We start from the raw sequence: 202,997 nt of genomic DNA, 5'->3' as shown, positions 1-202,997 counted from the left end.
CAAATAATTGTACAAATTTTACATTTTACCAATCAAAATGTACACTATATATAAAGTATTATATTGTATATAATCAATAAAAAATGTCTAACAATATTATCTGTAATAATAAAAATCATTATGCGTTATGTTCTCGTGTATCTCGTGTGTTCTCATGTATGCTCGTGTATTATATTGTATTATTATTTATACCAGTAAGTATTAAAATATACATTTTAAAACAAATAAAGAATACAGTTATAAATGCACACATTATTACTTGCATGAATTTCATTTAAAAAATTGCATAACACTTTATTTTGAGTATGAATTATTAGTTGGCTGTCTGCTTAATATCGGTCCTTCAACAAACATTTAACTGACTATAAGAAACTTTGCAAGTACATGTCAACTTGCACTAACCCCAACCTAACAGTCTACTTATAATCTAATAAGAATTAGTTGGCATGTAGATGCAATGTAACTTAAATTCAACAAATGGATCAAAATAAAGTGTGACCCAAAATTGTTACGATAGATTAATAATAAAGATAAGAATCTGTTTAAATGTAATATTACTGTCAAAAACAGTTTAATATGCATAACATGACACATCAAGAAATGTGTGGCTTTTCTCACTTGCACAATAACAATAAATTATATATTGTTATTAACAATAACAATTAAACATCTAAAATAACAAAAAAATGTATCTAAAATGTATCTAAATGATTATATTAATAATAAAAATTTGAACTGTGAGGACTATAAATCCACCTCTTTCTATTCCATTTTTTAAAGCACTTCACTGATTGTTTACAGTTTAACATGCACAGCATCATGGGGCATAGGGAAAAAGTTGGATACATAATGCATTGCAGACTCACTGGACTGGAAGATGACGTTGGTGTCGGTGGTGGTTTGGCACTGCTGGTTAATGGAGGTTAAAGTGAGATTGAAAAGCTGTCCGCACTGCAGGGACAAGATGTAACAGTAGTTCTGATTGGTTGAGCAGGAAACCATTTGTCCTCCTGAACCCCAAGCCATCACAGAGTAATTCACAGCCCCGTCCACGAAGCTCCAGGTCACTAGAACTGAATCCGTAGCACAATCCACCACAGCAGAAACACTGGTGGACGCACAGGGCGCTGGAAATACATGGAGGGAGCATATTCAGTCATTATGATTCTTGTGATGAAAAAGCTGAATTTTCATGCGCACTAGCCTTCAGAAGTCATCCTAATATGCTGATTTGATGAATTGAGATTCATCAAAACACTGTTCATTATCAGTGTTGAAAATAGTTTTTTGCCTGGTTAGGGTTTTTGTGGAAACTGATGCACAACTATTTAAAAAGTTTGGGTTCAAGTGAAAAGTTAAACCAAAAACTTAAAATCTTAAGACAGTTGTAAACCAGCAACCATTGACTTCCATAGAAAAAAAACGACATTTTAGGCCCTAAAAAAGCCTTATATTCAATTAAATAGTGTGTTGTAGGTATTAAATCATTTTAAACAGGTCTAAATTACCTATGTCCAAGTAAAGCTACCCAATCAGGTCCACACAATCACCAAAGTGTATGCGTGTATGTCCTGGTCTTCCAGGTTGAGCGTTGAGCGTTGGGCTAACAACCCACCTCAGCAAAACTAGATGTTACAAAATGCCAATATGGTGCGACTACTATATAAGATACACTTCAATATAAATGGCTCTGGGAGTAAATAAGTAAGTTATATGTTTGTGTAAAATATAATTGTGGTTTTGGGCGAGGCAGTGGCGCAGTAGGTAGTGCTGACGCAAGAAGGCAAGAAGGTCGCTGGATCGCTGGTTCAAACCTCGGCTCAGTTGGCGTTTCTGTGTGAAGTTTGCATGTTCTCCCTGCCTTCGCGTGGGTTTCCTCCGGGTGCTCCGGTTTCCCCCACAGTCCAAAGACATGCGGTACAGGTGAATTGGGTAGGCTAAATTGTCCGTAGTGTATGAGTGTGTGTGTGGATGTTTCCCAGAGATGGGTTGCGGCTGGAAGGGCTTCCGCTGTGTAAAAACTTGCTGGATAAGTTGGCGGTTCATTCCGCTGTGGCGAACCCGGATTAATAAAGGGACTAAGCCGACAAGAAAATGAATGAATAATTGTGGTTTTATTTTGTTGTAAATGCTGATGACATTTTTTTTATATATTTAATATAAAAAATATATGATATAGTTGTGTGTGTGTTTTCATTTTATAAAATAACAAACAAGGTGTCATTTTAGTCATGCTAACTTTCATTTTTTGGCAACATAATACTCGTGTTTTAACTTCAGACGAGTTAAAAAAATTTAAATTTGGTGGAATATCTTTGATTTTCAATCATGACAAATTTTTAAACGCTTAAACCTGTAAATAATAATTTCAATAATACAGGGAAGCTCAGAGTTTTCAAGTGGTATCTTAATGTTTTCATAAGCTGTATATTTGATTAAATTATTGCAGACTCAGAGCAACATTCTTTGTCATATAATACTTAAAAGTAGACAAAGTTACAATTAAGTTAATTTAATTAACTTACTAAATAAAAATATATTTAAATAATGTACACAATTGATCATGCAGAATAAGAACATGATCAGTTCTGATTTAATTCACACTTTAATTTTAAAACTTTTTTTCTTTTGTTGGTACTAGATGATTGTGATTATTGTGATGACAAAAGCATACACGAATTTATTTGTGATGATATTGTTTTTACAGACCTGATGTGATGTTGAATCCTATGCTGTCAGAGCTGTTGAACACTTCTCCGATTGCAAGGACTCTCACGTTATACAGCGTTCCACAGGTGAGATTAGCTAAACTACACTGTGTATGATTAGTCTGACAGGAAGTTGAACGACCATTTCCACTGTCCAGGAATGCAATGTATCCTAGTGCAAATTGGCTGGGGTCCCAGGAAACTGTAGCGCTGAGAGCAGTGCAATTAATGCTAGCTTTGACGTTCTGAGGAGGACAGGGCTCTGAAAAAGACAAGAAGAAAATGAGACTAACTTTAGGTAAAAGCTTCAAATCTATAGTAAACACACTACTGTACTAGTAAGAATTACTTATTTTGGTCACACTTTATTTTAAGGTACAATTCTCACTGTTAATAAACCATTAACTATAAATTTCCCTCTCAATAAACCCCTAATTTGCTGCCTATTATTATATAGTTATTCAGGTATTAGGATCAAGAATGTTAATATGATCATGCAGAATATGTACTTTATAAGTACTAATAAACAGCCAATATCTTAATAATATGTAGGTAATAAGCCACTAGTTAATAGTGAGAATTGGCTCTTAAATAAAGTGTTTCTATTTTTTAGGGAAAGACACTGTTGAATAATCCCCAGTTGACATTAAGATTTCAAGAAAAAAAATTAGGCTTTCTAACATGAAATGTTTAAATGTGCAAATGAGGCATTACATTTTAGGCAAGTTCGGCTGAAGCCAGGTTTAGAAGTCTTATTTATATATATATATATATATATATATATATATATATATATATATATATATATATATATATATATATATATATATATATATATATATATATATATATATATATATATATATATAATATTATTTATTATATTTATTATTTTATTTTATTATTATTTAAATATATTAATTAATTATATATATGTGTGCGTGCGTGCGTGCGTGTGTGTGTGTGTATGTATGTGTATTTTTTTTTCTTTCTTTTTTTTTAAGTCAAGGCGGGTTTTGTGGTTTGTCTTTATCACTCCACAATAACAGCAATAAATAAATCAAACTTTTGTATATAGTCAGAGGGGAAAATATTTATAAATGTATAAAGGCATTCAAAATATACAGCGGGGAAAATAAGTGTAAAACACTTAAACCTGTGCATAATAATTTCAATAATACAGGAAAGCTCAGAGTTTTCAAGTGGTATCTTTATGTTTTCTTAAGCTGTATATTATATATGAATATATCTTTCAGTAAAGGCATTCAAAATATACAGCGGATAAAATATACAGTCATGTTTTTTTTTTCTGGGAATAATATTTCTAAAGGAGCAGTTGACATGGAATTGAACCAGATTTTGATAAACCCAAACTTATAATACTTATCAAATAAAACAAAACAAAGAAATCTGAACAATTAGTTGTGTGTAATAAAAATAAAATTGACAGGAGAAAGTGCTGAACTACTGAAATGTATTTAATACTTTATATAAAAGGTGTCTGATGATGGCAGCTTAAAGCCTCTCATATGGAGAATGAAGTCACATGAATCCCTCAGGTGTGAGTTTTTCACAGACCTCAACAGAGTCTAAAAATCTTGTTGGTTCTGTGGCTTTCATCTATCAAATCTGATCTTTATATTGTATTTTATATTGGTCAGGTATTTTGTATTGGTCAGGTATTCGTCTATAGGTCAGGTGATTGGTTGGGCTATTATACAGCTTGATTTTCTTTCTCTGAAAGCATTTGAGAGTTTTTTTTTCTCTGTGTTTTGGATTATTGTCTTGCTGAAATGTCCATCCTAGTTTCATTTTCATCATCCTGATAATGTAAATATTGGACTGAAGCAGCTGATATTAATTTACAATAAGGAATGGCAGAGGCAGTCCCAGATTGGCTAATTGGGAGGACCGGGAGAATTCCCAGTGGGCCGGTCCGTTTTTTGGCCGTGAGGGCCGGTGTCCCTAGCTCCAGAATCTGTTGCTCTCAGCAGTCACACTTTTTAAATTAATTTATTTATTTACTTGACCACAGTTTTCTTATTCATTATTTTAGCGCTGCTCTGCTCTTTATATATATATATATAACCAGCCTGCAGGTTAATGATGATATAACTCAGATGAGTCACTCTTCAATATATAACTGTTGTGGTCCAGTGGAGAGCACGTTAGATTACAACGCTGCCAACCTGGGTTTGATCCTCGTCTGAGTATGTTATTTTTTTATTTTTATTGTTAAGACATATAATACTGTTAGGGTTGTTGAACATTTGAAGTTATAAAGCAGCTGTTTTCTCAAAAAAAGACATGATAGTGTAATTAGAAACTGAATTGGAAATGACCTTATTTTAATATAGTCAGTCGGGAACTGAGGTGGGCCGGTCTGAGGCTTGAAACTCCAGGGCTGAAAAGGAGTCCCACTCCGGCCCTGGGCAGAGGATTGCTGAATAACTTCTCAGAGATTTCAGCTGCTGTCTGGGCTTTCACTGCCTTTCTTCACCTCCCTTTCTTCATGTGTTCAGTACTTTTTTTCCTGTGTCATTTCATTTTATTACGCATAACGTCATTTGTTAACTAATCACTTAGACTAAAGTCAACGGCACATACAGAAATGTTTTCTGAGAAAAATGGTGACATGTTCAATACTTATTTCCCTGCTGTAGATATGAATACATCTGTGAAATCTGGTGTTTGTAAATGCTGCTGAAATGGAGATTTTTAACTCAAAATAAATTTATTTGAGAAAATTACCTTAACAAATCTGAATTATAACAAATTTAAAGGTTGTTATAAAAGAAACTCTTAAAAGTGTACCTTTAATGTTTTCTTTTCATTTGACTGAAAAAAACCCTCTCATAATTTTGACCAAAATTTGAGCCTAAAATCTCAAAATTCACAGGTGCATGAAAAAACTAATATTTTTTTGCTTGCAGTGTCTCACTTTAAGCTCAAGCAGGTTCAAAAAAGAAAGGCCACAAATATTTAAGGAACATGAAAGTGTGTATATATTATGGCACAGTTTAAGATTTTTGTGTTAATGCTTCTTTAAAATCAGTGATCACATGACTGACCTGTCTTGATAGGATCAGTGATGGCAGTGCTGTTGCAGACTCCGTTGTGAGCCGTCACGCTGAAGTTGTAGATGTGGCCACAGTTCAGTACTGGGAGGATACAGCTGGTGTTGCTCTCACAGTTTACTCTTAGGCCTTCAGGAGTCACAGCCACTGCGGTGAAGCCGGCTGCACCGTTAGAGGCATCCCAGGAAATCCGAGTGTTGGATGGACTGTACTGCACTGTCAGATGTTGAGGAACACATGTACCTGCAAAGGTATGAAAGCGCTGTGGTTTAGACAAGAGACATTTTTTTTTTATTTGTGTTGTTTCATGCTGGCAGATAAAATCTCAGATGACCCTAATATCCTGTTTTCCTTATTTGCCTAAAAAAGTTACAATTGCATTTAAGTAATTTATAATATGTGACCCTGGACGGAGTTACACAGATATATTTGTAATAAATAATAAGTATATTATGTTTTATTCATCTTCTATGAAGCCATTTGATCAATTCCTTACCGTAAATAATACAAAAAAACTTTTGATTAGTAATATGCAGTTGCTAATATGCATATGATCAGCTTTAAAGGGGATGTGTAATGTAGCTGTGTGAACATAAACTGATCTCTAAATGTAATATGCGCAGAGTTCAATTCAATTCAATTCAGCTTTATTTGTATAGCGCTTTTACAATGTAGATTGTGTCAAAGCAGCTTCACATAAATGGTCATAGTAACTGGAACAGTGTGGTTCAGTAACTGGAACAGTGTGGTTCAGGTTTTAGTGTTTAAGTTCAGTTCAGTTCAGTTTAGCTCAGTTCAGTGTGATTTAATCATTACTGAGAGTTCAAACACTGAAGAGCAAATTCATCGATGCGTAGCTCTACCAATCCTGAACCATGCGAGGCAGTGGCGACAGCGGAGAGGGAAAAAAAACTTCACCTGATGGGAGTGAAGAAAAAAAACCTTGAGAGAACCAGACTCAGTTGGGCACGACCATTTTAATTTCTCCGCTGGCCAAAAGTCTTGTGCAGAACTTCATTCGCCGTGGTTTAAGCTGGAAGATGGCCTCAATGAAGCCTTTGTTCAATGCAAAGGGAGACATTGGCTTTTACGGAGTTAGCTTAGCAAAGCCAACAGCTAACAAAGTTTGGGGACTACAAAAAAAAAATACATCCAGGCTAGTGAGATCACAAGAGCTTCAGGTTATGCGCATTAACCACGTGCAGCAAAGGGGCGTGGCTAGAGGCACTGTAGTGCTGTAATGTAGATGAGAAAGCTTAAATGCCATCTAAACACTGCAATTTCCATAGAGCTTGTTCTGTTTCTGTATTTGGCCCTCCAAAGGACATGACGCAAAGAGAGAAGTGCTTACAATTGAATTATGTTCCAGAGAATTATAATAAAGGTTTAGCTCTAGCATTTGATAATGGACAGCTTCCAGAATCTCTCCTAGTTCAGTGCTGGATTCGGCTAAAAAAAGGTGCAGCTCCAACTATGATAGACGAAGCTGTGGACTGTGAACCACAACCTTAAGTATTTTATTTGTTTTTTGTTCAAATTTATCTATTACATGAATAGTTTTTAAGCATTAATGGTATGTTGTAGCAAGGAGGTAAACAAGGATGTAGACAATGGAAAATGTTGTTTGGCACCGCTAGCAATTCACAAGCGATGCAACGTCTCTCTATGCGGCTGCTTTCTGTGCATTCTACATCTCAAATAACGACCGAAAAATATGTAAACGTTGCATATTACTTACAGATGCTTATTCCGAAAATATGTGAAAGACACTTGTCAGATTTTATTTTAGAGAGTGAGGTCCAGCTGTCTCCTCTGTGTCATTTTCTGTCTGATTCAGGCTCGAACTGATAACGCTAACAGCTACTCTGACTGACTGTGTTTACACAGTGCAAAAGCGCGTGCTTAAAGAAGTGTGGCGCTTATCTTGGTGTCGTGAAGCCGTTCCGCGAATCACAACACATGTTAGCTGACTAATCAGAGCCTTTTGAGGGTGGACCTTTCGGAGGAACTAGGAAATATAACAGTCATTTTCACGTTAGCTGAGTAGTAGTACATAGTCATAGTAAGATATATGAAAAAAAACCCAGATAATTTACAAATGAAGCATAAGCACACATTCCTTTGCATCTTAGAAACACAAGCAAGCCTTAAAAATACACTGTGGACCACTCTTTTAAAGGTTCAGGACACCCTGGAGAACTTTTTTATATATATTAACAGATTTGTGTGTGTTGAGCATCAGTTAAGACAATGTTAGCACCTGTCAGCTTTAACTGTGGGGAAAACTGGATAATTTTGAGCTTTTGTCAGCTAATTTCAGCTTCTGGGTTTAAAATGATTTTTGGGGAGGGATCAAAATCGTCGATGTAGCGAAGAACTGCAAGTGCAATGATGACGCGCCGGTTTCTCATTATTATTCAAAGCGGAGTTTCCTTATCCTATGAGAAGAGCCGGCTGCTTAATTATTCATGAGAGCACGACAGCACGCGCTTTCCGAAGGCAAGGCAGACGTAGACCAGTGCCAAGCTTAAACTGTGAGACACGGACCCACGGCAGGCAGTAGCCTTTTATGAAGGCTCGTATGTGTTTGTTTCCATGATCCAAGGGGTTTGTTGCATGTTTTTCCCCGAGATCCTGTCAGGGCCGATCATACAGCAAATCTGTGAGTGTGATGCAAGCATTTTTGTCGGGAGAGCAGCACGAGAATTGGAGAATGGCGGATGTTGTCTTGTATCAGGAGTTCATTCACATTCAGACACATCGCTGTGCTGCTGTGTTTGCCTAAATCCTCCAGATTACCAGCAGGACTAATAGTTAAAATAGACAGGTCAGGAGACCTGCTCCACTGAGTCTGCATTTAGATCTATGATTCAGAACCGGGGATTGAGGGAGAAGTCCTCATTTATAGTGTTTATATGAACTCGATTATCTTTATAATGATATAAATTGTGGTTGTCTGTATATGAAATTACGAATAACAAATGTAGCAGGTCATTAAATTACTGTTTATTTCTTTGCATTTTAACTTTGTGAACTATAAACTCATGCGTCTCCTCACGGTTTGTCTCAATTTGTGAGCTAACTGACATCAACAGTTGTTCGCTCCCCTTCTCCCCTGCTGGCCACGCCCACTCCTGCCCTATGCTCGCGGAGCTCCACGCCCATTAATCATGCATCTTTTGAAAAAATTCTGAAGTAGACTTTAACCGAAAGTGGGGGGTGTCATGGCCCTTTAAGTTAAGTAAGTTTCTATATTTTTAGATCATTTTGAACTCTCAGATGACACATTTTCAAACTGTTGTCAGTTCCCAGGCAAATCTTATCATATTCTAACAAATCATACATCAATGCAAAACTTGTTATTTAGCTTTCAGATGATTCATAAATCTCAGTTTCCAAACATTAACCCTCATTTTGTAGTCCAATGTCACATTTGTTTTGTTTCGTATTACAATTTATTTCTATAATGGCAATGGCCATGCAGAATTTAACAAGTCTACAATGTCTTCTGGTCCTTCAGAAGTCATGTTAATGCTGATTTGTTGCTTTATAGTGATTAGTTATTATTGGTGCTCAAACATTAGTAATGATTTTTATCATTATTACTATTTTAAAAGATGTTATGCTTCATATTAATGTAAAAACTGTTCAAAAAATGTTCTTGATAAGCAGAATGTTCAAATAAATGCCTTTAATTTTACTTTTCATTGATTTAACATTTTTTAAAAAGTTATCATGTGGGAAAACATACGTTTTAATAGTAATTTTGAATGGCAGTTAATCAGAAAATATGAAGCAGCTCTCTTACTGATTTTAGCACTGGGAAGTTGCATATTTGCAATGATTTCTGAAGGATCAAGTAATGGAGCTGAATCATAGGAATACATTAAATTGTAAAATATATACTTCTAAATTCAAACTTCTGTCTGTCTATCTGTCCGTATAGTAAAATTGACAAATGAAGCAGCAAAAGTAAAAAAAAAAAAACAACTCCTAAAAAAAACTGTTTAAAAGTTTGAGTTGCGCTTATTAAATCACAAGCGAATTAGACTGACTAAATCTCACCTATAATCAGGGAGCTGTTCATCTGTGCGCTGGCATTGCACGTGTTACCCAAAGTCTGAACAGTCACCATATACTCAGTGCCACACTGTAGGTTGCTCAGCTCACAGTATGTACTGGAGCTGTTGGACATACAGCCGGTCCTGTTGCCTAGCAGGGACAAGGCAGAGACGGCATACCCTTGAGCTCCTTCACCGTATTGCCATGACACAATGGCTGAATTCAGCTGACAATCCAGCACTGCCTTGATGGAGGAAGCTGTGCAGGGAACTATGGGTAAAAGCAAAAAAGACACTGAGAATGTAAACATTCAATAGCAGCACAGTGTTCCTCAGTGTGAATGAAGATTTTTGCCGTAATTAAAAGCACTGTACTACTTTTGCCAGTATTTGGCATTTTACATAAACTACTGATACACTAGTGATTGGAAAGTGTTTTCTTTATGTTCACAGTTGATGCATTTATTTGTTTAAATAATTTTTTTTTGAAAAAAATAGTTTAAAATATTTTTTTTTTTTATTTTAACATATTAAAAAAATCTATTTACTCCTGTCATTACTCTACAGTCTACAGTGTCTTCCAGAGATCCTTCTGAAATCCTCATTTAGTGCTCAAGAAACATTCCTTATTGTTATATTTCTGGAAGACAGTGATGGAAATAACAGGAGTGATTATATATAATATTGCATTATAAATAAATGCATAATATTTAAAAAATATATATTACAAATTTTCAAAAAGAGATAAAATAATGAGATAGGAAAATGAAATACAATAATTTAGGACTTTATGTTGTGTAGTGTTTTGCATTAGTTTGTTAAATAGTGTGTACCTGAGTTTGTGTTTACAGTAGCACTTGGAACGCTGCTGCACATATTATCTGACGCTGTCACGTTGATGGAATACAGTTGCCCATATCTGAGCCCTGTAACATTACACTGTGAGCCTGTGGACTGGCAGGAGGTGGAGACTCCATTGCTGTCCTGCAAAGTGGCTGTGTAATACTGTCCTCCTGCACTAGGAGTCCAAGAAACCACTAAAGCATTTGTGAAACAGTTCACGATGGCCAGGACATTCCTTGGAGTGCAAGGCGCTAGAGTAGAAGAAGACCTAATTCAGTGTTTTTTGTTTACAGTTTAGCATATTTTATAAGACCTTTCTAAAACTAATGAACTCTTTTTTTTTATTTAAGGAATGACATTCTTCAGTTTTAAAAGAATCATAAAGTTAAATAAGACATAAAATGGTGCATTTATGTTTTATTACCTGTCTGGATCTGAACTGGAGTACTCTGCACACTGCTGCAGTTGTTGCCTCCAGCCTTCACTGTGATGGTGTAGGATTGTCCACATGTCAGAGCCAACAGGTCACAGGAAGTGGAAACTGAAGTGCAGTTCACCGAGAGACCATTGGCACTACTGGCTGTCACAGAGTAAACGTCCGCCCTGCGGCTCCTCCCCCAGGTTACCGTTGCTATGTTGCTGCTACAGCTCACATTGGCTGACACATTTTGTGGTGCACAAAGTGCTGGGTAAAAGAGAGAAAACAATGACTGACCATAGTCTTTCTGCAGGTAACCACAACTAAAACCTTCAGTATGCAAAGGGATGGACACAGCGAGGTTAGACAGTAAGGAAATTGCTCACCAGTGGTAATGCGGCGCACTTCACTACGTTGTCCAGTACAGTTCGCACTCATAGCTGTGACCGACACATTGTACACTTCACTACATGCCAGACCACTGATGTTACAGGAAGTGCTGCTGGAGTTGCAGGTTAACGGACGTCCATTATCATATTCTGCTGTTACAATGTAGTAAGAAACTAAGCCACTGGATGCTGCCCAGGAAACAGATGCTGTGTCAGATCCATGGGCTAGAGACACATTGACTTGAGTGGGTGCACATGGAGCTGAAAAAGAAAAGAATCAATTATGTGATGCACCACCTTCAATAAATAGATCACCAAACCTGCAGTCAATCTCTCTGCCTTTAGCGCTCTTCTTTGATTTTTATACCTGTGTCTACAGTGGACATGGATGTGGAAACGGATGACCCGACCAGGCTGTTTCCTGTAACATTGATGCTGTAGCGTTGACCGCACTGCAGTGAGCTGATGTTGCATGAAGAGCCACTGGTGAAGCAGCTGTGCAACTGGCTATCCTGGAAAGACTGCAGTGATACATTGAAACTGAGTGCACCATTGCCTGGTGTCCAAGAAACGAGTGCTGAGTTGCTGCCACAGTCAAGCGTGGACTGAATGTTAGTGTTAGGACATGGTGCTGCAACAGGAAAACAGATTGATTAACCTAATGTGTCCTTGGTGGATAAAAGTATTAGCGTGTCTTTAAAACAAACCTTGCTGACTACAGGCTTTTGGACAGTGTTGGATTTCAAAAAACAGCATTTAATTTAATCATTTCTTTGCCTTACCTGTTGCGATTGGTGGTCCAGTTTGCACAGAGCTGTTGCACGACAGTCCAACTGCCATTACTTGAACTGGACACGCTTGCCCACATGTCATGTTAGTGATGTCACATGTCATTTGACTGGTCATGCACGTATACGTCTGTCCAGGAAAGCATTGCATTGTCATTAAAAAGGAAAGTGCTCCATTGCCAGGGGACCAGGACACACTCGCTGTTTTGTTGCCAAAGTTCATTGTGGACTGGATATTCAGTGGAGGGCATGGAGCTAAAGATAAGAGAACAAAGTGTAATTCAAAGCATGTCATTGCTACAGAGCTAGGAACAGGGGATGTATAGGACCCAGAGGCTTGGAGAGGACTATGACGAAGAGGAGGACTGGTCAACTGGTAGAATGCATGATGTGCTGTTATCTGGTGATTGTCAGCATCTATTGGTGCGGTGTCAATTGGCCTTGAGAAGAGTGAATAGATTTCACAGGGCTGCTAGGCACTTGGTAGTGCATTATTACTGACAGTCATTTTGAGAAAGATCTTGCCCTGAGTTTATCACTTTTACAGAAAGGTAAATACTGAATGTGGGAATCAGCATTATACATAGTAGCAGTGATGCAGTGACCTCTAGAGGACTTTTAGACCGTTTCGCTGCCTAATACAGTTGCATGGTTTTAAATCAGCTTTCATGTTAACCAACTGAACTCCATTCTTAATTTCCTAAATCTTTTAGGCTATGCTATGTCAAATGTTATTACCTGTCTGGATCTGAACAGGAGTACTCTGCACACTGCTGCAGTTACTAGCTCCAGCCTTCACTGTGATGGTGTAGGATTGTCCACATGTCAGAGCCAACAGGTCACAGGAAGTGGAGGCTGAAGTGCAGTTAATCGAGACACCATTGGCACTACTGGCTGTCACAGAGTAAACGTCCGCCCTGCGGCTCCTCCCCCAGGTTACCGTTGCTATGTTGCTGCTACAGCTCACATTGGCTGACACATTTTGTGGTGCACAAAGTGCTGGGTAAAAGAGAGAAAACAATGGCTGACCATAGTCTTTCTGCAGGTAACCACAACTAAAACCTTCAGTATGCAAAGTGATGGATACGATGGAGCGAGGTTAGACGGTAAGGAAATTGCTTACCAGTGTTAATGCGGCGCACTTCACTACGTTGTCCAGTGCAGTTTGCGCTCATAGCTGTGACCGACACATTGTACGCCTCACTACATGCCAGACCACTGATGTTACAGGAAGTGCTGCTGGAGTTGCAGGTTAACGCACGTCCATTATCATATTCTGCTGTTACAATATAGTAGGAAACTAAGCCACTGGATGCTGCCCAGGAAACAGATGCTGTGTCAGATCCATGGGCTAGAGACAAATTGACTTGAGTGGGTGCACATGGAGCTGAAAAAGAAAAGAATCAATTATGTGATGCACAACATTCAATAAATAGATCACCAAACCTGCATCCAATCTCTCTGCCTTTTGCGTTCTTTTTTTATTTTTATACCTGTGTCTACAGTGGACATGGAAGTGGAAACGGATGACCCGACCAAGCCGTTTCCTGTAACATTGATGCTGTAGCGTTGACCGCACTGCAGTGAGCTGATGTTGCATGAAGAGCCACTGGTGAAGCAGCTGTGCAATTGACTATCCTGAAAAGACTGCAGCGATACATTGAAACTGAGTGCACCATTGCCTGGTGTCCAAGAAACGAGTGCTGAGTTGCTGCCACAGTCAAGCGTGGCCTGAATGTCAGAGTTGAGACATGGTGCTGCAACAGGAAAACAAATTGATTAACTTAACGTGTCCTTGGTGGATAAAAGTATTAGCGTGTCTTTAAAACAAATCTTGCTGACTACAGGCTTTTGGACAGTGTTGGATATCTTCATAAAACAGCATTTAATTTAATTAGTTCTTTGCCTTACCTGTTGCGATTGGTGGTCCAGTTTGCACAGAGCTGTTGCACGATAGTCCAACTGCCACTACTTGAACTGGACACGCTTGCCCACATGTCATGTTAGTGATGTCACATGTCATTTGACTGGTCATGCACGTATACGTCTGTCCAGGAAAGCATTGCGTTGTCATTAAAAAGGAAAGTGCTCCATTGCCAGGGGACCAGGACACACTCGCTGTTTTGTTGCCAAAGTTCATTGTGGACTGGATATTCAGTGGAGGGCATGGGGCTAAAGACAAGAGAACAAAGTCAAAGCATGTCATTGCTACAGAGCTAGGAACAGGAAATGTATAGGACCCAGAGGCTTGGAGAGGACTATGACGAAGAGGAGGACTGGTCAACTGGTAGAATGCATGATGTGCTGTTATCTGGTGATTGTCAGCATCTATTGGTGCGGTGTCAATTTGGCCTTGAGAAGAGTGAATAAATTCCACAGGGCTGCTAGGCACTTGGTAGTGCATTATTACTGACAGTCATTTTGAGAAAGATATTGCCCTGAGTTTATCACATTTACAGAAAGGTAAATACTGAATGTGGGAATCAGCATTATACATAGGAGCAGTGATGCAGTAACCTCTAGAGGAATTTTAGACTTTTTCGCTGCCTAGTACAGTTGCATGTTTTTAAATCAGCTTTTATGTTAACAAACTGAACTTCACTCTTAAATCCTAAGATCTTTTGGTCAATGATATGTCAAATTTTATTACCTGTCTGGATCTGAATGGGGGTACTCTGCACACTGCTGCAGTTGCTGCCTCCAGCCTTCACTGTGATGGTGTAGGATTGTCCACATGTCAGAGCCAACAGGTCACAGGAAGTGGAGGCTGAAGTACAGTTAATCGAGACACCATTGGCACTACTGGCTGTCACAGAGTAAACGTCCGCCCTGCGGCTCCTCCCCCAGGTTACCGTTGCTATGTTGCTGCTACAGCTCACATTGGCTGACACATTTTGTGGTGCACAAAGTGCTGGGTAAAAGAGAGAAAACAATGACTGACCATAGTCTTTCTGCAAGTAACCACAACTAAAACCTTCAGTATGCAAAGGGATGGACACAGCGAGGTTAGACAGTAAGGAAATTGCTCACCAGTGGTAATGCGGCGCACTTCACTACGTTGTCCAGTGCAGTTCGCACTCATAGCTGTGACCGACACATTGTACACCTCACTACATGCCAGACCACTGATGTTACAGGAAGTGCTGCTGGAGTTGCAGGTTAACGGACGTCCATTATCATATTCTGCTGTCACTACATAGTAGGAAGCTAAGCCACTGGATGCTGCCCAGGAAACAGATGCTGTGTCAGATCCATGGGCTAGAGACACATTGACTTGAGTGGGTGCACATGGAGCTGAAAAAGAAAAGAATCAATTATGCGATGCACAACATTCAATAAATAGATCACCAAACCTGCATCTAATCTCATTTTCTTAGTGTTCTTGTTTGATTTTTATACCTGTGTCTACAGTGGCCATGGATGTGGAAACAGATGACCCGACCAGGCCATTTCCTGTAACATTGATGCTGTAGCGTTGACCGCACTGCAGTGAGCTGATGTTGCATGAAGAGCCACTGGTGAAGCAGCTGTGCAACTGGCTATCCTGGAAAGACTGCAGCGATACATTGAAACTGAGTGCACCATTGCCTGGTGTCCAAGAAACGAGTGCTGAGTTGCTGCCACAGTCAAGCGTGGCCTGAATGTCAGAGTTGAGACATGGTGCTGCAACAAGAAAAGCAAATTGATTTACTTAATGTGTCCTTGTTGGATAAAAGTATTAGCGTGTCTTTAAAACAAATCTTGCTGACTACAGGCTTTTGGACAGTGTTGTATATCTTCATAAAAAAGCATTTAATTTAATCAGCTCTTTGGCTTACCTGTTGCGATTGGGGGTCCAGTTTGCACAGAGCTGTTGCACGACGGTCCAACTGCCACTACTTGAACTGGACACACTTGCCCACATGTCATGTTAGTGATGTCACATGTCATTTGACTGGTCATGCACGTATACGTCTGTCCAAGAAAGCATTGCATTGTCATTAAAAAGGAAAGTGCTCCATTGCCAGGGGACCAGGACACACTCGCTGTTTTGTTGCCAACGTTCATTGTGGACTGGATATTCAGTGGAGGGCATGGGGCTAAAGACAAGAGAACAAAGTGTAATTCAAAGCATGTCATTGCTACAGAGCTAGGAACAGGGGATGTATGGGACCCAAAGGCTTGGAGAGGACTATGACGAAGAGGAGGACTGGTCAACTGGTAGAATGCATGAGAAGTGATGTGCTGTTATCTGGTGATTGTCAGCATCTATTGATGTGGTGTCAATTGGCCTTGAGAAGAGTGAATAGATTTCACAGGGCTGCTAGGCACTTGGTAGTGCATTATTACTGACAGTCATTTTGAGAAAGATATTGCCCTGAGTTTATCACTTTTACAGAAAGGTAAATACTGAATGTGGGAATCAGCATTATACATAGGAGCAGTGATGCAGTGACCTCTAGAGGAATTTTAGACCGTTTCACTGCCTAATACAGTTGCATGGTTTTAAATCAGTTTTCTTGTTAACAAACTAAACTTTACTCTTAATTCCCAAAATCATTTGGTCTATGATATATCAAATTATTTACCTGTCTGGATCTGAACTGGAGTACTCTGCACACTGCTGCAGTTGCTGCCTCCGGCCTTCACTGTGATGGTGTAGGATTCTCCACATGTCAGAGCCAACAGGTCACAGGAAGTAGAAACTGAAGTGCAGTTAATTGAGAGACCATTGGCACTACTGGCTGTCACAGAGTAAACGTCCGCCCTGCGGCTCCTCCCCCAGGTTACCGTTGCTATGTTGCTGCTACAGCTCACATTGGCTGACACATTTTGTGGTGCACAAAGTGCTGGGTAAAAGAGAGAAAACAATGACTGACCATAGTCTTTCTGCAAGTAACCACAACTAAAACCTTCAGTATGCAAAGGGATGGACACAGCGAGGTTAGACGTTAAGGAAATTGCCTACCAGTGTTAATGCGGCGCACTTCACTACGTTGCCCAGTACAGTTCGCACTCATAGCTGTGACCGACACATTGTACACTTCACTACATGCCAGACCACTGATGTTACAGGAAGTGCTGATGGAGTTGCAGGTTAACGGACGTCCATTATCATATTCTGCTGTTACAATGTAGTAAGAAACTAAGCCACTGGATGCTGCCCAGGAAACAGATGCTGTGTCAGATCCATGGGCTAGAGACACATTGACTTGAGTGGGTGCACATGGAGCTGAAAAAGAAAAGAATCAATTATGTGATGCACAACATTCAATAAATAGATCACCAAACCTGCATCCAATCTCTCTGCCTTTTGCGTTCTTGTTTGATTTTTATACCTGTGTCTACACTGGACATGGATGTGGAAACAGATGACCCGACCAGGCTGTTTCCTGTAACATTGATGCTGTAGCGTTGACCGCACTGCAGTGAGCTGATGTTGCATGAAGAGCCACTGGTGAAGCAGCTGTGCAACTGACTATCCTGAAAAGACTGCAGCGATACATTGAAACTGAGTGCACCATTGCCTGGTGTCCAAGAAACAAGTGCTGAGTTGCTGCCACAGTCAAGCGTGGACTGAATGTTAGTGTTAGGACATGGTGCTGCAACAGGAAAACAGATTGATTAACCTAATGTGTCCTTGGTGGATAAAAGTATTAGCGTGTCTTTAAAACAAATCTTGCTGACTACAGGCTTTTGGACACTGTTGGATTTCAAAAAACAGCATTTAATTTAATCAGTTCTTTGCCTTACCTGTTGCGATTGGTGGTCCAGTTTGCACAGAGCTGTTGCACGACAGTCCAACTGCCACTACTTGAACTGGACACGCTTGCCCACATGTCATGTTAGTGATGTCACATGTCATTTGACTGGTCATGCACGTATACGTCTGTCCAGGAAAGCATTGCATTGTCATTAAAAAGGAAAGTGCTCCATTGCCAGGGGACCAGGACACACTCGCTGTTTTGTTGCCAAAGTTTATTGTGGACTGAATATTCAGCGGAGGGCATGGGGCTAAAGACAAGAGAACAAAGTGTAATTCAAAGCATGTCATTGCTACAGAGCTAGGAACAGGGGATGTACGGAATCCAGAGGCTTGGAGAGGACTATGACGAAGAGGAGGACTGGTCAACTGGTAGAATGCATGAGAAGTGATGTGCTGTTATCTGGTGATTGTCAGCATCTATTGGTGCGGTGTCAATTGGCCTTGAGAAGAGTGAATAAATTTCACAGGGCTGCTAAGCACTTTGTAGTGCATTAGTACTGACAGTCATTTTGAGAAAGAAATGGCCCTAAGTTTATCAGTTGCATGATTTTTAAATCAGCTTTCATGTTAACAAACTGAACTCCATTCTTAATTTCCAAGATCTTTTGGTCTATGATATGTCAAATTTTATTACCTGTCTGGATCTGAACAGGAGTACTCTGTACACTGCTGCAGTTGCTGCCTCCGGCCTTCACTGTGATGGTGTAGGATTGTCCACATGTCAGAGCCAACAGGTCACAGGAAGTGGAAACTGAAGTGCAGTTCACCGAGAGACCATTGGCACTACTGGCTGTCACAGAGTAAACGTCCGCCCTGCGGCTCCTCCCCCAGGTTACCGTTGCTATGTTGTTGCTACAGCTCACATTGGCTGACACATTTTGTGGTGCACAAAGTGCTGGGTAAAAGAGAGAAAACAATGGCTGACCATAGTCTTTCTGCAGGTAACCACAACTAAAACATTTAGTATGCAAAGGAATGGACACGTCGAGGTTAGACAATAAGGAAATTGCTTACCAGTGTTAATGCGGCGCACTTCACTACGTTGCCCAGAGCAGTTTGCACTCATAGCTGTGACCGACACATTGTACACCTCACTACATGCCAGACCACTGATGTTACAGGAAGTGCTGCTGGAGTTGCAGGTTAACAGACGTCCATTATCATATTCTGCTGTTACAATGTAGTAAGAAACTAAGCCACTGGATGCTGCCCAGGAAACAGATGCTGTGTCAGATCCATGGGCTAGAGACACATTGACTTGAGTGGGTGCACATGGAGCTGAAAAAGAAAAGAATCAAATATGTGATGCACCACCTTCAATAAATAGATCACCAAACCTGCAGTCAATCTCTCTGCCTTTTGCGTTCTTGTTTGATTTTCATACCTGTGTCTACAGTGGACATGGATGTGGAAACGGATGACCCGACCAGGCCGTTTCCTGTAACATTGATGCTGTAGCGTTGACCGCACTGCAGTGAGCTGATGTTGCATGAAGAGCCACTGGTGAAGCAGCTGTGCAATTGACTATCCTGAAAAGACTGCAGCGATACATTGAAACTGAGTGCACCGTTGCCTGGTGTCCAAGAAACGAGTGCTGAGTTGGTGCCACAGTCAAGCGTGGCCTGAATGTCAGAGTTGAGACATGGTGCTGCAACATAAAAACAAATTAATTAACCTAATGTGTCCTTGGTGGATAAAAATATTAGAGTGTCTTTAAAACAAATCTTGCTGACTACAGGCTTTTGGACAGTGTTGGATATCTTCATAAAAAGCATTTAATTTAATCAGCTCTTTGCCTTACCTGTTGCGATTGGTGGTCCAGTTTGCACAGAGCTGTTGCATGATGGTCCAACTGCCACTACTTGAACTGGACACGCTTGCCCACATGTCATGTTAGTGATGTCACATGTCGTTTGACTGGTCATGCACGTATACGTCTGTCCAGGAAAGCATTGCATTGTCATTAAAAAGGAAAGTGCTCCATTGCCAGGGGACCAGGACACACTCGCTGTTTTGTTGCCAAAGTTCATTGTGGACTGGATATTCAGTGGAGGGCATGGGGCTAAAGACAAGAGAACAAAGTGTAATTCAAAGCATGTCATTGCTACAGAGCTAGGAACAGGGGATGTATGGGACCCAGAGGCTTGGAGAGGACTATGACGAAGAGGAGGACTGGTCAACTAGTAGAATGCATGAGAAGTGATGTGCTGTTATCTGGTGATTGTCAGCATCTATTGGTGCGGTGTCACTTGGCCTTGAGAAGAGTGAATAAATTTCACAGGGCTGCTAGGCACTTGGTAGTGCATTAGTACTGACATTCATTGTTTTTCACTTTTACTGCAAGTTAAAGGCTTGATGTGTGAATCAGCATTATACATAGGAGCACTCATGCAGTGACCTCCAGTGGAATTTTAGACTCTTCTGTTGCCTTAAACTTTTGCATGTTTTTTTAACCAGTCTTCATGCTAACAAACCAAACTCCATTCCTATTTCCCAAGATCTTGTGGTCTATGATATGTCAAATTTTATTACCTGTCTGGATCTGAACAGGAGTACTCTGCACACTGCTGCAGTTGCTGCCTCCAGCCTTTACTGTGATGGTGTAGGATTGTCCACATGTCAGAGCCAAAAGTTCACAGGAAGTGGAGGCTGAAGTGCAGTTAATCGAGAGACCATTTGCACTACTGGCTGTCACAGAGTAAACGTCCGCCCTCCGGCTCCTGCCCCAGGTTACTGTTGCTATGTTGCTGCTACAGCTCACATTGGCTGACACATTTTGTGGTGCACAAAGTGCTGGGTAAAAGAGAGAAAACAATGGCTGACCATAGTCTTTCTGCAGGTAACCACAACTAAAACCTTCAGTATGCAAAGTGATGGATACGATGGAGCGAGGTTAGACAGTAAGGAAATTGCTTACCAGTGTTGATGCGGCGCACTTCACTACGTTGTCCAGTGCAGTTCGCGCTCATAGCTGTGACCGACACATTGTACGCCTCACTACATGCCAGACCACTGATGTTACAGGAAGTGCTGCTGGAGTTGCAGGTTAACGGACGTCCATTATCATATTCTGCTGTCACTACATAGTAGGAAACTAAGCCACTGGATGCTGCCCAGGAAACAGATGCTGTGTCAGATCCATGGGCTAGAGACACATTGACTTGAGTGGGTGCACATGGAGCTGAAAAAGAAAAGAATCAATTATGTGATGCACAGCATTCAATAAATAGATCACCAAACCTGCAGTCAATCGATTTTCCTTTTGCGTTCTTCTTTAATTTCATACCTGTGTCTACAGTGGCCATGGATGTGGAAACAGATGACCCGACCAGGCTGTTTCCTGTAACATTGATGCTGTAGCGTTGACCGCACTGCAGTGAGCTGATGTTGCATGAAGAGCCACTGGTGAAGCAGCTGTGCAATTGACTATCCTGGAAAGACTGCAGCGATACATTGAAACTGAGTGCACCATTGCCTGGTGTCCAAGAAACGAGTGCTGAGTTGGTGCCACAGTCAAGCGTGGCCTGAATGTCAGTGTTAGGACATGGTGCTGCAACAGGAAAACAGATTGATTAACCTAATGTGCCCTTGGTGGATAAAAGTATTAGCGTGTCTTTAAAACAAATCTTGCTGACTTCAGGCTTTTGGTCAGTGTTGGATATCTTTATAAAACAGCATTTAATTTAATCAGCTCTTTGGCTTACCTGTTGCGATTGGGGGTCCAGTTTGCACAGAGCTGTTGCACGACGATCCAACTGCCACTACTTGAACTGGACACGCTTGCCCACATGTCATGTTAGTGATGTCACATGTCGTTTGACTGGTCATGCACGTATACGTCTGTCCAGGAAAGCATTGCATTGTCATTAAAAAGGAAAGTGCTCCATTGCCAGGGGACCAGGACACACTCGCTGTTTTGTTGCCAAAGTTCATTGTGGACTGGATATTCAGTGGAGGGCATGGGGCTAAAGACAAGAGAACAAAGTGTAATTCAAAGCATGTCATTGCTACAGAGCTAGGAACAGGGGATGTATGGGACCCAGAGGCTTGGAGAGGACTATGACGAAGAGGAGGACTGGTCAACTGGTAGAATGCATGAGAAGTGATGTGCTGTTATCTGGTGATTGTCAGCATCTATTGATGTGGTGTCAATTGGCCTTGAGAAGAGTGAATAGATTTCACAGGGCTGCTAAGCACTTGGTAGTGCATTAGTACTGACAGTCATTTTGAGAAAGATATTGCCCTGAGTTTATCACTTTTACAGAAAGGTAAATACTGAATGTGGGAATCAGCATTATACATAGGAGCAGTGACACAGTGACCTCCAGTGGAATTTTAGGCTACGTTCACACTGCAGGCAAATGTGGCATGAATCAGATTTTTTCCCCCTCGTGTGACTCAGGTGATGACAGTGTGAACAGCCCAAACCGCATGAAATCTGATCTTTTCAGGTCAGATCTGTGCCACTTTCATATGTAGTCTTAAATCAGGCACAGATCTGATGTTCTACAATGCGACCAGGGTGTGAACGGTTATGTCGGATTTCATGTGACTTTTTCATAATCTCCGAGTGACATGCGTCATCATTCTGTGCTGCAAACATCATCTACCCCTCAGCAGCACAGTAGAATGGTACACAGGGCGATTACAGTACCACAGAAAGTTGGTTGTTCATGTTGAAAAAGATTTTAAAGGCATAACTGGTGCTTGTTAACTAATCTGGTTAAGGATTGAGGCACGGGTTAATCGTGAAGCTGAAGAGTGTCAAGGGTGTTGTGGATAGGGGATCTGTGTGCAAAGGAGGAAGAACTTTCTCTCCGAGAGAAAAAAGGGCAGGTGCTCGAGCACCCAAACCCCGATTCTGCACGTGTCTGCTGTTTATAACGAAAGTTAAATTAAATAACTCCACAAACAGAGATAAACCAACTCCGCCTTCACAGCTCAGTCTGCGGCTGCTCATATACCCTTGATGAGTCCGCTACACCGGTGATCAGAGCGCCACCCACCGCGGCTGTCATTAATCACAAACGATCAGTGTTTCTTTTTTTTTTTCATCACAGGAGACATTTTAGTTCTCAAATGCCGAAATACACTTTAGTAGTAGCAGAAAAATCATTTACAGTTCATGAAATACACCACGGTTGTCTGTAAAAAGGGTAATAATGATATAAGCATGATCTGACAACGTGCCTACTCATGCAGCACACGCGTGTGCATAATTAGACATGTGTTCTCCGTAATGCACTTTTGCGCATGCGGGTCAGTTTAGGACCATGATTTGTTCATACTGCAGATCTGATATTGGCCACATTTATAGGAGCAATGTGAACAGCCATGCAAAAAAATCTGATCAGATTTGAGCACTAAGCCTCGCAGTGTGAACGTAGCCTTAGACCGATTTGCTGCCTGATACAGTTGCATGATTTTTAAATCAGCTTTCATGTTAACAAACTGAACTTTATTCTTAATTTCCAAGATCTTGTGGTCTATGATATGTCGAATGTTATTACCTGTCTGGATCTGAACAGGAGTACTCTGTACACTGCTGCAGTTGCTGCCGCCGGCCTTCACTGTGATGGTGTAGGATTCTCCACATGTCAGAGCCAACAGGTCACAGGAAGTGGAAACTGAAGTGCAGTTCACCGAGAGACCATTGGCACTACTGGCTGTCACAGAGTAAATGTCCGCCCTGCGGCTCCTCCCCCAGGTTACTGTTGCTATGTTGCTGCTACAGCTCACATTGGCTGACACATTTTGTGGTGCACAAAGTGCTGGGTAAAAGAGAGAAAACAATGGCTGACCATAGTCTTTCTGCAGCCAACCACAACTAAAACCTTTAGTATGTTAAGGGATGGACACAGCGAGGTTAGACAGTAAGGAAATTGCTTACCAGTGTTAATGCGGCGCACTTCACTACGTTGCCCAGTACAGTTCGCACTCATAGCTGTGACCGACACATTGTACACCTCACTACATGCCAGACCACTGATGTTACAGGAAGTGCTGCTGGAGTTGCAGGTTAACGGACGTCCATTATCATATTCTGCTGTTACAATATAGTAGGAAACTAAGCCACTGGATGCTGCCCAGGAAACAGATGCTGTGTCAGATCCATGGGCTAGAGACACATTGACTTGAGTGGGTGCACATGGAGCTGAAAAAGAAAAGAATCAATTATGTGATGCACAACATTCAATAAATAGATCACCAAACCTGCATCCAATCTCACTACCTTTTGCGTTCTCGTTTGATTTTTATACCTGTGTCTACAGTGGCCATGGATGTGGAAACGGATGACCCGACCAGGCCATTTCCTGTAACATTAATGCTGTAGCGTTGACCGCACTGCAGTGAGCTGATGTTGCATGAAGAGCCACTGGTGAAGCAGCTGTGCAATTGACTATCCTGGAAAGACTGCAGCGAAACATTGAAACTGAGTGCACCATTGCCTGGTGTCCAAGAAACGAGTGCCGAGTTGGTGCCACAGTCAAGCGTGGCCTGAATGTCAGAGTTGAGACATGGTGCTGCAACAGGAAAACAGATTGATTAACCTGATGTGCCCTTGGTGGATAAAAGTATTAGCGTGTCTTTGAAACAAATCTTGCTGACTACAGGCTTTTGGACAGTGTTGTATATCTTCATAAAACAGCATTTAATTTAATCAGTGCTTTGCCTTACCTGTTGCGATTGGTGGTCCAGTTTGCACAGAGCTGTTGCACGACAGTCCAACTGCCACTACTTGAACTGGACACGCTTGCCCACATGTCATGTTAGTGATGTCACATGTCGTTTGACTGGTCATGCACGTATACGTCTGTCCAGGAAAGCATTGCATTGTCATTAAAAAGGAAAGTGCTCCATTGCCAGGGGACCAGGACACACTCGCTGTTTTGTTGCCAAAGTTCATTGTGGACTGGATATTCAGTGGAGGGCATGGGGCTAAAGACAAGAGAACAAAGTGTAATTCAAAGCATGTCATTGCTACAGAGCTAGGAACAGGGGATGTATGGGACCCAGAGGCTTGGAGAGGACTATGACGAAGAGGAGGACTGGTCAACTGGTAGAATGCATGAGAAGTGATGTGCTGTTATCTGGTGATTGTCAGCATCTATTGATGTGGTGTCAATTGGCCTTGAGAAGAGTGAATAGATTTCACAGGGCTGCTAAGCACTTGGTAGTGCATTAGTACTGACAGTCATTTTGAGAAAGATATTGCCCTGAGTTTATCACTTTTACAGAAAGGTAAATACTGAATGTGGGAATCAGCATTATACATAGGAGCAGTGACACAGTGACCTCCAGTGGAATTTTAGGCTACGTTCACACTGCAGGCAAATGTGGCATGAATCAGATTTTTTCCCCCTCGTGTGACTCAGGTGATGACAGTGTGAACAGCCCAAACCGCATGAAATCTGATCTTTTCAGGTCAGATCTGTGCCACTTTCATATGTAGTCTTAAATCAGGCACAGATCTGATGTTCTACAATGCGACCAGGGTGTGAACGGTTATGTCGGATTTCATGTGACTTTTTCATAATCTCCGAGTGACATGCGTCATCATTCTGTGCTGCAAACATCATCTACCCCTCAGCAGCACAGTAGAATGGTACACAGGGCGATTACAGTACCACAGAAAGTTGGTTGTTCATGTTGAAAAAGATTTTAAAGGCATAACTGGTGCTTGTTAACTAATCTGGTTAAGGATTGAGGCACGGGTTAATCGTGAAGCTGAAGAGTGTCAAGGGTGTTGTGGATAGGGGATCTGTGTGCAAAGGAGGAAGAACTTTCTCTCCGAGAGAAAAAAGGGCAGGTGCTCGAGCACCCAAACCCCCATTCTGCACGTGTCTGCTGTTTATAACAAAAGTTGAATTAAATAACTCCACAAACAGAGATAAACCAACTCCGCCTTCACAGCTCAGTCTGCGGCTGCTCATATACCCTTGATGAGTCCGCTACACCGGTGATCAGAGCGCCACCCACCGCGGCTGTCATTAATCACAAACGATCAGTGTTTCTTTTTTTTTTTCATCACAGGAGACATTTTAGTTCTCAAATGCCGAAATACACTTTAGTAGTAGCAGAAAAATCATTTACAGTTCATGAAATACACCACGGTTGTCTGTAAAAAGGGTAATAATGATATAAGCATGATCTGACAACGTGCTTACTCATGCAGCACACGCGTGTGCATAATTAGACATGTGTTCTCCGTAATGCACTTTTGCGCATGCGGGTCAGTTTAGGACCATGATTTGTTTATACTGCAGATCTGATATTGGCCACATTTATAAGACCAATGTGAACAGCCATGCAAAAAAATCGGAAAAAATTTGAGCACTAAGCCTCGCAGTGCGAACGTAGCCTTAGACCGATTTGCTGCCTGATACAGTTGCATGATTTTTAAATCAGCTTTTATGTTAACAAACTGAACTTTATTCTTAATTTCCAAGATCTTGTGGTCTATGATATGTCGAATGTTATTACCTGTCTGGATCTGAACAGGAGTACTCTGCACACTGCTGCAGTTGCTGCCGCCGGCCTTCACTGTGATGGTGTAGGATTGTCCACATGTGAGAGCCAACAGGTCACAGGAAGTGGAGGCTGAAGTGCAGTTAATCGAGACACCATTGGCACTACTGGCTGTCACAGAGTAAACGTCCGCCCTGCGGCTCCTCCCCCAGGTTACTGTTGCTATGTTGCTGCTACAGCTCACATTGGCTGACACATTTTGTGGTGCACAAAGTGCTGGGTAAAAGAGAGAAAACAATGGCTGACCATAGTCTTTCTGCAGGTAACCACAGCTAAAACCTTCAGTATGCAAAGGGATGGACACAGTGAGGTTAGACGGTAAGGAAATTGCTTACCAGTGTTAATGCGGCGCACTTCACTACGTTGCCCAGTACAGTTCGCACTCATAGCTGTGACCGACACATTGTACACCTCACTACATGCCAGACCACTGATGTTACAGGAAGTGCTGCTGGAGTTGCAGGTTAACGCACGTCCATTATCATATTCTGCTGTTACAATATAGTAGGAAACTAAGCCACTGGATGCTGCCCAGGAAACAGATGCTGTGTCAGATCCATGGGCTAGAGACACATTGACTTGAGTGGGTGCACATGGAGCTGAAAAAGAAAAGAATCAATTATGTGATGCACAACATTCAATAAATAGATCACCAAACCTGCATCCAATCTCACTGCCTTTTGCGTTCTCGTTTGATTTTTATACCTGTGTCTACACTGGACATGGATGTGGAAACGGATGACCCGACCAGGCCATTTCCTGTAACATTAATGCTGTAGCGTTGACCGCACTGCAGTGAGCTGATGTTGCATGAAGAGCCACTGGTGAAGCAGCTGTGCAATTGACTATCCTGGAAAGACTGCAGCGATACATTGAAACTGAGTGCACCGTTGCCTGGTGTCCAAGAAACGAGTGCTGAGTTGCTGCCACAGTCAAGCGTGGACTGAATGTTGGAGTTCGGACATGGTGCTGCAACATGAAAACAAATTGGTTAAGCTAATGTGCCCTTGGTGGATAAAAGTATTAGCGTGTCTTTAAAACAAATCTTGCTGACTACAGGCTTTTGGACAGTGTTGTATATCTTCATAAAAAAGCATTTAATTTAATCAGCTCTTTGCCTTACCTGTTGCGATTGGGGGTCCAGTTTGCACAGAGCTGTTGCACGACAGTCCAACTGCTACTACTTGAACTGGACACGCTTGCCCACATGTCATGTTAGTGATGTCACATGTCGTTTGACTGGTCATGCACGTATACGTCTGCCCAGGAAAGCATTGCATTGTCATTAAAAAGGAAAGTGCTCCATTGCCAGGGGACCAGGACACACTCGCTGTTTTGTTGCCAAAGTTCATTGTGGACTGGATATTCAGTGGAGGGCATGGGGCTAAAGACAAGAGAACAAAGTGTAATTCAAAGCATGTCATTGCTACAGAGCTAGGAACAGGGGATGTATGGGACCCAGAGGCTTGGAGAGGACTATGACGAAGAGGAGGACTGGTCAACTAGTAGAATGCATGAGAAGTGATGTGCTGTTATCTGGTGATTGTCAGCATCTATTGGTGCGGTGTCCCTTGGCCTTGAGAAGAGTGAATAAATTTCACAGGGCTGCTGAGCACTTGGTAGTGCATTAGTACTGACATTCATTGTTTTTCACTTTTACTGCAAGTTAAAGGCTTGATGTGTGAATCAGCATTATACATAGGAGCACTCATGCAGTGACCTCCAGTGGAATTTTAGACTCTTCTGTTGCCTTAAACTTTTGCATGTTTTTTTTTTAACCAGTCTGCATGCTAACAAACCAAACTCCATTCCTATTTCCCAAGATATTTTGGTCTATAATATGTCAAATTTTATTACCTGTCTGGATCTGAATGGGGGTACTCTGCACACTGCTGCAGTTGCTGCCTCCGGCCTTCACTGTGATGGTGTAGGATTGTCCACATGTCAGAGCCAACAGGTCACAGGAAGTGGAGGCTGAAGTGCAGTTAATCGAGACACCATTGGCACTACTGGCTGTCACAGAGTAAACGTCCGCCCTGCGGCTCCTCCCCCAGGTTACTGTTGCTATGTTGCTGCTACAGCTCACATTGGCTGACACATTTTGTGGTGCACAGAGTGCTGGGTAAAAGAGAGAAAACAATGACTGACCGTAATCTTTCTGCAGGTAACCACAACTAAAACCTTCATTATGAAAAGTGATGGATACGATGTACTGAGGTTAGACAGTGAGGAAATTGCTTACCAGTGTTAATGCGGCGCACTTCACTACGTTGCCCAGAGCAGTTTGCACTCATAGCTGTGACCGACACATTGTACACCTCACTACATGCCAGACCACTGATGTTACAGGAAGTGCTGCTGGAGTTGCAGGTTAACGGATGTCCATTATCATATTCTGCTGTTACAGTATAGTAGGAAACTAAGCCACTGGATGCTGCCCAGGAAACAGATGCTGTGTCAGATCCATGGGCTAGAGACACATTGACTTGAGTGGGTGCACATGGAGCTGAAAAAGAAAAGAATCAATTATGTGATGCACAACATTCAATAAATAGATCACCAAACCTGCAGTCAATCTCACTGCCTTTTGCGTTCTCGTTTGATTTTTATACCTGTGTCTACACTGGACATGGATGTGGAAACAGATGACCCGACCAGGCTGTTTCCTGTAACATTGATGCTGTAGCGTTGACCGCACTGTAGTGAGCTGATGTTGCATGAAGAGCCACTGGTGAAGCAGCTGTGCAACTGGCTATCCTGGAAAGACTGCAGCGATACATTGAAACTGAGTGCACCATTGCCTGGTGTCCAAGAAACGAGTGCTAAGTTGCTGCCACAGTCAAGCGTGGCCTGAATGCCAGAGTTGAGACATGGTGCTGCAACAGGAAAACAGATTGATTAACCTAATGTGTCCTTGGTGGATAAAAATATTAGAGTGTCTTTAAAACAAATCTTGCTGACTCTAGGCTTTTAGACAGTGTTGGATATCTTCATAAAAAAGCATTTAATTTAATCAGCTCTTTGCCTTACCTGTTGCGATTGGTGGTCCAGTTTGAACAGAGCTGTTGCACGATGGTCCAACTGCCACTACTTGAACTGGACACGCTTGCCCACATGTCATGTTAGTGATGTCACATGTCATTTGACTGGTCATGCATGTATACGTCTGTCCAGGAAAGCATTGCATTGTCATTAAAAAGGAAAGTGCTCCATTGCCAGGGGACCAGGACACACTCGCTGTTTTGTTGCCAAAGTTCATTGTGGACTGAATATTCAGTGGAGGGCATGGGGCTAAAGACAAGAGAACAAAGTGTAATTCAAAGCATGTCATTGCTACAGAGCTAGGAACAGGGGGTGTAAAGGACCCAGATGATTGCAATATGATGAAGTGGAGGACTGGTCAACTGGTAGAATGCATGAGAAGTGCATTAGTACTAATAGTCATTTAGAGAAAGAAATTGCCCTGAGTTTATCACTTTTATAGGAAGTTAAATATTCGATGTGTGAATCAGCATTATACATAGCAGCAGTGATGCAGTGAATTCCAGAGGAATCTTAGACTGTTTTTCTGCCTGATACAGTTGCATGTTTTTAAACCAGTCATCATGTTAACAAACTGAACTTTATTCTTAATTCCAAAGATCTTGTGGTCTATGATATGTCGAATGTTATTACCTGTCTGGATCTGAACAGGAGTACTCTGCACACTGCTGCAGTTGCTGCCTCCGGCCTTCACTGTGATGGTGTAGGATTGTCCACATGTGAGAGCCAACAGGTCACAGGAAGTGGAAACTGAAGTGCAGTTCACCGAGAGACCATTGGCACTACTGGCTGTCACAGAGTAAACGTCCGCCTTGCGGCTCCTCCCCCAGGTTACTGTTGCTATGTTGCTGCTACAGCTCACATTGGCTGACACATTTTGTGGTGCACAGAGTGCTGGGTAAAAGAGAGAAAACAATGACTGACCATAATCTTTCTGCTTGTAACCACAACTAAATCCTTCAGTATGCAAAGGGATGGATACAGCGAGGTTAGACAGTAAGAAAATTGCTTACCAGTGTTAATGCGGCGCACTTCACTACGTTGTCCAGTGCAGTTTGCGCTCATAGCTGTGACCGACACATTGTAAACCTCACTACATGCCAGACCACTGATGTTACAGGAAGTGCTGCTGGAGTTGCAGGTTAACGCACGTCCATTATCATATTCTGCTGTTACAATGTAGTAGGAAACTAAGCCACTGGATGCTGCCCAGGAAACAGATGCTGTGTCAGATCCATGGGCTAGAGACACATTGACTTGAGTGGGTGCACATGGAGCTGAAAAAGACAAGAATCAATAAAGTGATGCACAGCATTCAATAAATAGATCACCAAACCTGCAGTCAATCGATTTTCCTTTTGCGTTCTCATTTGATTTTTATACCTGTGTCTACAGTGGACATGGATGTGGAAACTGATGATTCAACCAGGCCCTTTCCTGTAACACTGATGCTGTAGCGTTGACCGCACTGCAGTGAGCTGATGTTGCATGAAGAGCCACTGGTGAAGCAGCTGTGCAGTTGGCTATCCTGGAAAGACTGCAGCGATACATTGAAACTGAGTGCACCGTTGCCTGGTGTCCAAGAAACGAGTGCTGAGTTGCTGCCACAGTCAAGCGTGGCCTGAATGCCAGAGTTGAGACATGGTGCTGCAAAACATGTTAATGTTGTTGTGATATGGATGGTCACAACAAGCTGCATTTGAGTACATACAAAGCGAGATTAAAGAGTTGTTACTGTGTGAAAGTGCGTGCATGCACACTAGACAGTTACCTGAATGTATTTGAATTGGTGTGGATGGCAGACTCCTGCAGTGACCATCGTTCATTGTAACTGAGAGGTTGTACTTGACTCCGCAGAGCAGCTTTGGTAATGTGCAGTTGTTAAAGCTGGTGCTGCAGTTTATTGACGATCCATATTCATTCTGTAGTATTGCTGTGTACAGACCTCCCGACTGAAGGGTCTGCCAGCTGACTGTTGTATAATTCGCTGCATAGTCTGCAGTGACCCCCACACCAGCAGGAGCACATGGGGCTACAAAAGAGAATGGATGAGACTTACTTAGTTTGTGCCCTAGTTTATATCTAATTTTTGGACAAATTCGTTAATAAATTGTTAGAAAATGATTTATAAAAATATAACATTTTAGTCGTCCCTTTTACATTGTAATTATCTAGTTTATCTAATCTAAATTCATACGTATTATGTAGATCTTGCTTTGATTTCTTGGGACATTTCAATCATCGCCTCTTTATTTATTAATTGATTTGTTTTTTATTTAACACTTTTCTTAGTTTTGTTTTTTTTTTTTTAGATTTAAATTATCTCGACTCTTTTTTTACTCCTTTTATTTTACATTATTGTTAAACCTTTATTTATTGTCATTTTTTTACGTTTATTTTACATATTGATATAAATGTTAAATTTCGCTAAATTACAATAACATGGCAGATAAATATTTCACTATATATGAAAATCACAAGTATTTGAACATGTGACTTGAAAATGAATATTATCCAATTCCTATTGGATACAGTCAATAATTAAGGTGCATTTAACTGAAGCTAACCACTAAAGCTAACCAGGGCTGCGCCCGGTCAGTACCTGGATGGGAGACCACATGGGAAAGCTAGGTTGAGGCCAGCAGGGGGCGCTCAGCCTGTGGTCTGTGTGGGTCCTAATGCCCTAGTATATTGACGCGGACTATACTGCACAGTGTCTTTCGGATGAGACGTTAAACCGAGGTGCCGACTCTCTGAGTAGGGGTTTAACCCCGGCATCCTGGCCAAATCTGCCCACTGGCCTCTGTCCATCATGGCCTCCTAACCATCCCCATATTCTAATTGGCTTCATCACTCTGTCTCCTCTCCACCAATCAACTGCTGTGTAGTGTGTGGTGTGCGGTCTGGCGCAAAATGGATGCCATCAAGTCACAAGTCACAAGTGCACACTGGTGGCACCCATCCCCCCCCCCCCCCCCCCCCCCCCCACACACACTGTGTTAAGCGCTTTGAGTGCCCTGAAAAGCGCTATATAAATGTAAGGAATCATGATGATTATTATTAAATTAAGTGTTTGGTCAGTATCTGTAGGAATAGATCGATAATAAATTAAAATTTCAATAGGTTATTGCAAAAAAAAAAAAACAATAGATTAAATTTATATATTTCTTATGTTCCTTTTGACTTTTCCTGTTCCTGTAAAATTTATGTAATATTTTTCCCCAACATATTAATTTGGGTGTAAGTTTTGGATTGTGATCTTTTTGTTTTGTTAGATTTGTTCCAATTTTGGCTTTGATACTAACTCATCTAATGTATGTGCACAAATATATTATTCTGAAGCATCCTATAGAAAATATTAATTTAAAAGAGAGATCTGGGAGAGGTGTACACAGTACCGGCCTGTTCAAATGGCAATATAGGTGGTCGTCTAGGGCCCCACGTTTCTTGAAGGGCCCACGAACGCTGCTGTTGTATATTTACTGTGAATGTGGACATTTGCGAGGACGAGCGCATACTTATAAGTCATGCACAATGCGCAGTACACAAACTCTATTAAACGCGATACAATTCACATCGATGATGAGAAATAAATAACATCCACATTTCACATTTCATACATGACAAATACATTTAAAAAGATAATAAATACACAACAACAGTATTAATAAAAGCAGAAAATATAGGCAAATTACCGGTTTGTAAACATTCAGGATGCACGCCCATTGAGGTTGCAGAAAGAAACCGGGAGCGCTAGCATTTACAGTGAGGGAATAACATCCGATGCAGTACAGAGTTTGTTGTTGTCTTAGAAATAAGTTAAATTGATTACATTTTATATATTATTTACATAATGCTTTCAGCGAATTATAACAGCTCGTCACTCAGTGATAAGCACAGTTATTCTGCAATATTAATGTTAAAGTGAGCGGCGTTCATCTGACAGGTCCATTCATGATAGCACCCTCCCAATGGATATTGGATGAGATGAATGGCCAAGCATCCAGCCCCAAATATACAATCTCATTGAAAATCCGAGTGATCTTAAAAGTGAAAAGATAAAGGTCTTACAAGTCTTTGGATGCCAACAATGTTGTTCTGTGTGGTCATGTGCAAGGAATAATATTCCATGATTACCAGATGCAAAACTATGTAGTGCTAAAATCTGAGGTTCTGCCTAGCCAAAGACAAGAAAAGAAGATGGAACTATACAAGGCCTGGGTAATCATCAACAAGCAAAACAACTGCATTCTGACGGCGAACTGCATCTGTATGGCAGGGTATGTGAACTTATATTTTACATTTAATTCTAAGCATTCAGTGTCCACAGTTTAATTCACCTTATTTAACTGTTTTTGCTGAAATTAAACATTGCTGACATCAAAAACGAGTAATGTGTATGATTCAGCATAGCCTGAACTTGAGAACTGAATGAAAACTGCAGAGTGGAGCATTTTTAATTAGGTCCTTACTTTATTCAGCTCTTCTGATGGCTGTTAGCCAAAGACATCTGCAGTTGGCATTAAAAGCAGTCTGGTGTATGGTAAAATTTAATCGATTTTGGCATCCTACCGCACAACACGGCATGTTTGCTATTGCAGCCGGTCTTTTTTTGCAACCGTTAAATGCGGTTGAACCCATGTGACCTCATGTGTGACATAGGTTGGTAATTCCTCTTTTAGAAACATACACAGCAACGCTACACTCTATTTTGCATAACACTGCCCGCGATCGGCTATTGAGTGAACTGGAATAACGCAACGTACGTATTCCTACACAGATTCCATATATCTCTCCAAATTGCACAACTGTCCAATCTGTGCCCTTCTTCATCTACACTTTAAAAAATAAATCCGTAAAATTTACGATAAAATACCGGCAGCTGTGGTTGCCAGTACTTTACCGTTAAAAACACGGTACAAACCGTAAAAGTAATTTTTCATTTTTACGGTAAACTACCATATTTTATTAATTTATAGACGTAATATGTCTGTATTTTGAATGACCAACAACTACACATCTTTTGTTACACAGTTAGACACATTAGCACACCATATGCTCATCACAAACTTTTCATCACATTAACTTTTCCCACAAGCTGAAAAGAGTATCAGCATATAGAAGGTGCTCAGGGTCATTCACACAACTACTAAACACCAGTATGGTAACACGCATAAAATAAAAGTCATGAAATAAACCTTGTTTATCAACATTAGATATAACATAAATCTATAATGCACATAACTGATGGGGAAACAACTAAAAAGATCCATATTAATGTCAACAAAATGCTTAAAAAGTTATGTGCCATGCAGGGAATTCTGGGAAAGTCAATTTACGGTTATTCCCCGTATATATTAAGGAAACATACCGTTAACCAGGTTACAGATTTGTACTGTAGCATTTTTACAGTTTTTTACCGTTGAAATCACGGCCATTTTTTACAGTGTATTTTATTTTTTTGTATTTTATTTAGTTTGTTTTATGTACAGTTTGTTTTTGCAACCTACTTGCACTTTCATTTGCAATACTTTACAATACTTGCAAACTTATTTGTTTAAATCTGAGTAAATATTTTTACATATGTATTATAGGTTAAATATGTTGCAGTTAATAAAAGTGTACACTATTTAAATATTAAAATGATAAGTTTTTGGTGCTTTCTTATCACTGTTTTAACACCAGTGGGCCCAGTTTTTTTAATCTCGCCTAGGACCCCTCACCTCTATGGGTTGTTACCTGGTGTACTCAATTATGCTGGGCACTGTATTTGCCTTCCTTATGCCCTTTTACATTTAAGTATATATATATATGTGTGTGTGTGTGTGTGTGTGTGTGTGTGTGTGTGTGTGTGTGTTTGTGTGTGTGTATATATATAGTTTTTTTGTTTGTTTGTTTTTTTAATTATCTATATGCATCATATCATTTATTTGACATTTTAATTACGTGGCACGTCTTATTCAAAGTTTGCACACCTACCCGTCTTCAAGGTGACATGTTGACTCTCAGAGCTGTTGCACTGCAGGTTTGTTGCTACAACGTAAGCATCGTAGGTCTCGCCACATCTCAGGCTTTCAAATATGCACTCCGTCTTCGAGGCAGTGCAGCTGTAAACTGTGCCGTCTGCGTGTTTTGCTGTTCCATAGTATAAGATGGCACCGTTGCTTCCGAGCCATGAGAGAGTGGCAGAGTTTGAACTACATTTCTCCACCGTGGACACGTTCTGAGGGATGCAGGGAACTGTGGTGCAAGTTAAAAAGACTTAGCATATACAGTTGAAGTCAGAATTATTAGCCCTTCTGAATTATTAGCCCTCCCTCTGTATTTTTTTCCAAAATTTCTGTTTAACGGAAAAAAGATCAACACATTTCTAAACATAATAGTTGTAATAACTGATTTCTTTCATCTTTGCCATGATAACAGAACATAATATTTGCCTAGATATTTTTCAAGATACTAGTATTCAGCTTAAAGTGACATTTAAAGGTTAATCAGGCAAGTTAGGGTAACTAGGCAAGTTATTGTATAATGATAATTTGTTTTGTATACCATAGAAAAAGATATTACTAAAAGAGGCTAATCATTCTGACCCTAAAATGGGTTTTTAAAAAATAAAAATAAAAACTTTCATTCTAGCCAAAATAAAACAAATAAGACTTTCTTCAGAAGAAAAAAATGTTATTGGAAATACTGTGATACAGTTTGTGCTCTATTAAACATCATTTGGGGAAAAAAGTCACAGAACAGCTAATAATTCTGACTTCAAACTTCAACTGTAGCATTACCACATGATACTAAGGTACAATAAACACACCACGGTGTTGGGGAGAATGTGTACAGAGAATGTGCGCACATACCTGTGTCTGCCACTTCACCCAACACAGGCTCAGTCGTACATTCACCATCAGTGGCAATAAGCCAAATGCTCAGGCTTTCTCCACAGTCCAGATCTGTGAGAGTACAGCTCGAATTTTGAGATGTGCAGTTGTAGAAATCTCTGCTATTGCCAAAGGCCTCCACCATGTAGGTCTGGGCTCCTTCGGCCATGTCCCAAGTAGTGACGGCAGTGCTGATGCTATTACAGTCTGCTGTTGTGTGGACATTCTGAGGCAGACATGGAGCTAAAAAATATATATATGTACATGTTAAGTCACGTTTATTCATGCATTGCTTCATAAAGTATAGAAAGGTTTTCAAACTGCACTTAACCTCAGGTTATTTTAGACTTTTACGCATTTTATACAAGTAATTTTGAAGGAGGAATAGCACCACTTTTCACTTTTTTATTATAAAAATTCATTCATTGTTTCCACTCCATAAAACTTTGTTTCTTTCTTTTATTACATACATACATACCCACACTGGCCACTTTATAAGGTACGCCTGTCCAAATGCTCGTTAACACAAGTTTCTAATCAGCCGATCACATGCATTAACTCAATGCATTTAGGCATGTACACATGGTCAAGACGATCTCCTGCAGTTCAAACCGATCATCAGAATGAGGAAGAAAGGTGATTTAAGTGGCTTTGATTGTGGCATGGTTGTTGGTACCAGACGGGCTGGTTGGAGTATTTCAGAAACTGCTGATCTTCTGGGATTTTCACGCACAACCATCTCTAGAGGTTTACAGAGAATGGTCAGAAAAAGAGAAAATGTCCAGTAAACGCCTTGTTGAGGCCAGAGGTCTGAGGAGAATTGCCAGACTGGTTCGAGCTGATAGAAAGGCAACAGTAACTCAAATAACCACTAGCTACAACTGAGGTCTGCAGAAGACCATCTCTGAATGCACAAAACTTCTAACCTTGAAGCGGATGGGCTACAGCAGCAGAAGACCACACCGGGAGCCACTCTTGTCAGCTAAGAACAAGAAACTGAAGCTACAATTCGCCCAGGCTCACCAAAATTAGACAATAGAAGATTGGAAAAACGTTGCCTGGTCTGAAGAGTCTCGATTTCTGCTGCGACTTTCAGATGGTAGGGGCAGAATTTGGCATCAACAACATGAAAGCATGGCTCCATTCTGCTTTGTATCAACGCTTCAGGCTGCTGGTGGTGGTGTAATTATGTGAGGAATTTTCTTGGCACACTTTGAGCCCACAAGTACCAATTGAGCTTTGTGTCAATGACACAGACTCCCTGATTGTATTGTTGCTGACCATGTCTATCCCTTTATGACCACAGTGTACCCATCTTCTGATGGCTACTTCCAGCAGGATAACGCACCATGTCGAAAAGCATGAATCATGTCAGACTGGTCTCTTGAACATGATAATGAGTTCACTGTACTCAAATGGCCTGCACAATCACCAGAGCTCAATCCAATAGAGCACCTTTGGGATGTAGTGGAACGGGAGATTCACATCATAGATGTACAGACGACAAATCTGCAGCAACTACGTGATGTTATTATGCCAATATGGACTAAAATCTCTAAGGAATATTTCCAATACCTTGTTGAATCTATGCCAAGAATGATTAAGGCAGTTCTGAAGGAAAAAGGGGTCATACAAACAAGTGTATATATATATATATATATATATATATATATATATATATATATATATATATATATATATATATATATATATATATATATATATATATATGTATATATATATATATATATATATATATATATATATATATATATATATATATATATATATATATATATATATGTAATGGTAGCTGGCACCTAATATCCTCCAAAGTATTTTTTTCTTTCTTTCTTTTAAAGGATCATTTTACACAAGTAATTTTGAAGCATGTTTTATGCATATTTTTTAAAAATTAAACTTTCTTAAATGTTTACTTTCCCTTTATGAGTTTTTTCTTTTTTTTTTTGTTAAACAAAAAAGTTATTTTAGAAATGCTGGAAGCTGGCACCCTTTAACCTTCACCCATTAACTATGGAAGTCGATTAGTGTCACAAAAGAGAGTTTTTTAAATATACAATATCTAAGAAAAAAAAATCTCATAAAGGTTTAAATTAACATGAGGAGGAGCAAACCATGAGTCAACTTTCATTTTTAGATAAACTCTCATTAACGTTTCGTTAAACTATCATTTCATTAAAATGTCAAATCACATTTTACACATTAACTGGGTCATATCATGTTCGTTTGATTTGACCAAAATGGTTAACTCACCTGTTCTGACCATCTTAGCTTGCGTGTTTCCACTGTTGCACTGTTCCACTCCGATGTAGGTGGAGCTGACGTAGAAACTGTAGCCTTTAGCACAAACAGTGTCAGTGAAGTAGCAGGAAGTTTCCTGAGTGAGGCACTCGGTGACCAGGCCATCCGAGTCCACCGCGGTTGCAAGGTAATAAGCCGTGTTGTTGGTGGGATTCCAGGAGAACACAATGGCATTAGTAGAGCACTCACGATATAACATTGGTGATTTGGGAGGGCAGGGTGCTGTGTGTTTGAGAGACAGAAAGAAATTCATTAAAATGTGCATTGGTTTAGCTCAAAATGAGATAATGTGAAGAATATGAACACAACATTTGAAGTGAATTAAAAAGTTTTTCAAACTCAAATTGGTTTTGAACAAGATAATGCTGAATAGAGGATGGCAGTATTTTCATTGTGGCAGCACGGTGGCTCAGTGGTTAGCACGGCTGTCTCACTTTAAGAAAGTCACTGGTTCAAGTCCCAACTGGACTAGAAGGCAGTTCTGTGTGGAGTTTGCATGTTCTCTTCGTGTATGTGTGGGTTTCCTCTGGGTGTTCCCCACAATCCAAAGACATGTGATGTAGTTTATTTTATAAACTAAATTGTAGGTTGTAGTGTGAAAATGGGAGAGTTTGTGTGGGTGTTTCCCAGCACTGAGGGTTGTACTCTCAGTGCTAGTTTGGTGCTGGAATTGCATTTGCCGGTAAAACATATTTCAGAGTAAGTGGTAGTTTATTCTACAGTGGCGAACAATGTATGAGTTAAAGAAAGCCCTTTCAAAACTACTCAAGAGTAGTGAGTATTGCGCTGTGAAAAGCTGATATGTTTACATGTAATTTGTGGATGTGTGTAAACGTAACATTCTGTAGTGCATTCAGTTATTGTCCAGCAGGCATCATAAGACGTTGATATTAGGTTAGATTTAGGTTGTGATGTCAGGTGACCAAAATTCAGTGTCTAAGGACAACGTTATTTTGATGTCGAATAACAAGGTCAAATGACGTTGATATTTGGTTGATTTTAGGTTGTGTTAGAAAGTGACCAAAATCCAACATTGAGCCAACATCTTAAACCAATGACAACCAAAATCAAGCGTTTGATAGATGTTATAGTGGTAGCGTCATTAGATGTCAATTTTTGGTTGTTTTTAGGTTGGACATTGATGTCAGTCTGACATTGACTTCTGACGTCAACCCGATTTTCATTTCCAAACAAAATGCAACGCCCCCCACACTGTTGAGGTACAATGTCAATCTGACATCATGTTGATGTCTTGCGCCTGCTGGATGTTTAAGGCCATTTCGGTCATCATACAGCAAACATTCGTCATCTTCTCATCAGTGACATGCATCTAAACATTCTCAGGATCAATGTGTGTAAAAATCTGGACATCTACTTTTAGTTGTGAACTATGCATTTAAAGAGATCTAGATCATTGGTGAGCATGCTCTTTAAGAAAAGGACATTTTTACCTGTCTCGAAGACATAGCTACCATCTGAGGTGCTTTCACAGCTAGCGATGGCTTTAATCCGTACGCTGTATAGTTCTCCACAAGGCACTGACACAATCTGGCAGTTTGTGTCTGTGGACGTGCAGTTAAGTGACTGTCCTTTACTATCTGTAATGATAGCACGGTACAGCGTGGCGCCAGTAACAGCATTCCAGCTAACCGAAGCTGTAGCTGTGTTGCAGCTGTAATCCACAGAGATGGAGGAAACTGTTGGAATGGCTGAGAACAAGAAGAAATGAACAGTTAAATCAAGTTAAATTATTGTACAGATCGATACAAGATTATTTTCTTTATATTATATGATCTTAACCCTTGCATGCTGTTGGGGATGACTTCATCCACTCTAGGGTGAGCTTGAGTCTTAATTTGGCCATAACGTTCTCTGTGATTCAGCTAGCAGAATGATTTTTGGTGACAAATCCTTTTTTGACACATTTTGAGAAAATCTTCGATTTTTTAAAAATAAAATCAACAATACACTCTGAATAAATTGACTTACCTTTTCTTATGTTAGGGGAGAAAACATCCACTGAATTAAACTGCTGTAAAAATGCATCAGATATATATATATATATATATATATATTTTTTTTTTTTTTTTGCATAAATCTATTAATCATCCTTAGTCCTGTTTAAAACTATACTAAATTGTTTAAAATATTACAGAATTTTAACTCTTTAATTGCCAAATTCATAAATGATGTCATTAATTTGGTGAAAAAACACACAAATGGCATATTTTCAGTATAAAAAGAAATTGTGGACTGGATTTTTTTTTTAAATATTTAAAGTCTGGGACATGTAAAACAACATTGCCTTTGATGCATTGTTTTTGTTTGATTTTCATTTTTGTACTATTGGTGGCTATTTTTCCCCATTGACTTCCATTATAACCACGTTTCTTTGATTACAAAACCATGACACCATGTAATCATGCATTCTTAATTGTTGATGGTTTTCCCTGTTGAGACAAGGTAAAATGTGTCATTTTTACTGTTGATCAGTAATTGACAGCAATAGCCCTTTAGACAGGCCTGTGCAAAAAAAAAAAAAAAAAAAAAAAAAAATATATATATATATATATATATATATATATATATATATATATATATATATGTATATATATATATGTATATATATATATATATATATATATATATATATATATATATATATATATATATATATATATATATATATAGTTTCTGGATCTTATAGAGTTTAACAGCAAATTAAAGTGTGTGTCTGTGAGAGTGACATTTCGCACACTCACCTGTGTGTCTGACAAAATCAAAATATGCATTTCAGTTCTCAGAACTACATTGAGTAAACAAAAACAAAGACTGTGTATTTATGCACCATCAAATGTGTTTACAATGGCAGTCAACAGGACAAAAACAGCCAACAACAGTAAATTAGGGAGAAAAAATGAAAATCTAACAATGCATTAAAGCTAATTCTGTTACTAATCGTTCACATGTCAAAGACTGATAAAATTCCACGACTACTTTTTATATTAAAAAATGCTTTATTTTGTGTGTTTTTTTTTTACCACGTTGGCAATTAAAGAGTTAAATTCTCAAATTTTTCTAAACAATTTAGTAGTTTTGATCAGGACTGAGATTGATTAACAGATTTATGCAAAAAAGTATATATGTATATATTTATCTGATGCATTTCTACAGCAGTTTAAAGCAGGTAGTAAATTTTAACAGTGCACAAAGGTTAATCTGCCACTTAATATTCTAACAGATTGATTCTGATTAATATTAGGTAAATACTGATTACATGTACATAATGCAATTCCAAAAATTAAATACTTGTAATAAGTATAAAGTTTGAACCGACAAAAAAAATGTTCTTTGAACATTCTTAGTTGATTCCCCAAAAAAACAAACCAAATGTGACAATGGACAAAAAAAAGTCTTAATTATTTATTTTTATTTAATGCCAAAAATCATTAGTATAAAGTAAAGAGCATGTTGCACTAAGACAGACAATTTTATACTGTAAACATATCAAAAATGTAAACTTAAACCTATCAAAACTCAATATTTGATTAGCAATGTGCATTGTTTAGAACTTAATTTGGCCAACTTTAAAGGCAATATTCTGATTTGGACCCTCAGATTACAGATATTTAAATAGTCAAATCTCTACCAAATATTATAGTATCACAACCATCAATGGAAAGATTCAGCATTCATATAATATATAAATCTCAATTTTCTAAAATTGTACCCTTGTTGTGACTGGGTTTGTGGTTAACGGTAACAAGTGAGATCCAAAAGTTAAAAAAAGAAATGTCATTTGTCTTTTTACCTCTTGAAAAAGTGTTGGTCAAGTTAGTTTCTAAGCATCCAAAACACATCCATGTTAAAACACTTTATCTTTGATTTTATTCAAAGGTCTTGTTTCATGTTGAGTTTGAAGTTTTGACTCACTGATAGTTGTGTAGGTGACATTGTTGGCCTCCCCTGCTTCCAGGAACATGTTGTAGGATGAAACCCCAATAGTGTATGTTGTACATGGCTCCAAGTTTGAGATGTCCGCAGTAGTACTGGTGACGTTCTTTAAAGCAGGAACTGGCATATTATTGGAGGACATTGACACCTGGTAGAGCAGGACTCCTGAGACGGCTTGCCATGTTACTCGAGCCGTGGTTCGGGTTAATCCAGTCACATTCACGCCATCTGGTGGCTGCACCACTTTGGAGCAAGTTATGCAAATAGTCAATACTTGTTGGTTATAGAATGATAAGACTGACTAATTGAAAAACAAAACAAGGAGACTTACATGTTCTAATGGTTTTAACAAGGCTCTTGGCTCCGATGCCTGCAGCATTAGCGGAGTAAACATAACAGTTGTATGAAGTGGATCGCTGGAGGTTGCCTATCTGTCCATTTAGCTTGGTAAATGTGAGGTTGTAAAACTCATTGGGTCCCTCCACAATCAAAATATACTTATCAGCTCCTTGCGCACTGGACCACTCGAATTTGATTGAGGTGCTTGATATTGCTTTTAAATATGTGATTTGAGAGGTGGCGGGAACTGCATGGAAGAAAGGTGTACAGTTTAGCTAGAACATGACACAAGTGTTGAAGTTACTGTAAAGATACATTGATGCAATACTTACTTGTCTGTGCTATCTGTGAATTGATGCATATCATGTAACTGAACACGTACACTCTAAAAATCACTTGATAAATTTGTCCTGGTCTTAAGCCTTGGACCAGTTTCTCCACTGTGGTCGAAGCGAGTGGTGGGACAGAAATGGGTGCTACGATTGATGAATTCACAGGTCTGAGTTCCAGATTGTAGCTTGTTGCTCCTGGAAAAGTGCTCCATTTTACGTAGAGAGACGACGCAGTAGGTGATGATGTCGATGTTATGTTACAGTCTGGAGGAGACATAAAACCCCAGTTTATAATTCAGTTCATACATTTATATAAAACTATGATTAAAGGTAAGATATTAATAATGAAGCAGTTTCTAGACTCTCTGGATTGACAATTTGCTTTGCATTTTTAAAAAAATCTAAATAATAACTAGGCATTTTTGGCAAACAACAGATGAAATGTTTCTTTACAATTTTGAATAAAAATATTTACAGGATACAATGACTAATGAAAAAGAAAAATGCCATGTTTTTAGATGTGTATGTGTATGTTCACAATGCTACTGATTGAAAGTGGTCATAAACTGGAGGTCCATCTGTGATGTTTGTGTCGTTTGTACTTTAAAAAAAAACTAAATTATTAAGTAATAAGCTATTGAAGCCCCTTCCTGCCACTGCCACAGAATTCTGAGTCATAAAGTCAGAAATCCAAGTTATAAAGTCAGAATTTAGAGGTAGGCTATAAAGTCGCAATTCCGAGTTATAAAGTCGCAACTCTGGTTATGAATTCAGAAATACGATTATTATTAAAGTCAGAATTCCATCCCCCATAGCAAAATTTCTCTGGCCTAGATCTGGCCCACACTATCCGCATTTGCTTGGCCCACAAGCCGCAGTAAATTACGGTACATGACTGGACCAAGTGTGGCTTCCATACAAGAGGCAAACGTGGACCATATCTGGGCCAATTCGCAGCCATGTCAATAACCCATAACTGGGCCAAATATGTTGATGTGTCGTGACTGCAATGTTTTTATAAACCCTTGAAGCAGTTCTCTTTATGGCTGTGCTTTTTCTTGAAGCGATCTGATTGATAGATTTTTTTCTTTACTCAAAAATAATTCAAATGTATTTTAAAAGTGGGTAGATAGACCCATATACTTCATTTGATATCTGGCCCAAGTCTTGAGAGCCACCTGTAAGATGGTGCCACCTCAGCCAAACCTGGGCCTTGTTTGGCCCACATGCTTTTTGCCAGTGCCAAACGAATGCCTGCTGTGCCATCTTTATGCCAAATCTGGGCCAGAATTCTTTGCTACCTGGGATGTTATAAATTTGAATTTCTGAGTTTTAAGGTCAGAATTCGAAGTTATAAAGTCAGAATTCGAAGTTATAAAGTCAGATTTCCAAGTTATAAAGTCAGGATTCTGAGTTATAAAGTCTGAATTGTGAGTTATAAAGTCAGGATTCTGAGTTATGAAGTCTGAATTGGGAGTTATAAAGTCAGGATTTTGACTTATAAAGTCTGAGTTGCGAGTTATTAAGTCAGGATTTTGAGTTATAAAGTCAAGATTTTGAGTTATAAAGTTAGGATTGTGAGTTCTAAAGTCAGAATGGTGGGGACTATTCTGAAATTGGTAACTCAAAAAGTAGACTGATCTCCCCAAGAAGCATGACTATTTTTATATGTTGTCAGTTAAGTAGCTAATTCATACAAAATCATGACTTGTCTGATTTTTAAAAGAAGGCCTGGCTCCAAATCCCACCCCTAAACCCACCATCATCCTAAATTGTACGAATGAGATCATACAAATTCATACGAATTAGCCAATAAATCAAACATGTACTAATTGCTGTGAGATAGCATTGGAATTGGAGTGATTCTTTTCAAATATGTTTGAGTCTGATCCTAAATTTCTAAATGATTACGCAACTACACCTAAAATACCAAGGATGCTCCACACTGCAAAAAAAAAAAAAAAATTCAAGGCAACAAACTTGAGGACGTTTTTTGAGTTGACTCAACGTTCAACCCAATTACTTCATTTGACTTGATTTAAGTAAATGAGTAACAATTTAGGTATAAATTAACTTTACACAACTCATGAAATCCTTGGCATCAATGTCCAGTTAGAAATTTGAAGTTTTTAGCAATTTGGATTTAGCTGCGTTGTCAAGTTTTCAGTTGACAGAGTGTGTGTGTGCATGAGTCTCCAGAAAGCTTAAAGACCTCTTTAAACTATACTCGAAATAGGCTATTCGTAATTTTTGGCCATACCAGTACGTATTTACACAATCTATAAATTGTTAAAATATTTGTGTATAGAATGAGCTTTAACAAAACTATAATAAAGAAAACGCAAAACTGTTATTTTTTCCCCTGACTCCTCGAATTGATGGAGCAGACATTATAAACCAAAAACAAAAACTTTGTGCATTAATGAAGTGTGCATCACACAGGTGAGTGGGTTTGACAAACCACCTGTAGAAACACACTCTCACTAGCAAAAAAAATAAAATGAGCTTCCCTATTCTGACTGTAGCACTTAATTCTCTGAGCACAAACATTTCCTTTGTTTATTTAGCACTACTTGTGTGTATTGCCTCTTCTTGTTGAATCACTGAATGCCTCCTTAATTGTAAGTCGCTTTGGACAAAACTGTTTACTAAACATAAATGTTTAAATTAATTGTTGATGTGGTAATTTCTCTGAGCATTATTTGATATTTTAAATATTTCTGTAGGACTTTTCATTGTGTTCATTATATTATTAATTGTGTTGTTCTTCTCACAGGAAGGATAAATGATATGTACAGGGCTGGGCGATTCATCGAAAAGTAATCAAAATCGACATTCAGAAAATCAATCTAATTTTTCCAGGACGATTTTTTCAATTACTTTCCCTACATGTCATGTGACCCCGTTCTGTTAAACTCTATTCAGTTCACCTTTATTTCTATAGCGCTTTTACAATGTAGATTGTGTCAAAGCAGCTTCATATAGAAGATTATAGTGATTTGAAACAGTGTCAGTTCAGATTTCAGAGTTCAAGTTCAGTTTAGCTCCGTTCAGTGTGGTTTAATAATCAGTGCTGTGTGCCCAAACACTGAAGAGCAAATCCATCGATGCGCAGCCCTACAGGTCCCGAACCATGCAAGCCAGTTGCGACAGCGCCGAAGAAAAAAAAAAACTCACCAATTGGCAAAAGTGAAGGATAGAAAACCTAGAGAGAAACCAAGCTCAGTTGGGCACGACCATTTCTCATATGGCTAAACGTCTTGTGCAGAGCTGCAGTCTAGGCGCTAGAGCCTCTGGCTAAGTTCTACCTCTGCGAATCTGATCTGAATCTGATCTCTGGTCAAGTTAGACAATGGACTTATTCTTGAGCCTTACTTTGCACTACATTGACGATTATTGGAAGCTGCACCAGATATGCCTTTAGACGACATATAACCATAAATGAATAAATAAATGAATGAATAAATAAATAAATAAGTGATAAAATAAATGAATAAAAAAAATATATAAATAAATAAATAAATAAATAAATCAATGAATAAATAAATACATGGATGAATAAATAAATAAATAAATAAATAAATAAATAAATAAATAAATTACTTTACAAAATCATAAGTAAAAATGTTTAATTAATCGTGATTTTGATTTTAGGCCAAATCGCCCAGCCCTATTTAGACTGATGCTGTTTGCATAATTGCTGGGTTGGATAATTTAAATCGGTCAAAGAAGGTCATTGAGTTTGATTTTAATCTATTCCAATGTTTAATTACAATCTTAATGACAATAACAAATTGGACAAAAAAGTGCTGGTAACGTTCAAGGGTGGAAAATCATAACTGAAATGACCATCTCCAAGATATTTTGTTCATACTCTAGCCTTATTATATTTTGTATAAGCACAGGTTGTGGTTCAGTGTTTTCCACCGACACTTTAAACAAAAATGGTATAAAAATGAAATATTGATCTGCATTTTGTGCTGACGAACAGAAAAAGTGATGCACAGTTCATCTGTTCTCTTCAAAAAGGAATAAAAGCATAATCTATATATTCATCCTGTGGGTTTATAATTAATAATGTAGGAATGAAAACTTAAATTATTAAATGTTCATCATTTTAAAATTATAGATAAATAAATAGATAGATAGATAGATAGATAGATAGATAGATAGATAGATAGATAGATAGATAGATAGATAGATAGATAGATAGATGGATGGATGGATGGATGGATGGATGGATGGATGGATGGATGGATGGATGGATGGATGGATGGATGGATGGATGGATGGATGGATGGATGGATGGATGGATGGATGGATGGATGGATGGATGGATGGATGGATGGATAGATAGATAGATAGATAGATAGATAGATAGATAGATAGATAGATAGATAGATAGATAGATAGATAGATAGATAGATAGATAGATAGATAGATAAATAAATAAGTAGATAGATAGATAAATAAATAAATAATAAATGAATAAATAAATAACTAAATAAATAAATAAATAAATTATTGATTATAACCTTGTCAGTCACTACGCATGCAGCAACAATGTTCATTTTTTAATATAAACATAAAGTACAGATTATATAATATTTATATAAAGGTATAAAATCCTTACCTGCAACAGCTTCTTTTACCTTAGAACAAAGGAAAAACACAGAGGATGATATAAACATAAAACCTTCAACATACAATGACTTATCAACCTTTAACTGATCATATTGTTTTCTTGACAGATGAATTAATTACCTGGGTCAGTGAAAACAGCATTACGAAGAAACACAATGTCCTTGGAAGGTGCATCTTTGATTTGATGTGTAAGGTGCTGATAAGTTAGAGGTGAGTTAAGGTACATTCACATACTAATACGAAGAGAAATATGAAATCTTTTGTGGGATGTTGCAGGTATACCTGATCCGTGAGAGCCAATCAGTACATTCAAACAAAAAAAGAGGACAAATGCATGCCTCTGGGTGGAAAGACATCATCCAGGTTTCATTGTATGTGTGTGTGTGTGTGCGTGTTTTAACAGGGTGACTGTTTAAGGGTTATTTTTAGACTAGTTAAGGTTACAAACTTTGACTCTAACTGATTTCTCTTAATCATGACTTGCCTTATAATTACTTAATTTGAAAAAATATATTATGGACTTAAATGAAGTATATGTTTGTGTTTTAGGATTGTTTTTCACTAGGAAACTGTATAGGTTGTTAGTCATTGGGTTTCAGGAAAGCAAGCTTAACAAATAAAGAAGAGAGTGTAATTCCCATCCTTGTGTTTGCCTGCCTGGAGCATTCTGGAGCTGAAAGAGCAAGAAAGGTTCAGTTTCTGGTTATCAAACGCAGATGTTCTTTCTCTTATTACACCTAAATTAAAATGGTGTATTGTTATGACCATGTTGAACTTGTGACTGAGTTGGTCTTTTGCATTTGTCCTTTCTGTGTATGTCAAAAAAAAAGACTAATTACATTTATTTAATTGAAATATTTGCCTCAGTTGAAGTTGAACTGAACTAGTTGTTCTGGTTAAGTGACTAACTGTTTACAGGGATTTGATTACTGTGATGTTATCCATTTACAGCTCACTGGATTTACAAAGTTTCTTTAACTGGAATTAGAACCGGGCAATTAATTGAAATTAAATAGCAAACACGACTGAGCAAAGCTACGATTTCATGCACATGTTGTCATGGAAGAATCTTTGGCGAAGAGTTAGATTTGTTATGATTAGTTATAAACTGCTTATATTGATTTAGCATGACTAATAATCACACGACTATGAAATAATCTCACAAGAGGATTTATTTCAAACAGTTGACTGAAGTTATAAAGTGAGAGTGGAGTAAAACCATGTTATCCACACAAACTACACAGAGTTAATTAAAAAGCTACACAAACAGCTTCGATTTTTAAGATGTTTTGGTAATCTTCAATCAAAGTCTGACCATTTTTTTTTTCTTTACTTTTGTCAAATGGTGAAGTTTGCTCCTCCGCTGGCTTGTTTGGTTTGGACTTGTGTAGCTGTGCATCGATGGATTTGCTCTTTAGTGTTTGGACTTTCTGTAGTGAAATTTAAACCACACTGAACTGAACTGAACTGAACTAAACTTCAACTCAGAAAATTGGACTGACACAGTTTCAATTTACTACAATCTTCTATGTTAAGCTGCTTGACACAATCTACATTGTAAAAGCGCTATAGAAATAAAGATGAATTGAATTTAATTAAATTTGTTTCGGCATTTGGAGTGACAGTGTTTCTCTGTTTATGTCAGTTTGATGACTTCAACCACAGTATTCTTAATCTCACCCCTCTTATATTGTTAGTTAGCTGAGCGAATGATGCACTAAAAGAAAGCCCTGTCCCCTACTCAATTTACTCTTTTAGTTTGAAGAACATACTAAAATAAAAGACTCGGCAACTTCCAGTTCAATCTGACTTTAATAAAACACAATAGGCTACTGTAAGGGATGGGTTTGAGGTTGGGGTATTAGTGTAGATAATAATAAAACACAATAGGTTGGACAATCAAAAGACTGAGGAGGTTTGTACAGCCCAATTGGAGCACAAGTGCCACCAGCTCTAGCTGACTCTGACCTTCGTTTATACCTAACTTCATGCTGAAGGTTTACTAGTAACTGCTACACTGACAAAATGTGCATGAAGATTGCCCTAGATAATAATGCCCAGCGCTAACTGGAATGTAGTCAAGACTATAAATGGTACACTTTAAACAAATTGGCGTATAACTGTTTTTTGACTTGTAAGTTTTACAAACAACTACAAATAAATGGCAAGTAATAAATTGGATTAAACATGACATTTGTAAACAGAACTCTAGCAGTACTTTCATTCATTATTTGCAACTTTTTATTTTTTTTTTTACACTAGTTTTTAACCCTATTACAGTCATTGTAACTTCCCGATTGACTTTTTGTGAATAGGTTATCATTAAAACAAGAAACTCACAATTTGATGTCAGGAAAACAATTTAGCCATTTTTTTTTTCTTTTTTAATACTTAAATGTAGAAGCGTTTCAGCTTTATGAGAGAGTTTTTGTTTGTTAGGTTTTGTTATTTGTTGTTTTATCTATATTTATGTAATACATTTTTTGACCAGTTGTCCTTTTCTTTGGAAAAAATGATCTTAATTAAAATATTTTATTTGAAATGTACAATAAATATTCCAAGATCTGTACAGAATAATAAAAAATACTAATAAATGACACACATTTTCCATAGTTGCCTATTGGCCAATCGTCATCTTGGTTTGTCCTTACACATGGCGTGAGTGATAGCAGAACATGAAGGGAGAGGAGAGAAGTGATCGAGTTTTATGGTTGATTGATGAATTAATAATGTGTTGTTATTTTATCAAGGGTGACCAATGACCAAAGAGTTTAACAGGATCTGAATTCAGGCAAATGCATGAAAGTGAATCACAGTCTTAGAAAGGAGATCACAGTTATGTATGAATCAAGATTGTGATTTTATTTATGTATTTATTTTTTCATTAATTGAATTTTTATCATGACTCCTAATGAAAGGTGTAGCAGGATCAAAGTAATATAGAGTATACACAAAGTAAAAAATAAATAAATACTAAATTTTCAGCTTTAACCTCATCCAACTCATTTTCTTATTGGTTCATTTCGATGTTCTCATTGTCTTTCAGAACAAGCCTTATTTCTCAGATGTGGCCCTTTATCAAAACGGGAATATTGAAGTATTCAGGTATGTTGCTTTTAAGTTTGATGAATGGTGTGTTTCCTTAAATTCATTAAGAGAAGCAGTTTAAAGCAATAGTTCGCCAAAATTTTAAAATCTACTCACGCTCAGGACATTTTTGGTGTATAGGCCATTATAGTTGGGTCATGAATATTTTTTATTGAATTATTCATTTTTATACAAATTATTTTTCAGTGAAACAACTGAATTTGTCATTAAAGTTTCTCAATCAAAGTGTCAATACTCAATATTTTATATTTCAAACAACTATAAGAGCACCATTAATATTGAATTATATTTAATGACATTTTAATAACAAATTCAATTTGTACCACTAGTAGAGGTCAAGAAAAATATTAATGGCGGGCATCACAGTGGCGCAGTGGGTAGCACAATCGCCTCACAGCAAGAAGGTTGCTGGTTCAAGCCCCGGCTGGGTCAGTTGGCGTTTCTGTGAGGAGTTTGCATGTTCTCCCTGTATTCGCGTGTGTTTCCTCCGGGTGCTCCGGTTTCCCCCACAAGTCCACAATAAAAATACATATGGTAAAGGTAAATTGGATAGGCTAAATTGTCCATAGTGTATTTGTGTTAATAAGTGTTTATGGATGTTTCCCAGTGGTGGGTTGCAGCTGGAAGGGCATGCGCTGCATAAAACATGTGCTAGATAAACTGATGGTTCATTCTGCGGTGGCGTCTCCAGATTAAGATAAAAGGACTAAGCCAAGAAGAAAAAGAAAAAGAATGAATTATAATGGCCTTATGACAATCATGTTTATGACAGATTTATGACAAGTTCTGTTGTTTTAACATGGTAAGTTGTCATAACAAAGACAAAGACTAGTTAGGTATTTATTTATGTCAAGTCTTAATAAAACAGACATCTCAAACAACGTCACCTTCGCATTTAAAATGACATCTGAGCTAATGACACTTAATGAATTGTCATAAGTGTGCATAAAATCTCATTTATATTCATGACATGTCATGTTGTGATTATAAAGTTTACATGACAGCCTTATGAACACCCCCTTTAAGTAAAGTTACCACTAATGCACTAAAAAAATCTTACTGCCCTATTTTTTTTAGTCAAATCAAATGATCTTTTCTAGTCATCTCAACTTACATTAGTCATACTCGTTAACCCGGTTCCGTGTACCGGGTCCGTGATGTCATCGACTTTCGCTTTAAGATTTAAAGGGCTAGCATTGCACCAGACCCCCATAAGTGGTTTTGTTTGAAAGTGTAGAATCTATATTTCATGCACATATGCATCACCTTGGTTTTATACTTAAATACACAGTATTTTGGATACCCGAGCTGGGTATTTTACATTGGTTCATTTTTATATTTTTTATATGACACGTGTACAAGTTATAGCTCAAATGAAAGCTCTTGCTGGTGCTCATACAGTCCTAGCATGTTTTTTACTGAATTATATTTATATATCAAACAGTTGCCGAATGAATCGCAGTGTTTCCATGGTGCAGAAGTGAAAACAATACATTTATGATCACTAAGCAGCCTCAGATAGCACAGACAGCTGTCATCTCTTACCTTATGCTGTGTGCTTCAGGGCCATCTCTCCTCTGTTTTTGAGGTGATGTGCGTAAGTAATCCTTTTATATGTCTGATGTGGTCTTAACACAGTGAATTATGTTTGATCAAATAAAAGAATAGTGAAATATGGAAACAATGATCGATCCCTGTGGCTTGTATAGCACCTCTCATCAGTTGGAATACAATAACTTTTGCATAGATTATGGAGACATTTTTCTTTTTTTCTATGATTACAGACATGTGCAGGAACCACCAAAATTTATTACAGCACACTACTAGACCACGCAGAACCTAAAAGGTACACTTTCAAATTTGAGTTTATAAAAAAAATACAAAAAACGCCACTTTTTTTAAAGGTATTTATTATAACACAGACAACATATACAGTTATTTTAAACACTTTCAATAGTGTTTTATGAAAATTCAAAGTTTTTTTTTTTTTTAATGATACTAAATTTTTGCATTTACACCTTAGTATGTGAATTTGGGAAGCTTTTAAATTTGGATAGGCAAAATCCAGGCGGAAATCCCAAAATAACAGCAGAGTATAACTGGTATAACTTTTTTTTAAAAAAGTTGTTAAAAACCTGATGAACTTATTAAATTAAGTTAAAGTAACATAAAAGCTTTTGTTGTAATGACTTGAAAAAAATGTAATTAAATGTTTATTTTTATTATTATTATTTTTTTTTTACAGTGTTGAGGTACAAGCAGAACATTTGGGGCAACTAGCAAAGCAAACATGACCCTATTTTCATCATCTTAACTATCTTACTGACAAAATGCTGTGATGATAAATAGCCCTAAATCACAGGAATGGCAAGACAAAGTATTCTTTTAATTTCAGAGGTCAGGGCGAGACATTTGATAACCAGAGGACAAACACAGCAACCTAAATACCATAGCATAAAAGTAACCTAACTTGATACTTTCTATTGTGGTGAAAAACAAAAACCTGAAGACATTCTGAATAAACAGTATAAGTAATATAAGTAACGATATTACAATATCTATATTGCGTTACACAATATTTAGGTTTAGGTTTAGGTTGCTGAAATAGGATTGTATTCTGAGGTTGTTCTAATTTCTCCAGCCTTCCTCTTGGTGTGTTGATAAGTATCAGGGGTTTACTGAACACTGAGAAGGGGTTTATTGGGATGCAGATCTTTGAATAGGTGCGTGGTTCATCAGTACAACAGAAATAAATAAATAACCAACATCAATCATTGATTTGTAAATCACATTATATTGCATTATATGAGGATCATCTATTACACTATCTGACAAAAGTCTTGTCATCAATCCCACTTGTAAGAGCAACAAATTATAACTTGACTTCTTTATGATCATTTGGGAAAGTGGCAGAAGGTAGATTGTTCAGATGAAATTATTTGTTGAGCTCATCCCAATCATCACCAATACTATAGAAGACCTATTGGAACCCGCATAGACCCAAGATTCTCACAGAAATCAAAAGGTTGCTGAAGGAAATTCATGATTTAGGGTTACATTCAGTATGGGGGTGTGTGAGAGATCTGCAGAGTGGATGGCAACATCAACAGCCTGAGGTATCAAGACATTTGTGCTGCCCGTTACTTTACAAACCACAAGATAGGGCAAATTCTTTAGCAGGATAGTGCTCCTTCTCATACTTCAGCCTCCAAAGTTCCTGAAAGCAAAGAAGGTCAAGGTGCTCCTGGAATGGCCAGCCCAGTCACCAGACATTAACATTATTGAGCATGTCTAGGCTAAGATGAAAGAAAAGGCACTGAAGACGAATTCAAAGAATCTTGATGAACTCTGGGAGTCCTGCAAGAACACTTTCTTTGCCATTCCAGGTGACTTCCAGATGTATGGATGCAATAGTTCAAGCTCATGGGAGTCATACAGAATAATTATTCTTTTTCCCTGCAGCATGACTTTATATTCTATACTGTACATTATTTCTGTTAAGTAACAAGACTTGAGTCTAATCAAAGTCAGACCTTACTGTCCTGATTAAATCATTAAAAATCAAGACATGATACTTTTTTATTGAGGTAAAATAAGCCACTTCTAATACCAAATGATCAACTAGAAGTCGAATTAGTATTAATTGTTCCTAAAACTTGGATATGTGACAGGACTTTTGTCAGGTAGTGTAGTACACAGTGCAATATGGCACTCTTGTCCTTGATGAACTTGTTTTATGAACATATATATATATATATATATATATATATATATATATATATATATATATATATATATATATATATATATATATTAGGGATGTAACGGTATCAGAATTTCACGGTACGGTAATACCTCGGTATGAATGTCACGGTACGGTATTTATTGAATCATTTACAGGAAAAAACAAAACTTATGAAAATACTCCAAAAAAGTGCCAAAAGTGTCAATGACATACAAATTAGCCATCTATCTGTAAGCTTTGAAACAGGAACTTCAATTTTAATAACAAAAAAATATTAAACCATGTAAAAAAATTAAGTTTCAATTTAGTAGTGTTGAAAACTCATCACATTCAACATTTAATCACTCACTCACTTAGATAGAGATGGGTTTAAAGGAAAATTATCATATAAATATAATCTGGTAAAAGCTGGTATCTCTGAGTATTTACAATGTCCCCTGCAACAGAAAAAAACCCTCTCATTTGGGACTGAGGTTTCTGGGACAAGAGAGATATGACTTGGCCCAGGTTGACAGCAGTGGGTAACGTTGTGCATTGTCTTTCCCCCACTTGAGAGGACAAACCATGAGTAAGATAGAGGTCTCATGTCTGCATCAATCTGAACAGTGTGCTGACAACACCACTATTCAGTACGCGCGCGACAACACAGCTGATAAGAACTCGCGCGACAACACAGCTGATAAGAACTCGCGCGACAACCGCTATTCAGTACGCGCGCGACAACACAGCTGATAAGAACTCGCGCGACAACACAGCTGATAAGAACTCGCGCGACAACACCACTATTCAGTACGCGCGCGACAACACAGCTGATAAGAACTCGCGCAAAAACACCGCTATTCAGTACGCGCGCGGCGACAACACCCGCTTTAGAGTTTTACAGCTCTTTTTCATCCCCGCTTCTAGCAGCACACTCTATTTCCGCATTACTGGATCTGTAGTGACAACAGACCGCAAGGGATTATGGTCAAGCATGGGCTGATAGGAATTGTAGTTTTCGCTACCTCCTGTTCGCTTCATTCGCCTAAGCAAATTTTCTCAGAAGACCTATAGTTTTACCGAGTCATGCGACTTCGGTAATATCGGAAAAAATTAATATTGCGGTATGACGGTATTTACAATACCGTTACATCCCTAATATATATATATATATATATATATATATATATATATATATATATATATATATATATATATATATATATATATATATATATATAGACCCTTTGTAGTTTTTGCTTGTCTTATCAATAAGATTACAATTGACATAATATTCTGTGCTATTGGGTTTTATATGCTTTTTTCGACCTCATGGGGTTAACAGTGCCAGAGCTAAATAATGCACGAACATGTCATAAAAAACATGGTTCCAGGGATGTTGCTAAATTAAATCCCCATTTTATTCTGGCCATAGCTCAAACAATCCAAGCTGAGTCATTGAAGTTTAACATTTATAATTTGGGATCTTGGATCAGGTCACTATCTTAGATTACTAAATACAGTGTCATCTGATGTAAGACAATATCATGTCCTGTGGCATGTTGTTTTTCATAAAGGTGTTGATATCACCCATCTGAGTTTCACTCTCATGTTGATATGCATAACAATGATGGAGAAAGAAAGTTTCTGTTTGTTCTGGTATATACAGTTGAAGTCTGAGTTATTAGCCCCCCTGCAAATATTGACCCCCAATTTTGATTTAACGGAGAGATTTGGTCAACTTAATATTATAGTTTTAATAACTAATTTCTAATATCTTTGCTATGATTTCAAAACACTTCTATACAGCTTAAAGTGACATTTAAAAGTTTAACTAGGTTAGGGTAATCAGGCAAGTCATTGTATAATGATGGTTTGTTCTGTAGAAAATTGAAAAAATATATCGCTTAAGGAGGCTAATAATATTGACCTTTAAAAAAAAAATAAAAACTGCTTTTATTCAAGCCAAAATAAAACAAATAAGACTTCCTCCAGAAGACAAAATATTATAGGAAATACTATGAAAAAGTCCTTGCTCTGAAAAACATAATTTGGGAAATTGACACAAAGGAGGGATAATAATGTTGACTTCAACTATATGTGTGCATGTGCGTCAGTGCGTGCGTGCGTGTTTTTTATGACAGTTTTGAAGTCATCAGATTTGATGACTGTTTAAGTATGGGGAAAGAAAATCACTCCTGAGCAAGAGGCAACTAAAAGTTTTCATTAGCAAAAAAAAAAAAAAAAGAGGTTTTTATACAAATTATTTAACACTTTTCAGTTGTACGGCTCCTTCTCCCTGTGTCATTTATACTTTTAACTTAATTTCAGATTTTCTAAAAAAGTAATGTTTTTTAATATTCGTGTGTGGGTTTGGGAGGGTGCAGTGACTTGAAGTTGTTAGCACTGTCATCTCACAGTAAAAAGGTTGCTGGTTCGAGTTCCAGTTGGGCCAGTTGGCATTTCTGTGTGGAGTTTGCATGTTCTCCCCATGTTCGCTTGGGTTTTCTCCAGGTGTTGCTGTTTCCCCCGGTCCAAAGATATGCGCTATTGGTGTAATGGATGAACTAAATTGGCCGAGTGTATGTTTGTGAATAAGAGTGTATGGATGTTTCCCAGTACTGGGTTGTGGCTGGAAGGGCATCCTCTGCTTTTCTGATTAAAAAACATTACATTTCAATACTTATTTTACTCAAATACAATACTGGTCAAAAGTTTAGGGACAGTTTTTTTTCCATGTTTTTTTCATCAACATTTTTCTGTTCATTAAGGTGCCATTTATTAAATGTTAAAAATTGGTAAATATTTATTCAAACTTTGAATAACTGCTTTCTTATTATCTATGTCGTTTCAAATTAAATGATTACTTCAGTCATTATTAAAAATATTAAAATAACTATTAATATGATTTCTGAAAGATCATGTGACTCTGCAGACTGGAATAATTTAGCCGAAAATTCAGCATTAAAATCACTGGATTAAATGCTAAAATGTAATGATAAACTACTTTATCAGTTATTTTATAGTGCAGTTCCATTTCACAATGTGTACTGTATTTGTAATGAAATAAATGCAGTCTTGGTGAGCAGGAGAAGCTTATTTTAAAACATTTAAAAATCCTACTAACCCCCCATTTTTAAACCGGTAATGTAGATACATACAAAGTTAGGCTATTTCTGAAAAGAAAATTAAATGTTATTTGGAAAAAAAATATCCACAACACGTAATGCTTCATGCTGTTTATTAGGAATGCTTAAAGGTTTGTATGGAGGTTTTCAGGCCATCCGTTGACATACATCTTATGCAAATTCTGTGTAATATATATCATCCAAAGGATGCATATGACCTTGGGGCGGACACTGAAACGGAAACCCGCGCGGGTCAGATTTCTCAATAACCCACTTCAGAAAAGATCCGCCCTGCATATACATTAGCACACATGACCCTGGTCCAGCCCTTTGGAGGCTCGCTGCTTTCACTGGATTCCCTAAGTTCCAATCATTGCTCTTTATTTCTTAAAGGGAAGAGTTCACCCAAAATGGAATATTCTGTCATCTGCACACAAAAAAGAATTTTGGAAAGCAGAAGCCACTGACTCCCATTGTATGTTTTTTTTTTTCTACCATGGGCTGCTGGATTACATTATTTAGAATATCTTGTTTTGTGTTCAACATTAATAAGAAACTCATAAAACTTAATAAACACTTAGTAAACAATGAGAACATTTTCATTTTTGGGTGAACTATTACTTTAAAATGAAGAATTTGTGAGATTAAGCAAATACAACCACAATTCCAATAAAGCTGACGTTGGATGTTTTTCTAAAATGCAGTTCAATCTGGAATGTGTGATTTGTAAATTCTCTTTAGCTTATATGCAATTGAAAAAAGTATAAAGAAAAGATTTCTAATGTTTTGACTGGCCAAATCGGTTGTCTTCTATGAATATAAACTAAATGTTTAGATTTTGATTGCAGAAATACGGTAGAAAAAAAATGGCACAGAAGCAAAATAAAAGTTTAAAGGCTATAGAGGATCCAAATGAGATGGTTTTGAAAAGGTCCACAATAATCTGGCCAACTGGCAATACAGAAAGGTTTCATGTTTGAGTATAAAAAGGAAGATTTCAGTCTTTGCAAGCAAGTTGGATCCGGATTGTGGCTTATAATTTTTTTTATTTTTTATTTTTTGCCAATGAAAGTCAAACAAATCAAAAATAATATTTCTCAAAGCAAAATTGCAAAGTTTTTTTTGTCAACTCACATGTGTATTAATCTCAAATGATTCAGCCGACTCGAATGTTATCACTCGATTTTATAGTCATTATCATTGGTTATCAGTTGATAGATATAGACATGTAGAAGCCTTCTGCGCCTACTAGTAGGCTCAGAAGGCTGTTATCATCCATCCAAATGGTTAATCAACAATAGATCTCATACGGTTGTGGCCAGAAGTTAACGAGAATTGGTTGTTATTAATTAAATTTCCAATTAATTGTATTTTATTAATGTCTATGTCTTTCCCAGAGATGGGTTGCGGCTGGAAGGGCATCCGCTGCGTAAAAACGTGGTGGATAAGTTGGCGGTTCATTCAGCTGTTGCGACCCTGGATTAGTAAAGGGACTAAGCCGACAAGAAAATGGATGAATAATGTCTATATCTACCCCAACCCTAAACCCAACCGTCAAAGTAATGTAAAAACAGATCTGGATCTTGAGTGTTAGTATTAGTATCTCTATTAGTATAGCTGATTAACCACGAGAATCATTTATATTATTTATTAAATTTCCATTAATTGTATTTTATTAATGTCTACCGCTACCCCAACACTTAACACAACCGTCACAGTAATGCAAAAACAGATCTAGATGAGGAGTTTTCTCTGTTAGTATAGCTGATTGACCATGTGAATAGATGATTACAGCCTTCTGAGCCAACTAGTAGGCGCAGAAGGCCTCTACTGGCCCATATCTATAAGCTGATAACCACTGATAACACTAATTCAATCAAGTGATAATATTCAATTAAGTGAATGATTGAGGGAATTGAGTCAGGAAAGAAGTCTGTGTAACCTGAATGTGCTTGACATTTGAGCCCTTAGATGACATTGCGTAAAAAAGAGAGTTCAATAAAGTCTCAGCAGTACTTCAGAAAACATCTCAGAAAACATCTGTCACTAAAAACACAACAATAGTTAACAATAGCAAGCAAGACACTTGACTGCCTTCTGGTGAAAATATATTGGCCATCATGAAGAAGAGAAACAAACATTGATAACCACCTACTGCTGAGTAAGTCAGGTATCATGTCGGACTGAGCAAAACAATGCCTGTAAAACTTTAACAATTTACGTCCTCAATTCCCAGACAATTAAACACTGTAATTACCTTGTGTACAGCAGCTGCAGCCATCTAAATAAAAATAGTTTATAATTACAGCACAGAATTGATTTGGTCAGTGAAAACATCGGAAATCTTCCCATTGTACTTTTGTCAATTAAAAGTTGAAGGGAATTAACAAACCACATATTTATCATTTTTACAAAAACGTTTTAAAAAGTCAAACATATGCACACATTTTAACTGAAATGAGCAAAGTTTTGGTCAAAGTTCTTCATCAGGCTCACACATTTGCATAAGCAGCAACTTAATCTCTAATAATTCAAACAGATGTATCAAAGGTGTGTTTCAAACAGGATATATCTCCCTAAGAAGGGCATTTTAAAGTGAATTAATGATGAAAAATAGACAAATGGATTGATAGATAACTGGTAGATTGGATGAACAGATGCATTAATGGATAGAAGGAAAAAAAATACACAGATGGATGGATAGAAAAACTGGTAGACTGGATGAACAGATGAATTAATATACAGATGGAAAAAAAACAGGAATGGATGGATAGATGTATAAATAAACTGGTAGACTGGATGAACAGATGCATTATTGAATGTATGGAAAAATAGAGAGATTAATTTATGGATGGATAGAATACTGGTAAATTGGATGAGCAGATGACTTAATATACAGACGGAAAAAAAGAGGAATGGACGGATGGATAAACTGGTAGACTGGATGAACAGATGAATTAATGGATAGATGGAAAAAATAGACAGATGGATGGATGGATAAAAAAAATGGTAGATTGGATAAACAGATAAATTAGTATACAGATGGAAAAAAAACTGAGGAAAAGATGGATAGATAACTGGTAGACTGGATAAACATGCATTAATGAATAGATGGAAAAAATAGATGGATGGATAGATAACTGGTAGACTGGATGAACAGATCAATTATTGGATAGATGGAAAAATAGACGAATAGATGGATTATAGAAAAACGGGTAGACTGGATGAACAGATGAATGAATGGATGGATAGAAAAATAGACCGATGAATGGATTGATGAATAGGAAAACTGTTTCAAACAGGTTATATCACCCTCAGAATTGCACTATGAAGGGTAAACAATCATGGCTGCCATACTGCCATTCGGTTTGAAAGTGTCGTTTCAAACCGAAGTGCTCAAAACTGACCACTTCGAAGGGTCCTTTGGAATAAAGGTTTTCGAAGTGCACAACTTCATTGCCCCATGATTCATTGCACAGAGAAGTTGTTTGATGAAAAAGAGTGTGTTCCATTCGGAAGGCCTCATCTCTATGCCCTAAATCCCTTTCAGTGTATAAACTCTTATAGGTAATAGGGCATACGAAGGAGCCCTTCCAAATTCAAGTCCTCCTGGGACATTTCTACTCATAAGTTGACAAGTTGTAATAAAGAAGTCAGAATAGCATTGTATCTTCTATTGATAAATGACAAAAAGTACAGCAGGATTGGTTGAAATGATTCTGATTGGTCATTCATGGCAGGTATGTTTTAACGAGATAACAGCCACTGAAACTAATAATACAGTAAGTTATGCATAGGTTAGTGTATGCGCCATCTGCTCCATTCAGCAGTTTTCATTTCTGTCAGCTTTGCCTTTAATTATAGAATTATATTTTAGCCCAGAACAATGTTTGCTGTCAACTATTTTTGTTTTGTGGCAAGCAATCATAAGCGGGATAAAGTACATCTAGGTAGCTGTTTTTGCAGAAAATAGCCCTTCAATCTCATACAACAGCCCTCCACTTAACATCAAGCTGCCGATAATCCTGTCTGGCTATATTCTGCAATAACAACCTTCTGGATGTACTTTATACCTTTCTTATAGAAAATGAAGTTTGCAGAGAATTTGCGTTCAAGAATTTGGCCCAGTGATCTATATATAAGATGTCATGGTAAATATAATTCTATGATATAGATCAATGATTCTATCTGTTTCTCACTGACACTGTCCCAACTCGCAAATTTGGAGGTTGTATAAATGACTTTGTGGTGACATTCATGTGCATTCAAGACGTAATTATGATTTACCCGACATAAATGCACCAAGACTTGAGCAATCAAAGTCAATTAGGCAGCTCTATTGTATCGCAATTAAAACAAGACATTCCTGCTAAATTTTAATTAATTTTATTCTGTATTTAGTTTTAAATACAGAAACAATATCCTAAAAACTACTTGAAAATGAAAAAAATAGCAAGACAATCACATTGAGGCCCATTTAATTTAATTTGCTGTCTTTGTATGCAAGTGTGTGAGCCCTAGGAAAGTCTTTAACCTAAACGTTGATTAAAATAAATGTGCAAATCTTGTATTTTATTATTTTTTTGTATACAAAAACATCCTAGCTTTTTTTGGAATCGGGATTGTTAATACAATTGGGCTTTATTGCATGGTTTAAATATTAGAAAATGGCAGTATAACTGCAAAATCTATACATAAATCACACTTTCTCTTTGATAAAATGACACTGTCAATGAACCAATTGTAAATGCTTTTTTTGGCAAACAGTATATAAATGTGGCATGTTGAACTTGAATGTGTTGATGTCTTTGTTGAGGTCAGATTCCATCTTCTTTCATCTGTGCCCTTTAACGGAAGACAAAAAGACATGAGAACCCGACATCTGTGGGCGGTTGTACTTTCATCATATGCACTGAAATGTATACGACCCATGTATTGACGTCATGTCAAGTATACACTAAAATAAAGAAATAAAAGCTTTGCATGTAAAATTAGTTGCGATACAGAAATTGCATATGCTATTATTGTGATAGGCCTAGTGGGAAAACAAACATGAATGAATGAATGAATGAATGAATGAATGAATGAAGGAATGAATGAATGAATGAATGAATGAATGAATGAATGAATGAATGAATGAATGAATGAATGAATGAATGAATGAATGAATGAATGAATGAACGAATGAATAATTTGATAGACACATAGAGGGATAAATTGAAAGACTGAAAGACAGACATATTTATGGGTGGATGGAAAAATTGACAAATGGATTAATGGACAGGTAGACCAGCAGGGCTTCAGGATGATGATAGATAGATAGATAGATAGATAGATAGATAGATAGATAGATAGATAGATAGATAGATAGATAGATAGATAGATAGATAGATAGATAGATAGATAGATAGATAGATAGATAGATAGATAGATAGATAGATAGATAGATAGATAGATAGATAGAAAGATAGAAAGATAGATGATAGATAGATAGATAGATAGACAGACAGACATACAGACAGACAGACCGACAGACAGACAGAAAGACAGACAGACAGACAGACATATGGTTAGATATATGCACAGATAAATAGACATAGATGAAGAGTAGACAGAAGGATGGATGGAGACAGACACTAGGATAGACCGGCTGATAAATATATATGGATGTTTGAAGGCATTTTGACTAAAGGCACAACTAGATTCCCAGCAGAACAAGTGCTGGATGTTAATGTATAAGTCTTTACAGCACTAAACTTGTCCACGTCTATATCTTACTATAGACTATACTATAGACTGCCTATGGTTAGTCTGAGACTCTGCATCTGTGTGTGTTTAATGAAGTGTGCGTTTATTTATTCATTAAACATTCATCATTTATGTGCAGTCACTCACAATAGGAAGTTCTAGCCAACACTCCTTCGGCCTCGATAGATCACTGCACACACAAAAAGAGCAGTTTTATATATACAGTATAAATATGCTTATAAATGAGCTACAGTGAGAATACATACCCATTCCTACAGTGTTTCCAGAGCAGGAGACTGAAAAGAAAATGCAAGCAAACATAAAAATGAGTTCATATACAGTTTACATTACTGTACTACAACAATCACTTCTACAAATTGTATTTTACTGTATTTTACTATTACTGTAAACTTACAGTACTTTAGACAATGCCATGGTATTTTTTGTTGCATTTTACATACTATTTTTGTACAATTTATGTAAAGGTAACTTCATTTTTTTTATTTGTTTGCGTGTTTGTTATTTGTTTATTATATTTGTTTATTGATTGTAACAGGATCATTTTGAAAAAGCAAAAAAAAAAGTATTTTATTTAAATACTTACAATTATTACAATTTTAGTTGATCAGTTATTATGAAAGCAGCACAAATAAATTTTCAAGCACTTTATTTGAAAATCTAAGCATTTTTCAAACCTTGAAACCCCTAGATTTAAATTTAAGCACTTTCAAGGATTTACATCATCTGTATGATGATTTGAGTACTAAAGTAATTATTCACCAGCAGAATAATAACAAATGACTATTTCTTATCGATCACAATGAACGCACATTTACGTTCCCAAAAAACGAGGCGCACCACACTGCCTTTTTTCGTTGACAAGAAAAAAGAAGCACAGTGCGCTTTTTTATGTCACTAGGCAATGACTGAATCAGCTGGATATTATGCGCGGGTGTTGCTGTTGATATTAATATAATTGTAATATTTAATATTATTGTGATATTCAAGTTTTGTGAAGTCACACAGCTCCAAATAACTCAAAACAGCAACCACTAGTCTCTCCTCTATCTTCAAAAGTCTCCGTTGTTGTCTTGACAACGCAAACACTGCTGTCACCTCAACAGAAACTCCGCCTCTGCTTTCATTTGAATGGAGAATAAAAACAGACACGACTGACGTAAGGGGCCAATCACACCGAACACGCATTGGCACCTTTTTTGAACGGTTTACCAATGGCTGTGAGCGTTATGCGTGCTGCTTATGCTCCCTGTGCGTCTATGACTTCATAAATATAGAATATCACAAAATTATTAAATTTTTATTAATTATATTAATATCAACAGCAACACTCACGCACAAGTGTGGCAGTGTGGTGCGCCTTGCATTTTTGGAACGTAAATGTGCGTTCGGTGTGATCGGCCCCTAACCGGCCTTTTCTGCTCAGTTGACTTATTAATTTTTTCAAATACTTTTATGAAATTATATTATTAAGTAGAAAGTCCGAATGTGCAAATATAAAACCAACTTTACCTCTATGTGTAAGTTCACAATCACATACCCTGCCCTAAGTTCAGGTGTAGTTCGCTGTCAGAATGCAGTAGTTTTGCTTGTTGATGATTACCCAGGCCTTGTATAACATTAGCTCCATCATCTTTCCTTGTCTTTGGCCAGGCAGAACCTCGGTTTTTAGCACTACATAGTTTTGAATCTGGTAATCATGGAGCATTATTTCTTGCACATGACCACACAGAACAAAATTGTTGGCATCCAAAGACTTGTAGGCCTTTAACTTCTCTCTTGTTTAAACGCTTGGAGCTTCGATGAGATTGTATATTTGGGGCTGGATGCTTGGCCATTTTGTCTTATCCAGTATTCATTGGGAGGGTGCTATCGCAAATGGACCTGTCAGATGAACGCCGCTCACTTTTACATTAATTTTGAAGAATCACTGTGCTTATCACTGGTTGACAAGCTGTTAAAATACACTAAAATTATCATGTAAATAATATATATATAATATGTAATCAATATAACATATCTAAGACAACAACATACTCTTTACCGCATTGGATGTCATTCCCTCACTGTAAATGCTAGCGCTCCCGTTTTTTTTGGCACCTCGCTGCGCGAACATCCTGAATGTTTACAAACATGGTAATTTCTCTATAGTTTTTTTTTTTTTTGTTAAGAAAAGTTTTGTTGAATAAAAACTACATGTATACAGCTGTATTTTGCTTGTTTTGACACATTATTTAAAATTTGTGGCTAAGAAATATTTATTTATTTATTTTTGGTGTGGTCAGAGATACATTTGGTAAATCCTTCATTTTGAACCCTGAAATGTCCTGTAAAATGACTTTTTAAACACTATGAAAACACAACCCATTTGCTCCGGCACATTGATCAAACTCATACACAACACAAAACACAAAATATAAATCAAGTAATTTTAGCATGTCAAAGTCAAATTTACGCGTATAAAATATATTTTCCCGACAACAAAATTATGGCTAGTGATAATAGCGAGTGGCTCGTGATGTTGGAAATCTACTAGCCACAGTGACTGGTGTTCCATGAAGTTAATGTCGAGCCCTGGTGATAACTCTAAATAATGATTAATTACATATAACTAAACCCAAACCAAACCCTGATCCTTACTACATGCCATTAATTAAGAATACCCAGTAATGTTTTTTTTATTCCTTTAGAATATCTTCAGTACCTGAGTAAAGTTTTCTAGGGCAGAATGTGACCTTTGTGCCGTCTTTGGTCAGAGGAGCAACTACGACCGTGTACACTTCTCCACAGAGGATCTCGGAGACATCGCAGGTGTTTGCTCCTGCTGTGCTGCTGCAGGTGTAGTTGGATCTGGTGCCATACAGGTCAGCAGTGTAGTTGTAGAGGCCAGGGGAATAGCGCCAGTTAACCCGCAGAGTGCTGTTAGGCATCCGGTACAGCTTCACACTGGAGGGACAGCAGGAGCCTGACAGAGGTACAGAAATCAACAGTGTTTATTCATTCTGAATCATCTTTTCATATATACATATGGTTGTATGATTGATTTATGCATTCCCATGATTTATAAGTCTTTCATTTATGTTCCATTTTCAATACAACTAAATATCTGGCAGAGCTTTTAATACTTGGCACAGCTAAACATTTTGGTTTGTTTCCTAGAAAAGCCTTTACTTAAAGATGCTATTTGTAAAAACAAATATTATTATTAATTATATAATTATCTTTCATATTAATAATTATAATGTAATAAGATGATATGATGTTATGATAATTACAACAATATTAATTCATAATGATCAGAATGATATTATTTATAATAATAATTGTATTACCATTATTATTATTTCAGAGAAAGCACACAAGGATTTTTCATCTAAATATTATTTAGTAGAACAATAGGGACACCAGGCTGAAGCAACTAAAAAAAGCAACTAAAAAAGTACATTTGGTCTTTTATTATTATATAATCAAATTATAATTAAACAAACAATATCCTTATAGTATGTACATTCAAAGTATTTCATAAAATTAAATGTATGCTTCTATTAAAAATAAGAATATTATCCTTAAATTTATATTATATTACATTTATTATTAATAACAAAATCTTTGTTTCTCTAAAAAAAATTCTAAGACTTGATTTACTCGATTGCTTTAATTTTGTGTTTTTATTTTTATTTAAATATTTTCTCTTTTTTTAACATTTCTTTATTATGCGTTTTATAATCACATCTAGTTTTTGTCAAAATAACTAACATGTATATAATACCCGGAGAATACAACTAAACCAATAATAATTGATTTGCTTTTACATGTTTAAACATCAATCTGTTCTATTAGAGAAGAGAAATGCTTCTCTTTTTTAATAAAATATGTTTGGAGCATGTTTTACATTTTTAAAATGTCACAAAGTGATCCCTCTATCAGAGTGCTATGTATTAGATTCCATATTTATACAATTACAAAGCACTTCATTTGATAATCACACAAACTGCGAATTTAGTCATTGAAAGAAATTATAAAAAGTCATTGATTCCTGGTAACTAATGTCCACGTGAACCGGATGTTGCTGAGCCATTTATTACAGTATGCTGATTTACTTCCACCTCAAACTATATATTAAGCAGGGGCAAGGCTTACTTTTGTGTATCATTCCCTCATAGCAAACTCATGGTAGAAGGGGCGTGGTTAAAAATAGTAATATACAGTTGCTATGGAAGCCATCAAGTTGATGTCAACAGAGGTACCGTCACTCCAAAATGGTCAGACTTTCATTGAAGATTACCAAAACAAACTTTTTCTGTCAGTAAATTAACTTGCATAGAATAATCATTCACTTTGAGAATATCTATGTAAAACAGCAAGATAGAGATTGTGCATTTTGATTTCATGCAGACAATTTCGTAAATGACTCTTGCCACTTGACAGATGTTCATTTAAGTCCATGATATTGAATCTATAGTTTACATAAAGTGAAAATGAATGGACTCACTTGCAGAGAAACCTTGGTATGTGCACTCTGTTTTATGTCCAGTGATGCTGAAGGCCTCCAGGGACACATTATAGCTGGTGCCACACGTGATGCAGCCCAGCAGGCAGTCTGTGTCCATGGTGTGGCATTTGGCATGTCCTCTGGGTGATGTCAGAGAGGTGATGTATGAACGCGCGCCTATAGCTGGAGACCAGGTGACGTTTGTCATGGACTGAGTGACCTGCTCGACATTCAGATATTCTGGACAACACGGTCCTGCCGAGAGAAAGAGAAAGGACGGTGGTATATCACTTGGACATTTTGATGAACTACAGTATATAGAGATTTAGAATAAAAAAATCTCTTCTCTGGATTTATTAGTAAAGTTGAAGTCAAAATTATTAGCCCTTCTCTGAATTTTCAAAGATTTCCCAAATTAACATAGCAAGGTTTTTTAAAAGTATTTGCTATCATTTTGTTTCTTGAGGAAGTCTTAATTCTTCTATTTTAGCAAGAATAAGCAGTTTTTTTTTACTATTGTAAAGTAAGTATTATTATTAGTCCTCTAAAGCAGTATTTATGTTGATTGTCTACAGAACAAACCACACAATGATATAATGATTTGCCTAATTACCCTAACTTGTTTAATTAACCAAGTTTAGCCTTTAAATGTCACTTTAAGTTAAATACTAGTTTCTTCAAAATATTATGTGCTGTCATTATGGCAAAGATAAAACAATCAGTTATTTTTAATTAGCTATTAAAACCATTAGCCGCTTTTCCACTATCGTGCTGAATCGTTCTTTAAACAGAACTGTTCCATTCCGTGCCAAACCGGGCCAGACAGCACGGATACGGTTTCATTTTCCACTGTCGTGCTGCGACAAAGCTCTTTAAAACATTACACAAAACGCATCAGTAGTTGCCTTGGTAACGCAATGTAAACGGCTCCCTTTGTTCAATTAAAGTTAAATAAGAGCCGAAACTATTTATTTATTTTTTTCATAAAAGCAAAAGCAACCATGTGACTAAACACTGTTATGCCGCACTATCATATAGGGGTGCTAAATATAGGTACATGTGCACCCTTATTTATTCATATGTTGCGCAGCTCTGGCTAAATTTTATTTGGAGGGAAAATGACCAAAATGTAACGTGATGATTGAAAATAATTGGAGGGGAAATAAATAATATTTAAAATCTCTGAACATAACAGAAAAATAAACAATGATAAGACAACAATAATAATACATTTGCATTATAGAGGCAGAAATATAATTTTGGACAGGCCTTGTCAAAGGTGAGCGGGCACTTTAACTAATAAAAACACAGCACATAAATAATTTCATTTTTAACAATTAATTAAATTACACTGCGTTTTTATATAAAAAGTTGATAATGATATAAAATATACTACATTTTGATGGTAAAATAAAACCAATTAAGCGATGGCTGTTATTTGTTTTACTATTCAAACATTAAATAACGAATGCAGCAAGTGAAAAAAAAAACGAATATGAAAATATATCGCAGGATTTAAAGCATATAAAGCACTATTATATTTAGCAAAATGATGCTCTATTATCTTTTTATTTTGATCATTTTATTTTTATTATTATAATTATTTTTGTGTTCATAATTAACTAACAAGCTGTAGGCGAATTATTGCTAGACGTTTTAGAAAATATTTGCGTAGCTATATTAAAGATCACCACAAAAAAAAAAAAAACACAGAAACATGTTACATGCCTCATAAATGTCATATAACTTATGTATAATTGAATCATATAATTGCCTATAGCTGAAATGATAAAAATTGCTCATTTTATTTTTATAAAACATTTGTAAAAACGTATTGATATTTTTTAAGTAAAAGCAATACTGACATTTAAGAATCCATATTTATTTAATTCATTCATTCTTTTGACTTGTTTATTAGTGCATATGCTATAATATAAATCATACAACAGTACCTTGGACAGTTACAGTGCCGCTCCGTAAAGCTTTCAAGCAAAGTCTTTTGGACGGCCGACATTACAACACGAACATACCGTCCTTAAGGTGGTCTCGCCCGGTAATAACAAGCTGTCCTGGCTTTGAATTTAAAAGTGCAATTATTTCCTCGTTGTTAAAAGAGTCTGCAAGTTCGTGTTCCATGGATATAGTGATGTTGTTGTGGAATTTGGACATCGACGATGCAAAGCGTGACTTTATTCGATTTATTCGATGCGCAGCAGGAAAAAAAAGTCAGCAGCGCAAGTCGCTTGCATGTCTCTCCCGGATCAGAGAGAGTTTTGTGCTGTGGAATACAGCGCTGCGTGCAATAAACTCACATTCAGGCAAGCGATGTAGGTCTGTATTCAAGTCAATAAAATAATAACTTTAATGAATAAAATATCTTCGTAAGAATGTGATGAGTTATTCACTTCTCTGCCAGAGACTGCTCTATGGTTTTAAAATCCTTTTCAAATATCGTTTAGACCTGGATCATTATTTTATATTAAATGTACTGTAGTTTATTGAGGATGTCTGATGACTAGCGCGCTTCTGCTGAGCCAGCTGTGGTAGCTTAGCAACCGAGTCGCGACGTCAACACACAGAATCTGTCAGCACAGTTCAGCACGGTTGTCTAACCGTGCCGAAAATTCCGGGCCAAGAACGGTTTGTAATCGTGCCGCGCCGTTCCAGGCTCAGTGGAGAAACAACCGTAACCGTACCGAAGTGTTCTTAGAACGGTTTGGCACGATAGTGGAAAAGCAGCTATTATGTTTATAAATGTGTTAAGCAGAAATTAGGGGGAAATAGGGGGGGTTCAGGAGGGCTAATAATTCAACTTTAACTGTAGATTTGAGTAAAATGTTAATATTTGTTTTATTTTGATGGTTGGATTAAATTTCTTCCAATGTGAAATTAAAATATTGTCATTGGCATTTGGTAAAAAAAAAACAAATTAGGGTTATTTCACCAAATATCGCTCTCTTCTGAGGTTAAAAAGGTGAATTGTGTTGTATTAAAATACTCTTAATTCCTAAAAGCACCTTTCTGTAATTTTATACAAAAAGCCTCCCAATAACACTTTTAAATTGGCAAGAAATGTTATTAGTAGTTTACCAGATGAAATAAAATTTGAGTTTTACTAAAACAAGTTTACGAATACATTTCTGCCATGTTGTCTGCTGTGTTTATATTCTTTAAAAACAAGACTATACCAAAGTTTTAATTTCAGAAAAGTAAAAAAAAAGATCTGTAATTGGTAAAAAAATAAAACTTATTTTCAATTCTAAATAAAGGCATTTGCGTTTTTAAATTCTTTTTCTGAAATATATTCAGTCAAAGAAATTGATTATTTTTAAGTGTCTTCAATTGGTTACTTACAAAATGGTTAGCTCTGTGACATTTTAATTTATTAACTATTTTTCATTTATTTCCCAAGTGCTCACTGTTTCAAGTTCAAACGAGATAAATTAAATTATGTATTTAATTGTGTTTTGTTACTTGTAATCGCTCCATGCAGCTTGTACTGTATCTGGTTAACTCATATTCTCAAATCGCATCTAAAGCCACATTGAGAAAGATTTGTTTACGGATTTATTTGTTTGTGAGCTCGTGATTCTCCGCCATTTGTCGTTGCTATGGCCATCTGCTGTGGTCAAGTTTCAAAATAGTTCAGCTTTTGCCGCTGTGTGGATTAATACTGAATGTCGTTGTTATTACGTATGGTTAAGAATAGAGCAATATGCTGGTGTTTAACTGCATTGCTTTAATGCACTCCTGCATTGGGCTCACACATTCACTCTGCACTCTGACTACTTCAAGAATGTTGATAAGCTATAATGGATGTTTCTCTCTGTCTCGCTCTGATCGCAGTCGACCAATCGCAAAAGACTGGGTCATCGGACCAATCAGTGCAGATTAGCATCGCACTAAGAAGGGAGTCGTTGGGAAAATTAGGTAAACTAAATGCATATTATGAGACAATGAGAGTTTTTTGACCTTGTATGCATATCAGCCTGTTGTTGGAGACCCCAAAACCATAATATATATATTTTTATGAATAATAGGGGCTCTTTACTAGGTAAATTAGGTCAACTAGGCAGGTTCTGTAGTTGATAATAAAAATTCCCCCCAAACTAAAATAAGACTTTCTTCTGAGGAAAATTATAATAGGAAATATTGTGAAACTTACCTCGCTCTGTTAAACATCACTTGTGAATTACTTGAATAGGAATACAAGTTTAACAGGAGGACTAATAACTTTGTCTTTAACTGTGATTTTAGTCTCCAGATGTCTTTTACTGCACCTGTCTCCAGGGGAACGGCGTAGCTGGGAAGACTCAGTCCGGCTGTAGTAGTGGCGTAAGCACTGACCTCATACATGGACCCACAGGTCACACTCATGTAACAGGACGTCCCGCTGGATGAGCAGGACAGCGAGTCTGTTTGACCCTCGGCTATGATGCTGTAGTTTGCCTGAGTGTTTGTGGGTGTCCAGAACACCTGCACTGTGGAGGAGTTCACCTGAGTCACGCTGAGGATCACAGGAGCGCAGGGAGCTGACCGGAGGAGGAGGAAGAACAGGTAAGAGTTCATTCAGACTCATAAATTACTGCTCACATTCATATAATTTACTATGGTAATACTTTGAGATTTAATCATAAGAAAACCATGGCGCTTAAATTAATTTTGCATTTTGTAAGGCTCTGCACAAATTTTCTCAACATATTACTCTCTTGGTTTTAAAGAGAGGTAAGTACTTGTACCATAAACTTACAACAACAAACAATAATTATAATACATGTTTTATTATTATTATTATCATTATTATTATTATTAAACCAGTGAATACAACAACAATAATTATTATTTATATTAATAATAGTAAAAATCATTTAAATATATATATGAATGTGTAAACATTTGTGTAATAAATATGTAAATAAATGTAAATATAATGTAATTTTTTTTGTAAATTTTATGAATAAATTAAAAATTTCCTCTAAGTGAGCAGTGTATGCTACTTTGAATCTAAAGAGTGTATCTAGAGCAGGGCTGCTCAACTGTCCTCCTGGAGATCTACTTTCCTGGAAAGTTCAGCTCCAACCCTGATCAAACACACGTCAACCAATTGAATAGGACCTGAAGAGTAATTGATAATTACAGGCATGTGTTTTTGATATGGGTTGCAACTGAAATCTGCAGGAAGGTAGATCTCCATGAACGGTTGAGCAGCCCTGATCTAGAGTAATCAGATATTTTTTCATGCATCCTGACCAGTAGGTGGCTACATTGCACATGCACCGTTTTTCCATAACACACACACCATTTAGTCAAAATACATAAAAGCACTATGTATTCCTATGTATGTATTCCTTTGTATGCTATTTAAAGGTGCAGTCTGTAAGTTTGAAACCCAGTGGTTGAACTAGGTATTACATGACTGGTTCAAAACACATGCAAGCACAGGTTACCAGATTGACAACTAACAGGAGCGAGTGACTATCGAGCCTCAATGCTGATTTAAGTTGTGATCTAAATAAAAGCAAAGGCACGCAATAGATGGAATATTTTCCATAATAAAAGGAGTTTTTGTCCTAACCAACACCTGGAATTGACATATTAGAAAGGGCTTCTATTTCATGCAGCTGAACAACAGAATACTGACAACGATCACCTCAGGTAAACCTCAAGTGCTTTATTCAGTGTTAAATGCTAACAATGTGAGTTTAAATGCCATTTTACATGACATTTATTGCCATACTACTGAAAGCAGCAGCAGATAGTTCACCACAGATCTTGAAAATAAAATAATCCATTTAAAATTGAACTTTTTCATTGAACTGATTCAGTACCTACATTTATTAACGTTAAAGAGGTTTAATATGTATTCATTAGATTATAAACCTTACCATTTCGTTGGAGAGCAGTGAGTGCACTATTCTGTGATTCTGAATGGCTGTATTTAAATTTATGTCCTGTTGCTTCTGGTACAAAAAGCCCAATTGCTTATTATTATGTATCCTCTCACATGTTGGGACCCGGGGGTTATAATGTAACCTGCTCACCTAATGTTTACATTCGTAATATTTATATTATTTGCTAATTAAGAACCACCTCATGTGGAGCTCTGAATCTGCATCTCATTTCTGAGGCTGTTAACGTACTGTCCACTGGAGGTCCCATTTCGGTCACGGACACACACTTTCTAACTGAATGAATGAAATATGCTGTTTTCCAACAAGGCAACCTGGGTGCTGAAATATAACTGGCTATAGTGGCATAGGGCAGGGTTTTTCAAAGTCTAAGACAGTGGGCCTCCCTTTTGACACAACTTATCCATTGGCGCCCCCCTCCTCCCAAACACGCACGCACATACGCACACACACACAAAAAATTCTGGAGGTTTTCCTGCTACCTCATCATGCTTGGTTTCAAGGTGTCGCCGAAGTTTAGCGGGTCTCATGCTGTCATTGGCCAAAATATCTTGACAAACCACACAAAAAGGTCGTGGTTCATCAGCTGGTCCTGTCCACGTAAATCCTAAACTCAAATACTGATCATCATATCCTCGTCTTTTGGGTTTAAGCCCTGAACTTGAAGGCTTTGAATCGGGGGGTCTCAGAAACCGATCCATTGTATTAGCAGGCATATACCTGTAGTGGCGGGCTTGCCAAACAGAAGCGAATTCACAGCTATGGCCTTCTGGGTAAAAAGGTTTTCTTATTTTTGACGTATTATTTTTTTTTAGCTTTGTTAAATTAAAACGTTTAAATATAATAAAAAATACATATAATAATTAAACTTAATAATTATATTTTTATTATATTAGATTTTTTCCCGCGCCTCCCCTGACATGCTCTGGCGCCCCCCAGGGGAGGCGCGCCTCACACTTTGAAAACCCCTGGCACAGGGCAGGTTAAAAAAACCCAAAAAAAGACACTCATTCTGGCATATATGTAATGCACGGTTTCACAGAAAAATATCTGACTTCAGCATTGTTTTTCAAATAAACAAGTATGCTCACTTAGGATTTTGCTTAAATATACTATATACTATTCAATATAACTTGAATCTGGTTTAATTTTTCTAAATATCGGACAAAATAATTTTGAAAATTCAAAAATACAATGTCATCAGATGCTTCTGAATAAGCTTGAGGAATGTCTCAAAAACGCCATGCTACTATTATGCTAGATGTACACAAAAGCCATGTTATCATCATAAGAGTTGTTTGTATTCTGTGTTTTCAAATACAAATGTTCATCTGTATGTACCTGTCTGGCGTGTGTGTGCTGGGCAGGTGTTGTTGCATCCCCGTATCTCACTGCAGGGCCGCACCACCACACTGTACATGCTGTCGCAGGTGAGATCTGACAGCGCACACACTGGAGCCGTGTCGTTACAGTGGATCTGTTCACTTCCATCTGCAGCAATGGTCTCGTATAACTCCGCTCCTCGAACTGCTGACCACGAGATCTCCAACGTCTCTGTGGAAATCAGGGACACGGACACATCCTCTGGACAGCATGGGACTGAGGACAGAGAAATGCATTACTGCTATTACCGTCAGTCAAAGAGTTTTGTTATATTATTGAAAGAATGCTCAGCGAGGGTTAATTCATAGCTAAAGAAAAAAAAAAAGAAAATATTCTTAGTTTTTCTAGAATTATTACATCTCATATTATTACAATTTCTAATACCTTTCTGTTTCATTGATTGATTTAATTGATTTCTGTGATGTCTTTAAACTTTTAAAGATTGTTTAGATATATTTTAATTAAACTGCTTGATAAAATGAATGCAAGTCTGTGTGTGTAGAACAAACTTGTCGTATAGTTGACTATTTGTCCCGGGGGACTGGATCCGGCCTGGTTGTAAGCGAATACAGTGGAGAGGTAAGTGTATCCGCACTTGCACTGGAAGTGACAGGACCTGCCGGTGGTGTTGCAGTTTTCCTCTAAACCATCATCTCTTTTTACGTAGGCAATACAATAATCCACCCATGGAATATCTGACCACATGACGGAGCAGTTTCCTGGGGTCACCTCCTTGATCCACACCACATCAGGAGGACACGGGACTGAAAACAATTTAAAGAAAATGACATCTCTATTAAAAGGACAGTTGACCAAAAAATGTAATTATGTCATCATTTACTCAGCCTTTACTAGTTTCAAACTAGATTAGTTAGAAAGAGCTTATTTCTTTTGTTGAACACAAAAGAAGATATTTTGAAGGAAGCTGGAAAGCTGTAACCATTGACTTACAAAGTATTGGTTTTTCTGACTATGGGAGTCAATGGTGACAGGTTTTTGGCTCTATTCAAAATATCTACTATTGTGTTTAACAGAAGAAGAACTCATAAATGTTTGGAACCACTTAAGGGTGAGTAAATAGAGAGTGTTTTTTATTATAAATGCCAACAAATACATAACAAGAATACTTTGTTGATAATGATGTTGTAAATTTTGGAAATGATTACATATCAAATTTGACAATAGTGTAGATTTAATTTTTGGACTTTACAATGCTCTTGAGTTTTTGGAAACAATCCTGTGCAGTCATAAAGAAATATATGAATAAACTGATCTGTTTTAATACATTGACTAATCATATATTACATATTTTTCATAATAATACACAATTTTTTGGCCATTGGACTTATGATTGAGAACAGAATTATTAGCCCTCTTGTGATATAATATTGAAATAATATTTTAATAACTAATTATTACTTGTCTTTGCCATAGTAATAGCACATAATATTTAACTTTTTTTTTTTTGCAAGATACTGGTATTCAGCTTGTGCAGTAATTGAACCTAAAAAAACATTTCTAAAAATGTAAAAAACTGCCTTTATCCCAACCACAAGATAAAAGAAAAAAAAATAATTATCCTTGCCTTTTTTCATTTTGAAAAAGAATTTAAATTTCACACACTGTAAACCGCTGGGTTTCACATAATCGATTTGTGTTGAAACAACATGAAGGAATTAAGTTAACTTATTAATTTAAAAAAAACATTAAGTGGATTGAACATATTTAAATTGCTGCAAAAAATGAAAAAAGAATTATGTTTCTGCTCATTTTAAAAAACAAGTTTGAACTAACTATTTTTGAGTGCAGGAGTATGCTGTTGATCACAGCATGCTTCTGGATAGGCTGAAAATCTGGGTTGGGCTGTTGGGGATGGTTCTTAAATGGTTCAGATCTTACCTTGAAGAAAGAGGTTACTATGTCAGTATAGGTGAAAATAGGTTGAGGTGGACACTTATGAAGTGGTTTAATTCTGGCACCTCTCCTGTTCAAACTTTATATGCTCCCACTGAGCCAAATAATGAGAAATAACCAAATTTCTTACCACAGCTATACTCATGACACTCAGATCTACTTAGCCTTACTGCCTAATGACTACAGCCCCATTGACACCCTCTGCCAATGCATTGATGAAATTAACAGTTGGATGTGAAAAAACTTTCTTCAGTTAAACAAAGAGAAAATTGAAGTCATTGCGTTTGGGAACCAAGATGAAGTTCTCAAGGTGAACAAAAATAAGGTCAAGAATCTTGGTGTGACTTTGGAGTCAGATCTGAGTTTCAATAGTCATGTCAAAGCAGTCAGTAAATCAGCATACTATCATCTCAAATACATTGCAAGAATCAGATGCTTTGTTTCTAGTGAGAACTTAGAAAAACTTTTTCATGCTTTCATCAGCAGCAGGGTGGATTACTGTAATGGCCTCCTCACGGGCCTTCCCAAAAAGACAGTCAGACAGTTGCAGCTCATCCAGAACACTGCGGCCAGGATTCTGACCAGAACCAGAAAATCAGAGCACATCACATCTGACCTCAGGTCTTTACACTGGCTCCCAGTTACATTCAGAATAGATTTTAAAGTATTATTGTTTGTCTATAAATCACTAAATAGCCTAGGACCTTAATACTTTAAAGATATGCTCACTGAATCCAAACCTAAAAGATCACTCAGATCTTTAGGATCAAGTAAATTAGCAATTAGTTTAGTCAAAGCAGGGTGAATCGGCCTTCAGCTACTACGCCCCCTGCTGCTGGAATCAGCTTCCAGAAATGATCAGATGTGCTCCAACATTAGGCACATTCAAATCAAGACTGAAAACAAAAAAAATCTATTTAGATGTGCCTTTACTGAATGAGCACTGTGCTATGTCCGACAGATCACACTATTATGTCTTTCTTTTCTTTTTCTTTCATTTATAACCTGTTTAGGGGGCGAGGCAGTGGCACAGTAGGTAATGCTGTTGCCTCACAGCAAGAAGGTCGCTGGTTCGAGCCTCTGCTCCGTTGGTGTTTCAGTGTGGAGTTTGCATGTTCTCCCTGCCTTCGCGTAGGTTTCCTCCGGGTGCTCCGGTTTCCCCCACAGTCCAAAGACATGCGGTACAGGTAAATTGGGTAGGCTAAATTGTCCTTAGTGTGCGTGTGAATGTGTGTGTGGATGTTTCCCAGAGATGGGTTGCGGCTGGAAGGGCATCCGCTGCGTAAAAACTTGCTGGATAAGTTGGCGGTTCATTCCGCTGTGGCGTCCCCGGATTAATAAAGGGACTAAGCCGACAAGAAAATGAATGAATGAATATAACCTGTTTAAACACATTTTAATCTGTTTTATCTGTTATAATTCTTTTAATCATTCATTTTTAATCATTTGGTTAAATTACCATTGTGTATGAAATGTGCTATATAAGTAAACCTGCCTAATTTGTGTCTGAACTGAATACTCAGAACTCTTCAGTGCTTTGTCATTAAAAAATGTTAGAATAAGAAATACAACATGTAAAGGTACTAGAGTTATATGGGTTTCATGTAAACAACATGATAACAATACAATTTTTTAAAACCGTGAAAAAAGTCTGCATGGGTGGTTCTATTGTTAATTCATTTGTATATGTGATTCTGAATTTGTGTTTGTGTTCGGTATTTACAGGTCAGAAGGTCTTGTGGTTGTGAAGGGTCACTGTATCCGGCTGCATTTTGTGCTACGACAGTGATGGAGTGGTTCTGGCTGCAGCTGAGAGGACTGATAATGCAGTACACCTCTTCGTTGGAGCTACAGTTCTGTCCCGTTGAGCTTACAGCAATGTAGCCATCGGCACCACGCACTGACTGCCAATACACCGCCAGATCGATAGAGCGACCCGGCGTCAACTGAACCTGCACATCTCCTGGGACTGGAGGACCTGTGGTGTGTAGCACAGACACAGAGAGAGAGAGAAACAGGTGTGAATTTAAGATTTAAGATTTTTTATGTTATTTAATTAAATCGTAATGGACTATTTAAGGGATTTTCAGTTGTCTATGAGAGAAATAACTCAAACTACTTACTCTACAAGCAAGTGTGTTCATGACTATACATAAAAAGTATAATAATATAATAAGAAAATACCAGTTTGCAACATCAAGCAGCAGAACAAGCTGTTTTTAATGTCTAAAAATCAATGAAAGGGAATAAAACAAGTGTCTTCATGTGTCCACTGGCTGCGCCCGCTCATTTGTAAAGAATAAGGTTAATAGGGGTGAGTGCTTACGTGTGATTTGACAGATGGTGATGTCATCTCCTTGGTTACCCTCTGGATCCCAGGCATTGCCCTTGATGCAGTAGGTGGTGCCGGGCTGAAGGCCACTATATGTCATGTTGGTCCCAGAGGTGTTGAGTTTGTCCCGCGTGTCTGAACCCTCCATGATCATGACTAGGGTGTATAACACAGCATTGTTCACTGGATCCCAGGTTATCATGATGGAATCACTGCTGGGAGAACTGGAACGCAGATTTGGGGCCACCAACACTGCAGAGAGAGGAAAAATTAATAGATGCTACTAAAGGTAAAGCTCACCCAAAAATGAACATTCTGTCATCATTTTATTATCCGTTTACTTGTTCCAAACGGTGCATGGCTGCTTCTCACTCAGGACTGTTTATGCTAATAAGGAGAGATTGTCACTAATGGGAGGAATTTGTACGAAACGAGAATGTCAATCAAAGTGTTTCCGCAGACGTTTTACCAACTGTGATTATAGAAAATATAATTAATTTTTACCATTAAAGGCTAGCTATATTCACATACTACATACACAAAAAACATCCCCTTTAAATAAATGAAAAGAAGAAATTAAACTACTTAAACATTTACTGCCACTAGTGGTGAGTTTTCATCATTACAATTGGAAAGAAAAAACAGCCCCAATTACTATACTCCTCACTCATAGATATATACACTAGATAACGCATAGGGACCCTGAGAATGCGTCAATAACGCCGCCATATTTGTACAGTGCTCCCAAGACAAGTGTCATTCAACCGCACTAGTCAAGACAGTGTTATTATGTGAAGATGCTGGACTTTAGCGCTGTCTAAGGGTCAAACGACGAGCAAACAAAGAAAACAAAGCTCAAAGACAGAACATTTCATAGGTAACATTTAGTTATTCACGTTTTTGTATGTTATGAACTTTTGTGCTAAACGGGTAACGTTACTGAGTCACGCATTTACCATAATGCAAAGCAGCAGCTCGCACTAAACACTCAGCTTATGCTAGTTTTGTTGAATAAAATCAGCAAACAATGCAAAAGAAATATGACAATGAGATGCTTCGGTGCCAACAACTTGTATTATTGTTGGCTAAGTGAAGGAGCCATTCATAACCGACATTCATTCACAAATGAATCGTTCCTCCATCAGGATAAGAGGTGAAAGCAGGAGAGGGGGTGTGTTTCAGGACATGGATTAGATCAAATATAACAGGGAGGGTGGATAGTACATTTCCATACACACAAACACAAGCTTTTTGTCAGGAATGACTGTGCGATCACTGATCCATCAATGTAGAAAAGTGATGTAAAATTATAATTTATATATATATAATATATATTTATAATTTTTATTTATATAAAAAAATTGCATACTGATTTGCGGGAAAACTCCTGATCATAGATATATGTTTAAATGTATATATCTCTAGCTCTGGATGGCCACAGTCCTCCACTGGAGCTTGGTCCAGCATTCATTTCAAAGGAGAGCTACCCTGTAGTAAAATGGCGGCTCTATTGACGCATTCCTTCTAATAGACAACAACAGGGTAGGCAACATCTAATATAAATATCTCTGCTACTTACTATACAAGTGAACAGAAGGAATGAAACTACTAAAACATTTACTGCCCCTGGTGGAGAGTTTTGATTATTACAATTGGAAAGAAAAAACTGCCCCAATTACTGTACTAAATTCTAAACAATTAGTTAAGTACATTAACTGTGCTATGCCAGTGCTCATCTTTAGACCAAGTTTATTACGGAATTAAAATGATATTAAGTATGCACTGGACAGAACTTGACTCGGAAATAACCTACAGCATATCTGTAGGGTGAAATGAATAAACGGAAAGTTTTGTTGTTATCCAAATGAAATCAGTCCCTCTTATATTATATCAAACCTTTCCTTGGGGAGAAGCAACAGCCTAGTTCTCATGGTTTATCTTTTCATTCAGTATTAGGTGTAAAGTCTGCCTGAAGATGTGGTTACCATCAACAGCCTGTGTAGCCAGAGATTCAAGTTCTGCACAATAGCTGGGCTAAACAATGCTGCGTTATTGTTGCAGGTGTTAAATACCAACTTATTGTCCACCATACAGGAAGAAGGGCTCCGGTATCATTCCATTCTATGGGTCTCTTGTGAGATTCATAAGAAATAAAATGGCTGTTTTGGTTGCAAAATCACAAAGCAGGCTTTTTTATTTACACTTTATATGCTATAGATTTGAGGACAATGCATTTTTATTACCCATATTAAGTGTGGTTGTAAACTTTTGTTTTGACTAGCAATAGCTGCAGCCTAGCAATGAACAATATACAGTGGTGTGAAAAAGTGTTTGCCCCTTTACCAATTTCTCTTTTTCGCATACTTGTCACATTTTTTTGTTGCATATTTGCAAATGAAGATTTTTATTATTGATGAAAATCATACCTGTGAAACATTACCTGTGTGAAAAAATGTTTGCCCCCTAAACCTAATAACTGGTTGGGCCACCCTTAGCAGCAACAAATGCAATCAAGCATTTCTGATTACTTGCAATAAATCTGTTACAGCGCTGGGGAGGAATTTTGGCTCATTCATCTTTGTGGAATTGTTTTAATTCAGCGACGTTGGAGGGTTTGTTCGAGCACAAACCATCTTTTTAAGGTTATGTCACTGCATCTCCGTTGGATTCAGGTCAGGACTTTGACTAGAACCGAAGTTTGCTTCAGCTTGTGGTCACTAATAGATGATCGGACATTCTCCTTCCTTCTATTTTGGTACACAACTGAATTCATGGTTCCATTATTAAGTCTTCCAGGTCCTGAAGCAGCAAAAGTAATGATTAATGTTGATTTGGTGTTCTGAAATGTTGTGTTACTTTTTCACCACACATAATGGGACACACACCTTTCAAAAAGTTCAACTTTTGTCTCACCAGTCCACAGAGTATTCTCCCAAAAGTCTTGGGAATTATCAAGATTTTTTTTTTTTGCAAAACTAAGACAAGCCTTTATGTTCTATCTGTTTCTTGTAGTGGAGTCATGATCATTCATCTAAACTGAGGCAAGTGAGGCCTGCTGTTCTTTGGATGTTGTTATGACCTCTTGGATGAGTTGTTGCTGTGCTCTTGGGGTAATTTTGGTCCTCCGGCCACTAAGAAAGCTTCAGAAATGGCTTTATAACATTTTCCTGACTGGTAGATCTCAATTATTTTCTTTCTCATTTGGTTTTGAATTTCTTTGGATTTTAGCTTGATGTCTAGGCTTTTGAGGATCTTCTGATCTACTTCCTTTTATCAGGAAGGTCCTATTTAAGTAATTCCTGTATTGCAAACAGGTATGGTAGTAATCAGGCCTGGGTTTGTCTAGAGAAATTGAACTGAAGTGAATAAACTTTAATATCTTGAACCTAATATTTAAATTTGTTTGTGATCTTAAACATAAACGTGTGACAAACATGCAAAAAAAAAAAAAAAGAAATCATTAAGGGGCAAAAAAATATCACACTACTATGTATTGAAACAACTTTTTAAACTAAAAAATATTTTATTTTCCCCTGATGTGGAAAATAATTAAACCACTTTAAGATGGTTTGCTTGTTTTTGTTGCATAGCAAACTAGTTTCAACTAATCATACATGTTTGGTTTGATGATTTTAGAGGAGGTTTGGACTGGTCATTTCAGCTGGCTACTAACCCATGCCTAAATCATCTAAGATCAATAGTTCTGATTTTATTTTTAGGATTTTACCCTGTTTTTAGTGCAAAAGTAGGCAGTATATTATATGAAATGCATTTGAATAAAATCAGGAAGACTGTTTTTAAATAAAGTCTGATGTCAGTTTACCTGTTTTAGCATCCACTGGCAGGGATGGCTGACTCCTTCCCCCCACGTTGACGGACATCACACTGAGGGTGTAATCTGTGTAAGGGTCAAGACCGACCACTGTCTCTGGGGATTTCAGCACTGGAGTTTCAGAGAAGAACCCATTATCATTCTCCGCCCGGATGATGTAACCGGTGGCACCAGAAACTATACCAAACTCCACCGTGATGCTGTCACTGCGTTTGGAGTAAGCCTTCTCTATGAGAGGAACCTCAGGTGCTGGTATGACACAATACAAACAATGAGAATAATAACATTAATAATAACAATAATGACGATTATTATTACTATTATGAACTTAATAAATGGTAATATGTTTATTCAAATTGTATGTAATAGATGTGTGCTGATGATTAGTTTATTATTAGTAATAAACTAATCATTTGTTTATTAGTTAATATTAGTAAAAATATAAGTCAAAGTACAATAAAAATAGTTAAAATAATTTACTTGTGGAAAAGTTATTGCAGGTTATATCGAAACAAGAAGAATAAACAAAGACAGAGAACAGACAGACAAAAAAATTGTAGTAAAACTGGTTACAAATGGAGATTAATGGTCCATTGAAAAAAACATAATATCTAAAGTTGTACTATAATAAAACCATGGTTAATATCCGTAAGGGTCAAATTATTACTATAAATTGTAATAAAAGTATACCTAATAAATTTATATTTTACAATATTTTTAAATAATAATTAAGATGCATCTGTCTTTAATATAAGATTGAACTGAATTGTAATGAATCATGGAAAATTGTTTCCAAACCGTTATATGAAAATCAATATCGTTAGTTTTATACGTTACATTAAAAGTAATAATTTTATTGTTTTGCGCATTATTTATCATATTATAACCACAGTTCTACTATAATATGGCTAGCAAAATTGTTTTATCTGCAGTAAAACAATAAATAATTTTCAAAAGGCACAACATAAAGTTGCAGAAGTCATGTCACCTGTCATCTCCTCGGTCTCGGCGCTGCTGAGCACGTTCACCGCGTTATCCATCGCCTCGACCCGCATCCTGTACACGGTGTTTGGTGATAGAGAGTTAACGGAGCCCATCACTGTGCTGCCGCTGAACTGCGCGAACACCGACGGCTCCGGAGAGTTTTTCGGCGTGGCGGTGATTTTGTAGGAGCTTGCGCCGGTGTGTCCACTCCAGCGCACCGTCATGCTTTTGGACGTGACGGTGAAAACGGATAACGTGATGTCTGCGGAGAAAGAAGGTAGTTAGCACATCACAGCAGGCTAATTATGTTAACATAAACTCTCACACAACTTTTCTCACCCGCTGCTTTGACGCCTCACGTGCATTTTCCCACGCAATGGAGAAATTTGTGGAGCACAAAACATACGGGAGTCTCCCAGAATGACAAAAAAAAGGTAAATTATCTCTGTAATCGCAACTGAATGATTATAGTAGGCTACTGACCCTTTCCCGTGTAAACGCCCGTGCACGCCCCCGAGAGGCAAAATATTCTCAAAAATTTTTTTGAGGCTGACTGACAAATCTTTGCAGTTGCACAAAATATGGGATAAGTATTCGCTTATAGGATAAGTCTTGTTGAATGTGTTGTAAAAGTTGATGGCAGAACAATATGGAAATCCATTAGGGCCAAAACATCTGGACCGATAGATGGCCGTAAAAACAAATATTTCTTTAGACGTAACATGGACAGATGTTACAGTACCTGTACACAATGTTTGTGCCAAAACATAATATTAAATGTCCAGCTGCAATAACGTGTAAATACCAAGGCTCAGACATCCCAAGTCTCCCGGAAGTTCCAGGAGTCTCCCGCAAATGCATTGAGACTCCCGGATGCCCACCAACAAATTATTGTTCTGCTGGATAACGCCCGTCTCCCACCCAGTCTTTAAATACATGCACACCTCTCTCCATCGCATCCCTCCTAGCTCTTCAGGTATGTTGGGCCCAACTTAACCCCACCACTCTTCAGGTACATCGCACACACACCCCCACCGCTCTTCAGATATGACGCACGCACACGCACCCGCTGCTCTTCAGATACATCACGAGCACACACCCCTGCTGCTCTTCAGATGCGGTGCGCGCAAACGCCCCCATCGCTCTTCAGATACATCGCGCACCATCAGCAATGGCCTACTACTCGAGAGGTTCTACATTAGAAAAGTATGTTCAAGTATGAATGTAAGTACTATGAATGGAATTTGGACATACTACATCCTCCGTTTGTCATTATCACATGACCTTTCTGCGTCAGTTAAGTCGCTTCACTCTTATTCATGAATTCTCTTGTGTGGTATCATGGGAAAGTGTAGTGTCAATCTGATGCGCACTTTAGAATGTCGCCGGAAGTAGTTTTGGTTAAATTACTTAAATAAGAGCTTTTACTTCCACAGAAGCCAAATTAACAGCGAGGCACATCAGACAAAAGAGTACAAGGTAGATGTTAGCAGCTAAACATTTAATATTTGACAGCTATTTTACTACAGAAATGTTTAATTTGCCAACGTTATAGTCGATGCTTCTAGCTGCATGACAACTTCGTTAAATTTTAGCAGTTTGAATAGGAAATACAATATAGATCATTTATGTAATTACTATTGAATGGGAATGAGACCGTTTTAAAATACTTTTTTTTTTTATTTTTTTTTTTAAAAAGCTCAGACTTAATTTATTATTACACTATGTTTGAAATTCTCTTCAAGATCAGCCTATGCTGTGTCCAACCACTGACAGTTCTCACCCAAGGCTAACCTAAAAAGTTGGCAGCCCTGAAATTAGCTTAATTTTTGCACACTACTGTAACTGAAGACTAACTGAATTGATGTGTTTATAGCTAGTACATTTTGCTATAATTCATTTGTGTGCCTTAAGGCTGACAGGTGTTTAAAAGCAGAACATTAATATATTCAGTTTTCAGACGAGTGTAAAACTTTATATGCATGTCAGTGTGTATATACTGTATGTTTAACATATAGCCCCTTTTTATTTGATTTATGAGGCCACTTAAAAATGGGCTTGAGCACAATGTTAAAGGTGCAGTATGTAAGTAGCATGTTGTTTGGACACACGGTTACAATATAACCTGCTCACCTAATGTTTATGTTCATAATATTTATATTATTTTTCGAATTAATAACCACCTTATGTGGAACTCTGAATCTGCGTCTCATTACAGAGCATGTTACAGTCCCCTGAAGGTCGCATTTCAGTCACAGACACACACTTTGAGAGCCTTCCTGACTGAAAGAAAAAATTAAATATGCGGTTTTACATGAAGGCAACCCAGGGTGCTGAAATATAATTGGCTGAACTATCATTGGGTGGGTTAAAAGAACCAAAACAAAGACAGCCGTTTCAGCACACAACACATTTTCAAAGCAGAATATCTGAATTCTCAATTTAGCAAACATATTATGGTATTTTTATGCTTCAGAAAAGTCAAAAAACATAAATACAGCACCTTTAATAATTGTTTTATTCTTTCTGATCTGATAACATTTTTCCAGTTTGAATTTAATATTGCCAGTTATATAATTTTTTGCAAAAAAAAAAAAATGCAAATTGGTTAAAATATGTATAATTGTTTTTTCATTTTTGTATCTGAAAATCTGAATTATTTCACCAAATATCTTCAGAAAACATTGGTAATGTGTTCTCAAAAAAAAATCTTTTTAAATTTGGATGAAATCAGTAAAAAAAAAATTAAGTCATCAGTTGCTTAAAAATAAATTAACTTTTAAATTTGCTCTTTAAAAAAATTAAACAAAGATTAGTTTGAACTCAAAATCCAATTTTTCATGTGGTCTCATATTTTCCATAGTTATTTACATATACATATTGCAGTGTATATAAGGCACATCCATCTTATAACATGACACAAACTTGGTAAATAATAAAGATCTCCTACCGTTTTGTGCTGTGCATATCTGTAAATCAAGAGCAGAAACAAAACAAATATTGTTTTAACATAAGGATCATTCTTATTTCAGTAGCAACTATTACTCTGTCATGAGGTATTATGTGCCATTAGTGGCTAAGGAAGCTTATTTGAGCATCACTCAACACAGATTTTACATCCAAAGGCATTTTGTTTCCTGTCTGGTAGTGTACGACTACAAAATATGACAGTAGTACACAAAAAAAACTTTTTGTCTATGCAATATACATATATTACAAATTCAATTGTTTATAAAGAATATTAACTTTTAAAGTCTAGTCATAAATATAGTCATAGTACAGTCAAGTATAGTCATGACTGTTCAAACTATAACTCACTGCATGCTTAAAGAAAACAGTGTTTGCATTCTTACCTGAGACAAGGTGATAATCAATAAGATATTTGATAGATGTCTTGACTCCATGACTCAAATTTGGTGCTCATCAGCTACCTTTAGGGCACACTTCTGTCTACTGAATTCACTCTGTATTTCTCCAGGGTAATAATGTCTGTGGTTTAAGATCTGTTTTTTTCTCCTACACTGTCTAACAGGTATTGTATTTCGAGTACTCAGTGTTCATCTGTGCCTCCTACTCTCTCTGTCAGGAAGAGAGAACGGACCAATCAGCCTTGAAGGACAGCACAGGTACAGCAATATACTTGAGGACAGACACAAAGATGCAGTCCACCAAACAATTGACTTTTCAGGATTCACTCGAAAAATGACTTTTGCTGCTTGTGCAAACTACTTATTTAAAATGAGATTAAACAACAATTCATACGTTTTTTGGGGAGACAACTTAATGTTCAATTTACTTAAATTTATAAAGCCGATTAAGCTAACTTAACTGACTTGTGTGGGGACAGCATGAAGGAACTGTATGGAACCCAGCGTTTTTTACAGTGTTGTTGATTTTTTTATTATTGTTTGTAAGACAAAATACAATGACTGTTTCCTTTCAATACAAGTTGATTTAAGAATTATTGGTATAGATTTCATGTTTCAAACTGCAACAGTGGCCTTCAAATCTAAACTAATTGTTCATCATAATTATGACAACCCATTATTATTTTTGAGCATTTACCCTTTCAAAACTGACAAGTTTCTTTCAATTATATTTTGTTTTTGGCCAATCATTTCAAATAGTTTTCACATTCCTACTAATTTTCCCCAAAAAATGTTTTATTTTGGGCCAAAACTACTAGCGACGCCTTCATATAGGATTTTACCTCTTTTCATGACTAGAACAGTAAAATAAACAATTTGTCTATTTGACTTATTTTTAAATACTTTCTTGATTCAAATCGTCTAATGTGATGATTTATCTTATTCTGTAACTGGTTGGTTTTATTCATTATATAACACTGTAACAAAATATAATAAACATTCAATTCAATTCAGCTTTATTTGTATAGCGCTTTTACAATGTAGATTGTGTCAAAGCAGCTTCACATAAATGGTCATAGTAACTGGAACAGTGTAGTTCAGTTTTTAGTGTTTAAGTTCAGTTCAGTTCAGTTTAGCTCAGTTCAGTGTGATTTGAAATAAACATGAATGCATTATTGCACAAGTTCGTTGTCTCGGATGTTTCTGCTAAAATTGTTTTATAGGGAAAAGGTAGCTAGAAACGAAGACTTGATTAAATCTGATCATTTTGAGGCATCGGGAAAGGTCAGCAAGCCAGCTCTCGAAATCAGGATCCCGAAGTGCACAGGCAATATATGTCAGTGCGCTGCCAATAATATTTTTCCATACACTCACTGGCCACTTTATTAGGTACACATTACTAGTAACGAGTTGAACCCACTTTTGCCTTTAGAACTGCCCTAATCCTTTGTGGCATAGATTCAACAAGCTACTGGAAATATTCCTCAGAAAATATCCTCCATATATTACACCACCACCAGCCCGAACCATTGATACAAGGTAGGATGGATTCATGCTTTCATGTTGTGAATCCAAAATCTGACCCTACCATCTGGATGTCGCAGCAGAAATCGAGACTCATCAGACCAGGCAACGTTTTTTCAATTTTCTATTGTCCAATTTTGGTGAGCCTGTGTGAATTGTAGCCTCAGTTTCCTGTTCTTAGCTGACAGGAGTGACACCCAGTGTGGTCTTATGCTGCTGTAGCCCATCCGTCCATATTTATGACCCTGGACTTATTAATAATTCAATATTCAAGTTTATTTGTATAACGCTTTTTATAATAATTATTGTTTAAAAGCAGGATAACAACAGGTGCACATTATAGCATTATAAGTAAAGATTATGTTCCATAAAGATATTTTGTAAATTTCCAACTGTAAATGTATCAAAACTCAACTTTTGTCTAGTAATAATGTGCATTGCTACTTAATTAATTTGGACAATTTTAAAGATAATTTGCTCTTTATTCATTTATTCATTTTCTTTTCGGCTTAGTCCCTTTAATAATCTGGGGTCGCCACAGCGGAATAAACCCCCAACTTATCCAGCACATGTTTGCACATGTACAGGATGCCCTTCCAGCCGCAACCCAACACTGGCAAACACCCATACACTCAAACTCACATACACTACGGCCAATTTAGCTTATTCAATTCACCTGTTCTGCATGTCTTTGGACTTGTGGGGGAAACCAGAGGTTTTGAAGGTTTTGCACTTCAGGCCAGGGTCACCTTTTTCTACAATTCATTGAAAATGAAGCTAGAGGGAAAAAAACCCAGTGTCACTGAAACAGCCATGCTGGCACAGGCTGGTACTCATAAGCCAGATCTGATAAAGAGATTCAGGTTCAGCAGCTACAGTATACTGCATGAACAGATTTGCATAACCTGGCCAAAGCAAATGTAAGTACGTCACATTGTATTTTCATTTAGAAATAACATAACATGTTTAAAATGAAACTTATTACAATGTCCAAAAAAAAACGTGAGTATGATCAATTATGGGCAAGAATGGAAGAACAGGATATCTATTTCGCGTTGTTTGTGAGTGAAGGATGATGGCAGACGACACCAAATCCAAACCTCAGATTCCGCTTATCTGGGTCACTGATAGGCTGCGTTTGCCTCTGCATTGTTGGCTTTTCAATAGAGAACAGGGCATTAGATTTGTAGCTCATTAGATGAAGTTATAGAAGGAGAACATCTGATATGTGCATCTGACCTTTGTTCTCAGTTGCTCACATGAGATGTTGAGGCCGGCATTATACAGGGAACGTGAGATACAATTGATTAATATGATATACAGTTGAAATCAAAACTATTAGACCTCCTGTGACTTTTTTTTATATTTTTTCCCAAATAATGTTTACAGAGTAAGGAATTTTTCCACATGTAAAAACATTTAAAAGTCAATATTATTAGCCCGCTTAAGCAGTATTTTTTTTTTACAATTGTCTACAGAACAAACCATTGTTATACAATGACTTGCCTAATTACCCAAACCCACCTATGCCTTTAACTAGCACATTAAGATGTATACTATAATAGTATCTTGAAAAATAGTAAAATATTATTTACTGTCATCATGGCAAAGATAAAAGAAATCAGTTATTAGAAATAAGTTATTAAAACTATTATGTTTACAAATGTGTTGAGAAAATCTCTGTTAGAGAGAAATTGGAGGAAAAAATTTATTCATATCCAATCAATAATTTGGTGTTTATCAGTGTAAAAACTGTAAGTTTGAAAATGTAAACATTTGCCTTAGTGTCCACTGCTCTTATTCTTTCACTGAAATTATGCTGCTCTCTGGTTCTATGGTGTCAAAATGGCCAGAGGCTCACCAAACACACCCACCCACAGGAAACCTGACCTCTGCTGTTTTTGTCTGTGGTTGCCGATGGGTATGTTAACCACGCCCAATACCTCAAACAAAAGTAATCAGACAATTTAACTGAAAAAAGAGGAAGTGCATTTCCAATTAAATATTACAAGGACAAACAGTTTTTTTTCCTAATAACATGCCCAGATTCATTGTTCACCACAAAACCAGCAAACAAATTTATATGGTCAGTTTTGATTTCATTTGTACAACAAGAAGTTAAAAAAGTCAGTAAACCCATTGACTTAACTATTATAATCACGCACATAGTTTGTTTACTTAATAATTATAAGGCAACGAGTTTACTCTCTTATTTTAAATAAGGCGATTAATAACTTTTTAGGGTGCTTTCAAACTAGCACTTTTGGTCTTCACCCAGGTTCATTTGACGTCAGAGTTTGGTACGTTTAGCTAATGTGAACTGTGACAATACAGAAACTTTCTGTAATTTCCCTCTGTGTTTGCTACTTTCCTCAATGCCCTCTACAAAATGAGTTCATCACCATTGGATGTGAGGACGAATTACGATGAGGGGAAATTATGTAAAAGAGCTTTTTTTTTTTTTATCCTGATGAAGGAGACTCCTTCGGTGTGGGAGTGGTGTAAGCGTCATCAAGTTGCGGATGTGTCTCTGCCTGGGTGTGGGGCTGAGGAAGCTGAGGAAGAGACGCAAGTGATGCTCATGTTTACACATTGAACTGTCTTTCATAACCACTACTGCAAGTGTACCAGTCCTTTCTCATCGTCGTGCTGCCAAAGTTACCTGTGTCGGTGTGTGAGGACAACTCGGACAACTGCTGCAAATCTGTCACTTCTCACCATCTGTACTGCCAAATCACCTGCCATTGAACTGCTGACATGTAACCTCTTCGAACCACCTTACTGCAAGTTGCATGGGTCAGTTTCACACATACACACATCATCACTCAACTTACACCTATTTTCAGTTTATTATATTTGAGAAAATTGGAAGTTTTTTTTGGTTTATTTTTTGTTTTTGAGGGGAAATTTTTGTTTTGTGTTACTTTAAAATGAACATAGGGTTTTCTTTAATGATCGTGGGATATTGATTTTATTTTTTGTTGTTGCTTGTAGTTGAACTTGCCATTTTAATTTAGTTCATTAAATATTTTGCTATCCTGGGTGATTAATTATATAAGATTTATTATGCGAGATTTATTTTTGACAAGTTACAAACTGGTGCCTGAAATGTTATTTAACACTTGTTAATATATATTCTTTTTTGTGTGTGTGTTCAAAGTTGACTGCATTGGAGGAAGATACACAAAACGACACCGCCGACCCTAGTTCGAAACTCACTTGAGTAGTATTTTTTTTTTGTGTTAAGACATATAATATTGTTGGGTTACTTATTTAGGTGTGCATATTTTTTTGTGACCACTGTTTCAGAACCGTTGTCTTCTGGGGCTCTATCATACACCCAGCGCAATAAGGCGCAAAACTTCTTTGCCCCAACGTGTTGCTATTTTCAGACCAACGCAACCTTAATTTTCCTGTTTTTTGCTACATTGTTTAAGTAGCAAATCCATTTGCACTACTTTGTGGACTCATGGGTGTTTCGGTCTAGAAAAGAGGTGTGTTATGGTGCAATGTTGGCATGTTGCTATTTTGAAGAACTAAAATAGACTGATAATATCATTAGCAGTATTGTTTTTTACATGCACATTTATATTTGTTTTTTGTAAAAACACACTTAGATTTGCCCACCTGTCAGGTTTTAGACCATATGCGGCATAGGACGGGAGTGTTTTTTTAACCACACTTCGTTATTATTGTTCATTTATTCATTTGCTGGAAATTAGAACTGAATTTAGAAATAGTTTTTAAGCAAATTTTTGCGCTTAACAAACTAAATTAATTATGTAGGCTAATAGATGTCTTCAGCAGAGTGCGTACAACACCGTTTCCTTATCCATGAAAGAGAGAAAGTGAAAGTGATGGCCGATTGGAGGAGAGTCGTTCTTTATTCTTGCGCTGCAGATGGTCTGTTTAACTGTTTTCTCGCTAGTGAAGCGTTCAGTTTTTCCACTTACAAAGTCCACCATGTAAATAGCAAATGCGCCATGACGCAACGCAACAGACTATTAAAGGGAATGAGAAATGAGACTGATTGGTTTATTCTCAAAACACACCCATAACTCATTAAGAGAATAAGCTCAACCCTGTTAGACCATGCACTACGACGCAGAGCGTATTTTCTTGTTCTTAAACTAGCAAAAGTGGATTCAGACACGCCTTTAATGCTTTTGCACCATGTGCTTTAGAAATGTACCTGATTCCACCTGTAAGAAAGCCAAAAGATTCAGTAAAAGCAGAACAATCGTGATATGCATACGTCTCTATTTTGGTTCTTTACCTTTGTAAACACCTTGCAACAGAGTACACAAAACAGCAGCTTAATGATGTAAGCATACCGGGGTTCAAAATGAAAAAAGACAATGTGAACACAAACCAGCGGAGGGGTTATCTTGGGTTCGGATCAGGCATTCGAACCAAGTGTGAAAGCACCCTTACAGTTTATTGGGAGCTCCTATTCTATTTGGTCCCCTGTTGGTCATTATTACAAAAAAGTTATCTTTAAGTCCAGTTTTTTTTCCTAATGCAAAACCCACAAGCACTATTAAACACACTTAAAAGCAGACGAAAGAATGTATACTCCATTTTTGTGGAAAATTGTGTACTGGACCCTTTTCACAAGACTGTTATGATGCGTTTAACAGTCATCGGCATATTAAATCCTTGCAAGTTTTTAATAATTAGATTTTATTATAAAACGTATGTATATTTATATGTATTTATGCATGTATTACAGTATATAATCTTTGCATCAAATTACAAACAGCGAAATAAGGTATTTTTAATGCAGCGTCTATGGGGCAGGACAGTAATTTTGACATTATTCTCTCTTCTTGCTACAGTTATCAGTCCCACACAATTTGTTTCCATTTTCTGAAAGTCTTGATAACACCATCGTGGAGTTTTTCCCTCATCAATTCAGCAAATAAGATTATAAAAAAAAATTTGCTGTACTCTCCCATTCACTGCGCTCTAAGTTTACCCAGCTATGACGACTTCCACTACTGAGCAACCTGGAAATGTGAAAAGGGTCCATTAAACACACTTAAAAGCAAATGACAGATTGTATACCCCATTTATGTGGAAAAGTGTGTACTTGTCTATAGAGCATGAACTGTCTTTAGTGTCAAGTGTCCGCTCTGCTGTTGAGAGGATGTAAACCATTTAACTTTCTCTGGAGCTGAGCTTTAGCCAGATCAGCCGAAAGAGCGTCCGCCATCCTGTCTGTGGTCTGCTTCATCAGAAACGCTGCCTGTAGGGCCTTGTCCAACGTCTTGTGTATTGATTCCTCCTAAAAGCATGAAACACAAATAGATGCAGGTTTAGATTCAGCTTTTAGCATGAGTATAATCCTGTCCTGTGGTTCTGTTGTGTTAATGTTAGCTGTAGGACGATATACACTCACTCTGCTGGTGCGGTGTCGTCTTGCACTGGTGCGCGGTGATGTTCGCTGAAAGAAAACGTTACTGGGAAGCAGAGCTGAGTCCGACTCAACAGAGCGCCTCCTACTGGACACTGGATCTGATGATCGATCTCGCAATTTAAATCTGGGAAAGTTACAGAAAAAAATAACTATTAGCAATTTTCAATAAATAACAATACATAATCAAAATAAAGGGCTGTTCACATCAGGCATGATAACTATAAAGATGCCGATATGATATGAGTCCTAAAAATCCAACCCAGGCTCATTTTGAAATGTAGTCTCTTGGATGTTTCTGGAGATGATGAGTTTTTGTTTTCGCAAATTCACGAGAGGCCGATGTGTGCGCTTTTTTATTACTCAAATTTCTCTCGAGAGTGCCGTTCGTACCCGCTGTTCTCGTGTAAACCCACCAGAGGCCGCTGTTGGCCGACCATCTTGTCTGACTGACTGAATGACTGACTGCCCAGCCGACCAATCGACTGACCCTCCTCCTTCCCTAAACCCAACCAATTTTATCGATTGACCCACCCACCCATTTACTTCCCTAAACCCAACCAAGAATTTACAAAAGCAATCCAGAAAAAGAAAAGCCCTCGCCTAATTTTTACCACGTTTTCAGATATTTCCACATTCTCAGCCTGCTATTCACTTGTTCATTTAATTTTTTGGATTCTGTCTTTATCTTTCCTAATTTTTTAACCGCTCTTCCCCGAACTCGAACCCCCTCATCGTCTTCGTGGTCAACATCTCTCTGATGTCTCAAGTCTGCCGACGTACATGACGAGCTAACTGAACAAACTGGTTGCTGCAAGAAAGCCGTCGGAGGTTGGTAAGCGCAATAAGGAACGGCATCATACTCTCCCGTAGCGTCTGTTTAAAAAAATTTAATACAGCCATACGTACCTCCGGCTACATAATTCGCGGTCTCCAGAAACGTCCATGGGACCACGTTTTCAGAATGAGCCTGTGTTGTAAAAATCAGTTCAGACCACAGCTACAATAAAAGATCTCGCTTTATTTTAATGTATAATTCACGCTATTAACAAACCCTTAGCTAAGACTTTTAGCTCAATAAACTACTAATTAGCTGCTTATTAATGGTTAGTAAGATAGTTAGGTTTAGGCATTGAGTAGGATTAGGGATGTAAACTAATATCATACTTTATAAGTGCTAATAAATAGTTTATATCTTAATAATAGGGGAGTAATAAGGCAGTAGTAAATAGTGTGAATTCTTACTTAAGATAAAGTGTTACCCAATAAAGACGTAGACAAACGTTATTGTTGGGACCACTTTTAGAAGTTTTTTTTTACTTAATAATAAAAAAACTTGGAAGTTATGCAAGCAAAGTTGGCAAATTGAAGTATAAATATAAAAGTATCCAGTGCTAGCTTCGGCATCTTTGTGATGCCTCTTTTAAAAATTCTGGGGAAAATCATTTGTTTTTATTCCACTATTACACTAACTTCTATCACTAAATTCACTTAAAGTTGCCATGAAATGGAAGACATGATTGGCCTTTTTTCCTCTATTGTGACGTACATCCACTTAAAACGATTTCGAAACTAGAAAAAATTGTAGGGCGGTGCATAGTATCATCCTTTGGGAACCGATTGGATTGTTGGAAGATGGGTGTGGCTAATAAAATGGAGAATGCTTGACGAATAGCTGAAACAGGGCAGAAACAAGAAACACCCAATAGCCCCGCCCTAAAGGTCAATTTCAACCTTTTTCAAAGTCATTTCAAGGGGAGCGAGACGGTTATGATATTTAATGAAAGATTCTGAGGGCCACTTAATTTTTCTACTGTAAATAATGAAGTGCACCGTTTATAAAAAGCACTACTACGTGAATTTAAATGACTTCGTTTGTGACTTTAACAGATAAACTAGTAGCACACTGGGGACACCTGCTGGTAACGAGAGGGCAATGCCAAAAAATTGCATAAACTTAAAATAATCAGTTTATTATCGTTCGTCAGTGTGAAGGCAAAAAATAAATCGTTATATTGTTAGTTATTGTGCTTGATGTGCCTCAAGCCTATGGTTATGATCTGTTAAAGCTTGACTTATCTAAATGTATTTGTGCTTTGGTATTTAAATGTGATTGACATTGTGTGCATATTTATTCGTTAGTCTTTTATTAGATTGAATTCTTACCCAGCAGGTAGACTATAGGAAAGGCCATAGTTGACCTGCAGCAGAGGCTTATGGGATGGAGCATTGAGAGTGGAGGCAAGTGTTGTGCTGTTAAAGAAGTCATTTCCCAAGTTTCCCACTGAAACACAAAAAAGCCCTACTTGTTAGCATTGATGTTCATCACAGTAAAAGAGATTTGGTAAATAGTAGTGCCATTTAAAAGAACCAATATTCATTCAAACAGTTAAGAATTCTCAATATCCGCTTGTTAAGAGGTGACGTGTTTGTGACGTATGTATACTGTTTCCGGGTCCAAGCCGCCATTCATTTGAGTGGAGAAATCATTCGTTTATGATCACGTTTTATTCCTAGCACACATTAAAGTTAATTTTACATAAAGTCATAGTGTACACAACAATCTCTGGGCTTGCTGCATAACAAATACCAAAATTTTAACAATTTATAAAACAATGAATCACTTTCTGGCCATCGGATATTAGGCATGGACATATATACTGCGATCGTGACTTTCGAAAGTATTAAATCGCTTTGTAAACGTTTATTATTACCATTTCATGAATCTCCCCATTCAGTTGAATAGAGCGATTGGACCCGGATGCCGCTCCGCGTGACGTCACACTTAACAAGCGGATAACAATCAGTATTTAGTTAATGTGTTAAGAAGACATCTTTAATGTGTTTTATGAATGAGATTGGTTTATACATTAGTTAAACAGTTTATTGAAATGGAAAGTTTTTATTTGTATTTCTTTACATATCCTGTGCTTTACTATCATTATTTTATAATAAGGTCAAAAAAGGCAGAACCACCAACTTATTGGTACTGGCAGATATCAGTCTGAATAGCCATATAGGTGTATTTCTGATATATACTGTAGTTTACAATGTAATCCTGTTATGCAAAGCTTAATTTTCAGTGTCTTTGGTATCAAAATCATCCTTGCTAAATCATTTTAGCTGATCTGCTACAAATTATTATTAATGTTAAAAATACATGTGCTGCAAAATATTTTTATGAAACTATTATTTTAGCTAAAAAGCATATTTAAAATAGAAATCTGTAAGTAGTCCCTTTTAAACAACAGTTCATCATTTTTTAATCTCTGGCTATTTCTCACTTGCAGGTCTGTAGCTGGCACTTTTGTTGGCAGGCTCAGTTTTAATGCTGTGGATTGTTGGCCCAACGCTGGCACGTCGATGGCTGCCAGACTGACTGAACTGTGACACTTCCAAAGGAAACCGCTCCACTGAGGCTGTTAACATCCAGAGAAGAATGTTTTTAATACTATTATCTTCCTGTAAATAAACTGTTTGGCTAAAAAGTATAGTTATACCCCTTGGTGCGACTCTTGAGTCATGTATTTGTCCATTAGATGAACTGAAGGCTCTCTGGAAACTCAGAGTGTGATCTGAATCTTCACCGTTTGAGACTGACAATACAAAAATACTCATTTCAATTTCATACACACAATTATGGCGTCAACGTGTTGTATAAATGCAATATCACACTCGTAGCAGTGCGATGTGGTTGTATATCGTCACTGGTGGGACACTTGTGCCAAAGCACGCCTCCCACCAGTGCTGATATACAGCCACATCACACTGCTACGAGTGTGATATTGCTCATAAAATCTTTTTTTTTTTTAGTATATGTAATACACACTCATACATAAACACAATACACTAAACACTATATATTCATGTATGTGTGTATTACGTAAATACAAACCTTTATTTTGCATACAATTAATCACAATTATTCTATGCCCAGCACTATTTATTTATATTTAACCCCAGCTGTGATGTTTATTGGTAATGAAAAGTATGAAATAGGTCATGCTGCTGTCACCTTTACTCTTGCTGAGCTCTTTGTCAGAAGAGATCCAGTCCTCAGTCTTCTGAAAGTTTGAGTCTTTTACTCGTCTGATGATTCAATGAGAAAGCACATTAAAAATCAACACATCATATAAACATTTGCATATTTGTTCATAAATTAGGGAAATATCTGGAAATATCTGAATTGTTTGTATTTATATGTATTTATACACATTTACATAAGTAAATAAATAGACTCAATGATGGGCTAAAAACATGCAGATGTCTGCAAATTTCTAGGTGGAGATTCCATGTGGGCTTACAAGTTATAAGTACAAAACACACACAGATTTGGCTCAAGTTGGCCATACAAATTCTTCACACGGACTGATAGATCACTGCTCGGTTTGACTTCAGTGAATAGTGCTTCACGTCTTTGACAATGAAAAATAAATAACATTTTCTGATTATGAAAGTTTTTCACCTAAATGTTATTAAAAATTATTGCAATTTTTTTCTGTTAAACACAAAGGAAGTTATTTGAAAAATGTTATTTAGTATTTCCTTTTCCTGCTATGGATGCTAATAGTTACCGGTTTCAAACATTCTTCACAATATCTTCTTTTTTTGTTCAACAGAAAAATTTAACTCATAAAGGTTTGAAACCACTTGAGGATGAGTACATTTGGTCCCACTTTATATTAAGTGGCCTTAACTAATATGTACTTACACGGGAATGAATAGTTTATTACAATGTACTTATTGTGTAAATACATGTATTTACTGTGTACTTATGCTTGATTAAATATATGTATGTAATTAAATCTGTAATTAACTTTTGTAATTACATTTGTAAATACATTGTTGACCATCCCTTACACCTTAATCCACCCTTAAACCTACGCATGCCACCAAACCTGTCCATAACCCAACCTCTATCACAACTCAAACGCACCACAAGTGTTCTCAAATACATTATAAACACAGTAAGTACATTGTATTTATTTTTTGATGTAAGTACATAGTAGTTAAGGACCCTTAATATAAAGTGGGACCATACATTTAAATCCTGGGTGAAATGTCCCTGAAAATCTCATTTTCTTGGACACTTAGAGTACCTGCTGGACGTGACTCTGTTGTGTCCTCTGGTTTGCCCCCTGTGCTTCCTCTCCAAATGACACCTGCTGCTGGGATAATCAGTCCTCTTGCTCAGATGACCAAGGCTCTCCTCTAGCGCCCTCTTGAGGCGAGACACTTCGTACTGCAGTGACAGAATTACCTCATTGCTGTAAAAAAGCACAATAATGAAAACACGACAGTCAGTCGTCTCTCAGTGCACAAAGACTTTTATTTACAGTCAGCCAGCCCAATTGCTTCTGGTGAACGGTTGTGTCATTACAAAATCACCATGTTTATGGAGTGATAACTATGATAATTAAAAAAATACATACACACACACACAAAATAAAGTCAGTCTCAGACTGGGCAAGAAGCACTGCATTAAATTCCATTTTTCCTCGCCATGACTTTCAAATATGTAAATTTATTTTACTATAATACTTTTAATTGAGTTTCTGCGCTAACCTGCTGCTACTGACAGCGCTAAAGTTTACATGGTCTTTCATCTTGTTTTATGCTTGAACAACTTAATGAATGCTTACGTCTATTTAACTGATAGCATTTTAATTGGGTTACAACATCGATGCTTTAAAAGAAATCTTATGAAATTGAAAATAGTCACACAAACCTTTCACTGGAAGTTTATCGTTGGCTGAAAACACTAGCTGTGCATATACCCTGTTGCAGGTAATCCTTTTACACTTACTTGTGACATGAACAGTGTGATGGTGAGTGGGTCTCTTTTGTCAGCCCATTCTCCACTTTTCTCTCAGTCAGCTGGTTATGCGCGGCAGTGGCTCCACCTACTGACGTGAGATCCTTTTTTGAAGCTCTAACATGTCCATTCTGAATAATGCTTTTGGCTTGCATTGCTTGTGTATCCTGCTGTTTATATTCCAGGTGATTCACTGTGGGCTGTGCAGGTCGTGGTGCCATTGATATAGTTGTTCGTGCATTGGAATGCGAGGCTTCACTGTCTGAACTGTTTACACTCGCCATGATGACGACATCATCAGAGAGTACAGAACTGAGGAGTACATTAGGTAACATGTTACTTTTTTCAGTTCATCTATACATAGCTTACAGTCTGGAAAGTAAACAATCCTGTCCCATTTTATATTAACTGGCCTTAACTACTACGTACTTGCATCAAAAAATAAATTCAATGTACTTACTGGTTTCATAATGTATTGCAGAACACTTCTGGTGCTCTTGAGGTAGGATACGGGTAAAATTAGGGACAGGTTTGGTGATATGGGTAGGTTTAAGGGAAAGTTACAGTGTAATGGATGGTTCAACAGTGTAACTGATTGCAAGTTGTAATAACAGAAATTAATAATTACAGATAAAATTACATGCATGTATTTAATCAATCATAAGTACAATGTATTGTAACAAAATGATTAATTTCAGTGTACATATTAGTCAAGGCCATTTAATATAAAGTTGGACCAATATTCCAAACACACTCTTTCACTACACTTCTAAATACATTTATTGGCCACTTTATTAGTTACATGATCAATTCCTTGCTACTGCAGATAATGAATTAGACAATCACACTGCAGCAGCTCAATACATTCAGGAATTTTAAACTGAGCATCAGAAAGGGGGAAAAGGTGACTTTGTGGCATGGATGTTGATCATAGTATTTCAGAAACTGCTGGTCTACTGAGATTTTCATACACAACCATCATTAGGGTTTATATAGAAAGATCAAACAAATAAAATACCAAGTGGCAGGCAGTTCAGTAGCAAAAATGCCTCACTGATGACACAGAATATGGTCAAACTTGTTGGAGTTGACAAACAGGAATCCAATCAAATTTGTGTGTGTACTTGTTGTTAGTATACAAGGTTACAATGGTTTACAAGGACCGAAATTTGTATAATGGCATGGATATGACCAATGTATTACAACAATGAGGTGGTTTATGAGGACCAGTCTGATGTCCTTGTAATTTAAAATGCTTAAAAATAATACTTAACGATATATACTCACTAACCTTGACATTTAAAGTTTGCCACAGGTTTTCTGTGGGGGGTAGGGCTATATAATTAGTGCTTTTTACAGTATGCCTATGCAGAGTCCCGGTAAACCAATACCAAAGTGTGTGTATTTTACCTCACAGCACTAGGAGATGTTTGCGACAGTCCTGTGTTTGGTCGACTCAGGTCAAAGCTGCCAAAGCCGCTGTCAGTTTCTGGACTGAAAAATATCTGAAAGAACAAAAAAACGCATGTTCTGTCATCCTGTCCTTTGAAGGAACAGCAGTGTGTGTTTGTTTTACCTGTGTTTTGTCTGTGTTTGGCTGAGGAGAGCTTCCTGCAGATGGTCCTGCAGAAGAGAAGGAGGCTTCACTGGGTCTGGCCTTCTCCTTATATCTGAGTAACGAATGATGATTTCAGCGACCATTAAAAACAAGGTACTTTTTACTTTTACAGCCATTTTAAAAATTCTGGTGATGTTTTCACTATTGTAACTTGGGCTGCGTCCGAAACCGCATACTTCCATACTATATAGTACGCCAAAATCAGTATGCGAGCCGAGTAGTATGTCCGAATTCACAGAATTCGAAAATCAGTATGCGAGAAGTACCCGGATGACCTACTACTTTCGGCGAGATTTCGGAGTGCGCATCCCATGCATGCTGCGCTATCCCATGATGCCCCGCGAGCCTATTCATGAATGGAAGTAAAGCGACGCAACTGACGCAGGTAGGTCACGTGACCATGACAAAATGGCGGATGTAGTACGTCCGAATTCCATTCATACTTTTCACATTCATACTGTATAGAACGTACTTTTCTAACGGCTGAGTAGTACGTTTAAATTCAAATGCAGTACCTACTGAGTAGTAGGCGGTTTCGGATGCAGCCTTGGAGTGTTGATGCAACAAAGCACTCACATTACAATGAACAGGAAGTTGCCGAGATGTTCATTTCAGTATGTTTATTAGGGGTGTAAACCTGAACATTCTAATTTTCTAATCATTTCTAATCATAATAGTTTTAATAACTCATCTCTAATAACTGATTTGTCATATCTTTGCCATCATGACAGTAAATAATATTTGACTAGATATTTTTCAAGACACTTCTATACAGCTTAAAGTGACATTTAAAGGCTTAACTAGGTTAATTAGGTTAACTAGGCAGGTTAGGGTAATTAGGCAAGTTATTGTAGGATGATGGTTCTGTAGATTATCGAAAAAATATATAGCTTAAAGGGCAAATAATTTTAACCTTAAAATGGTGTTTAAAAAACAAAAAACTGCTTTTATTCTAGTCGAAATAAAACAAATAAGACTTTCTCTAGAAGAAAAAATATTATCCGACATACTGAGTAAATTTCCTTGCTCTGTTAAACATCATTTGGGAAATATTTAAAAAAAGAAAAAAAATTTAAAGGTAGGCTAATAATTCTGACTTCGAATGTATATCTATATATATATCTATATATCTATATATATATATATATATATATATATATATATATATATATATATATATATATATATATATATATATATATATATATATATGTATATATATATATGTATGTATGTATGCATGCCTCGCATGGTTCAGGATTGGTAGAGCTACGCATCAATGAATTGGCTCTTCAGTGTTTGAACTCTCAGTAATGATTAAATCACACTGAACTGAGCTAAACTGATCTGAACTGAACTTAAAAACTAAAACCTGAACCACACTGTTCCAGTTACTGAACCGCACGGTTCCAGTTACTATGACCATTTATGTGAAGCTGCTTTGACACAATCTACATTGTAAAAGCGCTATACAAATAAAGCTGAATTGAAAAAATTGAATTGAATATATATATATATATATATATATATATATATATATATATATATATATATATATATATATATATATATATACATTCGAAGTCAGAATTATCAGCCTATTTATTTTATTTATAAATATTTTATTTAAACACACACACACACAAGCAGTGAGAAATAAGCTTATCTACTGTACCTTTAATTTTACCTGCTCTTTAAGTTTACACTCTTTTTGAATGTATCAATTAAAACTAAAGTACATGCACAGAACAACATGAGCATTTAAAGCAAATAAACAAATGTAAATATTATCCCTCTTGCTTTTTGAGTGTTGTTGAGTGAGTTCTTAAACACCTATGATTGGTCACGCACTCAAAAGAAAAGGCTTTAACGATTGGCTTTAACGGTCAGCGCGGCTCTGACGCTGTTCTTTAAAAAAAAGAGACATGGACACTAATATTAAACGGCCGCGAAGATCACAGCTGATCCATTAAAGACGGCGGCGCGATGGAGGAAACTTGCTCTGCATACACGCTCGTGTCTGGATCCACAAGTTGCGTTATCGTTGTAACAGCCGAGAGAGGAGATAAAATGTTACCTCACGAACACGCCAGAAGGGCAAAGGGGCCACAGACAAGGAGAGAGAGTTTACAGCTTTCATTTTCTCCTTTGTTGCTAGTGTAATTCAATACAGTGATAATATAGACACAAAGAAAATAAATGACTTGATGTATCTAATTCTTTGATACAACAAAAAAAAAAAGTGCCAGAGAGACAGTTGACACAGAAATTTCATAAACAAAGTTGATAAACTGCATTATTTATCTGCAATTATGGCAAGACATTTCAGTACAAATTATATACAAATAATAGCATTGTGTGTGTGTGTGTGTGTGTGTGTGTGTATATGTGTGCATGTGTGTTTGTGTAAATACTACATAGTTTTACTTTCAGTTCCAGTTAACTATAATTACCTTAAATTATGCATCTTTAAATCATCATAAACTCTTGTATATATATATATATATATATATATATATATATATATATATATATATATATATATATTTATATATTTATATATCTTATATAACTTTTTTCAATTACGCCATACAATGCTATTTGAAAACACACCAGATTGCACAGCAAATAATACAAATCTGTCAGTGATTACTGACCTCTCGTGTGTCAGCTGCTTTAGTGAAGCTGAGCCGGACGGCTGTGCCAGGACGTCCTCATAGTTTTGTTTCTCTGCTGTTGACGGTCTGTCCTCTTCTTTCTCATTGGCAGTGCCAGGCGTTTCAGTGGCAAAGGTGGAATACCTGAAAGGAAGATACAGAAAAACTGATGGAGGGAACTAAGTGTTTCCATAATGAAACTGATATTCCCTCGTCCCTCCTCTCGACCTGTAACCCGATCAGCCTTGAGTGAGCTGTGCTAAATATCACAATACGCTCCCTCTTCCTACAAAACACCTCAGTGATCTTTCTAAAAATAATTGAATATGGTTCTCCATCCAAACATGCATACAATTAGAGTTAGCTATTACAATTAAACCTTCTTTCACACTATGAGTTGACTTTCCAAATGATGTGATACACAGTGAAATAACTGTAGAGCAACACCTTCTTTTAAGCAATATGCAGTTAAGTGTCTTGCTTAATGGGCATACTGTAGTCTTCCCAAAATGTCAAATTTGACATCATTTACTTATCAGGTTGTCCATAATAAGGCTTTAGCTGCTGTAAATTTACTTTAGTTCAAAACAGCATATTCTGTATCATGATCACAATTACAACATTGTGTATACACAAAACAATGAGGAAAGCATGTCACTGGCATGTTAAATTACTGTCATTCCTAAAAATTTGTTTGAATGTTGTCTTACTTCATGTCATGTTAATCCAAACCCTGTCTTGTTTATTTATCTTCAAGACACAATTTTGAATATTTTTAATACTAAAATAAAGAGATTTATGAAAGTCTTTTTACCAAATGCATTAATGCTTAAAATTTTCTTATAGAGAATTAAATGAATAAATGCAAAAGAATCAAGTGGTGTAATCAAGTCTTCAGAAGTGGCACAATTGCTTTATACTAAACAGAAATAGACTTATTTATTGATTTGTTTATGAATATATTGAAGCATCAGAGTTTTGGATAAATAAAATTTCAGTGGAGGAACAGAAATCTCATATTAAAATAAAACCAAAAACACCAGAGGATAAAAAAGAGAATGACACAAGTGTGGGTAAAGGATAAACAGAATATTAAATTTAAGGTGAACTAAACCTACATGCATTCTATATATTAAAACATGCTTTGTGTTTCTTTAACTGCAGATGAGTTGCTGATCTCCACCCCATTTCCAGAAAAGGTTGCAGCTTTACAGCTTGTGCCTCAGTTATTCCGACATCAATAAACAAAACATTTGCAGATGTTTAAAGCCCTTTATTTATTGTATTTATTATAATGATTTTATATGATAGTTTTGCTTCATTCGGTAATTGACTTGTTGGCATGGGCCAGTACAGGATTCTGACGGTGTGGTAACCTTGGATAAAAATATCATGGTTTCAAAGTATTGTGATTACTGCCGGTGTTGCCAGATATAGCGGACTTTTTCAAAAAGCTGTCCACATCCCGCCCAAACACACAAAAATACACCCAAAATATTAGATCGATATTTTATTTAAATGTAATTTATTTAAATCTAAATTAACCTAGTTACTTTAACGGTCATAACTTTAACCATACAGCAACCAACACCAGCAATCACAGAATAACCGGATCATATCGAAACACTGCCCCCTCTCAACCACACACTGCACTCAATGTTGTGTAGATTTCACTACCTATCAGAGTATGTTTTACTTTCGAAATGGGGTGAAAATGAATCCTATTTGGCATTTTAAATTCTTTTGAACACAATTGATTGCTGCTTTTCAAGCAGACAAGGCTTCTATGTTTGTTCTTGCTGTCAATTGCGGAAAAAAAATTATCAATAAGTTTTGTGTTAAACTGCAGGCGCTGCGTGATGAGAAGCGTAGTCGGCTCTGTCTGGGGAGTCAGATTTGGATACAGCTTTCCTTTACCTCCTCTTGCGGGTGGGCCCACGCAGTTTGCACTATTACCTTGTTACTACTAACTGAATGGAGTAGGAGCACACAGTTCTGTTTTGTTAAATAAATTGCATAAAAATTTACGTTGCAAAACTGCCCAAATTTTGTCAACCCACCTATGTAATTTTTTACCCGCAAAATCTAATTCAAAACCGCCCAATCTGGCAAAACTGATTAGATCTCTAAAATTCTGTCTGGGTAAAAAAAAAAAAAAAAAAAACTTTTTCCCTCTTTTATTTTGAGAAACATTTATGATATTTTGTAACAGTAAACATGTCAGGCTAAATAATTCAAATGAATCATTGACTTCTGCTGTCTTCTGTTTCAGAAACACAGATTTCTTTTAAATTTTTTTGGAGATCTTTTCTGCTGGAGGAACTACATATACCTTAGGGGTGCTTTCACACCTGTAAATCGATTTAGTTGTTCCGAAACAGAGATTACAATTGTTACATTGTTGCTCTTTGCTCCTGGAGCGGTTCGCTTTCACACTGCAATGTTTCTAAGCGGACCAAAAGAGCTAAAACAAGTCACGTGCGAGTAAACTCTCCTTACATTAGTCAGAGTGTCAGGGTTTATTTTGCAGCGTCCCGCTAAGCTGTCAGGAGAGGTGGTGATTTGGTGGTGATTGACAGGGTGCGCGTGCGACGTGTCTGAGGAGAGACGCGGTGGGGAGGGGTGAGAAGGGTGCGCGACGATGCCTATTTGAGGACCGGGAGGGAGACGCGAGATTACCGGGAGATCATCACTCGTTTGCGGGCATCCGGTGACTCGCGAAACTTCCAACCCTACTCATAGCTCTCTCTTCATATAGCCGTAAGCCTATTACATATCCATAAAACACTGTGATATTACCGCGCTCGGATGGGATCGCTTTCTCATTGCAATCGAACCGCTCCAGGGTTCGTTTCAATCGAGCCGAGACCACCTCATTCAAGCGATCTCAGAACGATTACTTTGGCGCGAAACAGAGCGCGATTGCCCTGTTCACATATGCCAAACGAACCGCGCTAACTGGGCAAACGAGAAACGTTCCGAAACAAAAGTGTAGGTATGAAAGCACCCTAGGAATGGTATAGCAGAACATTTTCACAGTTTTAAAACCTTGACTTTTCCAAACCGCGTTACACCTTGGACACTATTATCGTCCCACGCCTATTATGAAGTTGTCGGCTTCACAATGTGGAACTGAAACCAAGATGGGTCTGCCTGCAAACTCTGTGCAGTTGCAAGCTGAGCTGCATGCAATGCTTTTTAATGCCCACACCTTACCCCACCCCTAACCCTACCCCTCACAGTGACATCACTAGCTCCACTGAGTGCATTGTATCTGACATTGCATCTCTGAGATATGCAGTCTCAGCTTGCATATCCAAGTTTGCATACAGATACTATTGCTAAAACCGGTAAACTTCACAACAGAAAGATGCAATGGATCATCAAACTCCATTAATAAGCGCAAAACTAGTAAATGAGGATACAAGAAGTGAAAGTGGCATTATATTGAATATAAAGATTATAAAAATTGAATATAAAGATTATATAAAAGACAGATTATGAAGATGAATTATCTGACCATATATGGAACCACTGAATCGTGTTATCGTTACCTCAGGAGGCACATCAAATCATGTCAAGCATTTGGCTCCAAGGATATATCAAAAGCATACAAAATTACATAATATTGGTTATGTCTGTGCTTTTTGTAGCATTGTATAGGCAAGTATAAAGTGGCTGTACTTTAGCTGGAAGCTGTTTTCAGTGTAGCTGGAAAGTGGTTCATCTGCTGCATGGTCTTTATTGGCCTCCTCATCACTGTTATCCTCCATGTTGTGTCTGTCAGAGGAGATGCTGAAGAGTGGCTCCTGCAACATGACACATGCTTTTCATTCACTCCCCATTATCCACAAAACCTACCAAGGGCCAGTCATTCAGTTCTCACGTTACATAGCAAAACAGGATATCAGGCACACGGCAATATCAGCTTCACTGTGCGTGCCCGTGTGAGCATGAATAATTCCAGACTCTAACAGGTGAAGAAATCGCACAAGCTAACTTTGTCATTTTGTGAGTAGTATGAATGACTGAACGAATGGAGAAGAGAAAAGTAAAGGGTAAAAATGTTGAGAGAGATATTTTGGCAGTCAAACATTGCATGACGCCATAATATTTCAGTTGTCAACTAAAATCAATGTCACTCGTGTAGTTTTTTGAATGGGGAAAAGTGTCAGGGTCAAAATGACGAATGAAGCCCCGCCCTCTAGTACAGGAGCCAATCAGTGATTGTTACAGGCTGAGGATTCTCTGGATGAGGGGCTCGGACCAGACGTGATTTTCTGCAGATTTTGTGTGACTTGAACATTTAGAAATGAAGCTAAAGAGATGGTTGTTGTTTCATTATATTAGTGGTTCCTAATACAAAGTTTTATGGCAAGCAGTTTTGTTGAATGTGATGTTTCCCCATTCAAATAGAATGTCCGAGCATACTGCGTTTCAAAGATGGCCGCCGAGTGAAATGACTTGCCTTAAAGTGACTTTGCTAACATGTAGTTGTTACCTCATGCAGTGATGGTAGGGATGATGACAGAGGAATATCTTCACAAGGTGGAGGAGAGGGAGTGGAGGATGATGAGGGAGGGTAGAAAACTTGGCAGACGTTTCTGTCGATCTGCTCTTTAATGTCCTCCAAGTACATGCCTATCCTGAAAATCTGCCCCTCGACCTCCCTTAAACACATTAAGGGAGCATGACACAATACTTGCCAAAGTTTTAATATGTATATATACTTACAATTTAAAATAAAATATGAATGCATTATTTGAATTAAATTTGTTCTGCAGACAAATATAAATTGTGTCTTTGCATAAAATGTTTTATATCTATCAAACAATTAAAAAGTAAATAAATAAAAGTGTAAAATAATAAAGAATTTTGCGCCCAATAAATTAAAGCTAGCAAATTCCAAGCATACAATTTCGGGACATCCAGTACAGTTGTATTGTTTATGGCTTTACTGTAATTCTAAAATGTGTAAATTTAAATGTCATTAGTGTTCACAGTTTAAAGTAGGATATAAAAGTACAGTAGTTAAAGAAATAGTAAATAGTTTAAAGTAGGGCTGCACAATATATATATCATTTCAGCATCGATATCGCAATAAGTACTATTTTACATTTTGTCAGATTAGTGGCAAGTTCATACCATTTCAGTCATTTGGAAATGTACGATTTAAAAAAAAGGTGTGGCACCCAACCCCGCCCCTAAACCCAACCTTCAGTGGGGGACAAGCAAGTCGTACTAAATTGTACGAATGAGATTGTACAAATTCATATGAATTAGCCACTAATTTAAAAGGTTATGAATTGCGGTAAGATCATGCTGGCAAGTCCGCAATATTCACATCGCAGGGATCTGCAATGTAGTGTGGATTATAGTTTACCAGACATTACAGTTAACAACATAGTGGAGTCATTTCAAATTTTAACCTCAAACTGAAACTTTCTTATTTGCATTGTTACTAAGGTCTGTGTTTGTGTAAGCAAATTTATCCATTTGGGCACAACAAATTAAACGATTGTAGCTTTCTTCCCTCAGGCAATCCTTCTCATGAACAATTGATGATACTAAATGTGGAACCAACATCACTACTTGCTATACACTTTTTATACACATTTACAAGTATTTAACAACACACTTTACATGCCAATTTGCTCACATAACTGCTGCACATATAACGTCAATTTGTATATTTGCATTTACTACTTCTGTTTTTACAATAAATTTATTATCTGTTTTTTGTTCTGTCTCTGTAATTCTGTTGCACTGTAGAAGCTCTGTCACACATACAAATTCCTTGTATGTGTGAACATACCAGGCAATAAAGCTCTTTCTGCTTCTGATTAAAGATTGTACATTTATATAATTAATTACTCGATGGAAACAATACATTGTTGTTATTATACGAGACTATTTAATTTCCTTTGCTGAATACTGTTCGACTGTTTGAAAATCATAAATAATTGTTTATGTGAATTTTCTCTGTTGTATTTAGCTTTGCTCGTCATTTTTCAATTTAGCTTATATTTTATGCAGATACACTCCCCTACTGAAATCAACGCCAGTCAATCTAAAATGCTGAATTCTTTACAAGCTATTGGAGTTATCTGGTGAAACTGCATTTATAACGCAATATATATCACAGTAAATTAAACAATTGCAGTGTCAGATTTTTGCAATATTGTGCAGCCATAGGTTTAAGTAGTATACTTTGTATCTAACACATCTTTCTCTCTCTCTCTCTCTCTCTCTCTCTCTCTCTCTCTCTCTCTTTCTCTCTCTCTCTCTAGCAGACTGTATGTTAGTTATAAAACACCAGACGAGATGTCTACCTGTCAGGGTCAAACTGTCCTGTGTTTCTGCCTAGACCCCTGTAGTTCTGCATCTCCAGAGCACGATGCTCATCCCTCTTTGTGAGGTAATTCCTCTCCAGCTGATCCTGCGCTTCCATCATGCTCTTAAGTACCTACACAGAGATTCATCCAACAACTTTTACTTTTTTACCAATTATGCCTTACATTGTTATATTTACATTGCAATGCACAATGTATTTTTCGCAATTCATGATATACAGTTGAAGTCAGAATTATTAGCCCCCCTGAATTATTAGCGCCCTTGTTTATTTTTTTTCACCAATTTCTGTTTAATGGAGGGAAGATTGTTTCAGCTCATTTCTAAGCATAATAGTTTTAAAAACCTATTTCTAATAACTGATTTATTTTATCTTTGCCATGATGACAGTAAATAAAATTTCACTAGATATTTTACAAGAAACTTCTATACAGCTTAAAGTGATATTTAAAGGCTTAACTAGGTTAATAAGGTGAACTAGGCAGGTTAGGGTAATTAGGCAAGTTTTTGTATAACGATGGTTTGTTCTGTACACTATTGAAAAAAAAAATTCTTAAAGGGGCTAATAATTTTGTCCCAAAAATGTTTTATAAGAAATTAAAAACTGCTTTTATTGTAGCCAAAATAAAACAAATAAGACTTTTTCCAGAAGAAAAAATATTATCAGACATACTGTGAAAATGTCCTTGCTCTATTAAACATAATTTGGGAAATATTATAAAAAGAAGAAAAATTTTAAATGAAGGCTAATAATTCTGACTTCAACTGTATATACACTTACCATCTGTTGCTCCTCCACATTCATTGACATAGTGGTGACGCACATTTTGAATTCATCTACCTGGAAAGAGAAATGATACAGATGCATCACTTTACATCATACAGAAGATGATTTGGTATTTGTAACAGGGTTGCACCTTCTCTATAAATGATCGAATGATGTCTCGGAGCTCTGAGGTCAGTCTCTCTCCATCTGTCAGACTTTGAGATTCTGTCTCCACAGGCTGAGAGCCCTGCAGGCTAAACTGCTTCTCAGTTGGGCCTGTTGAACATATACTTGAGGTATTAGGGAAAAGGACACAAAATGCACCTGTTATATGTCTAAATAAATGTAATTACATACATAATCTAAACACAACTCAACTCACACACATTAACTTGTTCACTAACTTGTTTGTCTTGTAACACTTTCTGTCTACACAAAACTATAAGTTCTGTCATTCTGAAAGTGTATGACTTTCTTTTGAAGAACATAAAAAACAAGATTCATGCAGTAAGTAACCTTATAATGAATTATATTATATTTTTATGCAATAGAAGTGCACATTTGGTTCAGAAATGTAATTTAAAAAATGTTCACAACCTTTCAAAACATTTTCTTTTATGTTTCATAATAAAAAGAAAGTTATACAGGTTTGGAAAGTTGTGAGGGTGAGTAAATATTGACAGAATTGTCATTTTGGGTGAATTATGCTTTGAAGTATAAACAATACTAATAACGGATGTCCTCTCAAACATTTTTCTTGCGTCACTCTGCAACTGCTGAAAAAGCTCATATTTCCCTGGCAGGGTTTCTCTGCTGCCAGGGTTACACTGTAGCACAGTATTCAGCTGGAGAAATAACACAATGGCCTCTTGCCTGTGGTTGGTGCCTGCGGGTTATTTGCTGTCAGTTTGGTGTTGTCAGTGTTGTTAGTTGCCTCATTCCAGTCGATGGTCACAGAAGGCTCACTGGAAGAGTGAATCTGCTGCTTAAAAAAGCCACATTATAACACAATACAAAAGCAAATTAGAGCAAAAGTGAAATTATCGTTGAGGGCTGCACAATAAAACGCTTCAGCATAACATCAATTTCAAGTCCAAGTTTACCAGGCACCACAGTTTGGAACTCATATCTGTGAAAATCTGTGTTTTAGTTTTATCTCTATTACAAAATGTCAGTGTTTTAGTTTAATTTGTAAATATTGTTTTTTTATTAACATCTACATAACCATGTATATTTTATTACTTTTTAACTATGTTTGATTGATTGTATAATTCTTGTATGGTTTTGTTTTAGGTTGTTCAGGGACAACAGATGAAAATAGCCTTGGCTAATTCTGGTGCATTTGCAGAAATGCTAATTAATGTACACTGTCCCTGCCAAATAAACAAATAAATTAAAAATAATAATAATAATTTCAAAGCTGGACCATAAGTAAGCAAAAAAAAGTGTCATTTTATGTGCATGCATTTTTTAAAAGTCTAAACATTCTGTACAAGTTTAAAGCATTCTAAAACAAGATCCAATGTCATTAGTTTTAACAAATATTTATTGTATTTAGTTTAGACTGTAAAGTCTATGTAGTGCTGTTTATATATTTAATTATTCCATCTCAGTATCTGAATTCTGCTTTTAGACTGCCCAGAAAGACATAAAGTACTGCTTATTATGTGTTCTTTGTCCACTCTCCTACAAAATGACTCCAATCATTCTAAAATAATAAACCTTTACAAATAGAGCTGTTCAAGTCATCAAATGAAACTGTTTTAAGCAATAGAGCAATGCAATTTTTTCCAATATCATGCCGTTTATCAAACTGTACCGTCTGTATATGAGAGGTTTAATATTTAAATATATAAACCTGTTGTGGTGTATTTAGTTTGAGAATATTAGGATATACATATAAACATCTATATATGAAATTAATATTACAGACTTAATAAAAGATCCAACAACAAAAACTCTCTCAAGTCTCACCTGACCAATTAGGTTTTCGTCTTCTGTGTATTTAGCAAGCAATCTGTCATATTCAACCTGTAAACAAATAAAAAGATCATCTTTCACCTTATTAAAGATAGAAGTTCAGCGTTATATTTTTTTCAGCACTACAAAACATTATTAAACAAAAATACTGGCATTAGTGTGCTTAAAACTGTTAAAGTTTTCTTAGAAGATTTACTGCACAAACTTTATCTTGTAAAATCATCCTTGCTGTTTAACGGAGAGAAGATTATTTCAACACATTTCTAAACATAATAGTTTTAATAACTCATTTCTTTTATCTTTGTCATGATGACAGTAAACAATATATTATATATTTTTCAAGCCACTTCTATACAGCTTAAAGTGACATTTTAAGGCTTAACTAGGTTAATTAGGAGGCAGGTTAGGGTAAAAAGGCAAGTTATTGTATAATGATGGTTTGTTCTGTAGACTATCGAAAAAAAATAGCTTAAAGGGGCTAATAATTTTGTCCTTAAAATTGTGTTTAAAATTTAAAAACTGCTTTTATTCTAGCTAAAATAAAACAAATAAGACTTTCTATAGAAGAAAAAATATTATCAGACATACTGTGAAAATTTCCTTGCTCTATTAAACATCATTTGAGAAATATTTAAAGAAAAAAAAGAAAGAAAAAAGAAAAATTCAAAGGGGGGCTAATAATTCTGACTTCAACTGTATATATATATATATATATATATATATATATATATATATATATATATATATATATATATATATATATATATATATATATATATATATCAGTCTTTTTATTACATTTTTTACTTGTGTATATACATTATTTTTTACAACTGTTTTTAATATCATATAGCTTATACAAGGTAAAGGGAAAAAAATTAAAAAGAAAATTAATTCAGGGAAAAAAATGGGAATTTTTTAAAAATTTTTCTTATTTTTTTATAAGTTTTATTATTCAATAAATAGGTTTCATGTTACATAAAAAAAAAAAAATCTTAATTTATTAAAAAGAAAGTCTGAGGGTTTCCAGTTGAGTAAAATCAATCTACATACTAAAAGTGTTACAAATTTGATCACTGTGTGCTGATTTTTAGATAGCTTTAAATAATCTCTACTGACACCAAAAAAGCCAAAATAGGGTTTATTTTTATATTTCTACTGAACTACTTTAAACTTTCTTGGTTTCTCTAGCCACTAGGTACGTATTGATTCAATTCATTGACATAATTGAAAATTTCTTCAAATATGTGACAATTCAAACTAGTTGCAATACGTTTTGAACAGCGGGGTTCATTTTGTTTACTGCTAACTCGCTTAGCATACGCAAAAGAGACGAATGTGGATGTTGATATTAAGGAAGATCCATCTTGGGGTTGATGATTTTTCATCAGCAGGGCACCTTGTATATATGGGCAGAGATCTGAGCTTGTGCTAAAATATGTGGATATGCTGTTGATTCTGTAAAAAATCATGTTTAATGTTTTTATTTTTATTATTCTTTTTTTATTTTATTTATTTTAGTTCAGTTGAATGTCTTGTTCATTTCTAAATAGTTCAATTTGTTGGAAAATCATATTGTGAGATCAGTATCATGAACTGTGAGCTGAGTGAATTGTTACATCCTTACTAGTAGCCACTATTTGTTTTCAAATCTTACTATCTAGTCCAGTGTTTCTCAGTGTTCCTGGAGGACCACCAGCTCTGCACATATTTCATGTCTCCTTAACCAAACACACCTGATTCAGATCGTCAGCTCATTAGCAGAGACTGAAAAACATGGGAGTCTTCATCCAAAACATTCATCGTTGGTGGTCCTCCAGGAACGTGGTTGAGAAACGCTGATCCACATATTACACCGACAGTAAAATATAGTCACCTGTAATTGATGTGCCACTTTCTTGTCTGCGAACACGTTCTCCGGTGGCATGATGGAGTCCTCTAAAACCCTGCTGATGACGTCTACTGTAGCCTTACAGGAGGAGCCGGATTTACCTGGGGACGACTGGGTTTGTGCCATAGCCAATGACTGGCTGACTGGCTTCACACTTCCATTACCTTTAGGTATTTTGACTTTAGGTGCCACTTTAGAGAAGTCAGGCAGTGGGTAATGCACCTTTCCCTGTCCATATTTCAGCTCACCGTAGGACCTGCTCCTGCTGAAGGAGAACTTTGGTTTCATTGCATCTGCATTAGACAAATCTAAAGAGTTCGTACTGCGGCTCTGCTCTTTATAATCATCCTTATCTTCATCCATAACCAATGCAGCATCACTAATGCAAGACATTACAGGTTCCTTAGGTGAGCTCGACTCATTCGAAATGCCTTCTTCAACCAGTTCATGGCTTTCAGCAGGATCTGTCTCCTCAATCACATCTTGAATCTTCTCCATGTCTCCTATGCAGATCTGTGAAGCTTTGCTGAGCACAGTTTCATCAATGCTCTCCATCAAAGACATCTCCGGCAGGGTCTCAGCTTCGATGATCCTGCTTGAGTTCAGCAGCTCCTCTTTTGAGAAGTGTCTGAGCAGGAGGTCTGAGATGCGGTCTGAAGGTTGAGTGGGCGTGGTAACAGGAGGAGCCAAACCGTCTGCTGCTTTATGATTGGATGGAAGAGCGTGAGTAAGATTAGATTGGCAAGCCACTGTTTCTTCTGCATGACCGATTTGCATATTAAACTTATCAAGTGTTTGCCTTGGTGTAACCGTTTCACATGGAGTTGATTTTAAATTGATCTCAGTTTTGTGTGCACCATCATATGGGAGATCTTCATGTTCTTCATCACTAGTGTTGACAGCATCATCCTCATGTGTTGCAATGACTGGCTTTACTGTAGTGCTGAGTTTCTGCATTGGTGCTTTGGTTATATTTCCCCTCCTCTTTCCAGGGTTTGAATGCTCTGTGTGTTCACTACTGACTGATTCGAGAGTCTCTGAGGATCCCTCTTCGGTTTCACATGACTCTGACTGCTCTGCATCATCTGGACACAATATAACAAGAGGTTAGGTTTACATAGCATAAGTCTCTATGTTATAAGTAAGAAATAAGTATATTTGGAGGGCGCCATAGCTACCTACGTCTTTCGGTAGGATGCTTAGAACTTCTGTATTCAGCGTTTACAACAGGTAAATCTTGATTTGAAAATGGTTGCCAATACCGTTTTGGGTGGCTTACGGAGTGTTTTTGTGATCCACAACTTTGATTTTGAACAGAGTGTGTTAAAGCCGTAATACTTTTGTCAGATGCGGATCAAACGCGAGAAAAAAACATTCTTTTAATTCCGTGTCTGCTGTCAGATCAGATGCTGAAATACAGCATCAGTATTGCCGTCCTGTCTGCTGTTATACTGTACTCTATGGCTCTTCAATGCACACACACACAGCACATCACTGCAATATAGAGCAAACCATATTACTTTGTGTACTCTTTCGAACAGATGTTGTTTTTTGATCCTATTAGAGTGCATTTTTTTATATTTAGTCCAGTAGGAGGCGCTGATCGACATCATTATTAGTTCAAAGATGTTAGAAGCAAGTAAAATAGATTAAAATATAGTTTAAAAGCTGTCCGAATGTGACTGTTGAAATGCATCAAGCTGCCAAGCAGAAGTTTAAAGCATCCTCCTTGCGCATACCCGCAAAGCATAATGTAGTTTTGAGTTCTAAGAAAAAGGTCTATATATGCCAACTAGGGAGAGATCTTCACTGATGGGCGGGGCTTTACCCCTCTGATGACACGTACAAAGGGAGAATGTCAATCAAAGTGTTTTTGCAGACTATTTTTATGAAGTCTGATTATAAAAAATAGAATTAAATAATTTGTATTATTAGATGATGGCTATATTCACACAATGTTGCCACTCAACTGTGTTTATACACCTTATAAAAGTGTTTTTGCATAATAGGTCCCCTTTTAGGTTGCTAATTTGCTTTGAATTTAAAGCCATTTAGATGAGACTGAATACACTACCTGACAAAAGTCTTGTCACCAAGTTTTAGGAACAACAAATAATAACTTGACTTCTTGATCATTCGGTATGAGAAGTGACTTATATGAAAGGCAAAAGCCTCTAGATTACGCTTATCATATCAAAATAAAATGATCATAACCTGATTTTTTATAATTTAGGACAGTAAGGTCTGACTTTGCTTAGACAAATGTCTTGTTACTTAACAGAAATAATGTGCAGTATAGAATATAAAGTCATGGGTAGGCCCACACGGAATCTGCGCGCGCAGAATTCCGCAGATTTTTCACAGAATTCCGCAGATTTTTAGCCCATCATTAATTCTGTTTATTTAATTTGAGTAAATATGTGTCAATCTAAATTTATTCAGTTTTAAAATTAATTACAGTAATATTATTGACTAATATGAAAATGTTAATCGGATTTAAGTACAATGCAGTTTGTAAAGTAATATTTTCTGTCTTTTAGTAGATTTATTATATGAGAGACTTGCTTTGTTTACCAAATAAAGTGAATCTAATTGGATTTGCATTTTAAACATTAAATAAAAGTAAAAAAGGTATTATTTTTTATTTCCTATATTAAGGTTTTAGTTATGATACTCCCAAAATCATTCCGCAGAAATCCACAGATTTTTACCAAAATTTTCTGCAGAAATAGCAAAAAACATCCGCAGATTCCGTCTGGCCCTAGTCATGGGGCAGTGGAAGAAGAATTAATATTGTTAATAACTTCCTTGCGCTTGGAGAACTGCATCTATACATCTCTGCAATGACTCAAATAACTTATTAATAACATCATCTGGAATGGCAAAGAAAGCGTTCTTGCATTCTGTAAGAATCTTCTTGGGTCCATGCGGGTTCCAACAGGTCTTCTGCTGTATTTGTGATGATTGGGATGCAGTTCAACAGATGATTCATCGCAAATCTGCATTCTGCCTCTTTTCCAAATGATCAACTACAAGTCAAGTTATTATTTGTTGCTTTTACAACTGGGATCGACGACAAGACTTTTGTCAGGTACTGACATGGCAGGACAATATAGTAAAAGTGTTTTAGCCAAATTTTCTAGAGAAGATCTGTCTGACATTAGTTCTTTATGACATCATAGTTGGCGACAGTTAGGAATAATTGCTTAAACTACTAAAAGTTATAGCCATCAGTGTGTTAGTTTTTTACTTCAAGGCTAGTCTTATTTTTTTGATCAGTCTAATTTGAATCCACAAAGCTAATTAAGCTAACTGCTAGTTAGTCAAACTGTTTTTTAAACAGTTAATATTCTGGCTATGTTTATGCAACTGGCCCTATATGAAGTGAAGTTTATTTTTTGAGAAACTTTTATCATTAATCATAGGTTCTGATTAAATGTGACTGCTCAAAGAACCATTGAAAAGTTTAGGATTGATACATTTTAATTTCAAGAAATTATCATACAGCAAGCATTAAGTTCATTTGTTTACCATTTAACTAGTTTGCTAACTAGTGATGTTAAAGGCATTTATGAAGTTGCAAATAAATTTTGTTACAATTTTACTGTATGTTTCAGCAAATAAATGCAGCCTTTTTAGGTGTGAGAGACTTGAGAAACTTTAATTTTAAAACATTTAAACTTTTGAACAGTTGGTATATATTTGCATGGTGCCAAGTTATGGGAAACTTGTGATTACATTGTTTTATTTATTCATTTGAGTTAGGCATGGGCCGGTAGAAGATTCTGACAGAATATTATAAAGTTGGATACAAATATCACGGTTTCACGGTATTGATTACTGCTCTAAATTATATTCTTTTTAAATGTCCAGGTAAAAAACAATAACTTTTTTCCCCTTTGAACACAGTATATTTTAATTTTAGAGACATCTGTAATATTTTGGAGCAGTAAACATGTCAGGCTAAATAATATAAATGAATCATTGACTTCTGCAGTCTTCGTTAGTTTCAAAAACACAAATTTATTTACAATTTAAAACAGCATCTTTGCATATCTTTTCTGCTGCAGATACTGTTGTCCTAAAAAAAGTAATTAAAAAATCTTACACATATTTGGAACGGTATAGTAGAAAATTTTGGTGGTTTTAAAACCTTGACTTTTCCTAACCATGGTATACCTTAAAAACGGTTATAGTCCCATTTGTGTAATTGAGTATTTTATCTAATTGCTCTGTATAATGGACCAAAGCCTAATTCATAAAATAATCAATTAAATAATTGTTACATTTATTGATTATCGAAATTTACAAAGTTTTAAAAGATAAAAATGCCATAGTAAGATGCTACGGCAATGGTATCGACTAAAAACATGATATTTTCTTTTTTAGCTTTACAATGAGAAATATATGAGGTATTTTAAAGTGGGTAGGTTGTCTCTTACCAGTGAGTTGAGGGCTCTCAGGTACACCAGAGCCCTGTAAGAGCTGGACATTGAAGGCGCCCTCCATATCACTGAAGTGCAGGCTGTCATCATCGCTTATATCCACAAAAATACTCTGCTCGATGTGTCTTTCCCACAGCACTGATGAAGGTCTGCTGTGAGCTTCATCTTCACCGTCCATGTCCTCTGATTCTCCTGTTGAATATCCATCAAACCTGCTGCTCCGTGCGCTAGTGCGCGTCTTCCGCGCGCCTCTGTTCATTACCTAGCAACACGCTTATACACAATAAGTCAAATACATTTTATAAATAATATTTATATTATATTACAATATTATGACTGAATAGTTTGCTACTATATATGCTGGAAAATACAGTGAAATATCAACAAGCTGCATAAGTAGCACTCACGTTACTCTATTAATAAAACATATGGCACTCACTTTTTACGCTTGATCTATAGATGATGTCTAGGTTTTATAAACAGTATGCGCAACTTGCTCGTGTGCCGCTGCCTTCATAAATGAATGACATAACACCACAGTACAATGAAGGCTCTGTTTAGTTTCTCAAGCCTCTGGTGCAGGATCATCTTGAGCATTTTAAATAATAAATGCAGTATCTGATGCTATGGGCAGGTGTTACACGCGCACGGGGTGGGGTGAAAGGTGGTTCCTACGACTACTTGAAGCAGCTGTCAATCATTTCTGCTTCAAAACCATTTCATTCATATACCTAATTGGTGCACACAATGGTTAACCGCTTTATGTGTTGGCTTATGTTAATTTAAGTGCAGTTAAGTGTTAGATGAGTAACAAAACACCCGTCACTGACTGAGTAGTAGAACGGTAAAACATTCAAATTTCATTGGTGATTCATGAGGGGAGTAGCTACGTTTGAATCATGTGCTCTGATTGGTCAGTCGAGTCACAGTCACGCCTCAACACGCCCCCTTTGTTCGGGTTTGTGTAAAGTTTTGACTCTTAACCGCTTCGATGAGACAAACTGTATTTATTTCGAAGCTAACTCATCTAATACATCGGCTTTTACGACATGTTTGGATGTAATTGATTTTTGTTTGGACCCTGTTGGATGTAAGCGACGAAACCGATAGCAGGATCCGTGGGGAGTCGAAGGAGGTATGACTGAAGTTTGGCCCGTATCGTCCGTTAAGACAGAGCTGTACGCGCTAACATAGCAAGTGATTAACGTCATATCAACTCATAAAATATAAACATTTTAAGTTGAGCGAGCACGTATAATCATTGTAGTGATATAATCAATATTAAAACTTATACTGTGTTGTTTTAACGTTGTAACTTGTTAGTTTAAAAATCCAACAATTGATATTTTTGAATTATGCTAATAGCTCTATTGTAACATTTGTATCGTTAACTGCTTTTCCTCTGTCGTTTGGTTTAGGTTTGTACGTGTGTTACCCCCATTTTGAGGTTGGTGGTGTTTTCATGTCATTATACATTCTTTACGAACTAAATACATATTGTTCTTGCTTAATCCAGGGCTTTCTTTTACTGTTTGGTTTGGGAGCGAAAAATGGGTGTAAGTCGTTTTGTGAATAAGGTTTGGCTTGGTGACTTTGGCGGTACGACACGTTACAGTAGTTTTTCCAGAAATTTAGGTTTGTTTACATACAGTATAATTTTTGCTTGTAAACATTCGTCAATGGCAGCATTCTTACTCGAATTGTTCTGTGACTAACATGCATGTCCTCTTGGAACAGTCTACTGGGAAACTATGTTGAATTTGGCAAAAATTTATTACGAAGTGCTTGCAATACTTCTGTGTATAAGGGATCTTAAAGGGTAACCAGCTGGGAACTGCTGTGAAGTCACAGTCATGTATTTGTGATCACGATGATGAAGTCATACACTTCCTGTGTGTCATGGAAGGTACAGCTTGTGTATGTCTTCTTGTTAAACTCTATTCATGTCTCATCTTGTCAAGCTAAAGCTTTGAGATGCACCGAGAGCCAAACAGAGATGCTTCTTGACCTCAGAATTATGACACACAAAGTTTTGTAAGTGACGTTGTATTGCTTTAGGGATTATTGTTGTTTATCATATAATTTGTCTGGATGATTAAAATGTGAGTTGCCTTAAAGTAGGGCCTGTGGGCCAAAGTTGGCGCATGGTAACCTTTGATTTGGCCCGATATCCTATTTGAGAAGAGAGGGAGAATGTTGGGGATAGTTTTGAGATTGTCCATTTAAATTTAATGCAAAATGTTGTTGTTGTTGTTGTCGTTAAAATTTGCCTGAAATCAAATGTTTCTATTAAATGATGTAAAATTTTCAGCAAATGTTTTTTATATATTAATTATTATAAAAAAATGTAAATGTAAAATATTAATTTTAAAGATAGCAAGACTGACTATTATCGTTCACAATGCTTCACAGAATTAGACTGGAGCTAAATGTTTGTTCTTAAACCCTCTGATATTTTTTTGTAGATTTATGGTTAGTGTAGTTTCTCTTCATGATTGTAAATAAACCTGATTATTTTACTAATACCACAAACCATCAACAACCAAGTAGCTGACAGCAGTTTTGACTTTAATGGATTACAGGTTATGACAATCAGTTTTCCAATGTAGAAAATTAACATTTCACTTTTGGAACCTGACTATTCCTGACCTACTTTTGTACTCAGTTTTCTCAGAAATGAACTATTATGTTGAGATAAAGTCAGGGCTGCCTGATTATGGGAAAAGTCATCATTTTGATTATTTTGGTCATAATTGTAATCACAATTATTTAAAGTGTAATAGAAAAAAGAAAAAAAAAAAAAAAAAAAAATATATATATATATATATATATATATATATATATATATATATATATATATATATATGTATTATCGTTGAAAGCCGAAATCAAAACTGACTTTTGATTAATTGCACAATCCTAGGTAAAGTAATATAATGTATTAAAATGTATTTTAATCTGAACTAAATAATTTATTTTGTAAATGCATGTTCTTCTGGTCATTGTCAAATATCATATCTTCATCTTTTGGTGAAAATTAGAGACGTCTTTCTGTTGATGTATTCCAAACTTCTTTCACTGCCAACTACAAGCTTGCGTTTATTTTTAAATTCAAAGGCCTCTTCTCAAAAACCACTCAACAACCAGGTGATAAGACCAAATAGTACTCTCGAATGTGAATATGGAATAAAAATATGTTGCTGCTTTCATTTGATACCAAATTTTTATTGCTTATACAATGCACAAAATATAATGATAGACCTCAACAACAAAACTGAAACATCAATATTCTAAATAATGCAAAATTGTGTCTTTCTATAAACAGTTGCAGTAGAGTAAATGGTTCATTGGACATGGCTCTATAGTTCACCAAGCTGATTATCTTATTTCTAGATTAGCTCTGCAATGACAAATCAGCTTTCCAAATGTCACAAGGGTGCAATATGTTTGAAAATGACTGATAGTCACTATTACATTGTGAAATCTTGTTTTTTTATTCCCTTGTTATGACTCTTTTGCATCTTTGGGGCTTTATAAGAGAAGGGTGAACAAAACTTCTTTCATGTCACCAGCTTGATTGCGTTTTCTTTTATGCTTTGGCATGCATTGCAGATAATCAACTGTGTTTATGGGCTGATCCCAATTGCTTCCTTGGTTCTTGTTGGGCCCCCTTGACTTTTGTTTTCACTTACACCGACAAACACACATACACACTCTTAATATCTGCCTCCCATGCATATATCTGCAGTTCAGTGGGTGTTGCCATGGCATTACGCTCAGAATGAGGCTTCACACTCGGCATCTTGTGTTCTCTTCACAGAGAGCTCCGGAAGAGTATCCTGGACAAAACGCACAACACACACAAACACACACTTCAAAGACCCACTGCTGTGGTGAATATTAGCTGAGAGAAACCCCAACTGTTGTGCACTGGATTCCACCACCGGAAAACCACTTTGTAAGGGCAAAAACTTTCAATATTTTGTTTTCTCTGGGACGCACAACTTTTCCCTAATGGATTACTTTCTGGACTTGGCTCGGATCAGCTCTTCATAATGCTCTTCGATGGCTGTGAGCAGTGCAGTGGTTAGCATGCAGAATGAAAACCGAACGTTTGTCCACTACAGGTAGGCTCGCAACACTTGATTTGTTTTCCATTAGCGTAATACACTTTTTAGGGGTTTTGAGGTTGTTCAGTATTAAAACATCAACGAAGACACCAAAAGTGGACATTGTATGTGTCACTTAACCATGGTGTTTTGATTTTGCACATAGTTAGTTCTCTTAATAACTGAAAATAAATCTAAAATTGGGTTTGTAAATGAAACCGCTAATTGTTTGTAAAAGCTTTATGTCCTAACCAGGTTTAACTAAATTTGATAGAAATCATGTGCGAAACCTAAAATTCAGTAAAATAAATACAAATGCTGTATTTTTATAAGTTGTAAAAGTTTTTTAGGTGGTTAAATGTGGAATTAGATTGTGTTCTTTGTGTGAGAAGCACCAGGTGTGTGTTCATTTAATCAATGTTTATTAATGGTTTTAGTCTTTTAAGAAGATTGCCTGTTCTGCACCTCATAATGAATTTTTTTACTTTATTACTAACTTTATAAAGCAATAAAGCCAGTTTGAGTCCAGGTCAGCTCCAAGACTAACACAGTGGTGTACACCACAAGGCTCCATTAGGGGTGCACAATATTGGGGGAAGGGCTGACATTGCGATCTTTTTGTTTTTCTGCAATTTATATATTGCGATATAATTTCAAAAAATAACTTTTGATAAATTCACAATTTTACAATGATCATGATGATTTTGTGAGGGAATGCATCTGCATAAATTATACACAATTATACAAAAACACACAAAATAATATTATTTAAAGCACAAATGAAAACGATAGAACAAAGATAAAAATGATCTTAACAAAACTATGGTTTAGTCTAACAGTATTGAGATCTAGAAATTCAATAATCAAATGTAAAATAACAGCGTCTTGTTTTTATAAATATAAAATTTATATATTTTTCTTTAATGTTGTATAATTTATAGACTTTTTCTTCTATTTATAAACCTAATCTAATTGTTAAAGCAGAAAACGTAATAATCTCTTGTGTCCAAATGGTTTTAATGTATCTAAAATCTCTTGAAATCCTGTGATGTGGCTAGGGCTGGGCTAATTGTAATTTTATTATTATCATTTTAATATATATATTTTTTTTGATGGATTTTGCGATTTGATTTACGATTTATTCCAAGCTTCAAATTTATTTTAATTTAATTCAAGCTTCTGCTGAATAATCTAATCTTTGGCAACAATTCTGCGAAAGCCCTTAAAAATTACCTGGTTTTGTTTGGTGTCTGTGACTTTGAAACCAAAATATGTCCATGTTACAAATGCTGTTTTTCTTTTATTAATTAATTTATTAATGCTTCTGAAGCAGCAGACACCATAATCCCACTTGTCAGCACTTTCCTGTTTGTTTTATTTTTTTATTGTTGGGATATTTCAGGTGCGCAAGCAATTCTTATTGGGCAGAACGAAAGTGTCCTCACTTTTTTGTCTAGTTATAAAGCCCCAGTCAAATCACACAAATATGGCACAGTTTCCTTGACGTAGGCAGTTGTTAACGACAAATGGATGTCATGACACAAGATTTAATCGTTTCTTTTCGTGTAATGTTCATGATAGTTCATGACCATCGACATGTCTGTGATGCCTCACGACACCATTGACAACAGAACGTCTAGCATGTTTAATTTTTGGAAGCATATAGTGGACTGATTTTGAAGCACTTCACCTCAGATGATATTCTTTATTTTTGTTTAAATATACACATTTCATATTGCAGTCTGTTGCGATTAACTAATCGCAACGTTTCAAATTGTGATTGCGATTAGTTTTCGATTAATCGCATGGGCCTCTTGGTGACTATTGCTGATTCGCACACTGCATTATCTAAAACGATATATCGTGCAGCCATTCCTTCCATCTCATGAATTGTTCTTTAGTGTACTACAAAAATCTATGTTGCCACTGTGCTTGAAGAAAATAAACGTCTGTATCATATTAAAGGCAAATAAATTGTCTAATTTAACATGTCTGGGGAAAAAAGGTCAAAATATAGATGAAATAATGTTATCGTTATTCAACATATATTTATATAAAAAAATACTTGTTAAACCATTGTTCTGTCATAAAGTGGATTTTGGTATATAAACTAAACTTGCAGTATATTACATTTTGGAGTGGGTCTTCTGTAAATCATGGTCATATTGTTTGACAGTCATTTTTTTGCTTTATGCGAAAACGTATGAATGAACCAGATAAACATATGTATACATACATAATTAAAAAAAAGTATACCTACTAAATCCCTAAAATGCTCTAAGATTTTCACATTTATCCTAATTTGCTTCAATTACCTGATGCCAATTTATCATATAACATGTATAACTACAGTTACACTTCAATGCAAATAGATTCCATTTTTTTTTAATATTTGAGAAAAGAGCTACTCTGAATCTGTCACATGATGAAAGCTCTGCATTGAAGAGTTTTATGACATCAGAAGCGAATCTAATCTCTGTAGTGTCTCTCTCTATGTTCACGCTAATCACAGATGACAGTGGAAAGCAGAAACACAATCAGATTAGCTGTGCAAGTGATGAGCGCAACACTTTTCCACAAAGCCATCATCAACCTCTGCCCTCGAAGACGTCCAGTGTGACGTTGTGTCATGGATAGCTGCCTTGTTGAATGTTCTTTTTAAAATCATTGCAGTTTGTGGTGCTGTAATTCCTGGTGGAGAGTTTGGTTGATTGGCAGCTTCAGCGGGATGTTTGTGTGTTTGGGGCGGTTAGTTTTGAAGATTACAACCCTTTCTGAGGACTTTTTAAGGAGGCAACAAAGCAGTTTTAGATGCCTTTCACATGTCCAGTTTTCTTTGATTGTGTGAGACGGGAAGGCACCAGGTAGGCCTTGATTAACTCTAATGGACCAGTTACAATTATAATGTGTAGGATTAATCTGCTGTGAGATCGTGGTTGGATTTTTTTCAAGGCCACGTGTGTTATGTAGTATCAAGTTGAGTGTTGAAGAAATTTTTCTCCTGTTTAACATTTGATGATAAATTTAATACTTTTTCAAAATGTTTTGGGGACTTTAATGCTTGCTATTAATTACCATGAATATAATTTATTGAGTCATTCTAGGGCCATAAATTTTGCAAAATAAAATAAAGTTTTGCAAACAAAAAAAAAGTATTGAGCAAAAAAAATCTCTCCAAAAAAAAGCGAAAATAAATTTTTATGAAATAAAAATAAATTTTACAAACAAAAATAAAGAACTGCAAAGGGAAATTTTAATTTTAAGAAATAAAAATGAACTTAGCAAACAAAAAAAGAACTGCAAATAAAAATCAACCATGAAAAAAACAATTTTTAAAAAAAATATTTGCAATAAAATAACAATATATTTGCAAAACATTTTTATAGCATTGCCCTTACAAAATCTGTCCAGTCAATTGCAAAGACAAGGGGGTGGAGTCAAGGCAACTTGGGTGTTTACGGCAGGCCCAGACCTGCCTCTATTTAAGCGACATCATCACCTGGAGACACAGTATCACCGAGGTGGTCTTACAGCCCAGTAGGTCCAGGCCTGCCGTAAATGCCCAAGTTCCCTTGACTCCACCCCCTTGTTTATATATATATATATATATATATATATATATATATATATATATATATATATATATATATATATATATATATATATATATATATATATATATATATATATATATATATATATATATATATATATATATATATATATATTTAAAAAAAAATTCAGTTGCAAATATTTTAGTTTTATTGCAGTTCTATTATTGTTTACAAAGTTCATTTTTATTTCTCAACTTTAATTTTCAATTTATTTTTGTTAGCAAAATGTATTTTTATATATATATCAAACGAATATTTTCCAAGTAGCGGCTTGGACCCAGAAACAGTATTTCATACATCACAACTTAACAAGCAGATTAAAGTTTCATGTCAATTTCTGCACGTTTTAAAATGTCAAAAATAAAATGTTGATTAGACTTTTCCAGAATAAGTGAAGAAGTATCCCATCATCTCAGCACATTTCTAGTCAGTTTTTCCCTGTTTTTATTAACTCCAAAAATAGTGCAGTGATTCTTTGTACTGTGAGTGTGTTTTTAGTTTACTTTCTGATATCATAACCTTGCCATCTCAGTTTATTTCCAATAATGTTAATGCAGAGATTAAAAACTTTAACATTGTCAACTGTTCAGAGTTAATATTTTTACTGCCCCCTGCAGGATGGAGGCGTCCTGTTTGGATCTGGCTCTGGAGGCAGAGCGTCTGTGTAAGGTGGGAGATTACAGCGCCGGTGTTTCGTACTTCGAGGCTGCCATACAGGTTGGCACAGAAGACCTACAGGTTCTAAGCGCCGTCTACAGTCAGCTGGGGAATGCCTACTTCCACCTGCACGACTACAGCAAAGCTCTAGAGTTCCACCACCATGATCTTACACTCACTAGGTATGCACGTGCTAACATTTTTATTTTTTTGCTTTGGTAACAATGTACTCAAAGTAACATTATACACATCTAAAGTGGTACAAGAGGTTTTTACTGTACATTATGCTGTTGTGTTCAGTGTTGCATTAATCAAGTAATCCTCAGGAACAATTGTTACAATATTTGATGTATTTTATTATATAAATAAGATACTTATTTTACACTCAAATAATTCCAGCAATGTATAACTATTAGCTAGCTTCAGTTTGCTAATATTTTATAACATTTGTATATAAATCATATTCTTAGGACCACTGGTGATCGGCTTGGTGAGGCCAAAGCCAGCGGAAATCTGGGGAACACATTAAAGGTTTTGGGACGCTTTGATGAAGCGATTGTCTGCTGCCAGAGACATTTAGATATTGCCAGGGAACTGGGTGACAAGGTGAGCGATTTGATTTATGTACACAATAGACATTACCATAACAGAACACAGAACATTTACATGTGTTCATTTAGCATTATTCATTAGTGCTTTCATCCAGAGACATTTGCAAATGGAAAATGCTACAACACTAGCACTTGATTCTGATCACACGATAATATTAGTACCACCATAGAAAGCTCTCACAATTAGCTGGAAAATTGAATTTGCACACTGACAAACAAATCAAAGGAGTTCTAGTCTCTAAATGTATAATGCAGACAGGATCTGGTAAATGTTGTATTAATATGTAATCTAATTGTAAATGAATTGTTAAAATCCTAATATTCCTATAGTTGCATTAATGTCATGACAGAATTTACAGGTCTTCATTTACGCAACAAAATGTAGTAGTAAATTATCAAATCACAAATAGATTTTTTTATGAGCTTGATGACAGCCAAGTTTTGTGAGATGCAGTGGAAGCTTGTTTCTAAAGAAAACTAGGGTGCTATAACCTCTCACACGTGTGACTTTTTTCCTTGCAAGTTTGTTTCACAAGTTTTCTTATGATATTTAATTGGGGAAAAATTGCACTTGTTTTTGAAATTCAAAGGGAAAAAACAGCTGGGAGATTTAAGCTGAAATTCTGATGAAAAAAGTTTTGATTGTGAAACTGCAATTTTGCAAGCTTATACTTGAAATTGAAAGCAGTTGCAGACCTAACTAATAAGCGAGGTAAGCAGCCGCTTATGGCCCCAAGGAATTTGGGATCCCCGACCAATGCCAAGAAACCTATATTAATCATATAGCTCTTTTATACATTTTCTATCATATGTTGTAAAATCTGTCCATAACTGTTAAGATTTTAATGGCCTCCGATTCACAAACAACAATTACTCAATTTATATGAAAAATGGTGAAGATTTTTATTTTTTTTAATTACTATAAAAATCTAATTACAAAAAATGGCTAATTAACTGTACATCGAGGTGGCCAAACTTGGTCCTGGAGGGCCGTTGTCCTGCAAAGTTTAGTTCCAACCTCAATTAGACACACCTGGTTTAGCTAATCAAGCTCTTACCAGGCTTTCTAGAAACATCTGTGCAGGTGTGTTGAGAAAAGTTGGAGGTAAAATCTGCAGGACACCGGCCCTCCAGGACCGATTTTGGGCAACCCTGCTGTACATGGTTTTTGAACTTCTTTTTTTATTTGTCAATTTATTGCTTTTAATTTTACATTAGGAAGATAAAGGTTTCTTTAAATATTAAATATACTTATTATGTATAGAGCGCCACTGTTTATTTTTTTTCCCCCAATTTCTGTTTAACGAAGAGAAGATTTTTTTCAACACATTTCTAAACCTAATAGTTTTAATAACTCATTTTTATTAACTGATTTATTTTATCTTTGCCATGATGACAGTAAATAATATTTTACTAGATATTTTCCAAGACACTTCTATACAGCTTAAAGTGACATTTTAAAGACTTGGTTAATTAGGTTAACTAGGCAGGTTAGGGTAATTGGGCAAGTTACTGTATAAGGATGGTTTATTCTGTAAACAAAAAACAAAAAAAGCTTTAAGGGACTAATAATTTTGACCTTAAAATGTTTTTTTTTTTAAACTGCTTTTATTTTAGCCGAAATAAAACAAATAAGACTTTCTCCAGAAGAAAAAATATTATCAGACATACTGTAAAAATTTCCTTGCTCTGATAAACATAATTTGAGAAATATTTTAAAAAGAAAAAAAACTTAGAAGAGGGGCTAATAATTCTTACTTAAACTGTATATACTTTTTTTCATTCATTAATTTTCTTGTTGGCTTAGTCCCTTTTTTTAATCTGGGGTCGCCACAGCGGAATGAACCACCTACTTATCCAGCAAGTTTTTACGCAGCGGATGCCCTTCCAGCCGCAACCCATCTCTGGGAAACATCCACACAAACATTCACACACACACACTCATACACTATGGACAATTTAGCCTACCCAATTCACCTGTACCGCATGTCTTTGGACTGTGGGGGGAAACCGGAGCACCCGGAGGAAACCCACGCGAAGGCAGAGTGAACATACAAACTCCACACAGAAACGCCAACTGAGCCGAAGTTCGAACCAGCGACCTTCTTGCTGTGAGGTGACAGCACTACCTACTGCGCCACTGCCTCGCCTACTTTTTAACATACAGTTTATTTTTAAAAAAATGCTAGGGCCACATACCTGGAATTGCTTAGGACCTCCAAATCGATTTCAAGGCAAACTCTTAATACAGGGGAAAAAAACTTAAATTACCCTAAAAATTAAATGATAAAATCAGTCACATTTAAAGAATAAAATCAGTTTAGAACTGAAGTAAACCTGCAATTTTAGAATAGTGAGAAGTAGTTATGTTGTGTAATAACCCTGGTTTCCATTAACTTTCACAGTATGAATAATATACTATAGAATTCAACTGTTTATCAAGAATTCACATGCCAGGTTGACTTATTTGTAGTTGTTAGTTTGTTCCTTTGTGTTATTTAATTTGTTGTTGTATTTTATTTCTAAAGGTTGGGCAGGCCAGAGCACTTTACAATTTTGGAAACGTGTACCATGCCAAGGGGAAGAGTGTCTGCTGGAGTGGAGCAGAACCTGGAGACTTTCCTGAGGAGATCATGACAGCACTTAGAAGAGCCGCTGAGTATTATGAGTGAGTCCGAACAACTTGTCACATGACTGGACATGGAGTGCATGTATGATACGGAGATTTTACATCCTCTGTTCTTTCTCCTATTGCTCAGGGCGAACTTGTGTATCGTAAAGGAGCTTGGAGACAGAGCTGCACAGGGGAGGACCTATGGAAATCTAGGGAACACCTACTACCTGCTGGGAAACTTCAGGGATGCTGTGGCCTCTCATGAACAGGTGAGGGGTTTTGGGTTATATTTCAGGGTGCAGGTCCGCAGGGGTCTTAAAATGTCTTAAATTTTGAAACCAATATTTTAGGCCTTTAAAAGTCTTAAATTTACTAAAATATTGTGTTGTAGGTCTTAAAGCATTTAAAACAGGTGTTAATTTTTCTATATTCACATAAAAGCACTCAATAGGGCCGACATACATTTTATCACCAACAATCCATTTTATTTTTGTATTTAAGTTTTAATTGCATTGAAATTTTTTAATACATTTTTAATTGAGATACAATTCACAACATCTGCTAGACATTTCTTCAGCAAACTCTCCAAATTAAACTCCCAAATCAGAGAAAGAAAAGCAAAAGCAATTACATAATTCCTTATGATAATAACAAAGCAATATATCCCTTTACAGTATCTTTAATTTATAGAAAAACTATTTACAGAAGAAAGGTGGAGCAGACAAAATATTTATAAAAAGGCATGAAACTAAAGGTTTTATAGTAGAAACCCATTAGGTTGAATAGGAGTTATATATTCAATCCATTTGAACAAAAAATCAATAAATATGTTTTTGATTATTCACAATGATTATTCACAATGATTATGCACAATGTATTTTTTTCAGAATAAATATACTTTAATATGTTAAACATGTCCAATACCTACTTTAATCATGTTTGCATAGCATGTGATATTTCGAGTAAGCAGGCTCTTCCTCTTTATCTTTGACACTACTTAAGTAGATAGTGTAGTTAGGCAGAATAGCTATGCAAAACCTCTCACACTGCATTGTGTGTCATATTTGTCTTTCAGCGTCTGCTTATCGCTAAAGAGTTTGGTGACCGGTCTGCAGAGAGAAGAGCCTACTGCAACCTGGGAAATGCTTGCATATTTCTTGGGGAGTTTGAAAGGGCTGCAGAACATTACAGGTATATCACACGTTTAGATTGGGGTTTAATTTGGAATTTGTTTTGAGATGTACTTGAGCAGTTTTAAATTCAATATGATTTAAAGGTCGTGAAAGTCAGAAAAAAAATTGTAAATGGCATAATAGAGTCTTAATAGGGGTAGGTCACCCAAATTTGGAAACTCAACTCATTTACTCATCGTCTACTGGTTCCAAACCTGTTGAGTTTCTTTTTTTCCGATGAACACAAAAGAAGATATTTTAATCAGCTCATTAGCTTCAATTTTCTGCATTGTTCAGCAGTAAAAAGGTGAGTGTTTTAGTACTTGGAGTACTTTGTTTTGGGTGAACTATACCATAAATTATTATCATTTTAATTCGATTTTAAATTGTAAGTAGAAAACCAAAACCTGAATTGCAACATTCTAATGCTGTAATTGAACTTTAAAAGCTATGATATGAAAACCGGGTATTATTCGATGTTGAGTTATTTTTTGATTTCCATTTTTTTTCTCTGCCATTTAGTTGTAAGAAAGTAAAGATCAAAATGATAGTTTTACTAACCTGTTCATAGTTAAAGTTGCAGGTGTGTTTAAAATCTTTTCTTGGTATTATTGGTATTTATGTCATAAAATCAAATGTATGTTTGTTTGTTTAATTTAATGTAACCTCTGTTTGAATGTTTCTCTGGTCCATTCTGTCACAAAGCATACACCAAGAAACACATTTAGTATATAAAGCTATGGAACATTTATGGACCTCTTGAAAATTCTTAATTTCAATAGATTTACATTTTGTAGTTATGTTTTTGATTAAAATGTCGCTTTTGGTTTTACATTTCTTCCCAATCTTAAATAAAAATACCATCATTTAGGGCTTTTAAACTACAAAAAAAAAAAAAACCTACACTTTTAGAAATGTTTAGTCTTAATGTTAAATGTCAAGCTCCAGTGTGTTAACTTAAAGAGTGAGGAAAATGTTTATTACTCTGACCTGTTGTCTTTTTTTATTGGGAAAATGAGTAAAATTAATACTAATGTTTTACTCACTATACCTTGTTAATCCAGAGAAACTGAGAATTCTCAAGTAGTCTCTTAATTATTGTTTATTTATCTTTTTTAGTAGCAGATTTTACTAGTATGAACAAATTTCATTATTTGACTTCTAAATGGATAAGATATTTTATTACATGACTGATATCAATACAGGTGACAGGTGGCTTAGTGGTTAGCACTGTCACCTCATAGCAAGAAGGTTGCTGTTTCGAGTCCCGGCTGGGTCAGTTGGCATTTTTGTGTGGAGTTTGTATGTTCTCCGCATGTTGGTGTGGGTTTCCTCCTGGTGCTCCGGTTTCCACCACATTCTAAAGACATGCGCTATTGGTGAATTGATTACATTAAATTGGCTGTAGTGTATGTATGTGCATGTGAGAGTGTAAAAGTGTTTCCCAGTACTGGGTTGTAGCTGGAAGAGCATCCGCTGGGTAAAACTTATAATGATTAATTTGGCGGTTCATTTTGCTGTGGCGAGCCCTCGTTAATAAAGAAACTAAAAATAAATGAATGATTTCAATACACATGCACATATTAAAAACATATTTTTTTCCCGGTGCAGTTCAATCAGGAATTTGTGATGCATTATTTCCTCCAGACTTATGCGGTCATGTGCCTGACAGTGATTGTGTTGTGAGTGCAGGAGAGCTCTACAGATAGCCCGACAGCTGAAGGATCTGGCGGTGGAGGCTCAGGCCTGCTACAGTCTGGGTAACACATACACACTAATGCAGGACTTCGAGAGAGCCATAGACTACCATCTCAAACATCTCATCATCGCTCAGGACCTCAATGACAGGTGCTCTCACACAATCGTATTTGTACAATATTTAAGTGTTAATTGCAGATAATGAAAATGGAGTGTAATGGCATTCACAATAATATGGAGAATGTGTTTCCTGCAGAATCGGTGAAGGCAGGGCCTGCTGGAGTTTAGGGAATGCACATACAGCATTAGGCAATCATGACCAAGCTATGCACTTCGCAGAGAAACACTTGGAAATCTCAAAAGAGGTACGTGCAGCTAAGAACCCACTAGTTGAGTAACATTAGGAATTTTGAGTGACTGTGTTGAATTATATTGTGTTTTATTGTGCAGACCGGAGATCGTAGCGGTGAGTTGACTGCTCGCATGAACGTCTCAGATCTTCAGATGGTGCTCGGCATCAGTTACAGCACAAACAATTCAGTTCTGTCGGAGAATAAAGAGATCGACTACAACCTGCATGGTAGGGCACTCTCTACAGAAGTTGTCTTAGAATTTTTTGTACAGATTCTCTGGACCCACGTTATTTTAGGCAGCCTAAATTACTCAGGGATGTGATACTTCCGTAAAAATGCAGATTTCTGTATTCTTCGAGCTCAATTAGGTGACCCCTGTGGTTTGCACAAATCCAAAGGTTTTTTTGAGAGGTTCATCATCATCAAAGCAGACAACCTGATGGTTTCCCCCTTCAGTGTTTATTATTATCTATAAAAAGGAGCAGTAACTGCTTCATTCTGCACGTCTTGTAGACTCACCTAGGCTTTTGTGTATATAACATATTGATATTGTGTAGTCCTATAATGTGCGCATATGAGGAAGCCGCTGATCATGAATTTTTAAATGCGTGCGGCTGTGCACTTTTTCCGCTCTCACAATTGCATGTCCCGACCATGCGCGCTCTATGAACATTTTAAATAAAGCCAGGATGCACATTTGTTATTATCCTCTGCAAATCATCTGTTCTTTAGTCATATATTTAGTTCTACAGCCAGGAACCTCGAATTTAATACCTGAAAGTGTAGATGATAAGCTAGTACAAATTTCCAAAATTATATTTATAATTAATTAAAACTATAAAAAAAAAACAGGACTATGCTGAAGAGAGGCAAGTGAATGTGATAAACACTTTTTTTTAGCGATGAATGTTATTTTTTTGTACAGTTCGAATTGTTGACTGACTAGTAGTTTATTTATCACGTTGAAATAAAGTCTTCTAAATTACAGGAAAAATATATTCTTTTGATGCAAGAGCACTAAACCGAGTTAGTGGCTCCATCTAGCGGTACTTATTTTTTGATGTAAGTACTTAGTGCTTACAGCCACCTAATATGAAGTAGGAGCGATTCTCTTAGTTATAAATATGGCAATACAAAATGTATATATCTTGCTTTTTTTGGCTGAATTGTTGTTCAAGTAAGTATCTTTATTTTCTATGCATCTCTATCTGTCCACTTGCCAGTGAGACAATGTTCATATTTAAAGCTATGAGAACATATCCTTGCAGGCTATGCTATGTGATATGTGCAGAATGGTTTAAAATCATTATGACATTGTAACATTTTAATAAGACAATCTTAAAACAAAAGTAATGCCTTTAAAAGCAGAAGTTAAATTCACTAAACGATTTTGATGACTACAATGTTTTTTTCTTTTTTTCACTTTAAAAATATTATAAATATTAGGCGTCACTGTGGTGTAGTGGGTAGCACAATCGCCTCACAGCAAGAAGGTCGCTGCTTTGAGCCCCGGCTGGGTCAGTTGGCATTTCTGTGTGGAGTTTGCATGTTCTTCATGCATCTGCCGCGTAAAACATAAAATATGCTGGATAAGTTGGTGGTTCATTCTGTTGTGACGACCCCTGATGAATAAAGGGAATAAGCCGAAAAGAATATGAATAAAATATTATATTGTACAAATATTTACTTGTAGATGTAAATGTATATATAATATAGTAATTAATATAATAATAATAATAATAATAATAATAATAAATTTTATTTGTATAGCACTTTTCCAACATACATGCAACTCAAAGTGCCTCACAAACAACAACAAAAAAGCATTAAAATAGACCACATAAACTTGTCACATATACTCAGATTAAAGCATTCATGTACATAAAATATAAGCATATATCCACATGATCACGCACACAATAGTCCTTATATATGCAAGCACACACCATACATACACACATAAACCTACAACAATATAGATAAAATGCATACAACTTAAAAGCTTGTGTATTCATATACAATTTTAAAAAGATGTGTCTTAACACGCTTTTTAAAAACATGAATACTAGGGGATTCTTTCACTACAAGAGGGAGACAGTTCCAAACTTTTGGAGCATAATGGCTAAAAAAAGTGCCGCCAGATCGCATCAGGTTTACAGAGTAAAATTCTAAAAGTCCAGCGTATGACTGTATATGACATTTATTGTCCAACATCAAATTTTGTTGCAAATTGAATATTTTAGTCAACAGTGCTTCACTCCATTTGTTTGTGGTATATGCCCTCTGGTGTTAAAGTTTATTTTAAATATTTGTGCAAATGGCTCAATCACTTCTTACTTTCTAACATTTATGTATTCACTTACGAAATTTGTATAGTGAAGAACACAGTAAATCTTTCTGTCAGCGGTGCATGATGTAATAGTCAGCTAATCTCCCTTGGTAAACCTCACTTGTCTTCAACAGTTTTAAAGCAGTTTGTTGTTGTTTTTTTCAGGAGCCAGACCCAGGATGAGCCGACGACACAGTATGGAGAACCTTGAGCTGCTGAAACTCACTCCTGACAAGATCAACGCCAATGTGAGTTTAGCTAAACGTTGAGCTCCAATCTGCCTCCTACTCTTAAATCTGTAATATGTTTAACTGTATGTATCAGTAGCTGTGTTTATATTCGTCATTTTTATAAGACTGGGAGGAAAAAGACATTTAATGTGCTTAGTGTATGAAGAATTGTAAAACATAATTTCATTTCTATCCTGCAGGGTCAGAAGTGGACAAGTGACATCCTCTTCAAGCAGTCCAAATCCTCACTAGCCAAGTCATCTTCAAAGCTATCTTTTGTAAATCGTTTCCGAGGAAAGAAGCACAAACTGCAGAGCAGCTCCAGTAAAATCCTGCAGGATACCAGCAACACACGGGACACTCCTCAAAGCAAAGTAATAAAACCACACGCAATGTACAAAGATAAAGTACTTATTGATAGTACATAATAATAAAGAACAAAGAAAGCCTGGTCAATAAATACTGTATTTACTTCATTAGTTGGAATGCCTAATCTTGTAGAGCAAGTTTAAGTTCAAATTGATTTAAAATTAATCCAAACAAATTAACACAGACTGCATGACCTTAATTTAATATCCAAACCACTCTTCGCAAATTGACCGTCTTTTTACACTGTCTGAAATTTCGTATACATCTTTTATTTTTATTTTTCGTGTTTATTGTTCTAAAAAATTGTCATGCATCGTTAGTGTAAAAAAAAAAAGGGAAAATAATACAAAACCATGCAGTAATGATTATGATCTCTGTCTTAAAAGGGAAGTATTGTATTTATTGAATTGAATTGATCTCAAACAGATCTAGCATTATGTTTTTGCGATGTTCCTCAGGTGGAAAAAAACATGTTCGAACAACAGATTTAACATGGCTATTAAAACACAGAGCTTAATCAAAAATGAAACCAAGATATCTAATATCACTGCAATTTGATGATGACAAACCTCCAAAAACTTGCCTGATCATTGGGGTGATGCTATCTGGAGCAAAAAATAACATTTCTGTTCTGTCATGTGAAAAATGTTTTGACAAAGTCATGCTCACTGTGCACAGAGCCCCAAAGAAATGTAAAAATGACTCTGAGCTTCAAAATCTTCATTCTCCAGTCCTACTTTTTTATAATCTAATTAGTTTTAGAAACACCATTATATTTTCAGTAGAATAATCTTGTGTAGCAGTGATATTTTTGTATGAATTATGCACTATAAATGTATTCATTATGTAGCATTTTTCTTAAACCTTTGACTTTGTTTACCCTCAGCATGGAAGTACAGACATGTTAGGAGACGAGGGCTTCTTTGACTTGCTGAGTCGATTTCAGAGCAACCGGATGGATGACCAGCGCTGTGCCATACAAGATAGCAAGAGCCATCTGTCTGTTAACTCCATCGCTTCTCCACCCACCACCCCACCCAGAACCATCAGGAAATGTTAGTTTCTCTTCTTTCACAGTGTTTTCCTTAATTCAACAATCAAGTGGCTTTTTAAATCAACCTACATGCCTGATGTTTTGTTGTCTACCTAGCATTCTCAGAGTCAGCTGCAAGTCCAGGTCAGGAGCCGTTTCTCAGATTGCTGGCGAATGCTCAGGGCAGGAGGCTGGATGAGCAGAGGGCAGGAACGGGGAACAGTTTGCCTGGCCTACGCACCCTGAATGAACACAGCAGCACCAACAACAGACAGATGATCCTCAGCCAGGTCATGGCCAGCACAGACGCCACCGAACCCGACGACCAGTTCTTTGACATGCTCGTCAAGTGTCAGGTATGATGTGAATAAACACGTAGAACCAAACACAAAATGAGAAAAAATAAGTGTAGACAAACAGTCACTGATTAAAGCTTAGTTCACCCGAAACTATAACTTCACACTAGCTAAACGCACCGTACGCTAGTATCAATCCAACCTCAGTGCGGACCAAAAGTGCTAGTGTTAAAGCACTCTTGGTGTTTCAAAGTTCAAAAGGCTCAATTTTTCAATCACTATCCGTCAGAAGTCATTTTGTTCTTTTACACCATTTATCTCATTATCTATTTTTTTCTGGTCTCTCTCAGGGGTCCCGCCTTGAAGATCAGAGGTGTGCCCCTCCTCCGCCCTCCACTCGTGGCCCCACCGTCCCAGATGAAGACTTCTTCAGCCTCATCATGCGCTCACAGGCCAAGAGGATGGATGAGCAGAGAGTCACGCTTCCCTCCTGCCGCTGATCAAGCATGCACTTATTCTTCTGAGCTCCGTATCAAGAAATGAGCTCTCTTTGATGCACATTACAGACCTCACTCTAGTAAAACAGTGAAGATCACGTAACATGCCCTCAGTCTGAACTGTCCTGTCTGCTACATGACTATGAAGGGCGTATTATTTACACTTTTACTAATCAACTCTGGGAGGGGGGAGAGGTTTTTATGTAAATAACACTTTTAATTTTGATTTGGATTGACGCTCTTTGTACATTTTGCATTTATAATGGTTTTAAAGGATGTTTTAGCTCGGCATGAATTGCTTTGGTTATGATCACTACAGTAATTCATACAAATGTATCTTTTGATGCAAAACTGCAGGTTTGATTGTATTTATTTAACATTTTTATTGTTGGTAGTTGCCTTATACTTAATATTAGATTTGTATTTGTGACAAATAACTTTGTCTTTTTTGTATTATCACGTTTAGTTTATAAAAGAAGTGGTTAAACTTAGTGTCCAATTGGAAGATTCACTACAGCTGTATAGCAATAAAACCTGTACACAAACATTTCACATTTAGTTTTTCAAATGCTTTATTAGACAAGATGTAAGCACAGTAAACAGAATGTTTTTCACAGGCAGGCAGATCATTTAAATGTTCCTTATTTTCAAAAATTAGTCATGAAATATCATGGGATATTAAAATGTCCATTCCAGACACTAAAGGTCAAGGACTTGTGTTTTTGTTTTTTGTCCTATTCATGGGATGTCAGAGACTGTTTTAATTAACTTTATGCACAAAACTGGAATTTCACATAACAGATGTGTGAATAAAGCAGCGTTTCCATCCAACGAGTCAAAAAGAACAAAATCGTCACTTCCTGATTAACTGGTGCCAAATATCAACAGTAAAAACAGGATGTGCTGCAATAAGAGAAGCTGCGTGAATCTTTTCCTTATTTAATAAATGACTTGCGCCTCAGAAGACAATGTCGACACATAATGAACGAGTGGTGATGTTTAAAGGCGTGAGACGCAAAGCACAGATGCTCTTGACAACTCTGGAGATAATTAATGATATAATAACACTAATACTGAAACGGTTAAGGCTTTTTAGAATGACTGAAACAACATTTCAGATGTTTTACAGTGTGCTTAGCCTACTGGTTCGTCCATTCATATTTATCATCACATGATCACCTTTTTTAATGTGCATACTGGAATTTGTTCGGTAAACGTGTTTTCTTTGTACCAATATTTTTAATCCGCATATCCAAAATGCTCATAAAAAAATAGGTGGTTGGAAACGAAGCTAGTGGCAGTCCCCAAGTTTGATAAGCTGTACTTCCTAATATAACATGCCAGAAAAATGTAAATTCGAGCCTAGTCTACAAAATGACTTTAAAGACTGAGAGTGTACTCACACTAGGCTATCTAACCTGTGCCGGGGCATGTTTGACCCTCATTTCCCAGTTAGTTTAACAAGTTTGAGTGCTCTGAATTGGGCCCAGACAAGGTTCAGTTGGCTGGCCCTGTTCCATTTGGAAGAGGTGTGCCAGAGTTGGGCTTTGGCACGATATGTGTGTAGTGTGAGTACAAAGTGTGCCTGAGCGCTAAACTGAAGACCAGATGTCACTTTTAAGGGAATATTTTTTTATAAGGATTTAATAATTCTTACTTTTCAATTAACTCGAACTGTCATAGTTTATTAAAGGTTCAAAAACGCTTGTACTTTTTCTTCTTTTTTCTTTTTTACAGATTTGTGAGTGTTGTGCATTATTTAAGATAACATTAGCACCTGTCAGCTTTATATGTGGGGAAAACAGGATAATTTTGAGCTTTGTCATCTAAGTTCATCTTCCGGGTTTAAAATAATCTTTTGGGTGGCTTCAAAATCGGCATCGTTGATCTGCCTGTACAGAGATGACGTGTTGGTTTCTCATTATTTATAGCTGAGTTTTCTTATCCTATGAGAAAACCCTGCTTCTTTATTAACCATGGCTGCTGTACTGGATGCCTTTTTAATACCTTAATTGATCCTCTCTTGGCTATATTTCTTAGCTAGAGTTTTGTTTAGGACCTTATATTGTAATGTTGTTTAAGGAATAAATCAGATTCATACCTTACCACACAAGGTATCTTGATGGGTTCTGCAAAAAAAGCCAATGTCCACTCCAGTGGAAAAAAATCATAAAATATACTTTTACTAGTAAAATAAATCCAGTGAAAAAGAAAAAAAAACATTTACAATAACAAAACAAAATCCTTTACTTGATCCTCCGTTGAGGATAAAGAGCCTAAGTCATTGAGTATACAGAAGTCAGTTTAAGCAGAAGGGTGCGCGACTTATTTGAGGACCAGGAGAGAGACACACGATTTCCAGGAGAATATCACTCGTTTGCAGCCATTATGAGTCCCGATGGGATGTCTGAATATCACGTTTAACAACTGTAGTGAGATGCAATCCAGCGGTACATCCTTGATAACCTGTCCGATGTGCACTGCTCTCTGGAGCTCAGAGGAGCACATGGCAGCGTGTGGCTGTATGTGTGTGGTCATGTGATGTGCATTTTCAATGGATAGAGGGCTGTTCAGAAATGCTAGGTGAAACGGTGTGGATGTGGATCATGTTCATTCTAAAATGCCATTTTAACACTAAGATGTATTAGTGTAAAGGGGCCTGAGTGTATTTTTCGCGAGCGGGTTTGCGACGGGGGCAGGGCGGAGAATCTGCGATGTCGGCTCAGCATTATGTTGTCTATTGGCCATCGGCGATGGACGATGGCATCGTCTATTGGCCCAACCCTAATCTGAATACAAACATAGCAAATAATTTCTTCTATTACATCAACATTCAGGCAGTCTACCAAAAGTCTTGTCCTCCAAGGTTATACACTGAAAAAAATTATTCAAAGATGATTCCTTGGATTTACTCAATTTCTTTATGTTAAGAGGTGGTAAACAATTTATTTGGGCTGAATTTAAACACACAAATTAAGTTGAACATTACTAAACTTAATTTGTTTGTTTAAATTCAACACAAACAAATTGTTTGCAACAGTTCTGCATGCAACTCATTTTTCAGTGTAGCTCCTAGTCGGCAAAGAATATCTTTTTCTGAAGCTAACACTCCCAGGCCTCTTTCTGTTTCTGATCATAATAGTTGGTCAGAAGTGTCATCTGGGCCATTTCTTCCTTTATGGTTAGCAGAAAATTGATCGACTTCAGTGGGTCATTTTTGTCCTCTTCGAACTCTGTCGAAGGTGATTCTGTTGTCTTTTAGGTTTCTTGTCATTACTAATAGCTGTTTTTGTAAGCATAGGAATATCCGAATATGTAAGTAAGTTTTTGTCTCTTTTAAAATTAATGTCATCAAACCATCCAGACACTACCCTGCACATACTTTCCAAAGACCAGACAGACCTGCCAAGCTGTGAGACACTGTGAGTGCACAGCACGATGCTGTCGGGAGCCGATACAGCAAAGCTGTTGGTTTTGCAACGAGCGATTTTTGTCAGGAGAGCTTTACGATAACTGGAGAATGGCGGACTTTGTCTTTTATCAGTTGACTCCGCTACCATTCAGACACATCGCCTATATCTGTGCTGCGGTGTTCGCACAGGTTTAAAATCCTCCGGATTACCGGCAGGGCTAATGATTGAAATAGATAGAGAAAGAGACGTGCTGCACTGCTGTCTACTGTGTCTGCAGTCAGACCTAGGGAGGAGAAAAGTCCTCCTCATTTATAGATTTTATATAAACACAGTTATCTTTAATGACATAACAAATTGTGGTTATGTGTGTATGATATTACTAATAGCAAATATAGCAGGGTATTAAATTACTTGCTGTTTATTTATTTGCATCTTAACTTTGTAAACTATAAAATCATGGGCCTCAAAACAATCGTGCCTAGTGTGAGTATGCCCTGAGTGTCAGACACTCTTGTTTCTGATTCATTTGTTTTATAAATCTAAGGTAAATTATCTGTTAGGGCTATTAAATTTAAATTCGAATATATATTCTGCAGGGCATAATAGCGCCTTGTGTTTCCATTCAATATAGGTCATAGAAATTCAGCGTTTTAGTCACTGAAAGGCTAACAGTGAGAAATCTGAAAATAGTATTCTCCAAAAGCTGCAGCATAAGATGTAAGATCTGATCACTTGTAGTTTCCTTGTCATTTCATCATTTGTGTAAAATACTACATATAGAATCCTCACAAGAAACAGATTAGGAGTCAGATGAAGGCAGATGATTTAAAAGATTGGGATTTTCTTGCAGAAGAATAGAGATGAAGATCTCTTTGACAGCGGCGCTACCTTTCCTCACTATGACGCAGATCTTTCTCATGCTGTCCTCACTGATTGAATTGGGATGTGTGATTTCAGAATATAATTCATCATGAATGATTTGTTCCTGAAGCAGTTTGTCTGCAACGGCGTTCACATTTTTAACACTTTTAATAAGATTACACCAATGTGTATCAAAAAACTGAGCTTTGTCAAAGCTGCGAGCAGGCTGTGATGTCTTGTGTTTTTGTCCAGACTGAAACAAGTCCGACTCTGTTTTGTTTAGTTTTATATCGATCAGTTCTTTCCAAATTGTTCCTGTCCATACTGATTTCTGATCATCCACTCGGCTGAGGATCATAGTGATGTCATTGACCACTGGTTGTTTGACCTGAAAGAAGTTTGGCTCCATGTTACCTCTTAATTTGATTGCCTTAGGTTGAACAACAGCATCAGGAACCTCAAGGCTGTGTTGTTTCTTCATCTGCAGTAGGGCTTCAGGTTTTGAACACTTGATTTGGTGACTTGATTTTTCCTCTGTTTTAATATTTTCTTTAACAAGTGAATCGGATGGGAAAAAATACACATTGAGAATGATGGGGCAAGTATGTGTCATGAAGATAAGTAGATCACAGTGCACTTTCACTGGTATGCCTAGTTTCACAAGCACTGTCTTAGGAGAAAACATTGGTTGGAGGATTTTAGCATGAAAGCGAGTCAACTCCACAGACTCCAAGGATATTCCCTCATCTTCAACACTGAGGAGCTTGACGGCGTTGGTGAGTGCAGGGTCTGACTCTGCTAAACACATGTAATGAGGCAGATGAGCCTCCTCCAGTTTCCCTGAGATCACATTCACATCCAGCACAGGAGCGACTCGCTCACACTGAAGCCTCTCCAGCTCTGCGTTGAGGAAATGTCCATCCACTGCCCGGTAGTGGAGTGTGACATCTCCATCACAAACCCATCGCATTCTGGTCCTGCTGCACTGGAATCGACCCGCCGGAGTGCTGATCCTGAACTCTGTGCCTCCTTCACCTCTACAGACTGACGGCTCCACCTGAACCCACTGATCTGAATCAGCAACGTCGACACAGGACTGACAATGAATATTGAGTGCAGAAGATCCAGGGTTACAGATGCTCAGCCTGCGAAACACATTAAGGATGAACGATTCACTCATTTGTAAGATAAACATATAAAAAGTTTTTAAAATTTGAACAAAATCTCACTCTGCCAGCTCCTCCAGAAGCTTTGGTTTGAAGTGAATCTCCACTTTCTCATAACTTTGCCTCAAGTGCTCTTCTGAGGGTTCACTGCAATTCCTCCTCCTATAAACAACAGTGAATTAAAAATAAAATCTAAAATGAACTAGCATTATGCTTTTCAAACTTGTATAGGAAACAAGGAAATCATTAGGTCTTTATTTACAGTTATGTTAAGAGCGTACAGTGCATTTAGAAAGTATTTGTTCATTTTTCCACATTTTTTTTGTTACAGCCTTATTCCAAAATAGATTAAATAAATTTATTTCCTCAACATTCTACACACAATACCCCATAATGACAATGTAAACAAAGGTTTTTTTAAATTGTTGCAAATTTATGAAAAAAAAACCCTGAAAAATCACATGTACATCAGTTTTCACAGCCTTTGCTCAATACTTTAGGTAGCAATTACAGCCTCAAGTCTTTTTGAATATGATGCCACAAGCTTGGCACAGCTGTCTTTGGGAATTTTTTCCCATTCCTCTTGGCAGTACCTCTCAAGCTCTATCAGGCTGGATGGGAAACGACGGTGTACAGCCATTTTCAGATCTCTCCAGAGATGTTTAATAGGATTTAGGTCTGGGCTGTGGCTGGGCCACTCAATGACATTCACAGAGTTGTTGTGAAGCCACTCTATTGATATTTTGGCGGTGTGCTTTGGGTCATTGTCCTGCTGGAAGATGAACCGTCTCCCAGAACGAGGTCAAGAGCACTCAGAAGCAGGTTTTCATTCAGGATGTCTCTGTACATTGCTGCATTCATCTTTCCCTCTATCCTGACTAGTCTTCCAGTTCCTGCTGCTGAAAAACATCCCCACAGCATGATGCTGCCACCACCATGCTTCACTGTAGGGATGGTATTAGCTTGGTGATTAATGGTGCCTGGTTTTCTCCAAATGTAATGCCTGGCATTCACTCCAAAGAGTTGAATTTTAGTCTCATCAGATCAGAGAATTTTGTTTCTTATGTTCTGAGAGTCCTTCAGATGCCTTTTGGCAAATTCCAGGTGGGGAGCTGCACAGATGGTTGTCCTTCTGTAAGTTTATACTCTCTCCACAGAAGAACGCTGGAGCTCATACAGAGTGACCATTGGGTTATTGATCACGTCCCTGACTAAGACCCTTCTCCCCCGATCACTCAGCATAGATGGCCAGTCAGCTCTAGGAAGAGTCCTGTTGGTTCCAAACCTCTTCCACTTACGGCTGATGGTGGCCACTGTGCTCATTGGAACTTTCAGAGCAGCAGAAATGTTTCTGTAACCTTCCTCAGCCTTTGTGCTTTGACAACCCTGGCACCTTATATAGACTGGTGTATACCTTTTCAAATCATGTCCAATCAACTGAATTTACCACAGGTGAACTCCAATTAAGCTGCTGAAACATCTCAAGAATAATCAGGGGAAACAGTTCAATCCAATTCACTCCATTTATGAACGTTAACTGGATTTTATGCTATACATGGATAAAATAGAATTAAATTAAATCAACAGTGGTATTTATCATTGACTATAAATATATCAAATATACTGAGCACACATACCCTTCAATGATCACGGTGCAGTGTGGATCTGTCAGTGATTTCTTCAGTAACTTCAGTCCCTCCTCCAACAGCAAACCAGTGACACTGACTCTACAACAATCAGGTTATGCCAACAGTGATATACACTACGTATATATGCAAATATATAGTGTGTTATATATATCAATTGTGTTTTATACAAGGACAATACTTATTAGAGCAAATTACTGAATTCTTTTTAAATAATTAACAATATGTTTTGTCAGTCATCATTTACTCATGTAAATAATCTGAGATCTAATACGCTTACTTGAGCTGCTGTAAACTGGTGCAGTTCTGGATGAGGGAAATGATCCCAGAAGCCCAGCTCTCATTCAGACTGACCAACGTCAGATCCAACGACTTCAATCCCACAGAGTGAAGTGAAGACAGCTGCAAACTGACATGATCATCATCAGCTGAAGAGCTGAAGCACAAAACTGTTAGAATAACAGCAAATCTATTATCTGATAGAGTAAAACCAAGATTAATATTTTTCTTACTCTTCAGTTAATGTTCCTGTCTTACGGAGTCTCTGAAGAAAGAGTGTCCAGTCAGTTCTGGATATCTGTGATTGTGCACATGTAAGTCTGATGTTTAAGACTGATGAAAATGATGGATTTTTCCCAGATGAGCTCAAAGTCAACCTGAAACAGAGGCAAAGAGGAATATCTAACATCAGCACTGTACTCTCACTATAACGTACAACCTCTAATCAGAAAAGGTTGAGACAGTATGGAAATTAAAAAAGAAAGTAGTGATTTCTAAATTTACTTTGACTCGTATTTTTCTTTCTTTTTTTTTTTTTTGTTTGTTTGGTTGGTTGACACCAAGTGATGACGTGATTTCTAAATTTACTTTGACTCGTATTTTTCTTTGACTCGTATTTACTTTGTCTCGTATTTTTCTTTTTTTTTGTTAGGTTGGTTGACACCAAGTGACCAAGTGATTGGTTGAAACCAAGTAATGAAGTGTTTCAGGTGTAATTTTGTCCCATTCTTCCTGCAAACAAGTCTTAAGGTGGGCAACAGTATGGGGTCTTCCTTGTTACATTGTGCGGTTTGAAATGCACCACACATTCTCTATTGGAGACAGGTCGGGACTGCAGACAGGCCAGTCAAGTATTAGTATCCTCTTCCTCGGCAGCCAGGACTTTGTGATGTGTGCAGAATGTGGTTTTGCATTGTCTTGTTGAAATATGCATGAGGCAGCAACATATTGTGCTTCAAAATCTATGTACTTTTCAGCATTAATGGTGCCACACATAAGTGTAAGTTACCTTTGCCAAGGACACTTAACCATGACAGATCCTGGCTTTTGGACTGGTTGCTGATAATACTATGGATGATCCTTTTCTTCTTTGGGCCAGAGCACACAGCGTCCATTACTCCCAAAAATAGCTGAAATATTGATTCATCTGATCACAGTTCACTTTTCCACTTTGTGTTTGGTTCATTCCAGATTCTTTCGAGTCCAGAGAACTCGTCAGTGCTTCTGGACATTGTTAACATAGGGCTTCCTTTTGGCAAAGTACAGTATTAACTGGCATTTGTGGATGTAACTTTGTATTGTGGTACTTAACAAAGGTTAGCCAAAGTACTTCTGAGTCCATATGGTGATATCGCTTATAAATAAACGGTGATTCTTGATGGAGTGCCACCCAAGGGATTGGAGATCAAAGTAGTTCAGTTTAGGCTTGCGCCCTCGTCCTTTATGCACTAAAATTCCTCCAGATTCCTTGAATCTTTTAATGATGTTATGCACTGTTTAATGTGAAATATCCAAATGTCTTGCTATCTTTCTTTGAGGAACATTGTTTTTAAACATTTCAATAATTTTATCATGTATTTGTTGGCAAATTGTCGATCCTCAGCCCATCTTTGCTCCTAAAGGACTAGACCTTTCTTGGATGCTGCTTTTGTACCAAATCATAATTACAATCACCTGTTGAAATCACCTGTTTCAAATCACACAATTTAGCCAATTTACCTGATTACTAGCCCTAAATTGCTCCTGTCCCATTTTTCCCAGACAAAATATTAAATAAAAAGCATCTCCACGAGTGACCACGAGTGAAATATTGTCTGCAATAAAATACCAGTCAAAGTAAATCTGGAAATCACTACTCTCTGTTTTTATTTGCATTTTCCATACTGGCTCCACTTTTTCTGAGTTTGGGTTGTTTGTTTAATAAGAAACAAGAAAAGAAAGATTTGATCAGAATAAGTTTGGTGTGCAGGGGTTTCTTACAAGACATCTCCACGAGTGACTGAAAGGTTAAATGACCATCTAGGGCTCTCAACACCATATTCATCCTCTCGAACTCTACCAATCAGAAGAGCAGAACACTTATTTAAACAACTAGACCAATTTTACATTTAAAAGAGCAATGGCTGGTTTTATAAGGTTGTAACAAAATTCAATTACTTGAGCTCTCTCAAGATTTTTGATTCACTAAGAATCTGGATCAAATCCCCGATCTCTGACAGATGCTCCACTGAAAACCTTCAAAAACAAAAATGAATGAAATGTTCACGAGTGAAAGTGGAACTGGCGAACTGCAGTTAAAGTCACCCAAAATTACAGTAATATATTACATAAAAGCACTTAATGTAAACACCTTAATTATATCATTGTCTATAAAGGTAAATAACTAGATTACAGATGCCCATGTAAGCGTAGGTAGTCAGTAGTGTCTTTTTTTGTCAGACGGCTCACCGGTCAGGTATACATCCGCGCTAAAATATCAAGGTGAAAGTCATCATAGCTTGCGTAGAATAGACCCAGTCCCCAACCCAACTTTGAGAATAAATTAACGGCAAATTTTTTTTAATCGCCCGATAAAAGTCTCGCGTTAACGCAGCACGTTAACGCCAATAATGGCCCACGGCGCCACTACATTTGACCAATATAAAGAAACATTAACAGATCCAGAAACAACCAATGTATGCAACAAAAAGATTTCAAACAATATTAAAAATAACAGCAAGTGTAGAAAATACCATTTGTCCAATCAAACCCACTGACCTCAGAGTCTCACACAGACCAAGAGCCGGCTGAAGAATCTTGAGTTTAGCAGCTGTTAAATCACAGTTCATGAAGTTCAGCTCTCTGATGTTTGGACACAACCGAAGACAGTAGCACAGCACCAAACAGTCTGTGCTCCTCAGAGAAACATTAGACAGATCCATAAACTTGTGTGTTTCCAGAACTTTCGTGACAAATCTCTCATCCTGGAGCTCATACAGACAGTGAAGAGCAAACAATTCAAACCCATACTGACGTATCATTGCAGGGATCATTTTCATCAGCTTTTTCTTCAGTTCTTTTTTCTTCAGCTTTAAGTTGTGAGAAAAAGTAGACTTCATCTTTTCAAAAAGTGAGCTGCTCACCTTCTTATTAAAGAGGCCACAGAGAAACATCATGACAGAAGGGATGGGATTTGATAATCTGCCTCTAAAGATGGGAGGTGACCTGTGGATTAAAGCCTCTGATTCCATCATGTTAAACAGCTCACTGACTTTGCACCAAGACTCTTCTTCATCCAGCATGATATAATAAAGAGCAGCGAAGAACTCCTGAAAGCTCAAATGCTTAAACTTGAAAAGTAGTTCATGTTTTTTCTTTCGCTTAAGATAAATTTTATTCATGAACACTCTAGTAGCAGGATCTAAGCCAGTCCTGGTTACACTCTTTTCATCAAACAGGTTTTGTCGGTTCTTCATCCCTTCCTCTGCCAGCTGACCAAGACTCCTGAGGAAAGACTGACTCTGGTGATGATCCTCCAGCAGAGTCGACACAAAGTGCACATATATGGATGTGGTGGTCTTTAGTTCTGTCATCACCTGATCAGCATCTTTCTTCAGGCAAAAACAGACCATCCAGCACAGCAAAGGCACAGAACAGAAGGTCAGGAGGGTTTCATTGGTCTTCATGCTCTCAAATGCTTTCTTGAAGAGTTGCTCATCCTGAAAAAACTTCTGGAAATACTCCTGCACCCTTCTCTCAGAGAAACCCTCAATCTCTGTGAAACGCTGAGGTCTTTTACATAGACTGCTTAATTCAGCAGCAGCGGTATATCTAGTGGTGACGATCACAGAAGACTCAACTAGCAGGAGATCCCTCATCAGGCAGTGAATAATGCTTATAACTGGGGCTTTCTGGGATGGATCAGTAGGTGATGAGATTTGAATGTGTGCATTAAATGAAAAATCATCAATTCCATCAATGAGGAACAGAACTTTCTCTGGGGTTAATTGTAATATCTGTGAGATCTGATCTGAGGTTAAACTGCAGCTCCTGCTCAAGAGCTCAGTCAGGCTCATCTCCTCAGAAAGACACTTCAGCTCTTCATATTTCAGAAAAAAAACAGCATCAAAGTTTTCAAAATGATGTTCTAAATGAACCCAGTCCAAGATGATCTTCTCTAATACGAAGGATTTTCCTCTTCCAGAATCTCCACAGAGAATCACAGTTTTCGGTGTGTTTCCATCACTGTCAGGACTGAAGAGCTGGCCGATTCTGATGCTCTGAGTCTTATCATTTGATAACAGATGAGATGATGTGTGTGGAGACCTCACATATTCTTGACAGTATTTCTCAGTCTGCTCTTTGCTCCTCTGAATGATCACTGGTTCAGTATAACAAGGTGCCAGCTCCACTGCTTCAGATGAAAGTTTAACACTTTCAGAGGTAATAAAAGAATCCAATGAAAACCTTTCTACATTCTCTAAAAGAAACAAAAAAAAACTTATTAAAGGGTCACGAAACACCAAAACACATTTTTTGAGCTGTTGACAGTCGTATATGTGTCCCACACTGCTAAAAACACTATTAGGACACCTATATTTCACTAAAAAGTGTAAATTGGTTGTTTTTGCGTTATTTCAAGCAAATTTGTACTTCCTGTTTGAAACAAATTTTTGAAGCTGCGTCACGGTCATGACATAATAGCGTGTATTCCAGCGTGCAGACTGGGCGTCTGTGCCTGAGTGAGTCTTATTACGTCTTACAGTGTGATACATTAATGCATGAGTAAGGCTTGGTTCAAACCAATCAGCGCGCTCTATTGTGCAACTTCATTAATATTCATTAGTGTCACCGTGTTTACACCACAAAGACGCCACGTTGTGTTGGCAAAACAAGCGTGAAGTGTTGCTTTTATAGTTTGCTGCCGTTAAGTTTCGTTTTCATTTTCTCTCTGTGAGAGCTTATCTGGATCACGTGTGGATTAACAGTATACGCGACGCTCGACAACAATAACTTACGTGTCTAAGGAGGATTATTGTTTACCTGAGAGCTGTTCTCATCTGCAAACGCTGAAATCTGGATTCGCTTGTAGTATTCTCTCCATAAAGACGCGGCTCTGGTTGCTGGTGATTGTCCTGTCTCTACAGATTTGGTAAGCGAGCGACCAGTGCTCTTTGTTTATTCAGTTTGTTCGTATCGAATTAAGTTAACTATTGCACTGAGTGCAGAAATGTTAGCACCGCATTTAGTGACCGGAATAACACACGCGGCTTTCTGACGCTACCTGTCGTGTGCATCTAAGTTTCCGGGAAATGCAGAGTTTTTTTTCTCTCATTCGCCGTGCGGTATCAAACATTGCATGAAAAATACACGCTTGCAGCAGTTCCTCAAATCAAATATCTCGTTTGTCGCGAGAGGCATGAATGAATTCCCTGAATGAAAGAGCCAAACTGCAGTTAAAGTCCAACATTTAATAATTTGGCAAATAATTCGACTACAGATGTCCCTGTAGGTTAAACACCATCACTTTCTCCTGTCTGTGTGGGTGTGTATTTTGACTCTGAAACTCGCGCGTGCCCAAATAGACACTCCCACACCATCCAACTTTAGTTCCTCCAACACTCCCGCATAAACAGAGCTGGACACGCCCACTTTTCTGACTTTTTCCAGAGTAGAGGTGTGAAAACACCCTGCTGAAACAAGGGGGTTTCATGGCCCTTTAATTATTAAAAAATATTATCATTAACTGTCAGGGTTGGTTCACACCAAGCTATTTCAATGAATACATAAGCCCCTTTCACACAGTGATACCGGTAAATTTCTGGAAAATTTCCGGAATGACTTTACCTGTATATTGAAAAAAGCGCTGTTCACACAGGCGAGGACGTTACGGAAATTTTCCGGAAAAGAGCATTCACACATTCATTCCAAAATACCGGTAAATTCTGACATCATTCACCACAAATGAGCTTTAAACGGCTGCGCTTGTATTTGCAAACATTTGACTAAATTACAAACTCTGTGGATGATCAATATTGTGAACAACTTTCGCAGGATCACTTTCACATGTCGAGATGTTCATAATATGTCCGTGTGCAGGCGCTCACAGGCTGTTTCACAGGCACACGCAAAGCTTGAAGGTAAACAAACAACGGCTTATCATAAGCATCTCATCGATGATTATTTACACAGTTGGCATTAAGAAGAACATATAAACGTGATCTGACTAACTTCTAGCAGCTAAATGTGTCTGGAAAAATATTCAAAGGCTTTTATCCTCACAAACCGCGCGGACGTAAACTCGTCTGACTGTTGTGATTGGCTAAAGCAGACGTCTCACGTCAGCACGTTCTAGACGTGCACGCGCTTATTACGGCAATCTTCCTTCTGCATTCACACAGCGCAGCATTCCGGCAAATTGCCGGTAATGTTACAACTTCTCTTTCCGGAAAATAGCCAGAACGAATTTACCGGTATTTTCAAAAAGGACCTGTTCACACATACAACCTTTCCCGAAAATTGCCGGCAATTTTCCGGAAAGGTCTGTATGTGTGAAAGGGGCTAATGCCACAGCCTACCTGAGTATTCGTCACCTTAGAATTATAAAGTTCTATCTGCATTCTGAATGATTTTGAGATATTGAGCTTCAAAGTTTTTGCATTCTATATAGCAAACAACGTGTGTAACAGATCTTTTTCATACATTAACATGACAGAGACACTAAAGCCCCTTTCACACAGTGATACCGGTAAGTATCTGGAAAATTTCCGGAAGGACTTTACCGGTATTTTCAAAAAAGCGCTGTTCACACAGGCGAGGACGTTACGGAAATTTTCCGGAAAAGAGCATTCACACATCCATTCCAAAATACCGGTAAATTCTGACATCATTCACCACAAATGAGCTTTAAACGGCTGCACTTGTATTTGTAAAGATTTGACTAAATTACAAACTCTGTGGATAATCAATATTGTGAACAAGTTTCGCAGGATCACTTTCGCATGTCGAGATGTTCATAATATGTCCGTGTGCAGGCGCTCACAGGCTGTTTCACAGGCACACGCAAAGCTTGAAGGTAAACAAACAACGGCTTATCATAAGCATCTCATCGATGATTATTTACACAGTTGGCATTAAGAAGAACATTTAAACGTGATCTGACTAACTTCTAGCAGCTAAATGTGTCTGGAAAAATATTCAAAGGCTTTTATTCTCATAAACCGCGCGGACGTAAATGCGCCTGACTTTTGTGATTGGCTAAAGCAGACGTCTCACGTCAGCACGTTCTAGACGTGCACGCGCTTATTACGGTAATCTTCCTTCTGCATTCACACAGCGCAGCATTCCGGAAAATTGCCGGTAATGTTACAACTTCTCTTTCCGGAAAATAGCCAGAACGAATTTACCGGTATTTTCAAAAAGGACCTGTTCACACATACAACCACATACAATTGCCAGCAATTTTCCGGAAAGGTCTGTATGTGTGAAAGGGGCTATAGTCTCAAGTCTTTTTAGAATTGAACATATGAGGAAAAATGCATATAGCTAACAATTAGAATTACTGTGAGGTGCATAGGAAATATAAATATAGGAAATATAAACTAGCAATTCCCTTTCAAGGGAGCTCTATTCTGCAGAACGAACAGTGTGTCATGCCAGTGCTGGAAAAAGATTACTACGATTGTTAAACTTTTTGAAAATCCGGGCCCAGGTGATAGGCTTTCGAATGCTCTCTTGTCTGTGCAAGCATGTAGTGAAGAGCGTGAAGTGATTATCACTGGAGCCAATCACAGTCAAATCTCTGCATGCAGGACATGCTGCTATTATCACAACTTTTACATTTCAATAACGACCGGTAGTGAAGTCAGTACTTTTGTCAACTCCAATACTTAGCCAATATGTTCAATACAAATACTTACGTTACCACCTGTGTACAAAGTTCAGATCATTTTACTGGCTCGGATCTTTAAGTCTCGTTCATTGAATCTTTTTTTCTGAGACTAGTTCATTTCGTTCAATTTGCCAAAATATTAATAAAATATTACGAGTTGCTTTCAAACACATCTACAACTAGCCCAAACATTGATCACACTACAAACAAGTCATAGGTAGAATGCTATAAGAAAGAGAAAACAGGCATTCATTGTTTACCCGGGTCTTTTTTCTGATTAGCTCTCTACCTCTTATGACAGGTCTTCAAATTTGATTCGTTCCTTCACATGACACAGACAGTCCCATTTAAGCTTAACCAATGCACACAGTCTGAGCCAAAAAGACCCATGATTAGTTCACCTGTTGAGTCTTTTGGTTTGTGAATCGTTTTTTCATCATGTAAAAGCATATAAACGGACAAATGACTCAAACCAGAGGACACAAAAGATGAACGGATTAAATATTTTCAGGTTCTAAATGCATATGTTTGGCTTCTGTCTTTCAGGTGATGAACAACAAACGACTCGAACCAAGGACTTGAGAGATGAACGTATCAAATAAGTTTCCAGGCTCCAGGGGCGAACTGGCCATCTGGCAATTCTGGCAAATGCCAGAAGGGCTGGACCTTTTTTTAAATGTATGCCGGCATGCTATTTTTTATTTAAAAAAAATGTATAAGTATTGCTTTTACATACAGGCAGTTTTTGCTACTTGCAAGATGTGAATATTATGATGAAGATGATGATGATGATAATAGTGATAATAATAAATGTTAAGCATTGGCCTAATCGGCAATGGCTATAATCAAAATCTGGCAAGAATGTCAAACAAATATAAGGTGTAACACAAGCTAATTGTCAGAGATGGACCGTAAAAAAAGAAAAGGCTGTGCCAAAAATCTCAGAGAAACTTAAAAATTGCTCTAAAATCAGACGCTGCCAAATGCATTAAATTAACTGAAATAGTCTCAAAAAGGGCAGCACAATGGGTAGCGCTGCCGCCTCACAGCAAAAAGGTCAATGGTTCGAGCCTCGGCTGGGTCATTTGGTGTTTCTGTGTGGAGTTTGCATGTTCGTGTGGATTTCCTTCCGGTTTCCCTCACAAGTCCAAACACAAAATAAATATCTATTAAATATCTATTACATATGGTATTGCTTATATTATTTTACCATCTGTACATTAATAAAAGTAGTGAATGTGCGTGTCCGAGGGTGGGGCTGTGTCGGTGTGATAATGTGGACTGATGTGGCTACAGTGCCAAGGCTTTTTTTTTTTTAGTCCCAGTCTGCAACTGCCGGGCTCTGATTGCATTTGATTTGCTTGTATTTCATGTGAGTCAAACCCGATAAAAGGGAATTTATCATCTACTCCACCAGCACAAATGTGAGAATGAACAAATCACTCTGAGAAGACTCGTCGTTCTTGAGTCATATAAAAGATTCATTCAAAATGAATGAATCGTTCAGGAACAACCCATCACCAAGTACAATAAGAAATGCTTTTCCAGCCCTGTACTGACTGTTATAAGCTTTGCCAAAGAGACCAATGCAAGTTTCCTGATAAAAGCTTAGCTCTGTCAGCTCTCCAGATGTCTTCATCCATGCCTGTACTCTTGATTTTCTGAATTTTGTCACATTGCACTTTTCGCCCCATGGACTTCCATTCATACGCATGTGAATGTGACAGACTGGAAACGCAAGCTAGTGCAACATGATTAGCATGTCGCTGCATTCAAAAGTTTAAGCTTGGTGAACTCTGACCAGCTAAATTGCATCACATAATTGTTTAAGACCAACAGAAGATCAAAACATAACCTCGCTGTACAAAAATGTATGTACTTTATACAGTTTAAATATGGAGCAATCACTCGCTTCATCAATGCCTATCAATCATATTGTTTTATCCCACCCCTTTTCGCAGTGCCGTACGACAGAATTTCGAATGCTCAAACTATAATGTACTCAAACTCTAGTAGAATTTCTTGTCTCGTGGCAAGTTGTAAATGATTAAGCACAATTATTTGAAGTGGTGTAACAGTCTTTTTCCCTCCAGAATTTAAAGGTAAGATTTCCTCATCCTCAATTGTTTCCAAACCTGTTTGAGTTTCTTTTTTTTCTGATGAAAACAAAACAGTAGTCTTTGACTTTCATGGTAGTTTTTTGTTCATACAATGCTGGGTTTCAACATTCCTCATAATTTCTTTTATTTTGTTATCAACAGGATAAAGATATTTATAATACTCAATTCAGATAATCCAACCATGAGTAAATGATTTTCATTTTTGGGAGAACTAGTCCTGTTAAGTGCAGCATTTGAACAATATCTGGGTATTGATTCACAAAACCACACAGTGATCATGAGCAATGTAGTTTATCAGTGTAATATGGAAAATTGTAAATAAAACATCCTGAAAATGAACCCCACAATAGGGTATACCTAAAATGAATGCTGTGAAAAACTCTCATCATTACTTACATATGGTGAGTTTTATATTAATAAATGTCTAATAACTTAGCATATTTTATACATATAATGCAGCAGTAATTTCTTAAAGTAACAGTAAATAACCTTACCTGGTAAAAATGGACCCTTTTTTTCTATTTTGTCCAAATGACTTCCAATTTCAAATATAAGCTCTGCAAGTTTTGAGATTGCCAGATCTTCTTTAATGCTTGCAACTAGTCAAAAAAAAAAAAAAAAAAAATTAAAATGTACCAAATCAATCAATGGTCTGAATTATATTAATTTTACTTTGAATGTATAAGATGACTAGTACTAGTGACAATATCATTTATTCTGATAAATTCTGATGTGAAAAACAACATTTCAAATAAGGTCACTGACTTTATTTACTGACTGTTGTTTGATTTTCATTGTTTTTGAAGTTACCACTGTACATGGGCTTCATTATGGTATACCAAATCCATTTGAAATTCTTTAGTACCCTAGTCCCGACTTATACCCTTTTAACAATGAGATCCCTCTGGTGCTTTAGATGCTTTTTAGGTAAGATGAACTAAGAAAATGTCAGAAAAAGCCTATAGCTAAACTTTTAGGGGATTAATCAGAGGAACTTTAAATGATGTAAGGTGTGTGCTAACTCCAATTTAACATGAGTTTGAAAGTTTATCACAAGAGTGAGCACATTTATGCAATCCTATTAATTATAACTTTTTTAAATAAAGAACAAACATATTTCTAGTTTCAATTTAGCTTTACATGTAATAGAGTAGATCACAGTAGGTGGTTTCATTTTTTTTTTTTTTTTGGTATTTAACAGGGGGGATGGTATGCTGTGTTTTATCCACTGTACATTGTATTTTTGTCTGATTACATTAAATTGCCACTGCTATAAATCAATCAAGAAAATACACCACTATTTTTTAAATAAAACTCATTTCTAAATGTGCAGTTGACAAACTTTTCATCAGTTGTTGGTAACAACCTAAGCATACCATACATGCAAACACAACAAAACTAAATGTTTTAGAAATGAAGTGTAATAAAATTAAACTACACTGGGAAAAGTATTAAACACATGAAGAAAGAGAGATGTGAAAAGGCATGGAAAGCTCAGACAGCAGCTGTAAATCTTTTTTTTTTTAGAAAGCAACCCTCATCAGATGCTTCAGTCCCGACACCTAGATTACCAGGATGATGAAAATGAAACCAGGGCAGACATTTCCGCAAGACAATAATACCATACACAGCCAAGAAATCTTTTAACTGGTTTCAGAAAAAGAGAGAGGCTGGGGGGATTGGAGAAAGCATGTGACTTTATTCTCCATAAAAAAGGCATTACCAAAAAAAAAAAAAGAAAAAGAAAAAAGAAGCTTTTCATACAATGTGTAGTAAACCTTACTACATGTAAATTTTCCACTGGTTGAGGCGGCCAAATATGGACCAGATTCCGGTCAGAGAATCAGGAGGGCAGGAGAAGTGTTGACGTTTGAAATATTTATTTTCTTCAACATAATCATCAGATTGCTCAATTATGGGTAATGGTAGTGAGAAATGAATAAGATGTAATGTTTTGTATAAGATGAACGCATTACAGAAAACAACATCAGCAGGAGCTAGCAATGATGGAGAACATAACAGCAGGTCCCATAAACTAAACGTCCCCCCTAGAAACATGCAACTAACTTTAGTTCCTAGTCCATTAAGCAGGCTTTCTGACACAGCCGCCCCCAATTATCTGACGAGATAATTGAACATTAAGAAAGTCTGTCAGGGGTGCTCGTGTCATTGTCCTCAAGAGGAGGAAGTGGGATCAGTCGCACGACTGGACGGGTGTATGTTTTGTCCTTAACCTTGATTCTGACCACTCGAATGCGGCCATCAGCTCCAGGTAAAGCCTCTGTTACAGTTCCAACAGGCCAATGGGAACGTGGAAGCTGTGGATCTATCACAAGTACAACTTGTCCTACTGCCAGTTCCTTCCCATCAGTTGTCCACTTTTGACGGCCTTGCATGCTTGGTAGGTATTGACGGATAAAGGTAGTCCAGAAACAGTCTGCTAGCACCTGACTATGCCTCCACCTTCGTCTTCCAAGCAGGTTACTAGAATCATACAAGACCTGGGGTAACGAGGCATCTCGGCGACCCATGAGCAGTAGGTTAGGAGTCACAGGGTCTACATCCGCGATATCTGAAGATACGTATCCGAGTGGTTTGGAGTTTAGAATGTTTTCCACTTCCACCAGAAGGGTTTGCAGAACTGGTTCTGGCACTGACTGCTCTCTGAGGATTACTTGGAGTGCTGTCTTAACTGATTTTATCTCACGCTCCCAAGTCCCTCCGAAGTGAGGAGCGTTTGGGGGGTTATGGCGAAAACTGATTTTCTGCTCTGCCAACTGTTCCTGTAGCTTTGGTGACATGGCCTCAAAGGATTCACGTAACTCCCGATCACCTCCGATAAAGTTGGTGCCATTATCGCACAATAGCTCCATAGGTTTGCCTCGTCGGGCTATAAAACGGCGCAGGGAAAGAAGGAAAGCATCGCTGTCCATATGCTCCAACAGATCCAGATGTACACAACGTGTTGTTAGACATTTGTAAATGATCCCCCATCTTTTCTCCTGTCGGCGTCCAATCTTGACTGCATATGGTCCAAAGCAGTCCACACCCGTAGAATAAAAAGGTGGCTTATACAGATTTAATCTGCAGGGGGGGAGATCTGCCATTCGTGGAGTTTGAGGTTTGGCTCGCCATATCTGACAATCTTGACAGGTATGCTGATGCTTACGAACTGCTTGTCGACCTCGAAGGATCCAATACTGGCGGCGCAATTCTGCCAGAACCCTCTCTGAGCCAGGGTGAAGGAGTTGTTGGTCCGTTTCTTTAATCAACAATTTAGTAATATGATGGCTAGGGTCTAATATGATTGGGTGTATGGCCTCCACGTCGAGATCAGTGGCACGTCGTAGTCGCCCTCCCACTCTAATGAGACCAGTAGCAACATCATATTCTGGAGCAAGTGAGCCTAAGCGACTGTTTGGTAAGACAGCATGTCCAGCCTTTAGATGTTGAACTTCCATAGGGAAAGAGTCCATCTGAGCCTGTGCCAGAAGTAACTTTTCTGCTTCAATATACTCGGAAGCCTTTATAGGGGAGTCTATGTCGGCAGCCGCCCCATGTAGGGATGTACTAGTGGCTTTAACGAGCTCTTGCCATGTGTGAAAGTTGCCTGGAACTGGTAGAGAAACACTGGGTACTGAAGCAGTTCCGATAAAGGCTGATTTCTTCAGCTCATTGCAATCAGGTTCAGCTTTAGTTTGGGGCATTGATGGCCATTGATCAGGTGACTGGATCAGGAAGGCTGGACCTGAGCTCCATTGATGGGGGCCTGCTATCTCTGTCAGGGTAAGGCCTCGTGTGATGTGGTCAGCAGGGTTGTGAGTTGACTCAACATACTTCCACTCAGCCATCTCTGTTAAAGTCTGTATTTCTGCCACCCGTGTCCCTACAAACACTTTGTAGTGGCAGGATTCGGATGTTAACCAATACAACACTGTGGTAGAATCAGACCAGAAAGTGACCTTGTGGATTGGTAGCGTCAACTCAGTTTGGATTACTTTCCCCAATTGGGCCCCAGTAAGGGCAGCACATAACTCCAAACGTGGTACAGATAGGCATTTGCGAGGCGCGACTCTAGACCTGGCCGAGACAAAGGTAATATGGATTTGTCCTTGCTCATCGGTGGTGCGTAGATAGGCCACTGAACCATAGGCTCTTTCCGATGCATCACTGAAGACATGAAGCTCTCGTATAGCCGATGGGTTGTCAGCAGCGGCTGGGGTATATGCCCGAGGGAAATGTATCTTGGTAAGTGTAGGGAGTTCCTCTACCCAGGAAAGCCAAGTATCTCTCAAATGTGATGGCTCTATGGGGTCATCCCAACCAAGGTTGTGCTTCCAGAGGTCCTGGATGATAACCTTGGCTCTAGTAGTGAATGGTGTAATGAACCCTAACGGGTCGTACTGACTCGCCAAAGTTTTATACATGTTCCTCAGGGTAGGTTCAACATTCTCCACAGAACGCAAGTTGTACCCCAAGGTGTCATTGATGCAATCCCACCGCAACCCAAGAGTTGGCTCCTGAAGATCAGTGCTGCTTTGTGCTAACCAGCGCTCGCTACTTGCGGACCTGGCATCTGAAGGTAGGTGTTCAGTTACGGATGGTACATTGCATGCCCACTGTCTAATTTCAAAGCCACCTTCAGAAAGGAGCTGGCGTAATCCATCTACTATCACTTTAGCCTCACTCGCCGTTGGTACACTATGAAGGCAGTTGTCAACATAAAAGGAATGTTCCACAATATCCACCAATTCAGTTTTACCTTCTTTGTGCTCTTGGACGTGGTGTTGGAGGGCATGAATGGCACAACAGGGACTGCACGTTGTGCCAAATGGAAGCACCTGCCATTCATATATTTCAGGTTCTGCTTCTCTGCACATTCCTCTCCAGAGGAAACGTAGTACAGATTTGTCTCCTGGCAACAAGCGGACCTGGTGGAACATACCTTTGATGTCCCCACTGATAGCAACTGTGTGCTGGCGGAATCTCAGGAGGACACCTAATAAGGATGGTCCCAACGTGGGCCCCGGCAGCAGCTGATCATTCAAAGACTGTCCATGGTGTTGGAAAGAGCAGTTGAAGACAATCCTGTCTTTACCATTATGGTGCACCATGTGGTGCGGAATGAACCAGGACTCTTCACTTTGGTTTGCTTCCTCTGCCGTTATTTTTGCCACATAACCAGCTGACTCCAATTTAGAAATCTCACTGCAGTAGATTTTGGCCCTATCAGGATCCCTTTCAAGGGTACGCTCAGTACGACGTAAACTTGGGAGAACAGCTGTTTTATCTGCTTGGAGTAAGGTTCGAGGGGTCCGTCTCAGTAATGGTGTAGCATATCGTCGTACACAGTCCACAGTCACTCTGACGGTTGCATTCTGCAGCAAAGTGTAAGCCTCCTTGTCCTGTTTGGACCTGGTAACCATCTTGGTGTTGTATGGGAGTGTGTCCACCTGCCAGAGTCTCTCCACATGTTGAAACAGGTTATCACAGGTGGGAACTGACATAATATGGAGACACTGCTGACTTCCTCTTGAGGGCTGCATCGGGCTCATGGGGCCTTGGAGAGACCATCCAAGTTGTGTACGAACAGCAATGGGTCCCCCTGGTGGGCCCTTGCATACAGGCTGAACTGGTGTCAGGAGATGCGGCATGTCGGACCCAATGAGGAGCAGTGGTCTCACTTTATCCATGGGAGGCAGTGGCAAATCTTTTAGGTGTCTATAAGCCCTTTGCAGAGCAGCCACTGGGTAATGGTGTTCCGCTAGACACAGACCTGGGGCAGTGAATGCGTTGTGTATCGCAAACTTCTTTGAGGGATTGGATACAGATGACACCTCAAAAGACACAGATGATCCTGTAAGTTCAGTGTGACACTGGTGAATGGTCTGCAGCGAGAGCAGTTCAGGGGTACCAGATAATTTAAGCTGTTGCACAACTGGCTGGAGCACTAGAGTTCTCTCTGATCCATCATCGAGAACGGCATGGGTTTCCATAGTTTTTCGACCACTGTGTAGCAGGACTTTAACAACTTTCAGCATGACCTTAGGGGAACGGTTAGGTCGATCCAGATAAATTCTTGTAGGTGGCAAACTGACCATGAGAACAGCTCTAGAAGTGTCTTGAACTGAATCATGTAGAACTGTAAGATGTAACTCTTTGCAGACACTGCATAGGCGCTTAAGGTTGCAGACCCCCACATCATGAGTTCGACCACACCTCCAGCAGCGCTTTCCTTCTCTTATCCAAGTGGTAACTTGAGCTGTAGTTAGTTTCTTAAACTGTTCACATGCATTCAGGTAATGTTCTCGGCTATCACAATGGGGACAATATGGCCTGGGCTTTAACTTTGTGCTAGATCTCTGTGCTGCAGTATCAGGACGGTTTATGCTCCTCTCACTGGTCAACAAGACAGGTGTGAATCGCTCCTTTGGTCGGGAATATGTTGTGGGTTTACCTTGAGGCTTGGCTAGGTCACTCGGGAACAAAGCTGCAGCTCGGTTGGAAATTCGCTTCGCCTGGGACTTAATCTCTAACCAGGTGGCCAGATCGGGGAGTGTATAGGTTCTGTCTGTGCCTGTCTGGAGGATACCCCGGCTTAGACAGTACTCAACGAAGCTGTCACGATAGGCAGGTGGTAACTTGCTGAGTAGTCGATCTACATGAGAGCCACACATTAACTCGTACCCATTTTGACCTTCAAGGGTCCTCAACATGCCTACTAATGACTGTACTGATAATGCGAAGCTGTCAAAGGCATTAGCATCACCCAGTATAAGTGGTGGGCTATTCATGATGGCACCCAGCTCTGACTGTACGAGTTGTCTTGGCTGTCCGTACTTGTCCTGAAGTGCTTGTAGTGCAGCTGAGTATGGATGTGAATGATACATATAAGCTTTCGCTAGCTGCTGTGCGCTGGGTAGCTTCAAATGACTTAACAGTACATGATATTTATACTGCTCACTAAGATAGCTGTGATTACTTAGCAAATTATCTAGGGCCAGTTTTAACAAGGCAAAGTCACTTTCATTACCACTCTCAAATACTGGTAGCTTGGGTTGTGGTATGCCATAAGCTGAGGCAAACAGTAGCTCTGTACCAGGGTATGTGTGGGGAAGAGGCATGAATGAATGTGGCTGAGCAGATCTGACATTAGGTGGCGGAGCTGAGGCCTGCTGGCTGGTGATTGGAGGTTGCTGCTGATTTGCGTGTGTGCTCACTGGAGGGATGAATGACTGCTGCATTACATATGGATTCATATTCATTGTCCGTGGGGCAGTGTTAGACTGCTTTGGTACAGATGGCCCTCTTCTACTCGTAGACTGGCCAATAGTGGACATAACTGTCGCTACAGAGAAAGGCTGATGTGTCACATGTGGAACTGATGTCACTGTGCTTAATGGCATAGTTTTAGGGGCAGTCTCAGATACTGTAACGACTGATGATGAGACTGCTTGTAATAACGGGAATGTTGAAGGAGAGGAAACACTCACTGTGGTGGTAGGTAATGTTAGCGCCAGTGGTCTAAGTGACAGCTGTGAAATGTCATCACATGATGTGACTGTTGGTAGCGGAGGTGGAAGCTGAGAAGAGGAGGTAGACTGTGGACTCCTGGATGCATTAGTCTGATCAGGTTGAGGTGGCGGCGATGGGCTGTCTGGTGAGCCTGAAGGCCTGGGAGTGTTTGAACCAGAGTTTGTAATAAGCATTGAAGATACAAGTTTGGCTACCTCAAGCTCAGTCTCTGCCTGTTGTAGTTTCCGCTGTCTCTCTAGATGCTTGGACAAAGCTTCCTTAGCTGCAAGAGCCTCCTCCTGAATACGCTGAGCTTCCTTTGCTTGTGTCTGCAGGCGCTGATATTCCACGTCAGCTAGTGAGTCCTCCTGTACCTGCTGCTGTAGACTATCAAACTGTCTCTGCTTAATCTTCTCCTCCAAAACAGCTGTCTGGACACTAGAGAGTTCTGGTGGGAGATAAACACCAGTGGAGGTAACAGAACGTCTACTCGTCCTAGAATGAGAGCTGATACCACTGCGGGACGTTTTCCTCGAGCTGCTTCTAGAATGACTGGGACAGGTTGTAGAAGCTTTTGGGGGAGGGTCCTGTAAAGGTTGGTAATCAACTTCATTATCATCCAGGTGAGGTGGCAGATGTGTCCTGCGGCGGGTTCTATCCATTTTCTCAGTGTCACTTCCTGTTCGGTCCATACTGGTTTTATATTGCTCTCAATCCGGCTCGAAGGACCATAATAATGTAGTAAACCTTACTACATGTAAATTTTCCACTGGTTGAGGCGGCCAAATATGGACCAGATTCCGGTCAGAGAATCAGGAGGGCAGGAGAAGTGTTGACGTTTGAAATATTTATTTTCTTCAACATAATCATCAGATTGCTCAATTATGGGTAATGGTAGTGAGAAATGAATAAGATGTAATGTTTTGTATAAGATGAACGCATTACAGAAAACAACATCAGCAGGAGCTAGCAATGATGGAGAACATAACAGCAGGTCCCATAAACTAAACGTCCCCCCTAGAAACATGCAACTAACTTTAGTTCCTAGTCCATTAAGCAGGCTTTCTGACACAATGTATTAAATGCTTTTCAGTAGTTCAATGCCTTCTCGTGCTATTACGCAAAACGTTTTCTGAAGAGTTTGGGTGAAAGCCACCGAATAAAGTGGTTGGCCCAGGGTGAAAGTTAGCATTCAAGCTAGAACCACCACTGCATACTACACACATTCTCATTATACAGAGCCAACTTTTTCAATGGTTGGCCAAAGCCTTTTGCCATTGTCCAGAAAAACTGGGCAAAAGCCACTCACCTTGCGGCCCTCTTGGTGAGGTGATGTCACCCCTTGCTGAAGTGCCTGTCTCCCCAAAACCGTACTGGGAGGATCCACTTGCATACTCATCCTGCTGGGTCTGAAGTTGGCTGGTTCGTTCTGTCATGGTTGGTTGCAGACCCAGTTGTAGAAATGAACAAAACAAAGGTGTTTATTGATGGAATTAAGCACAAGTAGACAGACAAGGGGATGACAAGGTCAGTAGGGGCAATAACACAGTGAAGCCACTGGAAGGTACAAGATGACACCAAGAGTGAAAGCAAAGCACCCTAAGACACAAGACAGGAAAACAAACAGGCAGAAATAATTGTATAATAAAATAATAAAACTAACTAAATCTAAAAGAAAATATTAAATCAATATAAATCCTAGTAGAAAGGAAACTAGACTGACAAAAAAAACTGAAAAAAATAACTTCTAGAATCGTAAAGAGAGAATATAAACAATTAAAAAGACAACTAAGGCATACTTGCACTATGTACAGTTGCCTTGAACCGTGCCCAAGCACACTTAGAGAGACAGGTGAAAACAATCAGGATAACAAGGTCTAAATAAAAGGGCTGGGTAACTGAAAACAAGGAGGAAAGATAAGAGGAACACACAGCTAACACAAATTAAGGCAAAGTAATGTAAACAAGCACAAGAAAAACAGCAGAGCTCGAAATTGCCACCATTTTGGAAGCATACCTGTATGCGCCTGAAATTTAATCTATGCGACCTCATAATATATTTGGGAGCATTTGTGCGACCTGTTTAGATTTTTTTCTAAATATGTGCTGAATTGGTCTTCCCTGCCTCTATATTGGTTCATATTAGCTATCAATCCCTCACGGCTTTCAGCTGTCAGACGACCGGGAGCTTTTGTGACAGCGGGAAATGCAAACGGCTGAAGAGTGAAAAGAAAACTGGTTTGCAAACCCCACCTAAAGTTACAAATATTGGTGCCAATGACAGCAATCATGTAGCCAATGTTGATCTGCCAGCTGAGATCAATCCAGTGTTTTCAGAGAAGGTGCCGAAATCTCGATGCGTTGCATTCACTGCATGTTCAGCGCAAATGTTCGCTACTGTAAATGTAAAATCTGATACTGTACACATCGCTAAAGAAGCTTGCCTTTACTAAGTTTAAACTGAAACTGCGGCTCATAATAAAGAACGGTATTGCGCCGGTGGTCATTGCGAGAATCCTGCTCTGCCTGCTCATAAATTAGTCCGACTGCCTCGCCTGATTTTTTTCACAAACACAGAAAAAAGTAAATCAGCGTATAACGAGACTGAGCATTTAAAATGACACAAACCGAAACCAAAACTCTTGAAGACTGATAGATGTGAGACTTTTCTTACTCTCTTTTGTCCATTCTTTCTTGAGATGCATATTTTTTTATTTAATAACTAATGACTGCATTGCAGCTTTCAGCTTTGAATTGAATGATTGATTATACTCTTTCGTTTGTTTGTAGCAGAAATATTACTGATTAAATTGACATGCATATAAAAACAATAGTGCAAAATAAATATTTCTTACTGCAATGCTGCATTTGTGTTTGATGCAAACCATAAAATAATTTTTCATAAAGTAACAGTAGGACCTTTTATAGCATATAACTTACATTAAAGCACATTCAAGGCAGCATGATAATGAAAAATGTAATTCATTGCTAGCATTATCGTCATCTTCGTCATCATTAATATCAAATAATTATTAGACATTCATTTTGGAATTATTGTACAAATATCAATAAGTCATCACATCATTAGTTAGATAGTAGGGATGTAACGGTATCAGAATTTCACGGTACGGTAATACCTCGCTATGAATGTCACGGTGCGGTATTTATTGAATCATTTACAGGAAAAAACAAAACTTATGAAAATACTCCAAAAAAGTGCCAAAAGTGTCAATGACATACAAATTAGCCATCTATCTGTAAGCTTTGAAACAGGAACTTCAATTTTAATAACAAAAAAAATATTAAACCATGTAAAAAAATAAAGTTTCAATTTAGTATTGTTGAAAACTCATCACATTCAACATTTAATCACTCACTCACTTAGATAGAGATGGGTTTAAAGGAAAATTATCATATAAATATAATCTGGTAAAAGCTGGTATCTCTGAGTATTTACAATGTCCCCTGCAACAGAAAAAAACCCTCTCATTTGGGACTGAGGTTTCTGGGACAGAGAGATATGACTTGGCCTAGGTTGACAGCAGTGGGTAACGTTGTGCATTGTCTTTCCCCCACTTGAGAGGACAAACCATGAGTGAGATAGAGATCTCATGTCTGCATCAATCTGAACAGTGTGCTGTGTTTCTGCAGTCCCCATGACTGATTAGTCGTATTCCCCAACTTGCAGGCACGTGCACACACAGTGCTCAACCTGTGCAGTGCACATGCCCTTTTTAGTCTTGGATAGAAAGTTCCCTTCCAAAATGATCAGAAGTGCCCCCGCGATGCGACACACCCTCCGTCCCCGCTTTACAGTACACGCGCGACAACACAGCTGATAAGAACTCGCGCGACAACACCACTATTCAGTACGCGCGCGGCGACAACACCCGCTTTAGGGTTTTCCAGCTCTTTTTGATCCCCGCTTCTAGCAGCACACTCCATTTCCGCATTACTGGATCTGTAGCGACAACAGACCGCAAGGGATTATGGCCAAGCCTGGGCTGATGGGAATTGTAGTTTCCGGTACCTCCCGTTCGCTTTATTCGCCTGAGCAAATTTTCTCATTAGACCTATAGAATTACGAGTCATGCGACTACGGTAATATCGAAAAAATTTAATATTGCGGTATGACGGTATTTACAATACCGTTACATCCCTATTAGATAGTTATTTCTGGATGTTGTTAATCCTAATTGATGTTGTTTTCAAATACAATAAATCCATTAATGTACAACTTGCTGTGGTGATCAATTATTTGTGGTGGGTGCTCCTGAACTTTTTCTGATGCTCCTAAATATTTAAAGTTATAGGAGCACCAGTGCTACTAAGTAAAAAAGTTAATTTCGAGCCCTGAACAGGGAAACAAACACTGACAGGAAAGGCAAGACTCTCTGGCCAGGACCACCTTTTTTTATTTTTATGTGGCACCCCTTTATGATGCAAGTAATTACAATCAGCCTGAAGAAGACTGAGTTCACTATATTGGTTACAATAACAAGGGCAACTCACCATTTAATTCAGCTTCTTTTAAAACAGGAGGATTCCAGCTGAAATCACCTATTAACCACAAAAGAGGTCATATTGGACTTTAAGTATATATATATATATACGAGTTTTTATAGTAGGAGGTGTATTCTCTTACCCAGAACTTTAAACAGGTTCAGATGATCTATCAGCTCATTTAAGAACTCTCCTACTTTGTCTCCTGCTGACAGTAGTGCTTTAAGGAACACTTTATTCACTCTGCCCCGGTTGATTTCTCCCTTTGTGCTCGCATTATACATTAACCTCTGAAATGCTTCATCCTTTTCTAGCATATCTCCTAATGTCTTAATTGCGGAAGCTAAGTTATTTCGGTCTGTGTAATCTAGAGACATACAAACAATAATTAGATATGAGTATCTGCATACATTAAAATGATGTAACACTAAGAAAATTAGCACAAGAAGTAGACTAGACAAGTATTCATATCACGCGCGTCCACTTACCACTAGACATCGTGTGTGTCACATAAACAATCCTTGATACTGAATTATCGATTTGCTGATATACTAGTTACTGACTTTTAACTAGATCTAACACTGACTAAAATGGCAAAACATTATTCTGTTTTAACGACCAAAACAGCTCAGTGATTCCCGCTTTTGAAAACGAAACCAGTGCGTCATAAGGAAAAAGTTCATAGTTGCGTGGTCACGCCTTCTGCGCGTGCATGGCGGTGCCTGATAAAGGTGCGCGCTTTGCAAAGGAGCTTCCGTGTTTCGTCTTGGCAAAACAAGTTTGAGTTACTCTTTATATTTATATATATTTACTCTTTATATTACGGTTGGCAAATCAAAAGCACTCCTTTGTATTCATATTCTATTTAGGTGTTTTATGTACTAAATTCAGAGGCGACACGGTGGCTCAGTGGTTCGAGTCCCATCTGGGCCACCCTCATTATGTGGAGTTTGCATGTCCTGGATGACTGGGGTGATTCGGATAAATTGGCCATATGTGTGTGAATGAGTGTGTATGGGTGTTACCCTGTACTGTAGGCAGTAGCCAGTCTAGTGAAAGGGGGGTTCTTTTTTCTCAAAAAGTGGACTTTTTTTGCAGTTATTCGCTTCATTTTCTTTTCATTTGAGGTTTAAATACTGCATTTTAAATTACATTTAAGCACAATTTTTTCTGGATTAGCTTGTCAGGTGGCCATCATAACCACAATTTTTAATGTACCAAAAACATTTCCTAATTATTTAGAAAAACGAAATATAGAAATGTATACTTATTATTTTAAAAATACAAATTTATCTACATCATTAGAAAAACTGTAGTCTATTGTTATTTGTTAGGCACATTCAACTTTCCTCGGTGTGAATTTGAATAATAAAAAATCAAAACATAAAAATACTAATAATAACAAAGAGCTTCTCATTTTTTTGTAGTCTCTCTTGTATAATAGTACGTTTGAAAATTCATAGATAACAACAATTGCCTCATTAGTATTTAAATGAACTTTATTATGCTTCAGAATTACTTTTTAGTGCTTCACTTCTTTTTATTGGTCTTTTTTTTCAAGAATAAGGTCCAAGATTTAGAATAAAAGTTACATGTAAACTGTATTCTCTATTTAACAACATTACAGTAGGTCAGTAGTGAAGGTTGACCACTTATTTCAGATTCTGTTTGGTCTTTAAGCATTCTTCGACAAGTTATTTTGTCAATTTATGATGGCATAGCAGTCAAAAAAAGACAAACAAATTCTGGGGGGTCTTTCGAACAAACTGAACCCCTTCTGCCTACAGGTCTGTACTGGGTTGCAGCTAGAAGGGCATCCGCTGTGTAAAACATGCTGGATAAGTTGGCGGTTCATGCTACTGTGGCGACCCCTGATGAATAAAGGGACTAAGCTGAAGGAAAATTAATGATTGTACTACATTTTTTTTTATTTCAAGAACTTTCTTTTTAGAATGATGAAATTTATTTACATTTTTAGTGTAATAAGTGCATATACGTTATTATTTGATTTAGTTCCTGTATGTAGGCATATCTTGCTTATCTAGGGGGGAACTAAATAAAAGAAAATCTAATCAAAAAGATAAACTCAAACTAATTTTATCTCATTCACAATTTCCTTATTTTATTGTTGCACACATGAAGATTATCACTAAAAGCTGGAAAACTAAAGGGTGAGATCTGTTTTGTTACTGACATTCTTCATTTTAATGGGCTATAATATGCAAAGCTTGTGTTTCAGCCAATGATAAACTTATTGTAAAAGTTTAATGTGACTGTACAATATCATAAGGTTCCTTTTACAGCATCGATGCTGTAATGTAATCAAAATGTAATCAGTTAAATAGACTTAAGCATTCATTATGTTGTTCAAGCGTAAAACGAGATGAAAGACTTTGTAACTGCTAGCACTGTCAAGATCAACAGGCCAGCACAGAACTCCATTAAAAATATTGGGATAAAATAGGCTGTCATATTATAAAGAAATGGCGGGGGAAATGGAATTATTGCAGTGCTTTTTGTCTGGTCAGAGAATTACTTTATATCATAGATCAATCAGGCAATGAAGATCACTGATTTTTAAAGCAATCAGACCTTAAACTTGGCAATTTTATAATGAAAAGACAGAAAGTTCACAGGAAGCGCTGGGGCTGGCTGGCTGAAATTAAAAGTCTGCACTACCTCATTAAACTTTTTTAGCTATATTTCCTCAGTGATTAACTCAATTAATTTTTTTTATTCTACATAGCACAGTGTGTTTATGTATCTATTGGATAAACACATTTGCATTTATTTGGATTATTATCCATTATACAATGCATTTATTTGTAGTATTAGCAATAAAATATATATTTTTGGTCTATTAAAAAAAAATCTACATTTTATTTGAAACATTTTATTTAAAAAGTTTTTAACATTACACTCAAAATTAAAAAAAAATGTTAGTTTAATTGGTGTCATACACAGTGTGTGGCTTTAGTGTAGCACCCTGTTACAACTAACCCTGCTGTGTCATGGTTTTCTCAAAACTGGCCAGCAGTCACTGTGTTTTACACCTTTCAAAATGCTTCCATCTTTTAACCTAGAAGACGGCGATCACAACAATATAAGATTTTACTTGCATACTTTCACAGATTAAAAAAAATATTGATAATGATAAAAAATACTTTTATGCATCCAAATTTTGCCAAACATTTTCAATGATTGGCAGGAAGACGTCTGCCGACACTGTGGTGAAAACCTCAGAAGCATGCCATGGTTAACCCTGAGCTAATACCTTAAAACTCTGTTACATTTAACCCTGCATTACTTTGTGCTCTGCGCTCCCCTATTTCTCGCAACTGAACAACAGGATGAACTATGAAAATGATCACCTCATGTACACCTTATGTGCTTTATTCAGTGTTAAATGCTAATAATGTGAGTTTGAATGACATGTAATAATGCAATAATTAAAGCAGAAGCCGATTGTTCCGATAGTTTACCTCAGATCTAAAGAGAAAACCGTTTGAAATTGAACTTTAGAGCTGTGACTCAGTGCAAGCCAACAAAATATCAGCGATTCTGTATGTACATTTATTAAAGTTAAAGAGGCTTAATATGTATTAAATAGATTGTAAACCTTACCATTTCATTGAAGTGCAGTGAGTGCACTATTTTGTGCTTCTGAATGGCTGTATTTTAATTTTTCTGTCGTGTTGTGTCTGGTACAGACACACAAACTGCTTATCACTGCAAATCTTGTCACATACGTTGATAAAACACAGGGTTACAAATATAACTTGCTCAGCTAATGTTTACTTTGTAATATTTGTTCATTAATAGACACCTCAAGTGGAACTCTCATTTCGGAGTCTGCTACTGTCCAACGGAGGTCGCATTTTGGTCACAGATGCATGCTTTGAGAGCCTTCATGACTGAATGAATGAAATGCGCTGTTTTCCTCTGAGGCCACCCGGGGGGCTGAAATTTAATTTGTTTTGCATTGGGTGGGTTAAATGACTAAGACAAAGACAGACGGCTGATGCACATTTTCAAAGCAGAATAAAAGACTTTAGCATTGTTTTTCAGATAAACAAATATGGTATTTGTATGCTTTGGAAGAGTATAAAACATAAAACAAAAATGTTCTACTTACCTAATGTTTTTTTTTTCAATTAATCTTTTGCACTAGTATTCAACAGTAATTTTGTTGGATATATTTATATAATCTTACAATTTAATTCATGCTGTCTGTCTATGCATTTACTGTGTTTTAACACAAGAAGTCATTATGAATCAGAGCGCATCAGTTCTTCAAAGAGGCAGGGCTCTTCTTCCTGAAGAATTACAATGAATTTCCCTTTTGCAGTTGCACCACTTGAATCCACAGAGTCACAAATGTCTCTCATAACCTGCTGACTGGGCAAGTTACTCTGTATGATTTTAGAATATAATTCTTTATGAATTATTTTCTGTTCATGAAGTTTATCTGCAATGCTCTTCACATTTATAACCCTCTGAATGAAAGCCAATCTGTGAGCATCAAAAAACTCACTTCTATCAGAGTTCAGTTGCGGCTCATCCTGGACTTGCTTTAAGTGGACAAATTCATCTTTCCATATAGTGGCCGTCCACACCGACACCTTGTCTTCCTCTCTGATGAGATTCATTTGTACATCATCGTCCTGAAGATTCCTGACCTTGAAGAAGTTTGGCTCAAAGTCTGTTCTGAATGAAATTCCCTCTACAGGATGCACAGATGCACCAGGAACCTCGAGGAGATGTGGAGTTTTCATCCGAAACGGCCTGTTAGGTCTGGGGTGGCTGATCAGAAGACTTGATCTTTCATTCTGCTCTACTCTTTCTTTTGAGCAAGAATCATTGACTGGGAAAAAGTAGACGTGAAGAATGAGAGGATCTCTACAGCGCATGTAGAGGAGAAGATTACAGTGTGCTTCCCATTTCATGATCCAGTTTATAATCAGAGTTGTGAGAGAGAATGATGGTTGACATATTTTAGCATGATAACGGCTGAGCTCGACAGATTGTACAGATATTCCTTCATCTCTCTTGCTGAGGAGCTTGACGGCGTTGGTGAGAGCAGGATCTGACTCGGCTAAACACATATAATGAGGCAGATGAGCCTCCTTCAGCTTCCCTGAGATCACATTAACATCCAGCACAGGAGCGACTCGCTCACACTGAAGCCTCTCCAGCTCTGCGTTGAGGAAATGTCCATCCACTGCCCGGTAGTGGAGAGTGACGTCTCCATCACAGACCCATCGCATTCTGGTCCTGCAACACTGGAATCGACCCGCCGGAGTGCTGATCCTGAACTCTGAGCCTCCTTCATCTCTACAGACTGACGGCTCCACCTGAAGCCACTGATCTGAATCAGCAACATCAACACAAGACTGACAGTGAAGATCCAATGCAGACGCTCCAGAGTCACAGGTGCTCAGCCTGCACAATACAGATGATCAGGATGAATCAAATCACTAATGTATCAAACAGACAGAATTTTTTTTTCCCAAAATAAATATAAGATCTTACTTTTCCTGTTTGTCCAAAACCCTTCGTTTCGAGCTGCTGCATCTGAGATAAATCAGACAATTATTTATTATATTTACATGATGCACAACACCCCTCAACCAACAAGCAGGCAATGTGTTATTGTCGTCACCTCAATCAATCAAATATATATCACCACATTCCTCCAGAGTTTTGTGCTGTGACCGAAGTTTCTTTAAGTGACTCAATTTATTACATTACAAGTAGACACTGACCTCAGAGTCTCACACAGGGCGAGTGCCGGCTGAAGAATCTTGAGTTTAGCAGCTGTTAAATCACAGTACATGAGCTTTAGGTATCTGATGTTTGGACACAACTGAAGACAGTAACGCAGCGCCAAACAGTCTGTGCTCTTTAGAAAAACATTAGACAGATCCACTGATACCCAACTTGCTAAAGCTTTTCTTGTATACTCATCATCCTGGAGCTCATACAGACAGTGCAGAGCAAACAACTTAACTCTATATTGCTTTGACATTGCCCAAATTATTTCCAGCAGTTCCATTTTCAGATTGATCTCGTCTACGACTTTCCAGTCACACCTTTTTGAAAAATGGCTGTCCACTTTAATATTTAAGAGACCACAGGCAAACAGCAGATGAGATGAAGACATTAAATATGAGATTTTGTCTGTAGACAAGCTGTCAGTTGTTTTCCAACAGTGATCTTTTTTATCAAGGAAGAAATCAAGAGCTGTGAAGAACTTCTGAAAGCTGACATGCTGTATTATCAATACTTCTCTGTTCTTCTCTGCCAGCTGAGCCTGACTCCTGAGCATTGACTGACACTGGTGATGATCCTGCAGCAGAGTCGACACAAAGTGCACATATATGGATGTGGTGGTCTTTAGTTCTGTCATCACCTGATCAGCATCTTTCTTCAGACAAAAACAGACCATCCAGCACAGCAAAGGCACAGTGCAGGTGGTCAGTAGGGTTTTATTGGTCTTCACGCTCTCGTATGCTTTCTTGAAGAGTTTCTCATCCTGAAAAAACTTCTGGAAATACTCCTGCACCCCTCTCTCAGAGAAACCCTCAATCTCTGTGAAACGCAAAGGTTTTTTCAGGAGATTCATCATCACTACATCAGCAGCTATACATTTTGAGGTGACGAGCCTGAATGACCGAGGCAGCAAGATTCCCTCAAACAGGTTCCTGAGAATAACGGAAGGTGGAGCTCTTTTGGATGGATCAATGTGTGATAACGTGAACTTAGTGAATGGATGAGATTCAAACTCATCCACTCCATCAATGAGGAACAGAACTTTCTCTGGTGTTAATTTTAGGATCTCAGAGATCTGATCAGATGTTAAGCTACAGTTCCTGCTCAAGAGCTCAGTCAAGCTCATCTCCTTAGAAAGACACTTCAGCTCTTCCCACTTCAATAGGAAAACCATATCAAAGTTTTTATTGTAAAGTTCTCCAGATGCCCAGTCTAGCATGATCTTCTGTAAGATGAAGGATTTTCCTCTTCCAGAATCTCCACTGAGAATCACAGTTTTCGGTGTGTTTCTATTACTGTCATGACTGAAGAACTGGTTGATTCTGATGCTCTGATTCTTGTCATTTGATAACAGTTTAGATGCTGTTTTTGTTCCAGAAGTGTGCGCAGACTTCACATATTCTTGACAGTATTTCTCTGTCTGCATTTTACTCCTCTGAATGATCACTGGTTCAGTGTAACGGGTGGCCAGACTCACAGGTTTATCAGATGGAAGTTTGTACTCAGTCACAAACATGCAACTTTCAATAATGGAAGACTTGTACTGACGCATCATGTTCCCTGCAAAAAGTAGAAAAGTCATTTGTGTTGATGGAAACTTTATACAAAATATAAATCAAAAATCATTTTAGAAGATGCATCTCCCCTCCAAAAAACACAATTGGAGGAATTAGAGCCTTAGAATAAAGCAGTTTTGGATGCAGCCATTGTAAAGTTCTAAAACTTTTAAGAAAAACTGTCAATAAGTAAAAGCATTCAAGATCTGTTTTGAAATGTTGCTTACCTTTAAATTCCTTGCCAGAATCAATGTCTATTTAAGAGAGAGACAAAGACAAAAGTTTGTTAATTGTACATTTAAAATATATTGTGATTATTTATATATATACACCATTTAAAAATGTAAAAACGTAGATTCTGATGGATGCAACACATTCTAACAAGTTCAGACAGAGGCACACCACCATACAGTATATAAGAATCAGCAAGACAAGAAACATCTTGTCTATCAACAAACAACAAACCTTAATGTTCTCAACCTCTAAACCAAGATGGAACCAAAATGTCAAGCTGTGGTGCTAAATAAATCCACAGCACCGAGAAGTGCATTGGAAAACCACTATCACAGAACACAGTCTGCAGCTGCATCAAGAAATGCAATTTTAATATTTGCTACTCAGTCAGTTACAAAAGGACACTGAAAAAAAAATTGTGTTCTCAATTCACAAATAATTAAAGATCATAATTAAAAGGAAAACTCAATGTGTGCAGTGTGAGTGCAAGCACTTAGAGGAATGTATTATTTTCTATTTCTGTTTTTACCCTAATCAACAAATAGGTGCGGTTCATAAACCCTCAATTCTATGTCAAAAGCAGATTTAACTTGGTCTCCTCCTGCATCCAGTGCTTCATAAATCTCTATCATCTTTTCCTCATCAGTATTTTCTAGGCTTGTCTCCTCATTGAGGAAGATCTGGGATGGCAGCTCCTCCACAACAGGCCTCTGAGATCGTTGGACATACAGGAAGATGAAACAATGATCTGACACAGGACAATGATAATGGAAGGAACAAGTAAGGAGAGAAATCAAGGAGAACAGGTGAGTGATATTAGCTTAATAGAATAATAGGAAGTAGCCAGGAGGATGGCAGGGAAGTGGAAAGTAAACAGAAGGCATGTGGCGAGTGATCAAAACAAAACAGAACGTGTCAAGGAAAAATGCATAAACTAAACAAACACAGCAACATCCTTGGCTGAGGGCAATTTGGGAAGAATCGGTTCACCACCATAAGGATGACGGTGTTCCGCATTGATACGGGTAAACCAGTAACAAAATCAAGGGCTAAGTGTGACCAGGGGCGGGAAGGGATGGGTAGGGGGCAAGCAGGATGGGCAGGATGGTGTCCTTTGAAACCTTTCTCTCAGGGCTCTCGAACAGGCGAGAGAGGAAGTTGGGATTGATGTTTTTAGACCCAGGCCTGCACAAGAGTGGAGAAGAGAGGAGAAGAGGCTGGGAGGAGCTCTACAGCAAATAGAGCAGGGTAGGGTTGATACGGAGGAAAGGAGGTGGCCCGGGACTTACTGAACATCAGACAAAGATTGCGATACTTTGTCTGGACCCTGGTTAGATCAGCAGGCTCCACTTGCGACACAGAAGGAACAGAACCTTGAAACGGGGCAGGACCAAGACAAGACTAGAGACATGATTGACTCCAGGACAAGACAGAGTTCCCAGAACAATCCATGTGAGGGCCATGCTGCACCAACCAGAGATGTCCTAAAACTGTAGGAGCACGGAGTGAGTCTAAAATGTAGATTGATATGCCAATGCAACTGGGTTCCTTTCCACAGTCCTGCAGCTGCATGTTCCATGGCCCTCCAGCCCATACTAGAAGCATCCGTCGAAACAACAACATGGCTAGACGCATGTTCTAGAGGCACACCGGCCTGTAGAAATGCAGGTTCTGTTCAAGGGCTAAGGCCGTGGTGACACAGCAGAGCGTGTCTGGGGATTGTGAAGCCAATGCTGAAGTGGTCTCATATGCAATCCGAGTGACGTGACTGCGGCTGCAGATGCCATATGCCCCAGGAGCCTTTAAAATGATTTCAGTGGGACCACAGTTTTTCCCGTTGAACTCTTTCTTGAGTCCAAGTTCTACCTGAGAAAAGAGAGGCTCTGCACCTGGACAAGCTTGCTCTTTTCTCGGTTGACCCGTAACCCCAACAGGTAGAGGTGCCGGAGCACCCTGTCCCTGTGCATAACCAATTGATCCCGTGTGTAAGCTATAATCAAAAAAGCAAAAAGGTTCTGAGCGATGCGCGTCTGGCAGTATTAACCTGCGGTCACACTAGAGTTTGAGCGTGTGCTATTCTGTAGTACGGCACTGCGAAATTATGCATGGGATAAAACAAGATGATTAGATATTTAAAAGAGCAAGCGATTGATACATATTTTACATTTCTGTCCAGAGAGGTCATGTTTTGATCCTCGATTGGTCTCACGCAGTCAAGTGATGTGATTTTGCAGGTCAGACTTCACCCAGCTTGAACTTTCCAACACAGCGAACTGCGAAACCTGTCGCAAGAGCTTGCATTTCCGGTTTGACACATTCGTGTGCATATGAATGGAAGTCTATGAGGAGAAAAGTGAATGAGGAGAATATACTGTATAGTATAAACTGTATGCATTGCTTTTGATACATTATAAAAAGTGTCCTCTTGTTTGACGATAAATATCAGACAAGCATTAATGAGAAATATTGCTAATGAAGTTTCATTCATTAACTATAGCTTGAATAGATATGATATAGAATTTAATTTACTGTAAAAAATAAAAGTGTTTTCTTGCTTGGCGATAAGTTTCATATGAGATTAATGAGGAATATTACTATTTGAGGTTCATACATACAGTTGAAGTCAAAATTATTAGCCCCCCTTTGAATTTTATTTAATTTTTTTAATATATTTTTTAAAGAAATGTTTACAGTATGTCTGATAATGTTTTTTTTTCTTCTGCCGAAAGTCTTATTTGTTTTATTTCGACTAAAATAAAAGTAGTTTTTAATTGTTTAAAAAACATTTTAAGCTCAATATTATTAGCCCCTTTAGGCTATATATTGTTTAGATAGTCTACAGAACAAACCATCATCATACAATAACTTGCCTAATTACCCTAACCTGCCTAGTTAACCTAATTAACCTAGTTAAGCCTTTAAATGTCACTTTAAGCTGTATAGAAGTGTCTTAAAAAATATTTAGTAAAATATTATTTACTGTCATCATGACAAAGATAAAATAAATCTGTTATTAGAAATGAGTTATTAAAACTATTATGGTTAATAGTATAATAGTTTTAACTACTATTATGAAACTCTCTATAAAACAAAAATTAAGGGGAAAAATAAACAGAGGGGCTATTAATTCAGGGGGCTATTAATTATGTCATCAACTGTACATATCATACATAATGTTTATAGTTGTGGCAATACCTTTACTCCGCTTTACTGGAAGCAAGCATTTAGGATCAGAAAGCTTGCGTTTCCTCCTGACAGCACCTGCTAACATCAACCAAATGAAAGATCATAAATCAAACTGTAATGCAGTGAACTCATAATTCTCCCTCATAAATTACTGTTTCCTCAGCTAAATAGTGTGCAGTACTATGGTTAGAAAAATGCATACTGACAAACAGAACAGACAGGTATGGCTAAATTAGCTCCTGGAAGGGCATCAGCTGAATAAAACATGCCGGAATAGAGGGCAGTTTATTGCACTGTGGTGACCTCTAATATTAGGGGTGTAACGATATTCCAAACCGAACCGAAATATCACGATACACCAACCATGATACGTACTCTCACACCCCCTGCTGCTGCCCATTGTTGAGGTTGACGTCAGTTGTCTCTAACTAATTGAACCAATATATAAGGGACTAAGCCAAAGGAAAATGAATGAATGAATGTCTGGTGCAAGGTTCAATATGTGTTCGTTGAGAAAGTTACATTTGTGCTCTGGCTACTTTAAGGGAGGTGCACCAAAAAGCAAGACAGGGAGAAAAAAGTTCAAAAAGAAAAAAAGTTCAGCGGTTGCAATTCTGTTGTACTGCTGTTTGTGAATGCTATGTTGATGCTCCAGAGTAAAGAAAAGTAAATTAATTATCACCCTGGTAACCTGTGTTTATTTAATATACCCAATAATAAAAACTTAAAGTCCCTTTAAGGCAAGCTGGAGCACTCACTCTGGTACTCTGGGCTCAAATTCCAAATTGAACCAAAAACAAAACGATTAGAATTGGCTTAAGATTGGCAATGAAAATCCAGGAATTGCAACCAGCAGAACCTGGGAAGTTTAAATAAATAAATAAATGATTAGTGCAATAAAATGCATAATGTCTCGCCTCTCTTCCTCGCTCACTCGCTATAATAAAAATGTTTAATAAAAATTTTTTTGTTAAACACATAATACAAAATCTTGTAGAGGTAACAACATATTAACAAATCAACAACAAAACATTCAGCATTAAACCTAGGGGGGAGTTCAGATTACAGGTAAGGCAATAATGAATAAATAAATAAATAAATAAAATAAATAAATAAAGCTCAATATACAAGAAATTTATAATTTATTTATGTCCGATGTTATTTTTTGGGCACAGGAATTTTTAGGTAATTTCAGTGAGAAGTAATAGAGTTTAAGTTTGTTGGAAATGTTTAAAGCATGGGGGACAGTCTTTCCACTTATAGCAGTGTGTATGATATTTAGCAACAGTATTCACAATGTTTGGACTTGGCTAATCCATCAACACAAAAGAGAAATCATTGGATGTTAAAAACCATGATGTTTGACATTTTTAATGCCAGCCATTCTCTAACATCACTCCAGAATCCACATGAAATGGGGCAAGTACAAAATAGGCATTTCATCCATAAATCCACAGAAGGTCTCACTCTGCCTTATCAAATTTAAGTCACTTATGTAGAAAACAGACCGATTTTGAAATGCATCTGGGTCAATATCACTATAAAGTGCCCTTTGTTGTCCCCATCACAATCATGGAGTTATTTTGGCCATTTTGTGTAATAATACTATTCTGGTTGGATACAAGTAATGTATAAGTACTTTAATACACTTTTGTACAATAATATATGCATTTAAGTTGGTTTTCTTTATTTTATTCCACTTTCTTCTAATGCATCACTGCCCTTCTCTTGTGTCCCTCATGCTGGACAGCAGACATCAACGAAGCCTAATAATGATAAAAAAAACACATAATCAAACAAATTTCCACTTTCCTTTATTGTTACCATTAGTTAATAGCAAATAAAAAAGGTTTTTGCCATTTTATTTGTATTTTTACAAAAATATCTTCAATTTCATATGCGTCCCTGAACTTAATGTCCACCCTGTCATTATGGGTCACTTGGCCCTTTAATTACTAATATGATGCAATCAGTGACATCATCACCAGAAGGTTGACATATTTGAAATGAGATCAGACCAACAGCATCAAGAAGAGTAAGTACTTCGTCTTATTTTTCATGTTTATCATCATTATATGTTCATTGTTTGATGTGGTCACTCATAACATGTCCACCCTGTTGGCGTGAACATCTGAAAAGTAAATATTTTTTTTTGCCAAATTTTTAGGTATATTTGTCAAAATACTTCAAAGTCACCTTCAAGTTAGCGTGTTATGATTGCTAGTGTCCCACCATGTGCTTAATAAAAGCAGATTAGCTAAAATTGTCCACCCTGTCATTGTCCACCCTGTCATCACGGCTGTTATGACAGGGTGGACATCAACCGCTGAGATGGGTAACATAAGACTACGTATCACATTTAATGACAATTTAGCAACAATAAAACTGATTGTGAAAACATATTTTACTGTATTTAGTGTGTGCTGATAGAATAATTTTTTTTTTTGAGAAGTATGGGACTTAATGGAGCTGAGTAGCAAGGCGTTACAGAGAGCGTCGAGATGCAGACCCAGACAGAAGAAAGCAGTATCGTGAGGGAGAGAGAGCCAGGTGGCAAAGAAACAGGCAGACTGGAAAGAAGAAGAGTGTCAGTGAAATAAGTGAGCGTAAGAGAAAAGAGAAAGAGATGGAGGGAGGCTAAAAGACAAGCCAGAGCACCGCCTATCTCTCCTGAAGCTCAGCATGAACCAGGGCCATCCAGGTTGGAATCTATAGTAGACATTTAGGGATATACTTAAGCTGGTTAAATGTATTTTGAGATATTGCTTGTACAGTATGTAGACTATGTCTTGACTGAGTCTCTCTCTTATACGCACACAAACACAGAAGCGTGTGCACATGCAGGCTCACACACTCTCTCTCACACACACACACACACACATAAGGACACTCAAAATTTTCCCTGTGTGTCTGTGTATGCGTGCGTATATGGAGAGAGACTGAGTGTGCATTTTAAAGATTTATTTAAGTATTAACTATCTTAACTGGTTTTGAAGTAAAACTTTTGGGGGGAGTGTAAAAAAGTTTTTTGTTTTCACAGACAAAAGCGTCAAGGACAAAACATTCGGAGAAGATTAACAATAAAACTAAAAAAGGAGATTTGACAGCTGGAGATAAAACTTAAAACCATCACACATATTAGTATTTCATGAATTTAATGGTAAAACTGAAATGTTGTAACGTTAATACATTGTTTGAGCTGTTCGTCATCCCAGAGCATGTTCTTGAAGCCAGGGGTATGGAATCAAAGCCAGGGATATGGAATTTGTTAAGACAAAAGGGCACTGTATACATCTGTTCTTTTTTGAATCTGTTTAAGTGTGTTATTATTGGCACTTCTGTGTCTCTTCCTTCAGTTGTCCTCCCTGTCATGTTACCGTCCACCCTGTCATATGCACTTTAACTGAAAAAAAATAAAATGTCTTTATACAAATGACAATATTTAGCATTTGTTCTTTTAGGAACATTTAAGGATAAATTGGTTTTGGATAAATTCTGGTCAGATATGTTTCCTATCTTATTTTTTACTTTAAATGGTATGTAACTCGGGCAGAGCTCTGATAGCGGAACATAGTTTTTTGTTATTTCCAAAGTTTTTGAAGTTCTTTCTAATTTAAAAAATATATATATAAGAAAAGGGACAGAAATATGTTCCACAGGTGTATTTTTTAGAATTATAACACTGTCAGAAATATTTGCTTTCTGTATCCATTTGTCCCTGACAGGGTGGACATATTTTGTAAGTTGGTCCAAATGTTTTTGCTTATAATTGTTTTATTAAAGGTCCAGGAGCTGGACCAACCAGCAATTGTTGAAGTTTAAAGTCTTCTTAAAAGAATAAACATGTGGTTTAACAAAAAACTTGAACACCATCTTTAAGAAATTTTCATCTGTCAAAGGCACTCTATGGTGATATTGACCCATCTCTTTGACTTTTTGGCCATTGAGTGCATTTAGAGAAAGTGTTTTCTATTAGACCAGAATGATTTACAGGCGCATTGTATTTGACATAATCATGGAACAATTTAGCTGTAAAAGCACAACTACCTTATTCTTGACATTTTTATCAGAATCAGTTCTTTTGCCAAGTGTGCTTCACACACACACACACAAGGAATTTGTTTTGGCTACATAAGCTTCCAGTGTACATAAAGTGACAAGTGATAACACAAAATAAACATGATAAAAAGACGATTAAACAGAGATGCAGTTAATCAAAAGATCTGAATGTTGAATTGTAGGCTATGTACAGATTTATTATAAATATACAGGTGCTGTGTACAAATGCGAATGAAAAACGTTTATTGCAAAATAGGGGAATATTTAACTGTTCATTAGGTAGATGGCCTGAGGAAAGAAACTTTACCTGTGTCTGGCTGTTTTGTTCGGTGCTCTAGCGCCGACCAGACAGGAAGTGTGCTGGGTGCGAGGCGTCAGGAGTGATTTGAGGAGAGGGTGCTCGCTGCAGAGCCATTTGAGGAGAGCTGAGCTCCAGCGAGGGGGAGCATGAGCTGTCGCTCCTCCTCCTGTAAGCTGTTTTAATGCGTACACCAACCCCACCCCTAACCCTACCCCCAGTGACATTAAGGAGTTCAAGCTTAAGCTTCCCCTCGCTGGAGCTCAGCTCTCCTCAAATAGCTCTGCAGCAAATAGCTCTGCAGCGAGCACCACTTGGATTTGAGAGCCCTTTTACTCACTCTGGAAGAGAACAGTTCTTGAAGAAGGGTACTGCAAATGATCCATTTAGCAGTCCGGACTATTCACTGTAGTCTACAGAGGTCGGTTTTGGCAGCTGAGCCGAACCAGACGGTGAATAAAATATCTAGTAATTTGTTATTACTAATGGATACATTCAGCAATAATGGAGTAGCCTAAAACCAGAATAAGTCAAAGTACTTTGAATTAAGTGAATCAAAGATAAAGGAATAGCTTTACAGATTTTTAAATAAAGTATGTTTTGATCTGCATTCGTGCGTTGATGCTATTTTTAAAAAAATATAAAGCAGGCCAACATTTTGTTCTAATTTCCATTATAAACTTGGCTGCTATTTCTACAATTTACTGCTCGTTTGCTCATTTTGTGACATTTAATTTAATCGGAGGGATTTTACTTCACATTTACTCCTAGTTATATAAATAAGTTTGTAGCTTACCTTCGAATAGAAATTTCTTCTTCCCATCATTTAAGTTCATCTTACTGACTTTTGTGGATGACCTGCCTAACTTAAAAAACAGATAATAATAGATCTGAAAACCTACACAGTAGAGCATCAGTCTCGCATCGATCTGCTGTTTCAACCGGAAAAAAAGTCAAAGGAAACGAAAGTGTATTCAAGCAGGCTGTGTGGTGTGATTGGTTGCTGCAGCAGGGGTGACATAGCAAAGCCATCAACCAGGAAACCTGCTAACTAAACATGTCTTCATTTTAAGATAAACTGCCTAAATACGGAGAGTAGTTATGCTAAAATATAATAATTATATAATTCCCCAGTATGCATCCTGTAAACTATAGTCTATATGGTTTTGCATTTATAAACCATTCTGGTCATTTGTCTCTATAAATGTATTTAAGGGGGAAAGTTGTTTTTAAAACATTTGGTTTTCCTTTTTAGGTTCTTTAAAAAATATCTCAGCGATTCTGAATCTGATCCAAAAGGGAGATGTAATAATATATTAATTTTAAGTACCAGCTTATTCATAGATAGTAGCTTATTCCAACAGCAGCTAGTATTTAATTATATTTTACTTGTTAAGAAAAAAACTGTATTTTTATTAAGGATTATAGTAATATAACTTTTATAACAAGGGTTAGTGTAGCCCCTTTCTGATTTTTTCGCTTTTTAAACCCCCCTATATAACTGATTGTCAACAAAATAAACAATGTAAAGTAAACCAATTCACAGATTATCAAACAGAAAGAAATCCTTCCCACTGCAATGATCTCAATGCATTGTGAAAGAAAATGAACAGTATAAATAAAAATCAACACTATAAAGGCAGAAAGACAGAAAGGCAAGTATTGGTCATTTTATTTTATAAATGTTGTGACATCATGTTGCAAGTCAATGAGGTTTTACATTTAAAATATAAAAAACAGGTGGTATACATCATACAAGTTCAATACTAGTTAGCTATAGTATAAAAAAGAGCTACTTTTTAAGCATTTTAATTAATAGTAAGACTTATTTGATACTTGATTGTGTTTTAAAACTTAAAAAAAATAGTAATATAATATAAAAATACTTAAAAAATGTAAATATTGATTCATAACATGTACTTTTGATGAATTAAAAATGTTTACTTACAAAATGAACACCAATATGACTTTTCTTATTTAAAACACAAAGATCAAAAGATCTGAAAGATTCAACCTTCAACAATCAATACATTCATCCTTCATATTAAACAGATCCATTTCTCCTTTTGTTTCATTTACAAAAGAGTCATATCTTTGGTCAAATGCCTGGGTAAACTGTTCCCTTAGTAACTGCATTTATGAAACTTTCCTTAATCTCAAGGTGGCTGCATCTTTTCAGGTCACATTCGTTTCCAATTGCAGGGGTCTTCTTCTGTGTCTTCGGTGCAGGGAGCTACATTCGATAAAGAAAGATTATTCAGGATGTTTGTTAATATGACTTTGTGAATTTTGAATTCATCCATGTACTCACTGGCCACTATATTAGGCACACCTGATGAGCTGCTTGTTAAGTCTAATCAGCCAATCACATAACAGCAACTTGATGCATGCTGCATTCACGCTACTCCATGACTCCGAGATGACACCAGTTTAATTTGTTCATATCCTCTAACTTTGTAGAAAAACATCTGCTTTTTTTAATAATTATTTTTTAACCTTTAATGGATAAAAGAGTGTAGACAATTGACAGTAAATCATTGGGAGCAAAAAGAAGGGAAGGATCGGCAAAGGACCCTGAGCCGGGAATCAAACTCAGGTCGCCATGAGTACCTTGGTGCTATACAGTGCAACTGAAAAGTATTGATAGCGCTTCGCTTTTTTCCACATTTTTTATGTTACAGCCTTATTCCAAAATGGATTAAATTCATTTATTTCCTCAAATTTCTACACACAATACCCCATAATGACAATGTGAAAAAAGACTTTTTGAAATTGTTGCAAATTTATTAAAAATAAAAACCTGAAAAATCACATGTACAGAAGTATTCACAGCCTTTGCCGTGAAGCTCTAAATTGAGCTCAGATACATTCGGTTCTATATAAGGTCCCAGGGTTGACAGTGCATGCCAAAGCACAAACCAAGCATGAAGACAAAGGAATTGTCTGTAGACCTCCAAGACAGGATTGTCTTGAGGCACAAGGCTGGGGAAGGTTACAGAAAACTTTCTGCTGCTCTGAAAGTTCCAATGAGTACAGTGGCCTCCATCATCCGTGAGTGGAAGATGTTTAGAACCACCAGGACTCTTCCTAGAGCTGACTGGCCATCTAAGCTGAGTGATCAGGGGAGAAGGGCCTTAGTCAGGGAGGTGATCAATAACCCAATGGTCACTCTGTTTGAGCTCCAGCGATCTTCTGTGGAGAGAGGAGAACCTTACAAAAGGACAACCATCTGTGCAGTAATCCACCAGTCAGGCCTGTATGGTAGAGTGGCCAGACGGAAGCCACTCCTTAGCCTGGAATTTGCCAAAAGGCATCTGAAGGACTCTCAAACCATTAGAAACAAAATTCTCTGGTCTGATGATTTTTCAGGTTTTAAATTTTGTATAAATTTTCAACAAAGTCTTTTTTCACATTGTCATTATGAGGTATTTTGTGTAGAATGTTGTGGAAATAAACGAATTTAATCCATTTTTGAATAAGGCTGTAACATAAAAAAAGTGAAAGTATGGAATACTTTCCAGATGCGCTGTGTGTCGGTGCAATTTACTACTAGGCAACTGGCACAGACGTATGAAGACATTTGCATAGCAAAAAATCAATTGCACATTTTTTTAAAACACAAATATTAGGATATATATATATGTCTAATTAAGTGTTTATTACTGGATGTGCTGCTGCTTTTCTCTGGTTCTGTGAGGTGCAGTGATCATGTGGTCCAAGTTATAGTCAACGCCAAGTAGTACGTCTGAATTCATAGTATTTAAAAAACAGTACGCAAGATGACTACCTGGATGACTATTTTCATTGAGATTCTGAAGAGTGCATACGATAAATGCTACGCAATCCCATGATGCCACTGGAGAGAATTTATGAATAGGTTGTTTTCACATCACGTCATGTTTCCTTCCACCTATTTTTATGCGTATTTTGCCTATGCGCATAAAAAAATTGGTTGTTGGAAACACCATGATGCGCATAAATTTTGAAAATGCGCATAAAAAACATGCGCATAACTGAGTAATTTCAGTATGCCCATTAAAATGGTCATGTGATTGAGTGAGGGGCAACGCAGTGGCGCAGTGGGTAGCACGTTCGCCTTACAGCAAGAAGGTGGCCGGGTCGCTGGTTTGATCCTCGGCTCAGTTGGCGTTTCTGTGTGGAGTTTGCATGTTCTCCCTGCGTTTGTGTGGGTTTCCTCCAGGTGTCCTGGTTTCCCCCACAGTCCAAAGACATGCGGTACAGGTGAATTGGATAGGCTAAATTGTCTGTAGTGTATGAGTGTGTGTGTGTGGATGTTTCCCAGAGATGGTTTGCGGCTTGATGGGCATCCGCTGCGTAAAAACTTGCTGGATAAGTTGGCGGTTCATTCCGCTGTGGCGACCCCGAATTAATAAAGGGACTAAGTCGACAAGAAAATGAATGAATGAATGTGATTGAGTGATAAGAGATCATGTGATGATGAAAATGTGTGTAAATGAACAAATCAGCAGGCTGAGCACACTGTAAACCATCTAAAATGTTGTTTTGGTCACTCTAAAACGCCTTAAGTAGTAGTGTTATTAAAATATTAATGACCTCCAGAATCAAGAGCGTCTGTGCTGTAAATTGGCCAAAATAAGAAATGCTGAACAGCTTTTATAGCCTTCCAAATGTTTTGGCTCATAAAGGGGAGAAAGTGACAAAAAACTGTCTGAAAAACAGAAGAAAAGGCGACGTGTAATAAACATTCATTTAATACATCCATGTGTACAAACTTTTTAAAATGTGATAACCATTTGACAACACCAATAAAGATTATATACAGGCCTAGCTATGTGTATTCTGTGTTAATGTGTTATAGGAATATCAGATACAAACACCAACATATACAAAATCCAGGTGAATATAATAATGTGCCCTGCCATGTAATTAATCACTGCAATGAAATCTCTGCCTCGTTTTGCAATAATTTATGTCTTTACTGGCGTTTTGGTGGAATAAACCACCAAACGTGAACAGATGGGTGAAGATGCGCAGCAGGGGTGAATGTTTGTTGATAGTAAATTCATTAACTGAACAAAAAGAAAATGCAACCCTTGCTACAAAACTAAACGGTTATTATTGTAGTGCACTTTTTCCCCCTTACAAAAAATAAATAAATATTGCAGACTATACGTCCACACTTTTGTATGCTTGCATCTGTTATCTCGTGATGTCTGGGACATATGATGTGGGAAAAACCTAATTTATAATTAACATGTTTTTGAACCACATAGTAATGTGTACAACTCTTTGTTAACGAATGCTACAGAATACTGTAACCTTGTAAACTGTAATAAATACTGTAACGTCAGTGTAAACTGTGTTGCATTGTGATTATACTGTAGAGTAGAAAACTGAAGCCTATTTAATAATTAGATTACTCAATTGTGCTGTTCCTTAGCAACAATATAATTACTACGACAGTTTAATAATTTTAGCGATAATTTAGTAATATTTACTTAAGTTTAGTAATTATCTAACTTCCAATTATCTATTTTCCTAATTATCTATCTTCCAAACACTAGTATTTACTATAGTATTTTTCAATGTAACGTAGCTTATACAGTATCTACCGCATCCATGACAGGCAAATATATTTTAGTTTAGTAGAAAACTCGGCCCTCTTCACAATATAAGGATCATGCCCAACATATGTGGATATTTTCTATTTACGTCTCCTTTGAAATATGGTTTAAATCGCAAAAATACTGACTTTTTATATCTCCTGTTTACTATTTTTTCTTTCTGCCCTCCATCTAAATTTTGCACATCACCACAACCACATGACTAAAAACAACCTATAGGAGTAAAGCGATGCAACTTATGTGAGTCGGTCACGTGATTAAAGGAAATGCCAGATGAAGTACATATGAATACCATTCATACTTCTCCAATTTATACTATACAGAACATACTTTTTTAGCGGTCAGGTAGTCACATCATGCTTTAATTACAAGGGCGTGGATGCTTGAATAACGAACGTTTATTTAAAAAAGTTCAGTATGTAGGATTGACATTTTTAGTAGTTTAAATTCAAAATAGTGGAAATGTTTTTTTTTTTTTCTTTTGACCCATCCAATAACGTCCAGTTCAACAGCGGAAACTGCATGGACCCCAGCAGGAGTGAAGGCTGAGCCCCTCACAGCATAATTAACTGTACGATTGTTATGCCATATAGTCTGCTAAAGTTTATTTTGCGCTAAAAAACTGGCTGCTATAACATTTTTAAAAACAATGGACACAATGAAATCATGTAAAAACTTCCACAGAATGAGTCCTTATTAATGTGGCACGTGCCCTGTTGCCTCACAGCAAGACAGTCACTATACTGCAAAGACACGTTTTTGCTACTTCTGCAGAGGATTTAGTAAAAAATCTGCTGATTTATGCAGAATAATTTTGGAAGTATCATGACTAAAAACAATATATGAAATAAAACTTTTATGTAATGTTTACAATGCAAATCCAATTAGATCCACTTATTTGGTACACAAAGCAAGTCTCTCATACGATACATCAACTAAAATACATAAAGTATTACTTTACAAACTGTTTTGTAAATAAATCATAAACATTTTCATATTAGTCAATAATATATTACTAAAGTTCGTTTAAAAAACGATTATTGTAATAATACATAGAAGTAAGTAAAAATAAGTAAATAAAGAGACTTAAAAAATCTGGGCTAAAAATCTGCGTAAATCTGTTAATTTCAGTGCACACAAATTCCGAGCATGCATCATAGACATTCGGTATAGGTCAATTGAAAAACAAAAAATGGACGTAGTGTTTGGGTATTTCCCAGTGCTGGTTTGCAGCTGGAAGGGCATCCACCAAATAAAACATGCCAAAGTAATTGGTGGCTCGTTCTACTCTGGTGACCCCTAGTGAGTGAGATTTTTAGTAACTGTCTTGGTTTCCAGCATCTTGCCGAATGGATTTCCACCAAGAATTAAATATGTTCTGAAGGCAAATGAGGGCGGCATGGTGGCTCAGTGGGTAGTGTTGTCGCCTCACAGCAAGAAAGTTGGCTGGGTCAGATGGCATTTCTGTGAGCAGTTTGCATGTTCTCCCCATGTTTGCAAGGATTTCCTCCGGGTGCTCCGGTTTCCCCCACAATGTATTGTGTAGTTATAATAGCGCGTTTACTGTAAATGATCATACACCCAAAGCGCTTCACAATCATGAGCGCTTCACAATCAAGTCCAAACATATGTGCTATAAGTGAATTGGGTAAGCTAAATTGTCCATAGTGTATGTGTGTGTCTGTGACCCAGCGATGGGTTGCAGCTGGAAGGGCAATCGCTGCGTAAAACATATGCTGGATAAGTTGGCGATTCATTTCGCTGTGATAACCCCTAATTGATAAAAGGACTAAGTCAAAAAGAAAAAGAATGAATAAATGAAGGCAAATTAGGTCTTATTTAGTACTAGCACAGTGTACCTAATAATGTGGCCGGTGAGTGCATTAATTATAATGCAGCTGGCATAAGATTGTACTCACTGTTCAGTTTACTGTAGTATTCTTCTCTCCATGTTCACATCAGCTTCATCATGATTAGCTGTCACACCACCTGTTCAGCAGGACATCACCAAGGTAAAGATGGTTAATGCTGACTAAACTAACCATAACTGTAGATTTGTGAACTAATAAATCAGAATAGATGCTCTTACCCAGGTCTTTGAAGAGGTATAGCTCATTATTTCTCAAAGCATAATAAAAGTCTGTTTTCACTCGGTCTCCGCCAGCGTTTAGCGCGTCATAGAGCTTTCTCATTTTACCCTGGCTGGTTTTTTCTGCTTTAATCTCTGCGTAGGTTTCATCGTGAATCTTGTTTTTCAGCTCATCTGCTATTGGCATCACTGCTATAACCCTTTGAATAAGGGCGGCGCGGTTCCGATCCACAAATTCGGCCTCTGTGCATAAAAAACCCCAATAATATCCAGCTGCAGGCCCGCAGAACCACACACGTTTTAGGCAAACACAATCTAGGACACACAATCTAGGCAAACCATATATGGTTACGACAGATGTTAATGTTATAACGTCTTTTTGGACATCGTCATCGATATATTTTGATATATATGATTAATAAATATTGTACACAATAAACAATAGTGTTTACTTTACTTTATTTTACAAATATTGCGATTGAGACGGCCGAATGGGGAGCATTGTTTCCGATCGCCATTCAATATAATAGAGTGAACAGTTTTTAATCAGTCATTATAGCTGATCAGTCATTATTATCTGACAATAATAAGGCAGATACTCGTTTGCTGGCCTTGCTGAATGATCTCATTTGGACAGGTTTTATTTATATAATGGATTAATCTATGACGAAGGAAATAGTAGCAAGTTAATATAGGCAATAATACATTATATGTAATAAAAATCTTTTTACATGCAACAAATGTAACACTATAGTAATTGTAGCGGCTTACCAATGCCGCTATTGTTGGTAGAGTGAGCAAGTTTTTAACGCGTAAAAAGTCAGAGTCCGTAAGCAAATAGATGCAAATAAAAACATATTTATTGTCCAATCAACTTCCAATCAACAGAATTACTCAATCGCTTTCCTTTATCTAAAAGCACACTTCTCTGTTACCTTCAATTACGAGATGATACCATACGATACGGTCAAAAACTGTGTGCTTCCTACCAACACTGTCTTCCTCCATGCAGTGAAGCCACAGTTATATAGTGTCGTACTGACACCTTGTGGCCAATCGCCAATATACAATGTATGGCTCCTACATACCGGCCCCTTAATTGTTTATGACAAAATGGCATAACAATTACAAATTCATACAATATGGAGCCTTACACATGAACTCAAAATGGTATCAAATATACATGCATGCAAATAAACAACCTCAATTTAAACACCTGTTTAACTGGTTATATCATAATTTTCCTATGTTGATTCTTGAAGAAGGCAAAGCTTACTAATTGAACGTTCCAAGATGTTGCATTTGGTTTGAACTTTTACAGATCGAACTAAACCTCTACTGTCTGGAAAAGTCTCAATCACTCTTCCCAGAACCCATGATCCACGTGGTGCTGTAGAATCTGCAATGATCACAATGTCGCCAACAGTAAGATTTCTATGTTCCTTATTCCATTTTTGTCGCTTCTGCAACAATGGTAGGTATTCGCGTACCCATCTTTTCCAGAAAAGGTCTGAAATATATTGCACTTGTCTCCATCTTCGTTTGGCATATGAATCAGACCTTTCAAACAAACCAGGAGGCAGTGCAGGGTTTCCTTTCAAAAGCAGAAGGTGGTTAGGTGTTAAAGCTTCCAAATCATTAGGGTCGTTGGAGATATTAGAGATGGGTCGATCATTTAGAATTGCCTCAGCTTCACACAAGACAGTCTGCAGGGCTTCATCATCCAATGTTTGTTGTCGAAGGACAACACACAGACTTTGTTTCACCAGTCTAATTAAACGTTCCCACACTCCTCCAAAATGAGGGCTTGAAGGTGGGTTAAAACTCCAGTCCACTCCCTTCTGTAGCAGGGCTCGTTGAATCTTCTCCTTCTTCAATGCACTGAGTGCCTCTTTTAGCTCCCGCTCAGCACTGATGAAATTAGTCCCATTATCAGATCTCATAGAAGAAACTTGTCCACGACGACAGATAAATCTGCGTAAAGCATTGATACACGAGTCTGTATCAAGTGAGTTTGCCATTTCCAAATGAACTGCCCTACTTGCCATACAAGTAAATAGCACTCCATAGCGTTTCACTGTACCACGTCCTCTTTTTACTTCTATGGGCCCAAAGAAATCTACTCCTACATTAGTAAAAGGTGGTAAATCAGGAGTGATTCTTTCCACTGGAAGGTCTGCCATCCTTTGTTCACCCAGCTTTCCCTTAAAGCGTCTACAAATGACACACTTAGAAATGATCTTTCTTGAAACAGAATTGGCATTTGTTATCCAATACTTACAACGAAGCTTAGAAAGCATTTGATTTCTGCCACCATGACCCAGTTGTTTGTGAATATCTGAGAGTATGAGATGTGATACGTGCTGATTTTTAGATAACAAGATGGGATGTTTTCTTTCGCTTGGCATAGCTGACTTACCAAGTCTTCCTCCTACTAACAGCACTCCATCATGCAACATAGGATCCAGTTTATAAACAGAACTGTTTCTTTTAACAGTGTTACCATGTTTAAGAGCAGCAATTTCTTCCTGAAATTGTTCCTGTTGACTGAAACGAATGATGTTAACCTCAGCCTTATAAACATCCTCCACAGTCAAACTCTGTCGTTCCAGAGATGATTTAAAATGTTGCAATTTTGCATTCATGGTTGCATCATCACTATGCTCCAAAGACAGCTCCTTTCGTTTACGACTTAGCTGCAGTAGAAGTTTCTGCAGTTTCAAAATCCATGCAACTGCAACCTTTAGACGTTTCCAATCTGAGAAGTAATGTATCAATTTGCATGTGGCATTTTGTTCGCTCTGCAGTGTCACAGCATTTACCTTTAATTCCCTTTTTACTTCAGGATCATCATCATCTATTGATGTCGAATCACTTGTATGGAACTGTACATCACTTGGCTTCCATAGAAAGCTAGGCCCCTTTAGCCACCGTTCATTGTTCAAAAAAGATTCCACATTCAAGCCACGTGATGCATCGTCTGCTGGATTGTCTTTAGTTGGTACATACCTCCATTGTTGAGGCTGTGTTGCGTCTCTTATAAATGACACTCTATTAGCGACAAATGTATGGAACCGTTTGTTCTCGTTCTTTATGTAATTGAGAACAGTTGTACTGTCGCTCCAAAAAACAGAATCCTCCAATGGAAGTTGCAACATCTTCTTTAACAAGATGTCCATCTTCACAGCCAAGACAGCTGCTGTAAGTTCTAAACGTGGTATGGTCACATGTTTCAATGGTGTTACTCTGGACTTACCCATCAAAAATGACACATGAACCTTGTCTGCACCGTTCAGCATCTTCAGATAGGAAACTGTGCCATACCCAGTTTCACATGCATCTGCAAAGTGGTGTAAACAAGCATGACTGGCCAGTCCATAATCCACAGGTTTAAAACATCTGTTTACCTGAAATTCTGCAACCTTGTCCAACTCAACAATCCAATGAGTCCATTGCCTCTCGAAAGCAGATGGTATGGTATCATCCCAGCCCAATGTCTTTCTGCACAACTCCTGCAAGATGACTTTTGCAGGCAGAATAACAGGTGCAAGGAAACCCAAAGGATCATACACCGAGCTTACCACAGACAGAATGCCTCGTCTTGTACAAGGTTGAGTTTTCAAGGAAATCTTGAATTGAAAAGTGTCAGCATCCACACTCCACTGAAGACCTAATGCTCTTTCAACTGGCAACTTGTCTCGATCCAAATCCAACTGCTGTATATCCTTGGCCCGATTTTCCTGAGAGATCGATTGTAACACCTCCCGGCTATTACTGATCCACTTTGTCAAACGAAAACCTCCTTTCTGACAAAGACAAGTGAGATCTTTTGCCATAGATATGGCCTTCTCTTCACAAGAGACACTCTTCAAACAATCATCCACATAGAAGTTATTGTTGATCGTTTCAATTACCTCTAATGGAAAGTCACCTTCACTGTCCTTTGCGGTTTGCTTTAAAGCAAAGGATGCACAACTCGGAGAGGACACTGCACCAAAAAGATGAACTTTCATCCTGTAAGTAATGGGTTCCTTATTCAGTTCTCCACCAGGCCACCACAAGAAACAAAGAAAATCTACATCTTCTGCTGCAACTCTGACTTGATGAAACATCGCTTCTATGTCAGCCATAAAGGCTACTGGCTCCTGTCTAAATTTCAGTAAAACTCCAACCAGAGAACTGGTAAGATTAGGACCTTGCAATAAGTTATCATTAAGTGATGTTCCTTTATATGCTGCCCCACAGTCAAAAACCACTCTCAATGATCCCTTTTTAGGATGAAACACCCCGTGATGAGGGATGTACCAAACTTTACCATCCACTCGATCAAGTTGGCTATCAGGTACCTTCTCAGCATAGCCCTTGTGTATGACACCTTCAAGAAAGTGAGTATACTTCTCATGAAATTCTTGATTTATTTCCAATTTCCTTTTTAAACCAAGCAACCGTTGCTTAGCAACACCAAGATTATTTGGTAATGTGACATCAGACTTAAATGGTAATCTTAAGCTGTAATGTCCATCCTGATGCTTGACTGAACTGTTCATTATACTCATGAACCGAATATCTTCCCTTGACATTTCCTTTTCATCAACAGTCTTCTCATTGAAATCATGATTAAACTGGTTGTTAAGCAGCTCCTCCAATCTAACAACAGAAATTCGGTTAACAGTAACATCAGAATGGCCAACTTCATTCCTATGTTCACTGTTTCCTTCCACAGTCCCATTAACAACCCACCCCAATAGGGTCTTAATGGCAAAAGGCCCATTACCTTGACTGTTAATAATCTTGTGTGGTTCCATCACATTAGCTGCATTAATTCCAATCAGTAAATCAACCTCTGCTTGAATGCAAGGTATCTTCACTTTATCCAGGTATGACCACTTGGATAACTCCTCTTGAGTTATGATGTTCTGAGAACTCACAGGCATTTTCTGTTGTGTGTAAACAGCAGGAAGTGGAAAGAAATTATTAGTGTTAAGACCACTGATTTCCAGACCATCAATAACACTGCAAGACACAGACTTTTCCTGACCCATAGTACGAAGCAGAATATTAATCTTCTTTCCATTCAAATTCAGCTCCTCTTGCAAGTGTTCAGAACAGAAAGTGGCCGAACTTCCTGGGTCCAAAAAAGCATATGTCTGCATCACCTTGTTACTTTTAATGGCCTTGACTTGAACTGGTATGATTGACATTAAAGTTCTTTCAGTCCCGGCCCCTGTGTGACCACAAGTTTGCACAGATGTATCTTTGCGCTTTTCTTCAGCCTGCTTCAGTATTACCTCTTTGCCATAAATATGCAGGATTGTGGGGTGTGTTTCTCCACAAATGTCACATTTCAGTCGATTCTCGCATCTTTTACTTTTATGCCCAGTTTTTAAACAGCCAAAACAAATTCCCTTGGCCTTCAGGAATTCAATCTTGTCACGTTGTGTTCTTTTCTTTAATGCAAAGCACCTTTCCAATAAATGCTGATTTTTGCAAAACAAACAGTCTCCATTAGACTTAGACACATGACAAGATTTTGGTTGTGCTAAAGCATCACTGAACTTCTTTGCTGGAATAGAAGTTGAAATGTCAGTAGCAAAACTACTTCTTGTAAAGGGCTTGTGTGGTTGAACCTTAAGTTTACTTGCACCATGCTTGTCTTGAATGTCACCAAAAACAGGATCAGATGCCATTTTAACCTGTTTTTCAATAAATTCAACAATGTCACAGAACTTTGGCCTGCCATGAACAGACTCCATTATCTGACAGGCTTTAGCTCTCCATTGCTCCCTCAATTTGTAAGGCAGCTTCATAACCACTGATTTCATGTTGCTAGGCATGTTAAGTTCTTGCATATATGAGAGTTCATCCATTGTATTACAACAAGTACGCAAAAACAAAGCATAAGCCTGCAATCCTTGCACATCTTCAGCCTTTAAAGTAGGCCACCCCAGGGCTTTCTCCATATAGGCTGTAGATACCTTAAACTCATTACCAAAATGTTCCTTCAACAACTTCTTGGCCATTGCATAGCCCTTTTCTGAAGACATATATTGGCAACTGCGAACAAGATCTTTAGGCTGCCCTTTTGTGAACTGCTCAAGGAAATACAACTGATCCTTTAAATTGGTTGTTTTTTGCTCAATGCCATGCTCAAATGCTCTAATGAATGGAATATACTGCAATGGGTCACCATCAAATGTTGGAATTTCTTTCTTTGGTAGAATACGAGGATTTGCTTGCTGTTGAACAAGATGCGCTGTTAATTCCTCCTGTTTTTTCAGAATTTCAAGCAAAGGATCACCCTGTGCAGGTAAGATATTTGTAGCATGCTGAATTATGGAGTCATGTTGTGTTTGAGCAGAACAGTTACCATTAGCATGTTCCGATGTTTGTTGATCAATCCATCCAATCCTTTGATCCTGTATTGCAGCTTGAGATGCAGAAACACCAGTGTATCCATCCAAATCCAGTGGCATTGAATTTATTGGGACATAGTCATTTGCATTGGGGTTTAAATATGTTGTTTGAGAAGAATAATTTGCAGTGACCACAACCTTTTCAATCTTCTTTGAAGATGAACTGCTTGAACATTTACTTTGTTGATCAAATTTCTGCAACACACTGATCCTTGCTGTGGAAGCTGCTATTTGAGCATCCAAGTCCAACTGCTCTTTTTTCCTTCTCAGTTCTTCCTCCTGAACTTCAATATCATGTTTAGCCTTTAATGCAGCAGCACGTGCCATGAGTGCGGCCTTTTCTGCCTCTGCCTGAATACATGCAGATGATATGGATGAACTACTGCTGCTGCGTGCACTGCATTTACTGCGTTTTGAGGTAGCATGTGATACATTTGACACACTATCTCCAGGACCAACATCACTCTCTGGATTTTCCACTTCAGATATTTTGTGACCTTCTGGTTTATCTGATAACCATTTATTTGTTCGTTCCAAAAACTCATTGTTTGATATCATTTTTGCTTTAAACCAGATATCATGTTTTTCACACTCTTCAACCGGTAAAATAACCAAAAGTGACTCATGAGTGTCTTTTGCCTCTGAACACAACCTCTTAAAATCCTCAAAGACCAAACGTACCTCAGGTTTGTATTCATTGTCATCACACATTAGTTTGTTAATTGACTCTTTTAGCTTTTGTGCTTTGTTTAGCTTTGCTTTTCTTAACTTCTGTAAAGTGTCTAGTTTTTCAACTAAAGCTTTAGCTGTTAATTTAACTGGTCTTTTTTCCCTTTCAGGCTCATTTTCAACAGAAGTTAAACCTTGATCAGTCACATCCACCATTTCAACATTCAAATTGATTTCATTTTCCATTTTGCAAATTGTAAAACCCAATAAACACACATAAGAAAAGTTCAGTCAGTCATGGGCAACCAATGCATTGGATTTACGCTTTAAACCTTATTGTGTGCACACATTGTTTCCATATGGCCAAAATGATGATGATGTTGTTGCAACAAACATACCTATTGTGCTGTTTATCAAACGCGAAGAGATGAACGCAGCGTAGATTCACCTTAATGCAGGAAACCAGAAGAAAGCCGATCCAAACGAACTCACTCAGATGCTGAAGAAACGCTGTCCTCACGTGCAGCAAATGAAGCCTTGATCCAAACGAACGTCGCTGTCCTTGTCTGTAGAAACACCATGCCTTGCTGTCCACTCCAGCGGCGTCTCAATTGTCCCACGAAGCAAAGTTTTTGACTTTTTTGTAGCGGCTTACCAATGCCGCTATTGTTGGTAGAGTGAGCAAGTTTTTAACGCGTAAAAAGTCAGAGTCCGTAAGCAAATAGATGCAAATAAAAACATATTTATTGTCCAATCAACTTCCAATCAACAGAATTACTCAATCGCTTTCCTTTATCTAAAAGCACACTTCTCTGTTACCTTCAATTACGAGATGATACCATACGATACGGTCAAAAACTGTGTGCTTCCTACCAACACTGTCTTCCTCCATGCAGTGAAGCCACAGTTATATAGTGTCGTACTGACACCTTGTGGCCAATCGCCAATATACAATGTATGGCTCCTACAGTAATATTTTACTTAAGCGATTTAATAGTGTTTATTAGTTTAATTTTCTAATAACCTATTAATTAATGATTTCCCACATTCAATTCTGTAGTAATTTAATACTACAGTAATAGGAAACAAATAGGAACAAATTAACTATTAATAAAAAAATCATAAGTAGATATATAAATACACACACACACACACACACACACACACACACACACATATATATATATACACATATATATACATATATATACATATACATACATACATACATATATATATATATATATATATATATATATATATATATATATATATATATATATACATACAAATAACACCTTTAACAGTGACAGTTTAGTAAAAGATAGTAGTTTATATATAAACTTATAATTATAATCAGTTAAGATAATCAGTTTATAACTATATATATATATATATATATATATATATATATATATATATATATATATATATATACTATATATGTTGTTTAAATGGTTAACTATAGTAGGCTAATTTATTTTAAAGTGACATATTATTGTTTGCTTTTTATATTTTACAACAAAGTGATTTTAACCAAGTATGATAATATTAAGAGCTTGAATTAGTTTATTACACTTAATCCAACAATTAGACGGTCTATGATGTTATCTTTGTGTATATGGACACATTAATAGAGTCATAAGTGTCTTTAACCAATTATTTTTATTTACATAATTTAAGTTCAAAAACTGTAGAGATGTTAAAATGATCGTTACGATATAATAATAATAATGACTGAAATGGGAAACCATATTTGTGAAATTCAATAGGTGGCGATAATGCTAAAGAGTCAGTTACCATATATGGTTTGCCTAGATTGTGTGTCCTAGATTGTGTGTGCCTCAAACGTGTGTGGTTCTGCGGGCCTGCAGCTGGATAAAACGCAAATAACATAGGACTAAAACATTGCGATTATTTGTAGAGAAACATTTTCCGCATCATTAAACTACGGAACCCCGAAAGGGACGTAGTGGAGGAGAAAAAAAATGGGTGGGTGAAAAAAAAATAATGGGTGAAAGAAAAAAAATGGGTGGGAGGAGAATATATATTTCTAAGTTTTTTGCGTTCTCTCGCAAAGTTTTGCGTTCCCTCGCAAAGATGTTTTGCGTTATCTCGCAAAACTGTTTCTCCACAAACACTTCCTGTTCACTGCACTCACGTAAACCCTCCCATTTTTGCTGTAATTCTCCCATATTTTACCATTCTATCCCACTTTCTTTACATTACTGTGCGTATGCTACCTATGAACCAGTGAATGCATGTATAAGCGCTGACTGACAGACGCGCTTCGTACAATAAACTGATCCCAGATCAGCGTCTGTACACGCCATTTACAGAGGAGCGGGTGTATGTTTAAACAGACAAATACACTGACTAATATGAAGTTTCTAAAGTAATGGACTGCTTTCATTATAGATAGTATTAAACAAATTATGATACATTGTAGTTATTTAACAGTACAAAGAAGAGATTATAGCTTTAAACTACTTTGAAAAGTTGTCAGATCGCGCGCTTTCTCTCTTACCGTAGTTGCTCATTCTGTTGAATATTGATCAGATCTATAACACGATGATCAGCCAGGCACAAACTTTTACCTCTTAATATTTTAAAAGCGCGTCTTAGGCAGCTTTGCAAACGGCAGTCAAGTTTCAACCGAACTAGTTTAATGCAAGGAACTAAAAACGAAAGTAAGTTTTAAACTTCCGTCCTTGTTGACAACGTGTACTGTACTGTACTGTCCATAAACACGCCCACACGGCATCACAAAGCATGTACATGTATTACTTTATAATCACGTAAAGCTATATTGGCTATTTTTTAAATCAACACTTGATTATCTCGGTTTGTTGAGTCCAAATCATAAGAATAATCAACTTTTTAAACAAAGAAAGATCGGGTTTCATTGAGGTAGCTTTAAGGCTGTCGTTTGGGATCATGTGGTTCTGATGACGCGCGAAGTTCAGACGGAGGGCAGGAGCTGGAGTGGATTGACGGAGGAGGGGACAAGATATGGAAGGCCGTTGGGGCCAAAACGTCTGCAACAAACGTGTTAACGCGTAATTGCGTGTTAACACGTAATTTACGCGTTAACACGTAATTTACGCGTTAACACGTTTGTTGCAGACGTTTTGGCCCTAACGGCCTTCCATAATATGATGGCGGGCTGAACGCATGCGTTTTCACCGAGCAACCTAGCGAAACTTCTAGTTTATCTTTAGAATTCAAAAAATTTTCATCTTCACCTACCTAAAACAACATTTAAACACCACAGGGGTGTTTAACATCGTCAAAATGCCGAAATCTTCACAGCAGACTACCCACCCAAAGATATACATCACTTCAGTGAAGGACGCGGCCTCAGATCCAGAAATGGAGGTACAGACGGCTAAAACAGACAAACGGCGTGATGCATCCCATTTCACCCCGACCAAAGACAACGATAAAAAAAGCTAAAACCTCATGATGATGACATCACTAACGCAACTCTCTTGCAAGCCATAACATCACTGACAGCTCGTTTTGACGTACAAAATGAACAGTTAGAAGACATGGCGAATCAGATGCGAAAGAACAGTATCATGGTGGCAGAGATTTCTAAGGCGGTTGAATTCAATGCCGCTGAAATTAAAGATTGCAAAGAAAAATGTGCAGAAGCGAGCAAATCACTCCTATATCTAACAACAT

General features: G+C 37.4%; 7 protein-coding genes and 1 long non-coding RNA gene across 24 annotated transcripts in view; 2 read left to right on the top strand and 6 right to left on the bottom strand.

Moving 5' to 3' along the window:
* Positions 1-48,301, bottom strand: part of fndc7rs1 (fibronectin type III domain containing 7, related sequence 1) — a 71,150-nt gene extending 22,849 nt beyond the window's left edge. Inside the window, exons 1-54 of the mRNA XM_073929808.1 lie at positions 48,191-48,301; positions 48,060-48,078; positions 43,427-43,690; positions 43,087-43,341; positions 42,735-42,998; positions 40,253-40,510; positions 38,754-39,023; positions 36,459-36,722; positions 35,581-35,841; positions 31,373-31,633; positions 30,985-31,248; positions 30,615-30,878; positions 30,235-30,495; positions 29,590-29,850; positions 29,172-29,435; positions 28,802-29,065; positions 28,417-28,677; positions 27,683-27,943; positions 27,265-27,528; positions 26,895-27,158; positions 26,515-26,775; positions 24,709-24,969; positions 24,291-24,554; positions 23,921-24,184; positions 23,541-23,801; positions 21,735-21,995; positions 21,317-21,580; positions 20,948-21,211; positions 20,563-20,823; positions 19,832-20,092; positions 19,415-19,678; positions 19,045-19,308; positions 18,665-18,925; positions 18,018-18,278; positions 17,603-17,866; positions 17,233-17,496; positions 16,853-17,113; positions 16,103-16,363; positions 15,684-15,947; positions 15,315-15,578; positions 14,935-15,195; positions 14,196-14,456; positions 13,778-14,041; positions 13,408-13,671; positions 13,023-13,283; positions 12,279-12,539; positions 11,864-12,127; positions 11,494-11,757; positions 11,114-11,374; positions 10,680-10,940; positions 9,851-10,117; positions 5,780-6,028; positions 2,710-2,970; positions 867-1,127 (exon numbers count right to left, since the gene is read on the bottom strand). Of these exons, the coding sequence (XP_073785909.1) occupies positions 867-1,127; positions 2,710-2,970; positions 5,780-6,028; positions 9,851-10,117; positions 10,680-10,940; positions 11,114-11,374; positions 11,494-11,757; positions 11,864-12,127; positions 12,279-12,539; positions 13,023-13,283; positions 13,408-13,671; positions 13,778-14,041; positions 14,196-14,456; positions 14,935-15,195; positions 15,315-15,578; positions 15,684-15,947; positions 16,103-16,363; positions 16,853-17,113; positions 17,233-17,496; positions 17,603-17,866; positions 18,018-18,278; positions 18,665-18,925; positions 19,045-19,308; positions 19,415-19,678; positions 19,832-20,092; positions 20,563-20,823; positions 20,948-21,211; positions 21,317-21,580; positions 21,735-21,995; positions 23,541-23,801; positions 23,921-24,184; positions 24,291-24,554; positions 24,709-24,969; positions 26,515-26,775; positions 26,895-27,158; positions 27,265-27,528; positions 27,683-27,943; positions 28,417-28,677; positions 28,802-29,065; positions 29,172-29,435; positions 29,590-29,850; positions 30,235-30,495; positions 30,615-30,878; positions 30,985-31,248; positions 31,373-31,633; positions 35,581-35,841; positions 36,459-36,722; positions 38,754-39,023; positions 40,253-40,510; positions 42,735-42,998; positions 43,087-43,341; positions 43,427-43,690; positions 48,060-48,078; positions 48,191-48,244 (13,708 nt within the window). The 5' untranslated portion in view covers positions 48,245-48,301. The remainder of the gene's footprint in view (positions 1-866; positions 1,128-2,709; positions 2,971-5,779; positions 6,029-9,850; positions 10,118-10,679; positions 10,941-11,113; positions 11,375-11,493; positions 11,758-11,863; positions 12,128-12,278; positions 12,540-13,022; positions 13,284-13,407; positions 13,672-13,777; positions 14,042-14,195; positions 14,457-14,934; positions 15,196-15,314; positions 15,579-15,683; positions 15,948-16,102; positions 16,364-16,852; positions 17,114-17,232; positions 17,497-17,602; positions 17,867-18,017; positions 18,279-18,664; positions 18,926-19,044; positions 19,309-19,414; positions 19,679-19,831; positions 20,093-20,562; positions 20,824-20,947; positions 21,212-21,316; positions 21,581-21,734; positions 21,996-23,540; positions 23,802-23,920; positions 24,185-24,290; positions 24,555-24,708; positions 24,970-26,514; positions 26,776-26,894; positions 27,159-27,264; positions 27,529-27,682; positions 27,944-28,416; positions 28,678-28,801; positions 29,066-29,171; positions 29,436-29,589; positions 29,851-30,234; positions 30,496-30,614; positions 30,879-30,984; positions 31,249-31,372; positions 31,634-35,580; positions 35,842-36,458; positions 36,723-38,753; positions 39,024-40,252; positions 40,511-42,734; positions 42,999-43,086; positions 43,342-43,426; positions 43,691-48,059; positions 48,079-48,190) is intronic.
* On the top strand, positions 4,864-53,048 carry LOC141378784 (uncharacterized). The gene is made up of 4 exons (XR_012394131.1): positions 4,864-4,918; positions 5,792-6,036; positions 48,178-48,280; positions 51,117-53,048. It is a non-coding gene; the product is annotated as an uncharacterized lncRNA (long non-coding RNA).
* Positions 53,049-58,126: 5,078 nt separating this feature from the next.
* On the bottom strand, positions 58,127-88,097 carry fndc7a (fibronectin type III domain containing 7a). Of its 2 annotated transcripts, XM_003197936.7 has the most exons (14): positions 87,996-88,097; positions 87,593-87,611; positions 84,647-84,904; positions 83,650-83,907; positions 79,821-80,078; positions 79,218-79,472; positions 76,090-76,344; positions 75,539-75,796; positions 72,569-72,820; positions 68,289-68,543; positions 66,501-66,761; positions 64,045-64,074; positions 63,926-63,968; positions 58,127-62,875 (listed from the first exon to the last, which is right to left on the bottom strand). In XM_003197936.7, the coding sequence occupies exons 1-13, from the start codon at positions 88,044-88,046 to the stop codon at positions 63,937-63,939; spliced, it is 2,442 nt and encodes an 813-aa protein (XP_003197984.3). In that variant the 5' UTR covers positions 88,047-88,097; the 3' UTR covers positions 58,127-62,875; positions 63,926-63,936. The 2 variants fall into 2 exon arrangements, with proteins under 2 accessions (XP_003197984.3, XP_073786113.1); XM_073930012.1 differs by lacking the exon at positions 87,593-87,611 and having other exon boundaries at positions 87,979-88,097.
* A 5,443-nt stretch (positions 88,098-93,540) lies between these two features.
* aknad1 (AKNA domain containing 1) lies at positions 93,541-121,352 on the bottom strand. 10 transcript variants are annotated; one of them, XM_073929924.1, is made up of 21 exons: positions 120,913-121,352; positions 120,471-120,735; positions 116,014-117,113; positions 114,132-114,188; positions 113,031-113,139; positions 112,309-112,433; positions 112,173-112,232; positions 111,373-111,506; positions 109,542-109,710; positions 108,725-108,849; positions 105,041-105,184; positions 102,342-102,435; positions 102,176-102,270; positions 100,757-101,077; positions 100,050-100,217; positions 98,966-99,039; positions 98,451-98,546; positions 98,235-98,369; positions 97,117-97,234; positions 94,936-95,077; positions 93,541-94,821 (listed from the first exon to the last, which is right to left on the bottom strand). In XM_073929924.1, exons 2-21 carry the CDS (start codon positions 120,730-120,732, stop codon positions 94,657-94,659), a joined length of 3,693 nt encoding a protein of 1,230 aa, XP_073786025.1. In that variant the 5' UTR covers positions 120,733-120,735; positions 120,913-121,352; the 3' UTR covers positions 93,541-94,656. The 10 variants fall into 10 exon arrangements, with proteins under 10 accessions (XP_073786025.1, XP_073786016.1, XP_073786027.1 ...); XM_073929915.1 differs by having other exon boundaries at positions 113,031-113,142; positions 120,913-121,172; XM_073929926.1 differs by having other exon boundaries at positions 113,031-113,136; positions 120,913-121,146.
* A 130-nt stretch (positions 121,353-121,482) lies between these two features.
* On the top strand, positions 121,483-140,765 carry gpsm2 (G protein signaling modulator 2; the record flags this gene model as incomplete). Its single annotated transcript, NM_200438.1, is given in 14 exon segments — positions 121,483-121,608; positions 128,814-129,035; positions 129,324-129,459; positions 131,993-132,132; positions 132,224-132,347; positions 133,154-133,269; positions 134,943-135,098; positions 135,205-135,313; positions 135,399-135,528; positions 137,796-137,878; positions 138,061-138,234; positions 139,116-139,284; positions 139,380-139,618; positions 139,909-140,765. Coding segments are annotated over 13 exon segments (1,947 nt in total).
* A 643-nt stretch (positions 140,766-141,408) lies between these two features.
* nlrp1 (NLR family pyrin domain containing 1) lies at positions 141,409-170,115 on the bottom strand. Of its 2 annotated transcripts, none has more exons than XM_009298808.5 (13): positions 169,917-170,115; positions 169,571-169,795; positions 169,438-169,485; positions 166,235-166,354; positions 157,905-158,009; positions 150,178-151,879; positions 149,578-149,655; positions 149,401-149,475; positions 147,654-147,797; positions 147,422-147,550; positions 147,133-147,222; positions 145,559-145,657; positions 141,409-145,474 (listed from the first exon to the last, which is right to left on the bottom strand). In XM_009298808.5, exons 1-13 carry the CDS (start codon positions 169,924-169,926, stop codon positions 144,268-144,270), a joined length of 4,032 nt encoding a protein of 1,343 aa, XP_009297083.2. In that variant the 5' UTR covers positions 169,927-170,115; the 3' UTR covers positions 141,409-144,267.
* Positions 170,116-170,985: 870 nt separating this feature from the next.
* Positions 170,986-185,505, bottom strand: si:ch211-66k16.2. 6 transcript variants are annotated; one of them, XM_073929970.1, is made up of 7 exons: positions 185,330-185,479; positions 180,186-180,254; positions 177,222-177,339; positions 176,984-177,010; positions 175,194-176,760; positions 174,961-175,002; positions 170,992-174,870 (listed from the first exon to the last, which is right to left on the bottom strand). In XM_073929970.1, the coding sequence occupies exons 5-7, from the start codon at positions 176,753-176,755 to the stop codon at positions 173,697-173,699; spliced, it is 2,778 nt and encodes a 925-aa protein (XP_073786071.1). In that variant the 5' UTR covers positions 176,756-176,760; positions 176,984-177,010; positions 177,222-177,339; positions 180,186-180,254; positions 185,330-185,479; the 3' UTR covers positions 170,992-173,696. The 6 variants fall into 6 exon arrangements, 5 of the variants coding, with proteins under 5 accessions (XP_073786065.1, XP_073786071.1, XP_073786082.1 ...); XM_073929981.1 differs by lacking the exon at positions 177,222-177,339 and adding an exon at positions 179,155-179,329 and having other exon boundaries at positions 180,186-180,251; positions 185,330-185,467; XM_073929974.1 differs by having other exon boundaries at positions 180,186-180,251; positions 185,330-185,459.
* Positions 185,506-186,179: 674 nt separating this feature from the next.
* si:ch211-66k16.27 lies at positions 186,180-202,046 on the bottom strand. Its single transcript, XM_073930072.1, has 4 exons — positions 201,838-202,046; positions 192,229-192,471; positions 192,059-192,128; positions 186,180-186,766 (listed from the first exon to the last, which is right to left on the bottom strand). Exons 1-3 carry the CDS (start codon positions 201,848-201,850, stop codon positions 192,067-192,069), a joined length of 318 nt encoding a protein of 105 aa, XP_073786173.1. The 5' UTR covers positions 201,851-202,046; the 3' UTR covers positions 186,180-186,766; positions 192,059-192,066.
* Positions 202,047-202,997: the final 951 nt, after the last annotated feature.

The sequence above is a fragment of the Danio rerio genome, chromosome 2, assembly GCF_049306965.1.
Source record: "Danio rerio strain Tuebingen ecotype United States chromosome 2, GRCz12tu, whole genome shotgun sequence".
Classification (NCBI taxonomy): domain Eukaryota; kingdom Metazoa; phylum Chordata; class Actinopteri; order Cypriniformes; family Danionidae; genus Danio; species Danio rerio.
Note: the sequence above shows the minus strand (reverse complement) of the source record. Positions and strands in the feature narration are given on the sequence as shown.

Excerpts from the sequence above, each read along its gene's own strand:
- fndc7a (XM_003197936.7), bottom strand. The coding sequence starts at position 88,046 with ATGGAGTCAAGACATCTATCAAATATCTTATTGATTATCACCTTGTCT. Across the intron at positions 79,473-79,820 it reads CACCATCTGTCAAATCACAC|GTCCTCCAGTCCCAGGAGAT; the intron begins GTAAGCACTCAC and ends TACACACCACAG. Across the intron at positions 76,345-79,217 it reads ACCACAAGACCTTCTGACCT|TCCCGTGTCCTCCTGATGTG; the intron begins GTAAATACCGAA and ends AATTGTTTTCAG.
- aknad1 (XM_073929915.1), bottom strand. The coding sequence starts at position 120,732 with ATGAACAGAGGCGCGCGGAAGACGCGCACTAGCGCACGGAGCAGCAGG. Across the intron at positions 114,189-116,013 it reads AAGTGGCACATCAATTACAG|GTTGAATATGACAGATTGCT; the intron begins GTGACTATATTT and ends ATTTGTTTACAG. Across the intron at positions 99,040-100,049 it reads AACAGAGTCACGTCCAGCAG|ACGAGTAAAAGACTCAAACT; the intron begins GTACTCTAAGTG and ends TTGAATCATCAG.
- nlrp1 (XM_009298808.5), bottom strand. Across the intron at positions 158,010-166,234 it reads CTCACCAAGAGGGCCGCAAG|TTGCAAGCATTAAAGAAGAT; the intron begins GTGAGTGGCTTT and ends TTTTTTGACTAG. Across the intron at positions 145,658-147,132 it reads TGCACCGTGATCATTGAAGG|GAGGAGGAATTGCAGTGAAC; the intron begins GTATGTGTGCTC and ends TGTTGTTTATAG.
- si:ch211-66k16.2 (XM_073929964.1), bottom strand. The coding sequence starts at position 185,447 with ATGCTCTACTGTGTAGGTTTTCAGATCTATTATTATCTGTTTTTTAAG. Across the intron at positions 176,761-176,983 it reads TTCTGGCAAGGAATTTAAAG|GGAACATGATGCGTCAGTAC; the intron begins GTAAGCAACATT and ends TACTTTTTGCAG. Across the intron at positions 175,003-175,193 it reads GCCCTGTGTGAGACTCTGAG|ATGCAGCAGCTCGAAACGAA; the intron begins GTCAGTGTCTAC and ends GATTTATCTCAG.
- si:ch211-66k16.27 (XM_073930072.1), bottom strand. Across the intron at positions 192,129-192,228 it reads ATACCTCTTCAAAGACCTGG|GTGGTGTGACAGCTAATCAT; the intron begins GTAAGAGCATCT and ends CCTGCTGAACAG.